General features: G+C 54.1%; 14 protein-coding genes and 1 long non-coding RNA gene across 50 annotated transcripts; 9 read left to right on the top strand and 6 right to left on the bottom strand.

The window, feature by feature from the left end:
• Positions 1-3,045: 3,045 nt before the first annotated feature.
• MED12 (mediator complex subunit 12) lies at positions 3,046-40,456 on the bottom strand. 2 transcript variants are annotated; one of them, XM_080553233.1, is made up of 44 exons: positions 40,203-40,456; positions 39,731-39,835; positions 38,762-38,953; positions 36,859-37,018; positions 35,494-35,669; positions 35,082-35,192; positions 34,243-34,497; positions 31,916-32,062; positions 31,525-31,624; positions 30,952-31,088; positions 30,131-30,262; positions 29,613-29,739; positions 28,730-28,959; positions 28,199-28,279; positions 27,125-27,298; positions 26,659-26,803; positions 25,620-25,738; positions 25,324-25,467; positions 24,403-24,566; positions 24,043-24,174; positions 21,517-21,744; positions 21,169-21,313; positions 20,759-20,879; positions 19,966-20,067; positions 19,135-19,248; positions 18,696-18,859; positions 15,573-15,752; positions 15,302-15,373; positions 14,831-14,991; positions 14,579-14,740; positions 14,382-14,493; positions 14,049-14,138; positions 13,485-13,594; positions 12,857-12,992; positions 12,415-12,576; positions 11,482-11,859; positions 10,991-11,141; positions 10,590-10,795; positions 10,055-10,135; positions 9,621-9,838; positions 8,851-9,013; positions 6,028-6,216; positions 5,771-5,852; positions 3,046-3,488 (listed from the first exon to the last, which is right to left on the bottom strand). In XM_080553233.1, exons 1-44 carry the CDS (start codon positions 40,299-40,301, stop codon positions 3,445-3,447), a joined length of 6,501 nt encoding a protein of 2,166 aa, XP_080409359.1. In that variant the 5' UTR covers positions 40,302-40,456; the 3' UTR covers positions 3,046-3,444. The 2 variants fall into 2 exon arrangements, with proteins under 2 accessions (XP_080409359.1, XP_080409360.1); XM_080553234.1 differs by having other exon boundaries at positions 6,028-6,213.
• A 723-nt stretch (positions 40,457-41,179) lies between these two features.
• Positions 41,180-44,709, top strand: IL2RG (interleukin 2 receptor subunit gamma). 2 transcript variants are annotated; one of them, XM_080553245.1, is made up of 8 exons: positions 41,180-41,377; positions 42,512-42,602; positions 42,778-42,962; positions 43,083-43,225; positions 43,310-43,466; positions 43,561-43,669; positions 43,746-43,830; positions 43,914-44,709. In XM_080553245.1, the coding sequence occupies exons 1-8, from the start codon at positions 41,293-41,295 to the stop codon at positions 44,112-44,114; spliced, it is 1,056 nt and encodes a 351-aa protein (XP_080409371.1). In that variant the 5' UTR covers positions 41,180-41,292; the 3' UTR covers positions 44,115-44,709. The 2 variants fall into 2 exon arrangements, with proteins under 2 accessions (XP_080409371.1, XP_080409370.1); XM_080553244.1 differs by having other exon boundaries at positions 41,191-41,377; positions 43,310-43,472.
• Positions 44,710-44,735: 26 nt separating this feature from the next.
• On the top strand, positions 44,736-45,914 carry LOC308176886 (uncharacterized protein CXorf65 homolog). Of its 2 annotated transcripts, XM_080553247.1 has the most exons (3): positions 44,736-44,864; positions 44,953-45,039; positions 45,125-45,914. In XM_080553247.1, exons 1-3 carry the CDS (start codon positions 44,840-44,842, stop codon positions 45,313-45,315), a joined length of 303 nt encoding a protein of 100 aa, XP_080409373.1. In that variant the 5' UTR covers positions 44,736-44,839; the 3' UTR covers positions 45,316-45,914. The 2 variants fall into 2 exon arrangements, with proteins under 2 accessions (XP_080409373.1, XP_080409372.1); XM_080553246.1 differs by having other exon boundaries at positions 44,843-45,039.
• A 697-nt stretch (positions 45,915-46,611) lies between these two features.
• Positions 46,612-52,660, top strand: LOC308177348 (sestrin-3-like). Of its 3 annotated transcripts, none has more exons than XM_080554435.1 (9): positions 46,612-46,776; positions 48,503-48,706; positions 48,874-49,056; positions 49,193-49,429; positions 49,512-49,623; positions 49,772-49,875; positions 50,300-50,490; positions 50,817-50,961; positions 51,419-52,660. In XM_080554435.1, the coding sequence occupies exons 1-9, from the start codon at positions 46,711-46,713 to the stop codon at positions 51,506-51,508; spliced, it is 1,332 nt and encodes a 443-aa protein (XP_080410561.1). In that variant the 5' UTR covers positions 46,612-46,710; the 3' UTR covers positions 51,509-52,660. The 3 variants fall into 3 exon arrangements, with proteins under 3 accessions (XP_080410561.1, XP_080410560.1, XP_080410562.1); XM_080554434.1 differs by having other exon boundaries at positions 49,772-49,890; XM_080554436.1 differs by lacking the exon at positions 46,612-46,776 and adding an exon at positions 46,881-47,856 and having other exon boundaries at positions 49,772-49,890.
• A 2,212-nt stretch (positions 52,661-54,872) lies between these two features.
• On the bottom strand, positions 54,873-76,553 carry FOXO4 (forkhead box O4). Its single transcript, XM_080554550.1, has 3 exons — positions 75,986-76,553; positions 64,451-65,692; positions 54,873-59,938 (listed from the first exon to the last, which is right to left on the bottom strand). The coding sequence occupies exons 1-2, from the start codon at positions 76,415-76,417 to the stop codon at positions 64,469-64,471; spliced, it is 1,656 nt and encodes a 551-aa protein (XP_080410676.1). The 5' UTR covers positions 76,418-76,553; the 3' UTR covers positions 54,873-59,938; positions 64,451-64,468.
• Positions 76,554-77,130: 577 nt separating this feature from the next.
• On the top strand, positions 77,131-81,579 carry SNX12 (sorting nexin 12). The gene is made up of 4 exons (XM_080554558.1): positions 77,131-77,375; positions 78,890-78,985; positions 79,196-79,320; positions 79,817-81,579. The coding sequence occupies exons 1-4, from the start codon at positions 77,211-77,213 to the stop codon at positions 79,917-79,919; spliced, it is 489 nt and encodes a 162-aa protein (XP_080410684.1). The 5' UTR covers positions 77,131-77,210; the 3' UTR covers positions 79,920-81,579.
• Positions 81,580-81,678: 99 nt separating this feature from the next.
• LOC308177369 (uncharacterized protein) lies at positions 81,679-85,144 on the top strand. Its single transcript, XM_080554553.1, has 8 exons — positions 81,679-82,261; positions 82,341-82,454; positions 82,770-82,895; positions 83,241-83,294; positions 83,990-84,090; positions 84,464-84,536; positions 84,699-84,770; positions 84,951-85,144. The coding sequence occupies exons 1-8, from the start codon at positions 81,715-81,717 to the stop codon at positions 85,004-85,006; spliced, it is 1,143 nt and encodes a 380-aa protein (XP_080410679.1). The 5' UTR covers positions 81,679-81,714; the 3' UTR covers positions 85,007-85,144.
• A 2,374-nt stretch (positions 85,145-87,518) lies between these two features.
• On the top strand, positions 87,519-94,634 carry SLC7A3 (solute carrier family 7 member 3). 2 transcript variants are annotated; one of them, XM_080554548.1, is made up of 12 exons: positions 87,519-87,705; positions 89,332-89,739; positions 89,933-90,091; positions 90,172-90,355; positions 90,503-90,615; positions 91,333-91,555; positions 91,761-91,900; positions 91,980-92,082; positions 92,364-92,575; positions 93,034-93,200; positions 93,426-93,534; positions 93,784-94,634. In XM_080554548.1, exons 2-12 carry the CDS (start codon positions 89,370-89,372, stop codon positions 93,915-93,917), a joined length of 1,914 nt encoding a protein of 637 aa, XP_080410674.1. In that variant the 5' UTR covers positions 87,519-87,705; positions 89,332-89,369; the 3' UTR covers positions 93,918-94,634. The 2 variants fall into 2 exon arrangements, with proteins under 2 accessions (XP_080410674.1, XP_080410675.1); XM_080554549.1 differs by lacking the exon at positions 87,519-87,705 and adding an exon at positions 88,177-88,401.
• Positions 94,635-96,551: 1,917 nt separating this feature from the next.
• Positions 96,552-101,213, top strand: LOC308177371 (serine protease 23-like). Its single transcript, XM_080554555.1, has 3 exons — positions 96,552-96,640; positions 96,893-96,934; positions 97,394-101,213. The coding sequence occupies exon 3, from the start codon at positions 97,404-97,406 to the stop codon at positions 98,475-98,477; it is 1,074 nt and encodes a 357-aa protein (XP_080410681.1). The 5' UTR covers positions 96,552-96,640; positions 96,893-96,934; positions 97,394-97,403; the 3' UTR covers positions 98,478-101,213.
• Positions 100,747-103,702, bottom strand: LOC308177372 (nuclear cap-binding protein subunit 2). Of its 2 annotated transcripts, none has more exons than XM_080554556.1 (4): positions 103,508-103,702; positions 103,001-103,182; positions 102,162-102,300; positions 100,747-101,507 (listed from the first exon to the last, which is right to left on the bottom strand). In XM_080554556.1, the coding sequence occupies exons 1-4, from the start codon at positions 103,685-103,687 to the stop codon at positions 101,409-101,411; spliced, it is 600 nt and encodes a 199-aa protein (XP_080410682.1). In that variant the 5' UTR covers positions 103,688-103,702; the 3' UTR covers positions 100,747-101,408. The 2 variants fall into 2 exon arrangements, with proteins under 2 accessions (XP_080410682.1, XP_080410683.1); XM_080554557.1 differs by lacking the exon at positions 103,508-103,702 and adding an exon at positions 103,290-103,492.
• Positions 103,616-134,573, top strand: TEX11 (testis expressed 11). Of its 13 annotated transcripts, none has more exons than XM_080554542.1 (29): positions 103,616-103,713; positions 103,809-103,921; positions 105,924-106,008; positions 107,214-107,293; positions 107,729-107,809; positions 107,892-108,011; positions 108,861-108,941; positions 111,298-111,383; positions 112,818-112,875; positions 113,675-113,770; positions 114,335-114,416; positions 116,205-116,283; positions 117,005-117,156; positions 117,847-117,932; positions 120,062-120,199; positions 120,922-121,024; positions 122,164-122,288; positions 122,605-122,690; positions 123,324-123,377; positions 124,009-124,049; positions 125,356-125,442; positions 126,559-126,629; positions 127,228-127,344; positions 128,158-128,230; positions 129,352-129,501; positions 130,028-130,136; positions 131,135-131,210; positions 132,996-133,160; positions 134,246-134,573. In XM_080554542.1, exons 1-29 carry the CDS (start codon positions 103,656-103,658, stop codon positions 134,315-134,317), a joined length of 2,724 nt encoding a protein of 907 aa, XP_080410668.1. In that variant the 5' UTR covers positions 103,616-103,655; the 3' UTR covers positions 134,318-134,573. The 13 variants fall into 13 exon arrangements, 10 of the variants coding, with proteins under 10 accessions (XP_080410668.1, XP_080410664.1, XP_080410670.1 ...); XM_080554538.1 differs by having other exon boundaries at positions 131,135-131,255; XM_080554544.1 differs by lacking the exon at positions 107,892-108,011 and having other exon boundaries at positions 131,135-131,255.
• A 5,024-nt stretch (positions 134,574-139,597) lies between these two features.
• DLG3 (discs large MAGUK scaffold protein 3) lies at positions 139,598-216,615 on the bottom strand. Of its 15 annotated transcripts, none has more exons than XM_080554532.1 (26): positions 216,480-216,615; positions 214,359-214,490; positions 208,309-208,457; positions 206,775-206,927; positions 180,243-180,296; positions 174,611-174,661; positions 171,759-171,883; positions 171,138-171,307; positions 170,761-170,897; positions 170,474-170,618; positions 170,143-170,302; positions 166,121-166,277; positions 165,244-165,346; positions 158,535-158,649; positions 152,801-152,977; positions 152,144-152,219; positions 151,943-152,049; positions 151,402-151,501; positions 148,681-148,726; positions 147,612-147,653; positions 146,987-147,037; positions 146,156-146,257; positions 145,818-145,990; positions 145,128-145,237; positions 144,100-144,191; positions 139,598-142,252 (listed from the first exon to the last, which is right to left on the bottom strand). In XM_080554532.1, exons 1-26 carry the CDS (start codon positions 216,493-216,495, stop codon positions 142,146-142,148), a joined length of 2,850 nt encoding a protein of 949 aa, XP_080410658.1. In that variant the 5' UTR covers positions 216,496-216,615; the 3' UTR covers positions 139,598-142,145. The 15 variants fall into 15 exon arrangements, 14 of the variants coding, with proteins under 14 accessions (XP_080410658.1, XP_080410650.1, XP_080410656.1 ...); XM_080554524.1 differs by lacking the exon at positions 216,480-216,615 and adding an exon at positions 215,218-216,246; XM_080554530.1 differs by lacking the exon at positions 216,480-216,615 and adding an exon at positions 215,218-216,246 and having other exon boundaries at positions 151,943-152,046.
• LOC308177370 (uncharacterized protein) lies at positions 196,139-200,179 on the bottom strand. Its single transcript, XM_080554554.1, has 2 exons — positions 198,069-200,179; positions 196,139-197,144 (listed from the first exon to the last, which is right to left on the bottom strand). The coding sequence occupies exon 1, from the start codon at positions 199,705-199,707 to the stop codon at positions 198,589-198,591; it is 1,119 nt and encodes a 372-aa protein (XP_080410680.1). The 5' UTR covers positions 199,708-200,179; the 3' UTR covers positions 196,139-197,144; positions 198,069-198,588.
• An 810-nt stretch (positions 216,616-217,425) lies between the features above and the next one.
• Positions 217,426-230,604, bottom strand: GDPD2 (glycerophosphodiester phosphodiesterase domain containing 2). Of its 2 annotated transcripts, none has more exons than XM_080554551.1 (16): positions 230,515-230,604; positions 224,389-224,537; positions 223,421-223,524; positions 223,255-223,348; positions 222,988-223,047; positions 222,740-222,838; positions 222,329-222,422; positions 221,745-221,890; positions 221,261-221,343; positions 220,850-221,000; positions 220,138-220,353; positions 219,120-219,268; positions 218,675-218,822; positions 218,396-218,478; positions 217,939-217,967; positions 217,426-217,659 (listed from the first exon to the last, which is right to left on the bottom strand). In XM_080554551.1, the coding sequence occupies exons 2-16, from the start codon at positions 224,500-224,502 to the stop codon at positions 217,607-217,609; spliced, it is 1,623 nt and encodes a 540-aa protein (XP_080410677.1). In that variant the 5' UTR covers positions 224,503-224,537; positions 230,515-230,604; the 3' UTR covers positions 217,426-217,606. The 2 variants fall into 2 exon arrangements, with proteins under 2 accessions (XP_080410677.1, XP_080410678.1); XM_080554552.1 differs by lacking the exon at positions 230,515-230,604 and adding an exon at positions 225,973-226,108.
• Positions 226,343-234,777, top strand: LOC308177374. 2 transcript variants are annotated; one of them, XR_013939046.1, is made up of 3 exons: positions 226,343-227,940; positions 231,371-231,443; positions 232,149-234,777. It is a non-coding gene; the product is annotated as an uncharacterized lncRNA (long non-coding RNA). The 2 variants fall into 2 exon arrangements; XR_013939047.1 differs by lacking the exon at positions 226,343-227,940 and adding an exon at positions 230,675-231,157.
• The last annotated feature ends 6,013 nt before the right edge of the window (positions 234,778-240,790 follow it).

Raw genomic sequence — 240,790 nt, 5'->3', positions numbered from 1 at the left:
TTCGTTGCTGACCCTTTACACCCAGGAGCTGCCCTCAGTCGCCCCACGCACCACCAGAGCCCTGTGCCCGCTGGGATGGATGCACCAGCCCTGCCCTGAGCCCCTGCGCACCACCTGCAGCAGCACCCGCGCTCCCTGGTGGACCATCCGCCCCCAGCAGCATCTCAGGGGCTCCCCGGGCTGCCCCCACAGCAGCAGGGCTCCGGGCACAGCCCCCCCACATCTCACTGCCCAGCAAAACCAGCCCGGTGGGGGGGCCGTGCCGGGGGCCGCAGCTGCGGCTCGTCACCCGCACAGGGAGCATGGGGCACTCGCGGGGCTGCTCAGCCCCCGGCTCCAGCAGCGGGAGCAGGCAGCGATCGATTTTCTTGCACAACACCAGTTCTCGTGGTGCCTGACGAGCTGCCTCTGCCCCCGGCACAGTCCGTGCAGGCTGCTGGTGCCGGGTGGGGCGGGTGCACGGGGCAGGACCTGTTGCTGCCTACCTGCTGCCCCGGCGGCGCCGAGCCTCCCGTCACCTCAGGCCCCTTCCCGTGCCCCGGGCACGTGCTGGGCAGCATCACCCACACACGCTGCCCTCGGGCTCTGCGCAGGCACCCCTGGGGCTTTGAGCCCCGCAGAGCCCAGCGACCTGCACCCTCATGCGGTTCCAGCATCAGCCCCCCAGCCCCCAAGACCGATTAAAGGCCACAGGGAGGCTGCGCGCACTGGTCAATGGGCAGTGTGATAAAATCCCCCCGTCGCCTCTGGCTGTGTCTTAAGCAGCATTTAGCTGCGACTCAGAGAAGGAGCAGAAGGGCTGGAAGCTGTCAGAGCTACTTAAAACTGCCACTGCTCAGTGCTAGCGCGCAGCACAGCAAGGGGGGCTGCGAGGCAGGCGGCCGGGCTGGGCAGAGCGGCTGTGCCCTGCGCCCTGCCCAGGTCTCGCTCCAGTCCCTGCGTCCCCCGCAGCCTCTGCCCCCGCTGACAGCCTTGGGGCAGCCTGGGGGTAGCACGGGGGCCACAGAGGTGCTTGTCCTGTGCTCACCCGGCTGGCGTGGCTGGGGGGAGCCTTCTGCAGGAGCAAACGCTGGGAGCAGCCCCTGGGCTGGGCTGTGCAACAAATCAGGGTCAACCGGCAGCAGGAACCCAGAGAGGGATGAGGCATCTCCTTCCCCCCGGGGAGACGTGGAAAGCCCTTGGCACCAGACCCTGGGACCCCTGAAAAGGAACAAAACGAGAGGCCAACCCCCAGCTCCATGCTCTGCTGCCGCAGCCCCCACCGCAGCCCCCCGGCCCAGGGCCGCCCATGGCACTGCTGCCGCCGCCGCCCGCTCCGGCTGCTGCAGAGCCGCCCTCCTCCCACCAGCAGCGCGGCAGCGATGCAGAAGGCAGCATCCAAGATGCCGCCTGGCGCAGGCTCAGCCGCCTCCCAGGGCCTGCAGAGGAGGGGGCCGCAGGCAGCGGCCGCACACGCCCCAGAGAGAGGGGCTCTGCGCGCCCAGGGGCAGCACCCAGCTCACCCAGGCTGCGGCTGCGCCAGCCCCCAGCCCACCCAACGCGGCTTGTTTTTTGGCACCCCGCTCCCAGGCAGGACGAGGAGGGGGACACGGCCCTCTCCCAGCCCGGCCGTGGGTCCCTTGGTGGCTGCTGGCGGCGCTGTGTCAGTGAGCGCGTGCTGCATGCGAGCAGAGCCCCACAGCCCAGAGCCCTGGGCGCAGGGGGCCCAGGCAGGCTGCTCCTCCCAGCCAGCTGGGGCTGTGCCCCGGCCTGATGCTCATTGAAGGGGACAAGCAGCCGCGCACAGAGGAAGTCACCCTACACACAAATGTCCGTTCTCATTAGGGAGGGAGCCTGTCTCCATCAGTCCTGGCCAGCAGCACCTTCCCCCCACCATGCAGCACAGCAGGAGCCCGGTCCAGGTGCAAGGAAGCTGCAGGGTGGGGATGAGCAGGGTGCACAGCTCCCCCCCGGCGAGGGAAGGGCCCAGCTCCAGCCCTTGCAGCAGCAGGAGCCAGCCCAGGAGCTGGGCACAGGGAGGCTCTGGCAGGTGAGGCTCCCTCCTGTCCATCAGCCTGAGCAAAACCGAGGGCATCCCCCTTCCTCCTCCCTCCCAGCTCCCACAGCCTGCCGCCTTCTTGTCCTCACGCTGCTGTGGCCCACCCTATGTACTGGTAATAAACCATTTTAGTTTATTTTGCCTTAGAGTTGAGGTTAACTGGAGCTCTTTCATGAGGCCCTGCAAGCCCCACATGCTCCCACCCTCCTAGGGCAGAAGTAAAACACTGGTCCAGAAAAATGTACTAACGGAACTACCGCAGGTCAAGTGGTCCCCAGGCAACTTGCTGCGGAAGAACCAAGGAGAGAAGAAAGGTGCTGGTCAGCGTGGCTCCCAGCTTCAACAGGCAGCAGGAGGGGAGAGAACCAGCACTGCAACTAAGCAAAGCCGAAGCAGTCTGCCACACACAGACAGACGAGACTCCAGCCCAGCAGGCTGCATTAGCTGGGTCTGAAGGTGAGAACGCAGAACGTTACCCACCCAGAAAAGCACTGGGGCTGTCAGGAAGGAGCTAACAGATTAGCCTTGGTGCTTACAAGCAAAACCGTGCTGAGAGAAGTACTGTTCTGAGTGCATTCGGGCTGCAGCTCCTCCTAAATTGCAGAGGTACCAGCTTGAGTGTCTCTGATACCGCTGTGGCTGGGAAGCTGGCCTTGTTAGGGCTCAGAGTCTCTCATTTACCTTCCTCTTTGCTCTTAAACCTCTGTCCATTGGCACATGCCAGAGACTGCAAGTAAAGCTCTAAATCAACATACAAAGCCTACGAAGTTTGCACAAACCCTAGAAAGCACGTGAACACCAGCTTATGAAACAAGTAAGGAAGAAAGGCTTTCCTTCCCAAACCAAAAGGCTCTGCCTCAGCAACATGCCCATTCACAAAAGCAGGAAATGCAGACATCAGTTCTGCTGAGAAAGAGATAAAGACCATGCGCAGAGGTGCTGCTGGGCTGTACGGGGAAGCTGGGAGGAGCTCGAAGGAGGAAAAGCAGACTCTGAATACACACTCCTTTTGCAAAGTAAGCTCTCTGTATTCATCCGAGAATGTCTGCAGTACAGGGTTCATCTGGTATAAATAAAGTACAAAATTTTACAATGTCTTAATCATTATTTTAACAAAAATACTAAAAACTGAGTAAAAACTGAAACCAAAGTGGGAAGGGAGACTATCAGCCACAAGGGATCTCCATAAACGTTTGTAGAAATTGGATAGTAAAAACACTTTCTCTGTACAATAAAACCATCCTCCTGGCATCTCCCTGCGAGATGGGCAGCGGCAGCACACAGCACTTGGGGCACGAGCCCAAGGACAGCGGCTGGGAGCAGTCCCAGTCTGCAGGTCAGGCTGAAGAGGCTGTATCCAGTCCACAGTGATGTCTCCCTCCTGGACCAGGCTGAAGTGCCACGGATCAGTAGCGTCCAAACGGGTTGTTGTTCTGCTGCGGCTGTGTGTCTGTTGGGGTCAAGAGTTAGACAGTCGTAAGGTTTTGTTCAGCAAGCAGATTCCCCTCCCACCACCAGCGCAGCTCCGAGGAGTATGTTGCAGTGTGTGAGGAAAAACAAAACATAACACGCTTATATCCTTTATGGCACTCCCTGTTCTGCTCACTTCTCTGAGGCTTTACACAGGCTTTACACTCAGGACCCCACTTTCTTTGAGGAAGAGACAGATATGCACCAGTCCCAGTCCCAAAGCTTCTCCAGAGGACATCTCTGCAGGCACAACTGGTGCACCACAACAAAGCTCTGAAAGATGGCAGCAAGTTAGGACGATGAGGCTACGGGCAAATTATTTCTGTACTTTGAAAGAAAATCCGCCCTATAAGATTGCACAACACCTGGAGCCAAACAAGCTGTTCAGACAGCCAGTGTCAAATATTCATCCGCAGGTACACCCAGAAACCAGACTTACCGAAGGTTTCAGGAACTCTTCTGACTCCCTGACAGTATGTAGGTACAAATGAACAACATACCCACAGGACTTCCAGGTGGAGCAAAAGGGACAGGAAACATGGTAAGGTTTTATTAAAGACCCTCATGAAACTTCCCAACTGCTGGGACCGATGCTTGGTGACGCACACTGCTCAAAAGTATACTTGGGTACTATGTGATTAATAAAATCTGTGAGTTTTTTCTTGAAACCCAATCAGCACGTCTTACGCTGCAGACTAAGTAAAAGGAGACCAGTGTAACCCGAGGCTAGCCCGTCCTCTTTCCTCTCTCAACTCTGCTGGACAACAGCATATTCAGGAATATCCTGGAACCTCCTGACCCACCGTGAGCCCAAGGTATTCTTGTCTCCCTCCTACAAGATGTTCTTGGTTACGTCCTCCTTTCTACTGCACCCCGGACACTGCAAACAAGAACTCCAGATGGTTCCTGGTGGAGCTGATGCAAGCCCAGTGAGGTGGCATGGAAGCTGCATGCTGACACATGGCTGCATTGGACCCACGCATCCGTTCCATATAAAACCCTGCTCCATTTGCTACACCGACAGGATAGGAAAATATGGCTATTCTGCTATATTCGGATACTTATATGAGATATTCCTCTACTTGAATGTCCTGGCTGGGATCCTTGCACAGACTTGTGGTTTGTGAAGCTGGCCAGTAGGAAACTTAGCACATTAGAACTTCTATTTGCCTTTTTTGTGTTTGTTTTTGTCACAAGGACTAAGAACTTTATCAAGGAACAAGTGTAAGCACTATTGTTTGGCCATTATTTGTTGCAGACATCTGTTACACATGAAAACTATGCATATAGGAAAGAAACACCTCCACCCGTGATTGTATCAAGCTTTTCCCAAGCACAAGCCTACTCTGAGAAATAGCCAATTTAAGAAACTGAATTAACCAAGCAGATAGATCAAAATCTGCCAAATGTATTTTTACTTGACATCGAGCTGTAGGCATTCACATCCTTGACTACCATAGAAATGGTGGCCCAGCAAGAAAAAAGGAGGGTTGTCAGCTCCCAGCCCCCACCACACACAGTTACAGCTAGCACACTCAACACACTGCAAAAACCCCGTGCAGCCCATTCGTAGGCATTTTCATAGCGTTGCTGCCATTTTTTACGGCACAAAAGCCAGTAAGGTGACAGTAAAACAGCAGGTGGTTCAGAGGGGAACAGCACAGGCACTGGGTTCCGTTTCTAGCCCCCCGGCCAGCAGTTAAATACAGATTATAGGAACAGTCACGCAGTGCCAGACTACAAACATCATCTGTGCCATTACCCTGTCTGTGACAGCAGCCACAGAAGCCCACAGAACACAGCAAGTATGAAGCGGTGCTTCCTAGAGTACCCTCCTTGCCTCCAAGAAGTCTTGTCCTGATCCATCTCTGGGTCACCCACCACGTGAATGCCGCAGGATTACAACATCCCTGAGCCCCTCAGAGGTCATTCACAGCAGAGGAAGCATCTCTGAACGCTTTAAAGCTGCAGACTGAATCCTTCTGAGAAAACTGCATGACAGCCCCTACAAAGGCTCAGCTCTCTCATCCCTCTGCATGCAGCAGGTCTGGAAGGTCGTTCCCATGCTGGCAGCACTGCCTGCCCTGCTGTCGTGCCCCTTTGGGCCAGGAGCTCAGAGTCCTGATGCCATTTCCCTGCCAACATCATTTATGGCCTCAGACAGACAGTTTGGCTTGGCCCTGCTTCCCTACACCAGGGTACCTGCAGTAGGGAACGGCAGGGGAGGAGATTAGGGACAGGATCGAGAACACTAAGGCTTACTGGAAAGCTGCTGTTGAAGTTGTCGAACCAAAGCAGCCGTTTGCTGCTGCTGCTGCGTCTGCTGAAGGCCCTGGCGCTGGAACTGCAAAGACAGAAACGTGGTTACAGCCACACCACCTGGCTGGCACTCTCAGCATTCACCCAAGCCCTGGGAAGTGCAGGGGAGGGAGAAGGGTGCGGGAGGGGAGGATGGAGGTAGAACACGGCTGGATTTGTGCTGGAGTATTGCATCCCTCTGTCTCCGAGGGAACACTCACAATGGGCTGCTGGGGGGGAAGAGCCTGCATCCCCAGCCCTGGGGGCTGGCCCTGCGCCTGTGGCTGAGGCACTGTGGAGACCTGGGGCTGCTGCTGTGGCTGCGGCTGCGGCGGAGGCGGCTGCTGCTGCTGTTGTTGTTGCTGTTGTTGCTGTTGCTGCTGCTGTTGTTGTTGCTGCTGCTGTTGCTGCTGGGAAGACAAAAGAGAAGGGGCCATCGGGGACCTGTCTGGGCAACGCACAGGCAGGGCTGAAGGGGAAAGGACGTTCTAACGCAGTAACATACTCTTACACCACTTTCCTTACAAGTACCTAAATTACACAAATTTCACCAGGACCCTGCCCCAGGCTGAGAAATTGCATGAAACACAGTGACAGTAACAAAATTCTTCTGTAAGATGAGTTTTCAGCAGATGGCAGGAAGAGAACTACAAGTCTACTTGTCAGCTGGGGAATGACTAGGAGTAAACACAATACAAGAATGGAAAACAACTAAGAGCTATCTCTGGAGGTTGGCCAGTTCATTTCTTGCCTCCCAGTAAGATCAGCAATACCTGCTTCAGTGAGTATTTGCCTGACCTGTTCTCAAAATGTTTCCGGACATACCAGCACAGCTCCTATAACCTCTCTATTCAATCCATTTCACGTCGCATACCTGGCTACTCCTACTGGAGTTTTTCTAGTCTATCTTGAATCTCGTATGTTAAGATTTAAGGTCATTTCTTGTCCTACAGCCACGGGGCACGAACAGGTAAGCGTTTTTTTTTGTGGGTTTGTTTGTTTTAAAAAGACAGAATCTGGGGACTCCCCTTGTCTCTCCTTCTCTAACTTGAAGCCCAGCTATTTCAGCCTTTCCTCCTCAGAAACATTCCCCAACTCTTCAAGCCATCTTACTGCCCTTCTCTGCCACTCCTGGCAGTGATGCTACACGTCAGTAACAGGACGTAGATAAAACTGGATGCAATGCTCCAACCTAGATGTTGACAGAACTAGTTAAAGAAAGAAGAATATAGAGAGACAGAATATTCTGTTGAGGTAGTTTTAAACTCTCTAGGTCAACAGAAGAGTTTCTAGCAGAAACAGAACACCACTAAAACTATCATAAAAACTATCGTAAAAAGACATGGTGTTGATAGATACAGTTCTGATCACTGGCTCAAAAGGCTAAGGTTCAAACCTTGAACAGACTCAGAAAACAGACAAAAATGTATCAGGAGAAGGGATGATATCTTATGAGAGGAGGTCAGAAAAACCTGACCTACGAAAGATGCAAGTGCTCCCTAGGAACACACTGGGTAAACAGCAGAGAGAAAGAAGAGACAGTAAACAAGGACAAAAGAGCCAGGACACAGCAGAGAGTAATAACTGGGTACAAGAACCACTCACAAACACTTTGAAGCTCGGATCAAGGATTCTACCCATCAAAGGGAGTGAGTTTCTAGACCAGCCTCCTAACTTCCATCTTAAGCCAATTTGGTCCCTTAGGTTCATGAAATGGATACTATGACCTCAATAAGCAGGTAACCGACTCAGTGAGCCTGGAGACCCTCCTCCTGATTTCATGTCCTGCCTCCTTGCAACAGCTGACTACCACCCATGGAAAACAGAAGGCCATGCTTCCTTTCTACAAGCTACCGCATGTGACAGTCAACTCAAGCATCAGGAGCCTGCTCCACATCTGGTATGCTCCTGATAATACAGCGAGAGTCACTGTAATTGTAGAGATTCTGGGCACTCCACATTTTTTGAGTAACCAAGCAACGTCAGCTAAAAGCTGAAGGTACACGTTAAGTTACTGAGCTAGGAAAACTGCTAGCAACTTGTCTGAGGTATGTTCTTTTCCTAAATACAAGTGATGGAGAATGCTAAAAGAAACCCACTGAATAGTCAGAAGGTGCTACTCATCAAAAGGGCTAAAAGCTGCTGACCACGCTACAGGCAGTCTCTTGTTCAGTACAAGGCAGCAATTCTCAAATACTGCTGACTGTGGCACTCTGCAGAAACCACTGTCTTGCTCAGGCCCCTCTCAGAAAGCTAAGTGTTATCACCCATATTCTACCAGTTTGCTAGGTTGTGTGCCTTATGGCAAGATTCACCAAGTAACCCACAAACTCCCTATTTTTGTGTTTCCCTTTCAATTCAAAGCATTCCTATAACTCCAAGGAATGTGTATCTATATTCATTATGGGTATTTATTATTCATAATGCAAATCCATGGAATACGCCATGGAGTTAACACACACCTGTGAACTTCTCTGAACCTAGAGTTAGGTCTATCAGCTCACTGGATCGGTTTTTCACCATCTACTGTTGGATGTGGAGTACATGGACCGATTCACACCAGATTTCCTGCCTCTGAATGACACCCACTTTGATCTTGTGAAAACGGAGACATGCCCCTAAAACTGGTCTTATAAAGAATGACTCTGCCTGCCCTGGTATGGGCAGGGGGGGTTTCATTTTGTTTCTAGCTCCTGCAACACTTAATTTCTAAGACAGTTAGCATTTTGCACCATCTTATGGGCCCAAGCTGAGCAGGAAGAGGTAGGATGCAGGTCACAGAGGACTAAACAGACCTTTTGGGCTCTTCACTTTCTTTTAACCTCATGCTGGGTGACTGGCAAGAGGCAGTGCAGCAGGTGTCTCCATCAGGAGCGGCCAACTCCACTGAAGGGAGAGCTGCCTAGCAAAGCATTACAGACAGCCCCCAAGAGCTGACATCCTTCTGGGCACACCGGGGCAGAGCACAGTGTTACTGACAGAGGACAGCATTTGGCAAGCCCCCTCCAGCTCCACTGGCCTTTGTCCCTCCAGCAACCACTCACCCTCAGCATCTGCTGCTGCTGTTGCTGCTGCTGCCTCAGGTACTGCTGCTGCTGCTGGTCAGGCAGTATCTGGCTGGGTCGAATTCCTGAGGGGACTCCTTGTGGACCCAAATGGTTCATCCCACTCATCATGGGGGCCTGCTGTATTGACTGGTGAGGGAATCTGCAAGAGAAAAGGACAAGCCCATGGAGTAAAAGATTCACAGGCAGCTAGCTTCATGAAACCAAACCCAACTGCTGCCATCAAGACAGCTCAAACAGCTGCTTGCAACCCGTGCTGCTTCTCTGCAGAAAGGTGAGGGACACCAGGGACCTTCAAGGGCTCCATCCAACCTGTTTTTCCAGAAGCCCTAAGTAATGGTATATGGCCCACTGTTCTGCACTGTCTCACTGACGGATTTATGCCTGCCCAGGAGCAATGGAAGTACCATATCGCACCTTCAGAAGGTGAGCTGCTGGCTAGATTTAAATTCAAAAGACTATGACTTTCCCAGGTCATTTACCTCATACTTCACAATCTCATCTTTCTCTGGTTAGTAACACCAACTCCTGCCTGCAGCTAGCATCTCCGAATTTCATCCTATCTCTCTGTTTCTTCTTGGGACTGAAAGCTGGATAAAGATGCTCCCCGAGGGTGTAAAGGACTCAGATGCTGTGTAACACAGCATGGAGAATAGGCTTTGCACAGATTGCTGTTCAAGTTGTCTGGGCAGAGCAGGGAAGCCCTTGATGAAATACTGCTTATTAACATCCAGTAGGGTGGGAGGTACCTCTGTGTGTTGCCCAAGGTGTGCCCGTAGCCTGGAGCCTGCTGGTGCACATAGCCACTTGGTCTCTGCTGCATCTGTCTAACAGGATCCACCAGGGCAGGATTAGAGCTGGGGTGGGAATTTTGATAGGGCTGGCCAGAGTATGTAGGAGGTACCATCGTGCCTGACTGGGAGGGGTGCTGCTGAAGGCCTATGTGGGAGACGTAAGATGTGTAACCCTGAAATTAAATAAACAAAAATTTTGTTAGTCATGGGGCAGCATATATTCTCCTGTAAATGTGGTCACAAGACAGTTCATCTCTGGGATTCAGATTTGTGCTGGCCAGAAAATGAGCAAAAAAAGCCAAGAGATTCCAGGACTTAACAGCAGAAATGAAGACACTGCCATGTGCTGTAGCAAGACTCCAGTTTTACCTGTGGTCACTGCCACTTACCTGGGAGGGCTGCAGTGTTCCATAGGATGGGGTTGGAGCCATCTGGCGCACTGGCTGCTGTCCCATTATGCCTTGGCCCTGCTGGAAGGCAACACAGGAACAGTTTTTTCAACATCTCCAAAGGCCAGGACGCTGCTGCCCTCTCCTCAGCAGTCCCACCATACCAGACAAGGAGCTTCACTGCTAAACCTACAAGGCTGCTTCATGGCACCCAGATGCTAACGACATTTGCCTCGCCCTGACTTGGGGCAAACAGGCCGCAGCCATCCCACCCCTCCACTGCCAGGATGTGCCCCCTCACTGCCCAACAGCTGCAAGATGTCCCCAGTGCACCTCACTCACAGTCTCCACCAACCGTTGGAGAAACGGGTCTAACAAAGCCATTGGCAAACACAGAGCTGCCCAGAGGAACAAACACCTTTTGAGGGCAGAAACAGAGATCGCGTTGGAGAGTTCTGGCCACAGCGGACAGTGGCAGCCAACAGCTAGGACTTGCTGTGCTGTGGGGCCCAGCAAGAGCACATCTCTGACTTACCAGCTTTGCCTGAAGCTGCTGCCTCAGTATCTGTCCCTGGGACACCGGAGGTTGCTGTCTGTACACTGCTGGCTTGTAGGAGGGGTCAATGCCCATCATGCTCCCCATCCCTGACGGCAGCACCCCACTATATGGTGGACGACTCTGAACAAGTTTCCCCAGCGGCATGCGCACAGGTCTGTAGGATGTATCCAGGCGGGGGCCACCTGCAAGAGCAAGAGAAACAGAGTGACTAGTCACATGCTATTGTTGAGCCTTGTAGCTCCAGAATAACTGTTCATCACTATATCTGGATACATGACAGGCAGAAGGGCAAGTGTGTGCAGAACCATCTCGCAAGAGGGGTTCTTACAAGAGGTTCCCAAAGACATGCCCCACTCTCACCTCCCCTGTACACCTACCTGCTGGAAGAGGCTGATTCTGGGCATAGAGACCCACCGGTGATTGCCCATATGCTAGCCTAGACATAGTGCTTCCCGCCTGGTGATGCAAGAGATCCGTAGGCATGCCAACTCCATACGAAACCCCTCGGCTGGGACCCAACACAAAATCCTGCAAGGACCAAGAAGGGAGTAAGAGAGATCAGCATGCACTGAAAATTCATGAACGGCTCAAGCGTATGAAAGGGTTGCAAATTTCACAGGAGGAAGCCTGGGTCAGTCGCTGCCTGAGCTGAAAGCCTCCTTCCCACCTATCAGGGATTAAGGAAATCCTTGCCCTGCCCCAGGCTAGTAGAAACAGGACAGAGCTCCAGCAATCCCGTCTGAGAGGAAACCTATCCCATCTTCACCACTACTGCTTTCAGGCTCCTTAGAAAGACCCAAGGGAGTGCTCAGGGTTGGAGTAACAGGGTTGGACACAGGAGGTCCGTATCTGTCGGGCAGTCATTTACCTCACTTTTGCTGGCAGACTGGTTGCGTTTCTTGGTTTTGCTCTGTTTCTTCTTGCGTTCTTCAGTGGAGGTGGCAGGATTGGAGCTGGTTTTATCAGCCTTGGTTGGTTCCACAGCTTTCTTCTCTGGCTCTAAAGTCACAGGTGTAGGAGGCTCCTCCTCTTCAGGAGGCAATGGCAAGGGCTCCAGGTAATAACTGCGGGGCTTGGGTTTCAAGTGCGTGTGGTACAGAAGAAGCCTCTGCTGCTCCTCAAATCTAGACACCTTGCGGTCCACCCGGACTGTCCCAAACCACCCCCAGGACAGAGGGGCTGAGTGCTTTAAGCCCTCAAACAGGTCCCAAGGGGAAATCTTCTGCTTTGTAGAGACTTGCAAACCCTTGAAATCAAAAGAAATAAGAACCTCTAAGCCCCTGTTCTTTCTCCTACTAGAGGAAACTACACTTTCATCAGACTCCATTCCACGTGTTCCAGGACAAAAAAAAAAAGATAGTCTGAGCCCTTACTAGTGGTAAGGGCTTACTAGTGGTTCTGCTCTTCCACAGGGCAAGGCAGTCATTTCTAAAAACCTTCATCAAAAACTGCCATTCTCCTTCATCCCACCTCTGACAGTCTCCTGCCACACACTGACAGTACCCGTTACGTCATGTGACAGAGATTATAGATTTTTTGCTTCATACAGCCATGAGTACAAAACAAAGGTTTAAATAATTTCTCAGGCCATAGCAGCAGGTATTGCTGTGCATTAACACCCAGCTTTGCCCTTTTCAGACATAGTTATGCGCCAGCTTGCCTGTGTGCAGCCAGCCATTTCAAGCTCGGCAGGCAACAAGGTGCTGCATACTGATGCCTCCCAAGCAGCGGAGACTCCCGGCATCAGAAGACAAGGCGAAACCTGCAGGAGCTGTGAGGCAGACAGCAAAGCTTCACTTACCTCCTTCTTGAATATGGAGTCAAATCCAGCTATTTTATTGCCTTTGGTGTCAATGAGGGATCCCTGAGGTTCGCAGGTGATGACATCTCGGGTCTGCTTGGGAAGTGGCAGGAGCTGTCGTACCTTCTCCAGGCTGTCAGACTGCCGGTCCCCCAGCTCTTTCTGCACCAGTGGAATAGAGAAAACTTCAAAGAATTGCTCAGAAAAGAAAAAAAAAAAACACACACAAAGCCTACCTGTGCCTTTAGTGGTGTCAGCCTCCACCCCTGCATTACCTGTCATCTCTGCACCATTCAGCCCAAGGCCCACAGAGCCACTAGGGCAACCCTTACTGCTTTTCTAAACAGCAACAGGACTAGCACAGTGTGAGACAGGTAATATGCAGAGTTGGATGACCACGATGCGGCACACAGCTCCCCGTACAGGGCGTGGTGTCCCTCACCCTGAGTTTCTTGACGAGATTCATGTATGCCCGCTTGTTTTCCTCCATGCTGCCCTGAGAAATGCTGGACATATCAGCAGCCAGGGTGCCATTGATGAGAACACTCAACATGTCCAAGACAGTAGTGAAGAGCTCGCTGTTGGTCAGAGCAGAAAGGCCAAAGTCACAGAAGAATCAGACAAAGTCCCCGCCATCACACCAAACACTATTAGCCTGCTAGGAGTAGTGCCTACAGCCAGAAGCACCAAGCACTCTTCAGCCTCCCACAGTAATCCTCCTTTTGGTTATATGCTGCCAGGGGTCCACACTTCAGTCAAGTGCAGTATCACAGATTAAGATTGGCCTCCTGTCCACCCCTTCAGCTTATCTGAAAAGCAGGTCCAGATGCAGCTCTCCCCAGCATCTGGAAAGCAGAGTTTGCTCTGGGTATGCTGCAAGAGTATACGTGGACACTAGGACCTACGTTACAGCCTGCTATTACTCCAAAGTCTCTTTCACCTGTCACTGTGCTTCCAACAGAGCATCTAGAGAGAGACAGCTAGCTCCCACAAGAAAAGGGGCTGTGCTAATGAATGCCTGAATGCCTCCCTTGGGAACCATATGGATCAGAAGTCAGCCAGAAAGTTACTTGTTTGACTGCATGTCCACGGTGCCACTGCTGATGATGTCCAGAAGAAGCACAGCCCATTCAGTTGTCTGCTGTGTACTGCGTTGAACCGTGTCAAACATCCCTCCCACCTGACAGAGAAGAGCAGTTTAGTCAAAAATACACCGAGAAGAAACACTAAGACTTAAAAGTGAGAAAGAAGCCTAAACCAGAGCAACTCCTGTGCTACGGCAACTCCTTCTGAGAGCTCAAGGAGACTGCAGTCAACAGGGCAAACCTCAGATATGAGTAGTCACAATGGGGAGCACAAAAGCATTACAATGAGAAGGCAATACTGTGAGCAGCCTGCACGGCACGTCTCTGAAATGGAGACCAAGATTGTGGATTTCACCCTGGTCCAACAGAACAAGGAAGTTTTTCCACACATCCTATACCACTCAGGGCTTAAAACCCAACAGCAGCAGGGGTGACCCTCACTTCAAGACGTTTATAGCCCTGCCAGTGTGTGTGTGCTCCAAAAAAAGGGGAAAAAAGGCACCGAACTATTCACTTCATACGGTTAACCTCTTTTTTGCAACTGCTCACCAAGTTCAGTCGTAACTTCAGGGCTTCATGCATCAGCTGCTTGGCTTTGCAGTCATCTTGATACTGATCTTCCCGCCAATTCGTAACAATCTAAGATTTAGAAGAGAGGACAGACCTCACATGTTGTACGCTGAAGTTTATAGAGAGCAGCTTGTGCTTCCCAATGGCTAGTGACTCAGAGAGGTCAGCTCAAGCGCTCTGTATCAACCTTGGTATGATCTTTGCCTTATTGAGCACAAAGACAGATAGACAACATCTCCAAGGACATGCCAATAGCCTGTCTGCTCAGGAGTGAGCCTTTGAGGAAAGTGAGGGGAGAAGCAAGACACCTACCTGCTGGACCTGACTGTACAGAGAGGTGAGGAGGCCTTCCCGCTGCTCATCCTGTCCCTTCAAGCAAGTTAGCACCAGTGACAGAAACGGCTGCTGGCTCAGGAGGGACATGCTGCAGAGAGGACAGCGATGTAACTACGCTGCCAGGCTGGGGGATCAGCATAGCAAGCAGGGCCTGCTCTCTCCCCAGGGCTCACCTTTTCTGCTTCTGGCGGTCCCGCTCTTTGCGGGATGATGACCCCAGATGTTGTCCTTTCTCCAGTTCTTCTCCAGCAGCTTTCAGCACATGGCCCTGCACTGATGTTGGAAGCTTGGCAATCAGAGGGGCCACCAGCCACACTCCTGATCTCTCCAGGGAGCTGTGACAATACAAAAGAGAAAAGCAGTTTGTAATCCAACCTATGATTCAAGTTGTCTACAGGACAGCTTCATGCTGAGACTACACCTACCTGAGGATGGGTTTGGATTTGTTGCTGGCTGGCGTAGCACTTGCTGAGCTACTGAGATTGTTGACTCCATTGCCAGCAGAACTAGCAGAGCTGGTCTCTGCTGACTGCTGGAATACCTCAATAGTGGCCTTGGCTATATTTTCTAACAAGGAGTTCATCTCCTGGAGACAGGGAAAAAAAGAGAGCTAAGTCCTGCTCTGAGAGCACCCACTGATACTGCTTCCACATTTAAACACTTTTAAACTCAGTAGAAATCTAGATTGCCAGCTCCCCCATGAATGCTTTTCTTTGGGTCTCAGACTCCTCACATCCATCTCATGCTTGGTTTTCACAAGCCAGACTCACCAACGCACACTCTTTATTTTCTCCCTATTCTCACTTCTGCCAGGTCACCAACCTACCACCTCACAAGCAGCCACTTCAATGCTGGCAGCACCCACCCCTGCATGGTCCCACTGAGCAGAAACTCACGTTGTTTGCAGTCTGCTTAATCATCAGCTGCAGCTCCAGCGAGGACTGCCTCATGGTCCACTGGTCCAGATTCTGCAACACACACACACACTTCGTATGAGTCCTTATCTCAGTTCGAACTATGTCCTCAACCCTTGCCCTCAGCTCCCATAATAATGAGTCTCAGATCCCTCAGAGGGGGCTGCACCACTCAGATAGCGCCGACTCCACCATTCTAATGTCACATCAGGCAGTTACTAGATCATTCTTGGACTCTGTCAGGAGCCTGCACCTGTAAGATGCGTTTAATCCTCTGCCGCTGAGGATTTTCTCCTTCCTCGTTGTCCAGCAATCGGTGTGGATAACAAATCAGCTGCATCAGCCTCTGGGCCTGTGTGCTGCTCAGGACAGGATCCTGCAAGTCATTGCTGTCTTCACAGAGGGACTTCAGACATCGCTCCCCTACCCACTCCTGCAGGATGAAGGCAGAGTTAGAACAGTTAAACTCGTTTCTGATACCAAACTGGTGCTTCTGCTTTCAGTATCAGATAGATGCAGGGAAAACAAACTCCTAAGAACCTTATTAGTACGCAGTAATGCCTGATAATCATTTTTCTTCATGAACTGCACTATCCTGATTCAGCAGGCATCAGGCACAGCACAGCAATCACGACAAAGGAAATATCAACTCTGACAAATCAGCAATGGAGAAAAACAGTAGCTGCTGTTTCTTTTGATGAAGTATTAGCATGATTTAACACTACACAGTCACTGCCATGCCCAGGCTTTATCAACATTGCCACTTGGGCTCAAAGGTCAGAAGGGATCACTTAAATTTATTTAGTCTATTTCTTGAGCAAAACCCTAGGACTGTGCTAAATTAAATAATTCAGGGCTGCAGCTAAGGCTAAACTAGAATGTGTCTTAAGGAAAAGCACATCCCTTAACTCTCAAATGGTAATGGAAAACACACTGCCATCCTCAGTGAAAAACATTCACCTTGCTTCTCACTGCCTGGAAGGGAAAATAACTGACTGGATACAAGATGTTTATAAGGCCACAAATCATGAGGAGAAGGTGGACAGAAAACTATTATTGTCAGCCTCTCAATTTCAGTTGGTGGCCTCTAAACGTATTATCAGGTGGCAATTTCCAAAACAAATATGAGGTAGATACTTCTTTATGTAATTCACAGTTAACCTGCAGCTTTCATTACTGCAGGATTTTTTCATATTGAAAATCAATTAGGCTAATTCATGAAAATTAAAATCTACAGAGGACTGCTATGTAAGCACTTCTGCAGCTGCGTATCAAGCTGGATCAGATAATTCTTCCACTGAGAAGTGACAACCAGAGGAGATGAGAGGAGAGATGAGGACCCAGTTCATGAAGCACAGGTGCTGATGCTAAGCCTAGAAAGCTGGGAATGGTCCCTCTTTCCAGTAGGCAGTAGTCTAAGCGCTAAGTAGAGCATGAAGACTGGAAAGACAGTCTCTGACTTAGGCTGTGCTTTCACAAGAGTTTCAAGTCTTCAGTGACCTCATCCCAAAATACAACTGTGCTTTGCCAGTACATGTGGATCTGGCAATTCCTCCAATGCCTATCATATTTATTCCCTTTACTAACATCATTCTTCTCAAAACTTCGCTTCTTTGTATATGTAATATGCACATCCTTGGGAAGACCCTTTTTGCCACTTGCCTACCTTTCTAAAAGAATTCCTTGGGACTTGTCTGCAATTATCCCTTTATTGGGATAATCTTACAAGTAGGTATTAAGTCAACTACCATTTTTGTCCTCAAGGGACTAACAGCCTCTTTCTCACCAAGATTTTTTTTTCTTTAAATAGGACAGTCACCTCCACAGGCTCCATGGTACTGAAACGGAGTCCTTCATCTCTCTTCACAGGAGAGCACAATGAACGCCTTTTCCAAGCACTACGGACAACTCTACTATCCCAAGCACCAGATTCAAGTTAGCAGCTTTATCTCAAACCTCCCTCTTGGCTTCCACTTGTGACTCTGTGTAATTAACCTTTTCAAAGGGAAAATCATCATTACGTGTACTGATCTGAATAGGCTAAAGGGCAGACCAATAATTTGGTTATAAACATTAGCACCTATGAAACCTTTAACTTAATTCTATAATCTACTTTTTTTCCCTACATCATCATGACAATGTCTAATATAAAACACATACCTAAATATGAGATACAGCTTTTTTTTTTTTTTTTTTTTTTTTGAGTTTGAGAAATCACCATCTATGGCTTAAGGCATCCTATAGGCATTTCAGAATGGATACTGTGAGTTCTACAGCATCCGTTGCTCACACTGGAGGAGCTAATGATAAATGTATTATTTTACCCAGCCTTTACAGCTGCAGGAGCTCTGGCACAAATTGGTAGTATTCACTGTTGCCTGCTCAAATACTCGTTCCTATATAACCAGTTCTGCCAACCATTGCTGTAACGATACCTGACACACTGCTATTCCTTTCCATACACGTTCTATTTGCTGTGGGTCCTTCCTACATAGACTGGGACCAGTAAGGGAAGAATTACTTCTGTTAATGTTATAGTCAGGTTTCAGCAGCATCAAGTACGCTGTATTTGTGCTCCTAAATAGGCAGCTCCAATTCTTCTTTGGTCAGCTGGTAACGCCGCTATATATTGAGCCATTTAACAAAAACAACAGCATCACAAAGCACAAGGATAACACAGTACTAAGTGGAATGTGCACTTCAAATTGCAACACTGCATCTTCCCTGTTGACAGAATAAATTTGTAACCACGGCCAAAGACACCCTTCAACACCCATTTTCATACAGTAGTAGTAACAGGCACTCCAGCCTGGAACTAAGTATCTTATTAGCCAGGTTTCAGTTCCTCAAATGTCAATTTTCCTCAAAGGAACAGAAATACTGGTGCTGTCAGATTAGGGGCTGAGCAAAAGATTTTTGGTTTTGTTTCTTTAATTAACTGAACAGGGCACTGCAAAGCCCAGGGATACATTAACAGCCTAGCTGCAAGCCACACTTAAGCTGTTTTCTGAGAGGCGCCATTTATCACTTCAACAAGCTGTCTGTCTTATTCTTATCTTCTTTGCCTCCGGCACACATCTCAGCAAACCACTCCCAGCACTCCCCTCCTTGGACACGAGCCCTGTGCCAGTGCCAGAGCAAAGGGGATGTGCAGTCCCTGCATACTGCAACACCTAGTTCTTGACAGCTGTTTGCCTTTTTTTTTTTTCCTTCCCAATGGTGGGCAATCCTTAGCGCCATCACGTGGCAGAACCACAGCTGGTTCTTTACTGATATTTCAAAGAAATACCTGCCAAACGCAATCTGCAGAAAGCCACATGGAATGTATCTATCTGCAGAAGAGATAAGGACAAGCACAGGGATGGGACAGACTCACCTGTTGACAGATACTCCTTAGTACGTACTTGGCATAAATATCCAAGCTAGCTGTTTCTACAGTTACTACCCGACCACCGGCCTTCCTGGTACCCAACTCATCGTCCATGAGATCATCGACACCTCCAGGGTGGGAAAAGCCAGAGCCTTTCAGTTCTGCATCTCCTACGAGGAAAGAGCAAGTGTTACTTAATCATTGATGCCAAACCCAAAGCCTGACCCACAAAACATCCTGAGCTTTTGAAGAACGCTCCCTGTGACCAGTGATCTCTCTGCAGTTAAGAGATACAAAAAGCAGGCTTATAGTTCAGCCAGAGGGCTTCAGATAGACGAGCCACACACCTGCCAAAACAGATCTCCTCTCTGTGCAATACAGTACTGTCTCCCACTGCCCCAGAAGACCTTCTTACAGGTACAGGCTAACACAAGCAGGTACACACCCAGAACAAAGACAGCTTTCAGTACTGCAAAGACTGCTCCATCCACAATACGATTCTGGGAAGCTGCCAGTAAGTGACGGTCACAAGAAGAACGGATTCCCACCGTGGGTTTGTCTGCAAAGAGGACAATAAGGAAGGGCAATACTCATCAAGAGAGAAAGGCACAGACTTCAGAGCTGCCTGTATAATGTGCCAGCCAGTACCACAGAATCAAGCTCAGAGAATCCTGAGGCTAGTCCTTTTCCCAGCTGTAACATGGGGTCAATTTAATTAAGCTTCATGCAGCACAGTGCCAATCATGCTGTGACAACTGAACCATGAAATCCAAATGGGGAGCAGTGGCTGTGTCATGAACTCTAAGCTCCAACAGTACCCTAACCTAGAATACGGGCTGGGTTTAGAGATCTGAGCTATCAGGATACTGACAAGGAGCCAAAAACAGAGCTTCCTGGACTGGTTCCATTATCAGACAAAAAGGGAGCGCTGTAAAATAACAGCTTCTGGCACCAAGCTAAGAAGCTGTACAAAGCTCTAGACAAAAAGAAAAAAAAGTGATCATTACTCTAATGGCTTAGTGACAGCAAGGCCACCTCTACTGGTGGGTTCCTGGCCTCCAGAGCTTCCTCCCCCAACATGCCAGGCTACCAGAGAGTGACATAAATGGAAGGATATTGTTCTTTGTCCTCTGCAGAAAGCAGTCTAACATGCTTTGCCCGCTTTATTCAAAGTAAGCAGGTCATCTCTAATCATAGGGTCCAGCATTTCTTTTCTTGGGGTGCAAGAGCCTCAGTACTTTCACAATAAAGAAAGGCTCTACTTTCATTCACTTACTGCCATCTTGCTGGCATGGGTTCAGCTGTGGAGTCTTAAACAGATGGAGTAAAATCCGGCAGGTCAGACGTGCCCCTGGTTCTGAGTCCTGTTCACTGCAGGCTATGTAAAGAAAACAGTCAACTGAGATTTCTTAAGTACTGGGACAGCTGACTCTCAATCCAAAAGCTATTCACAGCGCACTGCCCCGGAGCAGCCAGTTGAGAAGCCGCAGCAGCCTCATTGTATTTACAGATACAGAGCATGTGCAGCAATTAACATGCAAGTGAGCAAATACATCAGTATTATTCCCAGTGACATGCACTGCATTCTGCTTGCTCTCTCTTCCCAACTTCACCCTGCCAGAGTCTGGATGCTGCAACCCCCAGGGCAAAGCTAGGAAGGCTGGTGTCAGAATAAGGCAGGGTGACCCCGGCACTGTAGGCCCAAGAGGTCAGCCGGCTGCTGTAGCCAGAACTCTAACCCAAACCGTCAGCAGGAACTGCACTGCTGCCGTTCAGAGCTGAGTACGCTGGTCAAGACAGTGTGGCTGATCACATCTCTCTGCTTATTTCAGCCTTCACAGAAACTCCGGAGAGTGAGACATTGAAAAACCTTCGCGTAACCATTTTTTTGATGGAAAACAAAAGGTCAGAAACTCTCTAAAGCAAAGTGTTCAGTTCTTAAGTACCATGCTATAAAGTAAGAATCAGAAGCAAGTTTCACAGCTATGGGGTTCATCAAGTATTCACTAAGCACAGCCCCTTGGGCTAGCACTGGGAGTAAGACCAGCTTTCTGCAGGGATGCACTTACCAGCATTGAGGAGCGAGGGGATAGCAGCACAGCGAATCAGGTCCTCCAGCAGCAAGCACTGCCGGGCAATGAGAATGGCAACGAAGGTGGCCAAGGAATCATGGAAAGATAAGTCACTGACCTGGAAGAGAGGAGATCAGCCAGTGATCACAACAGCCTCTGCCTTGTTCCCTCTATCAGCAATTCCTCAGCTTGACTAGGAGCTGGGGGGTAGAGGTGCCCATAACCCCAGGTCAACATTCACGATCAGCCCAGGCTACAACAAGCACTAAAAGGTAGCCCTGGCATTCAGAGCCTTCCCCCATCCTCAGAAGACACAGCTTCCATCCCTCATTCATTCCTGCCTCCTCCCGATGGCTCCCTCCACTCCTGCTTCAGTTCCGTTCCCCCTTTTGAATGTTTGCACTTGCATCAACGTTGCAGAGGAGATCATTGAATCCACAGGTCCCGTTATTGGAGGAACAACACAAAGCTTTGAGCACACCCAGCCACTCGGCACTTAGAGACTTGCAGTAGCCAGTCAGCTCAGCACACAGGATAGCAATGTCATTCACCCTGTTAAATATATAAATAACAAAAAAGCAGAGGGTTGGTGTTGCTTCTCATGCACACAGTTAGGTCAGTGATTCTCTAAGGCAGCCCAGCTTTGGCTCCTCCTTCCTGTCACCCCAAGACAGCCAAGCAAGGGCTACTAGCTTTCTTACCCTCACCTAAAACAGTTACTGTCTCAATAGAACGATGAAAGCTCTGCCACTCACCTGTCTGGGTCATGGTGCCCCACACACACATGCATAAGTGCATTACAGACAAAACTGTAGCGGTTGGCTGGATTTTCATTGAGGCTCTTGCCCAGGTTGGTGTACGTAAAGTTATGTGCAGATGGATTTTCAATAGTGTCAATCATGAACTCTGGTTCCCAGAGCATGTTGGAGTCAGATGGTTCAACATTGCAGTAGATTGTGTTCTTCACCTTGGAGCAGAAGTCACTAAACGGGATAGGAAAGAGAGATTAGAAACAAACACCCTGCTTCTACTGAACTCCGATAAGCAAAGCAATCCTGTGTAAGATAAACCCAGCCCTGGGCAAGAACGTGTGGGGATTCAAGATCAGTTTGTATGAGAAAGACTCTCCCACAAGACTGAGGACGGTTCTTTCTTCAGGAAGCACCTGGAAGTTACTGGGGGCAGGGCTCAGCGAACATAGCACGAGAATGGGCATTCCAGGTCAGGCTAGGGCAACGCCTAGCTCAGACTTCGGTGCCAAGACAGTCGATGCCCAGATAAAAGCTTAAGAACAAGGAAGGTATGTGGCAATAGTGCCCCAGCATCCTTCCCGACTCTGCTGCAATTTATGGCTCAGAAACCTTCAGAGTTAGAGGTAACACTCACCTCAACAGATTATCCTCCTACAAATTTGTCCACCTGCTTTTCGAATTCAGCAGATTTTTGGTGTTTACAACATGGAACGGGTTCCATGGGTAACTATGAGAACAATGAAGTTCATTCTTTTGCTCTGAACCTACCCCTTGTTATTTTCTAATCATATCTTTTTGTGCTTTTAATATAAGACATATTGAATACTCAGTTTCTTTTCCATATGAACCAAAACTTCTGTCAATTCCCCTCAGTTCTCTTCTACAGGGAGGAGACCCACTCTACCAAGCAGTTCCTCGTAGATATGTAATTCCAAACCACTGGTCATCCATCCACTCACCATCCTTTAGACTTAAGTCCACCACATGCTTTTTGGCATCAGGTGCCCAAAACCACAAAGCACAGTCGCACCGTGATTTATATTGTGGCTTAGTGACGGCCTCTGTTCTGTTCTCCATTCCTTTCGAAACTATACCTAACATTTAATTTGCTTTTTGTCTGCTACTGAACATTCAGAGAATATTTTTATTGACATATCTACTACAAGTACAAGACAGTTCATCTGATTGGTAGCATATATCCGTCACTATGTAGAGTTTGCAAGGCAGTGAGGACAATCCTACGTGCGCTGTTTTTACAATGACGCTGAGCTTCATCTGTGAGTTTATCATCCAGTCATGATCACTGGGCCCCACTAACTTGCAGGCACCTTCAATTTTATATGCTGATTAACAGTTATATGAAAAGTTTTGATGTCGCCACTCATACAGCCTTTGATACGCTGAACAACACAAGCACTAACAGAATCCTGCAGGGCTTCTTCAGAGAGGGATCACCCTCAAAAAGAAACTTTTTCCTACTCTTTGTATCAATCTCTAACCTATTGTTTGCCTGCAAGAGGATATTCCCTTTTATCTGTGGCCATTTAAGGCCTTGCTGAATAGCTTTTGAGAATTCAGTTACACCAATATCATGTTTCTCATTCCCTTATGTGTGATGGCTCCTGCAAAGAGCTCCAGTGCAATTCCTCCTGCTCTCAATTTTGTCAAGAGAGAAACTTCAAAGGTGCTCGGCAGCCAGGAGCCTAGCCAGCTGACACGAAGGCCCAGGTAACTCTCACAGCCCCTTAACACGGGTACTACCTAGGGTTAGACATCCCTGCTGTATACCTGCTCAGGAAACACTAATAGGGAGCAAGGGCTGTGGAAGAAGACAGAGTGAAGCACTGTATGGGGAAACAGACCTGTTGAGGTCAATTGCCCGCTCACAGGATCACCTGAGTAAAGAGCCAGAGAGACTGGTGGATTCCATCTCTGTGCTGCCGAGGAAGGAGTCCCACAGGGAGCTGCCAGGGGACAGTTCCCAAGAGAAAGCACAGGGCAGAAGGCTACAGAGCCCACAGGACAGACCACAGATGGGGAAACATCAGCAGGATGGAACCTGAAGAGCCAACAGGGGCAGAACAAGGCCAAGGAGTGGAGAACAGCACAGGAACGAACCCAGAACCAAGCAAAGGTTCAGAAGTGGCCCAAAGATTACCAGGGAGCTGAGCGTGAGCAAAGAGCAACCTTTAGGATCATCTGCTTGGTCAGCCAAGACTTTTGGCTCAAACGCAGCAGAGTTTGGCAGGAAAAGACTTCTCTGCTTCTATACTCTAGGAGTGGAGTAAGAACAGACCTGTGGAAGCGCAGGGTACTGTGGAAGGCAATTTAACAAAGAACCCGAAGATCTAACAGCCAAGGTAATGCACTGGGTCATCGCTGCCTGCAAAACCAGCACTCCTCCCAAGACTTCCAGCCCCCAGTGAGAGGATCTCAGGGACAATCCCATCAAACAAGATGACAAGCAAAGCTTATACCGATGTTCTATACTCACAGGCACCCGCTGCACTCCGCCTGCCTCAGACTCACCTGAAAAGCTCCCCAAATTTACTTTTCAGGTGACTGCAGGAGGTATACAGGTCATAGAGATAGGCCAGGATACAGCGCTCTGCCGAGGAGCCATCTGAGCGGTTCATGCCGTGTTTCACTACCCCACACAGACTGCATAGAAAGAAAAAAAGCTGCAGCAACACAAAAAGAAAATCTGAAGGAATATCCTCATCTCATCACACAGAGCCCACAGCAACAGTGCTCACTGGGTAACATATCCCTTTCCCCTCAAATTCTGTGAGCTGAACCCTCAGACGCAATGTTGCTACCTTTTAGAACGCAGATATACCCCTGCCCCTTACAATCCCCTTCCACGTGGTGCGGGGAGTATTCCCTTACCCTTCAAAGACCTGAGCCATCTGGTCCTGGTTCAGTATAAGGCAGGAGTGGTAGTGCCGCAGCACAGCCACGATGCACAGGCACAAGCTGGTGGTGTAGCTGCCAACAAGGTCGGAGGATTTCAACAGCAGTTCTGCCTCCACCACGCTCAGTTCATTCAGCAACTGCACCCAATGACAGAAAAACCCTTCAACAGCCACAGGGGTAAGGTATGGTCAGAGATGGAGCAGGCACACGACACCCACAGCCTATAGGGCCTGCCAGGAAGAGGGACTGGCAGGCACTTTCTGCCTAGAAATATAACCCTGGAACAGTTAGTGCTCAATATTTAGGCACAATGTCTCACAAAGGGCCTGTCAGTGCTTGCGTGTCAGAGGGAGATTGGTTTATGGCCACAGATTGTAGCAGGCAGCTTTTTTAGTACTTCTGTCCAGCACAAATCACTTTGTGGAGGGAGATCCTCCCTTTTAAAGGCTAATAACCTCAATTTCATCAGCAGTCATAGCAAGGCTTCAAAAGACAAGTGTCACAGCCTGCAAAAACAGCAACAGAATTTTAGCAGGATCCAGACGGCAGTCTGCATTGCCACGTGCCAAGGATCCTTCCAGGGGAGAAAGGCAGGAGGCTTGCCAGAGAAAGACATCCCCCTTTCTCACTCAGAACCAGGCCTTGCTGCAGCCAGGAACAGAGATGCAATGCAAAACCTTTGAAGACAATCCTGAAGTCTCCGGAAGAATAATCCCCCCAAGGGACATGTGAGACTACCTGCCACAAACAACTTATTCCAAACAGCTGCAGCCCAGGAGCACCACAATGACCACCTAATCTGACCACCTCCATGACACAAGCATCACAGCACAGATCTTCTGCCTTTCAGCTGATGAACCGATCCCATTAAATGCTTAAGCACACTGCGCTTACCTGGATGGCAAAGTCGATAAGACCACTGATATTGAGTGAATACTCCATCAAGTCAAAGATGAACTGCACGTGCTGTACCAGAGGCAGGTGGTAGGACATTCCCAAGGCAAAGCTGGTGATCTGTTCCAAGACATTGCGAGATACCTGCAAGCGCAAGACGACACACAGTACTATCTTCCCTTGCAGAAGTCCCTCAGCAGTTCCATCCTTTTTTCCCCTCGAGGAAGCTGCCCTCAGTAATAAAAAGGGACACAATCAGGACCCAAGGAAGACAGCAGTCTTTAAAAGTTTCATACCTGAGACGTGACTTGGTGCTGATCAAAGTGAGAAAGGTGCTGGAACTTTGCAAAAATATCTTCAGCTGTCGGAAATGCTTCTGGCTTGCTCTTTTTCCTCTTCTGGCCTTCCTCTCCACCTAGCAAAGTTAGGAGGACCAGCAAACAGCATTAGGCTACCTTCCTCATCAGAAGAGGGCTACACATCAATCACGAACACCTGCCAGTCCCTCAGCAAGACCAGCCCCTGTCAAGGAGCACAGCCAAAGAGCCTGAGTCCCCATCCTTAAGAACAGGACCATCCTGAATTCAAAACAATAAATTGTTGAGGGAGGAGTTCCTAGACTGAAAATGACAGCATGATTAACACCTAGTTTATCCCAAGTGAAGGTACTCCTTGGAGAGGGAAGATACATCTAAATCAGGAGAGAAAGTAACGCTGACTCCCTGCTGAGAACAGCTATTCTAGACTGGAGATGGTTCTGCCTCAAAATTTGTCAGAGCATCTCATGTTTTAAAGAATCTTCCTTATGCCACTTACAAGTTGCCTTTCAGGAATCATACTAACCAAGAGAGGAAAAAAAAAAAAAGTAGCCAGATTCTCAACTGATAGAAATTAGATTTTTTCTATGGATACTGACACAGCTAACCAAATCTACCAATCTCCAAGCATACCAGCATAATACAATTAATCAAGGTTTTTGCCTAACATTCATAGGCAAAGTTCTCTTTGCTTCTGTGCAAAGATCTAAGTGGAAGAAAAAAAAAGTTTGAAAATTCTGTGTTTTGGCCAGGGTCTTGCTCTGTACTTGCTATGACTTAATTGCCCTCTGAAGAAAATAAGTTCAATTAAACGTATGGAGTCAGAAGGAAATCGATCTTCTTACTTGCTGCTTGGTATATTTGAGACTAGAGCACCATTCCAGACTGTCAGTGACTGATACAGCCAACCAGGCACTGTAGATTACATGAAATCCTTCCATTGTGAGACTCCAGACAAAGGAGGCAGCCAAGTGGAAAGGCTCCTTTTTCAAAAAGGAGTGGCTCAAACAATACTGACCTGTCTCTGCAGTGCTCTTTCTGTTTAAAACTTTTAGAATGTCTTTGGTTATTTTCTTGATTGTATGCCGAGCATCGTCCCGTTGTTTTCCGACCCCAAAAAGAACTACCAACCGTTGGTTACATTCGTGACTGCATGACTCCTCCTGGGAAACCGAGAGAGAACTCCATTAGCAACTATCAGGCTGAATGCCTTAATCTCATTTCACATCTGGACCTCTTAAAAGCAAAAAGAAAGCTTCATCTCAGAAGTTGTTCTGGGAGTAAGCAAAGAGACACCTTAAGTAGATCACTCTCCTGCAGCAGTGCAGTAAAGCACGACTGTGCTCCTCACCCACCCAGTACTGAAAGACATCAGGTCCAACGCCGGTCAGCTCGACTTACAACAGTGCAGCAGGGAAACACAGCAGCCGCATGACTGGAGCACAAGACAGCAGCAGGAGAGGGGTTATGAGCAGGTCTCATACCTGAGGAATAGGGAAGTGTGTTGCATACTGGATGTGCCGAGGCTGGTCGTACAGAGATGCTAGCATTCCTTCTGCAGACTTGTCCTTCAGCAGAGGTTTTGCTTCCTTTTCAGGATCTGGTTTCTCAGGGGAAGGGCTGGCTTTAGATTCGCAATGCATTGGTGGAGAAAACATCTAGGGAAGCATAAAAAGATTTTTAAAAAAGCATTTAGGGAACATGGGAATGCAAAAAAGCCACATTTGCTCAGGCCTAAAAGGAGCAGGAAGAAGGAGAGTAGGAAACATCCAGATCTTTGGGCACTGACCTAAGGCACTGTGCTAAGACACTATTTCCATTTCTGCTTCTGGTTCAAATTTTATAATGCGTAATAAAAAAGAGGAAATAAATAACCACACCCCAGGATTTTGGGAGCAATCACCTCCACGGAAGAGGTAAGGATCCTGGGAAAGCAATATAGATCTCTGCATCACACCTACCCAGCAAGTCCTTTGAAAATCCATTAACAGGTGGAAGAAAGTAGGTAGTCATGAATTTTCAATCACCACAAATTATTTTTATTACAAATTAAGTACTTCAAAGCATTCTGCAATTATGATCTACGCCCACAAATATCATGAAGAACTGTGAAGCTGAAAAAGTATTGAAGGCCCCACAGTACAATGACAGCAGACCTGTGTCTTTTCTCATGGGATCAAGAAACTCCCTGCCAACAGCATCTGGCCACCCTCAGACTCCAGGTGCTATTATGGTCATCCATTTCCAACCCACTTCCAAGCAGCTCATTTCCTACCCAGCCCAAATCCTGGGCTGGCAGTGGACAGAAGATAATTAAAATCCCAGGAGTGACAGGGACTGACTCTGATTGATAGAACCTGAGTCATTCTGACTTACCTGAACAGATTATATGAACCTTTTTACAGCGTCAGCTGCCTTACAAGCTAGCCACTTCCAGCACGCTGGCTCTGCAGTAGAGAGAGAGCACTCACACAAAAGTGAGGCACCTGCCGTCCCTGGTCGCAGTACAACACACTGACCTACTTACTGAGAAGCAGCTGGAGAATGCAGACACATACCGAAAAATCTGTCTTCTCCATGTCATCAAAGAGCGCACTGGAGTTGTGGTCAATGTCCATGGGCTCAGAAAGACCTGTGTCCTGGGAACAGACAGAGCAGCTTTACACCTCACTGATACACCAGTGAACAAGACAGGATTCATTTACTGCAGCACCCCACTTCCACGTTGGGCAATGCCAACACCCATAGCACCTCCCAAAAGAAACCCAGCTGGAATTAAATACACTACAAACACCTGACATCACCTACAGGCCTTGCACAGCAGTTTATGCTACGCTGCTCAGCTCTGAGCAGAGCAAGATTTTCCTGTCTGCCCCTTTACATTCTGCAGGACCTTTCCACACACTTAGAACACAGCCTTCTATTTTTGCAACTGAAGTGGTAAGGAAATAGCTCAGGGGAATGAGAAGCATAAGTCACTGGTACATCCTCCAGCAGGTAATAGCAAGGAGTCTGCAAAGCTGGTAAAAACAGGAAAATATAATCAAGGGTAATAGTGCACAGGAGATCCATGGTGCTTGTATTCTCACCTCTAGCTTGATGCCACTGTTACCCTCTGTCTCCTTCCTGTCATGCTCCTCAGCAGGATCATCAAAGGGTGAGGGTGGGCGAGGCCCATGAGAATCCATGGCAAGATCACCCCGGGAGATGAGTGTGCACATGTAGATGTTGTGAGAGAAGACATCGTGTCGGATTAGCTCACAGAATAGCAGCACCAGGTTGAAAAATTCCACCTTCTCATTTTCCTTCCCAGGATCAGCTGAAAGGACAGCAGAGACGGTCAGTACTTATCAGAGCTCTTCTGTAAAACTAAAAAGCCACCTAACCTAGAGTCAGAAAATGTGTTTCTAGAGATCTCAACATAGTAAGTGACTGATACATAGTTCTCAGATTATAGCAGAAGCTAGAACCAGAAAACCCACCTTCAACACCTGGCAATTAAGTGAAAACCTCTCCAGTTAGTATCACAGACCAGCGGCAGGGGATTTTAGACTGGAGGTGCCATTCCTGGGTATACAAACCACAGACCCCCGCATCATTCAGAATTGAATCCTGCCCCTGTTTATCCATTTGCAGTATTTACACCAACAGGTTATTCCAGAGTTTTGTCACCTACTAGTTAGAAATCGTCCTCTAGTTCTCAGCCTGAATCAATTCCAGGTTAGCTTATACTCATTTATTCTTGGCCAACACTCTGTTAACAGAGGTACTTCTGCACTATCATCCTGCCACCTGGCCCTCCAGGCTGCTATCCCTCCCTCCCCAGGATATGCTCTGGATTGCAAGGAAGCCAGAGAGAGAATCTGGGTACTTACATATAGAATGGATTTAGATATAGAATAGCATGCTAGTTCACAGTTTGCAGAAGAGGGAAAGCTAGAAACTGGGAGAGCACAAGTTCTTATTACATACTTAGCATAGGAGCTTGAGTGTCAAGGAACTGCATAAGGACATCCTGAAAGACAGGAGCACTGGCTGCTGAGAGGGATCCTGAGGAAATGGAGCCCTTCTCATCCACGACTTCAGAGTCCCCACATCTCTGTAGAAACAGACAAAAGTACCAACCACTGTCCCAGAGGAGAAACTCTATGTCCATAAACTCAAAAAAGAAGCCTTCACTAGATTATTCCTAGCTTGCACTTCGGGAAAGCCCCCACATAGGTTTCTGTAAGCTGCTTCATAGTCTCTAAGTAGGCCAGGACTTCTGCACCACGAGCACCTGTCTTCAGAATCATCCAAGAAATGGAATACACACAAAGCAACATTTATGACCTACTTTGGGTTAGACGGAGCAAACACCGTAATTCACAGTACCAGTGTTAAGAGACGTTGTGCTGATCTGCCTTGGCCTTTCACTGTTGCAACAATCTGAAGTTAGTTAACCTCTGCTCTGCTTTACTGCTGCTAGCTTTCCAAGAATAAGAACGTACCTCAGCCTCTATCTCTGCTTGGCGCTTCTCCAGGAGTTTGGCCACGACCATAGCCCTGTGGCGTCCAGAGCGTTTGTAGCTGACAGCCCATTCACACAGCAAGGCCACCACTGCATCATCATCTGGGGAGATCTGGGGAGATACAAGCACTATTGTGAGAATGGAACTCAGACAAAAAAGGTGAGCAGCCCTAAGGCCTCAGGTTGGATGTAACCAAGAGCTAAAGCACAGCCTGAAGTCTGCTACATCCTCCTCTTCCTAACGTGCACCACAGACGTCAAGGTGAAGTCTTCCTGCTTTGTCTGTTTGACTCCGCTTTGTGACATGAGGTGAAACACAGCCTTTGACAATACTGCAGGCTTGTGTTGCTTCAGAAAATAATCTCCTTCAGCAGCACATCTATGAAGTGTCAATCTTTGTGACAATCTTCACACAGTGAAACACAGTTTCTCAACAGCATTATACCAAATACGCAAACTACCAGCCTTGCAGCTCACCTCTAGGAACCAACAGAGTACTAGTTGCTCTGTGGCTCTATCCATCATAAATTGGTCACTCTCTTCAGCCAGCTGTGGGGACTGTCTCAGGCTTATGCACATTTCTTAGCATAGACTTAGACTAGTGCGCAGACTCCCCCTGTTCTAACTTTAGTACCTCCCTAACTTACGGCTGCACAAAATACTTTTCAGTGGGGATCACATCTCTCGGCCATAGGCCGCTACCTCGTCAATGATCTCCAGACACAGGACAGTAACCAGGGAACATAAACAAGAACACAGCCACATCCGGGACCAGGGCCCAGATGCAAAGTCCCAAGGTACCTCATGACTGTCTTTGGTTGGACCCAGCCCAAATATCCTGTTATATAAGGAATCCAAAGAGTTGCTGAAGTCAGATCTTTCAAAGCTGTGACTATCCAGAACTTCTAAAGTGTGCAAGACACGGCCAATAGTGAAACCTGGAAGAGAAGACAAAAGAAATTCATGTTTGGCAACTGCTACAACTCTTGAACAAAACAGTTTCTACGAGCTCACTGCTCAGGAGACTGCCTGAAGAAAGCTGTACCAGTCAGGCAAGGGTCCATCTAGCTTAATATCCTGACTATCCATAGCCAACAGCAGATGTTGGGGGAAAACATTAAAGCATGGCACATATACAGGACTACAGTTCTCTGGTACACACTTCCAGTTTCCAATAATAGACACTTGCACTATACCCAGGGAAACTGACCCATGCGAGATTTTGCACTGGAAAGAAAACGAGCCATTTGGTTCTCTTCACTGTTGACAGTGAACACCAATGCCAGCAGGTATGAAAAACAAAGAAACAGACAGGAAACTTCTCAGGGTAACATATGGAACATGGCAGAAAAACTTAAACCTACAGCAAGTTACCTGCTGTGGTTTCTTGGCACTTGTCAAACGACCAACGAACCTCCACAGCCTGGCCACGCTCTTTTATCTGCTGCTCAATTTCACGGAGCTTCGCCCGAACCTAAAAGCAATAGACTTGCGTAAACATCCAAGAGGATGCCTTAGAAGTCCTGTGTAAAAAATTATCAGAAAACAAAGAACATGACAGTAGCTCCACTTGACGTTAGATTTTGCCCATCTTCCAAGTACACCACTATCTTGCTTATGGCAGAACGGGAGCAGTTAATTCCTGGGGAGTGAGGCAGCACCTCTGACCGCGCTTATCACACAACGTGAAAAGAAAATCTTGAAAGAGCTATGATGCAGCTATTAGCCTGGAGCACCAGCTCTCCCTGTTCCGAAGGCTGCTCACCTGCTGTGTAAAGGCTGAATTCCCTCCTGGCATAGGCAAGTTCGACGGGGCTATGGGCAGGTGATCCAGTGGGGAACCAGTCTTTATCCTGCTATCAGTCAATGAGTAATGCCACACAAGGGCGCTTGGGCAACACAAAATTATACTCTGCAACAGACAGAAAAATGAGTATCATTCAGCAAATTAATGTCAAAACAGTCAAAATTAAATTACTTTCTACAAAAAGAGACACTCGTTTATTCTACCGCCCAGACATTCATCATCTTGTGCACGTATTTACTGTTTTGGTTTGTGGGTTTTTTTTTGTGGTTGTTCTAAGCTTTGAAAGACTCTTCAGACCATACAAGAGTAGAAGGGAGTAGAGCAGTATTTTTGCCGTATTAAATGTCTTAGTCCAGGTATGCTTAAGAAGCCAGGAGCAGAGTTCCATGTTATCCAAAAGCATCAATACGTTGCTGCAGAGCTCCCAGCTTCTTACAAACAGACCTTATTTTCCTATGACTCACACTGTCAATGCACAGTCCGACCCTCCTGGCCCAGGAGCAGCATTTACATTACTCTTGATGCGGACTGTAAATCAGCAAAGTGTGAGAAGAAATATGAGTCAACAGCCCCTAACTCATTATACTATGTTATTTAATAACTATATGTATGATTATAATATCAATACTATTACACGTTTTCATTCTTTTTTGATCTTGTACAGACACCCACAAACACAAATCTTCACTGAATGATTCCTAGCATACACCTCTCCAGCTTCTGGGTCATGAGGAACCAGACGTTAAGATGGACAACCAAGGCTGCTACAAATGCTCAAACCAAAGAATCTATCATCTCTCTGGGACATTTGAGCAAAGGTTAATTACATACACTGATAGAAACGCATCTGTTTCCAGCCCGACTTCACCCAGCTCCAGCCACTAGATCTTACTGCGCCTTAGCCTCATCTACTGTCTGCAGACAGAAAATCTGTGCGTCTTCTCTCAGAAGGGCTCTTCTGATACATACTATAAAAATAATCCGATCATCATTAACCAATTTGAACTTTTTAAGCAGGCTGTTCAGACCCCAGATCAGCCAAATCTGAGATGTATACGCTCCTATATTTTCTCTAAAGCGAGCTTCCCCCAGAAAGGATTTTTATATTCAGAAAGTCATGTTTTACCATAAACCAGAAGAATAATGTTTTAAATTGAAAGTGACTAAGTAAGGCTTAACACAAATACAAAGGGGTTATTTATAACCCCCACCTTGCTCTCTAGGCCCTTGCAGAGGCAATCTTACTTCTAGCCAGCTGTACCCTAGGAATTTTCTTTCTATCCTGTTTGAGAGCTGGCAGGCTGCTTCTTGATCCTGTCAGGGCTCCTTGATCTCAATTTTTCTGTTGAGCTGCAGGTTCCCAAGCTCTGTGCGCTCTTCCTCTCCAGCTCCTGCTCCATCCTGCACTCTCTGGAATCTTCTCTGCTTCAGCATGCTCCTGGAAGGGGCAATCTCCAGTGCTTGCACACGGATCTACCTGACTTAGTCACTCTTCTCTTGAAGGAGAAAAACACAGCCATGAAAAAACACACTGAACAGAACTCACCTATCTCCCTCTGACACAAGCATGGTCTGGACTGCGTCCCACAGTGACACAACAGCACTTGCCCTTCAAACATCTACCAGTAAGGCTTCAGCATCCTTGCCCTTTTACTGCAACCTATGGCTTATTCAATTCCAAGTATAAGGACTGTAAGTTCAGAGTCACTTTTCTTAGTCTGCCATCGTTTCTGAGGAAAGTGGTCTGGCTAAACAGTTAAAGTTCTTCCATACATAAAAGTGCGTGGGGTTGGTTGTTTTTTTTTTGGAGGGTTGTTGTTGTTTTGGCAGTTGCATGTTTTTGTCGTTGTTGTTTTGTTTTTCTTTTGAAGAGCTCACAAAATTATCATGTGCTCTTCTTCATGTCTGGTGTAACTTCCTTTCCTAGACGACAACTTTTTAAATGACACACACTACGTTAGGCGAAACGTCCCTTTTTCCCCCCCCCCTTGCTTTCTCTTCTGCAAAGCATTCCCAGGCATCTGAGGCACATGTGAATAGAGCAAAAGGCTCTGTTCCAACCCATTTTTCCTTACGTAATTCAGTCAAGGACATTGCTACAGCACTGAAGTCTGATACCAAACTCTCTTAATACATCAGCAAGTACTTACACTTCGACAGTCATGGCTTGAAACTTCTATACTCAGGAAGTTATTGTCTCAAGCCGTAATGATCTTTTCTGCAATGGCATACAATATGAACTGTTCCTGCTGACCCTGCTGTCATCAGCTACTACTCGGACCTACCTGAAGGATGCAGCTGAGTCCATATACCACTGGCCGGTGCTGAGGGCACAGAAGTAAGTCACTGAAAGGGCTGGGAGGAGGATTCCCGGCAGCTGGCTGAGGGGTGGGAGTTGAAGGAAGAGCATTCCCCGTCTGCGTAGACAGGATGTGGGGTGGGTGCCCGCCAGCACCATCCAGCTGCATAGCAAGCCTGCGGGTGCAGAAGTAGGCCAGACGTCTGGACAGGTACGCAGACTGCACAAACTCTCCAGAGTACTGTAGGGAAGAGTTGGGTAAAAAAAAAAAAAAAAAAAGTCCTCATTACAAGCAACATGGAGGAAACCCTTTATCCTCCCAAAGCTGAATACAGCATAGCACTGCCTTGTAGAGACAGTCCCTTTACACAGTGCACCTTGGTATCATCTACCACCCCCTAGCTACTAAGCATCAGAGAAACTCCTTAAATGCTCTCCTATGACAATGAATCCACGCATCAAAATGTACCCACACCCAGCCTCCCCAGGGCTTCAAGAGTCTATCTAAAATCTATTGTGACAAGAAGAGAGAAAGAAAGAAAAGCAGTTTCCACGTAGAGGTGCACGATGAGTACCAGGAGTCCCACTATCACAATTATGAGATGGACAGGGATTGCCAGGTCTAATGCAGGGAAACGGGATAAAGGAGTAACAGAAAAAAGCAGGACTCAAAAAGGTTTCCTTGCATCAGCTAAGAACGATGCTCTAGCAGGAGGACATTCTCCAGCATTCACAGTGCAAAACAGCTCATCATGCCTTAGGCAGTCTGGAGGGGACTGACAACAGACAAGTCAGAGCTCTCCTAAAACAGCAGGTATTTCTTACCCGTAGCAGCAAGGGTAGGAGCATTTTGAGAAATTCATCTTCTCCTGACCGTATCTTCTCGAAGCACTCAAGGACCCACGTCAGGAATTCATGCCGGTCCAGCATGCCATCCTGCACACAGATAAAGGCAGAGCAAATGGACAAGAGTTGAATCAAGGCTCGCTACGGTAAGGCAGAATGGCAGCAGCTGCTTGCTTTCTGATCATGGAAATAACTCTGGAAGTATGCACAACCCTGTACTACCCCATTCTACTACCGAGCTCATCCTGCCCTAGAAGAAGCAGAACTGCATCCAGCCCTGAGGGTCTATTCATAAAGAGAATATTCTGCAAAAAGAAATCACTTGGGGTACACATCCCCTAGCCCTCCTCTGCTCCACACCCACCCAGCAGCCCCCTCCACAGTCCCTCACCTGGAACATGAACATCGCTAGTTTCTCGTTGTAGTCCCACTGCTTCAAAGCTTGTTCCACCTCCTGAGGCATCGGCCCGGATGGCGAACCACAGCCTTGCCCTGGGAGCTGCCTGTAAAACTCCGCAATTTTCTGCAGCTGCTCTGACAGGTACTTGGTGATGATCTGCGTCCATTCTGGAGGAAAGGAACACGTTAACAACGAGCACGGTGGTGAACAGAAGGAAAAGAACCAACACCTAGGCTAGTATCCACGTGGAAACGCAGAAAAGCTCCTCTCATTTGAAAAGTAGAGAAAGAGAGAAAAAAGTAAATATCACACTGTTAGCTTTGTTTCTGGACTGGGGGTGGCACTGAGGCAGGGGGAACCACAGAAATGCAAGGTTAGGCCAGCCTGACTGAACATCCTCAATCACTTTCCCGACAGCAGAAACACTGCAAACACTTCAGCTCTGAACTTGTCTTTAATCTATTTCAGACACCAGTGCAAAGCCATGATCACCAATTTCTAAATATATATACATATATATATATATATTTTTTTTTACTAAAATCTAACTGTAAAAAAGACAAACTCAGCACACAAAATAACAGTACGACTACACTCCCCCGGGACGATGCAGATGACAAAACCCAAGGCAGAAATACACAACAACTTGGGTCAGCAATAGGACAAATATCCAAAGGAAGAGGAAAGTAATTAGAATCAATATATCCAGCAAGCTGATCAACCTCAAAAAAAAAAAAACGAAGCTTCTGCAATTTGTAAACCAAAGATAAACAAGAAAGAAAAAAATCCGTGGACATCAGCTGCTAATACTGCTTTTCAAGGGACTGTGGTCAGGTCCTGTAGTGACAGCCACACGAGCCAGCAAACAGACACTGGAGTTCCTCTAGACTGCAGCAATCTGGAGCAGGCCAGACCACAAAGGTTGTTAGATGTGGGATCCAGGAAGGCTTAATGAAACTGGAAATGCAGAATAACATACGGGAATTCTCTGGGAAAGATCCTTACTCAGGAAGGAGCTAATCACTCATAGCTAAGCAATAACATTTGCAGTCTTTGTAGGGTAAGGAAAAAAACAGGTAATGCTGCAGAGAAGCACAGCAGAACTTAACGGGGAGTTTTGAAAAAGAAGAGGTAGGCTCTGAGGAAGGATTTCTGGGTGCCAAGGCTTCTTTTTCAACAGAGGACTCTCACAAGTGGGCTCTGTTATTTTAGACAGTTATGCACATCAAAGCACCAGGATTTATCAGCAGGAAACAAGTTTATGTTGATTTCCAGGCTACCTCTCACTGTTCAAGAGCAGGCTGTGCAGGAAACACCTGGGATGGAGAAAAGCAGAGCTCCACACAAAGTGCTTACCGATGAAGGGATCAATGACATGCCGCTTCTTCACCTTGGTTTCTGTGATGGCTGCGTAATAGGCACAAGTCATCTTGATGAGCCACGCCGCTCTCATCACCGGAACAGTGTATTTTGCCAAATAACCAAAGACCTCTTCCTTCTTGCTAAAGATGGGTACCTGTAACAGAACGGAGAGGAGGAATCGCAACCACGGACTTGGACAGGAACTATTCTGAAGCAATCCCACGCGCCGCAGGCACTACCACCTGTGCAGGGAAAAAAGGTACTGTGCTGCTCTGTGTCTCGAGAAACCTACTGCAAGGATTTGTCTCTGGTCAGAAAGCAACAGCACCAGAGCTGCATTTCAGCATAAACAGAAGCAGAACAACTTGAAAGAAGACAGAAAACACGATTACATCGCTGTAAATCCACTCTCTGAATCCTACAAACGGCTCTGAGGATATCCTCCGGAGAGGATGTAAACAACTGCAAAAGGTGCAGGTGAAGGACTGAGTCAGGAACGAGCATGAGGACAGACTGAAGACAGGACTCTTCATGTTGTAAACAAAAACAGAACGGTTACAAGTCTTGTAATATCACAAGTGGACAACAGAAGACTGCGAGAGACAGGGAACTGAATACCACAGTAGAAAGAAATTCATTAATCCAAGACTTAAAAATTCAAGAGAAGGCACGGGAGGATACCAGTGAAATCAGACTGCAGATTTATGAAACAGGAAGCGATAACACATCACAGGAAAACACACAGCTGCGGAGCTCACTTGCACGGGATACTATGGAGAGCACAAGTACGCGTGGGTTCACAGAGGTATGAGAAATTCAAAGGGAACAGGTACATTTTGTAGGTATCAAGTTCTCCAAACTATTGACTGTTGAATCACTTACTCGCTGTGTTTCCTGCGTTCTGCCCAATTATTCTCTGATGCCTCACTGCCACGGACTGCTTGGCTACCAACTGCAGCTGTTTTCACGTCTAAGTCCGTGAAAACGGATGGGGCACACTGCAGAAAACTGGGAGAGGCCTTGAAAGGTTCAAGTTTTCACAGTGACCTCAAGAACCTGACGGCCGATGCGCAAAGAAAGATATACAGACTAAATTCGTTAAGAGACTGGAGACGGATTGCAGGGAAAACCAATTATTTTATTTTCCCGAGGCTGACTCAGAATTCAAAGGGCCAGGCAAATTCCAGCTTCTAAACTCCGTGCTCTGCTACTATTTCGCAACTGGAAGTTATATTTTTCCACGCTACACAGTAGATTCCTAGTGTTTATTGGCCCAGCAGGATAGGCAGTTAGGTCCCCTTCTAATTGGGCCCTATGAAATGGCAGAGTAAGACCCTTCTTCCTTCTCCCACACCCTAAAGCATTCAGTGCTGCCAGGGTAAGCCCTAACCCTAGACCCCAGAGCACAGAAATGCTTTACAGTTTGGTCTCAGCCAGGCTAACATGCACTGTTCTTAGCTTAAAACCAGAAACATGTGTCACTGCAACAGAGGTCTGGGAAGTAACTCAGCTGATTATTTCCAGTAATTCCCACTACAGCTTTGGAGAAGTTGGAAACCCCCACAATAGGAAAGGTCCTCGTCTAAACAACAGGCCAAAGGCGACAGTAGCAGCTCTTCTGAAAAACATCAGAACCTCACCAGAAATCAGTCACGCCATACAAGGCAGGCAACAGAGCTGAACCCAACCTCCAAATAAAAGACAAGGGACCAGCGGATTGAGCAAGGAGACTACAAGTAGTGCAACACGCATCCTGGACGTGCTCAAGATGAAAACTTCAAGAGATGTAGACGGAAGAAACTCCTCCAAGCAGTAAAACCTTCTACTAAGCAAACACTTCAGAAGGAAGCACGGATAAAACGCTCTGCCCTGCCAGGCAGCCTCCCCTGTGACATACCTTCTTGGCCAGGTGAGTGAGAGGCTTAGTTCCAGCCAGATCGGTGAACCAGTTGTTTATGGCACTCTGCGAACGCGCCGTCACCAGCCAGAAGTTATCCTTCTGATTCACCTGGGGTTTCCGTCTTCCCGTGTCTGGCAGTGTATTGCACCGCAGCTTTTCTGCAATAATACTACTAAAATTTGAACTGATCTGGAGGAAGGAAAGAAAGAAAAAGGACAAATTACATTTCGTAGCTGAAAAATCTGCTCTGCTCGCTTAAAATCCCATCTATCCTTCCTGCCAGGAGTCTCACCGGTTATGAACTTCTGAAACACACACACACAAAAACGCCAATAATTTCCGTTACTATACTCGCAAAGAGGAATGCTTCTAGATGACAATACAATAACTGAGCGAGGACTCCAGCTGAGATGGACACAACTCCTTATAAACACTTAAGTCAAACCAGACTGAGGGCTTCTGGGACAGAGGTGAGCCAAAGAAAACAAAACCACCGTGCTTATCGATTGCCTTCCATCCCAGGTCACTGCCAGTCCTCTCGTAAGGGAGACCAAGCAGTTAACGCCTTGATATCAGAAAAACGAAGTTGAAGCCTGTTTTGCAACCCCTGTGTTTAAATTGCCAGGTGTTTCAACAAATCTTGCATCTCTTCCACCATCGCAATGATCTAACCAGGCCTATACTGAAGAAGTTTCTTGCTACCAGCACCGCGGTCTCCTGCTTTAACTGCAGGATACAAGGACGTATCTACCAACCGGAGATAAAGCCAGACAAGGATCTGCTCTCAGAGGTGGGAGCCGCAGCTGCCGACCAACGCCTGCCAACGCCGAACTCTGACCGTGCAGGGGCAGCTCCCGCAGCACCCATCCCGAGGGCGAGGAGGCCGCCAGCAGACCCACGGCCGCCCGGGACAGCCCAGCCCAGCCCCGCGACCTGCCGGGAGGGCTGCTGCGGGGGGGCTCTCACCTTGGCGGGGTTGAAATTGACGTTTTTGGCGCTGCCGTGTTCGTCCCCGGAGACGGCGGGCTGGTTGTTGAAGCCTTGCTTGACGTTCAGGGCGGTCAGCTCATCCTGCAAGGGGGGGGGAGACGGTCAGCGTGCCATGAGGGGTCCCTGGGGGTCCCTTGAAGGTCCATGGGGGGGTCCTGGGGGTCCCTGGGGGGTCCCTGAGGGGTTCCAGGGAGTCCCTGGGGGTCCCTTGGAGGTCCATGGGGGGGTCCTGGGGGTCCCTGGGGGTCCCTTGGAGGTCCATGGGGGGTTCCTGGGGGTCCCTGGGGGTCCCTGGGGGGGTCCCCGTAGGACGAGGCCCGTCCCGGCCGCCCCCCTCCCTCCGTCCCTCCCCGGAGCCCCGGTCACGGCCGTGCCGGGTTCTCCCCCCCCCGCGGGGCCGGGCCCTGAGGGGCTCCCCCCGGCCCGGCAGCCGCCCCCCCCCCCCCACCTCCTTCTGCTTGGGGTCCTGTGGATAGACGTCGGGCGGGCCGAGGCGCGGCCGCTTGAGCGGGCGGTGCTCGTAGCTGAGGACGCCGAAGGCCGCCATCCCGGGCGGCCGGCGGGCAGCGGCGGCCGGGCCACAACAAGGACCGCCGGGGCCGCCCGCCGCTGCGCCTGCGCCGACGGCCCGGCCCGAACGCTTCCGGACGGGCCCGAGCGGCGCCGGAGCCGCCGAGGGGAGCCGGAGCTCCCCGAAGCCGAGCCGAGGGCGGACGGAGAGGCCCGAAGGGGAGGGCCCGAGCCTGCGCCGGGCGGGGGCGGAAAGTGCCGAAGGCGGCCGAGGGGCGATCGGCGCCCCCTGGCGGAGACGGCGGGGTCACGTGGTCGCCCCCCCCGCCTTCCCACGCCGCACCCTGGGGCTGCCCTCGGCGCCCCGCCACGTGCCCGCCCCGACGGCACCCCCGGGGCACCCCACGGCACCCCACGGGACCCCCGGGGCACCCCCAAGGGACCCCCACGGGACCCCAGGGTACCTCTACGGGACCCCACGGCACCCACAGGGCACCCCACAGGGACCCCACAGCACCCTCAGGGCACCCTACGGGACCCCCAGGGCACCCCATTGCACCCCCATGGCACCCCCAGGGACCCCACGGCACCCCAACAGCACCCCACAGCACCCACAGGAGACCCCACAGCACCCCCACGGCACCTTCACCCCATGCCACCGCCCCCAGCCCACCCCCCCCTACCTGCCCCATGGCCGCCCCCCGCCGTGGCCACCTCCCCGACACAGCCCCCCCGGGACCACCACCCCATATGTGCCCACGGGCCTGCCCGCAGTTCGGGAACCCCCCACGGCGGCCCCATCCCGGGGGGCCGAGCTGTGGGGTCCCAGGGGAGGGCCCGGAGCTGCAGGGGCCGGGCAGGAAGAGCGGTGAGGCCCCGTCGGGGTGAGGCATGGGGCCCCGTCGGGGCGTCATACAGGGTGGGCCCTCGGCGGCAGGCGGCGCCACGTGACAGGAAGCGGCGGCGGGTGCGGAAGCCATCGGCTGAGCACGGTGGGCTGCGCGGGGCCGTCGCACGCCAGCCGCGCCATGGCGGTGCCCGCGGCTTTCCTCGCGCCCGTCCTGCTGCTCTGCGGGCTGGGCCCCCGCCTCGCCGCTGCCCACGGCCCCACAGGTAAGGGGGGAGCCCCGTGGGTGGCGGGGACGGGGACAGCACTCCCCAGTGATGGCGGCCGAGGGCAGGACGCGGGGCCACGCGCCGTGCCCTGGGGCCTCCCAGCAGTGGGGCTGCCGGGAGAGCCGGGCTGTGCCGGGACATCCCCGTGGGTGTCCGGGCTCCCGGCCGGGAGCTGGAGCACCACTGGCCCTGTGGGTGCCGGCCCCGCGCTCTCCCACCCCACAGCCTCCAGCCCCACAGCTCGCAGCCCCGCATCCCGGCTAGCCCTTCCCCAAGGGCAGAGGCAGCCTGGCCATCGGGGCGGCCCCACAGCTCCCCAGCCGAGGCCCAGCTTTAAGACCCCAGGAGATGCCGGATGGGGACCCTGTGGGTGCTGGGGGGCTGCGGGAGGGCTGGGAGCCTCCTAGCACACCGGGCACACCCCGTGTTGGTCCCGTGCGTCAGCTGTGGCCACCCGTCTGCGTCCGTCTCCGTTTCCAACCCTGTGGCGGTGCCGCACGTATGCAGGGACCGGGGGCGGCCGGCTCCTCGCTCGCACCAGGTGCCCCCGTGGCTGCCGTTGCTCTCCGAAAGCCCGGCTGTGGGCTGCCCGTTGGCAAAATACCTGGTTTCCAAATAAACGCCGCCCCTCTGCTGTCTCCGGACCTTGCCGCCAGCCGGGAGGACGCCCTCCGTTTCCACACGCCGAAACGGCTGGCGTTCGGCACACCTTTGCTCAGCTTCATGGTCTGTCTGGTGTTACAAAATGGCAAACCCACGTTTCCTCTGGAAAAACACGCTTAGAGAGAGCGGCCTTCAGCCCAGCCCGCCGGCGCAGCACCCTGCTGCCGCAGCACCCGCAACCACAGCTGGCACCGAGCGGGGCAGTGGGCCGCTCGGGGCGGGTTTTGCGCCTCGAACTGGGCTGGTTTTATTTTTTTTACCAGTTCAGAGCGCAGACCCTGGCGGTGCCCCGTAAAAGCCGGCGGTGCCGCCAGGCGCCCGGTGCCACGGTTACGGCAGGAAGAGCCGAGCACGGATGCGGGAGGGAAAGCCGCTGAGCTGGCGGTTCTCCGGAGGAAGGCGTGGGGCTGCCGTGGGCCGTGGACAGCGCGAAAGCGGAAAGTGCCCGGTGGTTTCTGTCCCCCGCAGGGGTGGAGTGCGTCCTGTTCAACGAGGAGTACATGACCTGCCTGTGGGGGAGCAGGGAGACGCTCACCACCAACTACTCCCTCTACTACTGGTAGGTGCCCCCGCCCCATGCCAGCCCCCCGCAGGGTTTCCAGCCCCCACCGGCACCTCTGTGCTGAGCCCGGGGCTGGAGGCTCCTTCTGCGGGTGGGACGCACCAGGAGAGGGCTCCAGGAAGGGTTGGGGTGCGCGGGGCCCCGGGGAGCCCCCGTAACCCGCCGGGCACAGGTACGAGAACAGGTCGCCCGTGGTGGAGTGCAAGCGCTACCTGTGGGACCGGGGTGTCAGCATCGGCTGCCACTTCAACCAGAGCGAGATCGTCCAGTTCCAGCCTTTCCACGTCCTCCTCAACGCCAGCCTCAACGGCCAGGCCCTGGAGATCCGCAGCAAGCGCATGGAGCTGCAGGACCTCGGTACGGAGCGGGGCAGGGGGGTCCCCAGGCTCCCCAGGGCCTCCCGCTCACCTCCCGGCTGGTGGCAGGGCCACCGGGGCGTGGGGACGGCGCTCAGCGGGCGCTGTCTGTGCTCCGCAGTGAAACCGGGGGCTCCCGTCAACCTGACCATCCGCAACATGAGCAGCAACCAGCTGCAGCTGACCTGGAGCTCCCCGTACCCCAAGGCGCAGTGCCTGGAGCACGCCGTCAAGTACAAGAGCAACAAGGACACGAGCTGGATTGTAAGAGGCGCCGGGGGAGGGCGCCGAGCCTCCGCCCGTCCCCACAGTGCCGGCCCTCACTGCCTATCCCTCGTCTCTCCCCAGGAGCACGGGGTGAAGGGAGACATCTTCTCCTTCCCCAGCGTGGACTACGAGAAGTACTACACCTTCTACGTGCGCAGCAAGATCAACAGCTACTGCGGCAGCACCCAGCTCTGGAGCGAGTGGAGCGTCCCCGTGGTCTGGGGCAGAAACACCACCAGTAAGGGTAGGAGCGCTCCCGTGGCACTGGCTCCTTCCTCTGCCCCACGGTGGCCGTGTGCCGGCTGGTTCCCCACCACCAGGGCTCCTTGCAGGTCTCGCGGAGGAGCAGCTGCAGTGGTTCTGGATCCACACGGTTCTCGTCCCCATCGCCTCCTGCCTGCTCCTGCTGGTCCTCGTCGTCCTGCTGGTGCGCATGGAAAGGTGAGCGGCCGGCCCGGGGGGCGCGGGGGCGGGCGTGGGGCAGCGCCTGCCCCTCCGACACTTCTCTCCCACGCAGGGTTTGGGTCATCCTCATGCCCCGGATCCCCAACCCCAGCAAGAACTTCGACGAGCTCTTCATCACCCACAACGGCAACTTCCAGGTAAGTCGCCCCATCCTGCCGCGGGGCCGGGCTGGGTGGCGGCGGCGCCTCCTGACCCCTCTCACCCTGCTCTGTCCCCCAAGGAATGGGCTGGAGTCCCCAAAGACATGTTGGAGAGCTTCAAGCCCAACTACAGCGAGAGCATCTGCTACGTGAGCGAGCTGCCCTCCAGGGAGAGCCACGACCCCCAGTGGGATGGCAGCAACCGCCCGCCGGGGGGGCCTGGGGCCCCGGCTGGCCCCCGCGAGCATAGCCCCTACCAGAACAACTACGTGGGAGTGTGACGCCCGCGCCAGCGCCGCTGCCCGAATCCATCCTGCCCCCTGCTCCCGCCCTGCCCCTGCCGAACGCCCTCAGGCCCCCAGCCCTGCTCCCTGCCGCGGCCACGGTGCGCCAGCACCCTCCCCGTCCTCAGCGCTGGCTGTCCTGCAGGGCACGGCGATGTCCCGCTGCGGGCACGGCCCCCTGGGGGAGCCCCTCGTGGGGCTGCCGTGGGGGGGGCAGAGCCGTGGGATGGCGGGGGGGGGCTCCCCCACTGCCCGCGTGGACCCTCAGCGCTGGCGGTGCCGCAGAGCCCCCCGCTTGCTCCGCGGTGCCCGTGAGCACGCCGGGGACGTGTCCCCGTGCGGGGCAGCCCCGGTGGCACCCAGTGGGGACAGCCAGGCTGTGCTCCCGGCCCCCGCGGCGGTGCAGCAGGGCCGGCTGGCGGGGACGTGCGGCCGAAGGAGCACCGAGGGACAGGTGCTGCATGGAGAACCCCCCGCGGGGACGAGCCACCGGGCCGCCCCTGCTCTCATCGGGCGCCGGGCGAGCACAGCCTGGCCACTTGCTTGCTTGCACCGCGGGTTTCCAGCTGCAATAAAGCTCTGCTGCGCTTTGGTTTGGGTCGGTCTCGTTCTGGGGTTCTCGGGGGGGAGAACTTGGGTTCACCAGCACCCCGGCACCCCCGCTCCGACCTCACAAACGCCGCGGGGCAGGGTGCAGCCCCGCGGTTCCATCCCGCAGCAGCATGTTCATCTGCATCAGCCATGGCGGTGAGTCCCCTCCCGGCCACGAGGAGGTGGCGGGGGGACGCTGCGGGTCTCCAGGACGTCCCCTTGGCCACCGCCACTGTCCCCGCAGACAACCAGAGCTTCCTGGTCAACACCGACTGCCCCGTCCTGCTGCTGCTCTCCCACCTGAGGAGCAAGGTGGGGGTCCCCGCCACCGGTGAGCTCGGGGGGCAGCGGGAGGGACCCCGCGGGGGCTCCCCATGGGGCTGGCACCACTGGGACGCGCGCCCCGGCTTTTCCAGACGTCATCGACCTGTGCGACAAGCTGGGCACCCCCAAGCTGCTCTTCCAGGTCAAGACCCTACGGGAGAGGGCCAGCGAGTTTCTCCCGGCGCCCGGCACCTACTACGTCTGCAGGGTGGACCTGGGCACCCCCGGTAGGCGCAGAGCCCCCCGTCCCCGCGGTCCCCGCAGGGCGCTGCGGGAGGCGTGACGGCAGTGCCCGCAGGCACCGCGCAGGAGCAGGCGTCGCGGACCTTCACACCCCTCCTGAAGGACCCCAGCGCGGCGCTGACCGGTGGGTGCGGGGATGGGGACCTGCAGGGCGCGTAGTTTGGGGATATCCCCCCCCCGGGGGCCACCACGGAGCCCCCAGCCCTGTCCCCGGCGCAGAGGCGCTGCGGCAGCACGGGCAGCACCCGCACAGGAGGCTCCAGCGCTCGCTGAAGGCTGCGGAGGGCAGGAGGACGCCGACCACCGAGGCGCTGCCCGCTGGCACCCAGGCCCAGGGAGCGGTAAGGGGTGGCCCGTGGGACCGGGTGGCGCTGGGACCGCCGCCTCCAGCAAGGCCACCTCCACCGGGGACGGGGACACCGCCACCATGGCCGGGGGCCCTTCCGCACCTCTCCAGCCCCCAGCATCTCCGGGGTGCCCGGCGGTGGGACCTGCCCAGTGCCCACGCCCGCTGTCCCCACGCCCGCTGTCCCCACGCCCGCTGTCCCCACGCCGTGCCACCCCTCATCCCCGTCCCGGTGCCCCGTCATCCCCCTGCGTGTCCCCGTGCCGCCCCCCCCCACCCCATCCCCACGTCCCCAGCACCACCGCGCGGCCGCATCCTGCAGCCCCGCCGCCCCATGGCCACATCCCTGTCCCGGTCCCCCCGTCCCCACCTCACCCCTGCCCCTCCGTCCCGTCCCCCCGTCCCCGTGTACCCCCGTCCCTGTGTCCCCGTGTCACCCCCGCCCCTCTCCGCAGGGCAAGGCGGCGGCGCGAGGCGCGGCGCGACCCGGGGAGGAGCAGGAGGGGGCTCCCCGCAGGGCGCCGAAGCCCCCGGGGGGGCGGCAGCGGCGGCCGAGGCAGCGCTGAGCCCAATAAAGCCGTGGTGCCGCCTGAGGACGGGGTCACCGGCACCGGGACCGCGCCACCCCCCCCCCCCGCGGGCGCCCCCCAGCGGCGGGGCAGCACAAGCCCCGCCCCTTTTCCGGAGTGGGCGGGGCAGCACAAGCCCCGCCCCCCCCTTTTCCGGAGTGGGCGGGGCACACCCAAGCCCCGCCCCCTTTCCCCCGGTGGGCGGGGCGCGGCGCGGGCCGCCCGGGTAACTTTCCACCCCTGCCCACGTGGTGCCGCGGGGTGCCGCCCCCCTCGAGGCCCCGCCCCCCGGGGCGGCCGGGGCGCCGGTGGCCACGCCCCTTCGCGGCGGTGATTGGCGGAGGCGGCGCCGAGGCCACGCCCCCCGCCCCGGACCGGGCTGCCGCGGTGCCCGGCTCGGCGGGGCCGGCGGCCGGGACGGGACCGGCCGGGACGGGGCGGGCGGGGCGGGGCGGGGCCGGCAGCGGGCAGCGGGCAGCGGGCACCGGGCGGCGGCGGCGGCGCACGGCGCGGGCTCACCATGATCGTGTGTCCCCAGAGCATGGAGCACCCCCGAGGAAGCCGGTGCCAGCGGCTGCCGGGGCAGGTAGGACCCGCCCCGCCGCTACCGGAGCCCCCAGCGGAGCCCCGGGCTCGGCTCCGCACCGGCGCTGCCCCCGCCGGCACCCTCCCGCCGCACCGGCAGCTGGCGGCCTGCCCTGCCCTGCCCTGCCCTGCCCTGCCGTGCCCGCGGCCGGGCGGCGCTGTCCCAAGGCGGGGCCCGGAGTCCCGCGGCCCGGTGCCGGTGCCGGTACCGGTGCGGCGGCGCCGTCCCCTTTGTGCGGGATGCGGGAGGCGCCGTGCCTCCATCACTGCCAATCAAAGTTGTTTTTCTCTCTCCGCCTGCACTGCCCGCGCCGCGCACCGGGGGCGCTGCCGCTGCCGCCGCCCGCACAATGGGGCCCCGGTTACCGGCGGCAGGCACCGGGCACGGCACCGCCGTGGGTCCCCCCCACCCCCCCTGCCCGGACACCGGCACCGGCACTTCCCTCGTTCCTCGCGACAACCGGGCGGGGGGCCGGGCTGCCCGCGGCCCCGGGAGCATCACCGGCGGAGCCACCGGCACCGGGGAGGGACGGGGGGAGCCCCCCGCGGGGCCGCGCACCGGGAGCGGGGGGGGCGAGGCGGGCGCCGGCCCCGACGGCTGCCGTCGAGGGGCAGCGGGAGGGGGCATCCCGGGAGAGGAACCGGGGCGGGGGGCGACCGTGGAGGGCAACGACCGCGGTCCCGGGGACCGGCACGGGAGAGACGGGGCCGGGGGGGACGCGCGGGTGGCGGCGGAGCCCCAGGAGGCGCAGGCGGGGGAGCCCCGGGCCGGGTCAGCCCGGTCCCCCTGCACCCCGGCCCGGGGGCTGTCCGTGGGTCCGTCTGCACCCGGTGAGAAGAAGCCGCCCGGAGCCGGCGGGACCCCCCCGGGAGCAGGGGCAGCTCCTCGGGGCCGCGGGGGGCTCCCGCCTCGCACCCTCGCCGCTGGGACGGAGAGGCTGCCGCTGCTCGTCCCTCCCCGCTGCGAGCCCCTTCTTCTGCTCTGCGCGCCCCTTTTGGCCGAAGAGGAAGCTCCGAAGGGCGGCCGAGGAAGGCTCTTGACACCTGAGCGAGCGGAGCGTGCCTTCGTCACCGGAGGCAGGCTGGTAGCAAGTAGCCGGGGCCGCTTCCTGCGCCGCTCCGGGGCTGTGAGCGCTGCGGGCAGCTCGGCCTCGCTCAGCCTCCCGGCACCCCGGGGCGCTGCGCTCGGCGCCCGGAGCGGCGCGGCTTTTGCCTCGCTTCGCCGAAAACCAGGCCCGCCGCAGCCCCCGCGGGCAAGGCGGTGCGCAGGGTGAGGGGCGGGAGGCGGCGGGGTGCCCGGCTCCGAGGGCTGCGAGTGTCCCGGCCGGCGGGGCAGCCCGGGGAGGGAGCTGTGACTTCCCCCCGGCAAGGCTTCCGCGGCCGAACCAACGGGGCCGGCGTGCTGGCTGCTCGGGCAGGGCGCGGGGGGACCTCCGAGACCCCCTCCTTGTGCTCCCGACCGAGCTGTGGGTGCCAGGACATCGCTCGCCCAGGCACGAGCCCGGAGCAGCTCAGCAGCTCCATTTGCGCCTCGCTCCTCCCGGTCCTGCATGGGTGCGCTCGGGTGCTGCCTCCCCCGGGGCACCCCGAGCCCGCTGCGGCGCGTTCTGGCCTGGCGGGGTCACTTTGGGAGGAGGGAGCCGGGAGAAGGGGCGCCAGCCCCCTGCAGAGCCCCGGGGGGGGGGCAGCCGGGCTCCCCGCGCAGAGCCGTGCGCTTCCCCCCGCAGGTGGTGAAGATGTCCGGCAGCGAGCCCGAGCGCCCGCAGTTCCTCTTCGTGAAGGCGCTGGCGAGCCGGGGGCGGCTGGAGGCGGTGACCCAGCAGATGGGCTACCACCCGCGCTACCTCGACAGCTTCCTCAAGACGCAGCACTACCTGCTGCACATGGACGGCCCGCTGCCCTTCGACTGCCGCCACTACATCGCCATCATGGTGAGCCCCCCCCCCCCCCCCGCGGGAGCTGCCCGGGGCTCCCCGTGCCGTGCCGTGCCGCGGGTTTCCCCGCAGAAGCCAAAGCGGGCCGTCCCGGAGGCGAGGCGGATGCGCGGGGTCCCCGCTGGTTGCTCGCCGCACGGGGCTCTGACGCCGCGCTCTTGCAGGCGGCCGCCCGGCACCACTGCCGGTACCTGGTGAACCTGCACGTGCTGCAGTTCCTGCGCGCGGGGGGCGATCCCCAGTGGCTGCGCGGCCTCGACTTCATCCCGCCCAAACTCCGCAACCTCAACGAGATCAACAAGATCCTGGCCCACCGGCCCTGGCTCATCACCAAGGAGCACATCGAGGTAGCGGGGGGACGCTCTGCCCGGGGATCGGGGGGGGTGCTGGGGACGGCAGCCCCCGCAGTGTCCCCGCGGGGCTGGGTGGGCGCTGGCCCCCTGCTTGCCCTTGACGCCTCGCCGCCCTGCCCGTGTCCTGCAGAAGCTGCTGAAGATCAGCGAGTGGAGCTGGTCGCTGGCGGAGCTGGTGCACGCCGTCGTCCTGCTGGCGCACTGCCACGCGCTCGCCAGCTTTGTCTTCGGCTGCGGCTGCGAGCAGGAAGAGGGGCCAGGGGGCCGGGGGTCGCTGAAGCCCTCGCCGCCCGGGAACCAGTGCTTCTGCGAGGCCGCCACCGGGAACGGCTGCAGCCAGGAGCTGCTGCGCATCAACCGCAAGAGGGTGAGCCCCGGGGCGGGACCGCGGGGACGGGGACGGGGACGGGCAGCGCCCTGCCCTCACGGCACGCTGTGCTCCTGAGCAGTCCCTGGACTCCTGCATGGAGCTGGACTCTCTCCGGGAGCGCATTCAGCGGATCCACGTAGAGACGGAGGGCAGGGAGGAGACGAGGCTGCTGCCGCCGGACCGCGAGGAAGGTGAGGGCCGGGGGGGGGGCGTGCAGGATGGGAGCACCCTGCCAGAAAGGTGCTCCTGGGACGCCGGCATCGGGCACCCAGCTCTGGCTGCCTGGGGACGGGGCAGCCGAGCCACCCTGACCTGCCCGCCGTCTCTCCCCTCTCCCAGATACCGACGGGGAAGTCACTGGCGCCGCCAACCTCGCGTGCTACATGCAGGACCCCGACTTTGGCTACCAGGACTTCGCCCGGCGCGATGAGGATCAGACGCAGGTATTCAGAGTCCAGGTGAGGCTCCTTGCGCTCCCAGCGGGCGGCAGCCCCTGCTGCCGGGGAGCGGTGGTCGTGGGGTGCCCGTGCGGCCCCGAGAGGGGCTGCCCCAGCCTCGCTGCACCCTTGGGAGGCTCTGCCCCGCAAGGGGACCCCTCCGACAAGGGCTGGGGAGGGGGAGGCCACCTTCTGTCCTCAAGGACCGCTGCGGGTCCCCTCTGGGCCAGGTGTGGGTCGGCACGGAGGTGGGGGGTTAAAATTTGTTCCAAAATCGTTCCGAAGCTGCCCGATGAGGCACGTTGGGACTTGCGGCAGAGCAAACCCACTGAATCCTGCTGCATCCTGAGATCTTCAGCAGCCTTTCTCCCTGGGAACGTGCCCCAGGCTCTTTCCTGCAGTGGCGAGAGCCTCTTGCTGTGCTCAACAGGATTACTCCTGGGAAGACCACGGCTTTTCGCTGGTGAACCGTCTCTACTCCGACATCGGGCATCTCCTGGATGAGAAGTTCCGGATGGTGGGAGGCCTGCAGAGCAGCGCCATGGCCAAGCGGCAGGGCTGCGAACCCTCAGTCTTCAAGCGGGGCATCTGGAACTACATCCACTGCATGTTTGGCATCAGGTAACGGAACCAGCCTTGCGGTCCGAGGGAGAAAGCCGAGCTGAGCCAGGCGGGAGGAGCGCAGGCCGCTTCTGCCGTGTCCCCAGACGCTCGGGGATGTCTTGCACGTGGGCTTGGAAAAGAGAGCGAGGTGAATCACCCGCCTGGATGTTGAGCCAGGCAGGGGAGAGATGCTCGGCTTCTCTGGCTAGGGCAAGGCGCTTCAGGGCCCGGTGGCCGCCGGCGTGTCCCTGTCCCGTGCCCACGGCGTGGCCGGGGTGGAGCAGGGGAGAGGTGCCTGGTCGGGGCCGGGTGCCGGCGGTGCCCAGCCCCTGCGCTCCCCGCAGGTACGATGACTACGACTACGCAGAGGTGAATCACCTCCTGGAGCGAATGCTCAAAGTCTACATTAAGACTGTAACCTGCTACCCAGAGAAGACAAACCCCGAAATGTTCGACAGGTTCTGGAAGCAGTTCAAGCACAGTGAAAAGGTAGGGCAGCAGCCCCTGCCTCCGACCGGCCGCGGCTGGGCTGGGAGCGAGCAGGGGCCGAGGGCTGGGGTGCTCGGGGGAGCACAGGAGAAACCAAACCACACCAAGGGAGGGGAAAATGGAAACCTGCCGTCCGTACCTAGCTGCACGCAGCAGGGTGTGGGCACCGTGGCCACCAGCAGCACGGGGAGCTCCGAGGTGGTCACCCCCATCCGTGAGCGCCTCGGGGCGAGCCCCTGGCCTGGCCGTAGCGGGGGCTGCTGCGGGTGGCAGGGACCGTGCTGGTGCTGGGGGCCCCCACAGCCTGCAGGACGAGAGGGGGAAAGGGCACCTTCCCGTGCTGGAGACATCGCTGCCGTTTTGTCCCGTGCCAAAAAAACCCCTCGTCTGGGTGGGTGCTTGACGCACGGCTGCCCGCAGCACGTGCAGCCGCTTGACGTCCTCTTGCCTCCCTCAGGTCCACGTGAACCTGCTCATTCTGGAAGCCCGCATGCAGGCGGAGCTGCTGTACGCGCTGCAGGCCATCACCCAGTACATGGTCTCGTAGGCGTCGGGGAGCTGCGCTGCGGCAGGGCCGGCCAGCATCTCCTCTCCCTGGACTCGTGTGCGACCCGCCGTGCTGGGACGGGCGGCGAGGGATTACTCAACTTAGTTTACTTGACTGTCTTGTTCCTTTTTTTTTTTTTTTTTGTTTTTTTTTTTCCTCCTTGTGGGGCACGCCGAGTGGCCCTGTTACGTGCAATTACCAAACTGTGAGGCAAGTCCGTGCTGCTGAGATGTCCGCGTGATGCTGAAGACTTGAACCCGGCCGAGGAGGACTGCCAAAGACACAGGCGGGGGACGAGGGGGGCGGGAGGGGACGGGGCCGTGTCGGAGGGAAGCTCTGCGATGCCCTGCGCTGCGTGCCCAGGAGGGGAGGTGTGCTGGGTCCCAGCCTGGGACTAGAAGGGACGCACTCGCTGCGTACGTGCCCTGCCGTTCGTGCCCACGTGCCAAACCCCTGCGGGACGGACGAGCAATGACCCGTGCAAACTCCGAACTGTGAGGCTCCTGCAGGTGGGCGCCTTAGCACTCTGCCGTCCTTGGCAGCAGGGTGAGAAGGGTCCCCAACAGCGTTCAGGCTCCGGAGGTTTGTGCAGGGGACTTCTGGCTGTCCCCTTTGGCTAGCCCCACTGTCTCCTGTTGGTGGGTGGGCAGGAGACACGAGGGAGGCCTCCTGAATTAACACGAATGTGCAGGGCTTGCGTTTTCTTCCCCCAGTGAGAGGGCTGGGGTTGTGTGCCCAGCCACTTGCTGCTTTTAACAGCCCAGGTGAGCTTAGGGAACCCCCAGACCCTGGCTGGGGGACTCCTGGGGCTGTCCCCACAGCACCAGCCTGTGCAGCAGCCTGGCCCCTGCCAGGAGCAGGCACCAACCACCCCACGCCCCCGTCCCGGGGCTGCTCCGTGTGTGTGTGCCAGCCCCGAGCTGAGGCAGGGGTCGAGGGTACCTGGCTCCATCGGGCACAGGAGAGCACCCGCAGAAGGGGAACGGGGCCACCCAGCATCGGGGGGAGTCTGAAGCGAGGGCAGCTCGAACGTCAGCCCAGCGCACGCTGCTTCGGTCGACCTGTTTACTGCGTAAATGTACGGGGAAAAAACCTTGTGTATGGAAGCTACAGAAAAAGCCTATTTTTGCTATAAATATATTATGTTTGACATGGACGCGTGCTTGCTTTCTGCCTGGAGAGGCTGGGCTGGTTGTACCGGGACGAGCTGGCACCGAGGCCAGCCCCAGGCAGCGCTGGTACCTGGAGAGCTGGCGCTGGGTCTGGGCAGTAAAACGCCAGGTCTGCTGGTGCTGGGTAGGACTGGCGGTGCTGGGTAGGACTGGCAGTGCTGGTACAGCAGCCCCGTCGCTGCTGCTGAAGAAAGCGGCAGTCACCTTCCCCCATCTGAGCGGAGCCAGCAGCGGTGCTCTAACACCCCAAGCGGGCTTTGCAGCAGGTACCCCCAGTACCAGGGGCTGCAGCACTGGAGAAATCTGGTGATGGTGCTTGCCAGATACCTCAGGGCAGCGGCACACACGCTTGGTGACCACAGCTTCTGAAACCTCTGAGCTGGTCCTTCCCGTTACCGACCCCCTGCACGCTCTGTTGGGAGACGTGTCCAAGGCCAGTGCTGAGTTTCCTGCAGCAGGGAGCTGTGCCGGCAGCCAGGCAAGGAGCAATGGTCCCAGCCTGCAACCCGCCCATCCAAAGCCAGGCGCACCGCTCTTGGTCTTACCGCAGCGGTGGAGAGGAAAAATAGCACCCGGGAGCTGGGGCAGCCTGCCCTGCCTCTGGAGCAGCCCCTGCAGCAGGCAGCACGCACCCTGCCATCCCCCCGTTCCCAGGCCTGTCGTCCCCACGCACCACCCGCAGCTCCACCCCAAAGCCACCCGAAGTCAGGCAACTGGCTCCCCGTCCGCGATCCCACACCTCAGCCCGTCCCCAGCGGCGCAGGAGGAACGTTGGTCAGCAAGCAAGCACCTGGGGGAAAGCGAGCAGGTCTCTGGGCAGAGGCTCAGCTGAGCAGAGGCTGCAGGCAGTGCTGCTCTGCTGGCAGCTACTCCACGGGCCAAAGCGTTACGGTGAGCGCCCAGGATGGCTGCGAGGTCTCCCAGCCCGCAGGAGAGGCTGTCCAGCTGCGAGAAAGGTGCGCCAGGCTCAAGCAGCCATTAGGCCAGAACACGGCGGGGCTGTGACTACTGCAGACGGCGTCACGCCAGCCAAAAGCGAGCCCCAGGCAAGACGGCCGAGCCCCCGGCTGGCAGCTGCTCCGCGCGTTGCTCTCCTCGGCACTGCTCACGGGGCAGAGATCGGCACACAACACGGTAACAGCTGCTGGGCAGGAGGGAGCGTTCCCCTGTTGCACGTCAAATGGTGAGTGCATCCACGCCAAGCCAAGCAAAAACCGCAAAGCCCACCCTGTGCCTTTTCTTTTTCCAGCAAGTACCGCCGCATGCTTGCAGGAAGCCCCAGGAAGCGGCACAGGAGCAGATGAGGGACAGTCAGTTCCCACAAGGATGTCCACCTAAAACCCCGTTTTTGGGGATCAGCTTAAGTCTTGAAGCAGGAAGCTTAAGACCCCTTCCGGAGTTATCTGCACCAACTGATTTCACGCTTTTTCAATGGCATTTTCTCACACCTTACTGAATATCAGGGTACCCGAGCTTTTTAATACAAGTTTCTGGCCGTCAGCACTGTGCAATTTCATTACCGAGAACTTCTCCTCAGTTTAAAGCCATCCCCGTCCCGCAGCGCAGTGCTCCAGCCGCGCAGCAGACCTGCCGGGACGGCATCCTGCTCGGAGCCAAGGGCTCCGCCACGTCCCTCGCAAGCTGCTGCGCTGGCTCGGGCTGCATCTTCATTCCTCCGTGCCTCGTAGCAAGGAGGGACCCCATAAGGCACCGACCTGAAGCCTTCTCCTTCCCGGAGAGGCCTCTTACCTGCTTGCACACCTCTGAGCAGGCCGGCCAGCCCCAGGGACGACCGGCTGGCTTCCACTCGGACCTCCATGGCCCCCGGGATGGCAGCAAGCCAGTACCTTCCGCTGGCAGAAAGTGCTCCCGAGCTGCAGTAACTTTCCTTGATCTCCTTGAGTCGGGGTACGCAAGCGAAGATGAAAGGTCACTAACGCGGTCAGCTATCCTAATTCAGCGTCACCTCGTGGATGGGCCCCCAGGTACCGCCTGCACACTGTAACAAGGGGCTCTGCGCGCTTGAGAGCACCCTGGAGCCTTCGTAGGCTCTCACGCATCGACCCTCCCACCTCTGGCCTAACAGCAGAGGAAGGCGAAGGAAAGGAGCTGAAGGTAAGGGGGGAAAAAAAAAAAAAAAACCAACTGGCCCCCACCAGTGAAACGGAACAAACTGCATGAGACACAGAGCAGAGGATTACAGGTTTTTATTTGTCAAACGTTCCCCCCTAGTCTAGCACATTCTACAGTCTTGCTAGCACAGATGGTAACAAAGAGCCTGTAATGGTTCAGAAGTTACACTGCTACAAAGAGCAAACAAAAGCGGAGATTATGTAAAAAAAAAAAAAATTCTTGTGAGAAACGGGTGAAAGAGTGCAGAGGGGATGGGGTGGAAGTTTGGGCAGCTAGGGGTGCCTGCCCGTACGCAGCAGGCGGCTGTGCTAGCGCTGCACAAAGCCCTCCTGTGGTCTCACCAGGCGAAGCCCCCCCGGTGCTGGCAACACTTGCACAGAGCCCCCCCGGTGCCTGACGAAGAGGGCTCCTTTTGGGAGAAGTCACCCGCCATCCACACAGCCGAACCGGAGCACCAAAGGGTAGCACCATGCCGAGCAGCGCGGCACCAGCTGCAGCCATCCCCTCCGACACACACCCGGAGAGCCACACACCCAAACCATCAGCTCTTCCACCGCCAGCGTCTGCTGCCTCCCCTCCCTGCGCTACACCGCGATGCCAGGTGGAGATTTGATTCCATCAGCGAGTTTTCCATCAGCTACAGACACATCCTGGCGCAGGGGGAGATGCAAAGGCTAATGAAAAGAGGGGATCCCTTCCTCGAAGGGTTACGAACTGTAGTGATGTGTTATCGCACGCTCCCGAGCTTTCACACGGACAGATCTTTCAGGCATCTGGAGTCACCTCATTTGCTTTTCCCCACGTTAATTAGAACAAGTTTCTCATTAGGCATGCAGCTGAGGCAAACCCGAAGCCAAAGCCATCCCTGTTAGTGCTCACATCCCCAAACTGATTTTTTTTGTTGTTGATAATGGGTCCATACTTGCACATTATCTTGGTGACAGTCCAGGACACCACTCCCAAGGCACTCCTACCCGTGGCACCAGACAGGTTTCTCATTCCTGGAGCAAGGCTAGCCCTGGAGCATTTGAGTGTGGCTATAAATGAGCAACTAAGTAAGAAAATGAACAAATCATGAACTATATAAAAGCTTTCTAGGCATTTCCTTTGGAAAACTTGATTAGTGCTACTTGCTTCTAGTGTGAGCCTCGCTTATGAGTACACACAGGCTCTGGAACGCTCCCACCGCTTTTGTTCCTCTCACCAGCACGATTCGGCTGCTGTTTTTAAAGCAGCACAGGGTAGGGGACGCCGTGTTTTCAGACACACCAGCTATGAAAATCAAGGGCTCCAAGAAACTTCCGATATTCCAAGCTTTTACAGGAAGCTGGTAGCAGTGAAACGCGCTCAAGTTGTAAAGAAGGCTCAAGCAATTAGCTAAACCCAGGAGTAAATAAAAGCAACAAGCCTGCCTCCTACCAGGCTCCACGGGCAGCCGCGAGCAGAATCCTTCAGGACCCAGAGCTGCGCGGTGGCTTCGCACCGCAGAAGACCCCGTCTGATCCTCTGGAGGTGAAGGAACCTGTTACCAAGCCCAGCGAGGACAAGGAAAACGCACGCAGCGCAAGGCCTCGTGCCAACAGTTCCCTGCCCACTCCTCTCAGGCACTTGTCCAGGAGCATCACTCCCCCCGTCGCCGGCCCCCTTCCCTCCCCACCAAGCTCAGAGCTGCTCTCTAAACCCCAGCCCAACCCCTCATGAGAGAAAAAAGTACCCGTAAGCACAGGGCCTGCTGCTGCCGACTCAGAACAGAGACCCGCCAAGACACTATGCTGAACCCGGTAGCAAACACTTTGGGAAGGAACAGAAAAACCAGGGCAAGCAGTGGGGAAGCCCCCTCCCAGGTACATCCTTTCAGCAAGCAGCAGTTTGAGAACTTCAAAGTCTCTCGTGTCGCTTGAGGAAACGTCCCAGGCTAGAAAAGGTCACGGTTTACAAAGAGGAAGTTACTCTAGAAGGGGTTGGAGAACTCCCAAATTCTCTGCATCCCTGCCCTCCGCGCCTGCGATCCAAACCCTCCTGCCGCCCAGACAAACGAGGAGCGAGGCTGCCTGAGCCCACAACATCCCGTTTGTTGTCCCACAACATCCCATTCGCCGTTCGCTGAGCTCTCCCGGAGCTCCAGTAGTCTTCCCAGCACCGTCCTCGACACGAGCGCGCTCTCCAGCACCTTCAGCCACTGCCAGCTCCCGTTGTGCCGAGGGGGCAGAGGCTCCTGCACACGAAGCTCCTATTCCTACTAAAAGCACAGTGCTTCTCATCAGCCCCCATCGTAGGGCTCTGACCACCTCTTCCCACAGGCCAGCCCAGGCAGGAACAGCTCCAAGGACACGCGGGTCTGAAGCGCTGGTACATGACATTGCCCTTCCTGTTTCTTCGGGCTCTGTTTCCACGCTGAAGGCATTAGGTTCGCGTTTAGCGGCGCCACGCACGCTGGGATCCTGTCCTTTGGTACCGAGCTGTGAAGCAACGGGACCGACCTGCTTGCACTTGCCATCCACCGCACCGTCGGTGCCTGCGAAGCCCGGGCAGCCTCTCGACTTGGCTCTGGAGCTCCCGGGATTCATCCCCCCTCGGGGTCCAAGCGAACAAAGTGGCACGCGATGTGCCAAAAAACACAAGTCCCGCCACATCTCTGAACTGAATCAGCGTAATGGCTGATCCTCGCGTGCAACGCGCGCCACGTGCAGCACGAGGCGCCTGTGGAAGGGCTGGCTGTCCATCTGTGTAATGAACTAGGTGCGGTGAGAACACACATCCGCGGTTCAAGCCGGCAGAGCGCAGGCCGGGACGCCGGGTCTTGCACTTTTTAATTTTTTGGTTTTGTTTTTGTTACGGTGAGGTGTGGCCACACATGCAGATTGTGGGTAAGTGTTGAACGTATCACCGCGAGGTCTGCCACCAAGGCAGCCTTCAAAGCCCAGGTTATCAAATTACTCAAGGGCTCTAATGGCAGAGCACGCTAACGATAAGGCTGCTGAAGACTCCTCGTTGCAGGTAGCCAGACAAACCGCTCCTGTTCCAATCTCCACTCAAATGAAAATGAAATGAAACCCATGAGAACAGAGCAGACAAGGTGGTAGAAGAAGGCGGCTAATTGCACTGCATGATAGAAGCCTCAGCAGAAGCCACCACCGCCTTCGGGAAGGATTTGAGAGGCTTTCTGCCAGACCAAGATTACTGGGACCTGGTGAAAGCATCGCATCTCCCACAGCTCCTACCGCGGCGAACACCAATAAGGTGACAGGAACACGCCAGCTAATGCTCTCAGCTAATCTCCTGACTCCTAGCTTCTGTCTCGCAAGAACAAAGACGGGGCAGAATGTGACACACATCCCCACGGGTGTGCCTACGGGCCCCAAGTTCCCCAGCAGCAGCAGCAACTTCAGCAACGAAAATCCACGGAAACCAAAAAGACAGCTACCGAACACAACAAAGTGCCCTCCCTAAGGGCTACCCAGGGCGTCAGCAGACCTAGCGTGATCCAGTCCACACCGTCCCCTCAGCAGAGTAGGGAATCTCTCGGTGCCTCAGCTACAGCCCAGCCACTTAAGGGATTAGCCGAGAACAAGCGCGCTGTTAATGGTTAGCGTTCCCTAACGTCGTGCTCTTGGCTTGCTGGGAGTGCCCGACCAAGGGAAGGGCCCAAGGAGCGGTGGCCGACAGCCAGGCCACGCGGGCACCTTCCACTAGCCGTTCCCCGGTCACACCGCGGTGCCCTTCCCACTTTTTCTAACGACATTTTCAGCTTCTTGGCCCAAAATGCCTTCGGCCTTGTCCCTCCCATGCTGTAGTGTTATCTGGTATCAAGGGGACAGATGCAGCAAGTGTGGTTTTTATCCAATAATCTCATTTTCAATTAAAATATATAATATATATTTAAAAAGGTTTAGAAAAGCTTCTATGTAATTTGCAGCTACTTTTACATATAGATTACAATAATGTACAACCCTTCCCCAAGGTGGCTGAAACTGCGGGGATTTGCCAATTCCTACCCCCAATCAATCATATACGTTACCAAACAGCAAATGTGTTTGTTCCTAATGCAGCTCTGAAAAAGAAGTCTGTCACTGGTACCTCCTCAGAGGGAGAGATGCCCAATACGCCTAAAGGGGACACACTTAACATTGGCTTCATGTTCACTGTAGAAAGTTCCCAGATTAGTAAAAAAATATTTCATCTATAGAAAATGCCCTTCTGAAAAGCAACCAGGGCTCTGTTAAGGCCACACCCAGGCTTTCCTTTTCTCTGCTGTAGCAAGAGAGATCAGAAACAAACCCCAACTGATGGTTTTGTGTCCCAGAAACAGCTATTAGCACCTGTGCCTATTGTACAGCAGCCTGGTGTATTGGGAATGTGCCGAGCACAGCATAGGGACTTCTCTAAACATGCTTCTCATTCAACGGGGCTTAGTTGGCACAGGGAAAAACTCAACGTCCCCCCGTCCCACTCGGACGAACGAGAGGAAGCCTTCCGCACCGTGACCACCACCCTTCCCCGCAGAACAACGAGGGGTGCTCCAGCGAGAGGGGCACGCTGAAAACACCGAGACCGACCGCTGGAACAGCACGCCCTCTTCCCGACAAGGTTTCCGCCAGTTCGCTTCTTCCAATTCCTCTGCGAGTCTGCGGGATACCGAGTGCACATCTGGTGGCTTAATGGAAACGTCCAACTACTCCGTCCCGGAGGGCAAGCCGAGCGCGAGCAGAGCCGGCCCTCCGCCAGTCCGAGGCACTGGGAAACTTTCTGCCGTAGCAGAGAGAGGGGATAGCCATTGGGATGCTCCTCCAGCAAACCCAACTCTTCACATGGGAAAACATTGCCCAACGCAGAGGCTTCTGGCCAAGGCTTCTACCAGGGCTCCTCTTTGGACTTGCACAGCCCAGGGTTTCCCCAGAAGATCCAAGGCAGGGTCAGGTTTGTAGGAAGAGACGTGGCACGTAACAGGATTATTTTTAAACTCTTCCCGTTGCAGCCAGATGCAGGTTGCCCTTTCTTCCCAGGTGGGCAGCCCCTTCTGCCCAAGGTGTGGTGCGCAGGGAAACTGAATCCAACATGCTCCGTTCTTTTCTCTGCCAGGGGTGGGAAGCGAAGTCAGAACCCGATGTTCAAAACCTGAAGGACACTAGGAAGAAGAAAAAGAGCGAATGGTTAGATCTCAGCTTCAGTGGGAACCCTGGATGCACAGAGAAGGAGTTAACCGCTATCAGCCAGCCTTGTGCCGCTCAAAGAATGCCCACTTCCACCAGGGAACGAACACAGAGCACAAGAGACCTTGATCAACAGAGTCAAGTGGAGGATGCGGCTGCTCAGCTCCTAGCTTCAGAATACAACTGAGACAAAGACAAAACAAAAACACAAAGGACAGAAGTAAGCTCTCCTCCGGCAAGCTGATGGCACCATCAAAGCTCTGCGAGATAAGCAGGTTTAAAGGACTTTGCTAACACCAGAAGCGTTGCGGGAAAGCAAGGAGGAAGAGGAAAGTTACTCCTCACCTTAAGCAGCCACAAATGTGAATTGGGAAGGAAGAGATGAAGGCTTTTTTTTTTTTTTTTTTTTGAGATCACACACAAGAATTGCTTACACTCAACCACTTAAAGAAATCCCATATCTATCTACAAAAAAGTAAGTATTTCTAGATATTTCATGACCCAAAAAGCCTTAAGACATCCCTTCTCAGGCCTTCTGCCTCACTCTGGGCAGAGTCAGCTTGCAGCGGCAAAGCAGCAGCTGCAGCTCCTTCAAGCAAGCCCTGGAAGACATCTGAGCTGCTTTAAGACACTGACATGAAACCTCCACTGCAGGTCCACGGTTCGTTTGGGAAGGCAGAATAGCAAGATAAATACAGGGCATCAAGTCAGGGCATTCAGCGGGAGCGCTGGTGAGTATGAAATAAACTCGTGGCAAAGGAAAACTACAAAGGGGAGTGAGCCCTGAACAAGGAAATACACTAGCGTAAACGAAAAGTCAGAGCAACAGGCTTTGGGAAACTGCAAGATGATGGGGGGAAGGGGTTATTTATTTATTAGTTTTCTGGTAGATGGAAATGCAGCGTTGGGACCAGAGGGAATTAGAGCACAGCAAGAAAACGCCGGGTCCAGGCCAAGCTGGGCACGGGACAGAGGGGCCAGGAAGCTACGTGGAGCCCAGCTGAACAACCGCAGGCTGCTGACTGAACTCTGCCGGGGGAACGGACGGACCGCACCGGAGGGGGACGAACCGCACACCAGTGCGCAGAAGAGGCAGTTGTACCCCCAGCTATCCCGCAGTGAAGCGCCTGAGGTACGGAGCTGAGCGAGCAGCAGGGCCCTGAGCCGCTGAGGAAAAGCCAGCCGCGCCTCCCAGCCCCGCAGAGGACACGCGCGGGGAGCGCCCGCAGACCACAGGCTCCTTCCAGCTGCGGCCACGCTTCGGGCACGGCCCTGCTCACGAAGGCGCCGCTCAGTCCCCGTCCTGCTCACGCACCGAGCGCCTCGGCCGGGGAATGGAGGGCCTACAGCTGCGCGAGCGCCGGCAGCAGGAATTTGTCCTCCCCCATGCTGTGGGCAGGCCAAGTATTTATTTATCCAGCTCCTATTCCATCCCGGCTGCTCGCTAACCGCCGGCGATCATGCTCTGGGATCCGATGGGCGGCTTTCGCTCAGCGTTACGCCCGGGTCTGACCTGGCAGGGCAGAGACTAAGCCCACGGAAGCTACCCCGAACGGCTGCAGGTGAGCAGTCGTTTCTGTCAGTTTTCAACAGTGTCAACTTCACGTGGGGAGAAACCGCTCACAGAAAGCACACGAACGACTGGCACATGGAACAATACCTAAGGGCAGCCAGGCCTTCCCTGAGCAGGGGTTTCCGAGCGGGGACACAACTCTTCACAGTAACAGGTCCAAAGAAAGGACAGATGATACAAATCTTGACCTCTTCACAGACGCTGATGTCTGCAGCATTTTTTTTTTTTTTTAAACTCCTAAATTTTGAGAAAACAGTCTGCTTTCTTTTCCCAGGGTTATTCATGGTCTCCAGGAACTCTCCTATTTCTCTCCACGCACATCCTGTTCCCCTTTTCTTACAGCCCTGATGCACTCCTGACCCACCTCCCTGCCTTGGCAGCATTCTGCATCGTGCCTGCCTTTGGGGAAAAAACTCCCCTTCAACTCACCCCACGGATACAGGCAGAACTTAAAAGCTTTGTAAAGCTCAGAAGAAAGCAGACAATCAAAGGGCAGAATAAAAGACTTGGAAGAAAAAAAAAAAAGCACAGTGACCAGGGCATGCTTCTCCTCCTAGAGCAATACTGCAGCTCAGGACTGCTCGCGCAGAAGCACGGAGGAGCCACGCTTTGTGCCGATACACAATCACATTTCGGAACTCGCTCAACATTTTGCTCTTTCCTTAGTGGGGATGTGTCCAGCACATTCCCCAGAGAGCAACCCTTCAAACTCACGCAATAAAGAAAGCAAATCCAGGGCTTTTAATCTCAAGCAACTCCTCTGCCTCGATAAGCGACGCACGCACCAAGTATCGACATGGACCACGAGCACAGCTGCTGCTAAGATCATCCCTTCTCCCTCTTCAGCACGTGATTACAAGCCACACCTTCACCTTTTGGTGAACATTTCATCAGCTTCCCTGTTTTACACCCTTAAAATAATAAATCTGTGCCTGGTATTCTGCAGACAGAGGTCTTGACTATCCAGGCCAGGTGATTAATGCACCCGGGACTGTGGGATATTTCCATCTTCCATGTTTTGAAAACACTACGAAGAACATTTCACCCCTGCAAAGCCAACGTATTCCCCAAATATGACAACCCGCAATAGCGCAGCATACAAAAAGCACCAAAGTTCAGAGCAACATCCAGTGGAGTTCAGAGCAACACCCAGGGCTGAAACAGCCAGGGCCTCTGTCACTATCTCACAAACAGTCCTTGGGCAGACGAACACTACGGATGTTTTGTCAACTAAATTGGTCTTTGAAATCCGAACCGAGTTCCCCTATTCCACCTGAAGTGTGGGTATCCGATTTAAGACAGACACTCTGTAATTTGGCACGAGAACACTTAAATGCACAAGACTATAAAAAGCCATAAGGAAACGGGGGAAAGCCTGATGGATCCTCCTTCTCTCTACAGTAGAGATCTTCTAAGTAAGGACAGAAGAGTATTACTAACGAATGAAGTCCTAAGCAGTGTGATGGGATTTGGAATAACAGGGCATTAAATTGTGTTTAAAAAGTCCATATATAATAGCTTATCAGTGTGCTCACAGGGTTTATGTACCACAGACCCAAAGAACAGCGTTTCACTTTGTCTAGTCCCAAACACTTGTCTGGAACAGCTGCACAGGAAAATATTTACCCTAAAACCAGGTCTCCAGCACGTACGGCAGCAGCAATCACCAGGAAATTTAGGCTGAAAGGGACCTCCAGAGGTCACTGGTCCAGAATCCAAACCCCCGCTGAAAGCAGGGCTACCTTCAGGTTACTCAGGTGCCTTGGAAATAGCATTAAGGTCAAGCACACGATAATCTCACTCCTTCTCCATCACCTTGAAGCTTAAGGGCTTCCCGCAAGTGAAGCGGTATCTGCAGTTTGCCCTTACTTCTGCCTGCTCAGCTGGCCACTGTTACCGACGGAACTTGCAACGCTAACAAATACCACATCTGTCTCCTGCACAGGAAATAATCTTGGCAAGGCTTCCACCTTCCAACCAACACCCAGTCTGCGCTCTAGTCCATACAAGAAGCTGCCCGTTCTGCTGGCTAACTGAGCTCCAAGCACGAAACGCACCTTCAGCTCCAGTTCTCTACTTCGACTGCATCGGTGGTTAAAGAGCTTCAGATCAGGATGACATAGAGAATATGATGTTTTTAACTCTGTTTCTCATACGCTTTATTTGCCAAAGTGATTCAAGGAATTTGTGAGCACGAAAGATCACCAGAAAGGCAGCTGTGCTGCTTCTGAAAGCATAAGCATGTGACAACCTTCCTCCTTCCATCTCCATTCACACCACACTCCCATTTTCTCTTCCTTTCCCATTTTAATGGCTGCATAAGCAATTCAGCAGTTGATGCTGACAAACAGGCTTACCAGACTTTACAGACACTCTCCCCAGATAAGGGAAGGGCAGAAGGTCTGATAACAGGGAGATTGTCCTGCTACATGCAGGGCAAAGCAGGCAGTCATGAAACAGACATACTTTGCAACCTCATATACTAGAAAATTTTGCAAGCATAATCATAACCTGGGTAAAACAGTGTGCGCCTGCTCAATTAAACTGCTCTGTATACACAGCATCACGTCTTCAGAGAACCAGCACATGCTCTCATGTCAAATTCAGAGCTACAGACATCACGTGGCAGAGACCAATGTCCTGTAGAGCAGTCATCTTTGGGGACAAGAGAGAGCGGGAGTTTCTTTCAGGTTGCTGCTCTACTCCGTCAAGGAGTTTACTGCCCGGTAAGTTACCTTTATCTGCCCTTTTCTCCTTCTAAAAGGGAATGCAGTTCTCCCAGAAACTTTTACCTCAAAGAGCACATGCTCGTCCAGAGAGTTATCTGTCTGTAGCTACTGCAGAGTGGGGCACAGGAAAAATCTCAGAGTCGATCCCGATACAGCACTGCAGCATTTTACGTAACTACACCTACCTTTTTGTGCTCCTGAAGTTAACTTGGTACCCAGGTATGGTTGGAGGCCTGCGAGGTGCTGGGATAGCTGGGAGTAGACAGAACAGGTTCAAAATTAAAGTCCAGTCCTTCTCCATCCATGAGTTCGCTGTTGATTATGTAATCCATATCACATTCAAGGTTCTCCATGTACATGTCAATGTCCAGGTCGATGGGCAGCCTGTCCTGGTTCAGCCCCAGAGGAGCAGGGCTGGCTGAAGAAAGCAGTGGTGGGCTGCCCAGCTGGACTGACTGGGCAGCCGCTGCAGAAACTGGAGCCTTCAAACTGTTGACGCTGCCAGCGTTTTGAGGAGATGCTACTACGGGAAGCGTTGACGGCAAAACACTGGCACCAACTGGTTCTGCCTGCTGCTCTGCAGGCTTTCCTCGCGGATTGCCTGAGCTCATCTTACTCTGGGTGGCTTGTCCACCCAGGAGCAGAAGAGTTCGGCCGCTCATCCTGCTACCAGTCTGTGGGAGAACTGGATCCACCTGAGTCATCATAACATCCCTTGGAGGCGGAGAGCTGGGCGTCAGAAGAGCTTCCAAGGTCTGAGGGCCAGAGAAATGGCTGACAGAACTCTGCAGTGAAATATCAACAGGGTTAAAGAGGGAATTGCCAAAAGTAGTGGTCTGACCAGCTGCGTTTGGGCTCCGCAAGGAGAAGCTGGAATCTCTTTGGATCTGACCACTGGAGGCAGATTGCTGGGTAGATAGCACAGATGAGCTGGGAGACATCAAATTTAACCCGTCAATGAGCTCAAGCTCCTCAGTCACGGTTGGTGGAACGTTGCTGGATGCACTGGAGTACACCATAGACGGGAGCAGCTCTTCATCGTGGAGGTCATCCTGATCAGTCACGATCGGAGAAAGCCTGGCACTAATGGTGCTTGCATTGGAACTGGTTCGAGGCCGGAAGGTGTTCCACACATCGGAGTCTTCGTTGCTTCTTGAGGACGGGCTCCCCGGCCACTTCGGGAACTGGGAGCCAGGACTGTCAGCAGTGGCTTCAGGAGCAGACTGGAGAGAGGGCTTCTTTTTGGATGCTTTACCTCTGACTTTTGCGAGCTTGCTGCTGTTGTCCATGGAGGCAGCTCTTCTTCTTGGTGCTTTTCCACTTTTACCTCCTTCAGGATTGAGCATCCACCAAGAACTCTTCCCAGTGGCTTCATTATGAACTTTAATGAACTTGCTGTGCAGAGACAGGTTATGCCTAATAGAGTTCTGGAAAAGAAAAAAAAATAGGAGCTGTGAGGAGCTGACAGTTTACACCACGTCTCCACCTAGAAATCTCACAAGCACAACTGCATTCAGACAGTATCCAGAGAAGAAAGGTAGAACAAAGACCTGCGCGTACCAAACCTGCCACTGCAGCTCCAACACGCCTGACAGCACGAGCAGGCAGAGCAATGTCTCCCTGATGCACCAGGGGTAAAGCTGCCATGACAACTAGCAGCTTCCAACTGGCATGGCCAGCACTGACACAAAAAGAACTTTTCAAGGCCCTATGCCGTTGCTGCAAAGCCTGCAGCAGCTGAACATACCATGGGGCAAGTAAGCAAATTCCCAAATACAGCTTGCAAGTTCAACATGAGCCGAATGGAACTTGAGCCAAGGCTGCTGCTGGAGAGTGGCACCTTCACCATCCCTCCTGCTCCCACCCTTCCGTTAACCCCGTTAGCCACAGAGCAGAAACGTGGCTGGAGTTTTTATTTTTTGTACAGTGAGCTTTCAGCAGGATCAGAGCATGGCATGGAAGTGAATTGGTTAAACAGCCTGGAAGGAGAGAAATGACAAAACCCACCCAATTCAGTCTGCCTATCGCTACCTTCATCCCCAAAACAAGACAGAATCCGTGGAGCAAGAGTCCCGGTAAGTCTGGGGGCTGCCAGCTGCGCTCCACACGGAGGCAGCACGCTTTGTGCGCGTTTCTGATGGGGTAAGATGTTCAGGCTGATAATGCACTCCCACGCTGTACGTGCCAGTTTTAGCCTCTCCCATCTTTCCCTTTGGCAAGGCACGCACTCCTTGTCCCTCCTAACACCCTTCACTTGGCTTAGCTTTGCTAGAAACTGCAAGCTCAGATGTCTGTACCCCAACAAACTGAATTTCAATCCTGCAGCTGTGCTGATAACCCCCAGCACTTTAGAATCAGCGCGCAATAATCTCATCGTTTGCGCGGAACCCCCTGAAGATCCCTCTGAAGCCTGCGCTGTGCATTTGTTTCATATTTGCATTTAATTTGTTCAGATAGTCAAATTACACATAATTAAAAGGTGCTACACTGGTAGCACAACGGCGGTCCAAGAGCTACACCTTTTTCATATAAACTGAAAGGCTGACAGCAGCCTTCAACTTCCATGCATAGTCCTAATTGTGAACCACGTTAACTGCGCTTTTATCATCCTTTCCCACTGCCTCTGACCACAGTTCTTTCCTGCCCGCTGCCTTCCCTCTCCCCACCCTTTTCCTCTCAGCCAAGCCCTTACCATGCTAATTTTGTCCACCTTGCCAAAAGGACTGTCCTCCAGCGAGGCACAAACAATACAGCACAGTGGAAAGTTTTCACAGAGGTGGAAGGAGACGTGTGAATTGTTCCGAATTAGCTCTCATTTTAACCTTTGGCTGCTGAGGATTTGGACAAGACTGGCTGCTTGCGATCGCTATCTACGGAGACACAAGCTCCTACTTGGAGAGCACCCCAAGGGTTACTGCGGAGCCAGAGCCTGCAGGAACACGTGCAAGCCAACGCTCTTACAGAGATCTACGCTTTGAGTTATTCACATTAACAGCTGTAACAACGCTCCTCTCTAGCATATTCTTGAAATAAAGCTCTCTTTTCCTTCCAGTTTCCCAAGAAGTAACCAGACTGGAACCCTGTCTCCTCGAAGGCTGCTGCTCTGATTTCCAAGGCATCACCCCCATTTCCCAGGTGAACGTGCCTGCGGCTGCAAGAACACCAAGCTGTCACAAATCCTTCATTTATCCTCCCGAAAGCAATCCGTGAGCTACTGATGACACCCAGCCCTGGCAGGCACGACCTGGTAGCTTGTTTGGAGCACGCACTGAAAGTTTCAGAACCGCTTTTAGCGCCGTTTACCAAAATGAAGCTTTAAACCAACGGGTTTGAGACTTCAGAATTTCACAAATAACTACAAGCTATTTCCTGCTATAGCTGGGTTTTGAGTCCTTCGTTAACAAAAGCACGCTGCACTGCTGCAAGCATTTCAGGAACACTGCAACCTGAAGACAAGTAACGTCACTCCTTGTATCTAAGCGAAAGTCTTAGTGCCTAATTTTCTGGCTAAAAAGAAGCTCGAAACAAGACATCTTGAAACAAGTCTAAGAATTACATCAAGATTTGGGAAGCCCGGTACCTTTTATGCAACAGTCTCAAAGTGCTTGTACATGCTCCTGCTCAACTGAGATGATGGTTAATAGCTAGAGACACAGGTAATTGCTGTACTGCTCCTTCCTTCCTTGTCTTCCAACTCCCCTCCTCCCATAACACAACCATCTGCAACTCTAAGCTGCTTCAGAGAGCTGATCTGACCAAAAAGCAGCCCCATCCTTCCCTGAAAATGATTTCTGCCTGTTGGAGCTCTGCCTATTTTCTGAACTACCTCAGCGGGGAGGGTCGGGCACCTCAGTGCTAACAGAAACACAGAATGTGTGGTTGGAGGCAAGAGGAAGAAAAAAAAAACAGAACACTTCTTATATTACAGTTAGCTGCTGTCAGAAGTGCAATGCCTAAATTACGCCTTTCACACCTCTGCTGCAGCCTCTGTGAGGCAGCTCACCGCCACAGCACCCGGAGTCATCACATATCTGCATGACCGGGCTCGTCTGTGTGCTGAAATACTCGGTCCAGAGCATCCCAAAATAGATCTGAACCATCTCCCCTACCAGGCCCTGTGTTTTGAGACAGAGGGGCGTCGGGGAAGCGAGGACCGGCCAGCACAAGGAGCTGCTTCGTGTCACGCAGGTGCTAAACCTTACCAAGGCACGAGGAGGGGAGCTCCTTTGCTGTTAGCTTTGTCAGGCTCGTACACTCTGTGCTCTCCGGCACAAGAACGCAGCTACCAGCACGATTTAATGGGCCTAACGCGCGGAGGGCACCCTCAAATCTCATCGAGAGGGTGAGTGGAAAATTAACGATGCTAAAATAATCACAGAACTCCAAGTCAAACCTTGCAGGAGGGGAAATGACAGAATTCGGTCACCTAGGCAACCCTGACGTGTTTCCTTTTTCAATGTTAAGCAACTCAAACCAAAAACGTAGAGATGAAGTTAACTTTTTAGATGCTCAGCTTCATGGCTGCCTGGATCCCCCCGCGCTGCAGGGCGCCTGGAATCCACACCCCCAGCTTTTACCTCCGTGACGCCTCTGACCAGACTGCAGCCTGAGCTGAAGGAAGCAGCAGTCAGAAAAGCCTGGGCCCAAATCCTTAGGAATCTCTTCAGCAACTAGCTGGGAGGGGAGGGGGGTCGGTTACTGCATCCCACAGCGGTTCCTACAGAGCACTGCTGTATGTTAGGTACTGAAGTGAAAAAAAGACGGTCTGGGTCTCTAAGCCATCACAGATCAAAGACGATTCCTGTAAATCACATATTCAGACAAAACCATTATGAAATTAATGGCAGACATTACGCAAAGTTAAGGCCCGGCTAGGAGCACTTACCGTACGCCGAACAATGAAGCGTTCAGCAGGCCCAGCCGCTTCGTGTACGGGACAGGATACATAAAACAGCCACAGCACTGTGACTAACAGCAGCCCCACACCGTTTCCTAATTCCCAAGAAGCCACCAAAACATTAAATCTTCCCCTTTGATAGCATCTCCTAAGGGCAAGCAACCCTCCTTGCCCTCGTACCGGCCAGGCCAGGCCCGGCCCCGCGCTTCGCTCTGAAGGAGAGGCATGAACCACCCGAGCTGGCACTACGGAGCCACCAACTCTCCGGTCAGCCGTCCGGATAACTGCCTGGATATGGAAATACTGTCTGAGGGGCACGAGTGCTTCTTACCGGAGACAGAAAGCCGGTGAGAGCCTTTCCAAGGGACTCCGGGGCTTCCCAGTAAGACTGAGGTTGCCTACCATAAAATTCGAGTTTTACTCGCATCAAATCAGAGCCTCCAGGCCAGCGTGTTCAGACAAAGGTTCCTCACAGAACAGAAGAGCAACAAGCCGAAACGCACCGTCCTGTGACACAGCTTTTCCATAGCTGGGAGAGGGCAGAAGAGGAGGCTCCTTTGTGCCGTGCCTGGATCAGGAGGCACATGGAGCAGCGGTGCAAGAGCCGTGCTAACGAAGCGCTCGGGGCCAGGCCAAGCACAAGATATGTTAAGCAAAACACAAAACAACATCTGTCCTTGAAATTTTTGAGCTTACACATGTTCACATGGATTTTCAAGGTCTGGCCATGACTACTCCCGAGCACGAGTGCCATTCTCCTGGGAAATTTCAAGTTCCTAATACAAATCATGGAGGCACCTGAATTCTTAGCAAAAAAAAAAAAGTCTCTGAAGAATCAGGGACAGAAAAAGCTGGACGTACAATCACTGCAGCTCCCTGTGATGTGTTCTCACTGCCTTGGAGGCACACAAAGAACACGGTCACATCCCAGAGCAGGGCCATGTTCCAAAGCAAGGCCTGTAATTGTGCAGAATTATAATTTGCCACCACATTCTTCAGAGGCTGCAGAGGGAGGAGGCCCCGCCTGCCACATTTGTCAGTGCCTGTCTCAGCACTCACCCAGTCGCTTGGCTCCAGAGGCTTTAGGAAAAGTCTTCGCTGCAGAGATTTTGCAAAGCTGCGCTCCAGCAAGTAAACAACCGCTCCACAGCCAGAGCTAGAACATTTCTCCAGCAGCCTCCTTCCAGAAAGCACACGTGAGCACGGACGTCAAGCTCGGGAGACACAAAGCCGCAGCTCATGAAGAACATTTTCCTTTCTGTAATCTTTCAATCGGAGTTCAGAAGAAGAAAATCCCAGCTCTCAGACAAGCAAACACCGTGGCAATTTACACGTTTACCGAGACAGGCAGGCAGCAGAAGCCATGCAGGATTAGATAGAGCAGAAGAAACTTGTTGGAACAAGTAGCTCAAGCATCCCGGGAGCAGCCTTCTTTGAGGGCTGACTGGAAAATGAAGCTGTGCCATAAAGAATAATCTTTCAGCAAAGCAGCTTTCCAAAACAGACTGACAGGGAACAGGAAAGAGCAGCAGCAAAAGCTCCGGGTGATTTGCCTGACACTGCATGGGGCAGACGGACTTTTGCCAAAAGGAGAGCTCTCCCCTGCTCGGGAGGGAGGACTACGCTCTGCAAGGCTTCAAGTAAAGAAAAAAAAAACACCAAGAAAACCCACCGCTGCTCTGTCACGCTCCTGTCCATTATTTCTGTTCTGGCTTCTGTTTGTTATTCCCCCCCACACTTTAAGAAAACCCAGCGAGGTTGTTGGCCGCCGAGACAAAGAACGTCTCCCTGCGCTGCTAGCACCAGACAAACGCACTGGGGTTGTAAGAGGTAACAGCAAGTAGTAACAAGTCGTTTCCACCCAACCACCGCTACTCCAGGTACACACAGACCCTCGCTACCTCCCCTCACCGTACAGCGACTTCAAAGAAACCAAACCAGGCCTGCTTACCAGAAAGCAGCACCCACAATTCTGCCACAGCCCCTGAAGATTAAGGGGACTCGTGTTTTGTTCAGCGCCACGACGGCAGCAATGACACTGGCATTCAAATTCGATTTAAGATGCGCACCTTTTCATTTTTAGTGCCAGAATAGTTAACAGAGTATCATCGCGTCAGGCACAGCAACTCACCGCCTTCCTCAGGACACCTGGCACAACGCAGCTGGTTTTCCTCACAAAAAGTAGGGAATCAGACCCTGGGCCGAGCCTCCCCTACAAACAAACGTGCACCGGACTGAAATTCAGGCAGATTTATGCTTTGATCAGAGCTACGACGCTGAGTTTTAAGTTTTGTATTTCCTTTTGTGTTACAGGTTTTTGGCATAAAGTCGGTTATGCCTCAGTGAGCAACAACAGGGAAATACTTTGAATGTCTTCTCAAATCATCATCTCGAAATTACCGTCACCAAAAGTCAAAAGCAAACCTCTGCAAATATTCCCACCATGACACGTTCCTTCCCAGACAAAGACTTCGTTCATGAAACAAAAGAAAAATCTCCTGCTACCGACTTGGGCCCTCACCTGTCCATGTTAAGAAGCCACAATTCTGACGAGCCTAAGCCAAAAAAAGCTTCCAGGACACAAGAATACTCCAGCACAGTGCAGACGGACATAAGCAAACAGCTAGCACGACTATTTTAAGGAACCGTCTGTTGCTTTTTTCTAGATCTGCATACAGAAAAAGCAAAAATTGGCTGGACAGAAGTCAACAAGCCAACGACTGATGAACTTTTCATCTTTACCAAAAGAAGCCTTCACTTAGCGTTGTATCCACTGAACTGGAACTTATCTGCAAGGTGTAAAGACAAGCTGGCAGAACCTACCGGGGCGGCACGACAAAAATAGCCCGGAACACTGAACAGGGTTGCTTTTGTCTCCTGGCCTGCTAGCCTTTCATCGAGGAACCTCAGAGGGCCACGGGAAGAGCAGCTGCTCCAACGCGAGGAAGCTCCGTGCGCGCTCTGCCTGCAGGTCAGACGTCCCTGGTCCTAGGAGACCTTCAGAGCCAGGGCTGCGGCGGTGGCAGCGGGGACGTCGCTCTGTAATCCTGGGCACAACCGCAGGGGAGACGCCAGGAAGCGCCTGAGAGCCATCAGGCAGACCTGATCCCTCGGGTCAACAGTTAGCGCAAACCACACGCGGCGTGCGCATCACACGAGCACGCAGAGACGACTGCGCGGAAGATTTTTAAGCAAAATGCTGCCCTTTTTTTATAAAAGGGGTAGCTGAGCTGTCCAGAGAGATGACACCTGTTTCAAGCAGAATGCCTAGTAAATTTTTAATTAGTACTGCAGCTACCTTAAATTGTTGCATTACGTACACGTACGCACTTGAATCAAAGCGAATGTGAAGTACCAGAACACAGATGTGACTTCAACCTCCTATAAACTAATGCAATGCAGCAGGGAAATATAACTGGGAAATTTCCAATAGGAAATATCTCGGGTTTGCTACAGTAAAATGCCTTTGGAGGGCTGAAAGGGTGGTTTTAAGCTCACTCTGTTCCTACAGAAGAGGAGACAACAGGTTTGGGAGAACACACAGAGCGTTGCGCTGAGAAAACCCAGTCCTCAACATTGCTCATCACTGCGTCAAACTTGCTCATACTCCTGGATGCACGGAACGCGACAAGCAGCGCACGCAAACTGCTCCAGAGGGCTTCATGTGCTCCTGCTGAACAGAGCAGAGCTTTACTCAAAACCCTCACCGCCCTCCTCTCCCAAAGTCTGAAAGCCGGAAGGAATTATCCTCTTATCCAGAGAGCAGCTTGCAGAGCACCGAGGAGAGGATTACAAAGGAGTCAGGGGACACCCCCCTGCGGGGACACTTCTGCCTTTCAGCCCGGTTAGTTCCTAACTCCGGCTGAATTATTGCTGGGAAAAGAGACTGCGCATCCTGCGAGCCCGTCCCTTTAACGAAGTACTTCACGCAGTTCAAGAACAGCGACCATCACCTTCCTCGAAAACAGATTTTTCCGGAATTCAGAGGTTACACCCTGGCCGACCGTAACAGCTGTATTTCCCTCTATTGTGTATCGGAGCAAGACAGCTGGAAAGTAGTCATGAAGTAATAACAGGTTTATGGGTTTTACCTTAACTGAAGCAGGTACAAATAAAAGTGTTCTGACATATTCACTTCTTAAATTCTCTATTTGAGCCGCACTGCACACAAACAGAACATAATACAACGTCAGAATATTTCTGCCAAAACGGCAGAAGCACCAGAACTCTAGGAGCTGCGGTACTCTTAAAAGGCACCACAATGTTCTATCAGCATTTAGCAGCAGCTCTGCATTCATTTCCTTCATCCAAACTCATTCGGGTCCAAACTGAGAAACCCATAAGCTTCTCTGGTTGTCTTAGCTTTATCTTTTACTTTACAAAATTAAAAATATGCAGAGTTTCATAGTTCTAAAAATACCAAAGAGCAGGGGAAACAGAAAAATAGGCAAGGCACATTCCTCAGCAGAAGATACATCTTTTGTTTATTCACTTTGTCCTAAATACAAAACACGAACCTATTAAATTTACTCTCAACCCACAAAAAAAAAAACAAATTGAGCTGACTTGATTGCTTCAGTATCATTTAAACTGTGAGTGTCTAACACGCCTTCATCTAACTTACCTTGATGCAAACAGATTAGGAAAACCTTCACCAGAAGAATTCTTCGTGTAAGCAGAACAAAGCAGCGCTCCCTGCCAACCCGCGCACCCGTGTCAGCACTGAAGAGGGCCGAAGTCGGAGCTCGACGGTCACTGTACGAGAGCCACGTCCCACCCCCGTACCAACCCCAGCGGACAACGTCCTGAAAACGAAAAGCTTCTAATGGGAATTTCCCCTGGCATCCAAACTGCTTTCAGCTGTGTTTCCACGACGGTTTTCTGTTTGCTGGTTGAAGTCAACAGCGCCGAACTGCCCTAATGACACGGCGGGCTGCCTCCGACCGCGGCTGCTGCCATTCTGCCCTCCCTCATCTCTCCCAGCAGGAAGTTTCAGTTCTCTTCCCTTGCTAAAGCGGCCTCTGTTCCCAGCCCGCGAGACTGCAAATAAACTCCGTCGCTGAAAACATCATCGCAGAATGGCTACGGCGGCGGTATCTGAGCGAGGGCCGCAGCTCTCCCACGTGCAGATTGTCATCTCCGCCTTTCCACGTGTTAAACCCAACCGCACGTTGTCCAGAAGGGATACCTGATGAAAACGCAGACTAAAACCCAAGACTGAAGGCCCCTTTATACAGAAAAGGATATAAAAATACATCCACACTGGAGCAAGCCCGAAGTGCGCCTATTCCAGCGTCCAGCCTGGCAGGATACTTCACAACGTTCCAACTTCCCCTCCGCATCTTGGGACACATTTAAGAAGACAAATTCAACTTTGGCCTCAAGCACCATTGCCAAACAGATGCTGACAGGAATGCTGAAGAGAAACTACACCAGTTCCGTGAACTGCTTGCCAAAATAACACGATCCCACACAGCAGCAGGACCAGGACAGCACGCCTAGACAGAGGAAGCAAGAGCTATCTTGCAGTGAGACCACAAATCTACCAAAAAGAAAGCAAACGCACCCCCCACACTGCCCCAGATCAAAACTTAACAATGAGAATTCAACCTGCACAAAGAAGAAAAGGAAAAGGAAAAGAAAGTAAGATGGCCAGTGGATTTCAGTCAAATGACACGCGCTCTCTGGGAGCTGTCAGCAAGCCAGATGAACAGCAATCGCGAAAAGCCGTCTATCAGCCCATGCCAACCTCAGCTGTGACAGCTGCGTCCCTCTCACCACGTTCCTACCCTCTCTCGAGGGAACATCAGCGCTCCTCACGCAGCCACACGGTGTGCCCCTTTAGAGAGCTGAGACAGCTGAAAGCTAACCTAACAGAAAAAGCCACCTTTTTTTCCAAAATTACCTCTCTGCATTGACTTAGCGATCGCTCACGCAGGCAGACGAATGCGTGGCTGGAGCTGTGGAAGTCCCAAACCTCCCTGGCTCAACCTGCCGCAGAGCTGCGGCACAGAGGAGCTGCTGACCAGCCCTGTGAACAGACCGGAGCGTGACACACTTGTCACTCCACTCTGCTGCCAGAGCGACAGATCACGCTCTTCAGATCCCATTCTGGTGGCATCCAGTCACATACATATATGAATATGCACGTGTATGAGGACAGCCCGAGGGACTATTTCACGAGCCAGTTCTCACATCTCCCTTTCTCTTTGCCGGAGCTTGTTTGCCTAAACAGAACAGGGACACCAGGCTGCCACCTGCAGAGGACGGAAACGGTAGTGAGATCTTTTAATAGAACTTAGCACGTGCCCTTTCTAGAAAAACAGGAGAGAACAATATCGAGGCTTTGGAGCTGTACGTCCTGAGACCTACTTTCCCTTTTCTGAACTCCAGCAGAGGTCCTCAGTCACTGTGGAGAAGAAACGTCGGCACTGTTCTAGGACACAGCACCCTTTTTAAAGGGAGCTTCTGGGAAGCCAAGAATGCCTGCTATGAAACAGTTATTTATACTGAGCTGCAGCGCAGTTGGGCGACGAAGAGCCGCAGAGCCTTGTACTTAAAAATCCCTCGGCTGACGCCTCGTCTCACGCGGAAACTCAGTGACAGCCTCGTAGCTGCCCCTCGCTCCTTCCCTGGAAAGCCTCCCGAAGGCGAAGGGCGCAAGGAGCAGCCTTCCACGGCCTGATCCGGCACGGCCAGCAGCCCGCTCCTCCACGCTCGGGACCTCGGGGCAGCCCCGAATACCCCGGTGCGGGCGGGCACCGGCCGAGCACGGGGCTCCCCCCGCCCCGGGCAGCCCGCACCCCCCGCGCCCCCCGCTCACCTTCCAGCCGGCGGAGCTGTTGCTGTCGCCCTTGTCCTTGAAGTAGGGCACGGAGCGCACCATCCACTCGTAGATCTGCGCCAGCGTCAGCCGCTTCTCGGGGGCGCTCTCGATGGCCTGGCTGATCAGCTCGGCGTACGACTGGTTGCCCCAGGCGTTGCGCCGGGAGCCGCCCTTCCGCGCCGCCGCCGCCGCCGCCGCCCCGCCTGCCCCCCGCGCCCCCTCGGCCCGCCCGGGCCCCGCCGCCGCCGCCGCCGCCGCTCCGCCCGCGCCCTCCTCCGCCGCTCCGCCCGCCTCCGGGGCCGGCAGCTCGGGCCGGGGCAGCGGCCAGGTGCAGGAGCGCGGCCGGCTCTGCGGCTCGAAGTCGGGGTCGATGTCCGGAGCCGCGGCACCGGGAGCGGCGCCGCCGCCGCTCCCGCCCGGCTCCGCCATGGGCACCCCCTCAGCGCCGCCCGCCCCGCAGCGCGCCCCGGCCGCGCATGGGCCCGGCCCCAGGCCCCTTTGTGAGCCCCGGGCCCCGCCGCCGCCGCCGCGCCGCTCTGTTTACCAAGCAGCGGCGCCGCGCTCTGCGCCTGCGCGCGCGGGGCACGCCGGGAGCGGTAGTTCCGGCAGGGCGGCGGTGTGCGGCCGAGAGCGGCGGGAGGACTACAAGTCCCGGCGACGCCCGCGGCGGAGGGGCGGGGGAAGCGGGGCGAGGCTCCGAAAGGCGAGCGTGGCAGGCGGTGCGGCGGCGCGACTACAAGTCCCGGCAGGCACCGCGGCGAGTTGTGCTTACATAACCACCGCCCCACGGTGTTTTTTTGGGGCTGTGACCCGGTTCCGGGCCCACCCGCGCAGCACGCCCGGCCCGGCCTTGTACCGTGTGTGGTCCCACCGGGTCCCGGCCGCTGCGGTGCGGGTGGTACGCGGGGGCGGGCAGTGAGCGCGTTATTGCTATGCAGGTTCCGGGGCCACGGTGGGAGAGCCCCGCACCATGAATTTCTATAGACGGGCGGTGGATAGCGGCCCCGAACCATGGATAACCGCCGCGTTATGCAGGCAGCCTACGGGCGTCAGGGCGCTATGCGCGGGCGGGGCGGCGGAGCCTGCTGCCCGGGACCCTGTATAAGCGTCGGTTTATGCAGGCGGCGGGCGGGCGGCGGGGCGCAGTGCGCGGGCGGGGCCGCGCGGGCTGCGGCAGCGGCCGGGCCGGGGCCGAGGCGGGCGGGGCGGCGGCGGCGGCACCATGTCGGAGGCGGCGGTGGCCGACACCCGGCGCCTGAACGCCAAGCCGCAGGACCTGACGGACGCGTACGGGCCGCCCAGCAACTTCCTCGAGATCGACATCTTCAACCCGCAGACCGTGGGCATGGGCCGCGCCAGATACACCAGCTACGAGCTCCGCATGAGGGTGCGGCCCCCGGCGGGGACCGGGGACGGCGGCGGGACGAGGCCCGGGGGAAGGCCGGGGACCGGGGGAGGGCCGCGGGGGGAGCCCCGGGAGCCGAGCCCCGGCGGGGGCGGGCGGCTCCTCAGCGACTCGTCGGCGGGCCCGGCCTCAAGGTCAGGGCGCCGGCAGCCGGCGGGGCCGCGGGGGCCTCCTGCGGCGGGGAGGGGGGCGCGGGAGGGGCCGGAGGTGCCGGCCCGGCTCCTGCTCCTGCTCCTCCTCCCTCAGGCAGCCCCGGGCCCGGTGCTCGGGCACCGCCGGGAGGTGCCGAGCAGGCCGCGGCTGCGTGCGGCTGGTTATCTTGCGCGGGGAGGGACCGCAGGTGGCAGCGTCCCGGGACGTGCCCGCGGTACCGCCTGGCGCGTACGGGGCGGCCCGGTTACCCCCGGGAGGGAACTTGGTCACTGTACCAAAATTGTGTCGTTCGGCAGAGCGCGGGGCGGGTGGAGCAGCTCACCAGGCTGAGCTGCGACCCCTTCAAGGCTCCGCATCTGACAGCCGAAGCAAGCGAAACGGAGCTTCCCCCGAAAAGAGAGTTACCTCCAGTGCCTGGTATGGTGCTGGCACAGCCCTGTGTTCGCAGCATGATTTGACTGCTACGTCTCCGCTGCCTTTCAGAAGAATTGGATATTTCCTTTTTTTTTTCTGTCCTGGTTCTTGGTTTCCGTCAGCCTGTTGGCAGACGGCGATGAGAGCCTCGTAGTCTCACTGAAACTAGCTCTCGCAGAGAGGCTTTGAAGGCAGACGGTTTTATTTTGCAGATCTGACCCTGAACATGGTTAAATGTGTTGCAGGGGGACTTGTATGCTGTGTGTCAGGTTGTGCTGCCTAAGTTCCCTTAATGTTTCAGAGCATCTCAGTAGTGCAAAGATGAAGTCCCTGTAGATGTCAGTCTTTAGAATTTTTTGGAGGAAGAAGGGGAATTGCTGCAAGTTGCTCTGGTGGCACGGGGCCCACCAGAAAAAGCTGCTCGTCCGTTAGGGTGGCAGGCTGTTCTGAGAGGAGATCGTAGCGCCGGGTCTGGCCTTGGGCAGTCGCAGGGACAAGATTTCCTCCCTTTTTTCTTCCATGGAAACACCACTGTCGGGTAGGAGGTTCTTCTGCTCTGCAGGCTGCCATGAAGCTGTCTCGTAGATCACCTCAAAATGGAGTGAACTCAGGGGAGAAAAAAAAATCAGCCTTGTCTGCATTTGTAAGCCCTGGTTTCAGTGTGCGCCCCTGGGTGGGGTGCGTGTTCCCAAAATAGTAACTTGAGGGGGAGGGAATGGCTGGCTCCAAGTAGCCTGGCAAGTGCTTGCTTGATTCTGAAGGGCTTCGGTGCTTGTGCTCTGTCCTGAATAACGAAGCTGGGTGTTCTTGTGATGCGTTCTTCTCAGGGGGCTTGGTTTTCTAACCAAGCTTCAGGTTTCAATTGCATGTTGAAATGCTATCTGGCTTCCGAAGCAAACCTGCAAATTAACTGCTTCTCTTCGTTACAGACAAACCTCCCGATCTTCAAATTGAAGGAGTCATGCGTGAGGAGACGATACAGTGACTTTGAATGGCTGAAGAATGAGCTGGAGCGAGACAGCAAGGTGAGGTCTCACTCAGATCTGCCTGTTCCTGCGAGCGGGTCCTATAGGAGCAGTTGTAGTGACAGTCTTGCCCAGAAGAGAGGCTGTGGTGGGGCAGCTGCTGGGCTTGATCTCTGGCCATGTGGTGGTGCTGGAGATGAGTGTCAAGTGATTTAGGATGCCCTCTCGCGGGTGGCACTTCTGCTGACAGGAGTGGTTCTTTGCTTTCAGATTGTAGTGCCACCGCTGCCTGGAAAAGCTTTGAAACGACAGCTTCCCTTCCGAGGAGACGAAGGCATCTTTGAGGAGTCCTTCATTGAGGAGCGGAGACAGGGCCTAGAACAGTTTATTAACAAGTAAGCTTGATGTCCTGGGCTTGCCATGTGCTTGCCCTCCCAGCTACTGCTGGCAGAAGAGGGTTGTGGGTTGACCAGGAAGGAGTCTTGATCTGCTGCGTGCAAGTGCTGTGCTAAAGGATGGTGCCTGCCACCAGGCGATGAAACCACAGTTCTGAAGTAAATCCTACCCCCGGTGTAGGTTGTGTTCAGTGCTCTGTTCTGAGAGAGCAGCAAGTATTAGCAAAAGGGCTGTGTTAGAGACCTGCTGCCTGGGTAGTGTTGGCTCAGGATGGTTGTGATCTGCTGCAGTGCATGCTGTGGGATGTGCGCTCTGTTCAAGCATCTGTTTCTGGCCCTGCCGTACTGAGCTGGTGACCTTGGCCTGAGCCCAGCGGGGCTGTGCTTGGGGCTGGCTGCCTGTGGATGAGGCCTGCCTTGCTCTCTCCCCACAGAAGTGGGTGTGTGGGGATCTCGGCGGTGCCTGTGCTAACCTCCACATCTGATTTTCTTCCAGAATTGCCGGACACCCACTGGCACAGAATGAGCGCTGCTTACATATGTTCCTGCAAGAGGAGACTATTGATAGGAATTACGTCCCAGGGAAAGTGCGCCAGTAGGAGCACCTGGGACTGTCTTCCTCCATTCCACCCTCCCTCCTGCAAAAATGACATTTATTTTTACACTAAATCTGTCTTCTCTGAACCAGCTTTTCCTCTCTTGAACCTCCCAGTTTGTTCAGTATTTTCCTCTTTTGTAACTGGCAGCAGCTTGTTCTACTGGGCTGTGGTCTTGGCCTAAAGGTATGAAGATTTATGCAAGTGAATGTGTTGTCCCGCACCTAGCGGCAGGTGCGTATAGGTGTGGAGCAGGAACTTGCTTATGGCATTATGGTGTAGGAGCTGCCTCTCTCCCTGTACAGAAAGGTATGAGATGACCTTCACTCCCCTGTCCATGCAGCCCCAAGCATCTCTGCAGGAGACTCTGAAGAATAGCAGTTGTCATGTTGGTCAGTGATTGCATCAGGTATTAGAGTTTTAGTAAGGCTTATCCAAAACAGTGAGTATAGGTGCCTGGGTGTGTTGGTCCCTCGTCCACCCCCTTCGCCCTGCATGAAATCCCCATTCCTCACTGTCTGGAAGTGCTGAGACCCAAGACTTACTCTAACCCTGCTCTCAGCCTCCTGCGTACAGACCTGTTTGGTATATTAGTGTTAATCCCCCTCCTTTCTCGCGTGCTGCTGGCAGCTCGGGGGGTTTCCACGCCGTGCGCTCTCCTGATGCTCTGTGAGAGCAGTTTGGTGTGTGGAAGCTGGGCTAGCCCGGGCCGTCGCAGCGTGTGCTGCGGTGCCTCGGCCCAGGCTTTAAAAATGCCACAGCTAGCTCTGCCGTGGGCTGGTGCCGTGGCGTTGCCAGCAGCACCCGGTTCAGCTGAGCTGCGGTGACCTTATCCTGTGCCCCAGCTGCAGAAGGGAGGGGATCCGTCTGGCCGAGGAAGGAGCAGGAGGAGGCCGGGGGCTGTTGCAGCGCAGCGGTGGCGGCAGCTGCGGGAGGAGCCTGGTGCGGTGCTCAGAGCGAGGGTGGCACCACCTCTCCGGAAAGGGACGGCAGAAAGTGCTAGGTCAGTCCTGGGCTAGGCGCTTGTGTATGGAGCAGGGTAAGGACCGATAGGTTTTTGTTTGTGTTTTGTTTTTTCTCTCCAATGAGCTAGGCAGTTACTAATGTGGAAGGGGAGGCACGAGACTGGTCAGGGAACCGTCCAGAGCTTGGGAGGGACCACGAGGCTGTGACTTGCTGCACCAGAGCCGTCCTTTGGAGACCCCTCTGGCTTTCACAGCTGCATCGAGCAGGGCTTGGCCTCTGCTCGGGACCTCCTGGGGTCAACGCTCAGTCATTTTGTGGCAGCGCGGTTGAGCTTTTCTCGGGGCACAGGCCTGCGGTGGCCGACCTCCCGTCCCTGCCAGGCTTCCTGCCAAGCACGTCCCCCAAGGCCTCTGTCGCGTCTCCTGGGTTTTCTGGTGAGGACCCGCTGCTCGTGGGCGAGAGCTGGATCTGAGAGATGAGGACGAGTTGCTGAAACCGGGAGGGAGCTGCTCCGGGGGGCCGGCTGGGGCTGCAGGGCCGGCGGAGGTCCCCCCGCCGTCCCTCGTCCCCGCCGGCCCCCGCTTGGGGAGGGCTCCCCTCGCCCCGCGTGTCCCGCTGCGGGGCTGCCTCCACGCGGCTGTCCCCCCCCGTCCAGTGTAACCTCGGGTCCGTTCGCATTAAACCACTGTGAAGCCAAGTCTCTGCCTCGTCCTGTGGGCCCGGGGGGAGGGCGGAGGCGGGGAGGGGGGGGGGGAACCGGGGCCGGCCTCCGCCCGGCAGAGGGCGCGGCGGGGCTTGGCGGGGGGGGTGCCCGCGGCTCGGGCCGGCCGGGATGCGGCGGGCGGAGGGGCCGGCGGCGGGGCCCGGCTCCCCGGGCTGCCCCGACCTGCTGCTGCACGTCGGCGGGCCGAGCTCGCCGCTCTCGCCGCTTTTCCTCAGCTTCTTCGAGGAGGAGTGCAGCGCCATCGCCGCCCGCCTGCGCATGGGAGCCGCCGCCGCGGGGCCGTCCCCGGGGGGCGCCGCCGCCGGGCCCGTCACCTCCACGCCCGTCACCTCCGCGCCCGTCGCCTCCGCGCCGCTGCGCCCCTCGCAGCCCCCCGCCGGGGACGCCCCCGGTGCGACCCCCGGGGAGCCGCCGCCGCCCTCCGCGCCCGGGGAGCCGCGGCCCCGCTCCCGCCTCGCCCGGCCGCAGCCCCGCAGGGCCGCCCGCCGCGGGGCCGGGCAGGGCGCTCCGGGCCGCTCCGGGCCCCCCGGCCGGTCCCCGGGGCGCGGAGCAGCGAGGCCGTCCCCGGGCCGCCCGCGGGCATCGCTGGGGCGGGAGCCCCCCAGGGCCGGCCGGGGGCCGGGAGCCCCCGCAGCGAGGCTCCCCCTGCCCTCAGGTGAGCCCAGCCGGAGGGAGCCCGGCTCCGGGCACCGTGCTCTCATCACCCAGTGCCCGACACCCCCTGCGTCCCCCAGGTACGAAGCCGAAGCCGGCCGCCAAGCCCAGGCTGCAGCACCCCGGTGGGGCTCCGCAGCTGGCGCTGCCGTCCGCCGTACCCAGACCCACCCCCCGGGACAAGGAGACGGAAAGTAATTCGTCGGGGGAGCTTCGGGGGGCCTGATGTGGCACCTAGAAGGGAGCGGGGGGAAGGGACGGGGAGTGGGGAGTCCCTGGAAGCATCCCGGGGGATGTGCCTGTGGTGTGAGCGGTGCCTGGCCTCCCACCCACACGCACTGGCGACCTGGGGGCTTGCGGCCTCTCCCCGTGGTCTCGCGGGGTGGCAGCGGTGCTGGTGCCCGTGGCCGTGGGACGGGCACCTGGCCGAGCCCAGGGCTGCCCCAGGAGCGGCGTGGTGTAGCTGCCTCGCAGCTGCAGTCCCTGCGCCTGATGTTCTTCCCCTCCAGCTGCTGGCAAGGCTGCGGGTCACAGACAGCCCTCGAAGAGGCTTTCTACAGCAATCCCTACCGTGGCTTCTCGCTCCCGACTGCGGCCGCCAGGAAGAGTGGCTTCCCCCAAGCGCTCTTACCTAGGTAAGGGGGAGTCTGGGCAGAAGCCCTTTGGGCTCCAGCACCGTGGAGGAGGAGAGCTGGAGGCCCGGGGAGGACACTCGGCTTCCAGCTGCGGAGTCCAAGGCTGATCCTGAGGAAAGGACAGGAGGGGGCAGTGTGTGCTTAGGCTCAGAGGAAGGGCAGCGAAAGGCAGAGCAGCAAGGCTGCATGAAGTCCCTTTCCCTGGAGAGGCACCCAGAAAAGAGCCTGAACAAACCCGGTGCTCTGGTTCACCTGTGGAACAGCGAGCGGCCCTGGCTGCTGTCGGGGCGCTCCCTGAGCAGGGCTCTGATGCTCTTCCTTTTGGTTTCCTGGACCCTACTTCAGGATCGACTACCCAGGAGCTGCTGTGCAACAGGACCCGAGAGCTGAAGGAAAACGGTGAGAGCCCTGCGTGGCCATTTGCAGCGTGGGGTGGGTGGGCAGGACGGAGGCCTGGCCCCACGCAGGAGCGCAGCCCTTCGGGACAGGGCCTGCTGCAGGCAGCCCGTGCTCAGCCTTTCCTGGCTCCTGAGTGCTCAAGGCCAGCTGAACACCCAGTGTCCTGGGAGGAGCCTGCGTTTCTGCCTTGTGTTCTGTCAGGTTTTTGTGTTTCGCTTGGGGTGAGCGCTGGGAAACGTGGGCGGCCACCCGGGGCAGCTGCTTGCTGGGGAGCGCCCCTCTTGCTGCAGGGCCCTAACTGACCGTGAGCACCCGGGGATGTCCCGGCCTGCTTTGTGGGCAGGGCGTGCTGCCTTCCCCAGGGACTGCAGCTCCGCAGTGAGCTGTCCTGGGCCCTGCAGAGGAAAGGGAAGCTGGGACAAGCTGGTCCCTCTGCTGGGACAGCCCTGCCCTGCTCAGGGCAGCTCTCTGCCTCCCTGTGCTGGCTGGCCCCAAGCAGCCATGTGGGAGCTGATTCTCCCTGCAGAGGGCAGAACCTGCTCAAGGGAGCCGGAGAGAGGCCTTCGAGCCCCTCCAGCAGCTCACGGCTGCTGCCGGCCTGCTGCTCCGTGTCTGGGGCAGCGCTGTGCCCTGGCTGAGGAGGGCTGGAGGCTGTGGCAGTTACATTTCTAGTGAAAACACGACTCTTTTTACAGGCAAGGCTGACCAGACATGGGTGTGCGTGGGATCCCCTTCTCCCATCGTGTTGCCCCCCGTCCCTGCTCCGGGCTGTGGGGAGGCAGCCCCCGCTGAGCAGGTAAGAGCCTGGTGCTCCTGGGTGCGCCCTGGGGCTTGGGGCAGGTGTGCCGGAGGTAGGAGGTGGTTTGCCTTGGGGCTGCCAATTTCTGAGCTGGCACCCGAGCTGTCCTGGCCTTTCCCTGGTGTTTACACAAGACCTTGTGCATTTGCTGCATGGCTTTACATCCTCCCCAGTGCTCAGGGCACTACAGGCTTCTGTTCAGTTAATTTTTTTAAGGAAGTTTTGAAAGATTTACAACCCTTACGGCTTGTGCCATTGTCACTTTTATACCTCCTGACATTTTGGACGCATCCCAGTCTGGGGCCAGGAGAGCCTGTGCTGGGGCTGGGCCATGGGTCACTGCACCCCCCTGACACCCTGCCCTCGCCAGCCTGCAGGTGATCAGCTGTCCCAGGAGCTGAAGCGTGTAAAGGACGAGCTGGAGCGAGTGAAGGGCGAGCTCGGTACGTGGGGCTGGCTGCCTTGGGGCTGGAGAGCTGCAGAACGGCTGACTCCTCCTGTGCTTGTGGCAGGAGCCCAGGGCCTGCAGCTCTGTGGGGAGGGGGCCGGCTTCTTGTCTGGGGGTAGAGCAGGACCCCAGCCGCTGACTTGCCTCCTGCCCCCAGCTGACAGGACTGCCCAGTGTGAAGCCTATCGCCAGACAATCTCCTCCTTGCAGGCTCAGCTCAGAGCAGCAGGTATGTCCCCTCGCCGGGGTGAGCCCTTGGTTCTGCACAGGCTGCAGGGATGCTCCTGTGATCCCTTGCCGGTGTCAGTGAGGGCTGCCAGGTGGAAGGGACAAAGCTCGTGGCCTTCCCTGTGGGGCAGGTGCTGAGTGCTGGGAGCAACAGGGCTGTGATGCTGCTCTTGTTCCCCAGGAATCCGGCCAGAAGATGCAGCAGTGGACGAGAGCGGTGTCGTGGGGAGAGACTGACAGCTGGCACACGGGGCAGACACAACAGCGACTTGTCCAGGCACCTGAGCTGCTGGGCCAGTGATACTTGTGGAGCACTTGAACAAATGGATGTTTTAATTCCTTGTATTTAAAATAAACTTTTTTTTCTTTTTCTCAGTGCTGCTTCCTGTCTGCTGGCAGAGGGTCAGCGCCCTGTGCTGCCCGTTCTTCCCCAAGGGGCCGGGCAGAAAGGGCAGCTCTGTCCCAGGCTGCGGCTGCTTCTGCCAGACCGGCCTGTGGGTCTGCCGCACGCAGGGAGGAGGTGGGTGGTGCTGCTGGACCCAGGCACGGCCTGGCCCTGGGGAATCCTTCCTGGAGAAACCTGAAGCTTCTAAGCACGATGTTTGGACACATGCTGGTGACAGCCGTGGTGGTGGCAGGTAGCTGCATGGGGAGGTTTCTGCCTTAAGCTTCGTGCTGGAAGTGGGAAGAGCCAGCGCTTGCTGATGGCACATTTGGCTCCTGCAGCTCTTCGCTGCCTCTTCCCAGTTTAACTGGTGGCTTGCTTGCAGGGCATGGAAGCAACACGTGGGGCTCCGTTCTTCCCCGTTCCTGCCTGCCAGCGCTGCAAGCACTGCTTGCAAGCCCTGCCACGCTGCTTTCTGTCTGTGGTAGGTTGATATGGGTGCCTCGTCCAACTGCCTCGCGTCTGGGTGAGGCCCTGGTTGAGTCCTGCTTTATGCTGGCAGTGCCCCAGGGCTGGGCCAGGAAGGCTGGCGTGCTCCTGCTCCCCTCTTATCTCAGGCTGGCCTTTTTGGCTGCCTTTGAGTGCCACAAGCAGCCTGTGCCCCTTCTGGGGTGGCTGCGAGTTTCTGGGGTGGCTGCTTGGGGACGCTCCATCACGGAGCTCTGCTCATGGAAGGGGATAGGGCTCCACGGGCCGGTTCAGCTCTGCTTCTGCAGGGCTTTCGGCCCCTTTCTGGCCTGGAGCTACCTCCTACCTGCGCTTCTGTGTAGCGCTGGCTACGCGCACCCTGCTGCTGCCTGCCTTCCTGCTGCTCCTGTTGGGACGTGTGCTTGGCTGCTCTGTGCCTCTGCCTGCCCCCAGCCCTTGGCCCGTGCTGCCGGATGAGGGCCCCGCGTTAGACGGGGAGGTGAGGATGGGGTGCCGTGAAGATGACTGTGGAGCCGCGTGGGAGGTCTGGGAGCTGGGAGTGCGTTTGTCCTGCTCCGTGCCCGGTGCTGCTCCCTGCCCCAAAGCATCCTCCGGATGGCTGCTGCTGTAAGACGGTTTCTGGGAACGGGCGAGTCCCGGTGTCGCCACCCACCACGCCACTGCTCCGGGCACTTCAGCCTCTGCTCGGCAGGGCCGGGCATTTCCCCTAGCACGTCCCTGCGTTGCTGCACCCCGGGGCGCCCCAGACCTGCCCTGCAGTGGCGCCACTGCCCACGCACCGCGGGGCTTTGGCCTGGCCCAGCGGGGTCCCTGCCGGCAACCCAAGCAGTAGCAGGAAGCGCCTGGGCGCTAACAGGGAGGCCGTGGGGGATTTCTGCATCTTGATCTCGAGCCCGCTTCCTTGCTGGCGGGGAGCTGCGGCGGGGAGGGGACGGGAAGGGGCGTTGCTGGGACACGGTTCATTCATCCGCGAGGGAGCGAGAGCGGCGTTTGCATCACGGCCTGGCAGCCGCGCGCACAGGATGCCGCCGTGCCGTTTCCATTGCCTTGAGCTCGTCATTTTTCTGAGCGCGGCCTTTTTGTCTTCCGGCCCTTGTGCGTGCGTGCGTGCGAGCGCCGGGGCGAGGCGGGTGGGCAGGCACCCCCGCGGGGCCCTGCCCGGCATTCCTGCCCGCTCTGCTGTCAGCAGCTCCCGGCTGCGAGCCTCCTGTGCTGGAGCCGGGCTCGCCTGTGCTGCCGGCGCCCAGGCAGGGAGAGGCTGGCTCGCATCCCAGCACCGCTCCCGAGCGAGGCGGCAGCGCCGGATTGCATCAGGAGCCGGGTTTTGGGAGGCTGGCGCGTGCCTCGCTCCCGACGCCAGGCCCTTCTGCGAGGGGAAAGCGCGTTAGCGCCCAACAGTTCTTTCCGAGAGGGTGTCCCCCGTGGCGCAGAGCCGCCTGTTGCTGTCAAGAGTTTCTCCACCGATCAGGCGGGAGAGGAGCAGCGTGGGTGCCGAGCGGGACACGCCGCCTGCGCGGCACGTGGCGGCAGCTCCCCACGACGCGCCCCCGGCCGAGCTCTGCCCGCGCTCCCCGTGCCCCACGGCCGGGCCGGCCTCCCCGTGCCGCCCCTGCCCGCCGTGCCCGGGGCAGGCTGTGCCCGGCTCTGCCCCGCTGCCACCTTCGGGCTCCGGGAGACCTCCGCCTCTCGCCGCTCGGCCTTTCCCGAGGCAGGCAGGGTCCCCGCCGCTCTGGGCGTTTTCTCTCCCTTCGGCTTTGGCTGCTGAGGCTGGAGAGCTCCTGGGGGGGGGGAGGAGGGGGGGGACCGAGCCGGACCTGGCCATCGCAGGGCTGCCGCTTAGGACTGTTTTTTTTTTTTAATTCCCTGTAAGACGCGGCTCGGGCTCGGCTCGGGGCGGTGCGCTCCGGCATCCGGCGGGCGGAGCCGGGCCGCCCCCCCAGCCCTCCTCGGCGGCGGCAGTCCCGGGGCGAGCCGAGCGGAGCGGGACGGAGCCGGACGGAGCCGGACCGCGCCGAGCCCAACCGAACCGAGCCGCGCCGCGCCGAGCCGAGCCGAGCCGCCGGTGAGTCCCAGCGGGCGCCGCCGCCGCCGGGCCGGGCGGAGCCTGGCGCAACCGGTGCCGCGCTTGCATCAGCCGCCGGCAGCACGTGCGGCCGGTACCGGCGGCCGCCCGGGGGCACGGAGCGGGGCGGGAGGCGGCTCCGGGACGGCTCCGGGACGGGGCCGCCTCACCGGCAGCCGCCCGGTGCCGGTGCCGGTGCCGGGAGCTGCTCTCCCCCGGCCGCCCTCGGCCCCGTGCGCGCTGCCGGGAGCCTGGCGGCGGGGCTGGCCGCGGGCCGCCTGCCCCGGGCTCGGGGCTCGATGCTCGGGGCTCGCCCCGCTCAGCGCCGAGCTGGCGGCTGCCCCGAGCCGTCCTGCCCCGAGCCCCGGCTCCCGGCCGCTCGGAGGGGAGCGGGGCTCCCGCCGTGCCCGCGGCTTGCGGGGCCGGCCTCGGGCGTGGGGAACCCGCGGGGAAGTCGGGCGGCGCCTGGGGGGGGGCGGCCGGGGCCGTCCCGGCAGCGGCTCGGACGCGGTCCCGGGGAGGGTGCCGGCGGTGGGGCACTCGTCCCTTCAGAGCCGGCCCGGTCCCGAGCGGGGCTGCCTCGTTGGGCAAGGCTGGGAGCGGCACCCGGCGGTTCCGGAGGAGCTTTCGTCAGCCCCGGGCTGGCCGGCTGCTCACGGGGAAGCGGCTGAGCCGGTGGCGACGAACGCAACGCCGGTAATCCCCAGCGCGGGGAGCGGCCCGCGGGGCGCTGGCAGCGTGTGCCCGGGCTGGTCCCTGCCGCGGGACGGCCCTGCCGAGGTGCGGTGCGGGAGAAGGGAACAGCCGGCGCCGAGCAGGCGCTGGCGGGCATCGGGAGCCGCTTTCCTGGCGCCTTCCCTCGCTCTGTGCCCGTTGCCCACCCTGTGGGGTGCCCGTGTGCCGGAGGGTTTGGGGATGGCGGGAGTGGGGAGCTTGGGGGAGCGGCAGGTTTAGGGTCAAAGCCCACGGTGAGCGTGCGGGGTGCTCGGCAAGGGCCGCCCGCACACGAGGGTCGTGCGCTGGGGGCTGCGAGCCGTGCCCGCTGCCTGCCCGGCCGCGCATCCCCGCCGAGGGTGCAGTGCAGATGCTGGGAGGAATCGCCGCGTCCCAGTGACTCAGCCCAGCACGCCGAATCCTCGGCTGGAGGAATGCTTTGTCTCCCTGCCATCGCCTCTGCGCACGCCCACGCGCCAGGCCGGGAGGATGCGCCAGCAGTCAAGTTTGGGCCGAGGGATCTCTGGGCTGCCAAATCAGCGGGGAGTTGCTCAGAGACAGTGGGCAAGCTCTGGGACGTGCCCGGAGCCCCAGGGCACGGACCACACAGTGTTTGTCTAAGCAGTCTGTTTCCCAGCACGGACTCGCTGGGTTTGTCTCCGGCTCGCTCTCCTGCCCCTGGGGACTGGCGTGGGAGCTGTGCAGGCGGGGTGCGCGCAGCCCCACACCGCGACGGGGGGAACCAAACGGCCTCTGCCTCGCCAGCGTGGCTGGGGCTCGGTGCTGACAAGTCAGAGCTACAGCTCCTCCAGGCTGCTGGTGGCACCGCCGCCTGCCCTGCTCCTGCTGCGTCTGGCCTCGGCTCCACGCAGGACTCTGAGCTTCACGCTCCTACGGTGGCTTCTCTTGCAGGGTTTTTGAGCGGCTGAGCACCACCTGCGGAGGACAAGATGTTCGGGGGAAAAATGAGCAGCGTTGGGAAGAAGCTGATCCGCCGGCGCATGGTGGATCTGAGCTCCGAGGAGACGCGTTTCGCTCGCTGCCTCTCCACGCTGGACCTCATAGCCCTAGGGGTGGGCAGCACGCTGGGGGCTGGCGTGTACGTGCTGGCCGGGGAAGTGGCCAAGGATAGGGCTGGTCCCTCCATCGTCCTCTGCTTCCTGGTGGCTGCGCTCTCTTCGGTACTGGCTGGGCTCTGCTACGCAGAGTTTGGGGCCCGCGTCCCCAAGACTGGCTCTGCCTACCTCTACAGCTACGTGACAGTCGGCGAGATCTGGGCTTTCACAACCGGCTGGAACCTCATCCTGTCCTACGTGATAGGTACGTGGCTCTGCCGGACGGGCACGGGAAGCATGCCGGCACCGTGCCGATGGAGCCCCAGCGAGCGGTGCTTTGAGGAGTGTGGGAGCAGGGTGCGGGATGGGTGCTTTGGGGCTCAGCAGGAGCTGGTGTTGGGGTGGGGGAGCGGTGCTGCCACGTGCCAGGACCAACGTGCAGCTTTGCCGTCGGCCAGGTACAGCCAGCGTGGCCCGAGCCTGGAGCGCAGCGTTTGACAACATCATCGGCAACCACATCTCCACTTTCTTCATGAATAAGACCACGGTACATGTGCCAGGGGTGCTGGCCGAGCGCCCGGACTTCTTTGCACTGATCCTGATCGCGCTGCTTACTGGTGAGTGTGCGGGAGCGGCTCCGTGGCACCGCGGGTGACACGGTGCAGGTGCGACCCCGCTCACACCCTCTGCCCCACAGCGCTGCTGGCCTTCGGCGTCAGCGAGTCCGCTCTGGTGAACAAAATCTTCACGGCGGTGAACCTCTTGGTGCTGGGCTTCGTCATCATTGCCGGCTTCATCAAGGGAAACATCAAGAACTGGCAGCTCACGGAGCAGGACTACCTCGATCTCGTGTTCCCAGACGTGCCGGATGAGGAGGTCAGGTGAGGAGAGCAGATGTGCCAGCGGGGGGTCCGGCCAGCCGGTGCGCAGTGCAGGGCTGGCACCGCACTGTCCCCTGGAGCACCACGCATGCAGGAGGGTGCCGTGCACCCCGCCGCAGCCTCACCCGCTCTGCTCCTTTCTTCCAGAATAAAAGACTTCGGATCCGGAGGGTTTGTCCCCTTTAAGCTGGAAGGGATCCTGACTGGGGCCGCCACGTGTTTCTATGCCTTTGTGGGGTTCGACTGCATCGCCACCACAGGTAGTGCCTCGAGCGAGGGCAGCAGGGCACGGCTCCGTGAGCTGCTCCCAGTGCGGCTGCTGGCAGCTCGTGGGGAGGGAGCACGGCGCTCGCTCCTGGCCATGGGAAATGGCTCGTCCCGCTGCTGTGGCAACTCCATCCCCAGCTGCACCAGCACAAAAGGCCTGGAATCAGGGCTCCCTGTGAGGCATGGGGAGAGCAGGGCTGCTCCCCACCTGCCTGGGCAGCTCCGGGGCTGCAGGGAGCCTTTCAGCTGCAGAGACGAGGCTGCAGCCGTGCTGGGAATTGCTGGTGCTCGTGCTTATTTCACAGCCTCAAGCAATGTTCTTTTAAATGACTAAGTTCACGTAGAATCGACTCGGTGGCGTGCAGGGAGCCCTCTTAATTTCCCCTCGTTCCTCCAGGAATCTACTTAGCAGGTTGCTGGTACAGACTGTTCTGCCCAGCCTCCTGCCCCACGGGGCTGCCTGGAGCAGCCGCCTCCTGCGCCGACCGCAGAGCCCCTCGCCGGGGGGTGCGGTGCCGCAGGGAGCACACCTGTGCAAAGCTCAGGGCAGAGGGCAGCGTGGCTGCGGTGCTACCCCCACGCTTATGCGGAGGATCTGGGTACAGCAGGGAGCTGGAGCTGCAGGCGGGGGCAGAGGGCTGGGCATGGCCGCGGGGCTGCGCTGCAGAGTGGGGACGGATGGGGACAGACGCTGCCTTTCCTCCGTGCAGGGGAGGAAGCCAGGAACCCGCAGCGCTCCATCCCCATCGGCATCATCGTGTCCCTCCTCATCTGCTTCGTGGCCTATTTCGGGGTCTCTGCGGCACTCACCCTCATGGTGCCCTACTTCCTTCTGGACAAGGGGAGCCCGCTGCCCGAGGCTTTCAAGGCAGTGGGCTGGGAGCCCGCCCGCTACGCCGTTGCTGTCGGCTCGCTCTGCGCGCTCTCCACCAGGTAGGACCAGCCCCATCCGTGGTGCCGCCTGTCCCACCGCGGGGCTGGGGGCACGTGTCCCAGCTGAGCAGGGCGTCTGCCCTATGCAGCTCCTGTCCTGCTCCCAGCACAAGCCGGTCCTTTCCTTCCCTGGATGGTGGCTGCAGACAGCTCGGCTTGTCTGGCCACCATCCGGCAAGCCCTGAGCTCTCTCTCCCCACGGCAGCTTGCTGGGCTCCATGTTTCCTATGCCCCGCGTGATCTACGCCATGGCAGAAGACGGGCTGCTCTTCAAGTTCCTCTCCAGCATCAACAGCCGCACCAAGACTCCTCTTTCGGCCACTATCACCTCCGGGCTCCTTGCAGGTAAGGCTTCTGGTGGCCACCTTGTGCTCAGTCCCCCAGCAGACCAGGGCTGTGCTCATGCTGCCCGTCCTCGTTGCAGCGGTGATGGCCTTCCTGCTTGAGCTGAAAGACCTGGTGGACCTCATGTCGATCGGCACGCTGTTGGCCTACTCCCTGGTCGCCGTGTGCGTGCTCATCCTCCGGTGGGTGCCTCCTCTCGTGCTGGGTCTCGCCTTGGGGTGGACGCTCCTCGCTGGCCTCGCAGCCAGCCCGGGGCTTGTGGCCACAGCTGAAGCCCGTGAGATGGAGGCTGCATGGTGCCTCCAGGCACATCCGTGGGGCGGTCACCACGGGGCTGCTGGCGGAGCAGCATGGGGCTGGCAGCGCAGGAGGGGTACAGAGGGTGGTGTCGTGTCCCCGGGCTGGGAATATCCTCAGGCTCTGCTCCAGCTTGCGCAGCACTGAGCAGGTCCCGTCTGCACAGGTACCAGTCCGGGCAGCTGAACTCCCCGAAGGCCGTGGAGATGCTGGAGCTGAACGGGAATGAGGAGGAGAGGGTTGTCATGAACCCGACCATCGCTGCCATGGGCGCCAAGGAAAAAGAGAAGCTGTCGCTGACGACACTCTTCAACCCGTCCTCAGACACCCCCACAGCGCTCTCGGGGCGCATCGTCTACGCCTGCGTCTCCGTCATCGGTGAGTGAGTGGGAGGCAGCGGCTGATGCTCCTGGCCTGCCCCGTCCTGCCACACGGCTGGGCTTGCTGGCTCCTTGCTGGAGAGCAGCACTGCCCCGGGGCGTGTTGGTGTGTCGGTGTGTCCCTGCAAACCCGGGAAGGGACCTGAGAGTGCTCAGGCTCAGCCGGTGATCCATGCATCAATGGTTTCATTGTGCAGGCAGAACAGGGCAGCTTAGCAAGGTCTGTGTAGGTGTTGGAGCTGGGTTTGAGCCCAGCTGAGCACAGGCTTCTCTCGGCTTGCCAGGCTGGAGAGTTCCTCCTGGTAAAGTGCTGAGGCTTTGGGGTGGATGTTGGAGGATCTGTAGATGACCAAGAGGAGGTCGTGGCTCAGCCCCACAGCCCAGAGAGTTGCCAGGGAGGTGTGGGTCTGTACAGCCACGCGCTGTGCAGCACAGTGACTGCCTCCTCTCTTGCAGCCACCCTAATCACAGTCATCTGCGTGGTCCTGACCCTCAAGGTGAATGCGCTGAAGGAGGCCGATGTGGGCTGGATCTCGGCCCTGGTGCTGCTCGTGGTGGCTCTGCTCATTCCCACCATCATCATTTGGAGGCAGCCGCAGAGCAACGCGAGGTTGAACTTCAAAGTGAGTGCAGCCTCTGGGAGCTTGTTGTCTACATCCCTCTGGACCCAAGGCTGGTGCAGGATCTGCCAGGACTTGCTGCTGGGCTTTTACCGTCCAGAAATGTCCAGGGCCTGGAGGCACAGCTCTCCGAGGCGCAGCCCATGGAAGTGCCCAGGTGGCAGAGCATCCTCAGTCCCAGCCAGGTCCCTCGGGCACGGCTGATGTGGCACCTCTTGTCCCTTGCAGGTACCTTTCCTCCCGCTCCTGCCGCTCATCAGCATCTTCGTTAACATCCTGCTGATGGTGCAGCTGAGTGCCGGCACCTGGGCGCGATTTGCCGTCTGGATGGCCGTGGGTAGGTATCCTGGAGGGGAGCGTGGTGCTCGCGTGGTGCGGGGTCTGCCCTCTGCTGCAGCATGGTGGCCTCGTGTCTGCTGGATGTGCAGAGGAGCCTGGGCGTGGAAGCATCTGTGCTGGGCAGCCTGCAGGGTGGCCCTGCGGGTGATCTTGGTTCTCTGGCTTCTGCCGATCAGCAGGGCCTCCCTGGAGAGGCCATTAGGCTGGCAGCCCGCTACCGTGCACCTCATCGTAGGATCTCTTGCAGGTTTTATGATTTACTTTGGCTACGGGATTCGGAACAGCGTGGAAGGGAAAAATGCGAAGGAGCCCCGTGCCGTGGCCGAGAAGCCTCTGCACCACCCCGAGTTGGACCTCAGCCCCGGGGCCACTGCGGTCTGAGGGAGGCGGCGGCCGCGATCGACACCGGTACTCGGAGGACTCTGCCAGTATTCCTGCGCTGGGACGGGACTGCAACCCGCACGGCACAGGCATCCCCCAGCCCGCGGGGAGCGAGCCCAGAGTCCCGCGGAGCCGGGCCGTGCGCTGCCCTTTCCCCTCGCGGAGCAGAGGTTGCGGAGACGAGGCCCCGGGCCGGGTGGGCGAGCTGGTGGCCCGGGGCTGCTCCCTGCAATCCCCCCCCTGCCGAGGGGCAGTGACACCGGCACGGCCCTCCCACCGTGGAAGCTGCTGTCAGAAATGCTGCTTTTCCTTCCCACGAGAGGCCCGTGTGATGGTGCAGCTTCGTTCGTCTCGTCTGTCCGTGTGGCTGTGGTCACCTCCTCTGTGTGCTTCCCAAGCGCTGGCTGTGTAGGCGCAGTTGTGACCGTGCCCGGAGCCGCGCGGTGAGGCTGGACGCGGCTCGTCCTGGTACCGCCAGCGCTCTGGGGCTCTCCAGCAGCACAGGGCTCAGCCGCCTGAGGCCCCACTCCACTTTCGTGCCCCACGCTGAGCCCTGTGCCGCCGGAACCGCGCCGCTAGGTGTGAGCATCTGGCTCAGTCGCCTGTGAAGATATCAGCAGTATAGACATGTCAGTGTCCGTACTCGTCTGCCTTTGTACGATTGGTGTTTTTATGTCAATTTTTATACCTATTAAACTCTAAGTGTTTTTTAACCGCTTTGCTCTGTTGGCCCAGCTGCGTCTTACTTTAATGCCCGTGCTCTGCTGCCTGAGCTGGGGCGCGAGAGGGAGCAGAGCGGGGCAGGACCGCGTGCCCCGCTGGGCCGGCTGCCAGCCGCTGCCGGCGTGGAGCGGTCGGTGGGAGAGCTGCCAACCAGAGCCACAGCCCTCTGCTCCGGCTGGGGACAGGCCCCTCCAGCCTTCCCCCTGCCCCATGCAGGCCCTCGACCCACGCTCACGGCCAAGCCTCCCACGTCAGCTGGAAAATAGGGAGCGGTGCCCCAGGGTGGCCCACCCCATGCCTCTGGTGCCTGGGTGCAGGACACCAGCCTGCCGTGGCCTTGCCCTGCATGGCGTGGGAGCGTGCCACCAGGTCCCGGGGCACAGGCTGCGGTAAAGACCTTGGAGATATCCCCCAGAGGCTCCAGCACCAGCCTGCAGAGGAAGCGGGGCCAGGAGGTGGGCTGCACCCATGTGAGAAGATGATTTCCCAGATTCTGGTCTGGTCTAAATCAGCCCTGACAGATTATTTTGCGAAATAAACTAATTTAGGGCAGATGGATCTTGCGTGGATTTGGCATCTCTCCTTGTTTACTGGCAGCCGAGCAGGGTCACCGCACGGTCAGCAGCGAGGGCCCCGCACCATCGGCTCTGCTTGGCCCCGGGGCTGCAGCTGCAAGCCCTGCCCCGGGGCTCGGCGGGGAGGAGAAGGGGCTGCCCGGCTCCACGGCACCCCCCGGGCTGTGTGCTGTGCCTGTATCCCCACACGCGCCCCTGAGCGCGGCCGTGCCTATCTTGCTGCGTGTGTGCAGGGCAGTGCCCGCGGCCTGAGCCAAGCCGAGCTGCCCTAGGAGCAGGTGCCAGCCCCATCCTCCCCGGGCCGGTGCCGGCTGGGTGCAGGTAGGTGCCTCCCGTCCCCGCGGGGCCGGGCAGGGCCGGGGGTGGCAGCCAGGACTCCTGTGGCAGCCCCGGGCAGCGCCTCTGCCTTCCACGGGCGCCGTTATCAGTCTCGCAGGCTCCACGTGTCGGCTGGGGAGGAGGATAATGAGGCTCCGGAGCCCCAGCGTGGTGTGGGCTCAAGGGAGACGTCTGCGCCGCTCCCACCGCCTGAACTGTGGCCCGGCGAGGTGCTGCGATAGGGATGCAGTGCTCTGGGGTCAGAAGGACGCTTGTTTCTGGGTGAAGGGACAGACCTCAGCTCCCAGGTGTTAGGGGCTCCAAGGTGGACTTCCCCCTTCCCTGCGAGCCTGAAAGGGCAGTCCTCTGCTCAGAAAATGCAGCAAAAAGCAGTACCCTGGAGCCTGGCGCTGCTGCCACGAGCCCGGGCCCTGCACACAGCCACCCGTGGATGTTTGTACCACTGTGTGGGGCCTTTCTGCTCTGGGGGATGGCTCTGCCCAGCTGGGAGAGCACCAGAGGGAACCGAGCGAGGCTGGAGCTGCTCCCCTGCGTGTGCCTCCGGCTCTGCTGCTGCTGTGTGGGTGCCAGGCAGGCCGGGCACGCACGTGGGCAGGGGAGCCAGGGCTGGCTCGTGCCTTGGTGCCGTCTCCGCAAAGCCCTGGCTAGCTGCTGTGCCGAGGGGGGGCACTCAGGCAGGACCCCGCCACCACCCCATCGCCGTCCCCTGGATTTCAGAGGCAGCCCGAGGGAGGGTCGCTGTGCCCTGGCTGCTTTTGGCCCAAGCCACGCGGAGGGGCAGGTGGCTGGGGCAGCATCCCGGCGAAGGCCCGGCTGCGGCCATCGGCTCGCGTGACGTGCTCGTGGCTGCAGCACCGAGGGGTCGGGGTGCGGAGAGCTCGTGGCTCTCAGCCTCCCTCCGTGGCTCCACCCCTCATTCCCCTGCGACTTTCATAACCCAGCGCGCTGCCACGTGTCCGGCGCAGACCCCGGCTGCCTTGGGGGGACACGGGGCTGGCCCAGCGGAGGTGTCGGAGCTGCTCTCCCTGTGTTCCAGCTGCTTGTCGAGGAAGAGCCTCTGCGGTCGGCCAAGGGGAGCCCATCTCGGTACGCGCGCCGAGGGCAGGATGGAGGTGGAGGGCTGAGCTGCTGCACAGAGCTGGGGTTGGAGAACCTGCCCCTCAGACCGCTCCCCTGCAAGAAAACAGGTGGCCTGGTGCACGGAGAAGTAATGGCAGATTGGGTACAGTAATCCATTTTGGAGTTAAACCAGGCTGTCTTGTCCTCACTGCTCTGTGACACCACATACTTCAACTCAGGTCTAGCCCTGGAGTTACTGCACCTTTCTCTTCCCCGTAGGAGCAGCCGGACAGAGCTGTCGTCTCCCTCTGCAGTCAGCAGGTACCGTCACACCCTCCTCCTCCTCCTTCTCCCCGCGGGTGATGGGTGGTGGAGCCGGGCTGCCGCTGCCGGGGGGGTGGGAGGGACGCGTCCCATCGGTGGGGCTCGAGCCCTGGAATCCAGGGAATCCACCCCGGGGCAGGCAGGGTTTCTGGCGTGACGGAGGAAACTCATCTGCTCGTGATATTTCTGCAGCAGCGCTCGGTTGCGCTGCTGGGCCTCCCCATCCAAAAGAGCTGCAGGAGATCAAAGGTTGGGTTAGATTTCTATCTCTGGTTAGTCACTCAGCTCCAGGCAGGTCCCGACCCTTCTGCTTTCTGTGGCAGCTGCTGAAGCACGCACTCCCCGGTAGCTGGCACAGGGCCACGTGCGGCCGATAATCCCCCAGCCGCGAGCCGCGGCAGGTGGCCGGCCCTCTAATCGGGCAGGCTTAATGGTCTCCTCGCTTCGCCTTTGCAGGTCTGGCAGGATGACTTGCTGCCGGGTGGTTGCCGTTCTCCTGCTTTCCCTCCTTCCCAGCGCTGCAGCTGGCGCCCTGCTTCCTGCCCTCGTTCCCCGGTCCACCCTGCAGCTAGGCAGAGCCCGCTTCTCGGCACAGCCTGTCCTGGAGCTGACGACACGCTGCGACGACGCCTGCGCCCGGCGGGAGGCTGCCTTGGCCCCCCAGGATTTCCAGGAGTACCTTTCTTACGAGACAGTGTACGCCAACGGCACCCGCACCCTCACCACGGTGGAGCTGAGCCCTCAGGGGGGCGGTACGGAGAAGAGGCGGCAGAGGTGGCGCAAGCGGCGCAAGCGGCAGATTTACGGCACGGACGGGCGGTTTTCCATCAGCGGGAACCACTTCTTGCTGGACTACCCCTTCTCCGCCGCCGTCAAGATCTCCACGGGGTGCACGGGGGTGCTCGTGTCCGAGCGGCACGTCCTCACAGCTGCCCACTGCATCCACGACGGCAAAGACTACGTGAAGGGGGCCAAGAAGATCAAGGTGGGCTTCCTGACGCCGCTGCAGAGCGCTGGCAACGGGACGGGGCCGGGGGGGCTGGCGATGCGCTGGGCTCGCGTGCGGCGCACGCAGGTGCCCAAGGGTTGGATTCGGAGCCCCAACTCGGTCAGCATGGACTACGACTACGCCCTTTTGGAGCTGCGCAGGCCACACCAGCGCCCCTACATGAAGCTGACGGTGGCTCCAGCAGCGGAGGAGATGGCTGGGAAGAGGATTCATTTTTCGGGGTTTGACAGCGACCGGCCGGGCGAGCTGGTCTACCGCTTCTGTGGGGTGGAGGACGAGACGGCCCACCTCATCTACCAGCATTGCGATGCCAGGCCTGGCGCGTCCGGCTCTGGGGTGTATGGCAAGGTGTGGGACCCCGTCCAGCACAAATGGGAGAGGAAGGTGGTTGGGGTCTTTTCTGGGCACCAGTGGCTCGAGGTGGCCGGGGAGCAGCATGACTATAATGTCGCCGTTCGCCTGACTGCGCCGAAGTTTGCTCAGATTTGTTACTGGATCAAAGGGGACTATAAAAGCTGCCGGAACGAATGAGAACTGGAGCCTTCCTTTTCCCCTCCCCAGCGCAGAAGGCTTTGAGCGTGGTGTCGCAGAGTGAATGCACGGCTGAGGAGCACGAGGAGGAGCAGCACCTCCTGCCAAAACTGCTCCAGCACTAAACCTCATTCTGTCCTCTGTCCTGCAGGAACAAGGTCCCTGCAGATCACAAGGGATCCAGCGGAGACTCACTAAGCCTGAAGGGTGCGTCAGCTCCTTTGGTTGGTGCTGGTGGGCACTCGGCATCGGGTTCTTTGCACAAAGAGCTCGGCTGCCAGTCAGGACCAGCGGCCCCTGCCTCGAGCCGTTAACTGTTAACCGCTCGGAGAGGCAGCCACAGGCCTGTGCTTAGCTGCACCGAGTTTCTCTTGGGTCTCATCAGGTCTCTGTTTGTGGGCTGGCACTGCCCAGCTTGGCACTGCCCCAGCTCTGCGAGGACAAAGGATTTTTTCTTCTAACAGTGTCTTTGTGTGCCGATGAAAGGTGCCTGAAAGGGAACCCTGGAGCCTGAGGCTTCTGGGCACGGTGTCAGCGAGGAGCCTGGCCAGGACAGGAGGGGCTGCTCCAGCGTGCGGGCAGGAGCAGCACGTGACAGCACTCTTGGAAAGGAGACCTCTTCCAACCCGCGCAGCGCGGTGCCACGTGGGTGCCGCCGCACCACAGCACGGCTAAGATCTGGGAGCGCCTATTTACTTGTAAACCTTCTCATCTCTCTTTGGTTCTCTTTGGGCTGCCTTTAGGAGGAAGGGACCCCGGCATTTACTGCAGCTGTAGTATTTGAGATGGATTATTTTATGCAAATACATGTATTTGAATAAAAGTCAGCAAAAAGCCCTTTGCAAAGGTTATGTTGAAAGGAGAATGGTGCACAACTTGCCAACCCTGCTTTGGGACTCGGAAAAGGATGGAGATACTCTCCCTTCAGACCAAAGCGAGCAGGACAGGCAGAGCTGTGTAGAGCTGAAATTCCAGTATCTTGCAAAAATAGGGACAGAAATGCCTTCCACAATCATAACCCAGGCACCTGACCGAACAGCTTCCCACATGCTCTGTCAGATCCATAGGAATGATACGTCCAACAGGCCCTACCAGGCTCTCCCAGGAGCAAAGCAAGAATTTATCTTGTTTCCCTACCTCATATACGCAAGATTCTGTTGCTAATCTGAGTTTCATGGCAGATTTCCCTCCCTGTCTTCCCCACATATTCCCTTTTGCTTGCTGTGTTTGCCCAAGCAATTATTCTATGTAATCCATAACCTCCAGAAGGGACTTTGTGCTGATGCTGCTTTGCCAGGCTGGACAGATGACTGCTTGTTTTTTGCTCTTATGTCAACGTCCCCCTCCTTTTCGCTGCATGTCAGGGGCAGCCTGCATCGCAGGCTTGTCAACTCTGTCATTCCTTAGGTCTGCCGAGGTCTAAATGTGCAGTTCCTTCAAGATCCGTGACAGCTATACTGATGCAGCAACCTGACTTGCAAAACAAGCAGGTAGGAGACATTTCAACAAATTAAATGCTACACCCGCTCCCACTCAGTTCTAACACAAGTGTTAAAATAATTTAAATTGTATGCCTGGTCTGCACATGTGCTCAACAGAACAGCATTCATTATCTTGGATGAGACAGTGCATGAAAAATCCCAATTACACATTACTGGAGAGGGAGCAGCTGCTATTATTTTCATCGCACTAAACCAATTTACAGTCACAATTTAACTTGTCCAGTGGAATTGCCTACCCTGGCTGGGAGGTGCTTAGGGACAGATCAGTAGGTGTTCTAATCTCTTCTGGTCCCTTGTCTGGGCCCTACAAACAGCTTAATAGCGTTAGCCATGCTCTTAAATGGGGAAGAGAGCATGGGGGGGGTTAATAACAAACACAAGGAAGGGAGTTCTTAGTTCCTTCCACTCTTAAGTGCACATTGGACTTTTATATTGCTTTCTACACACCTCAAGTCATGGAACAGGTATCAGGACAGTGAAGTTTTCCTGGAATCTGCTGGTGTGAAACATAAAGACTTGTCTTATTCAGAGCAGCTGTACACTTTATAAGCAACTTCCTTCTGGTGTCAGCCATCAGCTATTGCAAAAACAGAAGAGGAGGAAAAGCCAGTAGCAAGAGGGAAGCCGAGAGAAATACAGTGAGACTCGCGCCCCCTTTTAGCGTCCATCTTAGTGTTTGCAAGTGACAGCAACTTTAAAATACCAACAGATGTTCCCCCTAGTTCTTGTCACAGAGCTAGTAGTTTTGATGCACAAACTGCAACAGGTACAGGACTCACTGTTTATTTAAAAAATTGAAAGAAACTTTTAACAAAACCACGCCGAACAGTGAGGATCTGAAAAGCCAGGCAGCACTGGGGGCATCATAAAGAGAAAGGCTCTGCAGGCCCTGACCAACCCAAGGGCTAGATGTGCAGGCAAGCACCTCCAAGTGGACACTAAGACCTTGCTGCGCTTCTCTCATCCAAACAGTGACACTGCTTTGTAAGCAGATGAGGCTGTTAATTAGAAATTTGCAACTCTCGTGCATCCCCACAAGGTGCCCTGGCACTTGGAGGGCTCCAGTGGTGGCACGTTCCTAAGAAGTTCTCTCTGAGAGCAACCGCAGCTGCAGCCCCGACTTGGAGGAAGCCACCTGCTTAGCTGCAACATGAAGAGTACGTCATAGCGTGAGGTGTTGCCATGCTGCATTTCTTCTTACCCAGAATCCTGCAGAGCTGTCCATTTGTTTCCCTCGTTGCCCTGTATCAGCACAGAACATCTTCTCTAGCCCAGAAGGAAGGGGGAATGAACACATGTATATCCACAGTCTAAGGAGGGTCACCTTTTGTTGGAACTTGGATCTCACTCCCTACCCCAATCCAAAATGCGAGAACAGGGCTAGCTCTGGAAGGACAGAACCCTCTACGAGCTAGGACCTATGAGGCAATTAATAGACTGCAGGCTGATGATTTGCCTTCTGCATCTGAATAATCTTGCCAAAGCCACCTCTTCCCACATCGTAGTCTGTCCGGTACTCATCTCGCACCTGGGGCACAGCAATGACACAAATATTAGCATCCTGCACTGCTTGTGTCCTTCAGAATCACCACCCTCTTCTTGCTCAGCTGGCGGAGAACTGAAGTTCAGATTAGAAGCACTGTGACCCACTTGAAATCTCCTCAAATAATCCACCAGAAAGGTGATGGTGGTACAAATGACATATGTCTGATGGCTGAGGTCCTTTTAGATATGAAGCAAAGACAACGCCAGAATATTTTAATGCCAGGCTTTGCCCCCAGAACATTTACTTCCCTTGCCCCCCCCCCCCCCCCCCCAAAAAAAAAGTCTGCAAAGGAAACTTACCTTCTCACAGGACAAACTGCTGGATTCTGAGATTGGCCTAACAAATGTGCTGTCCCTCTCCATTCAAATTCTACACCATTTTAAGAGTACTAGCTTGGAATAGGGAAAATTCTACTTGTACAGTCAGGAAGTTTGGAGCCCTAGCCAGCAGCGGCCTTAGTTCTACTTCTAGCTCTTAACAGCAGGGAAGCGTCAGTTACCAAAATCACCCAGTGTAGCTGTACTTCATTATCAGGTCCTTATCGCCTACGCTTCGTTCTCCAGGAGACAAAACTAGAAAAGCTCTACACTGTCTTAGGGGGATTTGACTCAAGGTCTGAACTGGTATTGCTTTTACCTGTCCTCCCGTCTTTCCTCTTCCATACTGTCGGCCCTCCTTAAACCCCGCATCCCAGTCTGTTCGAACGATGCGGTCGTCCAGTCGTGTGCCGTTGATAAATCGCATTGCGTGTTCAGCGTCTGCCCTTGTGTAGTATCTGAAACATACTCTAAGGAAAACTACGTGTGCTATTTTATTGGCTGCAGGGAAAAGAAAGAGAACTACTGCATTTGAGAGGCAGAAGAGCCCTGCCTTCCAGATTTTCCTACTTTGCCTGTTCTTTTCCCTGGGATCAAAAAACTGCAGTCATGTAAATCCAAGCTGAAAACAGCTCCCACTCCTTCCTAAGGTTCTGAACTTTAATGTTAGTACCTGTACAGGCAAGAAATAGCTTTGGATCACTTATTTCACAAGTAGATAAAACAAACGTTAAAGGCTTGCTACGGGCAAGAAATCTGTATTATGCCTTTTTATACCATATGAAACTTGATTAAATGTGAGCAGGAGGCGCAGGCCTCACAGGAGAGCTTTGCACAGACAGCTCACGGGGCAACTTGTACAAGCGTGCACCCCGTGCTCGGGAGCAGCGCCACGGACCGCTCTGCTAGGTCCTTCGGGTGCGAAGTTAAGGCGAGAAGGCGAACACGCGCTCTTAGCGTTGGCCATGCACGAGCTGGGAGCCCATGCAGGTTTAGCTGGGAGCCCATGCAAGTTCCACCTACGGCACGCAGGCGGTGGGAAGGGAGACAAGCGAATGCCTGGCAGCGGGCACTTGGCTTCCCCCCTCTGCAGGTGTGGGACAGCTAAGCTGGCTGTGGCGGTGACAGGCCGAGAGCGGGAGGGCCCCGAAAGGATACTCGACGAAGCAGAAGCCGCAGGGCGTCTTCTTGATCTTGTCCAGCCCCATGACGATGCGCTTGACGTCGCCGCACTTGGAGAAGAGCTCCTGGATCTGCTCCTCCGTGGTGTAGAAGGACAGGTTGCCCACGTACAGCGTGGAGGAGATCTTCAGGAACTTCTCCTGCAGCTTCTTGCTACCCTGCGGGCACAGCGGGCCGTCAGCGGGCACCGGGCACCCCGACCCCGACCCCGCTCCCGGCCCCGGCCCCGGCCCCGGCCCCCCGCCGGCCCCGGTCCCGGCCGCACCCGGAAGTGCTGGTCGCGGTAGCGGCTGATCTCGCAGTAGGAGTCGCTGTTGAGGCCGCTGAGCGAGGTGTGCAGCAGCCCCGACATGGCGCCCGCGCTCCCCCCCCCCCCGCGCCCCAGCCGCCGGGATCCTTCCAGAACCGCCGCGGCGCCCACCGACACCGCCTCACGGCCAGCGGGGCGGCCCGGCCGCCGCGCCTCCCTATTGGCTGCCGCACCTGCCGATCGGGGGAGGAAGGCGGGGCCGAGGCGGCGGGCGGCCAATCGCCGCGCGGAGGCACCGGCAGCGCCGCGTTCCCCCGCGGCCGTGGCGGCGGGCCCGGCGTGCAGCGCGGCGGCGGCGGGCGGCGGGAGGGGGCGGCGCGCATGCGCGGCGCGCTGAGGGGCGGCCCCGGCATGGCGGCGCGGCGGGCGGCGGCCGAAGGTGGCGGCCGACGGGGGCCGGGGGTCGGCGCCGCCCTCCCGGCGGTGCCCGGGCGGCGGCAGCCCTCACGCCCCGCTCCCCGCCTGTCTTTGCAGGGCTGCTCCGGGAGCTGCTGCGGGAGGAGGCCCCGGGGCGCATCGCCGCGCTCACCGAGGAGCTGTTCCGGGCGGCGGGGAGCCTCGGCGGGGAGGCGGGGGCCGAGCCGGAGGTAGGGCTCCGGCCCTGCAGCCTCCGGCTTCCCGGTGTTGGGTTTTAGTGCGGCGAAACCGGAGCCTGTCGGCGTGCGAGCGAAGCAGTTCGGGCCTCCAGTCCCGTAACCCGGCAGGGCGAACGTCCCAAATAAAGCAGAAGGCGTTAACGTGAAAAGTTAGCGGGGTCTCAGTGTTAACGCTTCAGTTTTCTGCTCGTGCCTCGCTACGTTGCCATACGAAAACGCGAGTGGCAGAGTGTTGCTGCACATGAATTACATGGAGGATCGGCTGAGGCCCTTCCCGTCCCTCACACTGACAGGGAATAGCAGGTCCTGGAGGAAGAAAAACAAGCACACGCATTTTTACCTGCCTGGTAAACCCAGCAGAGTGGGAGGCGCTCTTTTTCATACATTACACAAGTGAATTAGGTCGTTGCTTATAATAACGTTAGGGCTTTTCTTTGTAGGCCTTCTAGGGGACTTCTATGAGTGGTAAACCACTACTTTAAAAGGTCTTTTTCCAAAAGAAATCAATGAGAAATATGCTAATCTGGAATGAAGACAAGGCCAGCTGAGATACTGCCCAAAGATTTCCTCCAAAATTATATTTTGAAGTGAGATTTAGTTCACAGTGGTTATCCTTGAAGGAAGACTGATTTTGAAAGTCCTGAATTTGTGACAAAGGGCAGGATAGGTTAGCGTGTGTCACAACAGGAAATATTTCTAGTGCTGTCTGTGAAGAAGTACAGGAGCGTAAAACTGGTATCCTTTGGTTCTTCCTGTTGGGCTAAATGAGTTTTAAAGAAAGGAGAAATTAATTTGTAGTCTGATCTCTTAAATGAAAGGGTCCATAACATTTTTCTCATTTAAGCAAGAGCATATTTGTAGCCAACATCTCTTCTGGAAACTACGATTTGAGTGATGGAAAATACACTACCCTTCAAGATGGGTTGTTAAAAGAGCTTATTGTGTTTATGCAAGATTGCATCATCTTTTAAACAAGAATATCTAGTCAGGAGCCTTTGCTCTTTGTTTGCTGCTATCAAATTTCCCAGCATAGGTGCTTAAAGTAATTAAACGTAACATTCTATAGGCAAAAGAGGTGAAGTCTTACTATAGATGCACTTCCCAACCTGATACAATTTTACAGCTCTTTTCCAGTCCCTTCTAATTTTTCAACATCTGTTTAAAGCATACATAATGTATTCTGAAAGCTGCCAGTGAATCAGTTGTGTTGGACGTGCCGATGTGCTGTTGCACAAATTTTTTTATGTGCGAGTGTTTTTGAGAAAACTTCATCCCAGATGGGTAGGGTAAGTCAGGTCATGTTTTGCGAAGTTTGGAAAAGGACTTGACAGAAACATATGTTAGGATATTTCAGTAATTTGACAGATTAATGGGATTTGTTTAGGAACATGCTTGAATGTTTCCGAAGTCCACCACTTCACACACAGAATTTGCTGTTTTGTGTAATTTCTAATTGGAGCTGAAGGCACTGATGGCTGACGTGACATATACGTGCGTACTGCTGTGGGTCTTATGATTCCTTAATTCTTTTTAGTTTCAGGTCATGTCAGCCTTTGATTTGCAGCCATGTTCTTTCTCAACTTCATCTTAGAAACGCTCTCAAATTTTTAGATGTGAAACAGTCTTTTAGAAGACTGAGTATATCTTACGAAATGGCAAGGATATGTGATTCCTGCCAACTGCTTATCAGTTTTCTGGAATACGTGTTCTGTAGAAAAGAATGATCCAAACTTTTAGCTGAAGAAAGACTGGGTGGTCCGCTCAGCGTGCCTGCTTTGGGGTCGCTATCCCAGCTCTCCCTGTGGAGGTGGTCAGTTCACGTAACAGCTTCACAGAAAACTCAGGCCTTTGACTCCGGTGTCAAAGGCGGTTGCACAAACGTGGACAGATCGTTAACACGATGAGCGTGAAAGGAGGTTCCTTTTCCAGCAGTAAATTTCAAAGCGATCCAAATGTAGGACAAAATTAAATCTAATAGAATTTTCCTCCTCAGGTTGAAGAAGGTGCAATAAGCCTGTGGAACTGGGCTGTGACCAAACACATGGGTTCTGTCATCAATGACGAGCAAAGAGCTAAACGTACGTATGGGTTCCCTTCCTTTCTAAACGCGTTTGCGTGTTGCAGCGCGAAAAGGAAAAGCTCTTTGCTGACAGGTATATGTGCAGTGCTGTAGATTTGTGTGGATATTTGCAGATAGGATACAGACAGAGGAAACTACAGCTAGACTTAAACAGTTCAGGAAGGGTCACTCTGGTGTAATGGTGATCTTCTAGTGACACAGAATCAGGATAGGCATTTTTACCACTCCCCCTTCTGTGCCAGAGCATCAATAAAACAGTGGTGTAGCCAAAGGAAACTGTAGTTCGCCTTTTAATGCTATGATTTTAATCTGAGAGCGTATGGAAATAAAACTGATGTAAATTTTAGACTGTTGGTCACTTAATTTATAAAAAGTGAGACTGTTTTATAACATAGCTATCTCACTAATGTTTACAGAAAAAATCTAAATCCTTTTTTTGACTCCCCTGCCTCAGCCAGGCACACAGCTGGTAGGTTTGCTTAGAGTCAGAAGCAGGGCTGGGGGAAATCAGAAGTGAGCTTTTGGTCTTCTCTGTCATCCAGTTCTTTATGTAGTTCTGCAGGATTGCAATATCTGGCCTACATTTTTGTCTTGAGGGATTATAGTCAAAATTATGTACACTTTGCATCATATAAGTGATGTCAGGTGAAGGGAAAAGGGTAAGTTTACACAAAATAAGTAATAATTATTGTAGCGTAATGTTCTCAGATCTTATATCACAGCTGAAGGGCCAGGGAGAGGCTATTTAAAATATATTAAGTGGTGTCTTTTCTATCCCTGATGTTTAAGAAAGGCCAGAAAATATTTTTGCTTTTTACTTTGAAAATGTAAAGATTATTAAACTTGATTTCCCTATTTTGCTGAAGGCTATTCTGAGGCACTCAAGACATGTTACTGTGAGCACCTGTAATGTAATTAAGTCTTTGAATACTGTGTCTTTAACTTAGGTATTTAATAAGTTTAATAGGTATTTTGAGGAGAATATATATATATATATATTTTTTTTTCTTGATGCCTAAAAGGCAGTTTTAAGCAGCTTGGCTAAAATTCAGACTGCTTTGACTACTGAAGCTTTCAAATTTTTCTCTCCTGCAATTTTAAATGGTAAACCATCTTTTGGATATGGCAGGGCCTGACTTTCTTAAGAAAAAAAAAAAAGACAAAAGGAAACTTAAGAATATGTTATACATTGTTTTCTTGCAGTGCGATTTGTTGCTTGTAGACTGGTGTGCCTTTGTGAAGGCAGTGATCCTCCGGAGGGGACTATTCGAAGACAGATTTTGGTAAGGCTGATGGCAGATAAGCAGTGAAATACAGTTGATCACCAAAGAAAATCTTACAAACTCATTACAATTGCTTTGGAAAGTGAGTGAAATAAGCCTGTAATTCTGGGGAGTGTGCACGTTGAAGGTGGGCCCCTATCACAGGCATACCTTGCTGAGTTAGTGCAGTTAGCATCGCATCTTTGTCATATGTTAAAATGTTCTGAGAGCAGCATTATTCTGATATCTTACAGTATTGTGTAGTAGGGCACTGTAAGTCTTACGCCGCATCTAGGTGCTATGGAGTTAACTCAGATGTGAGAGGCACTTGTCACAAATTAAAGAGCTGAAATACCTCTCTCCTACATAAGATATGTGCATTAACAAGAAGAAATTTAACACTGCTTCTTCGAAGTGACTAAATTGTCACAAAGCACACATCATTTTCTCTTTCAGATGTCAATGAAAACTGGTAAAGGATGGATAGATATTGGAAAAGCTGATCTTGCTGATGAATTTCTAGAGATTGCCTTGAACGTAAGTTCTTTTCTGGTTCTAGTTTCTTATAAACACACCTGTTTGTAAGTTCCATGGGTGATGCTTAAGCTTTGTTTTCCAGAGCATAGAAAAACTGTACACAAAATTACGTAAGGGGAGCGATGGTGAAGCAGATATTCATGTGCACAAAGCTGATGTGGAGAAGGACCTCTTCAAAGTGCTCTCTTATCAGGCTGAATCAGTATGTGTTCTTCCCAGCTTTCTTTATAAGTCACCAGGGGGTACAAAGGAAACTCTGACCCGTTTATTAGATGTATGAATGCTTGGCACTGAGGACTTGCTGAAGGATATATTTCCTTTGCTTAGATGTAAGATACCAGACGTGATGTTTGCATTCAGTGTTGCAATAATTTGATGATTTTTAATTTGCCTGGTTTATCGCAGTCATTTCTGCTGTGTTGTTTGTATCTTCTAGTTCAGATTTGTTGCTCTGTGATTTGGCTAGCATGAGTGTTTATACAACAAACAGCTGCCCTTCTGAGTCATAAATGTTTCGGTTCCAAAGGTGTCTTGTGCTTACTGAAGAAAGGGGAGCCTGGGTCCCCAAAACTGCGTTTGTGCCATATGTACGCAGCAAGACTTGTCACTTCAGAATGCTCGTCAAGTTTGCAGCTGGGCTGATTGAAAAGTGCTTCCCTAAGCAGACCAAAACAGTGGCAAAAATTTTTCATTTAGCTTCTAGTTGATAATGGAGACAAAAAGAGTACCCCATGTTACTGGAGAGGTGTTTTAAGATTTGCTAGTTTGTTACGTCACCTAGCATCTGAATGATTTGGTACCATCTATCTGTCCCTTTCACACCATGGCTGGACAGCAGGGTACTTCTGGATGTCTTTGTCATCTGGCAATATATAGAAATAAACAGAATTATTGTAGCACTATAAGGACAGATATCTAATCCCAAATTTAGCTTTAGTGAACGTGAAAAATGTATGCAAATCCAAGTCTTTTTTAGAGATTGGTCTTTTAATGAATTTTAGAGGCAAGCAAGTCACTTACAGTCTGTTGGCATGTTCTACTGCTTTCTTAGGCAGTTGCTCAAGGGGATTTTCAGAAAGCAGTGATGTGTGTGCAGCGCTGTAAAGATATGTTGATGAAGTTGCCAAAAGAGGTTAGTGAAATCATACCTTCTTTATCATTCCAAAGTTTGAAAATCTGCTTTCCTATCTATATCTTAACGAGTGGCATATGCCATATAAAATTTTGAAAAATACTTTGAGAACTCTTTGTATGTGTTCTGTGTTTTTCTGCTTCTCTGAGATTTTCTTGCTACATATTTTGCATGAAAGCAGCAGATTTTTCCCTTCAAAGTTCAGTATTTTTTTCTTTTTTTGCTCATAGTTTATCATTTGAAATAGAATGATAAACTCTTTCTAAAGAATGAGTGAAAACAAATCATCGAGAAAGGCAAAAAGATTTCTATATTGAATATGCCACCTCCTCTTCTGCAAAAACAGCTGCACTTTACATCTTGATCTTCTCTGTTGCTTCTTCCATTTTATGTGTGAACTTTTGTCTGGAGACAGGTGGGACAAGAGAAGAGCTGAGCTTCCAGGCTTTTCATATGCAAGTTAGTACTAAAATCTTCGTCTTCATGAAGCTGTAAAGCTATGAATGGCGGTTTCCCATTGTACTAAACTGTTTTTTGTAGTTTTTATTTTACAGAACAATGTCCAAAGAAAACAAACTTTGACATATGCAGACTAGTCCTTTGTTTGCAAAGATAAAAGGCTAATATGTTTGTATCCGAATAAGCTTCCCCACATTCATTTTCATTTGCTTATTTTAATTTTTTCCCAACCTTTAGGATTTTTTTTTTGTACATTTAGGAAACATTTTGTTTTTGTCTCTGTGGTACAGGTAATAAAATCCAAAGGGATAGATGTGAGTTCTGAAACAGAAATATGGCGCTGTTTATGTTGCAGTTGGTTAGAGTTTAATTGTTGGTTGTTTTTTTTGTGATCTGTGTGCAGAGCATCTGAGTGACTAAGTCAGCTGTGGGGGTCTAACTTTCATTTCAATTATAAGAGCAGCTTCTCACTGTTTGATTTGTTAAAGATGCTCACTAAGATCTTTCTGTTTCTCATTTCATTTTGAATGAATTTCATGCTTTCCATTTTAACTCTTCTATTAAATAATATTAAACTTCTCATGATGAAGGCTCTTCAGAAACCGTGAGCACTGATACAGACAAGGAGGAGGTTTCTGACCACGAGAGATACAATTCACCTCTGGTTTAAAGAGGGGTATTTAAACAATGAGAAAAACAGAAAGCGCTAGCAATTGCTCTGAATGACTTTGGAATTTTTGACCACTAGGTAGTTGTCACTCCTTAACTCTTCCAGAATTGCATCTTACCAGAGAGCACTTGCAGAGCACCACAGGGAGGTTGTTGCATTATCTTAATGGATGATACCACAAATCAGCTGGAGAGGATTTGCAGCTTGTGGATCATCAGTGGTCTTATGAACCACAATGGGGAGCTGCAGCCCTAAAGGGTGAAGTGCTAGAGTTGTTCCAAACACTTAAGTGTTCAGAGTGATGCCAGGCATATGGGAGTATTTAGGATTATGCTTGATGCCTGGAACACATTCATTCATTGAAATAGTATTTTAAATATGGGAGTGATTTTTTTATTTTTTTTTTCTTGTTCATCCATACTGAATTTGCACTTTTGTGTCTGGATGGCAATGAGATAAAAAAAAAAATGTTCAAAGCAAAATGTTGTTCTGTGTCTCTCGTTCTTGCCTGAGGACTTGAAGTCCCTTGCAAGAGACACTTCTTGTACTTGGAGAAGAAGGTTACTCCAGTGGCAAAATGAATGCAAATATTAGTGGTCTGTTAGCATTTAAAACAGCTTTTTGTCTCCCTTTGGACAGCATTAGACAGTTGCAAATCATTGCAATGGGAAGACAAGTTGTTATGAAGAGATACTGTCAGGGCTGAATGATAAAGCAGAAAGCAACAATATTCTGAGTAATCAAGCATTCAAAAATATATTTCTCCTCACATTGGTAGTGTGGATCATCCTTTTATAATGCAAAGGAGACGTGCTGGGAAAAAGCCTACCGTGCAAGAGGTGGAGTCCTATTCATTTAACTATGTAAAACTCTTTAAAAATGAATTTGTAATATGCCATTTTTTCTTCTTAGGTTTTATTTTTTTGTAGTTTACTGTGCACAGTTCTAGTGCTTTCAGGTTGGTTTCTTGAGGAACTATTCTACTTTGTGTGTTTGAAGAATTCCCCTGTTTTGCATGTCCCAGACTGGTTAATATTGCTGCACTTTCCCACGGAACAATACAATTTGATTCTAGTCATGTTCAATACCCCCTCAAATAAGGTCAGAAGTGATAATTCTAGACCTGTCTTCAAAGTAAAAAGCATTTTAAAGAACCAGAGACTGGGTGCCGTAGATGTATTGATGTTTCTACAAGAACGTTACACAAGCAGGAGTCTTTTATTACAGACCTGTTACCTGGCAATCCTCTGTTACAACTTCGGGGTGGAAACCTATGAACGGAAGAAGTATGAACAGAGCTCCTTTTGGCTCAGGTAATGTGCAAAGGGAAACAAAATAATATCCTACTTTTCAAATGGAAAAATCTGCGTGAAGGAGAGGGGGAAGCAAGGAAAAGTAGATATTTAATTGAAAAAATCAGAACACAAGTTTTTAACTGAACCATGCTGGCTGAGCAAATACTGACTTAGTGACTGTCTTGCTTACAAATGCTGTTGCCTAGCATTTATGTCTGTTTTCCACACTGATTTTCATGTCATTAAAATGAAAACCTTTCCATGTAGAAGTCATATCCATGGTTCTCATCCATTCTCTCCCTAACTCTTCTTCCAAAGAGATTACTTTAATGATGAGGCTGTTCCCAGCTCCTGTGCCATTTATAAACAATATTGAAGAAATCTGAAAACTTCAGAAAAGGGTAGAGGAATTCTGGCCAGTTTTAAATGGATGTGTTTTAAGCAGTATTTGAATCTCTCAGAAAGGAGGTGCTTCATTGACAGCAGTTCCTTGACTGATGAAAGGCACAACCACCAAGGTGAAAAACGAATAGTTTGAGATGGTTTAGGTAGGATCCAAATAAGCAATGTGTTATTGCTAGGGAAGAAAATATTTAGGCTATTGGGAAGAGTATCCTCATGCCAAGGTCACAGACTGAGCTCAGAAAATTTGCTTTTATTTCTTGTTCTTTTTGTTTTAAATTCTCTGAAGAAAACAAATGACAACACCTCTAATTCAGAATAGTTATGGTCACATGCTATCAAAGAATTTTTAGAAGTGCTTAGAATTAATTCAAGCTGGTGCTTTGTTGATTATTTTATATTTTGTTCTTGTGGAAAATTAAATACTGAGTCCTGATGGCCAAATTTGAGGAGGAAATAAACCTTTGCCAAGTGCAAATACTTATCTGGATATAGCAATTTAGCTCCATCTAGTGGGTTAAGATTTCCCTGTACTGAGAGTGTTTTATATTAGGAAACAAACGTCTGGTTATTCTGTTTTTCTTTTAAAAAGTTATTCCTCTGCACTGTTTGCCATCAGATCTGGTTTTGTGGACCCGGTGCATTTTCTCTGGGTGGTCCTTTGTGCTGTCATTTAACTTTCAGGAAAAGAATGATGAATCATGACTCCCAGGTGTCTGTTCTTGTGCTGTGATCTTGAGGCTGGGTCAATTGTAACTTCTGTGTATGCCTGTATTATATGTCAGGTGGGAGTAAGAACAGTGACTTGCTCAAAATGCCTTCAATTAAAACTGGTAAAGCCTACTGAAATGTTTGAATTGAAGATGTTACAGAATGTGGTGCACTAGGTTGAAGGAAGTGGTAGATTACAATTTTTGATACGAGGCATTAGGAAGAAAAAATCTTTTGCTCTCTAGTTAAGAAGTGGGGTAGGATAGGAATGTGGCACATACCTGTCTGAATTTATCTCTGTCATCCCATGTAATTTTAACTTTTCCTTATCATTGGTAGCCAGAGTTATGACATTGGGAAGATGGACATGAAATATTCTGTTGGCAAAGAAATGCGGGTAAGAAAAAGAGAAATTGCTGTTTACACACAGGAGGATTTTGTTAACCTGACTCCACTGCTTCTGCTATGCCAAAACTGACCAGTGATTGATTCTCTGGCCTCCTTTTTAGTACTGTTTGCTATGAAGTTTGGCAAAGTTGCAAATCCACTTTCTATGAGCATCATAGCAAGAGTTGAGTCACTGATGAGTGCCCTTAATCACATTTGAATCTACTATTTCACAGAAATTTAATTTTGGGAAATAAGACTCAGACTGAGAGGCCATCTCTTCTTCCCTCCTTCCTCTTCTTCCAAGGCATCATTAGGTATAGCTGTGTCATTTCTGAGAGATGTTTGTCTGTCTCATAGGCCTATTACTCCTAATGCTACCGACAGTGGATATGGAGATTTTATTCTCTTCCCCTTTATATAAATCATTTGCATATTTGCAGGCCGCTGTCACGTATGTCTTTGTGTTTCTCTCAGTAAAGTAGATAGCCCCTGTTCCTTCACTTCTTTCTGTTTTTCCAGGTCTCTGCATTTCCTTTTTACTGTTCCGTTCTCTGAACTCTCGAGCTGATTCATGTGCCGTGCGGATTGCAGTGCTGAAGACCAGACACAGCACTCCGACTCAGGCTCTGGAGCTGAGCAGTCACTTCATGTGTCTGATCTCAGACAGGCATTCTCTTCACTCAAAGAGCTTTGCTTTTTGTGGCCTGAAAATTTAAGCCTTTTGTGTTGATATGTGTGGTCATGTGTGCTTTCCACCCCCCCCCATGCAGATAGGATTTAAACTTCTAGTTTATTTTTCTTTCCAGGCTAAGGTGCTGCGACTGTTAGCTACAGCCTATTTTGAGTGGGATTGTAAGCAGTATCTTGACAAGGCATTGAAGGCTATAAGCTTGGCGAATGAGGTAGTAATGTGCAATTATATTTATGTGCGCAATAACTGAAACTCAAGCATTTACTAATGTAATAATGTAGACCACGTTAATCATTGGTGAAAGTGACTTGGATTGATTTTTTGCTTCTTTCTCTTCAGGTTTACGTAGAGTAACTTAAATTTTAAAACATTGTCTTTGGTTGACTGTTTTAAAATTTCCATTATTCATTTCATTCAAAAGAAATTCAAAGTATAAAATCCTATTTTAAGTGAAAGTTCAAGGTCACTTTTTTACATGCTGATAGGGCTTTCAGACAGATGATAATGCACGTGCTGGTGAGATCAGGATAAATGGTGGTATAAACCTTTGCACCCAAGCCCTTTGCAGTTTTTATTGTATTTACCTTCACAAAGCTTTTTTAGGTGTAAGAGTGTTTTTATCATTATTTTTTGATAGTTTATATTTTGATAATAAAATGGAATTGAAGAATGCTGTGGAGTGTATGTGGTTCTGTGTTATGAATGTGTTGTACTCTCACAGAATCTGTATTCTACAAACAGTTGTCCAAGTAATGGAGTGTTTTTCATTGTGCAGGAGAATTTGCATCCAGCAGGGTTTTTTTTGAAAGTTAAAATTCTTCTTAGAAGTGGAGCATCAGATGAAGAGATCAACTCAGGTATTACAGTTCTGTGTATGTTTCACAGTAAGGTCATACTACTCCATATCCAAGAAGACAGCCTGAGTAGTGCATTGGAGAGAGGAAAAAAGAAAAAAGAGCCAAACCTTTCTTGTGTGTTTTAGAGGAATCTTCATTAGCCAAATGTAACAATTCTGGTTTGGTGTGGGGGCCATAGAAGTCAGCATTAGAGGACAATATAATAATTAAATTATAATTAAACATGATTTTATTTTGTTGAGAGCTTAAATATACTTGCTGGAAATAGGGAAAGGGGAAGGCTGAAGGCTGTTAGAATGAAGGCAGCAGCAATATAGCAATGTAAGAGGATGGCTGATTTTAGTCATATGCCTGAGGTTATTTAGAAAGGATGAAGTTGGGTTGTATCTCATGCACTCAGCATAGAAGAAAGGCTTGTGAAACATTGCTGTTCTGTGTGTTATGTTGCACATTTTGGCCAAGAGACATCAAGTGCTGACCAATGTGTTGGTGTAAGCGTGTTTTACCAGGGTTTACTCGGTTTATAAGGCCATACTAACCCTTCTTATTAATCAGATTTGTAATTTGAATAGAACTGATTTTTCTGTTGGCACTAGAAGAGGAGAAAGTTTTCAGGGGAGATTTTAGTATAAAAAGGTTAATGTATTGGGAAAATATTATCTACATCAATAATGGAATCTTAAGGAGGAGGGGCTTAGTTCTCTTTATGCTTAGAAAGTATCAGATACATAACAAATACTCTGAGAAATAAATGTACAATGAAATAAGGAATTTCTTGCAGAAAGCTGCATGATTTGACTGCTGCCAGACGAACAGGAAAGGAAACTCCACTTGAGATGGCTCCTGGTGAATTTCAGCCAGCTTCCAAGTAGACGGTTATTCAAAACTTACCATTGGAATAGCTGGTTTCTGTTCTACAGTCTGAATTGTGAAGCCATAGCGTTGCCTATCAAAACACACAATGCTTATAGCATGTTACTGCTTATAGCAATGGCATGAAGATTCCAGTCAATTTTTCAAGCAACTTATAAATAAGTGGCTGTCTGTCTTCTGTTGGATGGCTGGCAAAAGAATGTTGTGTCTTTGTACTGCAACTCCCGTTTCCTTTGAATGAAGGTTCCTGCTAGGTTTTAGGCATTTGACTAAAATCTTGTATTGTGCTCTTGTACACAGCTGCCTTAGAAGTGCTTTTTTTAACAACTGTTAGTCACGTTACATTACTAGTGTGTTCATTCTCTTATCTCATACAAGCTATGAATGTATAAATCTTGTTATTAAACCATCCAGCACAGTTTTGCAATTTTTAAACTTTATCTGAGTGTTCTAAAACTGATATCTACTTATCAGCACCAGTAAATTCAATGTTTTCCTGTCTAAGACTGGTGATGCTAAAGACCATTAGGCTTAAGTAGTTTCCATTGCACTGCCATGCCACCATACAGCCAGAGTTCTGTCCTCATCTTAAGTGGTTCCTTCTAGATAAGGATGAAGCATTTTGATGGAAAGCAGCTTGAGGCAAACATTTGTGCTACTAATGCCTATTCTGTTCCTGTTTAGAGAGACAGAAGGCTAGAATTCCAGGGCTGTCAGTCTGTTGCATTTCTGTAGTATTACATTAACTGCGAGACAGAGAAAGGAAAGTCAAAGTACAATGGAGATGTCTTATTCTTCCTTGGTTTTAGAACTATATATATATATTTTTTTTCCAAAGAAGCTGTAAGACCATATAATAAGCAGTTAAGTATGTAAGTTGATTGGATAATCTCAATGTCATTGTGTTCTGTCTAGCTGTTGCAGAATTCATGCACCATGAGTTGTCTTTAGACTTTTGTTTGAATGCTGCTAAACTGCTGCTGGAGAATGGAAGGTATGAAATCATCATCAAGTGGAGCGAACACAATATTTGGGCTTTGTAGCTATTCTTCTGTAAGCAAAGAACGGCTATTACACAGTGACACTTTATTTTAAATAAAAACTGACAGAGGTAGGTAAACATTTTTGAGAGGCAGCCTGTTTTTGCTGTCTCAAGGTGATACAGATTATTACAGTGGCAGAACAGGCTGTGAAATAATGTCAAGTGGCAATTTGCAATACCAAGCAAATACTTCAGAATGATTAAGATTGTCCCTATGCAATTTTAATATTTATCCTGGGTCTGGAATTATCTGACTGAAATTTTGCTTCCATATTAACAAATACTCAGAATTAAAGCTTCTGGAATCCCAGAATCATTCTTGTGAAAATCAGTATGAGGATGAACGAACTGCAAAATAGAGGCATGAAATTTAACACTGTTGAATGCTCCATCATGATTACCTCCATTTACACTTCTGTCTGGCAGTAATTTCATGCTCTCATTGTGAGGGGTAAGCTGTTTTGTGAATACTGTGTAACAAGCATGTGCAAATAGGAAGTACCTACAGAACAGATGAACTGCAGTAAATTCATACCTTGACTCACTCTGTCAATGTGATTGTGTGCCAGTAGTATTAATGAGAAACATGCTGTTCAGTGTGAATGTTACTCTTTAGAATGGAAAATTAACAGCTCTTCTGTGCAGCTTCTTAAAATTCCATCTGTGTGAACAGGGAATCAGTTGGGTTTGATTTTCTGAACTCTGTTGCTGAACGATTTGAATCTTCACCTGACCTTGGAAAAATAACCCTGCTCTACATTGAGTTCCTGTTGCAGAATAAGAGGGAGCTGCTTGCTAAGCAAAAGGTTGAAGAAATTATTATAGGTCTGTATCCATCTTTTGCTGTCATTTGCTGAAAGCTGGTTTTAGCTGGCTAGTCTTGAATTCTGATTTTCATTTTTAAAATATATTCTCGTCTTTATTTTTTGTTTATGTCTGTTTTCTGTTTCTTTTGCACAGCAGCTCTTGGCTTCCATAATGGATGACAGTTGTGATAGAGCTCAGGGTTAAATTCACATGCTGAAACAGCTCCTACTTTTCAGTTTAGTCTGTATGATTGATGTATGTGGGATCATAAAATATTTACTAGGAGTTCTGTGTAGCGTTAATACTTTGTCTATCCAGCCCAATGCGTTTTTGTTTGTCAGTATTAAAACAATTTGCACATCCTTGTTTGAGCAGCTGACTTACACGTTCTTTTTCAGGTCTTCTACACCTGTAGCATTTTTTGACTGTCAGATCTGCTGGAAATCAGATTGTGTTTTATGTAGCATCTAGCTAGGTGCAAAAGCCATGCTGTCATCATTAAAGCATGATGATATTTATTCCCTTGCTTACTACATTTTTTCTTTTCAGAAGCAGTATATGGAACACTGGGTCCTGGCTGAAGCTATTGCCGTGTTACTGTTTCTTGTTGTAGGCTGTGGGACAATCTTTCTTAGATAGTTCTTAGGTACTTCTCTCAGTGTGGTTCTTAAAGTTCTTATAAAGTGATGATTTGCATTATCTTTTCAGGTCATTATACTGGAAAGCAGCTGTTGTCTGAAACCTTGAACCGGCTGCACATCATCTTGTGGGACACAGCTGCCAAACATTATGAGGTTTGGGATCAAGTAGTGTTGTTGTTATTTGTATCAGTGAAAATGAAGATCTGATTTTCCTGACCTCTTTGGTATGTCTATTTTTGGTTAGAGCGTAAGTTGTTAGTAAGATGCCTATTCCAGTTGGAACTAGTTTTACTTTCATCCCAATAGGTGCTCTTTTCCGCTATAATATCAGACTTCAGGTAGTCTCATCTCAAAGTTTGTACATGGGAACATGGGCCCTTCATTCTGGTTTTGCCCTGGGAAGGGTGCAAAAAAACTTAAAATATTCTTTACATTGAGATGTTCGTTTTGTTTTGCTAAAACAAAAACTATGCTAATGACACAGCTTGCTTCCTCCTCATTTTAAAATAAATTCTTCCCTTGTATTACTGAATTTTTTACTTCTTACCAATCTGAATTCACTTTTCTTATGAGAATCCTGTATCTATGGCTTCTTCTAATATGTTCTGCTTTGTAATACCTAGGATGACCATTTTCCCTCTGGAATTTCAAGGCAGCAAATGAAGACAAGTGTATAAAGATTCATATTTTCTATTTCTTGCCATGACTGAATCTTGTGGGCTCCTTTGTGATGATACCCTCCTGTCAGCCAAATAATGTCCTGGCAGTGAATTTTTTGCCTGTGCCAACAGAACTGATAGTGTCTTCGTTTCTGGCATCAAGGGACCAGAGGATATTGTTTCAGCTGCCTTCTCATTGTCTGTCTTCATTGCAGGCTGTCATATCAGTGATGTTTGGCACTGGTCTGAGCACCAAATGGTGCTAGATTTCATGACTTTGTTTGGCTTCATCTTCTGCTACCCATTTTTACTGTGCAAAGAGGCTTTTCCTACTACTCCCCCTTTTTCATCCCAAGGAATCCTGTAAGAGGAAACTGCACTTTATTACCAGATTCTGACGTGCAAAGTCACTTATTAGTCCTCTCACTTATTAATGTTTTGTCATGACCATATTACCAGCAGTACTGACTGTTTCCAAATTTTGTGTCACTGAGCTGCTGCCTCCATTCTTATTGTTAGCACCAAAGTCCTGTTTTTTTCCATTGGTGACAGATTCCTCAGTTTGTCAGCCTTGGAAGGTGGGAGTATGTGCAAGGTAAGATGATGCCATTGTTTGCTTGATGACCCTTTTTGGATCCTACTTGGATTAGGAGTTCTGATAGCACAGGCTGTTCTTGTCTTGAAAGACAATTTTACAGGGATGTTCTGGTTCAAGTCACCAGTGCAGGGACTTAAAAAAGTACACGTGACTCAAAGTATATTCTTCCTGAGGAACAGTCTTTCCCTCCCTATATGGTTCTAGAGATCTAATGCTGGACGGTGGCAGTTAGACTGATTATCCATACTGATATCACCCTGGAACCTGCGAAAGCTGTTTGTCACTCATAACAACATTTTGGTCCCAGTAGACACAGAATTCTTCTTTATCCAGATAATCCTTCACTAGCGGTCTCTGCAGATTCAGTGAAGTTGTGACAAGACAGGACTTGTGACAGATACATAAATGCTTGCTATGAAAAAAGGTTGTATTTCAAAGTCTCTTTGTCTGCTGGACATAAGCTCTTTAATAGCTTGATTTCATGTGTCTGTTTTCTTCCAGAATCTAGAATTTGTTTTCTCTTAGCTATTTTACTGCTTTTCTTCCACCAGTGGGGATAGGCTGGCTCACTTATAGAAAGAATAATGCACCTCAGCGTTGGGCTCACTGGCCCTAGTACAGTTTTCACAGTCTACCCTGTCCAAATAGGAACCGTAGTTGGGAGTACACCCTTCAGCCTAGTATCAAGAAGTTCATGTGTCTAAATGACATAAAAACATTTGTCTTTTTCTCTTACTTTCTGACTTTCACTTACTTTGTATCATGAAGAGAGAGGGATTTTTTTTTTTTTAAATAATATTGTACTTAGTCATATAATTGTCCTTTCTGGATCAGACCAATGACCCACCTAGTCTCCTAATGAATATACCTGCATTGTGGGACCAGTGGTCACTCTTCTGGGGGAAAGATTACACTAGAATATACTTGACTATCTAAATCTTTCATTTCCTATGATTTCTTTTAGGAAAACATAGGCCACTTAATCACCTTTTTTTTTTTTTTTTTTTTCTTTTAAAATTTCCTAGGCAAAAAGCTATTCTGAAGCTCTTCACTGGTACAACTATTCTGTCAGCTTCTACACACCTGGGCAAATAGATCAGAATTTGGCTAAGTTGCAGAGGAACATGGCTTCTTGCTATCTTCATCTGAAAGAAGTTGACAAGGTATGTTTATGTATTTATTTATTTGCATTGCTTTTATATGTGTAGTTATATCATTTGGACTTAATTAACAATTTTGTTACTGTACCTCTTTCTCTCTTTCTCTTTGAGAGAGGGAAATGTCTTTGCATGTCTTTCATGATCTGGCAGAGATATGTTGTTCATCTTCTTAGCTGCTCTGGGAGCCCCTTCTAATCACCTGTCATTCTGAACAGACCACAAGTTGTGTGACCATGCCTCAGTATATCAGGTTTCTTCTCAGATTAGGGGCCATTCTCTCTTCAAAACAGATGAGCCTCAGCATGAAAAATGTTTGACAGGTGACACTAGAGCTTTCCACAAGTGCGTTAGCCCTCACCTCTGCAGAGAACTGCACCTGCTTTACCTGTTTAGGTCTTTTGTTTTGGGGATGTTAAACTTCGTAGTTCAAAGTGGCAGAAGGGAGTTGATTTTTTTCAGCGTCTTGCTTTCTAATTCTGTGGCTCTCGTTCTGAGGAATCAGGAATTCTAGTCACTGTCAGCTCATGGTGCCATCTTACGCTCTGATCTCTTTATTTTTCTTTCAGGGGAGGTTGTTGCCAAACCAATTTTGGTCAGTAATTGTATAAATGTATCTAATGTAGCCATTGATATTTGGCGTATCTTTTTAGCTCTCTCCTATTGCAACCTACATGACTGATTACAAGATGTCATTACTGAATTCCTACAATCTTTTCTGTGTATAGGCTAAAGAGGCAGTTAAAGAAGCAGAGAGGTGTGATCCAAACAGCATCTTTACCCAATTCAGTGTATATAAGATTGCAGTGATGGAAGATGATACTGATAAAGGTAGAACTTGAAAGATAAAAGGGTCAACTACAAAGACCAGGAGTGTCAAGTGTCTTAGAAAATACTGAGCAGACCTGGACAGTTTGTTTTGGGAAAGGCACAACAGAGGGAAGATAGGAGAAGGATCTATAAAATCATTAAAACTGTCAGGCTGTAGATTTAAAGCTGTCAGAGGGGGATGCTTTAGCACATGACATGTAATATGTGGAGTCCGTTGCCACATCTGGATACTGTTTGGCTGGAGCCTCTGGCTTGGAATTCTGTAATCTTCTCGTGGATAGAAGCTAGAGCACCATCCTGAGATTAGAATCACTGTATTATACTATTCCTAATATTCTTTTAAAAGCATATGCAGTTGCAAAAATGCTACTGAGCTAGATGAACCTTAATTGAACCAATATTACCACTCTTGATTTTTCTGGTCAAGCAGAACCTAAAGTTACGAGAAAATACATGAATTACTGAGATGACCTACAGAATGACATATCTCTATAGACTTTTTATTCTTTCTAATGAGTTCTGCCATTTCATGTTTTAATGAGAATCCTAGCTCAAATAATGAAAATTGAGAAATATAGTCTATAGTTAATTAGAATACAGAGTAACATGCAGAGCTTATTTTCCAATGAGTCCTGTGCCAATTAATTATTCTGTGTACATCTTTTTAATGGCAGCCTAATTTGTTCACATAATACAGAGTGGTAACCACAGCACAGTGGGAGCATAAAAGCAGCAGCACTCTTAACATAAGCCAAGATGTGGGAGCTTGGAATCATGCCCAGACAATATATTAAGAGAAAGTCTTCCGTGACAAGCAGATATTTAGCAGAACAAAATTAAGGATGTGAGATAGTTTCATTTGTGTGGCATCCTTGTTTCCTTAGATTAGTAGCTTGGAATGCTTTTTTGGCACCTCTCTAGGAAGAAATGTGTAATTGTGGAGAAGTGCTGGAATGGTCAGGTTTTCTTGTCTTGCTTTTTCATATTAAAAAAAAATAAAAATATAGCGTTTAGTAAGTTGTGTCTAAAGCCTTACTAAAACAGTAGAACTTTCCACCTTCCATTTTTTTTTCTACTAAAAAAAAATCAATCAAACAAACAAAACCCCAACAACTAATTTTTCTGTATGCATATTTCAGCTGTGGAAGCAGTTATTGAAATTGGGAAGCTAGCAGAAAAGGCATCTCAACGTGAAGACAAGCCGACAGTGGATGAAAATACAGGCACTAACCTCCTGAGTTTAGCTGCCCAAATTGCTTTAGAGGTAGAACAGATAGCATTGTCTTTATTTTGCTTTATTGATATAAGTAGAACAGCTGTAAACTCTGTAACGTTATCTACTTTTAGTACTTCTATGTATTTCATGCATTTCTGAGTATTTCCTGCTTGTGTAACCAAGGTCTCACTATATGTTTTCAAATGCATTGCGTAAAGCAAAGTAAAAAATGGTTTCACATATGAAGAAACTATTTTTTTTTCCAGGAAAATTAGTGATTCTGAATTACAAATATTGATAACTAGAAATGACATTGCATATTGCTAGTGCGGTTTATACAAAACATGTTTTAATTTCTTTTCAGAATGAACAACAAGTTGTGGCTATCAAAGCTTTGGAGTATTTATCTGAACATTCACGAGACTGCCGACAAGTATTTGCAGCTCTAAAGTGAGGATTCAAACTATTTACAAGGATAGAGAACTCTGATTTCTCTTTCAAACGTAATTTGTTTTGTTGAGGAAAGTGGAAAACAGAGTAGATGAATGATTAGTTAGCAGTCTTTTTGGTACTGCATATGTACCTCAGTCCTGAACTCTTAGTAGCTGCAGGTATTCCAAGTCTTTTCCAAGCTGATATTAGTAGCTCTCAATTTTATGACGACATTGTGTTTGAACAAATGACGAACAGCACCTCTGATGAGATTGCAGCAATATGTCCGGTGAAAATACAAGTTCATTTGTATCCTCTGATGAAGTACTATTTTCTTGTTGAAATACTCTTATCACTTTTATAAAAACAAATATTATGAGAAAGATCTATTCCTTCCAATTTTTGCTTAAAACTTTTATGAAAGTATATTTATTTACTTACTATTACCTGATTTAACAACATAGTATACAAAATAAAGCTGTAGGAAGGGAAATACTACAATCTTATTCTCAGTTTGACACTGAATTCTGTGAGTTACATGGACTGGTGGTGTAAAGAAGAAAGTGGGATCCTTTCTGAAATGTGAGGTCAAAGTACACTGTTGGAAAAAGTTATCTTGTTTCTTCATTTTTTTTTTTTTTTCATATTCAGATGCTTGGTTCGTCTCGTGTTGTCAAAGGTCGTAGCAGAAAATGAAGAGAAAAGGTGAGTACATTTTCAAAACCGTGTTCCACAGTGGATATCTTACACAATTAGTGTAACATATACAGGGCTTATTTTCTTACAGAGTAATCGAGATTAGTTTTTATGCTAGTTAAAAGTTCGCACAGATGACTTCCCAACTCGAGCTAATGATGTCACATAAGAACATCTACTTGTATAACCTTTCCTTTAGATGTTTTGTTTTTGTGTTCCAATTTTATTAATGGCTAAGACAGTCAGTTATTGTTTGATGGAGAATGTGAGTTAAGCAGCCTCTTTAACTTTGACACTGGGATAAGATATCTTTCAGACCTTCAAGAAAACAGCATAGTGTCAGTGAGATTAGAAGTTTAACCTGCAGCTCCTAACTGCAACCTAATAGCTGAGAAAACCTCCCGCTACACTCACACAGTGACCTTCACTACTGTAGATCAGTGAAACTTTTTGCAGACCTTCAGCACTCCTTTTGCATCTTCAGATACTAGAAGTTTGTAATGCCTGAGACATTAGTCAGAGGAAGAATGATTATAGCCATATTTATGAAGCTGTTGTATTCCAACATCAATAATGTGTGTTCTTTTATAACAAAAGTAATGAAACCTTTTCTAAAAACTTGTTTTTTCCTCCTTTCTAGAGATAAAGATATCAAGTCAATGCTGACTTATTTGACCTTAGGTATGTTTCTGTTTTGTTTACATTTTCTGTAGTTCTTCCATTTTTGAACATTTAATGATATAATTAGGTCCATACTGTCCACATGTTCAGAATTCTTAGTTCAGTCTAGGTTCTCAACTTCCCAATCCATTGAAAGTTAGAGGTCACGTTAACACTGGAGATTCAGCAGTGCTGTGAAGTTGGATCTCAGACATACAAGTTTTTGCTATAGAAAGCTTGTCGGGTAGTGCAGGAAGAACTGTTTCCAATAGAGCCTTTTCTTGGCAGCTTCTCTGAGACAAAGGACTCTTTCTTCTAGGCAGTTTTGCTGTAGGAAAGAGAATTTAGTGCTTCGTAAGGCCACGCGTGCAAGCAACAGATATTTGGGTACAAGCCACAGCCCCTGTGGCCTCAGATGACCGTCTCATACTCTGACTGCACTGGCAGGGACAAAGTTAGTATCTTTAGTAGCAGAGCTACCACAAAAGGAAGAAGTTTGGTTTTGTACTCTGAACTAGCAGCATGACTTTCTGTTGGCATTAATTAAATGCCAATGATGGTCTTTACTGTTCTAGCTGTTTAAAAGGAAGGATTTTTAAAACTAAGTTAGTGCTTTTTTATTTCTTATTATTTATTTATTTGTTTGTTTATTTTGTCCTGGACAGTTTAGAAAAGTGCAAGGAGCAATAGCAATTTGTTGAATGACAGGAAATGCTTGTCAAAATTGATTGCCACTTTTAAGGTGTGCCATCCTTTGAAGTAGAATTGTCTTACTTGCATTGTAAGAGGTACAGTGGTTTCACAGAGTACTTCTTTTTTCCATCAAAATACTTTTTTTCACTAAATCTTTTTTACCCCTTTCCTCCTATCTTGGAAAAGAAAATTAATGAATTTGTAGAACTTTTTCTATACTAGTCATTCTTAACTGCAACTCAGAGAAGAGAATGAAGAACAGAAGAAAAAAAAATAAAGGTTTCTTAAAGAAAGGCCTTAAATAACAGCTATTAAATTTAATCCCCACCCAACTTTTTGTACAAATTAAGTAAAACTTCTCTGCATTAGGCTTCAGTGTCAATAAACTGTGAGGAGGCAATAACTATTGGCAGCCTTATGTATCTTACCTTAAATGCTGTTTAAGTCACATTTTGATGTTTTTTTATAAGCTTTTCTGGTCAAGTGTATTAGATTTAAGTTGTGAAGATAACTCTTCATTGGGAATTACAAGGGAATTTTGGAAACTGATATTTGTAATGTAGTTATTAGACTTGGAAATGTTTTTATTGTGCTCAGAAAATGTAACATATATCGAACAACACATTTTCTGCAGCTCACAGGAAACTTGCTGAGCCTTTCACAGAAGAGAATTTGGCAAGGGACATAAGGACCTTTGAAGCCCACTGGTTTAGAAAAGTTGGTAGGTTGCATTCTTAAGATCTAAACTGAATCACCTCCACCTTCACTTAGCCAGACCTTAAGGAAGAAAGAAGGGTTTAAAGATGCAGTATTACAGAACTTGTCACCTTTGGCAGTATCTGCCTTAGTGTTTAAGTTTTGATGCATTTTTCTATCTTCTGAAACTATCTGGTATGTCTCCTATTAGAGATGGTATATCTCTCCTGTTTAGCAGTCTTTGTTAAACTGTTTTGGTGAGGAAGTTAGTGTATTTGTTGTCTGTAAATAAAAATATGAGGGTAGGGTAAAGAATGGAAAAAAACTTTTTAGATTTTTGCTTCAGCCAGAGTATACAGGGAAGAAAATAGTTGAAATCAATAGCAGAAGACATCTGTCAAGATGAGCTTTTGCATACATCCTCTGTAACGTAGCAGTGCTCTAAAAGGGTAGCAAAGAAGGAAGAGAAACTGTAGAGGTCAAATCCAGTAACACGAGTTGAATGGAACTGACCTGTGGTGGCTGTGCTTTTTCCGAGGCAGCATTCTCATGCACTGAAGAAACAATTCACGCATTGCAAAAAAATGTCCTAGGCAATAAATTAATGTGAAAGTTAGAATCTGCAAAGTCACTGTAGAATCTAAACATGTAATTGGATTGGATTCTCGTACATAATTTTCAGTTGTCTTTGGGTGGCTATTGTTCAACCATTTACTAATCAGAGCTGTATGTTTAATTGTATGTTTAACTGACCCTACTGGGATAAAATGGAGAATGTTTCAAAAAAAAAGAAAGTTTATATTTTTTTCTCCTTGTCTTGGGAATATTAGTCAACACTTTTATTCAGATTCTGTTCTTGTTTACTAACCAGAAAGTGCTTCTTCCAATTCATACTCTTGTGGGTAGGGTACATGTTAGAACAGATACTTTATTGTGATAAAATGATTAAAACAAGATTTGAAAGCATGAAAAAACTATGTTAACAAGTCACTAATATCTCTTGCTATTAAATGAGGTGTTGATATTTTGACTAAGAAATTGAATTGCACAATGTGTACTGCTTATTACTAGAGATTAGATGGGCATAACCAATAACATGTTGAAGATTTTTATTCTAGTCTCCATTTTATGTCTTTGTTAGCTTGGAACTTAGCTGTACAGTTCAAGGACTGCCCTGAAAAGATGAGGGATTTTTTTGTACTGTCTTTCAAGGTATGTACTCTCTTGCTTGTAATATCTCTGATAGAGGAATATTGTTATCTGTCTAGTTCTGTTAGAAATAACATCCATGTATCAAGTATCTTGTTGGAGACACGCGTGTCTGCTCCAAAGATGGAGTGCTTCTGTCAGAAGGCAATTGGCTTGTAATAAAAAAAAAAAAAAAAGCATTATTTTCATACTTTGCATTCTGTTGCTTAAAAATATTGTAAGAAATTTAGACCTCAGTGAGAACTTTCTAAAATAAATAGGTTCTGATGCTTGGGAACCGTATCATTAATAGGAATATGTTACACAGAGAAATACTTGAGTCCTGATCTCCATTCAGAACTTGTACCAACAATGTACTTTTTGTATGTGTTTGTAGAGAAGGGGCTCCAACACTGATGTATTCTTTATATTTAAAAAATCTTCATGTGTAATTTTACAAACAGTATTGCAATATATATATATACGCACATATATATATGTATATACTATTCATGCCTGATTACTAGACAAGTCGTAGAGGACACTTGGCAATCATCTGTTCAAGAGCAAATTGCTTTATATAGTCAGAATTCCCATTACTTCTTCCTATTTTTGGTTTCAGTTGTCCCAGTTTTGTCCTTCTGACAAAGCTGTTCTAATTGCTCAGAAGACATGCCTGTTAATGGCAGCTGCGATTGATCTGGAATTGGGGAGACAACAAGTAACGTCTTTTGAACAGGTAGGGCATTGTTGTTACCTGATTTGGTAGGTATTCATGAAATGAACATTCAGTGCAGTGTTTTTTTCTTTTGATTTTGAAGTCTTCATTGTTTTACTCAGAGCAGGATATTAAAATGTAGGCATGGGAACCTTCCATAATTAATTTGAATCAATACACCTAATGCTTTTCAGGCAATTGAAAATGCTGGATGTCTGTAAAGCAGTTTTGTTGACTTCAGTGGATCTGAGCAGATCTATATCAGCAAAGGGTCAGGACAGTGTCTTTTCTTAAAGGAATGTCAGTCTACCTCATTTATTATGTAAGGAGTCTGCTGCTAAACGTAGGTTTGTCAGGCAGATACTTACTGCGTCTTTAGGATTATGCCATCACTGAAAATAGTTACCAGTGTGGTTATATGGTTATGATAAAGCTCACCTTTTTATTTTTTCATACATCCTTTCTGAGGGTTTGTTACTTACTGTGGTAAGAAGGAATTTGTTATGTGGGATTCAGTGGTTTCTCAGTCTCAATAACACTATTTTATGTTTGAGAGCTAAAATAAATTATGTCCCATAGGGACACATAAGGCCCTTTCTGGACTAATGGAACTTTCAGTATGAAGAGTCTTTGCCTGAAATGTGGAGGTCGTTGCAAAAGAGAGAGAGAGAAAAACAAAACAATAACTCATGTAGATGATGTATTAATTAGGCTGGTTCTGCATTTACTATATAATTAGATATGGAGAACTCTCTTCTGTTGTTAGTTGTGAATTGTATATTCCTTTTGCTTGTAAAATTATGACAAAAATTTATTCTAAAATTTGTGAATTAGATGGAGTTTTTGACTCAGGCCCTTCAACATCTCCAGGCATGCAAGGAGATATGGAAAGTTCTGAAATTAACAGGTAAGCTGCAAGGTGTGTCTATTCAGTACACATGGTGTTGTCACTGAATTCACTGAAAATACAGCACGTGTGGAATTATTGTTTTAGCTGAGGAGTGTTGAAGCAGATATATGGCAATATGATATAAGGATTGACAATGCCAACTATGTTTTTTTGTATGTCATTGCAGGCTTTTTATTATATAGGGGCTGTGAAGTGGGGGATGATCTTTCAGGGTGAATTTGGTTGACTTTTCTGTCTTAACTGTTAAGAAACTCCATCTTTTTGCTCTAGACTAGACTGGTGCCAGATTACCATGCTTTTTTTTTTCTTTTTCACACTACTCTTGTGCTGGAGTAAGATATGGTTTCAATAGTTTTACTGGACTCTTCCCATATAAGGCATTAGAGACTACAGAAAGACCTGTTGCTGTACGTTGAAGTGCCAAAACCCATCCTCTGTTCCTTGACTATTCTGTGTCCTTTTAGATCAGACTAATCACAGGAGTCTGGAGTGGTTTCAGCTGACAGCTGAGATGCTGTGTGACTGTTAGCTTAGAGGCTGCACACTTCCCCTTTTTGGTAATAAATTGGTAGACAAATTTATACAGTCCTTGTCTGACCTGCAGTCCAGTTTCTTTTCAGTGTTAGGTTTTGGACATTGTGGAGTTTCCATCGTAAGATGCATTAATAGTTAACTTTTGTCAAGAAATTTACTTGTTGTAAAATGTTACTTGCATAAACTTTATTGTTTCTGAACTAAAGTTTCATTACATAGCTTGCATTTGAATTCTGTGTATTCGTATCCTTAAAACCCGTGGGTTTGATGATCTCAGTACAGGGACATTTCACTAGATCAGAGTTTTTATTGCAGAGGTTTGTGGGATGGTAGCCTGGTGTTTCCTTCACTTCTTCACTGGACCTTAGCCAGTGTGTGGATAAGTCTGTTGCCCTGGAGGATGCTGAAAATGTTCTGCTTTGGACATCTGAGGCTTTTCTCCAAGACTCCTGCTGTGTTCCACTTGCTCTACTGTTAAATGAGGGTTTTCCTGCCTGTTGGAAGCAAAATATGTACCTTGTGGTACACCATATAGTTTTAAGAGAATGAACCATTACAAACAGGCAATTCTGTCTTTCCTGTAGGAGATTTTGCTAAAGATCCCACAGACACTTTGCTGCTGCTGTATGAATTTGAAGCAAAATCCAAACTTAATGATCCAACGCTCAATAACCTTATGGAGTCAGTGTGGGAGCAGCCACAAATAGAGGTCAAGACGCTAGAGATCATTGCATGTAAGGACTGCATTTGTACTTTCATAGTTCTTCAAGTCATGAAAAACAGCTTATGCTACTCTTTCCTGTTCATTTGAGGTGACATGGATTATTCTGTGTTGCACAGCATGCAAAAAATGATACACTTTTGTCCTGAAGCAAATATTCTTTGGTTCTCAGCAGTATTAGGAGATCTGCATTTTGAAATGTCATTGTATTATATGGATGATGAACCAGTAATTAATGATGTCCTTCCATTTCTAGAACCTAAGACATTTGTGGAGGCTGTGAGTCTGGAAAATGTTGTTCAGATAAACTTTTACAACATCCAAACTGGCAAAGGCAAGAGAATGGCCCTAGTTGATTCGTGCCCCAAGACAGAAGTTTTAGGATGTGTACTTTGGCTAGATTTGGAGTTTCAACTTAGCGTAGTTAATTTGTAAATAGCTCTTCTCTATATTATACCACGCTTTTTTTAGTGACCAATGAGATTAAAGTCTGGCTCCAGTCACTTCTTTCTTGTTCTCTATTTTCTTTTGTTTTTAAGCATTAGCAATGGAACCTCCAGCTCGGTATCCTGTACTGTGTAAGAAAGCTCTGCAGGGTGCATTAAACCTTCACAGAAAGCAGACTGCCATTGATGCTGTGAAATTTAGGTTAGTGTTATCACATAGCTTTGCCATGAGTCTCTGATTGGAAATGTGATAGGGAATAAAGCCTGCAACTGGAAAAAGTGGGTTTGGGCTTATTTTCAAAGTTTCACTAATCGCTGGCCAACCAACATACCACTGAAGTATGACTGTTCAACAGGTGTGTTAACTGCAACCTATTCGCTAGGCATATTTTCAATAAATGAACGTACTGAGGACAGAAAATGAAAATTAGATCTAGAAAGGATCTCTGGCTGTTTCCTGTGATAAAGGTGTTCATTGCAAACATTGTTCTGCAGCAGTGAAGTAGTGATCTGGAAAATTAAGACAAAAGCTAAAAAAGCCACAAGCTGTAAGTTAGTGACATGATGCCATAGTACATACATGAGTTATTCTGCTGGGTAACCAGCTCTGCAACAGATGTTGCTGGTGGAATCTGAAAAACAACCTGGTGTGTCCTTCTCTCTCAGCTGTATCTCGTAATAGATTTTTTTTTTCCATTTTACCAAGTTCTGTGCAGTAACCACTGGGCAGAAGCAACCATTAACACTGCCTTTCTTACTTCACACTGAGAAAGAAAGATCTGTTTTTAGAACCTATGTATTTGTTACTGATTTTCTAAGGACACTGAGTACTTAGCTCTTGGTGAAATTAGAAAAGGTATCTTCTCTTTTTCTTTGCTGTCGTGTATAGCAAGCCATGAAAACATTATAAGCCTGTGTTACTTTAGAAATGAATTTCTACTTTCATACTTTATATGAAAATAAAGAAGTATTTACTGCTCTTGGTTCCCTTTTTGCACAGTCTGTATGAATGAGTTCTGATGCTCGGAAAATGTATGTCTCTGCTGTCAGACTGTGAACGTAATAAGCATGGGGTGGACATGCCAGGGTGGCAATCATAATAGACACACAAATAAGTGTGCTGCTAGTGCTAAAATGTAGCTGTGTGTTCTGTGCACATGGTATTTAATGTTTCCTCTTTCACTCTGTTTTGATTAACAGCAAATGCTTACATAGTTTGATTAATCTTTCTTTGCCAACTGGAGTAACAGACTTGGATGCTTGTGTGCTGCAAGAGGTATGGGGCTACTTTGAAGATGCTCTGAGTGTAATCAGCAGCACAGTAAGTTGAACAGGAAAACAAAAGATGGGGAAATTCTGAACACGTTTAAAAAAACTTTCCCATCAGATTGAGAATACTTAGTAGACTGAACATTATACAGTGTTATATATGAAGCAGCTAAGACTTCTTCAGTAAAAGATGCACTGAAATTACCTCAAAAGAAATGGCTTTTGGATATTTATAACTGAATTATGAATTTTCCTAGATTTTTTTAGGGCTTTTTAGAGATACTTAAGGCCAAATCTTCAGTGCCTCTTTTATAAACATCCTGAGCTAGAACATCTATCTTTCCTCCTCTTGCTTTCTACATTCTTTTGCTGAATATGGTTTTGTAAATGCATATTGCTTTTCTGGATTGTTTTAAAGCCGGCTAAAATTTGGATAGCAGTCCTGCTTTTTTTTTTTTCCCTCAATGTTTTGTAGATGCATTTAGGGACTTAATGTATTACTGTATTTTTATTTTTTTTCCAAATGACCTAGAACTAGATTCCTGTGCTGTCAGTACTTATCGAACCACATCTGTTCTTGAGTGCCTTGTTTCTATGACGACAGGTATATGGAGAAGAAAATCTTTTCTTCTGTAAGCATTGCTGGTATTCCTTTCAGGCCTGAAGCATGTGCTGTACAGCAAAGGCAGTTGTAATGAGGAAGTCAGATATTTCTACTTACAATCAATAGCTAAGGAGTTAATCAGTTAAGGAGTATTCCTGTTATGCAGGACTAGTGGAACCAATACGGTTTCATAATTTCATTCCAGTGCATGACTGTTTCTTTAGTCAGGTTTGAATGTCTCTTTTATAAAAATAATATAAAGATACGCTGTTCCTTGCTTACCAAAAAAGAACATGCCCACATTCATACCTGCCTTTCATTAAAGTTCTCGTCTATAAATTTGGTAATGTTCTTGTTGTATAGAACTTCATGTTCATATCGTGAGGGGTGTGAATGATATGTTAACGTGGACTGATACTCGTAACAGCATAATTTCATCTGTACTAGAGGGCCTTCTTTTGCAGTCTTGCTTATGGCTGTTAGTTGGTACCATGCTAAGAGGAGGAGCCTGGAGCAGCACAACAGAACACTGTCAGTTAGAAAACTGGGATACCACTCATGATTTATACCTCCTATTCAGAAATGGATGCCACAGTTCAGAAATTCACTCTGGGCCCTCATACTTACGATGAGAAGGATCTATCAATCTATCTGCTTGTCCTTGCCTTCCCTAACTGAATGAGGTTTTAACTCCTGTTGGGTACTTCAGCTTCTGTTCTGCAGTTATTATTAAGGGCTGCTTTCACACTGGTAAGGCACTGCCACAGCATGTAAAGAAATTCTGAACACTTCAAGGACTGCTTTTGATCTTCAGTGAGCAGCTAGGTCCTGCTATACAGGACTGTTTGGATAAACTGCTAAGTACTGCAGCAGTAAGACCAGCCTGTCTGCAGATGGACTGTAGGAAAACAAACTTCCATTCTAGCATCTTCCCGGTCCCACAGAATTGTATTTTCTGACCTACTAATAAGTAACTGCAGCGTGACTTATCCATGTTGGAAACAAGCTGTTTGACAATAGTGCAGATGGACTGTGAAGTACAGAATAGCTCTGAAAGAATTCTCATTTGCTTAGGAGAAAAAAACATCCCTGTTTTCCCACTTGAAAACTAAGCTCTGATGTACTCTTGGCTAGTCAAGAGAAAAGTCCATTTTCTGATGAGCTGCTGTTTGTTGTTTGCTACTCCAGGATGGTTACCCAGAGATAGAGACCCTTTGGTTGATGACAAGAGCCTGGAACACGGGAATATTTCAGTATACCATTGGTAAATATAAGGAAGCAGAGCAATGGTGTGGGTTAGGAATGCGTTTCCTCAATCATCTAGGATCTCTGAAGAAAACCTACGAAGGCCATGTAAGTGTAACCAGACGGTTATGAGGAATGGGGGTGAATGTCTGGGTTGAATTTGTTAGGAATAGTTAGTAGTGGACGGGAGGAAGTGAAATTTCATTTTGAAGGAATGGATCTGGGTGAAGAAATCACTACCTATGATCTTTAAAGGGTTTCAGAAGCAGCATGGTACCTAAATATTTTTGGGGAGCTTGATGCTTAAAGAATTTTTTCAAAGTGAGGCCAGAATAGATTTGATACACGGTAGAAAGAGCCATGTAATGTCTTTTTACTGGAAGGATTGCACAAATGGCTTACTGGAAGTAAACTTCAGACTATTTGTGGCTGTGGGGAATTCCTTGTACCTTGCCTGCTTGCTAAAGGCATGATGCTGTACCATTTTACTTAAATCATCCGTTGCATAAATACTTTAAAGCTTGGTTTTCAGTACGATCTAATATCTTATAACTAGGGTTTAAGCTGACATGAATGAAATCATTAGAGCACATCTTCTCAGGAGTAGCTTAGCTGAGGGAGAAATTCTGTGGGAGAAATTCTTCTGTGAGGGAGAAATTTCAGGGCTAGTACCCCTACAGAAAGCAGCAACTCTTTTTCTTACTCTGTCACAAGTGAGCTTCTCTCTATAGTTTTTGGCTGGTGCTCCTCTTGATTGCAACACGGCACAGCCTGGTTGGTGTTATGTGATCGTCAGTCAGTCTCTTATGCGCAAGCCAGTCAATCAAGAGCTGGTTGCAACTTTTGTATTATTTTAAGTACATCAGTTAAGACAATAAGAATAGATTTGTTAATTGATGAAAGACTTGGCTATGGGCTATGCTTTATGTCAAGTATAAATAAATCCACCTTTTTGAGGTGCAGCTGATTTAAACTAAAGCCCCATGTTTAAATCTGTGCATGTTTAAATCTTTTCATGAATCTAAAATTGTTTAAATTTTTACATGAATCTAAAATTCTAAATTTAGAAGCTGGTTGTAGTCTCCCACCTATTCCCCTACTCCTGTTCCTTGCCATTTCTTTAAATTACCTGGTTCTATGATACTTTATCCATCCTTGCTGACTCAGACAAATATGGTGCTTATATTCTCCAGATGGTTGGTCTTTATAGTGAGGTTCTGGACAAATTGGACAGAGCAAAAGGGTTTATTCCAAATGAAGAATAATGATAGCCACAACTGGAAGAAGGAGGACAGCAGTCTCGTGGAAACATCCTGCTGACTAAAGGAGGCTGTTAGCTCTGCAAAAAGGCATGAGGTCACAGGAGCAGTGGAAAAGAAACCAGGATCTCCCTCTTGTTGGTGTTTAAGTTACGTACTTTTTAGGAAGCATTTATTGAATAAATGTAATTGTTTTCTTCTAGGGAAAAATTTTCATTCTGTGGATCTATATAACAGAAATAAATATATAGCTGTCTCATGAGATGGGCCTGCAGTTGCGTAACAGGTTAATTTAAATATCAGAATTTAAATTTAAATTTAGTAGTAAGTGGCACTGTGAACAATAATAGTATTCCAAGGCCAGGCATCTCCTCTGGATGCCATAGCTGCCTTGCTACATAAATATTTATCAGATTGTTTAGTTTTCAGTCCATTTTGGTATGGATAAGAATTCAGAGCTGTTTGCCAGGATCACAATTTAGTTAGAATATAAAAGAGCAGGTGCTACAAAAAAAAAAGCTAAAGCTTTAACTAGGTACTGCTTTTTTATAGACTACTGACTGTGACGTGCCAGTTTGGCATAAAATCCCCCCAAATCCATATAAAAACACAGGCTGGTAAATGGATGGATTCAACTACAGCTGGATTGCCTAAGGAGGTATGTCCCATCTGAAATTCAGTGCGGTGGAGTGGAGGTACGAAATACTATTACTTCTGTGCAACCATTGCTGGTTTACCAGCAGCTTCAGAAGTCAGAAGATACATGGCCTGAGTGCTGTCTTCTGTGCTGTGGGACAGCTGCACTTAGTGATGCACCTTGGTGTCCTAACTCCGGGGGATAAATCATGGTTGCATTTTATGTGCTTATGAGCATAAGGTCAAAGTAAGTGCGTACCTCTTCTGATGTGCCCGGTCCTTCTCTGGAAGGAAATAAAGGTGACTTGAGTCGAGGGAAGCAACAGCGCACTGTCATGAAGGCCTTTGAGTGCTAGGGGACCAGTACTGTGAGTTCTAGCAGAGGATAAATGCACTTAGTATAGAAGTTTAAAAAAAAAAAGGCTGATAGGGTGCTTGAGCAAAAAAAAAAAAATAAAAAACAAACAAAAAATTCGTGGTTTCAGTTGATTGTTTAGAAGATGAGGTAAGGAGATATCATAGCTAGTAGATATGTGCTGACTGCTTTTCAGTTAGGGATGCGTACTATAGTAAAAAGGCACAAGGCACAACAAAGTTAATATCGTGTATTCTGTCTTTTGTGTGATAGACATTGTATACAATTTGTATGATTTTTAACTGGGAATACATCCTATAAATAGATTTTTCTGCTTTTTCTGTAAGAGGAAATTCAAGCTCCCCTAAGGGGCATTGTACCTACTGGGACCCTCTCTAGTGCTTACTAGAGAGCTGTAAGTGTTTTGGTAATTATTCTTTACAGGCTTTACACAGAAGGGAGGGCTGATGGACCAATATACTGATGGAACGTTATGTTTCAGCTATAAGATCATCTGGTTTGTGATCACTATTTATCTAACTTCATTTAAAAAAAATTAGAAGTATATTTTACTTACGATCAGATTATTAAAGCCTATTCAGAACGAGGATGGCTGCTAACAGCAGGATGCTGGCTATATAACAGAAGAAATTGCAGTAGTTGTACTGCATTCTGAAGGACTGACGTGCTCTGAAAGAAGAGCTTACTGTGCTTAGTGCAGTGGTCTGGGCCCTTGCAAGCAAGAAGTAATTAGAACAGTTAGCTGCACTGCAGTCTCTAAGTTCCACAGCTGTCTTCTTTTCCCAGTCTGAGTAGAGCAAATAATAGGAGTGATTTCTGCTTTTCACGTGCATCAGGCACCACGGTGAATGTTACTGCTGACGCTGGAAACCAGCCTTCAGCAAAGCTGCCACATCCTCTTGCCTGTTACGCAGATGGATACTGGCTCATTTCCTGAAGGCAGCTACGTGCAGACGTGTGACAGAGTGTGGCATTTACAGCAACCGTAAGTTGGAACATATTGTACCAGATACTTTGCAGTACTGCACGGGTCAATATCAGCTTCTGGATAACAGTGCAAGAATGGGCCTTCCCCCAGGAGTGCATTACGTTGAAGATGGCAAACAGGGAAGTACTGAGAAGTTTATAGGATCTGGTGCCAGTGATAGCAAGATACTGGATACCGTGGCTGAGACTGGTGCTGTGTGAGCTGTGCCTCTGCCAGAGAGTTTGTTATGAAGAGTTTCGTTGCTCTTGAGGCTCAGCTTTATAGAACTATGTCGTGGTAGGATTAGGAAGGTACATTTGTGGCAATAGTCAAGTGGGATGCAAAAAATAATTGTCCTCAACTGGAGATTATATACTTGATTTTATTCCTGAGGGTCCCCAGGGCCTTTATTCCTCCAGCTGAGGTGGTATAAGCAGTGGAAGCCGCTTCCACTGAACTTGTGTGGCATTCCCTTGATGGTACCCAGAGAAATGAGCCAGGCTGTCTGACTGCAGACGGTTCCAGTGACACACAAGTAGGAGGATGGGCCTGTTGGAAGCTCACTCCAAGGGGTCTGATTTAGACCTCTCAGGGCAGCTACTTTCGGATCTTTAATGGACTGTGTGCTGGCTATTTAACTAAGGAACACTTCTGAACCCATAAAAAGCCAGGCCTCAACTATCACAAAATTCTTCTTGAGTAACAGTTTTGGAGACAGATGCTGCATCACACTAATGTAGGCACTGTAAATGGATGCCATAGAGTCAAAGGTATTCCTTGCTGCTTGTGCATCTCCTTGGTGCCTGCCAGGCCACCTTTAATTATGGTTCTGAGTTCTGACTTGCACAAATAAACAGGTAAAGGTGTCAGACTGCACCAGATGAGGAGGTCATGTTTGCCCAGGAAGTATTGCAGGTAATTACATACAGCCGTAGAAGGGCAGTAAGCATTAAAGGTGTTTTTGCCTACAGCCAGCATCGTTTGAATTTTTTCCTTGGAGATGCTCAGTTTGATTTCTGTTATACTACAGACTTTACTCATGAGTCCAAATCAGATCAGTTACAGACACTACTGATGGTACTTCTTACCTCATCGCTGCTCGTTTTAACATTGTACGCTTTATTCCAGGCGTAAGATTTTTCCATAGGTTTTAAGCAGCACAAAGATTCCTCTTTTAGTTGAATCAGACCTTAATTAGCTCAATTTCCAATGACCATTTCCAACAGGTAGTTTGCGTGCAAACACCCTGCTTTGCAGGCTGAGTTTGCTAGCATAGATGCAGGCTGGTCCATGCAAGCTGGTCTCAAGTTTTATTTTACTAAGCTAAACATTGCATTATAGCCCAGTTAGTCCAGCTAGGATGACTACGGGATATAAATCTTCTTAAGTCAACAAGAGCTGACCTGAAAAAAAAATAATAAAAATTGGTGCTGTTCTCTTCACAAGTCTCCTTTTATCGCTCAGTTTTGTGCAGCATGGTTTCACCTTGGAGAATTCAGGTGCTTATCCTGAGATGCTAACAGATTGCTCCAGAAGGTGGCATCGCAGCAGCAGTTTCTGATTTACACATCACTGTGCAAACAACAGGGTGTGCTGGGGTGTTTGCTCTGCAACTGCAATTTCTCCTTGCTTCTGAGAACATAAATGCATCCTCCAGGGCAGTAGTTCACAAATCCTTCCCCCTCAAGCCTGTATTTTATGCCCTTTCTTCTGATCTGATAATTTCTTAACTATCTGGGAAGCAGCAACAGTCTAGATGAGCAAGGAAAATGCAGTGTGTCTTGAAACCTTCCACTTACGATGCACCTAGGGCTACCTCCCTCCGTACAGTTTAAGAAGCGTTTCTCTGCTACTGTAGTGCTTGCACTGAGTGTTTTGGAGAGGCAGGAAGAGGGGCTGGCCTGGCCACTAGCACTTAGGTCAAGCCCAGAAGAATTGAAGCGATCACAGTAATCAGAAATCAAGGTAATTGGAAGAGGACTGAAGCTCATTAGAGGATTGGGCAGAAGCTTTTGTCAAGTAGTGCACTGGAACTAAGAATAGGGAGGAAATACCACTGTCAGCCCTGCGGTGAGCCAAGTGTGGTCCCAACAAGATATTGCTAATCACACAGTCAGCAGCTTCTGCATGCTTGTACCATTAGCCGTTGCTACACCGACTGACCCAAACAACTCGATGTTTTTAATTAGGGTTAAAAAAACTCAAGTCAAACCACATGCCCCTCATTGTGGAGGCAAGGGATGTAAACAAACACTGGAGAACAGGGAGTGCTTAAGGATTCTTCGAGGAAAGAGACTCCTTTAGTATGACAATGACGTTATCGTCTTCACAGCAGATGCTTTAGAGCCATGAATCCTGCTGTGAAGGGCTGAGGAAAGCAGGGAAGAGTAATCCTTGCAGCTTATGCTGCCAAGCATCGGTAGGAAGACAAGCCACGTATGACAGCTATCCAGGTGCCTGCACCTCAGGCACCGATGAGGAAAAACTTTCAGAGAAAGCTGTTACTAAATTCCCTGTAAAACCCTCTCCCAGTAGCCTCACAGATACTGTGCTCCCATGCTTGGTAAGGACAAGAGGGTTAATTAACCAGAACCACAGAGGCAGAAATGTGCAGTTTGAAAAGAAGAAAAAAAACCTTCAAGATTTAAGAAACAAAACTCCTCTCACCTCAGCTAGATGACGAAGCAGCTTCAGACAGGAATGTATAATGATTCCCCATTAGGCACACTTGTCTGCCAGTGAACACTCCTGTTCTCTGTATTTTAAAATACTAGAAGAAGATAATTGTTGTATTTACAGCTTGTCTTCTTCTGCTGTATAAATAACATTAAACCATAAAAGGATGCTCTCTATTAGCTGGACTATGTATACACACACACGCATATATATACACACACACTTTGCTGCCTTTCCATCCAATACAGAAACAATTATGTAGCAGCATAGAAACCCTATTATTTGACCCACATTCACAGAGCAAACTCCATGCACTTCAAGCTGTGACCCAAAATACATTTACTGTGTCAACTCATCAAACTGAAATCACCCTGTGTGACAACAACCCAAGAGAGCCTTTCGGTGGCCTGGTTATGGCTGGAAATAAAGAAGGCCACTTCCTTTTCTCTTTTAGGCTAGTGCACAGCGACCACCTGATAGTATGAAGCTTTTTTTTTTTTTTTTAATCAGTATGATGCTTTCAACACTTAAATTTGCTGTGGAGGGACCTATCAATAATTGCTAAGATCTGCATCAGAAAACAGACCTGGCGCACAATGAAAGACTCCACAAGAAGGTCTCAAAGACAGAGTTCTTTGCAACGCTCTGTTTATTAAAAATATATGTCTCCTTGGAAGAAACACTGGTAACCAACTAGTGTTGTCATGATCGATTCGATACTGTCAGCTATGCCATGGAGTACAGCAGCTTTTTCTCCATGTGACTTGATGAGAGGGAGACAGGCTATTAGAAAAAAAGACGAGACAGGAACCGACCGTGTGTCTAGCATCTTAAGCACTTTTGTTTCACTTACTCCACTTCTCCAGAGACTGATGCCTACAGCCCCTGGAGCAGGACCAGCGGGGCAGGGCGCTGGATGCTGAACAGGGATCCACGGCCAAAGTTCGCTCCTTTAGGGCAGGTCCCGTTGGCAGCAGAATCCTTCCTCCGCTCCCCTGTGCTAGCAGCAGCATCTCTTCCGCAGCACTGCTTTCAGTCCCAGGAGGCTGCTCAGTCCCTGCAGGGCTCCTCGAGGCAGGGCGAGGAAGGACAGCTTCTCACCAGAGCACCTGTACAATCTCACAGCAGTTCTGAACACTGCGTGCTGTGCGCCGCCTGACACACCGGTAAGCGTTACCGTCGGGGAAGGGGACTGGCACCCAGTGCGTTCACTTACCCCCGTACAAAAGGGCGAGGGAGAATGGGCCAAGACTTACCTGCTTACGCTCGCGGTGACTGCCTTTGTTCTGGTGCATGGGGCTGTGCCTGAGAAACAGCACTGGCAAGGTCTTTGTAAGGACAGAGGGCTCTTCTACCTTATTTCTATGAGTACCTGGAAAAGCAGCTCAAGCTCAGAGGCTGTGTGAGTTTCCCCACAGCCTGACACAGGGCTCGCTTCCCACAGTGCAGCCCCACCCCAAGGCAAAGGCCAAAGTTTCCTCCAGGTTGGACACTTCTGCATTTTGGGCCAGCTGTCTCAGCGCTTGCAGCTGCCTCATACGCAAACTCGCAGCGCACCGAGACCAGCGCAGAGCTGCATCACCCCGGCCCCACAGAGCTGTGGGCACAGGGCACCCAGAACAGCTTCCCAAGGTGAACTTGAGAGAGGGAGTAGAGCCCAATTTCAGTTGGAGGATTCGTGCAGAGATGCCAGGGGCAGAACCAGGCGAGGTGAGCGCTCCCTTCCCTGCCTCTCCCAGCTCGCAGTGCAGGGAGCACGGCCCTTCCTCCGGCAAGGCCACCGCCGCACGCACAGGAAGCAGAGCAGTGAATTTGGCACGCAGGGAGGGAGGGAGGGAGGTTTTCTGTTGCTGCTCAGCTGTTACTGATCTGGAAAAGCGTGAGCGTCCATCCAAGGCACAGCCGGGGGCTTTTCCTGTCAGTGGCTAATGCCAGCGTGCTGCCACAAGCCAGAAGGGATCACTGCACCTGTGACCGCAGGTACAGCGCCAGCCCGCTCTCCCAGGTTTTCCACAGCAACACAGGACAGCAAGTACATTTGTTTCATGTGGCTGGTAGAGTATTTCCTAACTGAACACCGCAGGTCTAGATTCTATTTACAATAGAGCCAGCTTAAAAAATAAGTTAAAAAACTGGATTTTATACCCGTTCAGTTCATTATTAACAAGAGAAAAAAAATGGAATAATGAAAAAAAAAAAGCCAACACAGCAACACAATATGGTTTTGGTTTAACATCAGCTTAAAAAAATAGAACCAAAAGGAAACCTCTCATGCAAACACGTACGGTGGTGTGTAAAACAATGTGCAATTTAATATGTAGCATCATCCATTCTCTTGCTCTGCAGCCTCCTGCTCAGTCAATGCCTCCCAGCCTCACCCAGCTCCGTGGCCGCTGCTCCTTGCTGGGTCACTCCGGACCCCTGGTCCCTTCCGCAGACACAGCGTCCCAGTCTCTGCTCTGCTCACAGGCCTGGCGTGGCTGGCAGGAGGCTGGCGCGGACGGGAGACGCTCCCAAAGCGCGTGGTACCGGCTTCATCTCTTCCTGCCCAAGTGGACTCCCTATGCCCAGCGGCTGGGACAAAGAAACTGAAAGATCCTTGCAGTAATACAGTACCTTTTAAGAGGTCCCTCAGGTTTCCTAGTCCACACACACATACATATATATAATATATATATAATATCTTTCTCTATATTATATATAAATTACATATACAGATAAATAAAATGCCTTCTGCTGCCTTTCTGTCGCACTGTTCAGAGCTGCTAGACAGTCACACTTGGAAAAATGCCCCTGGAGCTCTGATACCAGCTCATGTTCTCAGAGTCCGCTGTTTCACTTGTTTCTTACATTAGTCCTTAGCCGCCTCCTCCCATCTTGATTCTTGGTTTAGTTAATAATAATAATAATAATAATAATAAAAAACAACTCTTGAATGGGTTCTCGTCTGTCTCTAATGGAGCAGTGGGAAGGTCCATGCAGGAATGGTAGGAACAGTCACGTGATGAATGAGATCAGTTCATCCCAACAAAAGAAACAGGACTAGAAAACTCAATTTTGCGACGATCTAAAAAAGGGGGCAGGAATAGTTTTCATATCCTCCCCCTTGGGGCAGAGGGCTCGGGTGGGGTGGGATTTCAGAGGTCTTCTGCTCACGGGGAAGCAGGTGGGGGTCATCTTCAGAGTTTCTCTGGGGACGGGACCCAGATGTAGTGCCCGGACTGGTCCTCAATGATCTGTTTGATTTTGCTGTAAATCTCTTCAAGAGAGTCTCCTTGTACGATGGCTGAAAGAGGAGAGAACAAGGAAGACCCTGAGCGTGGGGCAGCGCTGCGCCTTCCCGGCCGTGAGCTATGGGAAAGGCCTTCACTCCAAGGGGCCGGGACAGCGCAGCCAACAACCGGCACAGCCTGCGTCAAAGGAGCCGTAACAGGCACGCGGTGACACAGAGGGTTAAACCAGCGTGTCCAAGGGGATTAGCGAGAGATCGCGCTGATCCCACGCCGGCACAGCTACTTGCGCGTGTGAAGCGCCAGCCGGGCTCTCCACAAGGGCTGCTAATCAGCTTTGCGAACCGTGTCACACAGCCGCGCTGAGGCTCTGGGCAGCTGGCCGAGGCACGGCGGCGCAGGGCAGGGTGTGAACTCGCAGCAGCACAGCGGCTGGGCCGCAGTCATTGCCCCCGCACGCTCCCCTTCTCCGCTGCGATGCGCGGGAGGAGCCTCGCTCGGATTATCCGGCGCGCACCGGGCGCATACCCTGAGGTGCTGGATTTGTCCATCCAGTCTGGTCTCCTGCTGAGGACTCCTCGTGTTTGTTACTTCCTCTACTTCGGGATGGGAACTGCAGCACTGTCGTGCTGGAAAAGGCCAGCTTACGTGTGTTGCTCCCAGCAGTAATGCTTTCCCAAAGACCAGCTGCAGTCTTGCTGCTTACCACGGATGCAACGCTAAGAACTTCACCGTGTTCCCTACGTCAGGAGGGGAAGATGTGCACGGGGGGCCAGCGCTTTCTGGTAACTCTGCCTACCTCTGCAGCCAAGCCAGGGCTGTCCTCCAGTGTCTCTGTTCCCTAATTATAAGTTCCTGGCACAGAACTTCCTACTGCCTCCAACTTACTGCCTATTACTGACTTCTTTCAACTGGGCTGGGTTTCAGCCAAGAGCATTCCTTCCTCAGGTCAACTGCAAGCTTACTGTCCACGTGAGGCTGCACGACGGCACGCTGAGGGTTTGGCAAAACTCCGGTGTGCGTTTCCTTTGTGTTGCTCCTGGAAGAGCAGCCTGCAGCTCTGGAAGTGCTCCCCAAGAAAGGGGTTCTGGGGAAGGCTTTTATGCTGACATTTGCTCAGCAGAGATCCATTTTTGGAAAATGTTCTGCCTGTGATTTCTCATGGTAACTGTTAGGTGGGTAACGCAGTATTTGACAGGGTTATCATTCCTCAGCTTTAGAGGAAACAGCTACCACAATGGAGAAAAGAAGGAAGACCAGATCCTCTGCCCCTTTGCCTGCCCATGATTTTCCAGAATTAACCACATGCTACAAACATTAGTTCCTTAATGCACTAGGATGCCTTTGTCATGAGCAGCTCATCCCTGCAAGCACAAACTACCAGGCAGCCCCTGACTTTCAAAAAAGACTACTTAGGAAGTCAGCCAAACTTCCAGTCCTTTTTGGAAGATGTTTTGTAATAACTCTGGACAGTCTCCACCGTTTAGGTCACTAATTCTTATATTTCCTCTTTAAAAGGACTCTGTTCTCTTTTTGAAAATGCTCCCCTCTCCCCAGTGTAAGGAGTTTTATTTCCTGCAGCCTTATAGCACCTTGAATCTACGTTGTGCTTCCCCTAGCTGTGTGGATTTTTTTTTTAATTACTATTACTAAAGTTGGTGATAGGCTTTCACAAACTCAGAAAATCTTGCCTGACAACTCCTCTCCTCTAGAGCTGGTTTACTCTTATCCGCTGATCTCTGAACAGTCCCTTCGCACAGCCATGCTGGCAGAGCGCCATCTCTTTTTGCTTTGATGAAGCTGGACATTTTCTCATGACCCTGCAGTAAGACAGTGCTGGCAGAGGTCACAGCTGCCAGCTAGAAAATATTAAATCAGACACAAACCTACTCGGGACACTCACCTGTAAAATACTCTCCAAATTCTTGCTCGAGTTTCATGGCTTTGTCAAAGACCTTGTTGGCCTGTTCGTATGTCTGTCTCCGGTTCATCTCCCTGTCGCGCACAAAAAATAGAAACTTAGCTCTCTTTCTTAGCAACGAACAAAAGCAAAAATATCCCACAGACACAGGGTGCCTGGGAAGCCTCCGCACATCAGAAATGGAAGCTGCATGAGACCCAGTTCACAAAGGCAAGAACCTTCCCCACACACTCTTTATTGCCTTGGCAGTTCACCCCCAACTTCCAACAGTGAAGTTCTTCCCACTGCACCATAACACAGAAATGCATGGAAGTCCAGGCAATCCTCTAAATTTGCAAGACCACTGCAAAAAATCTCCTTGCTTTTCCAAAGCCCATCGCCACCCTCCTTGCCTAGGTTCCCTCATGTTCATACAATACCAGAATTAACAATTCTACTGCTGGTGGCTTGAGAAGGGGTTTTCCCAGTCCCCTTGGTACCAGCAGAGTCTCTTCTGACCTTAAAGTCCATCTCTAGCTACAGAATTTCCTCACAGATAACATTCTCTGTCGATGCTTGGAAGATTTGCAAGCACAGATCTCACACCCCTCCCACGGCCACGAGCAGCAGAAGGTTCCCCTGAGGGGCACAGGAAACGTCTCCTCCAGCTGTGATCCATCACTCTGGGCTATCAGCAGCTCTCCTGGCTGGTCTCAGGGCCCAGGTGAGCAGGTTACATCAGACATATTTGTGAGCATTTTTACACTGCCCACAGAAAATCCCCTGGTGCAAACAAAGGGCTTTAAGCCACAGCAATACACGGAGACTGGATGCACCACGGCATTAGACCCACTGTGGATGTGGAAAAACACCGCAGAGACAGTAATGGGCCCAGCTCCTCTTAAGGAAAAGTTCAGCACCAGCAACCACCTCTGCTGCTTTCCAAAAAGTAGAGGCAGCAGAAATACGAACCCCTGACTTGCCAGGGCTGCTCACCCCAGAGAGGCAATAGGAGATGTCATTACACTTACATGAGAGCTTCGATGGATTTTGGTTTGATAAAAATGGCAATGGGATAAAGTTGTGCTTGTTGCAACCTCTTGATAGCATTGCCAGATACGTCCAGGATGCAGTGTTTCCCCTGGAAAGGAGACGATCAGGATCAGACCTACCCACACAGTCTGCTCTGTGCAGAAAACAGCTTGCTCATACAGACACGCTTACAAAAGAGAGGAGCCACAGAGATGAAGCACCAGTCCCGAGACACAGGCCAACTCCCAATGCCCTTACATTCCCATCTGCTTAGGGCAGGACAGCAGCAATGTGAGGGGACTGATTTTTTCTCTGAACGCTTGAAAAGCTGTTCACAAGTCATCAGTACACCCCAGCAGTCCTGCACAGGAAACATTTCGGCTCCTCTGAGAGCAGCCGGGCACCTTTGCCCTGTGAACTCCTGAACGTGAGCTGGGCTTTTGGGTGGAGTTTGGCTGAAGGAGACCAGACACCAAGGTGGGGTAACACGGTTGAGAAAAGCAGCTACGTGGTTTGGCAGGACTGCAGAGGGAGCAGAAGCTCATTCCACACTTACTTGATGGGTCACAGCCCTTCCTTAGGACCACGGGGAGAGGAAGAGCACTGCTGGCCGTGTCTGGGGTTGGGCCAGCCCCCGCCTGGCGCAGTGACAGCCCCGGCCCCAGGAATGCTCACCCCTTCACACTCACCCTCTCCGCGACCGCCCGCACCGACTGGATGCTGGTCCCGTAGAGATTGTCATTGAACTGCCCAGCCTCTATGAACTTATTGTCCTGAATATCCTTCTCCATTTGTTCTCGGGATACGACGAAATGGTAGTCTTGTCCATCCACCTCGTTCTCGCGCCGAGGCCTGGTGGTGTCTGGAGGAGAGCAGGCCTCAGGGGCGACCCCAGAGAGACCCACACCAAACCTGCGCGTCCCCACAGCCCTCCTCCTCCTCCTCCTCCTCACGCCCGGACCCGCGGGTCACCGAGCCCCCACCCTCCCCTCCCTGCAGCAAGGCCCAAGCACCTGCTGGGACTTACGTGGCACACAGGAACCAAACTTGTGTGGGAATTCAGAGATGAGGTCATCGTTAACTCGGTCCTTCGTCGGCCCCAGGATGATCACTGGCCTCGCATAGTGAACTGCGAACAAAAGCCACGTTGTGAGACCAAGCCTGCACTCCAGGAAGCCCTGTGCAAGTTTATCTCCTCCTGGATGTGTTCAAAATCTTTCTCGTCTGACCCAGATGAGCTGTGTGGGCAGGCAAAATGCTGCCGTGAATGCCTGCATCTCCACCCCCCTGCCAGCATGAGGCCGGCCCAGGGGAAGGAGCTGCCCCGGGGGAGCAGGCGCCCGCCCGCACGCTGGGGAAGGTGCCGAGGGTCTCACGGGTCGCAGACCAGCAAAGCTGCTGCACTGCCGGGGGCATGAAGCAGACAACCAGGACATCTGGAGATGTGAGCTAGAGGGCTGTAAGAGTCTGATCCCGCTCCTGGCAAGGACAGGCTGCTGAGGCAGGGACTAGAACAGAATCATCGAATGTCCTGCATTGGAAGGGACCCACAGGATCATCGAGTCCAACTCCTGGCTCCACAAAGGGCCACCCCAAAACCAAACCCTACATCTGAGAGCGTTGTCCAAACACTTCTTGAACTCCAGCAGGCCTGGGGCTGCGACCACTGCCCTGGGGAGCCTGTCCCAGTGCCCGACCACCCTCTCCATGAAGAACCTTTCCCTAACACCCAGCCTGACCCTCCCCTGTCCCACTGGGGCAGGCAAGGAGATTGTCCCAGCTACCCACACACAGCGCAGCTGTGACCACAGGCTTTGATGCCCGTGCCCAAGCAGGACAGCTCAGCCCCAGCACTTACTTTCTTGCCGTGTCACCGGTTCGTATGACAGGATAGTGTCCTCTTGTCCTTCTGAAACAGAGCCAAGGAGAGGCACGTGAGCACCAGCAGCTTTCCGACCCCAGCCACCTCAGACCCTGGGGACAGGCTCTCACGCCCATCCAGTAATCAGCCCTTTATTCGCGTTAATTATTCACGTATCAGTTCTGGGGTTGGCCTCCTCTTTCCCTCCCCTCCACTGCACGCTTGGACTTGGGTGGGCACGGCCAGTGGGTGTGCTGCAGGTATTCAGAGGACCTGCTAGGGCTAACGGGAGCGTTGGCTGCAGCTGGACCCGAATGCTCTTGCACAGGCTCGGGCTCTGGGAGCCACTCGTGCTTCAGACCCAGCACCTGGCCATTGCTTCCCGCAGCATGCCCTGAAGACAGGTCCTCTGTGGGCTGGGAAATCCACCACGGAGTCTGCACGGCCAGGGGAGCCCGGGGAACCAGCCAGGCTTGCTCCTGACCCCTGGGAAGGGAGCTGGCCACAGCATCTTGGTGTCACCAGCAGGAAGGACCGGCCTCCGAACAGAAACACCACCGGGACGAGACGAGAGCGCACACACACACACGGAGGTGAGACAGCGGGAGAGACGCACACTTACTGGAACTGCTCTCGCTGTCACTGGTGTTTGATGTCACGCCCTCTGCAAAGCAACCAGAGAGACCCCCTTGAGACCGAGCGCTCGCCAAGGGCGCGAGAGCTGTCACCCGGCACTAGTGACGGAGGGCAGGGGGCCAGGCGGCACCGGCATCACGGAGAATACAGGTCCTGGCGCCCGCCGGGCGGGTGGGCTGGGAGCGGGGTGCCAAGGCAGGAGGGCATCTCTCGCCCTTTGTCGCTCTCAGGGGGAAAGGGGGGACGTGCAGGGGGAACCTCTTTCGCTTGGCTACTCTGGAGGGATGGGAGAAGGAGCCAGGAGCGGGGCTGAGGGGCAGGGCTGGCCCAGGCGCGGGAGGGAGCGGGTGCAGCATGCACACGGAGGGCGGGGGACAGGGGAGCCTGCCTGCGGGGACAGGGCTGGGACTCACAGAGACAAGACAGGGACAGGATGGGACAGAGTTCGGGGCTTTGCTTGCTTAGGTTGATCCCAGTGCTGTGACCTCCCCGCAGAGGCTGGCGGCTGCCCTGCTGCTGCCTGTCCCCAGCCCCACAGGGGCTTTGGGAACGCAGTGAGCGGGAGCTCCGGCACAGCAGGGAGAGCCGAGGAGCTGTTGTTGTGGAGCTCTGAGTACACAGGCAACCATATACCTCCAGAGGAAGGCAGCAAGATGCTTTCACCTGCCCCTGAGGGAAGCTGGCTTGGGGACAGCCACCTCCCCACCGGCAGCCAGCGGCTCCAGGGCTCCAAGAACGGAGCAGAGCCAGCAACCAGCCCGGCTGGGCGCAGGGGAGGAGGCACAGCTCCACCTGGGTGCCGCGGGCAGTCCCCTCACATGTGCTTAGGGCACGGCAGAAATCCCCAAGCAAACTCCCCGTCCCCTCTCCCGTGCAGCAGGCAGCACCTCCGAAAGCCCAGGACCCTCCGCTGGGAGAGGCAGCAAGCCCGCGGGGTTCCTCGTGCCCTGCACCCAGAGAAGCACGAACGCCCCGGCCGCAGCCCGGCCTCCCCCAGGCACCACCAGGCATGCCAGCAACGGAAAGTGAAGGATGCGCATTGAAATTCGACTTACTCAGGTTCTTTGCTCCATAATAATCGTCACTTAACCCAGGGAAGTCCTGATTTCACAGACAGCGAGAAGTGGGAGAGGGGGGAGAGGAGAGCGCGGGAGAGGGGCGGTCAGAGAGAGGGGAGAAGAAGACAGAGCCAGATGAGCATTAGTGACAGGAGTGCAGAACGGCCCAGAGCTGCAACTGCAAGTGAGGTTAAGAAACGTTTCTCGGAGATGACACGGGCAGCCGAGTGCCGACATCTCACCTCGTGCTGCCGACCCCCCCCCAGCACACCTCGCACCCAGCCGGGTGCGCCCACGCTGCCCCCGCAGCCCCAGAGGCCACCGAGGGCCCCTCGCTCTGCTGCACCGGGGCTCGGGAGGGAAGCGTGGCCAGGGCAGAGCTGCTGGCAAGCAGCTCCGAGGCATTTATCTGATGCCCCGCTTGTTTTTTTGCATGAGGTACAGAAGATCTGCCTCCCCATAGCCTCTCTAGAGGGGAAAAGCACACTGCTGTACCTCTAGCGGCACGGCAGGGGGACAGATTTTTTCCTACCTGTGCGTTAGCTGCCCATGCCCCAGGACTTGCCCGGGCTGTGAAAACCAGGGGGAAAGGACCCCCCCGCTGCAAGCAGCGCGCCGGGACAGGCAGTGCAGCAGAGCGTGGCAAGGGAGCTGGCTGCAGGCTTCTCTGACGTGGGCTAGCAAACAGCAGAGCCTGCCCCGTGCCCGTGCCGTATGTCCCTGCGCCGCAGGGCCGGCTGAGAGCAGCACCTCAACAACCTTCAGCTGCAGGCACCGCGCTGACCTGAGCCGGGGGGGCTGCGACATGGCAGCCATGGTCTGCCAGCACCCCTGCTCGCCACCACCTCCTCCCCACACCTTCCCGGGTCCTGCTGCTCAGCCACCTCCGGCACAGCAGCACGGGGTGCCTGCACCCCGCCACAAAGCAAGGGGAGCCGGGAGGGAAAGAGCTTCCTACGGCTGAGCCTGCCCGCTGCAGGCAGGTCTGTTTGATCACAGAGATTTTCCAGCTAGCTACAGGCAGGGGGTCTGCTGTGAGCCCAGCCGCACGCTCTGCTGGTTCCTGGACACACAGACTTAGGCCACCACTGCCATCAGGCTGGGTGCTGAGGGCACCGACGCCCGCTGGCAGCCTGGCTGAGGGACACGGAGCCTGGCTCCAGCCACCCGCCTCTGCATCCAGCCCAGGAGAGCAGCCGGAGGGGATGCACTCACTGCGCTGGCACCTGGGCACGGGCACCGCTCTGCCTTGCCCACCTCCTCTGCTCAAAGCTGCAAGGACTGCAGCTCTCTCCGTGGACGCTCGCTGAAGGAGCGGATGCAATTTAGCATCTGGAAAGAGGAGGAGCTGGGTTCGGTGAGCAGCTGTGCCCGGCAAGGGCAGGCTGTTCTGTCCTTGCACTGGAGGGTGGGGAACGAGCCCTTCCCAGACGTGTGCTCGGTGCAGGAGGAGCTCTGTGCTCGGCAGCTGCCTCTCAGCTGCTCTGCACCAGCCAGCTTTCCCCGTGCTCCAGGCCCCAGCGTTCCTGATGTCAGGATTTTGGGGCAATAACCTGAACGCTCTGCCATAGGAAAGAGCAGCTCTCAAGCCTGGAGGTGTCCCCAGCTTACACCCCCCTTCTCCCACCCTCCTCAACACCCGGGATGTGTCTGTGCACAGCCCGGCCTGCAGGGAGCAAGCAGCGGCAGGAGCCGCAGCACGGCCTGCCCTCGCTGGGAGCCCCGGGGCCCAGGTGAGAGCTGGGTATTCCCCAAAATTTGGAGCCAGCTACCGAAGACGTGCCTCAGCCGCTGCGTGTGGGCAGCGCCTCTGCCAGCGAGGGCACGCGTCCCTCACGCCCACGGGGTTTCACCCCCCTGGAAGGGCTTTGAGGCTGTCAGGAATGCATAGCCCACAGTCACTTCTACAGGAGGCAGGAAGCACAGGCAGGGCATCGCCAGCCCCTAACAGGACAGGAGACAAGCTTCTGCACAGCCCAGCCGGCCCCTTGCTCTGGGAGGGGAGCAGCCCTTGGCAGGCAGAGGGAGGGAGCAGAGCCTACAGCACATGGGAGAGAGCAGGAGGAGGCAGAGCGGAGATTGAGGCGAGTGTAAAGTTGTGAAAGGATGAAGACATCAAACATGAGAGAGAGAAAGAGAGAGCCAGACCGTGCACAGAGACACGGCCAGGGGCAGCCGGACTTGCAGCAGCTGGGAGAGCCTGCCCGTGCACAGTCTCGTGGCTGGGACTTCAGTGGGTGCAAAGGGACGAGAAATTCAGCGGTGAGGTCCCTCATCCGCGTGGCATTTGCCCCAAGCGCTACAGAAGCTGCTGCTTTTATCTCCAGCTCGGACTGTTCCCTAGCTGACGGCATGACTGAAGGGCACAGAACCTGATCCAAGCCCCATGCAGCCACCGAGGGGAAGGCCGGACAAGGTGTCAACACTTCTCCCACCAGCATTCAGCAAGGGGGAAGGTGCCTCGTCCCCACGCCTCCTGAGGGAGGGAAGCTGCTCCTTGGGTCAAATCTGTGCCTGACTGTGGCTGGGAGGAAACCTGCCAGTACTGCAGGACACGGACCTGGCCTCTGCCTGCCTCGCAGGAACAGCGCTGTTTGGCCAATGCAGGCAGGTGCCAGGCTCAGTGGTTACAGAAAAGTGCCAAATCTCTCCTCCCCGAGGCAGGAGAGGGGCCGGGGGGGATCGCACGCTTGCCCTCTCTGGCCAGCTGCTACTTACGTTCCTGTCCGCTGCTCTCCTGGGCCAGGTTCTCTTTGCTCTTGTAAAATGGAAACTTTCGAGAGAGGCGGAAACTCTTTTTACGTTTCGTTTTGATCGACTGTGAAGAACATGGAGATGGAAGGGAGGACAGAAAAAACAATGGTGTTTAATGCATGCAAGGAAAATTAAAATGAAGAGACAATGAGGAGCTGTGTCAGGGCGGTTACCCTTAAATGAAATCATGGAGATTACATGAAAACTGTAATGCAGGAAAAAAATTAAGTGCAGAGAAAAAATGTGTTTTAGGGATGTTGGGAAGCTGATGAGCCAACGAGCAGTTTTGCAGGAGGAGCAAGGCCGTTCTCCCTGCCTCGTCCGATCGCTCAAGCGCTCCGTGTGAGGGAAGCTATGTTCTCCTGCACCAGCTGCCTGCAGTCAGCTCCCAGCCACCAGTGCTCTGCCCAGGCCACAGGGGGATGTGCTCCGCTCCCTCACCACTGCTACCACAACGGGTGTCCTTCACCAGCGCTGTCACATCTGCCCAGGCTCCTCCGCTCACCCCCCTGCTGTCGAGGGGACCCGTGCTGGGCCGAGCCAGGTGGACGCGTGCCTGAGGAATCTGAGTCCAATCGCGCTGCTCTTTCCATTGGGTTGCTCCAGCTGCTGCTGGTGGGAACACGGCGCTGGCTGCTCGCACTCATCCTGCCCCCGCTAGCTACCGGCTCAGCGCGCCCTCCTGAGCCCCAGCCCCAGCACTTACCCGGTTGGACTCTATCATGCCGGTCCTGGCGTGGAACTTCACCGTTTTCAACCGCGCTCTCTCCTTCTTCTCCACCCTGGTTGGAAGTTAAAAGAGGGAGATGCTGCTGGTCCTGCATATGGGCTGTCCCCACCAGGCCCAGCAGGCTTCCCCTTGGCTGCCAGGCTGCCCATAGCACCCGTGGGTGGTGGGCCCTCTCACAAACGGGAGCTCCTCTCCTTGGAGGGATGGAGGTGGCATCAGCCCAGATTCTGATCAGGACCAGGGCAGGCTGAAAACCACACCCAAGGCCTACAGAGGGAACAAACCAGCCTTCCTGCGAGGAGGATGGAGGACAGAGGAGACGGGGCACGTGCATTGAAGAACTCCCCCTTGACTCCAGGGACGCCAAAGGCTGGCTTCGCTCTTGAGCACCAGGGTGGGTGCTACCAGGGGCACTGCAGAGGCAGCAGGGTCGGGCTCTGCTCAAATCTCACAGCGCCCTTAACGCCACGCAGACACGGAGGGGCTGATGGGCTCCTGGTGCTGAGACCACAAGGTGCACCACAGGGCACGGCCCCCAGCAGGGCCCCAAGGGCTGCAAGGCTCACGGAGCAGGCCCCGAGGCCTGGGGGGCCTATGCCCCGTGTGTGACAGCTCCTGCTGATGGGCACTCACCTCTTCTTGCTGGGGATGACCCCGATCTGCTCGCTCTCGCCATGGGGTGTCACGAGCCTGGCTTGCCACCACTCATCATCAGAGGCATTGATGACGTGCAGGATGTCCCCGTAGGAGAAGCTGAGCCCCTGGCTGGGCAAGCAACTGTCCCGGGTCCGGTCATAGTCAAACAGAGCTCTGCAAAGGAACAGAGAGGAGTGAAACCTTCCTCTACCGAGCCTAGCAGCATCAAGGGCCACAAACAAGCACCTGCACTGCAGGTCTCCAAGGGCACTGCCACCCTCACACCTCCGAGGGTTTAAAACCAAACTTTTGGGACAGCTTCTGCTGCAGTTGACCGTGCTGTGCAGCTACCAGCACACCCTTCTAGCCCAGGGTGAGGTGCTCAACACGAACCCCCCAGTGCGCAACACAGAAACAGCAGTCCTGGACCAACAAACTAGCTCTTGACTTTAGTTGCAAGAGGCACACAAACCACAGAAACGCTGAAGAAGGCTGTGGTTAGAAAGCAGGTAGACAGTCATTCAAAGCTCAGCGGCCTCAAGAATACGACAGCGCATACGTGGTACCCCAGGGTGAACTTTCAAAAAGCCCCCCCTGCTCCCCTTCACCCTATAACCCTACCGTGCCCCCACCAGCCACCCGTCCCCAGGGCCCTGCCTTATGACACCCTCCCAGCCCAGACGGGCACGGAGAAGGCACCTCCCGCCCCGCTGCCCATCAGGAAAACAGCACAGGAGGAAAAACCCAGCCGCCCACTCATCTCCGGGGGTGAGCTGGGTCTCACCCCCCCGCACCCTTGCTCAGGAGCAAAGCCACGGGCCGGCAGTCTGCCCGTGCAGCGGGGAGCAGAGCGTCTGCCCTGTTCCTCTGCCACGACCAGGAAGGCTGGGGAGGTAGATAGGATATAACCCTGCCCTGCTGCCGGCGAGCAGTCACACAGAAGACGACTGCAGGGCATGCGGAGCGTTCACTTTTATTTACGTACACGGGCACTTTATTCCAGAGGCTGAGAATTATGAATGCATCTCAATGTTTATCTGCTCCTACAGCTGTTCCTTTTCAGACTTGTAAATACTTCCTTTACGGACAAATTTTTAATTTACGACAGAGAAGCTTTATCTTCAATATTCTTCAACTATCCAGCTACAGAAAAGATTATTTTTTATACTAAGGAAGAGGAGCACTAATGCTCTTCCTTTGCGAGTTATCACACACCCGTGCTGCAGCCCTTTGCCACAAGCTGCTTTCAGTGGCTTCCTAACTCTTTCTACTAATGTCAGATCTCAAACCAGATCTATTTTCCTCGGATGTGTCCATCCTGCAAGAAATGGAAACACATGAGCGGTCACGCAGAGCCCTGCTGCTGGCAGCCCCGTTTTTGCCCTCGTTCTTTCCACGTGGCAGGGTTTGGGGCACGGCCAGCACGGGTGCTTACTGCACCAGCAGCCTGGCTCAGCCAGCTGCCGGCCTCATCCAGGCAGAAAAGAAAGGGGAAAGCCACAAGAACAACCCCCCCCTGCCCTGCTCATCACCCCCTTCCACTACAAGGAACCCTAAGGGGGGTCCGAAGCGACACAGCGCAAGTGACATTGATATTCGAGCTGAATCCTTTTAACCGTGGCTCCATAAATAGTAAAAGCAACAGGCATGCTGTGCATCAGCCTCCTGCAGAGTTAGCTGCCTAGATAACGCTCTCAAAAATTGCTTCCCCGCTACATTTAACAAGACACCTCTCCTCGCCCAGCACGGCTGACAAGAGTCAGGGCAGGTCTCCCTCCCGGCGGTGGTTGGCAGCTCGGGATGAGCCGGGGCTCCTCTCACCAGGGAAGCAGACGGATGCATCAGTTCTTGCACCATCAGGAAAGCTGCCCCTGCTCCCAGCTTCTCCCACCTGTCGTGACTGGCTAAATCACCACGCGGAGTGGCTGCAGCTGCAGGGACAGCTACTGCCTGGTTTGCCTTTCACTAAGACGCCAAGATCGACCTCCTGCAGGACCTTATTTTTGGTGATGGTGTCGGTGCGCAAGCTAGGAAGAGCCAGATCATCTTCCAGCCCAGAGGGAGCCTTACCAAAGAAACTGCCCCTTCTGAACACGCCTGGACTTGGCGTCCCTAACGTTCCTCCCACCTCCCAAGCACCAGGCACAAGTGGGCAATAGCACCCGCCTGCACGAGAGCCAGTGAGTTCAAATACCAGATGTCATTTGCAAGGCCGCAAAAAAAGGATTTTGGCTGGATCAGCCCCAGAGGCAGCTCCAGCAATAGCCCCAGCCTCCAGCCGGGACAGGAACGACTGTGCGGCAGTCTCTCATGCAGCGACCTGAAGGCCTGATGAAGTCTCGTGTGCGAGTTCGCTCGGCCACCAAGCCACCCTCCTTTTCCCAGCTTGCTCAGGGCCGTGGCTCACCCGCTGTAGCCGGGAGGCCCTCGTGCTCAGTCCCGCAGGAGAACAGGAACGGAGGGCGGCCCCCAGGCACAGCACGTGGCACGCCGGAGCCGGCGGCGAAAACACTGCAGGGCCCTTCAGCTGGAGGCAAGCAGCCCTCACAGGCACCTGCTCCCTGCCAAGAGATAAGGCTGCCTGCGTGCCTGGCACGCCCCTGCCAGACCAGCGCCATTAGGAGCAAGGAGAGAGCGCAATTAGGAGGAAAGAGAGCGCGGAGAACTGGCCAGGCAGGTTCCCGAGCCAGCGCAGGCTTTGGGGCGCTCAGCCCGAGCCCTGTGCTCACTTTGCTGCACGGGGGCACCGACAGCACGCCCCGTGCACCTCTGCTGCCGCTGCCACCAGCTCCCGGCAAAGCCCCTGGGCTCACAGCGTCGTGCCACGGCCCCGGGGAGGGGGGAAAAAGGGGAGTTCAGGCAAGCAGAGCTGGGGGAAGAGGAGACGGCACCGGTGGGGTGCTCGAGAGCCGAGCCGCTGTGCTGCAGCCCCGCACCGTGCTCAGGGCAGCCCTGCCCCGCTCCTCCCAGCGCCCGCACGGGGAATTCGGCACCGGCGGCCCCAGTGCCAAGGTCAGGCGCAGAGAAGCCGGCAGGCTGCAGCCAAGCGCAGCAGGAAGAGCCCCGGGCAGGTACGAAGCAGAGGTCACCCAGGTGTCGCTGGCGGCAGGAGGGCCCCTGAGCTGACGGGTCACAGAAACGGGTCGCGCTGCCAGCCCCAGCAGGGTTCGTGCGAGGCCCACGCATGGGGCACAGCGGAGGCACGAGGCACCTTTTCCAGAGGGCCTCAGGAGCGTTTCCCCGAGGCGCCTCCGCTCCCATGGGGCCCATCCTCAGCTTGCACGGCAGCGCACACGTGAGGACCTGTGGGGCCGCAGCTCGCCAGGGCCTCGCTCCCCACGCTGGGCACAAAGCCGGCCCGAGCCCCTTCCCACCAGGCACGGCTCCAGGCTCCGAGGACTTTGCCCCGCAGGAACACGGTCCTGGCCCCAAAACACGACCCGAGCACCGCGGGGCCAGGAGCAGCCCCGGCAGCCGCAGGAAGGCAGGCGCTGCACGGGGAGGTGGCGTGCCCGGCCCCGGGCCCCGCTGACGGGGCGCACCGCGGCCTCGCTGGGCTGACTCAAGCAGTTTGGTAGCAGGTCCCGTAATTGATGTCCTGTCCACAACACAGCAGCTCAGCCGGTTTCAGGGAACCTGCGCTCGAAACCACCCCGCCCAGAAGGGCTGGGGCAGCCCTGGCAGCTCTCACACGCTCCCGGGGAGTGTGCGGCAGCCGCCGGAGCCAGGCAGAGCCCCGGGCTGGCCTCCGGTGAGCTGGGGCAGCCAGCGAGGTGCTGCCCAGCTCCTGTCTGGCACAGTGCCGTAGATGCCACCGGAGCCACGCGGAGGGACGCAGCCGTACCCCGTCCTTGTGTAAGGGCCCCAGCAAGCAGTGGGCAGCTCTCAAAAGATGTGGGATGCTAAAAAGCAGAGTGAAGGGAGCCTGCCAGTGGAGCAGCATTTTTCTGCAGGCCTGCCCTGGCACATGCAGCAGCTATCTGGGCAGGGAACGAGAGATTTGCACGCTCACTTCATGCCGGACCCGGCCTAAATCCCTGCCGCATTTATGAGGATGTCTCTGCGACAGCAGATCTTGAATCAAGCAAGACTCTGCAGAGCCTCGTGAAATTGTGAGCTGCAGGAGCCTACTGCTGCAGTCCTCCCCTGTGCCAGGCTGGGCTCACACTGGCCATGCGGTCCCCTACAACCCGAAGCCCCTTTGCACAGCGCAGCCATGCCACAGGAGACGTAGGCTGAGGCTGAAGCAGCCCCAGCTCTCATCCTCCTCACCGCAGGGAAAAGCAGCGTCCCTTGCTATTGCCAACCCCCATCCGCAACAGGCTGTGCAAGGTGAGGATTTATGGGATTATTTTAATGAGCAAGTTAAAATTACTTGTTAGCTGTCACCACGCTGACTCTCGTTGCGAGAGAAGGCGCTGCAGCAAGCCGGGAGGCGGCAGGGGCAGAAGGCAGGAGCCAGCAGCGAGCACGGGGCTGCGATGGCCAGGACGTGCAGCAGGTACAGAGCCAGCGCCGCGCGGCCGCTTAACCCCTGCCTGCTCCGCACCTGGCTCCAACCCAAAAGCGCATCTCAGGATCAAAGCAATAATCCTCCTAAGAGCTCAGCTCCCCTCCAGCCAGATTCTGCCGCAGGACCAGCAGGGGAGGAGACAGAGAAGCCAGTTAGTGGGGAGCAGTTAGAGGAGAGCGCCCTGCACGCTGCTGGGGCAGAAGCGGGGCTGTTCCAGCTGCTGGAGACCCCAGGGCTGCTGCCAAGCTGGGGGAGCGACCCACCGGGCTGGGCTGCCCCACGGCTCGTGGGTGGATGGCGATACCTGGAGGGGGCAGGCACTGCTGCCACCAGGGCCTTAGCCAACTGCTCACACCGCTGCCTGCGTCCTCCCTCGGACCTGCTCGGTTCCTCCAGCCCCTGAGGGCTCACCCTGGAAGCAGCCGCCCGGCCGCAGCACGGCCCAGCTCCCTGCACAGCAGCCCGAGCAAAAGGCATCCGAGTGCAGAGCACCCGGCCCTGCAGAACCCCTGCAAGAGCCACTGCTCCCCTGCTCCACCCTGCAGGCTTCGTGCCTCGTTTGTAACGCCCCCTCCCCTCGCCCCGCAGCGGCAGGGGAGCGTGTCCTCCGACGAGGCGAAGCACCCATCCGCGGAGGTGCTGCACAGGTGTAAGGATGCGATCCCAGCTGGCGTGGGAGCACCAGCCCAGGGATGAATTGCTCATCCGTAAGGCCGCACTGACATTTTCCTTCCTCATTCCCAATTGCCGGGCACACCCAGGGGAACCACAGACACCTCCTGGAAGGCGCGCTCGTGTCGGCAGCGCTGGGTTTGCTGCACTTCCCCCAGCAGGCACAGCACAACCCTCGCGTGCGCGCTCAGGAACGGGTCTCCTTGCCAGCAGGGCTGCGGCAAAGCAAGAGCGGGTCCCGCTCTGAGACACCCCCTCGGGTGGAAGGGCCACCTCCTCGACCCAGCGCTTGGCACGAGCTCAGAAGCGGCAAGCAGCCACAGCGCTGGGAGGTGGCACCGGGTGTTCTGCCCTGCGTGAGATCTCACACGCGTGCAGGGACGAGGGCCCCTGCGTAACGCAGCACAGGGGTGCAAAGCCAGCTCAGACCGAACCGTCCCGCCCCACGCGTACACGGTGGGACAAGACGCTGCCACCCCCCGCGCTGTGCATCCAGCACTGGCTGCCCGGAGCAACGACAGACACGGAGACGGGGGAGAGCCTTACCGGACGTAGAGGGATCTCTTCTCGCTTGTCCGGAGCGAGCCAGAGCCAGAGCTCATGCTGCTGTTCATCATCTGCTCTCTCAAGTCGTGGATCTTGGACTCGAAGCGGCTGTACTCTGCGGGGAGACAGAGGGTCAGCGCAGGCAGGGGCTGCCCCCGAGCCTCCACCACCACCGCCCCAGCGAGCAGGGCGCAACCAGCGCGCCAGATTAACCCAGTAAGCACTGAGAGGCGACTACAGCCTGGCCACGGGGCGTGTGGCTGGGGGCAGCTGCCCTGCACGCCCCTGTCCCAGCGCGGCGATCGCCTCCCTGCGTGAGCTGCTGCCCTGCAGAGCGAGCCGAAGCACAGACAAAGAACGAGACCTCGCAGGGGACTGTCACCCCCTGGCCAACGCGACGTGGCACGGCTGGAGGGCAGCAGCCCCACGCCTCGGGTCCCAGCCCAGCAGTGCCTGGCAGCAGAGCCCCAGGCATGCACCGGGAACAGGGGGACGGCTGCCACCCGGCCACCGGTGCCAGCACGGGGCGAGCGCCCCGCACGCGGCACCACCTCCGCTGCAGCGCGGCCCCCAACTCGGTGGCAGCCCCCAGCCCGTCCCCGGCTCGGGGTGGGGGACAAAGCACACCCCGCAGCCTTAGGAAGCGAGAAGGGGAATTCACCTGTCGTCACCTACATCCCAGGCAGCAGGAGACCCTCCGGGAGCCAGCGGCACCTCCGGCAGCGGCAGGACGGGAGCTGCCACCACCTGCAGCTCCTCCCTCCCTCCCTCCCTCCCCGCGGCCACGCCAGCGCGACCTTCAGCTGGGTGTAAAGGTCGGCCCCAAAGCGGAGGGCGGAGGCTCCAGCCCCGCGCACCCAGGGCAGAGCAGGGAGGGTTTGCTCCCGCGCAGCCGAAGAGCAACAGAGGTGGCCCCGCTCCCTCCTTCCCCTGATAGCACCCAGCAAAGGGCGCTCGTTGGCGCCGTGACCGGGTGGCGGCGGCTGCTGCTGCAGCGACAGATCGGCCAACCTGCCGGGGAGCACCGGGCACGGACACATGGGTTACAAAAGCCCCCACGGTGGCACGAGCCGCGTGTGGGCACTGGGGGTGCTGCCCCCAGCGCCGAGCTCCCTCCGCGGAAGGATCGGGCAGGGCGCTGCCCAGCCTGCAGAGCTGCATCCCGCACGTGCGGCGGGATCACCGCTGAGAAATGCACTGCGGGCTGTTTGAAAGACAGCCCCTCGCTGTGCACGGAGGGAGATTGCTCCGTCGGCGCAGATGCACGCGGGGTTGGGGTTATGCAACCGTGGCTTGGCATTTCCTGGCTACCTAGCCCTAAACCGTGCAGCCAGACCCTGCTCGAGACTTCCCTTCTGCACAGAATTGTCGAATGCTACTCAAAGACTACAGGAAAAAAAAAAAGAAAAAAGATACGCACCGAAAACCTCAAGCCACACATAAAAATTCCACAGCCACGTATAGGAGCCGTGCTGCAGCCCCAGCCTCTGAAGCCTGCTCTGCTGGTTTTCTTAAAACCCCAAACCCCAGCATATGCAGCACATGTGAACCTGCCGCTTGGGACAGCTTGACAAGCCATCTGCAAGCAGCCTGCCGCTGCATCACCCTTGGCGGGCGTGCAACGAGAAGGGTAAAGCGAGCCGGGTTTCCTCCTCTTTGCGGCGCCTCGAGCGGCAGCCTGCCTTGTGCTCGCCTTTCCCACAGCCCCCTCTGCGTGGCTCGGGGGTCGGGGGGGGGCTACGCGAAGGCTGCGGCTCCCGTCCTCTCCTGGCCCATCTGGCTGACGGATTTGCTGCGCCCCGTGGGAAGCTCGGAAGCGCTGCATCTACCTGTGCCACCGTTTCACCCCGTAACGCCTGCACTGCGCAGAGAACGAGGTGGGGAGCCCAGGGCAGGGGCAGAGAGGCAGCAGATGTGCTCGGAGGCGTGTTAAAAATTTCACGGGCAACGCTCCCTGACGTGGAAGTTCACACTCGGGGTGCGTTAGCCCAGCAGCTTCCCCCTCTGTAAGGGCCACGGCTGCGCTCAGGGCGCTGCTGAGCTCGCCCGCAAGCCAGGCTGCGTGGAGCTGAGCGCTGCTACCGCGGCTGGGTAAGTGTGGAGGGAGCGGGACTGCTCCTGGGGCTCGCCTGGGTCCTGAGCCGCTAGGACGTGTCCTACGTGATGTTAGAGACGGGGCTGCCACCTCCTCAGCTGCGTGTTACCCACAGGTTTGCCCTCTGAGAAGCAAGGGTTGATGCTGAAGGCCCCAGCCAGCACAGGCTGGCTGCAGATGAACGGGACAAAGGGAGCCCCCGTGGCAGCAGGCGCTGCCCCCAGACATCAAGAGGCAGGGGCAGCCTTACTGCCTGCACAGGCAAACGCACAACAAGGGCAATGCTTATCCCAGTAGAAAATAAAATTATCACACCAAAGCAGCACTTCTACACGCCCCTAACTGCACCCAGACCGGAGTCTCACTGATGCGGCACCCAACAGACAGAAGTGGGCTAAAGCCCGAGCTAAGCCCTGCTGGCAACCTCTCACCCTGCGCCAGGGAGGACTGCGGCACCCACAGTACGGATCAGGGCCACGGAACCGACGTCCTGGAGCTCCGCAGGAGCGTGGAGCGGAGCTGGGCTTCCCGGCACGCCGCCGAGCCCCACGCCTCATTCGTTACGGGGCTCGAGACCAGCGAGGAAACTGCGACAGCAAGCACGGAGCTGCTTACTGCGCGTGCTGCGCTTGGCAGCGACTGCTTTGCACAGGTTTAACCCCAGAGGGGCTCGAGCTCCGTGCCGGCTCCCAGCACGGGCAAGGCACCGCTCCGCCTGCACTGCGGCCACGTCCCCCCACCAGCCAGCTCCTCCTCGCCACGCTGCCGTGCTCAGCGCCGGCCACCTCGATCTTTCCCTAAGTGCCACCCCCAGCTGCTCGCTCAACAGCGGAGCCAGAGGGAAGTGGAGCAGCTCTGGGCACCCCGTGTCCGGGGCAGAGCCGCTCCGGGCACCCTCACCTTGCTGCACGGGCACTCCCAGGCAGTGCGGGAAGCCGAGCGCTGCACTGGGTGAGCCCAGATGTCTCCTTGCAGGGTTGGGCTCTGCCAGCAGCCCTCCTCCAGCAGCCGTGGCTCTCCCTGATGGAGCTGCCAGCCCGCACGGCACCCGCGCAGGGCAGGGAAAGCAGCAGCAGCAGCAGCGAGGCGGGAGCGGGGTGGCAGGGTGCCACCGCTGCGGGACGGAAGGGAAGCAGGGCGAGGCGAGAGGTGCCAGCCAAGCAGCAGCTCAGCAGCGCGCTGGGCGGAGGAGGAACAGCCAGCTGCAAAAGCAAACCCGGAGCCTCCCTGCGAGCACAGGGGAGGCAGGGTTACCCCAGGAGCGAGCATAGGATGTGCTCGGCTGCAACCGGGCCCCCCCTTATCTGCGTGCTGGAACAGCCTCCTCGACAATTATCGGCAGATAACCTCCAGCAAGCAGCGCTTCTATCTCCGTTCACTGGCTCATATCCACCTTGCCTCTGCATCCTGGAAGGAGAGCTGCCGCGCGGCAGAAACTCGCCTGGGAAACCTGCCCGCCGCACAGCAGGGAGGTGAGCGCCAGGAGCTCTTACTAATCCCCACCTCCCCGGCACTCCCACAGCACCCAGGCGCTGGACATGTTCAGGACACACTTACCAAGATAGAAAATATGCAACAGGTGAACTCGCGCCTCTTGTTTCAAGTGCCACCGCCTTGCTGCTGCTGCAAGAGGTCCCGCTGTGGGAGCCTGACGCCAGGAGGAGCAGCGCTTTGTTATTTCCACCCAGCAAGGCGACGAAGCAACGCTCTGCGCTCTTGTGGCTCTTCCTCCAGAGCTCGAGCACCATGCAGGTGCTCCTGGAGAGGGGCTGAGCCTGCGGGGCACAGAGCAGCCCCCCGTGGCCCCAGTCCCATCCCGGAGGAACCTTTGGCCTCTGCATTCTTCCACGAGAAAGCCCGAAGGGATTTCAGCTGCCCAGGTTTCAAAGCGTTGGGATTAGACATCCACAGGGCCATTGTCTGCCGCTCTCTCTGCCTCTCCACCCTCGCAGTGGAAAACGCATCCTGTTTTCAATAGCGCTGGCTTCAGCTCCGCACGGGCTAATGCTCACTGTGATCCCCAGGCTCATCTCCCTACAGAGCTGCTGTTTCTATGGCAAACAAACCCAGCAAATGGAGCTGGCACACAGCAGCGGAGCCAGAGCGCGATGGAGCCGCTCCCTCCCGACCTGCTCTCTTGTGCTGCAGCCCTGGCAATTGTGCTATTTCCTCGTGTCCAGAAAACGAAGGGAGAAAGTGCAGTTAGAGCACGGGGAGCCGCATCAGAGAGCGACCCCTGAGCGTGCACAAAGCCTGTGCACAAAGCACGTGCACTGCTTTAGGCACACAAACGCCAGCCTGGCTCAGGCTGGATCCGGCCATCAGCAGATCCTGGGGACCTTTCAGCCGCAGGCACCAGCCCGGCGCCTGTCACACGTGAAATCTGCAATCAGCTCCATCGCTCCTCTTCAGCGAAGCATTTTACTGCCCTGAGTCCACGCACCTTTGAGCTGGGGGGTCGAAGTACAAACACCGCCCAGGCACGGCAAGCACAGACTCAGGGCAGGCTGTGCTGCACGCTCAGATGAGCGGCGGTGAGCACAGAGGTGCCGAAAGCTTTGGCAACTTCTGGAAGCCGCTGCAAGGTCTCAGCAGTTTCCTTTTAGCAGCCAGCTCAGAGAAACGCCGCCGCTCGAGTTTTTGTATTTTAAAGCGAAGGATATCAAAGCTGCGCTCCACGGGGCTTCAGGAGGTGTAATTGCCAAACCCGAGCACTTGTGATAACAGCAGACAAAGTTCACACGGAGAAACACTCCGAGGAAAGAGATCTTACAAGCAGCTCAGAGGCAGCATCACACGGAGCGGCCTCCTTGCAAGACAGCTTGGGGCTGCGCCAGGCACGGGTGCTCAGAAGAGAGGCAGGACTGCGACTCTTGCCGTCCTTCCCCCGCTCTGTCTTCGCTCTCCTCCACTCCTAACCGCTCACGGGACCCCGCTGGGAGGGCACCTCATCCACGAGGCTTATGCAAGCAGCCTCAGAGGTTACACTAAAGCAGAGCACACCCTGAGCACGTGCGCGTTTGTCCAGCACCCTGCGCAAGCCCTGCTCCTCCTCACACGCAGCAGACAGCTGAATGGCAGTCCTCCACGCCTGCTGGGACGGATTCGCCCCTCAGAGCCCCTTCTGATGGGCCCTCACGACCTGCCTTTGGCTAGCAACAATTCATGCCCTGTTTTCAGGTCGGGTTTGCTGCAACCGGGCTCACGCTTCACTTGCCATTGCTACAGGCCTGCCACTTCCTTCTGCACAAGCAGGTCGCGCTTTTGGGAAGCCGGCGCAGCCAGCACGCTCACTGGTGCCGCTGCTCTCCTTGGGGCCTCCACGACCCAGCTCTCGCTCTTCCACCAGCGCAGACGTGTGACCTGCGCAGACAAGGCAAACACCTGGGACCTCCCGCACCTCCTCGGGGGGAGGCCGGCCCCACTGACCCCTTCCCCGCAGGGTTCGGGGTGCCCAACACCGCCCGCCCTGCCCGGTGCCAGGGCCAGCCGGCACTTCAGCAGTCGCACCCAGGCCCCTGGAGCTCCGAGGTCCCCTCGGCTCCCTGCCGCCTGTATTTGTTTCCCAGCGGCAGCCCACGTGCCGGGCGGTGCTGCACAGATGCGCTCCGTAGGAGCCGTGGCAGGAGGACACCACACACGGCCCCGGGGGGCCGTCAGCTCCCGGGCGCTGCGGTTTGAGCCAACGTCTGGGGGGGCCGCAGCGACTCGTGCCCCGGGACACGCAGGAACCACTCGTGTCCCGCCCCGTGCCAGGGCTCAATGGCAAGCGGAGCCCAGGGACACGAGAGCAGGGAGCGCTTCCTGGAAGGAAGGAGGAAAAAAAAAAAAAGCCCCACGAGCAGCCCAGCCCGCTCCCCCGGCACCCCGGGCGGCGCTAACGGCTCCGCTCCGCTGCCTGCCCCCGGTCCCTTCCTGCCCGGCGCCCAGGCCCGGGACCGGCGGGGAGGCGGAAGCCGGGCCGAACGGGGGGGAGGGGGGGACAGCGGGGGGCGGCCGGCGCCTCGCCCAGCGGCGGGGGCAGCGCTCGGGGCCGCTCTTTGTCTGCGGCGGGGCCGGAGGGAGGCGGCCCCGAGGGGGTCCCCGCCCCGGGCAGGAGCCCCCCCGGCGGGGCCTCTGCTCGGCCGTGCCCGGGAAGGAGGGGGGGGGGGGGGGGACGGGGCCTGGCGGCGGGCGGCCCCGCGCTCACCTGCAGCCGGCGCGGAGGGCGGGCGGGCGGGCGGGCGGGCGGGCGGGCGGGAGGCGGCGGCGGCGCCCCGGCAGCAGCCCCGGAGCCGCCCGGCCCGCACACAAAGCCGCGCAGGCACCGCCGGCGGGACGCCGGAGACACGCCCCCCCCGCCGCGCCGGCCAATCGGAGCCCGCGCTCCCCGCCAAGCCCCGCCCCCCGGACCGGCTCCGCGCCAATCCACGCCTCGCCGGGGTGCCCCCCCCCCCCCGGGCACCGCCCGCTCAGCGCGCCACACACGGCCCCGCCCCCTGCGAGCGAGCGAGGCCCCGCCCCCTCGTTTACATACAGACCCCGCCCCCTCGTTTACATACAGACCCCGCCCCCCTCGTTTGCATACGGCGCACCGCCCCCTCCCGGTGCCGGTGCCGGTGCCGGTGGCGGTACCTTCGGGCCGGTACTGCGCGACGATGGTCACCGTCTGCCCCGCCCGCTTCAGCGCCGCCGCCGCCTGCTCGTGGGTGGCGTTGCGCAGGTTCACGCCGTTCACCTGCCGGGACACCGCGGCTCCGTCGCACCGGGACTTCCGTCGCACCGCGGTACCGGTGCTCTCCGTGTCCCCGTCACCCAGCCCCTGCTCCGCCGTGTGCCTGCGGTACCACCGCCCCCTCCCGGTACCGACACCCCAGTACTGATACCCCCGGTACCGACATCTCCGGTACTGACACCCCCGGTACCAATATGCCTGGTACTGACACCCCCAGTACTGACACCCCCAGTACCAATACCCGCAGTACCAATACCCCTGGTACTGACACCCCCCATACCGACACCCCCCATACCGACAGCCCCAGTACCCATACCCCAAGTACCGACACCCCCAGTACTGACACCCCCGGTACCTATACCCCCGGTACTGACACCCCCCATACCGACACCCCCCATACCAACACCCCCCATACCGACACCCCTGGTACCGACACCCCTGGTACCGACACCCCCAGTACCGACACCCCCAGTACCCATACCCCAAGTACCAACACCCCAGTACTGACACCCCCTGTACCAGCACCCCCGGTACCAACACCCCAGCCAGCACAGACCCGGGGCTGCCCACCCCACCAGCCCCTGCTCCATGCCAGGACCACGCCGGGCAGGGAACCACAAGGTCCTGCACCCAGGGCCCAGGGCTACACCAGCACTGCGGGATGGATGCTGCCGAACCTGCTGCCGAACCACGTCCCCGCAGCCCCGGTACCCCCGGACACGGGTCTGCCCCCACCTGGGTGCCCGGTGCCCGTCCCTCCCCGCCAGGCCAACTCACCGAGAGGATGCGGTCTCCCCTCCGCAGCTCCCCGCTGAGGTCGGCGGGGCCTCCGGCCAGGATGAAGGACACGAAGATGCCCTCTCCATCTTCCCCCCCGACGATGTTGAAGCCCAGGCCAGTGGAGCCTTTGTGCAGGATGATTTTCCGGGGCTCTCTGGAGGGACAGACAAGGGACACGGGGACGTCAGGGTGACAAGAAGCAACGCGGGTGATGGGGCCAGGGGCCGGGGCAGGGGAGGTGCACCGCACAACTGGGGCTCACAGTGACACAAAGCAGAATGCACACGGGGACAGAGCATCAGCTGGGGGGGTCACGCATGGTGCGGAGGCACCGGGAGCCCAGGCACTGGGGAGGGTGCCAGGACAGGGGAACCGCAGCCCTCCGCACCCTGCACGGCCCACGTGCCCGCAGCCGCACAGCCGCACACGGCGCAGCCCCGCACGGCTGCACACCAGCAGCCCTAAATTTTTCAACGATGACTTAATTCTTCTGCAGTTCAAACAATAGGCAGGCACAGGCAGAAAGACTGCCCGGCATCGCAAAAATCCAGCGCCGATTTTCAGCTAGGAAAAAATAAGCGCGATAGGAACGGCAGCAGCTCCCAGCTCAAGGGCTGCGTTAAAAGCACAAGGAACAAGTGACGCCAGCGAGCGCACCCTGACAAAAAATGCACGGACCGACAGCAATTGCCAGCCGACGCGACGTCGGGGACCATCGGCATGTCGGCTCGGTGACCAAAATGGATGGGCTGGACGCGGGGTGGGTGCCGCAAGGACAGGACCCACCCGCGTCCTCTGGGATGTGGCAGAAGCGATGCCAGAGCCTCAGGCACCACCACGGCACTCGCGGTGGATCCTACGATGCTGGCAGCCCCGTGCTGAGGGAAGGCTGGGGCAGGGGGCTGCCCCCCGGCTGCTGTGGCAGGCAGGAAGGTGGGGAGACCCAGGGGAATAACGCTTGGCTCAGCAGCCAGCACGAAGGCCCGCAGCCCGGCAGCGTTCTCCCAGGCGATTCTCGCAAGAAAATGTCTTCTTCATCCCCCCCCTGGCCAGCCCGGAGCATCAGTGCCGTCACCTGGGCTGACGGGGGAAGGTTTTGGTGCTTTCAGCGCTGCAGGAGGCAGGATTTACCTCCAGGGACCCAAGCCAGCACCCCAGGAACAGCGTCCCACCTTCCCTCCCCTTGGAGGAGTCCCGATGGGCTGAATGTCACTCAGACAGCTCGGGCTGTCACCTTATAAGGAGCAAGGGCAGCAGGAGACAGACAGACAGACAGACGTGAAGGACACCCAGCCCTGCCCGACCCTCCCGGCTGTGAGCAGCTCCTCTCCCCGTGCCGTGCCGCGTCCCCACCCCGTACCTCTGCTCGCACTTGCTCCCGTGGCCCCGCTGCTGCCTGGCAGGGGACAGGGGCGGCCGTCCCCGGTAGGACATGGAGGAGGAGACGTTGACGGTGAACATCGCGGCGTGGCGGGGCCGGCCGGGAGGGCGAGGGGCAGGAACGCCCCGAGCTCCGCGCCCCGCGCTGTTCCTCTCTGCCTCCCGCCTGGCGCGGCGGCGGGGCACGCGGCTTCCCGGTCCCATACCCACACCCTGGGTTTTTTTATGGCAGCACGACAGGACGCAGGCTTTGGCGCCTGCTAGACCTAGTGGGCTTAACCCCTTCCTGCCCCCCCGCTGCGCATCGCCGGGGCACCTCTCCCTCCAACGCGGAGGCACAGCAGCATCGCAACCCCAGCCTACGGCAGCTCCGCGTGTCAGATGCAGCAGGGGCCGAACCTTGCGTCCTCCAGAAAATACCGCCTGTATCCTTACAGCCTCCGGACACGTTTGAGCGCTGAGCTCAGCAGAGCTCAGGACTTGGGTTGGTTGGGACACGCTGGGGCTGGGGGGACCCACGAGACTCCACGCGGACACCAGTGAGCTGCCCCCCCCTGGGATCGCTGGGTCCCATGGAGGCTCAGCGCCACGTCCTGGGGCTGCCACCAGCACTTGGCTCTGCTGCTCAGCCCCCAGGTCCTCGCTCCACTGCTGCTTTTGTGTTTGCCTGGGAGCCTGCCCAGCCTCGGGGTCTGAGCAGCGCCTTGTTCCTGGAGCCTGCTCCTCTGCTCCCGGAGCGGTGGTGGGGAGGCTGTGGGGCCAGGTAGGTGCAGGGGGCTGCCAGGGGCAGGGAGGGCTGCAGCTGTTTGTCCCTCTGCAGCAAATCCTTGCCTGGAGCTAGAGATTTTCCTGAGGAAGAAATAGGTCAGGTTTCTGGGTCTGCAAGACCGTGCCTCCAACCAGCCGATGAACTCGCTCTGCCCCTTGCTTTTCGCTGCTGCCCTGGAGGAAGCATCCCCAGCATGGATGAAGACAGAAGGTAGAGAGACACCACAAGAACCAAGGAGAGGAAACAAAGCCCCAGGCGGGTAAGTCGCTTATCCCAGGTCTCAGTCACGGTACGCACTCCAGGCACCCTGAGCGGGACAATGTTCCTGCAGATGGATCCCACGCTGGACACTGTGGCATTGACACCTTGACCTGGGCACACAGCGGGGCTGTGCCAGCTCTGCAGGTCCGTGGTGCAGCTCATGGGGAGAGCAGCTGCTCTGGTCCCGGGCACCGCAGGACACGAGGGTCACTGGGGACACGTACGAGGAGCAGCTGAGGTCCCTTGGTTTGTTCAGCCCCGAGCAGAGCAGGCTGAGGGGAGGCCTCATGGCGGCCTCACAAGGGGAGCAGAGGGGCAGGCGCTGAGCTCTGCTCTCTGGGGACAGCGACAGGACCCGAGGGAACGGCATGGAGCTGGGATAGGGGAGGGTCAGGCTGGGTGTGAGGGAAAGGTTCTTCATGGAGAGGGTGGTCAGGCACTGGGACAGGCTCCCCAGGGCAGTCGTCGCAGCACGGAGTACAAGAAGCGTTCGGACAATGCTCTCGGACACACGGTCTGATTTTTGGGTGGTCCTGTGTGGAGCCAGGAGTTGGACTCAATGATCCTCGTGGGTCCCTTCCAACTCGGGATATTCGATGACTCTATGATTCGAGGTCCGTGCTTGCAGCAGCACGCGTGCCGGCAGGAGGGGAAGAGGCAGCAGCCGGGGCGCTGGGCTCAGCCTGCTGCCGTGGGGCCCTCGCAAGGCAGCACCATCCTCTAGCGGCCGCCGGCTCCTGCTGCACCGCAGCCACCGCTGCTGGGTGGTGCCTGGGTCGCAGGATGCTCTCGTCCCTCTCTGGCCCGCCAGTAAGGGCATCAGCGCGTGTGGGATCCACTGGGATCAGGGGTCCTTGGAGGAGGGACAGATGGTGCGGTGGCGCTGGGAATCAGTCACCTTCCGTGGTGCAATACAAACGGAGAAAGCGGAGCTCCTGCAGCACAGCATCCTCCCCCGGTGCCCGGGCAGCACGTGGATGGCTGCATCCGGAGAGGAAGCAGCGCGGGGACAGGCTGTGGGGCCGGTGGTATCGGTGCCGAGAGCACACAGGAGACAAGGGCCTGGATGAGGCGAGCGCTGCAGAGGTCGTGGTGCACAGCAGGGCCCACCGAGAGGCGAGGAATGGATGGGGTGGACGCGATGGCAGGGGTTCTCCGGGACCACCTGCCTGATGCCCGATGGCACACCAGGGTCTTCCGCTCCGGGATCCATCAGCGTCACAGAATGGGACCGTCCCAGCCCGGACGAGGCTGCAGCCTCGCTCATAACCACGGAGCCAACCCTGGTCCTGACCCAAGCATCAGCCCTAAACACGCAGCTGGAGCCCAGCATCCAGCCCTGGATCACCGCTCTCCTCAGGGCTCGCAGCACCTGGGCGCAGGTGGATTGAGGTCCCAGGCTTGGGGAGCACGGGGAGAGGAGCTGTACCAGGACCGAGAGCTGTGCCCCCCCCAGCCCCTCACCCCCTGCATGGCACCCACAAACAGAGGCTGTCAGCCACGGCTGAGGCTCCGCACCCGCTACAGCAGGGTATGGGGATGAGGTCAGGGAGAGAAAGGGAAGGAAGAGAAGGGGCAGGCTCTGGGGATGCCCATGCCTGGCTCTCACCTGGTGAAGTCGTCGTCCCCAATCATGTGCCGAGGGATGGGCGAGTACCTGGAGGGGGTCACTTGAGGGGGGACGGTGTAGGCAGGTTTGTTCTCCACGCTGCCCAGGTAGCCCAGACTGGAGTTATGGCTTATGTGGTTGTCAGCCAAGGCTGAGAAGGCTGCAGGAGAGGAGACAGGCGTCAGGAGCAGAAATCGGCTTCAACGTGGATGGCAGAGACCAGCCCGGCATCTCCTGCCAGCTCCGGCACGTGCCATCCCCCATCCCCGCTGCGCCATCCCCCCCCTGTCCCCGCAGTGCCCCGGGGCTGCCGCACCGGCAGCGTACGTACTGCTGGCGTAGTCGGGGGGCGCGTACATGTCGTTGAGGTGCAGGCTGCCGGGTTTGGCCACTTTCAGGTACACCATGTCGGAGGTGTTCTTCAGGGCGGCCACCGCCTCCTCGTGCCGCACGTCCTGCAGGTTCGTGTTATTCACCTGCCGGGGGCAAGGGGGGCGGTGAGATGGTGGCTGTCCCCTCCCGCAGCACCGTCCCAGCAGGGACCCCGGGAAAGGGGACGAGGGATGGGCACCGCGGCACTGCGGGTGCCCGGCTGCCCACCGCAGGCGCGGGGCTTACCGCCAGCAGCCGGTCCCCGATCTGCAGCCGCCCGTCCTTCTGGGCAGCGCCTCCCTCGATGATCTTGGTGATGTAGATGCTGTTGTCCCCGGGGATGTGCTGGTTCCCGATGCCCCCTGCGATGCTGAAGCCCAGTCCTGGGGATGAGCGGGAGGGGAGGAGCGGGGTGAGGGACGGCTGGCTGCACTTTGGGGCTGGCACTGCCAGCTCCCTGGGTTTTCCCACCCCGCTCCCAACCCAATGGGCCACCTTCTCGCTGCCCGGCCACTACGTGCCTCACTGTGGGGCTGCCCCACACCCTGCACCACGTCGCATCCCACCCTGCAACGCTGGGGTGGACACCCAGGGGACACCCCACACCAGCCCGTGGGACTCACCTTTGGGTCCCTTCATCAGGTTGACCTCCATGATGGTCTCCGGCGGGGGCTGCCGGCGCCGCACCACGAGCCGCACCACGGGGCCCGCTTCCTTCAGAGCCTCCACGGCTTTGCTGTGCACCACCTCGGAGACGTCCACGTCGTTGACCCGCAGCACGCAGTCGTTCACCCTGTGGGTACAACGTGACCCTGAGCTCCCAAGAACCTCTGCCACCCTCCTCCGGCTGTGCAGACCCTCGTGCAAGGGGGAACTGCTTGAGCTGGCCAGGTCCTGCTCTTTGGGATGAGGAGGTTTGCAGGAGGAAAAATGTGGGGTGACAGCGGGGTCCCTCCCCAGGGGGAGGAGGCAAGGGGGGAGGCAGTGAGGCTGGTCCCCGTGCTGTCACCCTGCTGGAGAGGGGAGATGGGGGAAGGATGGATCCTGCCCCAGGGCGCACAGGGAAGGAGGGGAGCCAGAGGCGGGGAGGGCTGGCAGGATGCTGATAGCAGGGGGATCCCTGCAGAGGTGACCTGGCCACGGGTAAGGGGCTGGAGGGGCTGGGAGGGAGCAGGGGTGGGGGCTGACCAGCGGGGCAGACGGAGTCAGGATCCGGGGTGACCCCCCCAGCCCCATACACTCACCCCAAACGTCCGTCCATGGCTGCCGCTCCCCCGGGGATGATTTTGGTGATGAAGATGCCCGGGTCATCTGGAATGTGGGGGTTGTCGATCCCTCCTGCTATGCTGAAGCCGAGGCCGGAGTTACCCTGCGGGAAACCACACGCGGCGCCTGTCCCACGCGGCCACTTGCTCGCTGGCAGCGCCGGTCTGAGAGCAGCGAGCCCCCCGGCAGCACCCCCCTTACAGCATCCGCCGTGGTCCGGGAGGGCAGCGGGCGCGTGGCTGAGGGGAGGCCGGCGCTCGTCAGCCCGGGCGCTCGGCGCGGAGCACCCAACAGATGGAGCGGGAGCGTGGGAGCCGCCAGGACCTCCCTCGCCGCCACGTCTCTGCCGAGAGACTGAGGCAGGCAGCGAGCGGGGGGGACGAGGGGGTGGTCCTTGGCGGAGCAAACCTCCCCTCGCTGGCGGCTCCCCAGGAGGAGACACCGACAGCACAGCCCGTGCGGAGAAGCGGGGCTTGGACCGACCACCAGCATCTGTCCCCTGCGCCCCCCGAGGCTCAGGGTGCCGGCTGGCTGGCGGCTCCTGCAACGCTACGTTGGGTCTCGGCGCCGTGAAACAAGCGGCTCCCTTGTCAGCCCCGCAGTGCTGCTGCCAAACTCTGCCCTAGGGCAGCGGAGGGGACTGTAGGGATGGAGATGAAGCCTGAAGAGGAAGGAGGGAGCCACGCCGTGCCCCTGTCCTGGCACGCTCGCTGTGTCCCAGCAGCGTCCCACCGCGAGCAGGCGCTTCTGCTGCCCAGCCCCGCGCTGCCTGCCCCGCTCGCGGGACCCCGCTCGGTCACACACTTAGGGGTGCCGCTTCCGCTGCCGTGCCTGATGCAAGTGGACAATCACCGATTTTTTTTTTTCCCCTGCTCTGCCTTGAAAATCAGATGGCTCGTTGCCTTGTTTTCTCATGCGGAAGAGCTGACACTTAGTCACATCCTACCATGCCCGCCTCTCACACACCACTGCGCCCAGGCCAAGCACTGTCCCAGCCGCCCAGGGCTCCTGGGGTGCCGCTGCTCACCCAGTGATGACGGGGAGCTCTGGGAGCCCCCTGACGGACCCGTGGCCAGGAGGGCTGCACCCACACTACGACACTGGGAGGTGTGGCTGCCTAAATTGGACTCCTGACATTGACTCTGTCCGGCTCTGGAAGGGTAGCATCTCTGCGACGCTGGCTAAGAAATCTGGAAACAATCCAGGAGCTGTTTTTTTTTTTTATTCCGATAAACCAGAAGAAATCAAGTTCAAGGGATTTCTTTGCTGGCATCGGGGCTGCTGGAGCCGTGGGGGGCAGCACCTCCTACAGACACGTGCAGTGTCCATCAACCCACCGCCATGCTCCTCTGCGGGCAGAGCTCCCTTGGTTATTGCCCCAAAACGCTGCTGCCTTTGCCCTTTACAACAAAGACAGGGATCGATCACAGAGAGGTGATGCTGGGATATGCTGGGGTTGCCTCTGGGAGCTGAACATCACAGCAAGGGGACAGTCTCTCACCTGCAGGTGGCAAGGAGCTCCTCCTGCAAGGAGATGGGGCTGTAGTGGTCCCACTGGGCCAGGGGAAGGGGACAGACCTGGGTCATGTCCGTGCTGGTCCTGGCCCTGCATTTCCCTTGTGGTTTCTGGCTGCCTGGAGCCGGGTAGCAAATCCCCGCAGCAGCAGAGCAGTGAGAGCTGCATAGCAGCCTGACCCCGCCAGCCCCCCCCGGCTGTGGGCTGAGGATGCTCTGCAGCATCCCCGAAAACAAGGCTTTTGCCTCTAAATAGGGCCCGGAGCAGGCAGCACTCAGCCCAAAAAGGAAGCATCCCCTGGGCTCGTTTCGTCAGGCACGCTGGGGAAGCGGTGGGTGAGGCTGCAGCCCCAGATAACCTTCCGTCCACCCACCTCCGTGATGCAGAGCCGGGGGGGAGGAGGGGGATGACTAAAGGAACAGGAGAACGAGTGATGCGTCTTCCCCTGCGCTGCTGGCCAAGCGGCGAGGAGGAGGCCCTCGCCTCGCTCGTGCCGCTGTGCCAGGCGATGGAGACCCTGCATGGGGTGGGACAGGGCTGCCCCCCGGCACGCAGCGGCGGAGGGCTGCGGCTGCGGAGCCCTGCGCTCGTCCCGTGGTGCTGCCTGGCCCTGCTGTGCCCACGCCTCGGAGCAAAGCTTGGGGCAGCTTTTCCTGCTCCCTCCCCATCCCTCCCGCACACAGAGATGCTGCCTCTGCGCGCCACCCGCTGCTCCCAGGACCGACCCCGTCCCCTGTGGGAGCCGATTTTATCGGCTGTGGCGCAGCACCCAGCGTCAGCTCTGCGTGGCCAGGGTCTCACCAAGGGACGGGGGAAGGCGCAGGCAGGAGCTCCCCCCGCCGCAGTCCGGGCTACGAGAAAACCTGTCCTCACTGCTCAGCGTCAGCAGGCTCGGTGCCCCGCGGCGAGCCAGAGCCAGCCACTGGGGCAGGGGGGCGGCAGCTGGGCGAGAGGCGAGAGACAGAACCCACCCCCCCCCCCACGAGTGCAGCTCCTTCTGCCTCCATTTTCTGGCAAAGACGGTGACAAAGAGCCCCCCCCCCAGCCCCAGCTCTGCGCTGGCGGGGCTGCGGGGGCGAGGGTGCGAAAGAGGGAGGTGAGGGAGAAACCCTCCTCCCTCCCTTCTGGAGGGGTGCGCGGGGGGAGCGGTGAGCCCAGCCCCCTGCCGCGGGGGAAGGAAAGCCAGACACCCCCAAACCCCTCCGGGGAGGGGAGCGGAGCCCCCCCTGTGCCCATCAGTGTGGGGGGTGAGTGGGGGCTGCCATGGGGAGGGCGCCCGCATGGTCGGCACCGTGCCGCCCGGCCAGCACTTACCCTTTCCAAGACGATCTCCTCGTATTTAAACATCCCATCGCTGCCGTTCACCTGGGGAGAGGGAAAGAGCGCGTTAGGGCTCCGCATGCATCCCGGGGCACTGGAATATGGAGAATCCACCCCAAAACCCGTGCCGTCACAGCTGAAAACCTCAAATGCAGTTGTGCAAGCCTGCCCTGGAATTAAACTGCTCGCTGCTTTTCTTTCTGGGCATGATCCAAAGCCCACTGACTTTAATGTACTTTAGCTCAAACCTTTTATTCTGGCAGCTCATTTTGTGAGGAATGAAAAGGAGCTCAACCAAATCCACACAAAGCAATGACGCCTCTGTTACCCAGCATGTAATTAACCTCGGGAATTCACTGCTGCAGGAAGCAAGGAAAGGGGCTTGGTCGACTGGAAAAAAAAAGGTCTGTAATAACACAATGTACATCTTCAGCAGCTTATATCTTCTAAATGTTTTTGCAGCCTGGTTTTGTTAACATGGAAGAGCAAGTAATTTGGAATAATCTGTTCTGTTGAATTAGTTGGTCACAAAGGAAAAAAAGTGGTATATATACCTTTCGTATAAGGTGCCCCTTAAACAACAGAATGGTATAGCCTCGATGCTGCATGCCATACTGCTCCCTGCACTCAAGAAACTCCCACAGCCATCACGTCAACGATGATGAAATGTAACGGTGAGGGGCCTGATCGCCTCTCACACGAAGGGGCTGAGAAATGGGCACTGGTTATCAGAAAGAAAACCAAAAGCAGAAGGGGTGCAGTTGTAGGCTCTGAAATAACAAACGCTAAATGCACAGGTCAAAAACTTCCATTTTCCCCATCACCACAAACGTACAGAAAAATAAGGTGGCAGTTTCAAAACGCACTCAAACACCTTTTTCGCCTGCATGCTCCGGGTAACATTAGTCAGGCCATAAGCAGCTGCGAAGGCCTCAGAATAAGGAAGATTTGAAAACGACTGCATGTTCAAACCTCCGGGGTCGTTACGTGGCCACAGGACTTTGGGAGGGGTTGGCTCAAACCTCACACTTCAGGTCCCTCTGGGAGACGGGGGACCTGGCTACAGGGCTGCAGGGCAGAGGAGCTGGGCTCAGTCCCCTGAGCAGTTTGTGGGTTCGTAATGCAGCTTTTAATCTGGTCATCAATGGATGGCTTGCAGGTGGTTTTCTGTGAGCTCCCAAACTGGTGTTGCTGTGCTCTTGTTCATGGGTGCCCTTGTCCAGTGCCAGCTCCCAAAGCTGCAGCCGACCCTCGGCTCCACCGCTTTCCTGTCCCTGAATGTGCCCTGCGGGACGTTAATGGAAAGGGAGCACAAAAGGAGGGTGACCATGGCCGAGGCAGGCACTGAATGGCACAGCCGTGTCCCCACAGAGTGGTTTTGCCCAACCTAAGTGCTCTTCAGTGCTGCAGAGGCCCCCACTGGAAGTCCCCCAGCCCGTTGTGGGTACCGTGCTTCCAGAAGAATGAGGCTGGAGAAAGCCCGGGGCAGCGGGATGTGACTGGGGCTGTGGGGAACGTGGGCCAGAAGAGGAGGCTGAAGGGATTGCGGTGGGTTTGCCCTTGAAGCGACAGAAGGAAAACACAGACCCAAGACACAAATGCAAACGGTGGCAGCAGAGGGAGGACAAGATCCTGCTGGGGATGCACAGCATGGGTCAGCCCGGCGGTGCTCAGCCCCGGCACCCCTCCAGGCCAGGCCAGCTCCAGAGCCTTGCAGGACCTTTGTGTCAACTGAGACCACCAGAAGGAGTCAGAGGCCTGAAACAAGGGAGATCCAGGTGGGACATAAAGAAAGCTTTGGGAAAAAGGAAAGCCTCGGGATGTGCTGTTAGGGTTTCGACAGCTGCGGAAACATCGTTGGGCTGGAGTCAGGCAAGGCCACCCCTCGGAAGGGCTTCAGGAGTTGGGAGGCACTCGCTAGGTGTGCTGGCAGACCTTCCCCCCCTTCAGCTCCTGCTCTGCCCATGAATGCTGGGGGCACAGACGCTGCACCCCCTCGGCCAGCACCGGCACGGAGCAGGGGGAAGACGAGCCCTCCACGGGCAGGGACGTCGCTGCCTGGCTGCAGGACCCCCCCGCCACCGCTTTTCCTCCCCGTCCCACCGCACTGACTAATCCCGAGTCCCCCTCACCGCCTCCCTCGCCCAAGCCCCCGGGCTCCTCTCGCCGCCGCAGTTGGTGGCCCGGCGTGCGGTGCGTGGCTCTGCCTCCCCCCCAGCTTTCCAGCAACTCAGATTCCTGGCACCCGCCGCTACTACACACGTTGTCCTCTCCGCTTTGGCATTAAACGCTATTGCCACACAGACAGCCATATGCACACCCACGGCCGCAGAGGAACAGCACATACATACCTCCAGGATGGGGATGTGCAGAAAACTTTGACAATCTGTGAGCCGCAGGGAGAGCCAGCAGCGCCCGCGCCGGGAAGCACCCGGGCAGGGACCCGCGGCACGGGGTGTAGGGGCACCCGGGACGTGGCCCCACGGTGCTCCCCCTCAAAACCTTGGGGTTGTCAATGGCGAGGGGCATTTCGTATTGCATTCTGTGTCATGTTTTGCATCGTTCCCTGAAAATAAGCAGGGTCGGCACCTGCCCAGCACAGCGTGTGCCAGGTGAGCCAAGCCTGGACGTGAAGTTCTAGCTCTGATTACGTCTCCAAAACCCGTGCAACAGAACGCCAGTTAATTGCATAAGGAAGCCAAATGGAGACCTTAATATATACCACGTAACCAAGGGAACAAGCCAACAAAGCAAACGTTCCAGCATCGGAAAATTGAATACCAGTCACTCACTGACGGCAAAACCCGCCCGTGGCACCCACCGGAGCCACCACGGCCTGAATGTGCCACAGGCTGCTGTCCCTGTGCTCGCAGGGGGCACCCCGTGCTCCTCCCCAGCTTGCTTTGGGACCGTGTCCCATGCAACATGATGAGAAACTCCCAGGGATGCCCTGATTCCCCGTCCAACTCTCTGCTGAGCTCCCTCCCAATGTAAGTGCTGCCTTCCTGTTAAGGGAGGGGTGCAGACCTGACACATTTTAGCTCCTATCTGGGGCTTTTTTGGGAGATGTCTGGCTTCAGGCTTTCATGGGGGTGTCCTGGGATGTGTCCCGGGGCCATCCCTTCCTGGGCAGGGTGAGCCCACCCCACTCTGCTTTCATTTCCCTGGGTACCACCTGCAAAGCTCAAGGGGGTGTGCGGCTCAGTAGCTGTTCCCAGCACAGCCCAATCCTGAGCAGCAGCTGGTTTGTAATGGAGAAGAGTCAGGGTATTTTTTCCAAGCCCATCCCACGCAGCAAGCCCACCTGAGGCCTCAGGAAGAGGCCCCCTCTCTGGCCTTCGCTTCTCTTTCGTGTTTTGAGCAGCAGGGAAATAGTTAGCGATGATGACATTTAAATCATCAACAGAAGGCTGCAGAGTTAACACTCATTTGATAAACAGAAGAGCGCACACCTTCCAGAGCTACTGCAAGCTGTCTGCAGGCTCAGCCGGCCAACACCGCACCGTCGCACGTGGAACGCAGTTTGCAATTTGCTAGAGAGTCAGGGTTTTTTCAAAAAAAAAAAAAAAAAGGAGGCCAAATTTAGAAGGATAAGATGGGGTTCCTCAAACTAACCCAAATAGCCCAACAGGCTGCAAGAAGAATAACCCACAGGAAGAGTAATCCTCCTGCTTTCTGAGCAGGATGTGGCCCATGCCTTGCTGTTAGCACACGGTGGGGCCAGGCGCCGGCACCTCGCTTTGGTTGAGGCTGCAGGTCGGGGCACACAGCCGAGCCTTTGCCGAGCCCCACGACGGGGCTTTGCAGTGACCCTCCCTGCTCCCTGGCAGCAGTCTCTGCACACGCTGGGCAGAAATAACTTGTTTCAGCTTCAGAGAGGCAGCTCTGAAACACAGACAGCACTGCCTGCCATGGGAGCTGTCCTCCCGATGCTCCATCTACCCTCTAGGGACAGGGCGAGCAAAACACACCAGTGGATGAAATGGTGAGCGGCAACCTGGAGCAGTAGGTGGGTGCTTGTGTGAGCCCAGCTTGACTACAGTCTGCAGACTACCTATCCTTCAGGGGCTGCTTTTAATACAGAAGGAAATTGATGAGGATTTTTTTGGGGTTTTACACCCTGGGAGTGCTGGGTTTGTAGCCGTAGGCAGCATAGCTGAGCACTGGCCCCGGCAGCAAGCGGGATGCGGGGCCGCAGCTCGTACCTTGTGGTGCTGCTGGTGCCACATGCTCTTGGGGATGGAGGTGGGTGGACAGAGGGACTGAAATGTGGAGCAGACTTCTTGATAAACAGCCGGGGCCAAATTCAGCCCAGCAGCTAGTCCAATGTAATCAATGGAGCTAGAACAGGAAGGAACTAGACCACATCCATCTGTTTATCATTAAGGAAAGCATTGAATAGTTAAGTAATTAAAGACTGGAAGACGTGACATTAACCCTTCCAAATACATACTGTACCAACAGGCTTCAGCTTTTGTTTTTGTAAAAGAACTCTGTGCCAGACTTGCCACTTCACCGTGTTCTTCTGCAGAAATCCCCTGTTGTGGCTCCTTTGCCGACCTGCGGAACTGCTGAGGGGAGCCTCTGAGCTTTGTTTTCCCCGGAGCCCGGCTCCCTGGGAAGGGGGTGACAGGATGGAGCAGGGCTCGCCCTGGCTCCAAAGTGGGGCCACAGCCATGTGGGAGACATGTTCTTTGCAAGCCATTTTTTGGCACTGAGTTTCCAGCGGGGAAGGCTGGTTTCTGCACTGGTACCACACAAAGCAGAACATCCTTTGGGTGTAACTACTGGGTTCTGCCACGGCTGTACGAGGCTGCTGGGCCCAGGACCACCATCACCTTCTTCCCGAAAGCCAGGAGGCTTTGGCTCAGCATCTGAGGCACAATTAAACACTGTGTCCAGGGCTGCAGAGGGCCTGGCTGGGCTTCCCCTCCTTTTGGTAGCCCAACTGGCCCAGCACGGCTCTGATGTGCACCAAGCCTATGAGAGGCCGTGGGCTGACATCTGCAATTTGTTAGGAGGAAGGTTCGGCCACCAGAAGTAACCCACAGCCTTCCGCCTCGAGTTCAAAGGCTAACCAAGTCTAATACAAGTCCCAGTGCTGCTTCATTAACATGGAAGGCAACCGAAACTTGCTGCATCATAAGAAAAACAGGTGCAAAGCACACAGCCCTGGCAAGCCGTCAACTGAGCTCCCTTTTGGGAAGAAAATGGGAGCACCCCCGAAGCACAGAGCCAGCAGTGCAGAAATCCACGCCGACCGCCCCGCTCCCTCCATCCCCCCTGCAGGAACGATTTGCAGACGCTCTGGTGAGGGATGCAGCAGCTCGCAAACCCTCTCTGCAACGAGCCGAGGAGGAGTAGCTCTATAGCAAGCCGAGAGTGCCAAGCGCACTATGGCTGCAAACACTCCCCGTCACCAAGCGCTGCTCAGCTGCTGGCAGCCGTGGCTCTGCTCAGCGTGGCCCAGCTCCAGCGGGGCTCGGGGCTGGGATGCGCTGCGGGGACGTGGCGCAGGCCCCAGGCTCCTCTGCCACCTGGCTGGGGCCTCCCCGGGTGGAGGAGCCTTGCTGCACCGCCGAGCACCGCTTGTGGAAAAGAAGTGAAACAAAACCAGGAGACTTACAGAGAGCCCTTGTTCCAGCGAGTCTGTGTTCACGATAATGGGAGCAGGGTTGGCCTGTGGGGAGACAAAAGCGGCATGTCACCGAGCTGAGCGCCGAACCCAGCCCTTCGTGGCGCACAGCCTCGCCCGGCCATGCCACCACAGGCCCTCCAGGCCAGGCAGAAGAGGGCAGCTGAGGAAGGGCTCTGCTCTTGGCCCTCCTCCACGTGCCCAGCAGCCCTGGGATGGACGTGGGGACACAGGACGGCTGGGGGCATGGGTCCCCTCCTCAGGCCTCCCAAACACCGTGTGGCCTCGGCTGCAATGGGGGAGACAGCGAACACCAGAAACTCTCTCTCAGCCTCGGGCCAGAATCACACCAGCACCAAAATTGATGCGAAATCCACGTTGCTGAGGGATTAGGAAATAGGAGGGGTAGGGAAGGAAGTCCTTCTGCAGGCGGGATATATTGCCAGCAGACAAGCCCTGAGACCTTCAGGCACCTTGCAGCAGCTGCTGCTGCCCCTCTAAGCATGGGGAGACCACCATGGCCTGCAGAGGTGGCGGTGGTCGGACCCCCCATGTTCATTACCCCTGGGTAAAACCTCTGCTTGGTGCCCTTGGTTCTTCCTCTGCATCTCCTCACGCACACCTCCTGAGCAGATGTCACCCCTCTCTCGCAGGACACCCCCAAGTCTGTCTCCATGCCCCTCTTCACCTCTGCCACCTGGGCTCTGCCCGTTAGCTCAGTTCATAGTTCAGGAGCTCTCCTCTGGGAGCTCACGGTGGCTCCCCTGGATTCCGTGCAGCTCCTTCAGGGCTCTGAGCTGCTCCCAGCCTGACCCACTCGGCACTAACACCCCACAACTGGAGCAGCACCAGCCCCGATGCTGCTGGGGCCAAAAGATGCTGAGGAGACGGCTTCCAGAGCGGCTTTTCACATTTGGGTAGAAACCAGGCTCGGTGAGGAGGCAACAGGCAGGGGTGGGCGCAGGAGGGACACGCGTGCAGCGGCAGGAGAAGGCAGGAGGCAGGGCCGAGGCCCTGAAGGCAGGGAGGCTCCCTCGGGGGAGGCAGACAGGGCAGTGCTCCAGCACCGGGGGCTGAGGTGAAGGCTACCCTGGGGGGGTCCCGCTGTGCCGAGTCGAGCCGAGCCGTGCCCAGTCAAGCCAAGCAGTGCCGTCCTGTGCTATGCCAAGCCATGCCGGGCTGTTCCGTGCCGTGCTGAGCCATTCCGAGAGCTGTCCAGCACCACAACCTCCTGAAGGTGCTGTGCCATGCCTGCAGCGCTGCCCTTTCCCCCTGGAGCATCCCCAGCTTGGGGAGGCTTCTCAACAAGAGCGTGAGGGAGAAGTGGCTAAAGAGGAGGAATTTCAGACTAATACAAGGCCAACATTCCTCACCGGCATACACCAGCAAGTGGTGCAAAATCTGGAAGGTCGGGGGTGCGCTGGGATCATCATTCCAAGGTTTGCGTGGAAAGCAACAGCCAGAGCTGGATGGGGAAATGCTGAGAGACATGAGCTACAAGGGGACGTGAGTCCTCTGCCTTGGGGCATCACAAATATCAGTCAGGGCAAGGAGCAACTGAGTCATCGTGGAGGCTAGGGTAGCAGTTAACTGGAACCACGGACTGCCCAATACTGCGGGTTGCACGGCCCGGTGGCCTCTCTAAATCTGTGAGACTTTCTCAGGAGCAGACTACGGCCTCGCTGCCCTCCTCTGGTATATATCTCCCTGATGAAGACCCACCTCACCCCATAACCCAGCACTGCACTCCCCACCTTATCCTGCTCTAGCTGACGGTATTTCCGGACTTGGGGTTTTGTAAGCGGGAGAGTTAAGGGTCAGCTGGACTGTAGTTCTGATCTTGCCCAGAAAGGTTCTGCTCTCATAAGGATGGGAGCAGGAGGTACTTAATTTGATTTATTCAGATGCTTTCTGATCTTTCCTGCAGCTGTAACTATTGGTTACAAACCCATAGTTTTTATGGCAATTAATTCTCTAGCTCAGGCAAATATGACCACTTCCAAGCTCTCCTGCCAAACCCCTCCCACACACGTAAGAGAATCACAATTTTCAGGTCCAATGTCTTGGGATCTCCATGGCCCAGAAGCAGTGTTAAGCTGGGAATATCCCCTCTCTGGCAGTACACAGTCCTTGTATTTAATCCAGATAATTTGTGAGATAGCATATATTAAACCTGGCACTGGCTTTTATTAGTCCCCAGTGCAATTCTAGGAAGGGATTCCACATTTCAAGGCAAAAAAGCAGCACTTCTACTGCCAGCAATTAACAAACGGTGGATGTTTGAACCTTGGTGTGCCAGAGGCCAGCTCTTATTAGATGAGTTTCCAGGAAGGATGCAGAAGAGGCAGCCTAAGTAAATGCAGTCCATCACGTGCCCCCTGATTTATGACATGAATTCAACCCCACAAATGATGCTTTGGATCCCTCCCAGGGAGAAGTGCTCTGTATGATAATGTTATAGAGGCGTTTGCAGGTCCAGCCTGAGTCTTCCAGTGAGCCCCACTGCAGTCTCTTTGTTGAATTACTAATAGCCCACAAATCACACATCGCATTGCCTCACTCACACAGCGGTGAGCCCTAAGGACATATTTTGTCTAGCCTGCTCGCTGCGCACTGAGCATCCTTTGCAGCCATTCCACACTAGTGATTTTTACATCTCAGAATACTGCTAGGAGCACAATTTCCCACTCAGGCTCCAGATGGGACCCAGGAGATGCTGAATGAGAGTGGCTGCTTAAAACGAAGTCGCACATGGTCAGAAGGAATTCAGACCAGGAAATCCCCGTTTGCCTCCTGTGGCCAGCTATTCCAGCTACTACGAGAAAGGTGATTGGATTTTAGCTCTGACTTCCACTTCCAAATATCCCAACATTTGCACCTTGCCTGGTAGCATAGGCTCCACTTCTCTAGGCCCCAGTGACCAGGGAAATCTTGAATCCTGACCTTCAAACCTCACCCCCCTTCAACGCTATTCCCTTCAGCTCCTGTTGCTGCCCAGATTTTCCCAACAGCTGTCCTCTGCCTCGCTGGCTTTGTGCCTAGATCAATCTCTCTGCATATGTGCGGTGACCCCCCTCACTCCCCAAGGTCCTCCTTGAGTCCCACCTTCCCCGCAGCCTTCAGACACTGAGCCGCAGGATCCGTGCAGCTTCTGCCTGGTGGAGGAAGGCCAGGGCACCTCCAGCTCCACTGGGCTTCGGTGGTCATCCTGCCGTGTGGTGAACGCCACAGGGCTTGGACCTCTTTTCACTTGTAAACCGCCAAGCACCAGCAGGGCTTGGTAAATAATAATAGTGTGATGAAGCGTTTTAGACGGAAGAGATCTGACAGCCCCCATTGAATGTGACCTGAATGCACAGCCCTGTTCCCTCTCCTCCCTGCATGCAGCAACCCCCTGCTCCTTAGGGCATAAATTACTTACCGTTCCCTATAGAATTGAGGGCATGGTTAATTCACCAGCATGTTCCTGCTGCCCAGCAAAAAAAATAACGATGATCTCTCTCCTGCTCTGGCTAGCAGAGGGCTTGGTAAATGTGCCTGCCTGATGGAGGAAGGCAGAGGCTTGTCAGCCCAGGGGCACTAGTGCCAGTCACCAGTGGGCAGTCAAGCTCCAGGTATTTTTAGTGCATCACCCCTTTGCCTCCGTTTCTATTGGTATCATCTGCTGGGACGAAGGTAGGATTTGCAAAACGTGACAATTTTCCAAAACTTCCAACTGAAAGAAAAGCTGCAATTAAATGCAAATGGAGGAGGATTGTTAGCGTGCTACAGAGGGAGCAAGGCTCATCCTGCAGCATTCCCACGAGGACTGGGTCGGTTCTGAACTGGAAGCCCAAGCTGTTCTCTCCATGCTGATATCCCCAAGATTTGCATCAGGTTCACATCCTCCGCAGATCTGGCACAGGGGCTGGCCTGCAGAGGTCAGGAATTATGTACCTCCTCCAGACAAAATAAATGTGCTGCAGACCGCTGAGACCTGCTGCAACTGGATTGTGCCCACACACAAACCCATCTCCATCTCAACCAGCAACAGGGCTGAAGCAGGAGCCTCCAGAGCTGACAAATTCATGTCTGGATGCACAGAGCTGGTCCCTGCAGGAGGCCCGCGTGCCCTGGGTGTCACGCACAAAGGGATCCGCAACACAGAGCGAATATTTGCTACTCTCAGCTCGTGCATAAGTAGCCAAGCACTAACTTATCTGCTTGATTTTTGCAACGTTCCCAGATTGGATCAGAGTGAAAAGTCTATCTGCCTTTTAATATCCTTTCCTTTATATCATCTCAGGTATAATAGCAACACTCAGAAGGAAATGGCTCTGGAGATAAGTGGAATCCAGTCTTTACATCCTTTTAAAAGCTCTCAGGGGCAGAGACCAAGTGGGGAGATGCCCAACAGAAGCATCTGAACCGGGTGGACATGCGGGGCCAGGCTCCATCTGCTTTGTGTTTTTTTTTTGTTGCTGTTTTTTCTTTTTTTAAGGGTGTAAAATCTTGGTGAAAGCTGTGCATGTGCAGCGTGGAGAACAGCTGCTGCAGGGCAGGGCCCTGCTGTGAGCACGCAGGTCCTGGCACTGACGGATGCCGGGGAGCGGTGTCGGCGCGGGATGCACGGGGAGCGGGGTCACGCCGTGCAAACCCACGGACTTCCCAGGAGCGAGCCCAGGTCCCGGCGGCGCAGCACAGCCGGTGAGCCCGCGCTCGCCGCGGCTCACCCTGATCAGCGCTGACACGCTCATCTGTTTTGCGCCAGGCATTCCTGCCCTCCACGCAGACACTGCCTTTCCCAGCACCAACAGAGAGCCCAAACCTGTAGCTGCCAAAAACATCGTCTCCCAAAGCATCTGAGATGACACGGTTGTTCCACAGACACCCAGGTGTCGCTTCCAAGCTCAGCACAGGACACACACCTGATGCAAGAGGCTCCCCAAAGCCACCTCACAGCCTTCCCAACAAGAAATGATGCTCAGCGCATCACTCCCTGGAATGAACGCTGGCTCCGTGGTAACACATGGGTTCTTCCTACCTCTCAATACCAAATCCACGCTTTGGTCTTCCTACTCCTCCACTTCTTAATGGAAGAGGTAACAAACTGCTGCCAGGGGCTGTCCCCTTCTCACAGCTCTCTATGACCACCTGGTTTTGCCTTCTCTCCACACTGTGGCCGGAGCTGAGCTCTGCTTGGGAGCATCAGAGGGCTGCAACCACCCCAGTGCAAGACGGATGAGCCGAGGGGTAGGATGAGGGAAAGAAAACGGGCTGAAACCTTCTGGAGGCTGAAGAATTTCATGGCCAGAGATGAATCTCCCTTCCTTTTGACCAGACTAGACAAAATAACTCTTTTTGCACTTTGTTTTGCCCACTGGCTGTCACTCCTTGGGCTGGCTCCCCCTGAGCCTTTGCCATAACACCCCAGCAGCATGCAGCATGCCCTGTCCGGCCGCCTGCTCCCCACCCACCCGTGCTGGGCTCCCAGCCAGCGCCGTGCGCAGGCGGTGACACCAGACGTCCCCTCCAGGCTGCGTCAGGGACATTTCGCAGCTTGGTCACTTCGGTGGCGTGAGCAGCCCCCGCCCCGTGCTGCGCCTCGGCACGGGTTCAAAGCACCACGGGCACCCTGGAGATGGGGAGCGCCGGCAGAACTTGAAAGCTCCGTGGTCACAAGGATCGTTGGCAAAGCCACTGAAGTGCCCAGAGTTTAATGCGAACACAAGCAGCTACTGAGGGTTTAATCTTTGTTTTGGTGCTTTTCTTTCCCCCATTTTTTTTTTTAAAGACTACACTTAAATAGGGACTGGAAAAAGCCTTCACTCAGTGGGAAAGGAAGAAAGCTTCCCCAGACAGGAGCTCTGTGGAGTTTAAGTTTCCATTTAGAAGCCATTAAGGCCAGTGTGTTCATGCTTGAAAGTTAGACATCCTGTTCCAGGCTCAGACCGCTAAAATAAGTGACCCAATTTGCAGAGGTGCTGGGCTCCAATCGCTTCCTTCTGACCTGATGTTGCCAAATAAAAATGACTCTATTCCTTTTTGCAGAGGGAGAATTATTATCATCTGAAAAACCTGCATGCCTCCCCCCTGACAAATGCAAATATACAGGGGAAGAAAGAGTGAAGAAAGGACGGTATTAAAGATTTCTTTGGGTTTCAAATATCCTGCTTTTTTCTCTAAGTTCCAATGCACGCCTAGGTACAAAATTTCAATAAACTTGTTTCTGTGCTGCAAAAGCAAACCAAGATCCATCACCACGGCCTCAAACTAAATTACAGTTAATATGAAGGCAACAAGAGGGTATTCAGGTCCCAGGGTGCTATGAAGTGCCACATGTCACCAAAAATAATTACAACCCCTGAACAGTCCCTCAGCGAGCCCTGCTCAAATGAGCTTCTGCAGACGAAACTGTGAACCGCATTTCAAATTCAGGTATTCTGAGCTTGTTAAATGCTCTGTTAAAGCCTTTTCTCTCCACATTACTGATACACGTTCATAGCATATTGCTGGAGTTACAAGTGCCCTTGAGGGATCCCCACATCGTCCCGTGTTTGCATGTGCTCCAAACAGCCACGAGCGCTTGCACGCCCTGTGCCGCTCACAGCACCCTCACTGCCTTACAGGCGGAGCGAGGGTTAAGCTGATTCCCAAATTGCAGCCGGGATGCTGAGCCAGGGACACGCTGTCCCTCCGGGGCTGCCCCAGCACGCCCAGCTCCCCCACCCCAGAGCAGACCCGTGCCGGATCCGCTCTCCTCTGGGGACTGGAGACCAGGACCCCTCGGGAGGGCATCCTGCCTGGGGCTGAGCGCCGCAGTGCCCGGCACGCAGCCACGGCTGATTGCGGCCTGATTAGTCTTAATCACTTCCTCTCTCTAAATGAGCATCCGCAGCGAAGGAAGGAGCGGAAGCTCCTCCGATCATGGCAGATTGTGTGCAGAGGGCCTCACCCGAGTGAGGTGGCTCTCTGGGGATGGCCACAGCTTCTGCTTCGCTCCCACCTTCCCACCCAGGGTACCAAGATGGATGGACGGATGGACAGACGGACAGATGGACGGGTGGACGGGTGGATGGATGGATGGATGACCCAGAGTTTGCCTCTCACGCCAAGCCCCCACAGACCCCTCCCTGCTTCAAGCACGCCCTGAGACCAGCCGGCAGAGCCCCACCACGACCCCAGAGATGGCCAGGAATGGACGGGGCAGGTCCCACCACATCACTAACATCGAAGCCAAGGGGGAAGAGACCGTCTGAAAGCACAGTGCACAGGGGGGAACCCTCCGGCAGGGGAGGCTGACGTCTTCCTACCACCACCACGTTCCTCATGAGGAGCCATTTCCTCCACACTGGCCACGTCCCTGCTGGAAGCTGCCTGTCCTTGGCCTGGCTGCCTCACCACAGCGCTCTCCCCTTCCTCCTCCCCCAGCAACACAGCAGGGCCGCGTCTTCCTATTTCCAGTGGGTACCTCCCTCTTCCTCCACGCTGTGCTGATGGGATCTCTCCCACCTGCGTGGCTTCAGACTCGGCCTTCACAGCAGCAGCCGCATCTCTGCCACAGCCAGTTTGGGCCTAAGCTCTGCCGCTTCTCTGATGCTCTCGGGTGAGAGCAGGACACGGGACGCTCAGGGTGGGTGAGGGGATCAGTCCGAGCCAGCACGCGGGTGTTCAGGAATACCACTCCCAGGAGACACAGAGAGAAGGGAGGTGACCCCGGGAATGACCTGAGAAAGTGTTGGCGGGACCATGTTACTGGCTGGGTGGCAGGAAAAGAAGGTCCAGATCATCAGAAACAGCGGCTGCCTCAAAGGTCTGCGGGGTGAGGGGCCGGGCTGGTGGTGGGGCACGGTCTGGGGGAAGGAGAGCAGCTCGGTGCCTGGTTACAGCCACCCGAGTCGGTGGTGACGGCAGGATCACCAGACGGAGATGCCCGAGAAACAAGCTGAGAGGTGAAATCAGATGGAAGGAGATATATTAGGAACAGACACGCAGATTTACACATCGTGAGTGAGGAGGTGATAAGCGGGTCCGTGGGAAGGGAATGAAACTCTCGCGAGGGAGTGGGGTGCGATGAGGAGCGGTGGAGAGGGAAGACCCTGCGGGACTCCGGCTGCCAAGAGGACAGGCGGGGACAGCCGCCGGAGGTGGCGGGGCGGCCGGGGGACAGCCAGCGACCGCAGCGCGGGGCCGAGCGGGCGGACGGGGTCGGGCACCGAAACGCCCCGCTGAGCGTGAGGGAGGCAGGCACGAAATGCAAGTTTCACTACAGTTGTATCTACATTTAGGTTGCCAAAAATACCTCTGGCAGATTGGATGTCTTTAATTAAAAGGATGTCTCCTGTCTCCCGGCGTGACGCAGAGCTCGCCCTGCTCACGGGGCTCTGCACGGACACCGCGGGGGCCGTCCCGCGGGGCTGCTCATCCCTGCCGTGTCCCCCCGCACCCTGCCAGTGCTGGGCAGGCCAGCGGCAGCACTTTCCCCAAATGCTCCCTCGTGGCACGGGCACAGAGCACAGGAGGAAAACTGACCCCCCCCTTCCTGTTTTGGCTTCTCTCCTTCCCTCCTTCCTCCCCTCCAAACACGGAGAACGCCTTCCTCCTTTCTCCTCCTCCACCTTCGAGTGCAAAGATTTAGCTAATTTCTTCTATGAATAGCACATGAGTAGCCATAGCAACATCACCCTGCCAACCTCACCACCTCCACTGCCTCCGTGTCCCCGGCACCCCGTTCCTCTCACCCTCCCTCGCACCTCCCCAGGGAACATCTGGGGCTCCAGCCCTTTCCCACGAAGCCACCCGCACTTGGCTCCCCGCCTGCCCCTCAGCGCTCACCCTCTTTCCCTCCAGCCCTGCCTGCCCATCGCTCAGAAACCCGGCCTGGCCACCACGTCCTCGCCGGGTGAAGGCCAGCTCCCCCCCAAGGCTCTTCCCCCCCCTCCATTTCCTACGCCCCAGGAGCCTCAAATCTTTGCTGCGCCCAGCCAGAGGCTGTGCGAGGGCTGCTGCTTCCGCCAAGACTGTGCCCACCTCCTCCAGGTGATTCCCCAGCGCACGGGAGGAACTATAACAAGCAATGTTTGTGCGTGGAAAAACACCGCCTTCGGTGACACATTCGCAGCCCCAGACAGGCAGCGAGGTCCTTTCTCCCTCCTCCACCTGCCTGGCCACAAAACGCCTCCACCCAGGAGGCCCACGAAAGCCTGGTGTGGCCCCGAGCTGGTCAGGGACTCCCCGCGGTGCTGCTCTGACCCACCCCGCATCCCCCCGGCCCCGGGGGAGGGAGGACGGGGGACAGCAGGGCATCGCCGTGTGCCCGCAGGGAGGGCACCTCTGGCCGAGCAGGGCCGGGAGAGCCGGGGCAGCCTCCAGGGGCGGAGGGCACTTCCCAGCCACCCACCCCACGCAACCTTCAGCCGTGCCCTTCCCAGAGGGGAGGTGCGCATGCCCAGGGCACCCCAAATACGCAAAAAAAGGCTGATGAACCCCTCTGGAGCCCCATATTGGGTCCTGTTCCGGCACCAGCTTGGCACTGGGGACCCGGGGTGAGACAAGCCGTGGGGTTGGACCTTTCCCTGGCAAGGTGCCGGCTGCCTCACCCCGGCACAGGGAGCAGCCCCGGAGAAGGGGCTCGAGCACGGCCGAGCATCTCAGCGCTGCGCTCCTGAGCAGCCGTGGGCGTCACTGTGCGGGGAGAGGAGGGGTTTGGAGCACTTGGCTCCTCCAGCCGCTGCGCATCAGCGATGCTTCCCTGGATCGCGCTGCCATGCCTCCCCCAAAGCGGGGAGTCCTCCTCTCACCCCAGTCCGGTGGTGGTGGTGGGGGGGGGAGTCGTGTCACCCACCAGTGAGCGAGGGGGGACGGGGAGGGCGCAGGGCTGGATGGAGGGACGGAGAAGGAAACAATGGAGAGCAGCGATGGCAGCAAGCACGGGGAACGTGAAGCAATAAACAGTGAGATAAGGGAGAAGAAATGGAAGGGATCTCCGAAGGGAAAAAGGAGGAGGGAAGAAAAGCGAAGCAAAAAGAAATGAGAAACCCAGAGCGGAGAGATTTCCTCTCTCCCTGTGGTCAGGATTAGGGGTTCTCAGTTACTGGCATTGCCTGAGCAAGCTAATTTGTGTCCTGGGGAAGGGGAGAGGCAGAAGGAGAGGAACGACGCGCTGCCGGCAGTGGGAGGAGGTGCGGGTTGATGCTGGGACTGTGCTGTGTGCTGGGCACGTGTGGGCACAGCTCACACGCCGTGGGGCTGTGCACAGGGTCTGCGAGTACGCATGATGGCAGCAACACACACCGCCACATGCAACCGTGAGCATGTTCCCCGTGTCAGAGCATCTGCACACGCGGCTGCTCCAGCACACGCGCTGGCTGTGCACCCTCCTCTGCTTGCACGCATGGGAGAGGAGAAAAAGGCTTGAACGGGGGGGTGGCGAAGCTCCCAGGGAGGTGAGCAGGTCCTCGCTTTGATGGGGAAGCCTCTTGGCCCTGCTCTGCCTCCTCGCCGCTCTGCCTGCTCCCACCTCTGCTGCTGGAAGTGCTTCCAGGGACAGGGACACCGCTTAAAGGGGCAGCCCTGAACAATGGCAGCCTTGCCTCTCCCCGGCGCTCTCCAGGTCTGAGGGGCTGCCTCCTCGTCTCCAGCAAAGCACAGCAGCTTCGCACCCGGCACCCGGCCAATTTCCACCCCCCGGAGCATGACATCTCCTGGCCCCCTGGAGCCAAAACCCTCGGCCAGGTGCAAGCACGGCTCGGCTGTTCCCGTTTCACCACCTTTTGTCCCTCTGCCCACGGCCAGACCGGGAAGAACGTGGATTCCTGATGGCTCAGACACTTTGCACCCTTGGATCAGAAGGGGAACAGTGCCGAGGCATTTGCTGCAAAGCTTTACTCATTGCATACATTTGCTACACACCAGGGAGCAATCCTGCCTTCTCTGATACAGGCAGTGCACATACCACACACGTCATATTATACATGCAGACCCCGCTATGCTCACGTAGCCTCGCACGCTGGCATCCTCTGTCGCTTGCAATGCAGCGAGGAGGCTTTGATTTTCATCTTTTAAGGCTAAGGCTGAGCAGAGATTCCCTACGTGGACTTTGGGACCAGCCCAAGCCCTGGGGCTCTGTGGCAGCACCACAAAGACAATGATTTCTCTCCCACCACTGCAATGCACGAGGGGCTCCCCTGCCCAGCCGGCCACGGCAGTGCTGCAGCTGGCATCGCTTCCCTCCCAGCCTGCTTGCAGTCATCTCACCAGCAGCTCTGGGCCAGACCTTTCCTGCAAGCAGGAGAGGAAAGGAAAGGAGGGAGCAGACCGGCTCCAGTCCCCTGCTCCTACCCAGTTCCCAGAGCTCACCGCACTGGATGGAGCGAAGGAAAGAGATAGCAAAGGAAAGATGAAAACCGCTTGCCAGAACCAGCAGGCGAGAGAGAGATGAGACTGATTTTGATGCAAAGAGTGGCAGAGAAGCAGAGAGAAACCAGAAGCAGGTTTATAGCGAGGTAGCCGGGGTTTTGGGTGCTTTCTGTAAACATCTTCTGAGCGTATCAGCTTGGAATCAGATTATTTTGACCAGAGCTACAGACTCAGACAGTAATGAAGAAAAACACGGAAAGGGAAGAAGAGGGTTGTGTTTTCCGAGGGGAAAGGAGGAGAGAATTCCCATTGATTCCTGTGTGTCTGCCTGCTACTGCATCTTGAAATAATAATTAGAAGGATCAATAAGAAATCATGTGAGGCTTGAAGATAATGAATGAAAGAGGCAGAAGAAGCAAACTGAAATGCCTTTCTTTAAAGCAGGGTAAATTGTTTTTCAGGCAGGGTCTAGCCTCCATTTTAATGCTTTGCAAACAGCTCCAACCATTTTCTGAGCTGGCTTGTGGGTTCAAAACAAGACTGGTCTCTCCATTTAGAGGAGAAAGAGAGAGAGAGAGCCTGAGAATGGGTCCTGGAGGAGAACACTAATAAAATGAACGTGTGTGGGAAGAAATGGAGGCAGTGAAATGGGGCAGAAAGCACACAGCATGCCGGCGATCAGAGAAGGGTTACGTAATAATCTATGGGAGCAGGGACGTAGCAGCAGAGCGAGGAATCCACAACTCAACGGAAAAAAGCGGGTGCCGGTTTGGGAGCGCTGGCAAGCGGCACCGAGAGCCCACGAGGCTGCCCGGCGGGCAGCGTGCCCCACGCCTGCTAAGCACAGCGTGATGAGACGCCCTCGACGCCACCGGAGCTTCAGGCGACGGCGGCACGGGGAGCGTCGAGGATGTCGGGTGGGCGCCGAAAACCATCGCGCCCGACGCCCGCCCGGTGCGTGGCGAGACCCCTGGGAGGAGGCACAGGTGCGCGACCCCTGCGCTGGGCAGCACCGCGGCGGCCGGCCCGAGCCATGGTGGCGGCCAAGCCAAGGGACGCTGGCGACGATGACGGCCAACCGGAGCCACCGCCACGGCGGCCGCCCGCGACCGCCCCGCGGGTGCCGGCGCGCCCCGGCACGGCCCCGCCGCCCTCCCCGGGGAGCCCCCCGGCGGCCCGCCCGCCCCGTCCCCACCGACCCCCGCCGGGGAGCGTGGCCCCGGGGCTGGCCCGTACCTGCTCGTACCAGTCGCGGCTCGAACACGTGCACTCGGGCCACCAGCCCGGGCCGCTGCCGTTCACCTTGGGCGCGCTCTTCCCCGGCGGCGGCGGCGGCGGCTTGAGCGCGGCGGCGTCGCGGGCGGGGGGCCCCAGCTTGGCCTTGCCGCGGGCGGCGGGCGCGGCCCCCCCGGGCGCCGGCAGGGTCTGCGAGCCGTAGCCCCCGTAGCCGTACTGCTCGTGCTGCCACTCGCCGTAGGAGGGGGGCTCCATGCGCCGCAGGGCCGCCATCCGCGTCACCTCGTAGCACTCGGGGCACTTGCAGCAGTGGTGGTGCTTGTGCATCGCTGCCCTACACCATAGAGCCGGCAGGGTGGGAGGGGGGGAGGGAGGGAGGGAGGGACGGAGGGAGCGGGGGGCGGCGCGGAGCGATGCGCGCACGGAGGGAGGGAGCGGGGAGGGCGCGGGGAGGGATGCTCGGGGGGCGGCAGCGGCCCCCGCCCCGCTCCAGGCGCCTCCTCGCCCCCGGGCCCCGCGGGAGGCGAGCGGGGGGCGGTTACGGCGCGGGCAGCTCCGCGGGGCCGCGCCGCCCGCAGCTCCGCTCGGGCTCGGGGGCGCTCGGCTGCATGGGGAGGCTCGGCCCGGCACGGCTCGGCCCGGCACGGTTCGGCTCGGGAGCGCGGAGCGCGGCACCTGCGGCGGCGCCGAGCATCCTCTGCCTCCCCCCCCCACCACCACCCCCGCCCCGGCCCCGCTCCCCGCCAATCTGCGCCGCGGAGCCTCCGCGCACCGCCCCGCACCGCCCCGCACCGCCCCCGGAGCGCCGGTGGGGGTGAGGCGGGGGACGAGGGGGCGCCGCGGCCGCGCTGCCCGCACCCACCGGGGCCGCTTCTTCCCCTCGGGCGGCCCTGCCAAAACCCGCCCGCGACCGGCAAACCCGGGAGACGTCCTTCCGTGGGGCGCCGTGCGGGAATCCGGGAGGAAGGGAAAGCCTTCGCTCGACGGTGTCACGCATCACCTGCGGCCGCCCTCACCCCGAGCCCATCCCCAGCTCCGGACAACATGGGTGCTGCCGGCGCGCCAGCCCTGCCGGCCCTGTGGTTCCCACCCGGAGGGGTTCACTTCACACCGGCCGTGATCCGCCCCGGAGGACGAAATCCTTTTTCCAGACCCGAGCGACGGTCACCAGCCCGGCAGCAGCTCTGCCACATCCCCACCTCAGCTCCTTCCTCCCCCTGCTTTGTTACCGCACGCTCCAGCACAACGCCCTGGGGGCACCACCATTGCCACAGGCATGCTTGCGGTGCAGAAACTCCGAGGGCTTTCGCTGGGCCTTCCAAATACTGCCATCAGGGACGATGAAAGTGCAGTGTTTGGGGCCGCAGCAATCCTCGTGTGTGCAGCAGGGCGAGGACACTACTCCCAGCATAGCTCAGCAGCCCCTCGCCTCTGGCACAGAAGTGCAGAACAGTCACCGAGGCAAACTGAAGGACAGAAAGAAAGACCACTGCAAAAAAAGCATACCTGACCAGTTAGGAGAACCTGAACCTGGCTTTCTGTTCCTTAACAGTTGTAATAAACACTGGGGTGGGTGGAGAATTATTTGAAGAAATAGTACAAAACCCTCTGGAAGATCAGAGGGACGAAAGGAGTGTATCAGGGCTCATGCAGGGCACAGGTAAAGGAGTAAGACAAGCAGGAGGGGTGCACAAGTTGGTCCATAAGATGTGGTTCAACACCCCGATTCAGGCTGCAAGATCTATGGGCTCCTACTGGCCTCCGTGAGGCTGGCCCAGCTCACAGGTGGAGGAAGCACAAGTGGGTCAAACGCATGCCCCTGCCTGCGCCTTGTTTCTTTAGTTCTTTAAGCCCCATTGCAGAAATCCTGCACTTTACTAAGGCAGACAGAAGAGCTCCTGCAGTGTTTTCTCCCAAGTAGCCAAGTGCAACGCTTGCTTCTGGGTGAAGGGAAGAGGGCAGAAGACACCCCCGTGAGATCCACGTTGTCCCAGAAGCCCCAAGCACCACGCAGCGCAGAGCCCGTCCTCTCCAGCACCGGCTGCACCTCCTTGCCTCTGGGCTGCTCAGGTTACCTCCGTCGCAGGACGGACGCTACAGTCATGCGCTGCTCTGTGCTTAATGACACGGAGCTGTGCCGTGTCTCGAACAGGCTCACGCGGAAATTCCCCTGGCGCTAAGTTTCGGACAGCCATCATGTCCCCAGACAAGCAAGTCTGTCGAGCTCTCAGAAAGCAGGTCTGCGGGTGAGGCTCACCCTGCTGCTCCCAGGGGCTCTCGCTGACATACAGGCAGTTACGGGACCTGGGCACACTGTGGCACCGACCCAGTGACCAGGAGATGCAGCAAGGTGAAACCAACGGCTGCACGTAAGGACCTGTGGAGCCCAGTGCCACAGGACACTGTAGCCACCAAGAGCTCAGTAAGGCAAAGAAGGATCGGATGCCTGCAAGCAAAGCGAGGCTGTGCCGAGTGATTTTCATCAATGAAAAACGGTTTCTGTTTTTGTGTGGAAGGAAAGCGTGCAGCGTTGGAATTAATAGAGAACTTTACACTTCAGGCTTTAAGCAATTAGGATAATCTACACATCTGCTGCTGCTCCTTTTGCCATCTCCCAGAGCACGTGGTGCTGGAGGATGCTGGGCTGATGTCCCTGTGCTGGGGAGATGCTGCACCTTGACAGCTGGGGGTGACCAGGATGGACAGAGGGCATCTGGCAGCAGTGAGGGTAGAGGTGGGAAGGATTAGAGGGACCGGGGCAGGAGTTTAGCTGAGGAAGGGGTGTGATGCACCACAGCAGAGCAATAACCCTTGTAGAAACAAGCAGTCAGCACCTCCTCCGTGAACATCAATGGACATGAAGTCCATCTTGGCCTCCTGCCATCTCCCACCCTGCAACACTGAGATCTGAGGCACAGCAGCATCAAAGAGACATGCCCAGAGTCTGTAACACAACGACAGCTAATTACTGCTCTGACCCGGCTGCACGCCTCCCTCTGACCGCAGTTCCCACCCTAGAGATGGCCCAGTTCGGCTGCGGAGCCTCACCACGGATCCAGGGCCCCCTCCGCCCCCGTGAACCTCTGCCAAAGCCGTCTTTGGGCCACGGCCAGGCGGGATGCCCACGTCTGGAAGAGGCAGACCTGGGCGGGAGGAGAGCACTAGGGCAGGGCACGTGCTGTGTTTGCAGCCCTGACTGCTCACAGCTGCCCCGCTCCAGACACGTCTCCCTTCACTCAGCCCTGCAGTCAGGGCAGGTCAGGATATGGGCTTTCACTTGGAGGAAGAAGTTCAAAAGCAAAGGACAAGACCTGTTAGGGAAAAACACTTTAATAAGGAGCTGAATAAACAAGAGAAGCTTTTGATTTTTTTCCCCCGTGGCAGGCTGAAATGTTCCCCTCACAAGGAAGGTCTCTGGTGCTCTCCCTGGTCAGTCTCTGGCACCCCTGCAGACAGGAGAGCCGTACATGCAGCAGGCATTCTTCCCCCAACCCGCTTGTCTGTGGGTGCCCTATCACCACCCGCAAACCGAGAGCTCCCTCCTGCCCTCGAGCCTCACCCGCTGCTGCTCTCACAAAGCCCTTCCCAGCTTCCCACCACTTGCAGATCCCTGCCTGAAAGCCCTCCCATCCCATTCCATCTCCTCTGCACTGTCCCTGCCGGGAGAGCTGTTTAATTCCTCCTCATTTACAGTGAGCCACACGTGCTGTCTGCTAGCCCCAGTTAAAAGGGGAAAATTCCCTGGCTGTTGCTGCCTGCTTGCAGCACTCCCTAACACCATGTGGGGCTTGAGACACGTTCTCAGGCTTACAAGGAGGCCAGTGCCAGCTGCATCCAGGCTGTGCCTGGCCCAAGCTACCCTCAGTGCATGTCTGCGTCTCAGCTGCTGGGGGCGGCACTGCCGTACCCCTGGGGTGCAAGCGCCTGCCCCAGTGCGCCCACACCTGGGTCTCGTGGGGCACGAGCTGTGCCCCACGCTTTCAGGCAGTTGTGGACGTCTTGCCCTGTTCACCTGGGCACTGAGCACTGCTAAAGGAGCCGGGAGCTAGTTTCCAGACAGGTGCCTTCACCGACGGAAGCATTTCAAGGAAACCAAGCGCTCTCTGATCCTCTAGCCTCTTCCTACCAGAAGCCTGCCCGTCTTATTTAAATTCAGCTTTGGCAGCTGCTCTTTTTACAGGTGCTAATTTCTGCAAAGCATCAAGAAATCCCCGGAGATGGTGCTATGTACACGGCACGAAGGCAGCACGGAGCTAGGTTTTATCTGGCGTTGCCGGCATTTCAGCCCCTGTTGGCGCTTCCTTCCTCTCACATGAAGCCCTGCGGGAAGAGGAAGGCAAGTGTGAGGCACGGTGCATCCTTCCCTCAGCAGCCTTTCAAGGGCAGTCTGAAGAAAGGGGTTTGAGCTGTTTCAGAGGGTTCTGTAGCACTTGTAGCCTTTCTAGGAATGGAAGATGCCTTTAGCCCAAGCGGTGCTGGCTCTCGCGGGGGCGATTTGGTCACCAGCAGTGCCTGCGTGACAGCGAGCGGGGTGCGCTGCCACTGCCCCAAGGCCATATGCTAGTGTGGGGCCTGGGTGCAGGTGGGGAAAGCCTCATTTTTCTAATTAATATATGAGGAGGAAGCTGGGAACAGTCTGGCATAAGAGGTACCTTGCTGGACTGCAAGCACCTGCAGAAATCTGCCCAACATCCGAACCACAGGGCCGACAGCGGGGACAAGGAGCAATGGGAGGTAAAGGCACAGAGGGAGCAGGTCACAGGGAGACAAGAAGCGAAGGGAAGAACCAAACAAACTTGGTCCAGCCCTGCCAGTTGGCTCCAGACCCAGTTCCAGCAGGGATTTGCGATGTCTGTGGATTGTCAAATGAAAACCTTGCAGCACCGCCCTGCCTGGGCCGCAGAGAGCAGCAAATGGGGCTGGCGGGGTCCCGTGAGCCACGGAGGGTTTGCACTGCCATAGGGGAGAGGAAGGGGCAGGAGAGCAAATCCCTCCTGCTGAGGCTGCTTCCCCACCCCACCAGGAGCGATTCACGCTGGGAAAAGCGCAGTTAGGATAATAATAACAGGGCATACCAAGGGACCAATCGCTCTCAGCGCAGTTGCCAAACAAATTATTCTCCTCCAGGGCAAAACCACTTTCATTCTATTAATGATCCCTGATACGTTGCCCAGTGCCACGGTTCCCGTATCCTCACTCGTGGCAGCAACTGCACAAGGTTCTTCAGTAAACACCAGGACCTACTCTCAGCAGTTGCAATTCCAGCAAACAAAACCTCTTCCCCAGCGTGTGGAAGGGGCAGAGGAGCAGAGCACTGCAGCTTCCTGGCGGAGATCTGCAGCAGGTCCCTACAGCACAGCCTAAGCTCCCTCCACATGGAGGGGAGCCCAGGGCTCTATTTAACAGCAGGCAGTTGCAGCAGGCGTTGTGGATTCACCGAGGGCCTCGCGGTGCCCACAGTCACTCTCCCCAGCTACCTGGGACAGAGCCTCCTGCCTGGCCCTGAAGCCCACGCTCCTGCTCCTAGCACAGGGGTTTTATGGGGGCTCCGCAGCACATGTCCACTGGGGAAATGACGTGTCAGAGCAAAGCCGTGATTTTAAGCACCAAAGGCACAGCTGGAAGCCCATAAAATACAGGGAAAAGGCCCTTACTCCAGATTAAACATTAACAGGACTCAGTTGCTGCATTGGCACGGCAATTACGGCACTGCCACGTCTCGTGGTCTGCGGGTGCCCAGTCCTTGTGCGCGCCTTGCTTCCTCTTACACAGAGCACACTTGTGGCTGATGGAGCAGAGGGAAAGTTGGAGAACGTGGCGAGGGCACAACTTCACAACTCAGAGCCAGAGGCAGAGAAAAGAGGTACTTCGAAATCTTCTGTCTCCTTGCAGGAGGGAAACCTGATGACTCCTTGCATAAGGCCCCGAGACTGCTGCAAGGGCTTGGCACCGCTCTGCTCAGAGCCAGGACAACACAGTCGTGCCCAAAGGGTCTTTTCCACCCACCCAGGGCGCAGGGAGCCAGGTTTGTTCCCAGCCTGCGCGGGAGGACGAGCAGGGAGCTCAGTGCGTCCTCGCTTCTCTCTCTGGAACCGGCAGCCCTGCTCCAACCTGCCCCTCCCGGGCCACAAAGCCCCCCTCCTGCAGCCCCCGCCTGCACAGGTCGGTGCAGCCCCAGCCAGGTGGGACACACGGGGTGCCAGCGGGTCGGACTTCGGTTTTTGTTTTCGGCTTTTGGGGTTTTTGGCGGACACACGCACCCGCAGAGAAGGACTGAGCTGGCTGGAGCCCCGCAGCAGGCGCAGCATCCCTGCGACCAGGGGGTCACGGTGACCACCCCAAGCAGGACCACCCCCTCCGCGGGGCAGCAGCCCGCTGATGTCCCTGGGGAGCCGGCGGCCCCCGGAGCCACCCGCCCCGGACGCGAGGCGGCCGCCCCCTCGGCGCTGGCCTTCCCTCCGGACACTGCCGCGTCCCCTTTAAGGGAGCAAGCGCCGCTCGGAATTTCTGAATGGCTGCCCCCGCCCCGCGCCCGCCTGCCCCCCGCTCGGCCAATCAGCGGGCGCGCCGCAGGGCCGCAGCCGACTCCCGGCCCTCTCTTAAAGGCGCAGTGACACCGCCAGCCCTTCCCCTCCGCCGCCCGCGCGGCGAGAGCAGAAAGCTGCGTTTCCCAAGCCCTGAGGTGACCTTCAGGTGTGCGCCCACCCGCGGGGCAGGCAGGACGCTCACCTCGGCCTGGCAGAGGCACAGACACACCTACAGGGCTGACACACCGGCGGCACAAGGCCGGGGTGACAGGAGACCTGGAGGGGTGACAGTGCCGCTGCCCCCACCACGGCTTCAGGCTTGGACACGCACTGCTCGGGTCCCAGGCACTGGCCATCAGTGGGACATCACGGACGGGCTCGGTTTCACCAGGAGGGCAGCCGAGCCACGCGCTCTGCCACCAGGCCACGGCATGGCAAGGGCAGGCAACGGGGAGAGCGGTTTCCTCTTCCCACACTCCTGTTGTGCACCAAGGCAGTGCCGCGGGTGCTCCCCTGCAGCAGCACAACGCCGACGCGCGCAAAATCTCCCTGCAAGAACACCACGCGAGCCTCAGCTTGCAAAATCTGCCGCTGCAGGGTGGGACACGGCGACACAACTGGCCCAGGGAGAAGGACCTGGAGCACAACAGGGGGCTGCAGCATGCCCATGGTGCAGCGGGCACAGCGCGCCCCGGTTTCAGCAGTGAAACCGGCCCCAGGACCAGCCTGTGCCTCCCCCAGCACCGCAGTGCAGTTCTCTCCTCCGTTCCTCTCTGCAAACCCTCGTGCAGCCTGCTGGAACCCGGCTGCGAAGTGACCTGCTCTCAGAATTACCTTGAAAAGCGGGGAGGTGTTTGGCAGGACACTGCCGTGGTCCTGGCAGCCCCGAGCCCTGCTCTGGACACGCGCAGGTGAGCGCCTGGCTGTGGGGCTGGGGAAGCAATGCCGGCCAGGAACGATGCTCTGCAGGCCACTGCTTTGGGCACCGGCACACCGGGGCGGTGCCAGCTCCAACAGCTATCTAGGCCACAGAGCGCAGAGGTCCTTTGCCCGAATCCCAGTGCTTGGAATCATTTCTTAGGCGCGACGCCAGCCAAGTTCTCGCACGGTGCTGTGTGCGTGCAGGCTGCATGGCTACAACGGGCGCCGGAGCGAATCCTTGCTTTCCCCCAGCGGGGCGCCGGGTTGACTGAAACGCTCGTGTCACCGCAGCCATGCGTGGTCCAACCGCCTCAGAGAGAGCAGAGCAAAGCCAGAGGCAGCAGCATGTAGCAGAGCTCCTTTAAAACAGGTTCACACTCAGACTCACGCGAGGGACAATTCCCAAACCTGCGCTCATCCACTGCCCTCGTTCCCCTGCAGATTCCCCTAATTCCTACAAAAGCCAAGGATAATGGATCTCTCAGCGTAGCTCAGGGCTGATCCTCCAAATCCTAAAGACTAAAAACCCTCGTGAGCAGTTATCATGGCTGCTCTATTTATAACAGCGCTGGTGCTGCCTCTGCCACCAGAATCCTGATTTCCGTCCAGCCCGACGCCATTAAGATGCAGCGACGTTCCCCCAGCTCCAGCGTTCCAGATAGAAAGCAGCTGGCCTGCCAGGCTCCGCGTTCAAGCTTGGTTTGTTCCTCTAAAAAAAAATGGAGAGGAGAGCCCGTTTGTTTTGCAGAAAGGCACCCAGGAGATTTGTCATCAGCCTCCTGAGAGACTGGGGAGGCTGCAAGGGGGAGCGGAGTGCAGGCGGGCTGGGATTGGGGTGGCATATCCCCCGCTGCAGGCTCCTCCGTGGGTCACAGACCCCCTGCGCTTGCCTCGGAGCAGGATTTTGCTCCATTGTGCAAGCACCTGTCCTATAATCCAAATTACTCTGGCGCAAAAGCCGCCGCTGCAAGGCACGATGTGCGTGCACCTGGGGCTTGGCGGGGGAGCAGGCAGAAGAGAGCAGGAGGGCGGCAGAGCAAAGCAGGGTGGGGGCAAGGAGGCGGCGCAGCACCACCGGGATCCCTTCCAAGCTCCTGGCTGCTTTGTGCTGCGGGAGGTGGGCTCCAGCAGTAACGCGGTACTTCACCCCACAGCATCACCTCCTGCACAGCGGGGACCTGGGTGCTGCTGTGGGTCCCGCGGCGGGGTGCACCAGCTCGTTTTGGGAACTCGATGAGCAAACCAACAGGGAGAGCGCAGTGGTCAGGGAGGTCCTGGCCAAGGCACTGAGGGGGCTGGCCCCTTTAGTCCCCATCCCACAAAGATGCCGGTGAACGGTCTCAGTTCTTGCTTTCAGAGCTCTGCATTAAACCCTGGAAAAGCGTGACTCTCGGTGTACAAATAACCACAGCAGCCCCGCTCTTCTGGGACAGCAGACGTGCACCAGAAGGGTGTAAATGAAGCTGGAACACGAATGTGAAAGGAGGACGGACTCCAGGCTTGTCTGGGTGGCCATCTGTGGGACAGTCCCCACCACCGCACATGCTTGCACCATCACCAAACAAAGTAACCCCAAATCAGTGACAATGACTTGAACGAACGTCCAGACCAACAGCCCTTTCTCCAGCAGGGCTTTCCGACGCTGTGGAGCCAGAAAAGCCTCGGAGCCTGATGAGGATCTTCCTTTTGCTACTGGTTTTAGACAGAAAGTCCCCGAATAGAGTAGGAACAGGTGGCTGCGCATGACCCTTTGGTTGACAGGCTGGTGGCTCCACCAGCTTCTTCATCCTTCACTGGAGCTGTATATTGAGTTGGGAGAACTGAGGTCTACGCATCTCCTGGTTCATCTCAGCAGCAGGAATAGCAAGAGCCTCTAGTAAAGCCGAGGCCATTCAACCCCAAAACGTCCACCGAAGTGACAGCTCTCACTGACACAGCGCTCGCCGAAATCCCCTTCGCACAGCAGCATCCTCGCGATGCAGGCAGCCAGATGCCCAGCTGGGTGTCCGTGCTGTACAGGCTGACGTACGGCTCAGTCGGAGCGAGTTACAGCAGGCAGACATCCTCTTGGCCTCAGTGCTTTGGCTTTCGAGGCTGCGTCTGCAATGCTGAACCACAAAACTGCTGGAGAGCAACTAAGCTGAGAATCCAAAGCTCACCTCCGGGGCCTCTGGGCTGCTGCTTTTCTTCTCTGCTTCTCCTAAAATTAAATGTTATTCTCAGAACGGGGAGGGGACGCATTAATTGTCAGACACCCACCTGCGTTCAGGCATGCCCTGGCCGGAGCCGGGCAGCCTGGCTCCCTTTCCCTCTGCACACCTTGCAGAGGAAATGAAGAGCTGTGGGGCTACAGCTATGGCAGCGGGGAGCTTGCAGTGGGCTTTTCTGCAGCCACAGCATCTGCTGGTCTCACCCCAGCCCTGCAGGTGCCCTGAGCCACTGCAGCAGCAGCTGCGCCTGCCAGCAAAGGCGCAGAGCACGGGAACATCCTTATCTTTGGCCAACGGGAAATTGGGAGGCAGGAAAAAGCTCTCAAGAGAAGGAGAGGGGAACCAGACAGCCGGTCGCCATGCTGGTGGTACAGCCTGCCTTTCTCTGCCAAAGCCCCTGGGGAGCTCCATGAACCTTTCTGGCACCCGAGCCGCAGGTCAGAGCGGACAGATGCCTCTTCTGCAGTGGCAACGGCAGCAGGGAGGGCTGCTAACAGCCGGCAGGGGCATTTCTGCAGAGCCACGTCCTCCCTGGACGTAAGGAGGGAAGGGGATGTTTTTGGCCTCAGCCCAGCAGCGGCAAAGTGCAGCCCGCACCCAGCACGCTGCAGGCAGGCTCCGCAGCACCCCCTGCACCCCCAGCCTGGGGGAGCAGCAGCACGCTCTACCAGTGAGTTTCCCCATCCCCTGGCACTGCAGAAGCACACAAGGCACGTCTGTTTACTGAAGCAGCCTCTCCCGTGTGCTCTCTCTCCCCGTCACGCTAAGATCTGCTGGTGCTCAGCGGCGGCTGTTGGGATGAGCAAGGGCAGAGCCGCGGCGCTCAGCGATGCGGGGAAGGAGGGACGCAGGGCAGGCGGCTGCAGGAGGGGCGGCACAGCGCTGGCACCATGACAGAGATGAAGTCAGAGCAGCTCCGGAGCTGTGCCGGGAGGCAGGAGGGGATGGCAGGGGAAGAGCAGCGCTTCCTCGCAGGCGCAGAGTTTCTGCTCATCAGCGGTATTGTTCCTCGTGAATTCATCTCTCCAGCTGGCTGCTCTCTGCTCCCCGCAGCGGGGGGGATGAGGACGGGGTTTTCAGAGGGATGAAGCCTTCCTGCCACCCTCCGGGCGCAGGCGAGCAGCACCGGCCGCAGGAGCAGCTTCATGGATCTTCCCCCAGCAGGCACCCGCAAGCCCTGAGGAGCCCTGCTAAAGCAACCGCGGAGCTCAGAGAAAGGTTGAAATGGAGGATTTGGCTGATAAAACCCCATGAAGCCCTCAGCTCACGCGTGATTGTGCCTCCGAGGGCTTCAGCAGGGCATTTCAGCTGGCTGAGCCCCTTAGCAGGCTGAACACCCACTTTTCCACTGAGGGATGCTTTCAGCGCCCTGAGCCTCACCGTCAGGAACCACGCTGGTGCTATATGTGCCGGTCCCGCTTCCTGAGCAGCAGCCATTTGCACGCTGCAGGGCTACTCCGAGTGCACGTGCAGCCTTGCCAGCAGACAGAAAATTTCCTGTTCCTGGAAGCATTTGTGCAGACAGGCAATTTGTTTCTTGAGCGTCTTCCCGGCTAAAGCAGGTTACGGTGGCTTTTGCTCTGCCATCGCCGCCGGGGAGAGCTGCAGGCAGGGGAGAGGACAAAGCCAGGACAACAGAAAACTCATTTACACTGATGGATGCGATAAGAGAATTGCACTTACTTCAGGCAGGACAAGCCAGTTAATCTCTCCGCCTTTTATCAGTGGCAGGGTGTCCGCTACAGCTCTTGTTCCTGGGCTGATAGCACCGGGGTGAGCTGCTCTGCCCTGCAGCTGGTGCCCACCTGCCCTATCATCAAACATCACCTATTATAGCTGCTTCCCTGGTTCCTCTGAATGCCCTTTGCCAACTTAAGTGTTTTCCTGCAACCCGCTTTGGGAATGTCCGTGGCAAAAAGCTCACACCAAAAGCTGGGGAACGGGAAGTCCCTACGGAGCTGGGCAGGAGTGCGGTGCGGGGGGTTAACCAGCCCCGAAGACATCCTGCACGCTGGGGCTGTTGAGAGCCAAGACCCAAGGCGGCGCTGGGCAGGAGCCGAGACATCCTCAGCACGAAGGCGCGGATGCGAAGCAGGAGCCCGCGCTGCGGTCCGGTGGCCCAGCCTGCCCCCAGGCACTGCTGCCCTCACTTCGTGGTCTGGGTCACTCACGCGGGGCCCGCCGCTGTCCTGCTCCACCAGGACAAAGCGTGCTTTCAGTGACGAGCTCGTTCCGACGACGACAGCTGAGGGAACGGGCTCACCTCCACGTCAAACCGCCCGCATCCTGGCTCAGCAGCGCCCAGAGAGGAGCAGCCCTCGAGCCCGCAGCTCTCCAGCACAGCTTGGCCCCGGTTTCCAGGAAAGCCGCCCCACGCCGCGCACAAAGCTGAGTTTCAGGCAGGACTACAAGCTGAGTACAGGCAGGGCCAAGCCCAGCACCAAAGGCCACCGTCCCAAAGGTTTATCCCTCCAGGTCCCTGCTCTGCACATGGGAATCCTCCGGGACGGACGAGGCTGCAGGTGAGAGATCCTTGGCTGGAGGCACCAGCACCCAGCGCCTGCTCCTGACCCGTACTGATACAGGATAGGAAAGGAGGAGGCTGAAAATAACAAAGCTTCAGAAAAGAATGACAGGAATTATTTCAGGGCTGGAACAACCTGCCTCACACTGAGAGAGTGAAGAAGCCAATCTGTTTAGTTTATCTAAGGGAAAGTTAAGAGGGAACTCAGACGCAGCTATAAATACCTGCATGTTGGGAACGTTTCTGATCGCAGCGGCCCTTTATCCTAGCAAACAAAGGCAGCAAGATCTCCTGGGGCTGGGAGCTAAACCAAGAGAAATCCAGGCTGGCAGCAAAGTGCAGGTTTTTAATGGAAAAGGTAAATAACCACCAGGACAACCAGGCTATAGATTCCCCACAGCGGATTCCCCATCGTGTGAAGTCCCAAAGCTGAGGCTAGGTGTCGTTTACTGAAGGAAACACTGCAACTCAGGCAGACGTGGGGCTGGATGCAAGAGACCCGAACTCCACAGCCTGGGGCACTGAGGAAGAAACCCCCTGAAATCCGCAGGCTGACCGGTGGCTGATCAGGCTCCTGCCCCTTGTGGGTTTTTGCCCCGGGCCTGCCCCATGTCCGCAGGTGCAGCCCAGGAATTTATTCCAATTGCTTAATTTTAAAAATACGCTCTTTTCCGAAGCAACCTTTTCCCGAAATCTGTAAAAACACTTCTTTTCAGAGCCACCATTTGGCTCGTTCTCTCTCTCTCGCAGCCCGTTGTCTCTGCGAGGGAGGCTCCTAGCTTTGGCCCCTGCACCTCTCCTTTGTTCCCTCCCGCTGCCGACCGGCGTCCGAGCGGATCCGAACTGCTCCCGTCCTCCTGTCGTCTTCATCCAACCACAGTCCCACCCTCCCACCACTGGTAAAGACTTGGTGAATGTTTGAAAATGTAGAGAGTAGCAGGAGGAAAAGGAGAAATTAAACAGTAAGGAAAAAATGGGGCATTACCCATTTTATTGTAGTCTAGAACAAGAAGGGAAACATTTAAAAAGGTGAGAAAAGAAGCAGTGTCATTTTCATCTTTAAAATATTTTGGAAGAAGAATCCGACCTAGCAAACAAGCATTGTTTCAAACTATGCCAAGGAAAACAACGTTTTCATATTATTTTATATCTGCGGTAAACTCCATCCATCACGGCCACTTCATCCCTCCCAAAAGGCTCAGAGCGCATTTTGCCCTTCACTCGTCCCTAAAACTAGCATCAGATGCGTAGCCCAGACGATGTACTCGCACCAGGAGGAAGCTGAGATTTACGATGCACATCCGAACAGACGGCGTTTGCAGGTAAATAGACAGCGGAGAAAAGCTCCTGGTATGCTGAGGAATGGACCTGCCATTTAAGATCTTGGAGAAAAATTTGGAAATCTGCGAGGTGGGAGAGTGCCAGAGCTGGGGGGCAAGAGAGACAGGGCTGGGTGGATTTCCATCCCACGCAGCTTCTATCCCCGTGCCATATCCATCTGCCCTCCGAACACGGCGGGCTGCCACCGGACCACACTAGCGCTAGCACAAAGGGATGTTTTCGGAGCCGTGCGGCCAGGCGCGGGTCGCCGCTACGTTTCCCAGCCTGAGCACCGCCAGCACGATGGGAACTGCCCGAGGAAACACCGCCAGCCCCGGCGAGGGGAGCACCTCCCCGGCACCGTCCCGCGGTGCTACGGGCACGCGGCCCCGGTGCTGTCCCCGCGGTGGCAGCCGCCGGCCGGGTGGGACGCGGTGCGGGGGCTCACCTGGGGCAGGGCGCTGCGGGAGCCCAGCACCAGGCTGCAGACACTGGTCGGTGCCTCCGTCCTGCGGGCCGTCACCCTCACCAGCCGCGGAGGGGTCCCCGGCGTCCTGCAGGTGGCCACGGGCAGCCTCCGCTCACCGTCCTCGGCTGGCTCCTGAAACGAGGTGGGGGACACGGGTGGGTAGGGCGGGCTGGATGCACCCACATCTCCCCCACTGCTTCCGGATGGGCGTCGGGGTCACTGCAGGGGACAACAGAAGCTTGCGGGCAGGGGGGACGGCAGGGCTGCATCACGCAGCTGGCCAGGGGCAACTCCCTGCTGCTTTTCTTCTGCACAGATGTTCCGCCAACACGGGATGCATCAATACGTATTTTTTGGAGAAGGGATTTGATGGTGTCCATGTGCTCGGGCTGTGTTCGGCCAAAGCAAAACCTTGCTGCTTTGCTCTGCAGCTCGCTCAGTGCAGGAGGCATCCCCTGCGAGCAGGGCACAGCGCTGCAGCATCCCTCCAGCCTGCTGCTGGATTCCCACTTGTTTCCACATGGATTTTTAAATGCCCTTATTGACCATCACATCCCTCAGGGCCTGACGGGCTGGCCTGTCTGCAGAGACTGGGGCTGCAAGAGACCCATGAGAAGAAAATGGGATCTCACTGCCTGTTGCTCCAGAAATAAGGTATAATTCCACTGAAAACTGATCCCTAACAATAGACTACATCTGGAGTTTTGCCTTTAAAGAGAAGACCATCAGTGTGAAGGGCTCAAGAAAAAATGGGGCTCAAATGGTTCCTGAGTCAGAGGGACGGATATCTCCTGCACTGATTGTTGGCATTTTTGCCCCCCCCTGTTCTTGCTGTTGATCACCAGATGACTCTCACAAATGTTCCCGTACCCCCAGCACAGAGGCATCCCACAGCATCCCTCAGCAAGGTGCGAGGCAGCAATCAACAGAGCAGAGCTGCGCGGGGAGCAGAGCCTGGAAAGGCAAAATTGCCCCTGCTCTCACGAGGCAATCTGGTTTGCCTTCATGCCTTTGAGGTAACTCAGACCCTACTGCTCAACTGCTGCCTCCCTGCCTGCTGCCATTATCTTTTTAAAGGCTGTTGGAAATTAAAGAGAACGCAAACAAGAGACATGGAAGTTATCTGAGAGCCAGAAAAAATCCTAAAAAAAAGAAACTTAAAAGGCCCAACCTACTTCAGTCATCAAAAGCTGCCTGCGAGGCGGCTAGATCAGACAGTCCCAACGTGTCCATGGGAGAACGCATCAGAACAGGAAGCTGAGCTGGAGCTAAAGCTCCTTGCATTAGGAATAATTCAATTAACACTTCTGAACCAGAGATGTTGCCTAATTATTGAGACAAGCTACAACAGAGGAGGTGTGGAATCGCTCTGTGGCGTGAGCTGGCTGGGCTGTGGTGCTCGGCAGGCATCGGCTGCCTGCATGCTGCGGGCATGGGAGCTGGTGCCCAGCCTGTCCCCTGGTGCAGGGGGGCAGAGTCCGGCCCCACAGCATCGTGCCGGAGGGACTCTTACCTCGGGGAGATTTTGGGGCTCCCTGGGGGTGTCTGAGGAGCCGGGCTTGCCGGCCCCATGCTGCTGCCGGGCTGTGCCGCAACGCGCGTCCGGGCCGGGAGGCTGCAGGGGTGCAGAGCGCAGCGTGAAGTCGTAGAATTCGTGGATATCTGCAAAACAGCGTGAGAAATGTTCACAGGACCGGGCAGGCGGCCTGACCCTGCAAGGGGTGCCGTGTCTGTGCCCACCGGCTCTGCCCCCAGAGTGCGGTCACAGGGCACCAGACACCGGGTCCAGGACGTACAGGCTCTGAAGCTGACAGCTGCCACTGCGTTACCTCCTGCTCCTTCCCTGATAAATTCCCTCTTTCCACCTGGCACGATGCAACCAGAGTGCCACAAGCAGAAATCCTCACCTTGGCCTGTCGCTATAAAACACAGGGGCTCTGGAGAGAGGTGTGAGAACGGGACGTCCCAGCCCCGCTGCTCCGGAGACAGTTATGGGGCGGCAGTGGGACAGCCACTGCCCCGGGGGTGGCTCCAGAGAGGACGTGGGTGCCTGGACCCCCTCCTACCCCTGCCGAGAGTGCTTTAGTCTCTCCTGGTCACCCACAGGGGACTGCAGGAAGCAGCAGGGCTGCACCGGTCCTTGCTCCTTCCCACTGAAGCCCCCGCTGCGCTCAGCAGCCCCAGCTCCTCCCGCCCAGGCCGCTCCGGAGTCCGGCTGGGCTCTGACCACAAGGTTCAGAATCTCTGTAGGAAGAGCAAAAGCTCACACGACTACGGCAGAAGTGTTTGATTTCAGAAGGGGAACTGCATAAGAAGCGAGAAGCTCTTTAAAAAGAAACCGAAAGGGGTAACAAAGACGGTGGGAAGCAGCGAGCCTATTTAGAGGCACCACACCGAGACATCAGAGCCAACGCGCAGCGCCGGCCCGGAGGATGTTGTAAAGGCAAAACGGAGGAAAGCACGGCTGGACTGCAGGGGAGGGAGGCTACTAAAAGGGAGAAGGCATTTTCCTAAACGGCTTAAGCTGTGTCCAAATGAGAAAAGCAGAAAGGATGGTAAATGCTGCCAGGTTAAATGTAAAGCTCCAAGGGGTCAGCCAAGAGAGTTTGGTAAATGCTTAGTACAAGGCATGAAAAAGTAATAAATCCCTTCAGGCACATGGGAGACAGGAAGCCGGTAGGAGGCTGCAGGGCCAAAAAGTGACTGCAGTGTAAACAAGCACTTGGAAGGGGAAAAGCCACAGCAGGAAAACCAAATTCATTTTCTGAGTCCACTGCAGAGGAGCCTGGAGAGCACCAGTTCTGCAGGCGGCCCTGAGGGCAGCCAGAAGCTCTCGGCTCAAGGGGTACTTACTGAATGCACATTTAATAAGATTTCCAAAGGAAACCTGGTGCTTGGCAAGGGTCCCCTGCAAGAAACCCCGCTGCCATGGGAAGAGAGGGGAGATGTGGATGGACAAAAGTCATAAGACAGGAAACAGGAGCAGGAAAACAGGGCTGTTTGTCACAGCGGAGAACATGCGAGCAGAGTTGCACTGGGGGCTGTACAGGGAGCAAGGCTGGGCAGAATAATAACCTAAATTCACTCCCTTGAGCTTAGAAAGTACCAAGAGTGCTGAGGGCCTCTTGCCTTGCTGTCCCCAGGCTTTGCGCAACAGCGCACGTGCTCGTGTAGTGCAGAAATCTGCCTCAGCCATAGCAAACCCTGCTCTGTGCACGCCTCTCCCGTCGGGAGAGCAAACCCCAGGCAAAGCCCAGCACCAGTGCTCAGCACAGGGCTGAGCAGTGCTCAGAAGAGCTATCCCAGTGCCCAGAACTACGCAGGACCCCAGGGAAATAAATAACTAATAGAAAAACAACAAAACAGGTGCAGCAGCCCGTAGGCAGGGACATGCTGAGCACTGTCCAAGGCTGTTTGCCAAGGAGGGTTTCACAAAGCAGGATTACACCCCATACAGAAATCCCCGTCCTCTCCCTGGCTTCACCACGTGCCCGTTTGCTGCAGCAGTGCGTCCACGTTGCAGATGAGAAGAAGAACAGCATCGATCCTCCATCGCCCTGCTCCTGGGCACTTCCTGGTTACCTCCTGGCTGCGGGGAAAACGCTGCTATAAATCCACTCCACCCGCTGCGCAGCTTTGTGCCTGCTGGGAGCCCTTGTCCGGGCAGCACCGTCTCACTGCCCAGGCTCAGTAATACTTCTGGAGCTTCTGCTTCAGGCTGCATCGTCACCAGGCTCTGTTCTGTGCCCCGTTAGAAACTGGGCAGCTGGCAACATCAGGAGGGGCTGGAGTCCCCAGGGCCACCCGCCACGCACCAGGTGCGTCTCCACTGGTGCCGAAAACACCGCCAGCAGCCCCCAAAGCCATCATTAATCAGCCGTGAGGTCACAGCGAGCACTCGTCGCGCAGCCAGACAGTCGGGACTTTGTTTTAGTGCACAAACATCTCTCCCCCTGCTCATAAAAATAGTCATTGCGTAACGGGATACCACGAGCTCCTCGCTGCGCGGCTTACCCTTGGAATGCACACAGCTTCACGCAAACGAAAACAGGATTTGAACGGCCCCGTCGCAGGGGTGCACCGCTGCTGGCAGCCTCCTTCGTCGCCCGCCTGCTGCAGGAACGTGGCCTCGGGCAGCCAGGCTGCTGAGGAGCCCGGGATGCAGGGAGGATGTCCTGGGGAGCAGCCACACCACCTCCGAGCCCCCAGCCCACTGCAGGCATTTGCCAGGAGAGGGAACTGCTGCTGGCACCAGGCATCGGAGGAGTCCACTGGGATCAGCAGCTGGGGTTCGGGTAGCAAAGGGCACAGCAGCGACAGAAGGATGTTTTAGGTTGTGTGTGCCTGTGTCATTAATGCTTATTTAAATATATGCTCATTTCCTTTATTTCTTCGTGCATCACAAGTTGCACACAAGTTTGCTTCAACTGCATACTCCAAGAGCGGTGCTACCCGAAAAGGCTCAGTAAGAAGACGGCGTGCCTGCAAAAGCCATGCTGCGTGCTCTGTCTTACAGGCTGGTTTCTCTTTGGTGAAAGTGTAAATCCATTCTAGATCTAATAAGGAAGAGTAACTCAAGACGCACGCAGATGAACAGAGATTAGACTTTAACAATTTCCTCCTGGGGTTAACGCATCAAATAAATGTCATTAAACATTTCCATAGCACCTGCATCCGAGGGACAGCTGCTGGCACAGAAGAGGTCAGCTTCCCCCCGGAGGAGAAACCCCAGCGGTGGGCTTCTCCTGGACGCAGGGGGAGGGCTGGGGGCCCACGCAGCAGGGGGACAGCATCCAGCAGCAGCCGTGCCAGCGACTGCTCAGCCATGGACCAGCACCAAGCCCTGGAGGGATTTCGGGAGGAGCTGCCCTTTCGGCTGCTGGTGGATGGGGTGGCCAAGCACGCACAAGCTGTGCCTGTCCACCCAGCTTCCCCAGCAGCAAAGGGCACAAGGGCCCCTTTCAGCCCAGCTGCGGCTGCTCCTGACCCCAGGCTCAGCACCCTCTTGCCAGGAGGCTTCCCTGCGAGTCACGAGCTTGGCTCTGCGGCCTCGAACGCGCTCAGAGAGGCCGGGAGGAGGGAACCAGTGAAGCTTGCGCAGCCAAGGAATTTCTTTTGTGCTGTGGTTGGTGCATTCCAGCACAAAGCAGCTCCCGCATTGCTTGCCCTGCACTGCGTTGAGACCCTGCTGGGGCAGGATCCGTCCCGCCAGGGTCAGCGTGCCCAAGTGCTCAAGGGAGGGTGATCGGGTCCTGCACGGCGGTCACAGGGATGTAAGGGGCTGTGCTGTGTGTACTCCGAGGAGTCTGGCAGAAAGTGGTGTATGGGCAAAGCGACACTGGCATGTTCGCAGCGAGCGGGACATCCAGCCCTGGCACGAGGCATGCTCCACCTGAACGTCCCAGCGGATCCGCTCCCGGAGCTGGGCAGGTTGGGGTTTCTGGAGTCCACAAAACAGCTTACTCCTAAAAAAGCGCATGAGAAGCCACATCCCTTGCATCTTTCATGTGGAACAACATGTAAAGCTCCATGACGTTTAGCACTTCCAGCAGTTCTACTACTGCTTAATGCATTCTGGTGCTCAAACTCGGTGTATGTCTGAGGACGAGCAGGTACCAGCCTCATGCATTTGCCTTCTCTAGGGGTCAAAAAAAAGCCGGCACGTGCTGCTGACACCATGGAAGTGGATGGAGCTCTGTAGCTGAGAGCAGTCTGCAGCCAGCACCTGCTGCTGTGTGAAGAGGAGCACGGGCGCAAGTCAGAGCCGGCACACCCTGCAAGCCTGCCTCGGAAACACCCCGACCCAGCCCTCCGGCTCCGAGCAAACTTCAGACAGAGACACAGCAGCCCACTGGGAAAAGGGTGGGTGAAAAGCAGATAAAATGGAAGCGCTCCACCCTCCGGGAGCAAGCCAGCACCACCTGTCACCGTGCCCCGGCAGGGACACCGAAGAAGCCTGGCATGCGCCAGCTGTGCGGGCACGGCCACCACGCAGCTGGACACAGCACCGTGCAGGGCCAAGGAATTCACAAACACACACTCCGGGGAAGGGGGCGGAAGTAATTAATGCAAATTCCCGGTTTGGTAAACACATCGAGAGAAAACTTGCTGTTGCACAGGAACTAATATCCTGTTAAACCAGTTAAAAAGGTCACCAGCAATCAAGTGACACTCCCTTGTGCCAGTGTTGACAGGACACTGGGACAGCGGCTTACAGCATTGCTGAGCAGCCCGTGCCACCTCCCTCCCTGCACGCCAGCGTGCAACGTGCAGCTGGCTCCATGTGCACGGACCTGCTCCTTCCAGGTCTGTTCTTTCCGTGCCACTTTTGTCCTAACATAAACAGCCCCGCGCTTTGTGAGAGCTGCACTGCTGCCTTCCTATCAGCCGGAGCCGGGCTGGGGGAGCACGCGAGGCAGACACAGGGGTTGGGCTGGTTTGGGGTTTGTCAGTGTGAGCAAGGTCGGAAAGGCAATCCTGGCTTTTCTGCAGGAGGCCTGGGATGGAAACCTCCAGGGCTGCACACGTTTCCCCCGAGCCTGCAGCAAGCAGGAGTGAGGAGAGGAGCTGAGCAGGAGTTCCTGCACCTCTCGGCATGTCAGATCCTCTGTAAATGGGATTACGTCCAAAATTTGTGCCCACCACACATTTGTGTTTGATATCACCCAGCTAGGAATTGGTCTGCTCTGGCAGAGTGGATTCAAGCGACTTTTGAACCCAAACACATTGGATCTTCCATTTTAAGAAAAAAAAAGACCTTCATGAAGAAAGCGGGTTTTCAAATGGCATCATTCAGAAAGACAGCTGCGCTTTGCACAGAGGAGCTGTGTTCCCTGATGAGAGTCCAGCTGTGTTTGCCTAAATCCACATGGAGAGAGCTACACCGTACTCCCAACTGCGTTTTTGGTCCCAGGTAAAGGACAAGCCTCATCATCACGTCCACGTCTCAAATGAAACGAAGGTGCCCACACAGCACGTTGCTCAACAGCATTCGTGGGCTGAGCACGGACAGGCCATCCTATGCTGCAAGGAGCTGGGCACACGCGGATTCTCTCCCAGAGGTAAGAAGATCCAGTTTTCTTTCGGGTCAGCAGCAAGAATGGGAAGTGGCAGGTTGAAATCAGGCTGAGGGGTGCAGGAAGGAATGGGGGCCAGCCGCCAGGGTGTCCTTGGACGGCAGCAGGGCTGCAAACCCAGTAGGAGCTGCAGACACGTTCTGTCTGCACACACAGGGCACGCTTAGGGCATCGCAGCATCCTTTAGCAGGTGCTGGATAGATCAGAGGTGCTGGATAGGATGGAGAAGGCTTTACCCCTTGACACAGTCTCCTGCCTGAGGAATCCTGTTCACACTACGAACAGCCAGCGATTGCAGCCCCTGTTCCCTCTACCTCCTGCCCAAGCCCCGGAGGGGAGACGCAGTCCAGGCCCCCGGCATTACAGGCACCCAGGTGCTTGTGCAGGACGCACCCAGCCCGGTCAGTGCCACGCACCCACGCAGGATCAGGCCACCAGCAGCACCCACTGACCACAAAGCCCCAGAGAACAAAACAAAGGGGCTCACCCAGCAGAGCCTGGAATAGTTCACTTTGGAAGATGTGCGAGATCTTTCCGATGGAGGCTTTTAACTCCTGTTCCTCTGGGGACAGCAGGGTGCTTTGGTATCTTGTAAGGATTTCCACTGCCTTTTCGGTGTCTGTAGAGGCAACACAGGAGTAACAAGGCATTAATGCTGAAAGATAGACAGACATCCTCAAGGAAGGCTCGAGTGCGCCCTCGGAGTGGTGCAAAGAGCTCATCTAGGTAATACCTCAATTGTCTTTTAGCTCTGGATTTAAAAGAGTTGGAGAGCCACCAAAGCAGCCTTCTACACATACCTGCAAGAGTTCTCTCACTATTTTTACATCTGGCAAACCCCAGGCACACCAGTTAAATGTGTGAGTGCAGCTAACCCTGTTGTGAGCTGCAGAGCAGCCATGGAGAAGGGGCAGACAGGGACTGTAAGGGAGCTCATCCTGCATGCTGGCCTTCCTTGACCCTGAAAATCAGAGCTAGACCTGTGCTGATGTCCCTGCAGGCAGCCTGAGCACCACTGCTACCTCCCAGCCAGGCAGAAAAGCTGTTCAGGAGACAGACACATCTCCCTTGCACAGGGCTGCTAGCATTACCACGAGGTGCTGCACACTCTCCCACGAGGGGCTAGATGGCCGTAGCAAAGATGAGTGCAGCTGCAGCTGCCCCGTTCACAAGATGTTGCAAACAGCTCAGCTCCACGAGCAGAAAAACTTTACAGGGCAAGGTGTGAGAATTGCTCCAGGCAGCGAGCAGCCTTGGGTCAGCAGGAGACACAGCAGGGAAGGAAGAGGGAAGGAGGGATGCTGGCCGGGAGGGGAGCAGGAGGCTGCTGTGAAGACTGGGCTCACCATAGCCGTGGGACAATTTCGGACCCAAAGTAGCAGAGCTGTGATCTCCCCGTGCCTGGGTGGCCCCATGCTTCTCTGGGCAGACGTGCGGAGCTGCCGAGCTCAGTTCCATAGCCGGGCAAAATCCAGCGCCAGCCCCAGATGGGACCCATATCGGATGGGTGGGGAGCTCCCACGGACCTTGAGCCCGTCCTGGCCCTGCCACTGAATATTTCCCTTTGTCACGCCGTCGGCCCGCAGACAAAGGGCGTCTGTGCGAGGAGGCGGGGGAGGCATCCCGCCACTGTCAGGGGCTCATCTCTTGACCCAGGAACTCATGCAGAAAGGATGGCCTGCTTGTCCCAGGGCTCTCGGCAGGGAATTCAGGTCACCAGACAAGGGGGCCTGTGTCTGGCAGGGCGCGTGCCACCTGCCGCCCCGGCTCGCCCCGACGGGCTCTCCTCCCGACTCCTGAAAGGGAAAGGGGGCTCGCCCGTGCCACCAGCCCACACTGACTCAACGCGGGAGGAGAAGAGAAAGGAGGCTGGGGAAGTGCGAGTCGCCCCTGCTCAGAGCCGGGCTCCACGCCGGCTTTGGGAAAAGCAGGGACTTCCCGCTTCCCAGCCCTCCGGCTTCATCGGGCGTTGTTACGGGCGTTACGGGCGTCCCGGCCCCGTGCTAGCACCAAGCGCTTCCTTCTCCGCAGGAGCAGGCGGCAGCTCCGCAAAGTGCCCAGCCTCCTGCGAGCCGGGTTGAGTCATCTTCGCCTGGTCATTCCTCACCTTATCGGCAGAGGCTGAAGAGGCAGGAGGAGAACCGGGGCCACCCCGGCAGGACACGGACCGGGAGCCCGCCCCGAACATCCCGCCCCGGCCCGTGCCGTGCAGGAGCAGCGGGAGACGCGGGACGGGAGCGGGGTGACCCCGCACCCCAAACCCGGGGGGGGGGGGGGCAGCCCCGGCCCCTCCTGCACCCCCAGGAAGGAGCAGCCGGTGCCGGGGGCTCCCCTCGCCCTGCCTCGGGGCGCACCCCGCGCCGACCGGCAGCGTCCCTCCTCCTCCTCCTCGTCCCCCCCCCCCCCCGCGCCCCTCTCCCGCAGCACCCCGGGGTGCGGCGCTCAGCACCCCGCGGCCACGCTCCCCGAGCCCCGGCGGCGCCAGGACGAAGCCCCGGGGGGCGCAGCTCTCCGGTAGCGGCGGGGCGCCCACTTGTTGAGCCGCGGTGCCCGGTGCGGCGGGCAGGGCAGGGCACGGCGGGGCAGGGCAGGGCAGGGCGCTCCTTACCTTCCCTGCGGATCATCGCTCCGCCGCGACCGGCGGCCGCTCCGCTCGGTGCCAGCCCGGGAGCGGCCGCGCCGCCTGCCCCGCCCAGCGGGAACCGGAGCCGCCCCCGCCACCCCCTTCCCACCCCCGCCGCCGGCACCGCCTCCGGGAGCGCCCCGCCAGCCCCCCCCCCCCCGACACCGGGCCGGGGCTCCGCCGGCCTCCTCCGCACGGGTAGCTGCAGCCCCCGGGCCCGCCCGGTCCGGTGTCCCCGCCGCTCCCCCCAACCCCCCCGGCCCGGTGTCGCTCCCCGGTGCCGGCGCTAGGTGGCACGGCCGCACCGCGCATCGCCGCCCGCCCCGAGCCGGGCACGGCGCAGCCCAGCCCCGGCTGGCGCCGCCGCAGGCACGGGGAGGAGGAAGCGGTCCTGCCGAGCTCGCCGCCGCCGCCGGGCCCGGCTACCTCTCAGCACGTTTATTGACATAAATAAGGAGGAGCGAGGGAGGTCGGGGCCCCGCCGCAAAGTGCCCGATGCTGAGTAACAGTGCTCCCGGCCCCGGGGGGCCGTGGCCCAGCCAGCCCCCTCCACCCCCAGCCCCTTTTCTCCCCCCCCCCAGCACCAGCAGCACAGGCAGGGGCTGTGTGAAGGCAGCAGCAGCAGCAGCGGGGCTCCTGTATCCCACTCCATCCTACGCCCCTACTGCATCCAGTCCTAATTCCTCACGCCCCATGGGCAGCAGCACTTTAAACAAGGTGGCCCTGTCACGAGAGGTGATGGTGACAGGCTGAGACCGCCATACACCTGCACTAAACAGTGCCTCGAAACCCCACCAGCCTTTAAACCGGCATCCCAAAGCTGAGGTCTTGACCCCAGCATGGCTGGAAAAAAGCTCAGCCCCTAGGGCACATGCCAGCACCAGCACCCCCCCCCGTCCAGGCTCTGTCCCCTCACTGCCAGCAGGAGCAGGGGACACAGTGCCAGGTCTCTTCAGATGAGGGCATTCTGCACCACGCCAGGAGCCAGGAACTGCAAGCTCAGGAAGGAGTCTACAAAGGAAAGCAGCCTCGAAGCTGGCCAGAGGAACACTCCCTGCTTGAGCTGCGCACGTCTGTCTGCCCCTCCCCACGGCTGATGCAGGCTGGAGGGGTCAATCTTGCATCAGGCTGTTGATCTTCGTGAGCAGCACGTCCGTCTCAGACTCTACGGGGACCAGAGAGAAAGAACAGTCAGTGTGGGCAGCCACCATCCCGCAGCGACAGGCAGAGCTGCCTGAAAAGCCGGTTTGAAGGGACTTGGAGAGCGTGGGACTCCCCAGCACCACCCCGCAGGACTGTTTGCTAAGGGCAGGACCAGAGCTCCCTGTGCTGGGATTCCCTGCCCTCTGCCAGCCCGTTCAGCTCCATCACGCTCCGCTGGAGCAGGCTGCCAGCCGTGGGGGGGAGCCCCCAGGAAGAGGGGAGCTGGTATCCACGCACTTACCCACTGGCTGCCTTCTCTGGGAGCATTTCCTAGGAGATGGAGTAGGATCGATGTTAGTGCTTCAGTCCATGCCCCTCCCATCCCTCCCCCAAGCTCCCAGCCGCAGACTCTAGGGCCCCACAGCACCCAGTCCACAGGAATCTGCTCTTGGCAGATGTGGCACTGGTACAAGAGGAAGCCCAAGGTCCCGCAGCCCCTGGCCTGTGAGCACAGCAAGGTAGTGAGTGCAGGCCAAAGGCATCCAGCAGCTTAGGAGAGGGTCAGGTCAGATTTTTAGCAGCAGGCTGCACAAGAAAAAGCTGCCTCCATGCACTTTTGTCTCACCCAGCCAGATGGGAGAGGACCTCAGGATCTGAGTGCAGGGTGGGTGGCAGCAGACACCACAGATTTAGGGACTCACCAGCCACCCAGGGCTCACCCCAGCCTCCCCTGAGTCTGCCCCAGGGGTCAAACTTACTTCAGCAAGAGGAAGGCCCAGAGGATCATCAGGAAGGAAACACAGTCCACGACAATCCAGATCATGAGGTACGTGCTGCTGGGCTGCAAGGAGGCAATGAGCCAAGCCGTGAGCACCGTGCTGGTGGCACCATGCAGCCCACCATGCCAGAAGTCCTCTGCAGGGCCACGCTGCCACAGCAGCAAAGCATGGGACAAAGCCCACCCTGCTGGCAGCTGCAGGATGGGACCCACATCCTTGTGCTGTACAAGGCTTGTTGAAAACGGAGGTTTCACTTACCAGCAGCCAGATGGGGTGTTTCATCTCCTTCAGCACCTGGCAGGCGTTGGTAGTGACAGAGCTCACCCCTGAGCACCACAGCACGGAGAAGAGCCAGGGCTGGTTCACCACATACAAGTTGACCGAGATATTGTCCCGGCGGTACTGCCTGCACAGGGAGAGCCTGGTCAGCGCGGCAGACAGCGGGGTGCCAGCACACCGGGCTCACAGCCGGAGAGGCCCGTATGTCTGGGATGCTATCCAGCACTTGCAGCCACGTGGGAGAACTAGCCTGGAGAGCCAGACCCGGGGCAGATTTGCTGGCCAGGCAGAGGACGGCAGCCAGCTCCATCCCCAGCCCTGCCTGGTGGGGCATGCGTGGCCTTGGTGGGACCTCACCTCTGCCAGACCCTGGGACAGAGCTGGGACCGTGCCCTGACCTTGCATCGCAGCCTGCTGCTCTCACCTGATTTCCTCAAAGCTCATGTCTTGGTAGCGCAGGTTGACATGCTGCAGTGGCTCCTCATCCTGGAGCCTCTTCCGGCCATAAATTTGCTGGATGCCTGGAGCTCTCTCTTTGACCTGCTCCCTGAACCCATCCGGCAGCCACAGGACCTAGGCAAGAGCCAGGGAGCACATGCAGCCAAGAGGCACTTCCGAGCGCTTCAGAGACCTCCCTGCAGACCCAGGCACACGCTGCCTGCTCTGACAGCTGCTTCCTGCCCACCTCCATGCTCAGGTCTCCCAGGAGGATCTCAGCCAGGGCAGACTCCTAGGAGTTTGTCCCAGCCAAGAAGCAAGCACAACAAACCCCACTGCAAGGGGAAAGCAACTCCGGCCTAAGAAAGCTGCAGCAAGACATTTATGTCATTATGTCTTGAATAGATCAAGCCGGGCATCCTTTTGGCCCCAGTTCTGCAGCAAGAACGTACCCTGGACCAACATTATAGTGGAAGCTTTTGCTATGCCCTGAATTCCCAAAGAGCCAAGAGTGAAAGCGAATTGGGTGCTAATTCATCCCTGCAGGGCAAAACGTGTCTTGCGCTGCGGAGGCTGGGTAAAGTGGAAAGGAAAGCGAGGAGATTGCAGCAAGTCAAGGAGCTGCAGGGAGAGGTGCGGTGCAGTGCAGGGAGGTGGAAATATGAGCACTTGTTTCACGCTCTTGTGCTCCCCTCCCTTGACTGAGTCACTGTTTACACACCAGGGTGGCCAGTAGTGGGGAATCGGAGTATTTGCAGGGGTCTGAAGCTTTGGGCATTAACCTCTATTAATCATTGGCAACATCTCAGCTGGAAATCCCCAGGATCTCTATCAGGGCTATGCCTGGACCTAGCCAACAGCTGCTCCAGGGTCCGTTGTGCAACAGGATGCCCAGCAAGGAGGACATGTGGCCATGGGGTGTGCGGGGCAGTGGGGGTGCTTTGGGTGGCAGAGCAGCAGGGTGACAGCAGGGCCCAGCAGCAGCGGGGTGGAGGCCAGCTCACCTGCTGCAGCGGGATGCCTGACTTTAAGATGACATCCAGGGTGGCATTGACAAAGCTCCAGTAATCGCTGTGGTTCTCTGGCCGAAGGTCAAACATGATGGAGATATTGCTCTCCTTAGCTGCCTCTAGTGCCTGTTCCAGGGACGGGATCCTCTGCTCATCCACCAAGGCACGATCGCCACCCGAAAGGCTTTGCACAGTGGGAAATGGTTTCCGCTGCAACAGAGAGTCAGCCAGCCATGCAGAGCCTGCAAGCCTCCATCTCCCAGACTCGTGCCTGTAATGGCTCTAGCCTCCCATCCTGGCCTCTCTGTGGAGGGGCACAGGGCTCATTTGCCTGCACATCCACAGGGCATTTCTCCCCTTCTCCCTGCTAACAGCCCTGTTCCAGAGGCCCCAGCACCTGTGGGCATTCAGCAGGTTGTTAGTCACCTGAAGAGCATTGCCACAGCTGCCTCCAAGCCCAGGCAGGCTGCACAGCTCAGCACAAGCACTGTCAGGGCACATCAGACATCTGCCCTCAAACCAGCCTCCCCATGACTCAGCTGCGGAGTCAGAGCAAACCCCAGCTGCAGCAGCCAGCACAGGGTGTAACTGCACCCCGGGGATTCGTGCAGCCATGGAAGTGCTCCTGCACCTTGCTCAGGTATCTGCAAAGGGAGTGCTCCCCAGGACAGGGCTCTCGCTTGCCCCCCAGTGCGCCCATCCTGACCTCCAGGAACCATCTGCCAGCGTTCAGCTGCTGCAGGTCTGTCCAGTTGAAGGCAGTGCTGTTCATGTCAGCTCTCTCAGGGAACACTTTCTGCACATCAGTGGTCCTGGTGAGCTTCTCATCGTGCATGAGGAATGGGACCCCATCAGCACTGTCAAAGGAGCAGAGAGGGAGGCTGTCACATGCTGTTTGCCTCCTAACCCTGCCTCAGCATTTCTACCCCCCTCCTAGCCACTCTAAGCATAGCCCCCAACCCAGTCCCATGCTGGGAGGTGGGAATGGCAGAGCCCTTTAACAGGTCTAACACCAAATGCAAGTCCTGCAGGTTTGCTCCCGATGCACCCACATGGCGGGCAGTGTCCCGGGATCACAGGGCCCCTTCCACCCTCCACGTCCTTGTTCTCCCTTTACCTCACCATGACGTCCGTCTCAAAGACTTGCACATTGCAGTCCACCGCCTTCTGCAGCGACATGAGGGTGTTTTCGGGGGCCAGCTGTCAAGGAAGTGGTGTCAGCACAGGAAGGGGCAGGCACTCACCCACTTGGCTGCAGACAGCACCCAGCAGCTCAGCTGAGCATTAGGGCACCCACAAGAGGACTTATGTGACCCTGGTGTGGTGGGGAATTGGAGAGGGATGGGTGCAAAGCATGTCTGGTCTCCATTTCCCAGCGTGCTACACAGTCCAGCTTTCTGCAGTTACCTGCTCCTGGTTCAGCAGAGCTCAGCAAGCAGCACCCACGCTCCTCACCCACCTCCTCCAGCCCTGTGCTGGCCCAGGCACCCCTTTCAGCCAGGGTGCAGCAGCAAGAGTCCAGTGCCAGTGCCTCAGAGCCAGGGACAGCCTGCCCATCACCCTGAGCCCCGTGGCAGCACGCCGCAGGTGCTGTCGCTTACCATGGGGGCTCCTCGGTGGCCAACCAGGGCTGGCTTGGGGGGCAGCTGGTTCTCCTCCATGATGCAAGGGGAGGTGATTCCCAGAGGAGCCAGGTACAGCGCGATCATCACTGCGCAGTACGCAAGCAGCAGAAACACCTTGAGACCTGCAGGCACAGACAGAAGGTGGAGTGAGGTACACAGGAAGCATTCTGGGAGCTGCTAGGAACAAGCCAAGGCTGTCTCACTTAGCTTTCACTTATGGCTACCCTAGGTCAAATATTGCATCCCCAGCCTCAAGAACACTGCAGGTTTTTTCTCAGCCCCCCACATGCCCTTGCGCCCTAACCCAGGACTTCTGCAGGACCCAGTCTACCATCTGTACCTCTCCTCCAGCTGCAAAGCAGTCAGGGCTGAAGCTCCGCCAAGGGCCAGGTATGATGAGCAACAAATACGAGCAGGGGTGATGCATCACTACCAGACTAAGTCCTGAGGACCTGTTCCTACTGCACCCTGTACACTGCTCTGCTGCCAGTGCTGCTCAGTGGGGTGCAGGAGGCTGGGCACCCAGCCACAGGGAGAGGTGGGGAGCTCAGGGGGGTTACCTGTGTTGCGGGTGCGGTAGATGACGCTGGCCAGTGGCCAGGCAAGGAGCGTCATTCCCCCCACAATTCCAATATGCAGGAAGGGACCTGTCTCCTGGGGAGGCAAAGGCAGGGTGTCAGCCAGCACCAGCCCAGCCCTTGCCCCCAAAATCTACGTGGTCCAATGGCAGGGATCACTAGCTGCTGGTGTAGCTAGAGCCACTGGAAGAGGCAGAGTGCCAGAGAGGGAAGGACAGGGTGCCCCTCCAGTCCCACCACCATCCGTGACCTGACTGCAACTGCTCCAGGCAGGGCTGCACAGTCCAGACTGAAGTAGGGGTTAGCCCCCACAGCACACAGCCATGCTGAGGGGTCAGCATGGTAGTCAGGTAATGGGACAGTGGGGGTGTCCCTGACGTCGATCTGACTCACCTGCAGGGAGATGCGTGCGCTTTTCCACTCCTCCGCCCACTTTATTCCCAGCCCTGTGAAGGCCGCGGCCACCACGAGGGCAGTTATGATCAGCAGGGTCTGTGGGGCAGGGCACAGGGCAGTTAGGGGTGCACATATAACATCCTGCTGCCCAGGAGCAGAAAGCTGCAGGAGAGGGTCTGGGCAGAGAATACACATGGCATGGGGCCGGCCAGGGCTGGCAGCATCTCTCTGCACCAGCCTCTCACCTTGTGCAGCCAGTGCAGCTTCAAGGGCTGGCCGCAGAGCTGCAAGCACAAAGCAAGGACCTGCAAGAAAAAGGAGACATCAGAGCTGGGCTGTACTTCATACCTCAGCCCTCAAAGGGCACAAGACCCAGCCTTCCCACAGGAGCCCAGGCCCCCGAACACATGCAGGGTCTCCAGCCACACAGGCTTGGATGCTGCAGGCTCCACCTGGCCCATGCCCAGCATGGATCCATCCCCTGGCAGCCCGGGGGGATCGGCAAGGCTCACCAGCAGCGCAGTTGAGTAGGTGATGAGCACTGCCGTTGCTATCAGCAGGACCAGGGACCAGTCCAGCCACAGCTTCTGCTGCTTGAAGATGAACCTGCAAGCAAAGGGGATGGTCAGAGGGATGGGGGCGTGTGGGGAGCAAGGCTGGATGGTGGATCCTACTCACTCGTTGAAGTTGTGGAAATCATTGAGGATGATGATGGCAAAGTAGAGCCACACCAGTGTGAAGAGAAAGACGCAGAAGAGGAAGAGGAACCAGCTGCAGTCACACTGAAAGCCAGAGAGAGAGGACAACCATGCACTCATCTGCAGGGCACCCAGCGCACGGCTGGTGCTGAGACTCCAGGGAGCATCCAGCCTGCAGCAGGGGCAGGGACCAGGTGCTGTCCTGTTAGCTGGGCTGAGCATGGGCTGGTCTAACTGGAAGGGCTGGGCAGAGAAGGGTGCTGTGCCCCAGAACTGCAGTGGCAGCTCTGAGCCCCCAGACAGCTCCTGCCCACCCAGCTAAAGGCAGGTCCAGCTTCAAGGTCTCCATCCCCAGCCCCGCATGTGTATAAAGGTGCCAGGTGCTGAGCGGGACACCTGGCAGCCTGGACCAGCTCTCACATTCCAGGCAAGACGGGGCAAGCAGCAGCACAGCCGCTCCCATGGGAGTTGGAGACCTCAGAAAATCCCAGGGCCTCACCCCTCCCGGGTTATAAATCACTGGGGACACCCCCTGCCAGCACCCCCATGGGGATGCACCCTGCCCGGGAACCGTGCCTTCCACGTGCCTCGCGGGGCACCCTGTGCCCGAGGACCTGCCCGCCCAGGCACGTGCGAACTTCGCCGCAGACGTGCGCCCAGCTGGGCAGGGGATGGCTGGGGCTCAGACTCACACTGCTGCGCTGCCTTTCTCGTCACCTAGTAGGAACAGGGCTCATCCTCTCCCTGACACCCTCGCATCTCTCTCCCACTGTTAGCCCCTGCACAGAGAGGGTCCCAGAGCACCCCAGGCTCTCCTGGGGCTCAGGACCAGTGGTATGGGGCCAGCAGCCCAACATCTGGGCTGGGGCGCTCAGCCCTTCCCCACCACTCTGAAGCTCCCCACACAGAGGCTGGCCAGCCCCAGCTCAGCATCTCCCACGGCATCACCTTGGTGGTTCTCAGGCCCTTCCTCTTCTCCTTCTTGGCAGTGATCCACTGGCAGCTGTAGAGGCAGAGCAGGCAGGTGGCACAGGGGCGGCAGCAGCCGGGGGGATCAGCCATAGCGCAGGGCAGTCGCAGGCCAATGGGTCACAATCCTGCAAGGGATGCACACAGCGTGTCGGCACACACCTCCTGCCGCCCGGCCCCCATGGGGATGGGGCACTACAACAGCCCGGCTCCAGCTAACAGCAGCTGCCCCAGAGCCCTGGGACTTAGCGGAGCTACTGGCCATGGCCCCAGGCGAGGTGCGGTGCCAGGACAAGCGGCGGTGCCCAGGGAGGGCAATGCAGCACAACCAGTTCAGCAGGCTCCAGGCTCCGGCAGCCTCAGCACCCCCAGCTGCAAGGACCGCAGGCACTGCAAGAGCCCAGGCTGCGTGCAGGGCTCCTCACACACCGGCAAGGGGAGGAGGGCTGGGAAGCTTTGCCATGGTCCCCGCACTCCTAGTGCTCAGCTGCAGGAAGCAGGCAAAAAAAAAAAAAAAGGGGCTTGCCTTTATTCATGCCCCAAAACCCCATCTCCGTTACTGCTTGTCCTGCTGTACCACTTCACCAGGGAGCAGTGGGCTCAGCCAGCATCCCCTGGCACTTGATCCTGACCCCTTCTCACTGCTCAAACCAGCTGGGCACTGGGCAGCTGCTGGCACCAGAGGAACGCTGTCATGACACCAGCTGACTCCCACACAGGGTACAAAGTACAGCGGGAGTGGTTGTGGTCACCAGCTGAACTTCAGCCCTGTGCTGTCTACCTCACAGCTGAGCCTGGCAGCAGCAACACGGGACTGGCCACACGCCTACCCCACCGGAGCGATCGGGAGGGTACTGAAAGTACTGCAGGGGGATCGGAGGGAAACTGCCCCCCCGTTCCCCTATCCCAGGGCTGGACTGCAGCGGCAGTGCCAAATGTCACCAAGCGTCACCGTTGCACAGGGCACAGGTCCCAAACAGGTGGGCTGGACAGGCAGCGGATGCTGCACAGCTTCAGCTACAGCTCCATGGGGGGAGCTGGGGACCATTGGGGGTGTAAGCAGCCCTCCTTCAGCTCCCAGCAGACAGCTCCAAGGCACACAGCCAGCCCGAGCACAGAGGGCTTGCCGGGATGAGATAACGTTTCTACAGCCGCTGACACAGCAGCGTACATGCTCACAGCCCCGTGGAGAGCCCCCACACCACCCGGGTGCTGGCGCAGGACACTCCGGTGGCCAGAAGCAGGGCTGGGTGCCACCTGCTCACACACTGTGCCATACGTCACGTAGAACCTGGCCAGTGTCCCCAGCCCTGCTGTCCCCATCAGAGGGCAAGCAGAGCCCAGTGGGGGGGAACCCAAAGCAGCAACAGCAGCACAAGACCCCACTCCCAGCCTCCCACCCCACATCCCCCTGTGCTCACCATCCCCACTCTCCAGAGCCTGTGGGAGCAGCACAGACAGCTCCTTTCCCCCCAGCCCGGCAATACCCCCACACACCCCTTCCCGTTTTGCTGCCCCACCAGCATCACTGCCACCCCCTCGGTGCTTCCCCCGGGGAAATACCTGCTCCCTGTCGGGCTCCCGCAGCGGGCACTGGGTGGCCAGGTGAGCGCGGGGCTGAGCTCCCAGGCAGGTGCTGGTGCGCAACTCGGCTCCGTGCCGCCCGCTCACACCCTGCTGGGTGTGTTCGTGGCCCGGCGGGGCTGCCGGTGCCGCCTGCAGGCCTGCACAGGCCGGCGAGGGCGGACTGCTGCCGGGGGGTCAGGGAGGGTGCCGGGAGAGCCTTTTGTGCCTGGGTCTTTGTGGCCGCTCAGGAAGCGGGGAAGGGGCCCCGCGGGGCGGCACGGCTCAGCGCAGGGGAGTTTGCAGGCAGCCCACGCACAGGGAGGATTAAGGCTGTGGGAGCAGGGAGGGAGGATGGAGGCAGCTGCTGGCACTGCTGGGCCTTTCAGCGAGAAGCTGCTCAGAGCCCCTCATGCGAGGGAGGCTTTTCCCTTCCTTGCAGAGGAAGCCCAGGACAGAAGCGTCCTGAGGCAGAGGTAGAAGCGGTTTCTTGTCTTTAGCCATGGGAAATGCTTCAGAGGTAACGCACCCAAACTTTGCCAAAGCAACAGAGAAAGGAGGCTCCATGACAACAGATGGACAGGGCAATTCCCTCCATCCCCCTGGCACAGCTGTGTCCTCTGCTCCAGGTGTCAGCACAGCTGTAGTCCATGGTGCCAACAGACAGTCAGACCCTTCCCCATGATCTTCCACAACCTGGAATGGAGCTGAGAGCATCGATTGACAGGGAAATGACAGCTTCCTGCAGGGACATGGCAACTGCCAGGCTGGACAGATGTTTCACTACTCACCCTTACAGCTGTTGTTATTCTATGCCACTGTTTACGTCTTTGGCACAAACCAGCAAATAGCTCTGCAGAATGTGCTGATTAAGTACATCTGCAAGGCCTTATCAGCATATGGATTGGAGCACTGCAGGGATAGTGGTGTAATAACCTTAATTGCCCCACTCCCAAAGGAGTGAGCAGAAAGGAAGAATGCCACTGCGATGACCAAGAACGTCACTGAACCCAGCTGGCAGGGAGCAGAGGTCACCGAAACAGTCAGCTGCGAGCAGCTACCAGCAAGATTCGTCCATGGCACAGACCAACACTGGTGCCACGGAGCAGGAAGCAAAGGTCACCAGGTGTTGTTACACAGCTCTGCTGGCTGGGCCAGAGCCCCCGGGGTGCAAAGGAACGGAGAAAGAGCCTGTGTCACCAGTAAAGACATTTTATGTTGGGCTGCAGGTTATAAAGTGGTGAAGACGTGCACCAGGGAAGGATGAAGCACTTCAGCCAAGAAACAGCTTAGGTAGCGGGAAAACCCGAGCACGAGCAGAGAGGCTGAGGTTACACGGGAAGAGGGGGAGCCCGGGGCAGACCCCGCGGGACACCCAGGGCCGGACCAGGCGTGCAGGGACCGTCTCCGCCCCGCAGAGGGCACTGCCGCACAGCCGCCACCGCCTGCCCGCGGCTCGGCCGCCCCGCACTGTGGTCCTGCAGCCGCCGCCCGGCCCCGGGCTGCCCCGAGCTCGGACGGGGGCGGCGGCAGGTCCGCTGCTGCGAGGCCTTTCGGCTCTCTAGCAACCAGCGGCCATTTCCCCCCCGCCGCTGGGCGGCAGGATGCGGCCATGTTGAGTGCGGGCAGTGGCGTCGCTTAAGGGAGCATAAGGGGCGGGCGCCATGTTGGGTGCGGGCAGGCGGCACGCCGCTCAGCGCCGCCAGGGGGCGGCCTCGGCCCGCGCTGCCGCCGCCTCGCCCGGGGGCTCCCAAACCGCGTCCCTGCCCCGGGGAGCCCGGGCTCGGGGCGCTTCGGTGCTGCCGAAGGCCCCTGGAAGCGACGTGCGGTTACACCTCGTTTGCTCTTATGCACATTTCGGGCCTTCGTGCGGCCAGTGGCGACCAGCAGCGTGCTGAGCCGAGCGCTGCTGCAAGTCACCCTTTGGATGCGTCTTTCACTGTACCGCTTCTATCCTACGAGAAACAGGTATTCTAATTTGACCGTTTTAGGGAATTTTGTGCTTTTATTTAATCTCCTAAGGGAGTCAAGACCCGTGAAGAAAGCACATGTTTCTATAATCATTATTCCATACTCGCTCAGCATGTAACAAACAATGAAAACTCAGTGCACCACCAGAGCCAGCGGCACAGGCTGTGCTTCCTCCCCAGCTGGCAACTGACCCACATAAGCTAATAGGAGAAGGCCAAGATATCTCCATTATGAATCTACAGATCCCTACGTGTTGATAAACGGCAGTAACATGGAACTGGTTACATTAGAAACTACCTGGCATAGGCACACTGAGACATTGGGTTGCCAGAAGTAATTAACTGCCAGCCTAAGGGGGTGCGGATCGCAGCCCTAAGCTCAATGGTTAGGGTTGCTTTTTCCGGAAGGCCAGAACCCTTCAAGGGAATTAAAGTCTGTGGTGAACAAGCTTATCAGATAGCTTTCCCTCCACGCCAGAAGTCTGGGAGTTAAGCAGATCTAGAGTATAGATTGTGAGAGTATTGTTAAGGATAGGGAAAATCCTCTCTGGAGAGCTGATTTTATTTCATCTCCCATCACTGAGCTTGTATGATACGAGGCAAATCACTAGACTGAAACTTTTCATGGGTGGTCCTTACAGTTTTCATTTTCAAAGTACATGGAAACAGCATGGACTGATTTTTGTAAGTGCTAATCATTCATTGTTGTAATTGAGATTAATGGCAGGAGCTCTGAGGATCAAATGCTAGAGAGCATAAAGAGTGCATGATGCACACCACAGCAAATCTCAGATTGGGCACTGATAAACAGGAAATTAACTTTAGGGAAGAGTAACATGGCATATCTAAAGCTACAGCAATGCAAACAAGGTTTTTCTTTGAGTCCCTGGAGGAGGGGAAAGAAGGAAAAGAGTTCAACAAGGAAGTTTTGCTTTCATTAAAAAAGTTTAGTTACCAGATTCTGTTATCTCTATTAGAGATCTGCCCTGTAAGATTTACATGTTATACTTTGTTGATGGTTCCTAAGATTGAAATAATTGGTTTTGTTTAGATGTAGAATTCTCTTTTTGGAACGTAAACTAGTTTAGACTTTGAAGATGTTTATCATTTGCCATTTCCTAATTGCCTTATCATTGCATATTTAACTGAAGCCACACAATAACAAACAAAGCAAATCTTAAGTATTACATTTAAGACATGATAGGAGGTAGTCCCAGGGTATACTTGCACATAATTTGAAACTATTCTTATTTTTTTGTATTGTCTACAAAGGAACTGGTTGGTTTAATTATAACACAATTGTGTTTCTAGTTAGTCACTTGCCTTTGTATAGATAGAGAGCTTTACTAGAAATTACACTGTAGACACAACTTACCGAATGAAGCAATACAGACACATACCCCACGGATCCAGCTCCACTTGCCCTGCATTGAAATATATGATGACTCTAGAGCAGAGTCAGTGGGTTGTGCTGTTCCATGGCCAGTACTTATGTTTTTCCAGAAAAATGTTGTATTTCCCTTGCCAATAAACATAAACACCTCATGTCTACTGCTTACTTCAGTTGCTCTACTACTTTATCATGTGTATTTAGCTTCTTCCTCTCTCTTCTCCCCTCCACCCCCTACATTATTTACTAACTTAAAACATACCATTATTATTGCATTGGAGGTAAGTCTTTAAAATAGAGCGTTTGCTCCTGACACATCTCTAACTTCTATTCAGAATTATGGTTACTGTAGAATTACATTTTTTCTCTTTCAGGATATAAAATTCAATGCAAGATCATAATATTAAGGCATGCCATAGACCACAGTCTATTTGTTACTTAAACTAAGGTTATTTCCCCATTGTTTCAGGAGCTTTTAATAAAGGCATTACGGCTGGCTAATTTTACAGTTAAGCCACATACTTTCTTATAGCATCACTGAGGATATAACAGCAGTCTATATAGGATAAGACTCTAAATCAGTTTTTGTGTCAAAAGCTAATTTAAGAAGCAGTTCACAAAGAAAAACTCAGTTTTTAAACTATAACAAATACCTAATAGGTTATAGGTCCAGCTCCCAAGCACTTAAGTCCTCACTTTGTATTTAAGCATCAACACAGATAACAGCTGAAATCAGTTGTTATTCTAAGAATAACATTTTTAATACCCTGTTAGCCTCATCACTTGTGGGATACTATCCTCTTGCTGTAAATCCAGACAAAGGGAGCAAAGTTGCCTAATTGACTATTACTTCCTTATTCTCAGATAGGTTATTTGAGGACAGATGATACTTTTGAGAGTCATGATGTGCTACAGCCAGTAATAGTCCTATTATACTTGCAAAGCTACAGCATTTTTCCTTACAGTACCTACAAGTTCTCATTATTAGGGAGAAAGTGCTTCACAGAGCAATTAGGACATTTCCTGTTATCTTAGGAAAGATAACTCACTTATAACAAATACTTCTTTAGAAGCAGCTTTCACCACATACAGAACATAGCTGTATCCTATACTTTACAAGGAGCACAAGCTATCAGCTTAATCATTAGAAAGAAAGAAGAACCCTGAAACTGGCACACTTACCAGGCAGAAGCAGCTTCTTGTCTCAAACTCTCTGGTGTATATAAGCAGCAGCTGTTTGCCATTGCCAAATTTATAGGACCAGCCTCCAGAGCACTGTGCTAAGGGTAGGTTTATATAAAAGGCCCTTGTTAGGGAGTGGTGAGTAATCTGGTAGGGAGGTGGTGTTTGTTTGGGTAGTAGGGATGGGATGTTGTATTATGGAAAAACTGATATGTAGCTTTTTTTTTTTTTAAACTAATTTAAAGTGGGGTCTAGAATGGTTGCCTTAACTTTTTTAGTTCACTTTAAGTATAGTTTCATGATTTTATTCATTTATGATCTGTTCTATTATGCATATTTAAGGCCTTTATTCAGTAATAAATATCTTTGTTTAGATAAAGATTCTTCTGAGTTACTTAATGTATCTAAAATGTTAGAACTGAAAAAAACCTAATTCTGTCTGCCTTCTGTTTTCTTACTTGGCTGTTAAAGATGCATACTTTAAATATCCATAATTGCTCTATTTCAGTAACTTCTATGTGAATTTTTCTCTAAGCCTTTAACTAGTGTAAAAGGTTGTGGGGGACTTCTAGCTAGTAGTCTGTACTTAATGTTTTTTTTCTTCTGTTTTCTTAAAGCTGCTGTGCAATCAATATCTCTGGGGGTTAGTATATGTGGATTCTTGTGTTTTGTGTTTATGGCCAAAGTGCTTATGTTTTATGGAAAAAAGCATCTACTTTAGACTGCAGAAAGTGTTTATGCAGTGATGTGGAAAACTTTCTTAAATTTACATGTTGGTGGGGGGAAAGGTGCGTTTTTTCTCCCATTGAAAGCAGGAAAATGTAAATAACTTTTCAGTAAGAAACTGATTTTTCAGATGGAGTGGCTGACAACGTGGAGAGGCCTGACATCGTGGCTGAACAGTTCTGGTGAAGAATTGCTACTGGAAAGTATGGAAGAAACTACAGCAGAAAATACTTTTTTTTTTGGTGTTGTTTATTTTCAGATAATGAAAGTTAACATTTTATCTTCTGATAATTCCTGCATAGGCAGACATATGACTTAAATGCCTACCTGTAATGAACTTCATTATCTGTGGATTTTATTTTTAACTGCTCCAAAATATTTGAAGATTATAAGCAATTAACTTACTATCCATGTATCTCTTCAAGGTGTTCTTTCAGCTTTCTGAAGTATCACAAGCTTTTAGATGTGCATTGGCTAGCTGTCTATTAGGTGGTCATCTGCCTAACTAGCTTTACTTTCTTCTGTTAGTATTAATTAATGGCTTACTATGGATCAGCTTGTATCCAGGTGTGTGTCTGCAGAACTCTTCTGTAATTTCCAAACATCTAGAGTCATCATTCTGCTCTTGTTTCAGTAATGATGGCTGTTGCTTTAGTCCTCTTTTGCTTATTGTGGTCAAATGCAAAGCTTATGCAAGTTAACTAGCTTGTGCAGATAAGACATACCAATTGCTTTCCCTTACAATGTAGCCTATCATAAATCTTATCTCACTTTCATTAAGTTATAATTACTGTAAAGCAAAGTATCTGATCTGTGTCAAGCATAGAATCTAACTTGCATTAGAAAATAAAAATAGAAGATTACAGAAATAAAAATAGACTATTTAACTTGTGTCTCCTGTGTTGCAGCACATATGTACTATACTCACGAAGAACTTGTAAGCATCCCTGCAAAGTGCTCACTAGATAAGGTACTTATACAGAAGTCTAACATCCATTCACAGAGCTTACCTTAATGCTAAGAAGGTGCCTGAGTGCTCAGGAGAGATTCTGTTCTTGTTTGGCGGAACTGAGCTGGTCCATGACTTACAAGAAGTGCACGGTGGGCTTAGAGTTTGAGCAGTTCATGAAGCGGGTTCTCTGCTTTCCTGGTCACTGCAGGGTGATGCTGATGCGTGAAGATTTGTTGCCTATAGTCCTTTTCTCCAGCACCAGGAAGAAGGGGAGCATGCCTGGAAAAGGTCGTAGAAGCAAGTCTTGAGAGGAACTTCAGTGGTTGAAATGAATGTTGCAATTTAAAATATCACCTTCTAATTTCACAGATGCTATTATACTTGAAGCTATCATCACAGATCATACCTCATTGCATTAGATATTATGCACTTACAGGATGGTGATCCTAGGCTCAGGTACTCACACTTCCTTGTCTTGTCAGATATGGTTACGGACAGATGGTTATGAGGACCTGAGAATATGCATAGCTCAGCATGAAGAGCATTTGTCTTGGCACTCTAGTTGTTTACTCACTGTCAAGCTTTGTTTCTGGATTTTTCAGAACTATACTGAAGCCTAGTGAGTACTGCATGGATTTCAGACAGTCCCCACATATGCAGGCTAGTATGGGAGAAAACAAAACATGATTGTCTGAGAAACAAAAGTGGTGAGGAATAGCTAGACTGCTAAATACTGTTAAATCATTTTTTCTAAAATCTTTTTTTCTAACTTGCAAACATGTTATATCAGTTTTATTGGAATTATTTCTGAAATGTAGTATTTCTCAATGATAGCAGGTGAGAAAGGGAGACAAACCCATACAACTTTCAATAGGCATTGAAAAGAAACTCAGCAGCATTATCTGAGAGGATTTTTTTGGCTGTAAAATGTAAATCAAAGCATGGGTTGGTAAAGAATGAGATGGAGCAGGCTTTCTAAGAGAGCAGTACCTGGCACAGGAACAGTCAATTTGCTGGAACTGAAAGGTCAGAGGAGTTAGTGGAAATGATCAACATCTCATTACGCAGGCTGCAAGAGTTGTCCCTTTAGGAAGCAATACTGTCGTGTCTTGGCTGGCGCCGAGGAAAGCTACGCTGATTACAGAGCCTCCAAGTAGCATTACGGAGGATGTAAGTCTTAACCTTGATTTAGGTGGTGTAAATGGCTATGCTGTCTGAAGGGAAAAGTATGTTTAGAAGGGACAAATGATGTAGATATTAGCTGTACATGACAGTGAAATAAGAGCTACAGGATTCTTGGAGGAGAGCGTTGGGGTTCTTTGGCTAGCCATACGCAGCAGCAGATTAAGCAGGCAAGGTCAGCAGATCAGAAGGTGCCTAGAGGCCTGCCTAGTAATCCCTGCAAGCAGTGAGGATATAAGTAACCTTAGAGCAACACAATTTACAGTGTTACTGCTTTTCCACTTACAAGTTAACAAATAAAGGCTATACTTGCAGAGATGGAGCACTGGCCTTGTCTGAGGTGCCGTAAGAAGGGAACCTTGGTGTTCATAATCCAGTGGGTAATCCACTCTTGAGTGACTGCAGACAGCTTGTCAATAGGCTGATTTCAGGAACTGATCTTAGTTATTGTAATCCCATACTTATTTTACTTGGTTCTTGTCTCTGGCAGATAGAATGGACACCTATCTTCTAGCTGAAAGCATTGCACTTAGACTCCCAGTGGGGCATAGCAAGACTACCGCATGCTTGAAAAACTACGTAAAGGTTTTATGTGAATCATCTTTTCAGGTTTGTAGTGTTTCAAAGTGAAGCATTTCATATGCTCTAGACCAATTAAAACAAAATTGTTTCATGTCCATTTGTGCAACTCACCTCCCCTAACATTGCTGTCGCTGAAATTGCCAAAAGAGAGCCTTTGAGCAGACAGGCTCTATTGCTAATAGAAATAATTGTAAATCCTCCGAAAACTACTAGGCTACACTAAGATTTAGTGCTCCAAAATAACTGTCCCAGATGCATCCTTCTTTTTATTTTGTCAACATTGATTTTTATTTTTTTTTAAATCAAAACAACAACGACAAAAGGATCTGCCTGAGAACTAAGGGGTCCAAGGAAAGCTGGTTTGTCCTCTGCGGACACAATTTTGAAAATGAATGTAGGTGGACTTGAGCTTTTTGGCAGAATTCCAGAAAGACTCGCGTTTTCCTGCAGCTTTAGTAGTCCCATTGCATATAGTCTGTAACTTCTTGCAGTGTGTGCATCGAGCCCTATACTTTGGAAATCCAAGCTGCAAGATGTTTTGCATTAAAATATTCTACTAAGATAGTGTTTTGCTGCATCTGAAAACTTCTGTGCATCTTTGCATTGGGGGAGGAGTCTCAGCAGGCTTCTTTCAGTGTTTTTCTTACTGTATTTTGAGATTTTCTATACCCATGAAGTAGTTTATAATGCTGCCTAAAATATTTATTCATGTAGTCTTTTATGCCAAAGAAGCAAAAAATGAGCCAGAACTCCCTGAACAGTTTGATCTACTATGTTAATGAATACTGTGTGTCTTGTTAATGTATTGTTTACCTGATCACATCATAATGGGGGCCTGAAGGACTTCTCAGTAAAGAATATTCTTATATGACCTAATAATAAAAACAATTTTATACAGCAGCAAGTTCCAACTTTGTCCAAACTGTGTAGAAAAATGTCAGTCTTTTTAATGCTAGATTGTTTCCTCTTGAGAGCAATTTACTCACTACTTGGATATGGAAGTTTCTATATCTAGAGCAGGAAAGAGTCCAATATTCAAATTCTCCCAGAACCTAATATCAACAAGGTGAAATCCCACTTGTTTTAGTGTTGCCAGTTGGCTTGTACTCAGGGGACACTATAGTGTGAAAACTTTGTGGCTAGAAATGATGGATGGGTATGCAGTAGAATAAATTGTTTTGCTTTAAATCTAAATAAAATGCAGTGCTTGTTACTCTAAACATGTTTTTTACACGAGTAAAATGTTTGACCCCTCTTTGCCTCCTCTTTCCTGATGGTGAAGGTTGTGAGAACAACTACATGAGGTGGCCATTTAGACAAGCAGAGAGGCAGCAAGTTTTTTAGGTTAACCTTACCTTTAGGAGAATTCACTGACTTTCAGTGTAGCAATAACAGATTAGCCTGTTCTAAAGACTTCTGAGCAGTCCAAATCTGGTGGTAGAGACACATCTGGCACTGATAAGTGCAGCCAAATTAATATAAAGAGTTAAATTTTTGTCTCATGGCTGAGCAATGAAGTCACCTACTAACTCAGCTGCAGCTGTAGTCAATTTGAGAACTCAGGTTCTGCATGCTGATTTGATTTATTCTTCTCTTCCTTTGTTCTAACCCCTGATCTGAAGATCAAATTCTCTGAAGTTGGTAAAACTGATAAAGAAATGATTAACATGGAACTAGAACATCAGTGTTAAGGGTAACGTTGGAATACTAGCAATCAAAAAATATCTTGTGCCTTTACTTATGAAATCACTTTTTAGAAAAAAAAATGAAATTAAGACCTGTATGTCAGCTGCAATTTTGTGGATTAATTCAAATGATTCAGATAGTTGATTGAAGAAAAAGGACTGAAAATTTTCAGAAATTCTTGTAAAAACATTTGTGTGGTGGTTAGCCTCTTACAAATGTAAATATTCAAGAGAAAAGATCTTCAGCCTATTAGTTTTGTCATGAGGCAATTTGGTAAACCTTCTATTGAAATAACTATCCCAGAGCCTGAGTGTTAGCGCTGCACATGAGTTAGGGTGCATGGCTGTATCTCATAGGAAAAGCAGTTCTTGATGTGGCTAGAACAAGCATGATGGTTCTTGGATGCTGTGGAGTTACTTTGCATTTCAATGTCCCAGAAATAAAAGTAATATACAACATGAATCTACTCAAAAGATCAGATACAGGATTTCAAGTACATGCAAATTTCTGTATTTAGCAATTACTGTAGTTAATAAAGTATGTTAATTGATAATTTATTATTTGAGAGTGTATAAAAGTCTATTTCTGCCCTTCTTTAAAGGTGGGAGACACCGTTTAAGAGGTGAAGGTATGGAAACTAGCTGCGGCCCTCCTAATTCCTGAGACCATGGATTACAGGTCATGCTCGGTCTTTGCTCCAGGCTGTAGAGCATTCCCTTATCTGTAATAGTGCTGTAGTTAAGCACAATTTAACTCAATAAGCTTTAACTCAAGGAGTTAAAGAATGTAGTTATTTAGACACTGTGAATTATAGGCAATGCTCTTTATTCTGAATATACACTCTATGACATGCCTTACATAATGTATTTTGTAAGATCACTTTATTTATCCAAACTTGACATAAATAATTAGAATTCCAAATGAGGCAAATTGATAGGGCTGAAAATTTATCCGTATTGTTTGTACCCAGCCAAGTATCTCTGTCTATGCTTATAGAAAATATTCTGGGGCAGTCTTGAGTACATTTGAGTACATGAAGGAATAAATCTGTGCTGGTCTCTTTGCTTACTCTAGAATACCTCTGAGAATGAAAGGACCTAAAGTATTATTTTTTTAAATCACCCCTCCCCCATCAATTGTGCTTTTCGGTGTTCCTTCCTCCCATGTTTCTGAAATGGAAGAGCGAATTGCAAACATAAAGGAGTCTGCTGAATCCAGCAAAAAGTTGTGTTTGAAGTTTGGGGGTATTTGCAAAGGAATCCTTTAACTTCTCAGATCAAGGCTGTTGGCTAATGCACAACTTTTTAGCTGTTTAGGGGGATTTACTTATGTAATAATGTATGTTTAACTACTTTGTGTGCATTATGTTAAATTTGGAACCAACCTTCCAGGCTGTCGGTCACCTAGATAACAGAACTAATTAAACTTAATATCACTATTAATTCTGTGGAGTGTTTTAACAACTTGCTTACAAAGGCGTTTTTATTTTTTATTTTTTTTCCCTGTGTGTGAGGCTTAGGTAGTAGTGTTGCACTTTATTTCTTTAAGAAACAAAAAGCTCCAGATGGATGATGTTAATAGGAATGGGCATATCCTACAAAGCAGAGTTCTTATACCTGTGTTTTGAGATGAGCAGATGGGAGTTGTGTAGTTAATCCTATACTCGTGTATATTGTGAAGAAATAGGGGATGATCAGGGGTATTTTAAAGTACATGCGGAGCTTTTGTTTAATCCATTATAATCCTACTGCCAAAGAAAGACTGGGAATATTGATTTATACTGCTGATTGGCTGTAATCTTAATACACGTAATCAATAAGCTGAGGACATTATAGTCGTTTGTTCACATTAAACCATTTATAATCAACAACCCATTTTTAATGCAGGAGGAGCAAGGATCCTGTGAGTATATGTGACTATAGTCACATTTTGTGACTGTATGTCTCTGGGAAGGAAAACAGAAAATGGCAAAAACTTTGGATGTTCCTATAATAAGGTTTTGCTCTAAATTGAATGTAACTTAAGCAGAGGTGGCACATAACAGACTGATTGTGAAGGCGATATCAGGTGATTTTCTGTTTCAGGAAAAGCATAGTTGCATTCAGTAACAGAGGGATGGAACATTTGGAACAGCTTCCTAAATGGCAGGGGACTGGTAACCCAGATGGTTCGTTCTGGCTCTTTGTTAATTTTCCACCCATGTCTTGTGTTAATGAAATAACAGAGAGTTGCCCTTTCCTGTTGCCTTTGGAGAAGGGCCCAGCTACCCATTTTATAGACATGGAAGGGAATTCTATAAGGAGTGTAGATGGGATCACTGAGAACAGAGGTGCTTTTTTGTAAAAGAGCTTAGGCCATTCCTGGTGCAGTTCCAAGCCAAGGGGATGTTTTTGCCAACCTGTGTTGGCAGTGAATGTATTAATTTTTCTTTGCTACCTCTTGAAGTGTTTGATATGGATCCACTTGTGCACCAGGCACCTCAAATCCATTAGGCAGTTGGTTTTCACCTCTGTGTCTATAAAATTGTGTGTTTGAAGGCAAAGGCCCTAAAATTAATGAAAGCCATGTATTAAATTTCCATCTGCTTGAGCGCATTGGAAGAAACTCACCTGAGATTAAATGGAATGCAAAATAATGTCTAGCTGGGAAATGTCTGGATTTACTGCTGGTGATCAGAAAGAGAACAGTTTCTGATAATAAAAATAAAGTACCATGTTGAGGAAACTTAAACAGATACTCAGTGATGCCTCCGTATACGATGTGGTATGTGCAAATGAGGTTGCCAGGTGGCACAAGACAAACTTGCATAGATCCTAGCAAAATAAATGACACTTCTTGCAGTGCAAGTCAACAACGAGCAGAAATACTTATTATGTATTCTTTTACAGTAATAAAATATTCATAAACAAATAATAGATTCCAGGCTAATCTATCACTGCCAGAAAGGGAGGTACCAACATTTGAAATCTTGACAAAACTTTTGTCCTTGAGTATTTAATTTTTCAATTCATCATTAAACAATAAGATTAATAACTCAAGCCCTCATTTGCAGGAAGTTGTAACTCCTGTCTGCTCCTTGAATAGAAGCCCTCTAAACAGGCGTGGGTAGAAAATTTCAGACATACAAAACTGGAAAGAAGTAGAAGTCATTTTGGAAAGCTGCCAAGGTCTTAAATTAAAAGAGATTAAAGAACTAAAAGAGACTGATGAGATACTTATTCCCTAGGCATCAGTACAGCATCAAAAGACAGATTATATTGATTCATCTGACTTTGAGAAAACACTCACGCTTAATGATGAAACACAATTTTTTTTTTTATTCAAAGGTTCTGCACTTCAAGTAGCAGCATGTGTTATTGCTTGCGTTATCACTTGATTGCACTTGCCTGGAAATTAACAAGATGAAACCATATAAAATTATATATACCAAGGAGGATACTTGCACAGCTCAGTTACAATAATCTGTGGAGGAACAGATTATTTTACATAAAAAATAATCCAATGTCAACTTAACTCTGACATCTTTCCTAAATATTTAAGGCAATAACTGCACCTTAAGACACTTAAATGTGAATAATTTTAATGGAAGAACCCCAAAACTGGGAATAGATTTTGTGGCAGGGAGCTACTGTGTTGGAGACCAGATTAGGCATTTTTTTCTATTCCTGAGTCAGGTGCCTTACCACCAATTCAGTCTAAGGTCTTTACTGAAAGCAGATATCCATGCTACCTTTTTCCTGTGATGAGATTGCCTATGCATAAAGTCTTCAGGTAAGATAAACCTCAGAAGCACATGGGAACATGCAATTAAACAGGCGTGCAGACAATCTAGAAGGTCCTGGACAGCAGAGACTTGCTTGGGAGTATAAACTGCTACTGGTGATATGTCAGTGTGGGAACTGCAGTGTCTTGGTGATGGCTTTTGGGAAGGATGCTACAAGCGGGTGCAGCCAAGTGTACTGCTACAGCGGGCAGATGGTGGCAATTCACTTCACAGCTCAGAGTAACCACCGGGGATGCAGGCATTGCCTGGGATTTGTGCCAGCAAATGACCAAGCACCTGATCTTTGGATCTGTTTAAATACCTAAAGATCAAATCTCTAATGGGGTTTTAAAAAGTGTCTAAGAACTGCCTAAATTTTAGTCACTGAAAACAGCGAGACCAGTACCTCTTACTATCCTGGTGTAATAATCAGACTGTGCTTTTGGCAAGTTATTGTGCTCCTTTCCAGTGAGAGCTCTGTGGTCACTCTCTGAAACAAAGTGGTGATTCGTGATACTGTTCTCCTTGTCAGGGTCTGTCGTTCCTTTGCTCTTAGCAAAGTGGAGTGAGCACAGAAACTTGGAGAGCCAGAGCGATGGCACCAGTTAAACGTTACACTAGTACCAATCCAGCTAGCTAGTGTACAACACTTCTGAAAGTGTGAGAGCAGCTCAGCGGTGTGCATCCTGCTCTTCTGCAGGTGCAGTGATAGCCAAAGCTAGAGGCATCATGCCTGCCTTGGCTCTTGCATCAAAGCATTTCTATACGTGTGAAAAGTGTCTTCGGGGACGTCTTCCCTCGAATATCTCCATCCAGACAATGTAGGGAGCTAACCCCTTCTGTTAGCAAAACGCTGAAGCTGTTTCATCACTGTTTCTGGGAAACATGAAGGTAGAGGGCCAGGAGTGGAAGCTGAAGGGTATGTTGCTTGGAGTGTGGCTGAGTTTTCCTGTTTTGCTCTGCGCCTCTCCCCTGCTTTCCTGGTTCCCACAGATAGCACCGTCCTTGAAGCACATCCCTAGGATAGGGCTCTATAGCTAAGTTCCTTCCCTATGTGTGAGCAAAGATCCTTAAGATCACCCATATCGCCCACTAGAATAGAGATTGCTGCCAGCCCTATATAGTTGTATTAGAAAGGTGCTCTTTTAGCTTAAGGGCGTGCTTTTCTTTTGCACCAAGTAAAGTTTCTTTCTATACAGACATGACAGCTGAGGGTAAGAATATGTCTATTTTCTCCTTAAGTTCCCTATGTATCTCTGTTCCTTGGGCGTACACAATAGGCAAACCACCTGCACCTATGCTTTCCTGTAACACAGGCCCCGTTCCTGGAGCATGCGGTCTGCCTGGCACTAAGAGAATGGCCCAAGTGGATTATTGGTGACATA

The sequence above is a fragment of the Anser brachyrhynchus genome (assembly GCF_964034855.1).
Source record: "Anser brachyrhynchus genome assembly, chromosome: 13".
Lineage (NCBI taxonomy): Eukaryota > Metazoa > Chordata > Aves > Anseriformes > Anatidae > Anser > Anser brachyrhynchus.
This window is presented reverse-complemented; position numbering and strand designations above follow the sequence as displayed.

Bases quoted from the DNA above. Each gene is read 5' to 3' on its own strand.
- GDPD2 (XM_080554551.1), bottom strand. From the start codon at position 224,502: ATGGCTGATCCCCCCGGCTGCTGCCGCCCCTGTGCCACCTGCCTGCTC. The intron at 222,423-222,739 runs GTGAGTCAGATC...TTGCCTCCCCAG, and splicing joins GCGCACGCATCTCCCTGCAG to GAGACAGGTCCCTTCCTGCA. The intron at 220,354-220,849 runs GTCAGGATGGGC...TCTCTGTTGCAG, and splicing joins CTGGCAGATGGTTCCTGGAG to CGGAAACCATTTCCCACTGT.
- SNX12 (XM_080554558.1), top strand. From the start codon at position 77,211: ATGTCGGAGGCGGCGGTGGCCGACACCCGGCGCCTGAACGCCAAGCCG. The intron at 77,376-78,889 runs GTGCGGCCCCCG...TCTTCGTTACAG, and splicing joins GCTACGAGCTCCGCATGAGG to ACAAACCTCCCGATCTTCAA. The intron at 79,321-79,816 runs GTAAGCTTGATG...ATTTTCTTCCAG, and splicing joins CTAGAACAGTTTATTAACAA to AATTGCCGGACACCCACTGG.
- LOC308177370 (XM_080554554.1), bottom strand. From the start codon at position 199,707: ATGGCCAGTGCCTGGGACCCGAGCAGTGCGTGTCCAAGCCTGAAGCCG.
- LOC308176886 (XM_080553246.1), top strand. From the start codon at position 44,859: ATGGCGGTGAGTCCCCTCCCGGCCACGAGGAGGTGGCGGGGGGACGCT. The intron at 45,040-45,124 runs GTGAGCTCGGGG...CGGCTTTTCCAG, and splicing joins GGTGGGGGTCCCCGCCACCG to ACGTCATCGACCTGTGCGAC.
- IL2RG (XM_080553244.1), top strand. From the start codon at position 41,293: ATGGCGGTGCCCGCGGCTTTCCTCGCGCCCGTCCTGCTGCTCTGCGGG. The intron at 43,226-43,309 runs GTAAGAGGCGCC...GTCTCTCCCCAG, and splicing joins ACAAGGACACGAGCTGGATT to GAGCACGGGGTGAAGGGAGA. The intron at 43,831-43,913 runs GTAAGTCGCCCC...CTGTCCCCCAAG, and splicing joins CCCACAACGGCAACTTCCAG to GAATGGGCTGGAGTCCCCAA.
- MED12 (XM_080553233.1), bottom strand. From the start codon at position 40,301: ATGGCGGCCTTCGGCGTCCTCAGCTACGAGCACCGCCCGCTCAAGCGG. The intron at 31,089-31,524 runs GTAACTTGCTGT...CTTCTCTTCCAG, and splicing joins GTGCCAAGAAACCACAGCAG to GTTTCACTATTGGCCGTGTC. The intron at 12,993-13,484 runs GTAACTTTCTGG...TCTGACCAACAG, and splicing joins GTGGACATGCAGTCAAACAA to CGAGCTCTTCACTACTGTCT.
- FOXO4 (XM_080554550.1), bottom strand. From the start codon at position 76,417: ATGGCGGAGCCGGGCGGGAGCGGCGGCGGCGCCGCTCCCGGTGCCGCG. The intron at 65,693-75,985 runs GTGAGCGGGGGG...TTTCTTTTCCAG, and splicing joins ACAGCTCCGCCGGCTGGAAG to AACTCTATTAGGCATAACCT.
- LOC308177372 (XM_080554556.1), bottom strand. From the start codon at position 103,687: ATGCCGGGGCCGCCCCTCAGCGCGCCGCGCATGCGCGCCGCCCCCTCC. The intron at 102,301-103,000 runs GTATCCTTTCGG...AGTATGTTTCAG, and splicing joins TGCGGCTTCTGCTTCGTCGA to ATACTACACAAGGGCAGACG. The intron at 101,508-102,161 runs GTAAAAGCAATA...GCTGTGCCCCAG, and splicing joins GAGGAAAGACGGGAGGACAG to GTGCGAGATGAGTACCGGAC.
- LOC308177348 (XM_080554434.1), top strand. From the start codon at position 46,711: ATGATCGTGTGTCCCCAGAGCATGGAGCACCCCCGAGGAAGCCGGTGC. The intron at 48,707-48,873 runs GTGAGCCCCCCC...GCGCTCTTGCAG, and splicing joins GCCACTACATCGCCATCATG to GCGGCCGCCCGGCACCACTG. The intron at 50,962-51,418 runs GTAGGGCAGCAG...TGCCTCCCTCAG, and splicing joins AGTTCAAGCACAGTGAAAAG to GTCCACGTGAACCTGCTCAT.
- TEX11 (XM_080554538.1), top strand. From the start codon at position 103,656: ATGCGCGGCGCGCTGAGGGGCGGCCCCGGCATGGCGGCGCGGCGGGCG. The intron at 120,200-120,921 runs GTATGTTTATGT...TTCTGTGTATAG, and splicing joins ATCTGAAAGAAGTTGACAAG to GCTAAAGAGGCAGTTAAAGA. The intron at 131,256-132,995 runs GTAAGTTGAACA...TTGCTACTCCAG, and splicing joins TGAGTGTAATCAGCAGCACA to GATGGTTACCCAGAGATAGA.
- SLC7A3 (XM_080554548.1), top strand. From the start codon at position 89,370: ATGTTCGGGGGAAAAATGAGCAGCGTTGGGAAGAAGCTGATCCGCCGG. The intron at 91,556-91,760 runs GTAGGACCAGCC...TCCCCACGGCAG, and splicing joins CTCTGCGCGCTCTCCACCAG to CTTGCTGGGCTCCATGTTTC. The intron at 93,535-93,783 runs GTAGGTATCCTG...GATCTCTTGCAG, and splicing joins TGCCGTCTGGATGGCCGTGG to GTTTTATGATTTACTTTGGC.
- LOC308177369 (XM_080554553.1), top strand. From the start codon at position 81,715: ATGCGGCGGGCGGAGGGGCCGGCGGCGGGGCCCGGCTCCCCGGGCTGC. The intron at 82,896-83,240 runs GTAAGGGGGAGT...ACCCTACTTCAG, and splicing joins CCCCAAGCGCTCTTACCTAG to GATCGACTACCCAGGAGCTG. The intron at 84,537-84,698 runs GTACGTGGGGCT...TCCTGCCCCCAG, and splicing joins GCGAGTGAAGGGCGAGCTCG to CTGACAGGACTGCCCAGTGT.
- DLG3 (XM_080554524.1), bottom strand. From the start codon at position 215,329: ATGGAACTGAGCTCGGCAGCTCCGCACGTCTGCCCAGAGAAGCATGGG. The intron at 170,619-170,760 runs GTAAGCCCCGCG...TGCCCCCGGCAG, and splicing joins TCGGGGACCGGCTGCTGGCG to GTGAATAACACGAACCTGCA. The intron at 148,727-151,401 runs GTAAGTAGCAGC...CTGTGAAATCAG, and splicing joins GGAGAGCAGCGGACAGGAAC to GACTTCCCTGGGTTAAGTGA.
- LOC308177371 (XM_080554555.1), top strand. From the start codon at position 97,404: ATGACTTGCTGCCGGGTGGTTGCCGTTCTCCTGCTTTCCCTCCTTCCC.